The sequence below is a fragment of the Triturus cristatus genome, chromosome 7 (assembly GCF_964204655.1).
Source record: "Triturus cristatus chromosome 7, aTriCri1.1, whole genome shotgun sequence".
Taxonomy (NCBI): domain Eukaryota; kingdom Metazoa; phylum Chordata; class Amphibia; order Caudata; family Salamandridae; genus Triturus; species Triturus cristatus.
Window position 1 is genome coordinate 393,011,918 of NC_140590.1, and position 288,358 is coordinate 393,300,275.

The window sequence follows — 288,358 nt, forward strand, 5'->3', positions numbered from 1 at the left end:
GCCCATTATCGCCGCTTTAGCGGCAGTTTTCTGCCGCTAAAGCGGCGATAATTTTATCACCTGGCTTGATAATATGCCCCTATATGTTTTTGTTTGCATTTTTATTGGTTTCTTTTAACACTTGAGACAGGCGATACAACTAAAGCTATATATAGGACACAACTAGAAAAGGTAGGAATAAGATTCTTATTCCTCAGCTGATGTGATGTGCGCATACAGGAGCAACCAGTTATTGTCTGATAAATGAACGCCCCAGGAATAAGAACTATGGGGCATATCAGCAACAACCGGCGATAATTATCGCTAAGCGCACTTAGCGCTAGGATGATTATCGCCGGCTAGCGTTGATTTTTTTCGCTGAGATAGCGTGCTATTAGCAACGCTTATCTCAATAGCGATAAGAATCCTCACGCTAAGTGTCTAACGTGAGATTATCGCTGGAAACCCAGCGATAATCTCACGTTAGCTTGTTGATAGTGACAGACAAACTTAGCCATGATATCCTCCTTCCATAGGATATCATGGCTAAGTCAGATAAATACCAGACGTTAAAAAAGCAGCGTTAACCGCGGTTAACGCTGCTTTTTTGTCTCTAACAGGGTTAGCGATATTCTTGATAATAGGAGAAATGTCGCTTAGCGACATTTCTACTATTATTTTACTCTGGAATGCCCCCTTTGCATCTCATTAGAGATGCAAGGGGAAGCGAAGAGTAAAAGGGTGCTAACATGCAAATTTGCATGTTAGCACCCTGTTGTTGATAGGGTGCTAGTTTTATCTCTGCTTTTTTGGCTTTTAAAGCCAAAAAAGCAGAGATAAAGCCCTTGTTGATATGCCCCTATATTTGAGGTGACTCAAGCTTGCCTGATGAATGTTATGAATCATTAAGTAAAATGTGGGGTCAGCTATTCCACAAGCCATGGTGGCCCAATCTGAGATTAGCTAGCAGTAATCAGTCAATGTAGCAGCCACAAGTTGCAGGTACTTTGCCATCCATTAAACGTTGGCTGCCACTCGCCATCTGCACTGCTTACATACTAGACCGTGTGGGGGGGTGCTCCCAACCTGAGAGTTCCAGCACATCAGAAATGCCTGAGGCCACTTAATAGAGATGATCACGCCCCTGCGATTTGTTAAAGGGCTTCTGAAGGATCAGTGTACTATATTATCAAAGGCCGTCAAAAGGTGAGCAGCAATACCGGTGCTGCAGAACTCCTATCCCTCCCCTCATCTGTCTCTTCCTACCATCCAACATGGCCGCCTCCATGTTGTGGTGAAGCCTTAACAGCACTGAAGATTGGCAAGAGGTCAAAGGGACTTGGGGTGGCATGTAAGCCTTTGCAACACCACTGTCTCCAATATTTTAACATGGAAGGGGTCCCTATGATCAGCCTATCTCTAATAGGGACCGCAGAGATTCGGGGAGGGTTTTCTCTTCAGAGGGGTTACCCATGACTGCTTAGGGGATGCTGGACCTCAGCCAGCAGCCTTTATAAAAGCTTTGGGATTTCTTTGGGTAATGTATTTATTTAATTATTTTTTTCTCTATGAAAATAGGCCAAATAAAGATTTAAGGTAATTTAGAAACTGCTGAACATAGCTGTCGATTATAATAGCAGGCGGATCGCCACTGCCCGCATGGCGGTGGCGATCCGCCTGCCAGAATACACCGCCCGCCTCCCATCCACCCCCCTGTCACATTACGATGGCGGGGGGGACCCCGGCAGATGGAAAGACCGCCTGCCGGTTTTCCGCTGGTCGACTCGTCGACCGGGCGGAAAAAGCCCATAACATGAAGGCGGTGTCTGCAAGACACCGCCGTCCATATTATGTAGCAGGCGGTGAATCGGCTTTCCATGGCGGCATTGGAAAGGCGTGCGGTCTTTGCTGTTGGGGATCTGTAGCGGCCCCCCTATGATACCCCCCAGCATTTGCATGCACAAGGTGGCAGGCACCGCGCGGTGCCTGTCACGTTGTGCATTCAAATGCACAACATGCATTTTTTACATTGCGGCGGGTGCTGCTTGCAGCACCGCCCGCCGCAATGTAAAGACTGCGGGATGCGGCCGCCAGTGTGGCATGCGCATCCTAATGCCAACTGCGGGACCGCCGCACCTATGGCGGTCGGTCCCTTTAGCCGTTGCGGTGGCGGGCGGAGTTTGTCCACCCGCCATCGCAAGCGACCCCATTGTTCGGATTCTTACATTTTCCACAAACGGAATAGGCTTGGGCGAGGTTTCATTTACTGCTTACCCCGTACCCTCCCATTTAAATTATGCTCATAAGTCTCACACATCAAATACAATGCAAATTCATCTCGACAGCATTTAATGCAGAGGCCATTGGGCCAGTATTTCAGAGATCAAGGCAGCCTTGTCTGAAGAGCCACTCTACAAGGTGCTCTCGCTGTCTCACGCCTCTGAAAGCAGAGCCATCACTCTGGCCAGAAAGACCGCACATTCCACAGGATATGCACCCCAGACATCTTTCATGTTACTCTGATCCTGCAGTTGTTTGCCTCTGAAAGCAGAGCTGATGTTGGAAAAACCACACCAGTTCACACCATTGACAACACAGCCCAGGGGTGAAATGCTAGCCCTTCGAAGGCGGGGGCAGCCCTTCAGGGGGCTCCTGTTCATTCAGAGGCCTAGAAACCTACATAAGATATAAGCGTCTCAGGGGCCCCTCGCCACCTACTGAAGGAGGGCCCCGTCAGTTAGTGTTACTCTACTCGCACATCCATCCTTCAGGTTAGTCTGATCCTACAGTTTATGCTTCTGACAGCAGAGCTATCCCGCGAGTTACAAATATATGGCTCACATTTTTGTACAGACTTCGAAGCATCCCTCGAGAAGCACCCAGAATCGAATCACAACCAAAGGGGGTTTCCTCTATTTTCCATCCACCCACTTGTCTTGATGTTCTTGCTTCATGACCACAAGGAAGTGAAATAGGAACTGTTGTGAAAATGTCTCCGTTGCGGTCTGACACAGCGGTCAGGAGAACTGACTGTCCTTGACCAAGTGCGGAGTCAGTCCTACAGATGTGTATGTTTCTAAACCATGTATTCCAGCAGTTTGTGAGCGTTTAACTAACGGAGTGCAGACTGCTCAGTGGCTCCCATGTCTCAAAAGGACCAGTTACTTGCTACAGACCATTTACATGATAAAGAACATAAGACTGTGGCCCAATTCTCAAATTTTCGCATGGAACTAAAACTACCACATGCAAAATTTCGCTTTTCAAGTGCAAACCACTTTTTGCAAGTTAGGCACGCTGGTTACACGCCCCTTGATTTACTCACACTAAGATTTTCATAAGACTAGATCTACCACCAGGGATGGAGAGAGGGCAGGGAATGGGCGATCCAGGGTGGTAATTTGAGTGAGCTCTTGAACACACACAAACGTACAGGGTTAGAGCTTCACTCGTTTCAACAGCGGGAATAAATCCCGCCACATGGGAAAGGTGAAAGAAACACCCCCATAACTGGCATAACTGGTGGGGTGCAGGAAAAGGGGTGTCTTCACGAGGATTTTCTTTTCCCATGCGAACAAAAAAAGTTAGTAAACCTGTTGGACTTGGCCCTTTCTGGCAGGTTCACCCCTAAACTTTTTGCCTTAAGTTCTGACATGGTGTTGGTGGTTTTAGGCCTCTGGGCACTTTAGCACTGTGGTCCATTGTAAAGTGCGTGCGCTCTCTGTGTACATTAGTTAGATTAGCCTGCCCTCCCATAGGAATGCATTGGGGATTCCCTGCTAAGTGTTTGTCAGTGGTCGTTCATGGTATGAGAGGAGCAGTGTGGTCTAGTTTAGTATGTATGAATTTGTGAGAATAAATGCTGCGCAATGATGTGCGCAGATTTATTATGACTATGGGAGAAATGCCACTTTTAGAAGTTGGCATTTCTGTGTGCTATGTACCTGCCTGCCTGATGTTAACTGCATGTCTGGCTTGTGAGTGACAGTGGCTGGGAGGTGTGTGTGGCTCCAGGAGGGGCAGGGTGAGTCAGCGCTGGGTTGAATAGGACATCTGGGCTGGGAGTAGTGGGAGGGGTAATCCCCTGACTCTGAATAGGATGGTGCTTGCCCTGTTGAATGCTGGCTCCGCCCCCTGTGGTGTGTCTGATCACTGAGCCCCCACCTGACAAAGGGGAAGAGGAGCTTGCAAAACAAAGTGCTCCTATTCCCCCCTGAACCACATGCATCTGGTTTCCCCATGCCCTGCACTAAAGACAAAGGAAATGTTGATATAAATATAGGGGCTGTGACCCCATGATGTTCAGTTCTGTACCTGTTCCAAAGCCTGCGGGGGCTTGCTGCTGCTGGGGCCAAGGATGACCTGCCAGGATGGCTGCCTCCCTGGGCCCAGCATTACCCCCTTGATTCCGAAGGACCTCCAGGACTTTGCTGCATCTAGCGCCTCATGAGCGCTATGCTTTATTTTAATTTTCCCCCAGAGAAGGAGCACGAGGGCTCCGCAGTGCTGAGCTGCCCAGGGAGGAAGAAATCCCGGCGTAGGAATTCCCCGGCATTATTGCCCAGGAGAGCGGGGCCTACCCCGCTTTATGGATATCGTATACGCGGGTGCCCACCCCGCTTTTTGCTTATTATTCGATGGCGGGTGCCCACCCTGCGTTTCTGCTGGCTCTGGCGGGTGCCCACCCCGCCAGCATCTTTGATCCCAGTGGGAGTCCATCCCGCGTTTCACCGCCGCAGCCCGATCGGCCGAACAGGAAGTCAGGCAGCGTGAGGCCTGGCTTGGGGCGGGACTTCCGCCTCACCAAAGGAATTCCCGCCTGCCTGAGATGAGAGAGAGAGAGAGAGAGAGAGAGAGAGAGAGTGCCAGCCGGTGCCTCACGGGCTCCACAGTGAAGTCCCGGGCCCCAGGAGGGGGCCCGGGTGAAGAGAGGAGAGGCGGCCGGGCCCGCAGAGAAGGGGAGAGCAGAGTCCCCACAGGAGCCGGTGAGTGAGGGCTCTAGGAGGGTTGTGGCCACCGAGGCACAGTATCGGTGCCACTTTCATGAGCGGCCCCCGCCTCATAGGGGGCCGCTCCAACATTGGGCCTGTTTGTTTTAAGAGCCCATGTGGCCCCAATGAGGGGGGCACATAGTTGGCAAGGGCCCAGAGCGGCCCGTGTCCCCCCTAGCATAGCGAGGCACATTGTCGGTGCCTGAGTGGCCCAGCAAGAGAGCTGGCCACTCCAACAAGGGGGCATCTTTGTTTTAGAGCCCGTAGGGGTCCTGAGGGCACAGAGGTGCTGGGCCCCCTTCACAAGTGATGTCACAGCTTGCCACGTGGGCGCATTTGTTCGTAGGGCCCAGGGAGGGGTCCAGAGGTCCCTGAGGGGCCCATGCCCATTTGGCCACATTTTTGCGACAGAGTCCCTGAGGAGGGTCGAAGAGGCACAGTGGTGCCAGGCCTACAATTCTACACAGCTGCGCAGCACTTAGTGCCAGCTGCTACATTTAGGCCACAATTCTTTGGGGGCAGGTTTTGAGAGAAAGGAGTGAGATGCACTCATTTGCCCCAGTGCGTTGGCGCACTTTGGATTCTGCTGCATTGGCAGCGTGCCCTGACACTTTGGACATAGGGTATTTGAGCCCTAGAGAAGGCCAGTTGGCCAGGGGGGTCAGTGATTTATGTGATGTTAGGACATATGATTCTCTACTGTGATTCATGCCTCTAAATGTGTTTGGGGATGAGATTATTTGCGTAGTGTGATTATGCTTAGGTGGTTATATCCTACTGTGAGTTTTACCCCTAATGTGAGCTATGCTTAGGAGGTTATTGTCTAATGCATTTATGCTTCTGAGATGATTGCATAATGTGTTTATGCTGGTGAGGTTGGCGCAGAATGTATTTCACGCCTAAATGCGATACTGTGCATAATATGGTTTATGTCACTGGATGATGCTGAGTTTGCCAATGATTACTGGTTGTGTTCTACGTTTATGATATATCCTACATTTACTAAGTTCACTAAGTGATGGTTCTGACAGTGGTCCAATTGACCCTGTCATGTGTATATAATCCCTTGTAGATATTACCTAGTGCCAGAGGGCATAATGTATATTATGTGATTACTATTCTAATGTGTTATGAGAATACAAAGGCTATTTTTTATATAACCTTGTGTGGAGTTCCTTTTGTGGTGTGCCTGGTATGCTATTGCTGTGTGAGTGCGCAAACGCTTTACACATTGCCTCCGGGATAGGCCTGACTGCTCATGCCAATCTACCAAGTGGGTGAGCAGGGGTTATCTTTCGCGTGTAACTTCCTCGCCCTGACTGGAGTGGGGGTCTCTGCCTAGCTTTGGCGCAAGCAATAGCCAACCAGAGATCCCATTTCTAACAAAACCCATTGGTACTGGGGCTGACGGTTTAATCATGAAAACACTATGTATACTTTATAATAGGAACATGACATTTCCTAAAGATATCTAGGAGTCTGCCTGAAATTTGAGACTTAGGCAGAGTTATCTAAAATACAAGAAGTCGAACGTGTGCTCCCAGGCGCTGTCGGAAAGCTGCAGGTGCGGAATCCTGAATTTGTAGTGAAAGAGTCTCATGAACGTGGTGTAGACCCTAATTGTCGTTCTTTATTGAGCCCCGTTATTCTTTCGTTACATAGCTTTCTCCCAAGCTCAGGAGGCAGATGGCCCTGTATGTACGACAAGAAAACTACTTACTGCATACATTTGCGCAAGAAACAGACCTAGCACCAGGGTTTGGTTTGGGCCTAAGCTCTCATTGCTGAAAAATGAAGGTCCCATGACGATGACATGCAGGGCAACACAAAACCTTCATTAAAATGCATGGGGTGGATGGATGAAAATGTATGAAGTTCCTGCATAAAATAAGGTTGGACCCTAAATGGGGTCTGATAGATCTGGCATCATTTGGTGTATGATGATATCCTATAAGCAATGAGAATTGGATGGATTGGTTATACCTCCAAAACCACTGAAGGGTACTCTGTGATCATAAACTGCAGATATCAAAGGCTGGGCACATTGGTGATTAAAACTGGATGTAGGCTGGGCTAGTCAGATGCTGTAATCAGCATTGTTCCGCTTGTTTTCTTTTGTAGATCAATTCCACCCAGCCAGTTCAGTAGAGGAAGGTCTGTGAGCCATCAACTCAATGCTGTAGGAAATTATGCTGCCCCAATTAGTAACAGATTTACACTGCTATCTGGTTTGTACAGTAATTATCTACTCTTTTCTAGCACAGGATATGGTTATGGGATCAGTAGATGTCACAGAAGCAAGAGTATGCCCTGATGCCTATAAAAGAAATGATGGTTCCTCTTTTTCAGCAGTGATACTAAGTAACAAAAGTACCCAAGTTACTTATAAATCTCCACTAGGAATTTTAGAACCCTGTGTGCACCTCTCCCCTTTGCTCCCTTATTTTCATCACTGGTTGGCTCCATCAGTGCTGCCCCCAGTGAGGTTATAATCTGGAATGTAGCTGGTCTGGCATCTAAATTAGACATTCCAGAGTGGTGTGATTTTATTGACCAATATGATGTTTGTCTATTCTGAGAGGCATGGTTTCTGCAGCCCTCTACCGTACAGAATATGTGAATTTTTACAAGGCAACTATATCCATAGGGGCGAGCAGGCCTTCAGGGAGTCTTACGCTGTGCATGAAAACCACCATCTAAGGCCTGTTGAAGGAGGTTATAGTGGTCTCCCCTGACATATGCCTCAGCTTGGCTGCTCACTCAGATGTAAAACATATTATCTTTATACGGTATACTGCCGACCCATCCAGGATAAGATGGAATCTATTGTTGTAGATTGTCCGAATGAGCATTTAGCTTTACTTCCAGCTGCTGGAATGAAAATTGTAGGGGCGATTTTAATTGTCAATTCGAACCATTGATTATAGATAGCCTTGCCTTGAAAGCAGATGAGTACACTATCTCAGTCCAAATCAATGCCCTTACATCAAACCAGGGGCTTCACACTTGCAGTGGCAGATCAGTCTCCGATAAAATAGGTAACCATACATTTTATAGGTAAACGATACTAGCTTAATTGATTTATAATGTTAGACGTTAAGCTTTGCCCATTTTGGTGGATCTGGTAGTCTTATCACGATTGGACAGTGACCACAATGCCCTGACTCTCAAGCTAAGTTTGCCCATTAGTGTACAACATAACACCCTAATGGAGCCCTTTGATAGGAGACTGAGAGTCACTAGTAATACTCGTAGCGTTAAATTGAATACATTAAAACATTCTCAGGAGTCTACTAGTGAGTTTGTAGGATGGTTGCCACAGGTATGAAGCGCATGATAGCACTGGCTTGTATGGGGAATGCTTCTGAGTCACTTGGGGTGATAATTGAGGTCCACACTCGGATGTATATGATTCTGAGGAGCTTTTTTCTAGTTAAAACACAGCGCTTAGTGGAAAGGAAGCGCCCTGGATCCTGGTATAATAAAGCGTGTCGGGAACCTAAGTCTGCTCCGATCCTTGCGATCAGACAGAGTAACAGACCATTGATTAAGGCCACTAGAAGGTGTTATAAATTTGCGATATCCAGGGCCAAAAAGGAATTGGAGTAGGGAAAATGGGAGGCCCTCTTTCATGCTGCCAAACTGAAAGATCATTGTTCCTTTTGGAACTTGGTAGCAACTGTTAGCAGAGATGGGTTCAGCACTATAGAAAATAACATTGCAGCAAGAGATGGGGTGGCACATTTCTCCAGTTTATATATGCAAAAAGGAGATCATCAAGATAACACTGGGAGCAAGTTGGGTTCTGGGGAAATCTGTCAGCCATATAGTGTTAAAGGTGGGGTGGTCATGAGTACTGAGATTGCCTCCTCAGAGTCTACCATCTATGCACAAGAAGAGGCACTCAAGGATATTTGAGTGGAGGAAATAATCTTGGCAATCAGGGGAATTTTATTTTATTTATTTTTATTTAAAAGGCTTTATATAGCGCTGGCTAGACCCAAGGGTATCAGAGAGCTTTAAAATGGTTGGGTGAAGAAATGAATTGCAATATAACATTTGTGCAACAAGGTAAAAAGCAGGACAATTAGAGCAAAGTACAAAATACAGTAGTAACATATGACTATAGATAAGGAATACCATTGGACCCTAGTCAATATTGAATAGTAAGATTAGCGTGAACAGTAGGGGATGAGGTGGGTGGTTTGGAAAAAGTAAAGGGGGAACTGAGGAGGGAGATGGGAAGGGAGATAGCATGTGGGAGTAGAGGTAGTTACAAGAGAACTAGAGGGGAGAGGGTAGAAGTAAATGCAGGAGTGGTAATAGGGGGGAAGTGAGTCAGGTATAATGTAGCAGGAACCTAGTATCGTAGGAGGCGGGATGTGAAACTGTAAAAAGGTGGCAATGATTAAGGACCCCAGTATTTGTTGAGAAGGTGCTGCTTGAGGTCTTTTTTGAAGCTGAGGTAGGAGGGGTTGCAATGTAGGTCTTTAGGGAGTTAGTTCCAGATAGTAGGTGCATTTCCAGTAAAAGAATGTGTTTGTGTAGATTTCTTTTTTAACAAGGGAGGGACTAGCATAAGAGTATTAGAGCTCCTCATTTCTCTCGAGCAGCCCGCTTTGTGGAGTTTATCTGAAAGATACACTGGGGTGTGTTGATGAAGGGCTTTATGCGTAATGCAAGCGGTCTTGTAGGAGGATCTGCCTTCGATGGGAAGCCGTTTGAGGCCTTTGATGGCGGGGGAGATGTGGTCGAAGCATTTACAATCAGTGATAAGCCTGGCTGCAAGGTTGAAGACTGATTTGATTGGGGCTAAGTGGACTTTCGGGGTTCCCAAGAGAATTGTATTCCCATAGTTCAATATGGACAGCACCAGTGATTGAACAACTCATTTAAAGTCATCCGCAGTAATGAAGGGTTTGATTTTCTTAAGGTGATGGAGAGTGAAGAGAGCTCCTTTGGCCGCATTTTTTATGTGGGGGGTAAGACTGAGGTTCTGGTCGATGCTTATACCGAGGGATTTAACTGCGTTAGAAGTGTAAAGAGCGCAGTTAAGAGCTTTATGGTCAGAGATCCAATGTTGAATGGGGAGCCGGTTGCCTTTAGGAGTGAAGAGAATGATTTCTGTTTTTTTAGGGTTGAGTTTAAGTTGATTGTGATGGAACCAGTGTTGAATCTTGGTCAGTGCATCATTACGGTGCAGAATGTTGCTGTGGGATTTGATCTTATAGTAGAGTTGGGTATCATCATCATAGAGGTGGTAGTTGATTCCTGTTTGCTTAAGAATGAGGGTGAGGGGTTCCATGAAGAGGTTGAATAGAGCAGGAGAGATAATGGAACCCTGGGGGACACCCAAGGAGACAGGTATAGGTTTAGAGAGGCAGTCGTTGATTTTAATTTGTTGGGTTCTGTGCTGAAAGAAGGAGGAGAACCATTTGAGGACAGGACCATTGAAGCCGAAACAATCTTTAAGGGTGTTGAGTAAGGTGGAGGCGTTAACAGTACCAAAAGCGGCAGAGAAGTCAAGGAGAATGAGAAGAGAGGCCTCCCCCTTGTCGAGGGAGTAATGGATGTCGTCAATGATGTTGGGCATGGCAGTTTCAGTACTACAGCCCTTTCTAAAGCCTGATTGAAATGTGTTCTAAAGGTTGAAAGCATCAATGTGCTTGTCCAATTGGAGCTGGGCACATTTTTCGAGTGCCTTGGATAGAAGAGGGAGATTAGAGATAGGTCGGAGATTGTTGAGGTCATTGGGATCGGCTGTCACGTTCTTGATTGTGGGAGTGATTTGGCCCCGCTGGAGGGAAACAGGGACACAACCCGAGGCCAAGGAGGAGTTGATAATGGTGGTCCAATATGGTGCAATGATATGTTTTAAATCTTGAACAAGGTTAGCCGGAAGAAGATCCATGGTATGAGAGGAAGGTTTAAGATTGGTGATGATGTTGAGGACTTCCAGCTCTGTAACTGGGCTGAAGTTAAGCCACAATGCATTATTTTTTAGCTGGGGGTTGGTGAAGTAGAGTTTCGGCGGGGTGGCAGCGAGAGGGAGATAAGCAGTGGCAGGAGGGGGTGAAGGTATGAAAGGGAACTTGGAGGGAAAGTCATACGGGGTGATGTGCAATGTGGAGGGGAGGTTAAGGCAAAGGATTGATCAATCTTGGTGATTTTTTTGGAAAGGAAGTTCACAATTTCTTCACATCTTTCGACAGAGGCCATCAATTCGGGGAGGGGCAGAAGCTGTTTGTTTCTTGACAATGGTAAATAGTTCTTTGGGTCTATTTTTAGCCCGGTCGATTTGTACGCGGAAGTAGGACGCCTTTTCATTGAGGATGTGTTTTTTTGTAATTAGCCCTTGCAACTCTGAGGAGTGCAAGATTTGAGGGGGAAGGGTGTTGTCTCCACGTGCTTTCGGTCAGTCTAAGAGAGCGTCTCTCATTGTTGAGATCAGCATTGAACCAGGATTTGGTGGGGTTGTTTTTTTTGCAGTTTTAATTTGGCTGGGGCAATTTGCTCAAGGACCTCCAAGATGGATTTGTTGTAGTGTTCGGCAAGGTCGTTTGCATTTTTGGAGGGAGGAGTAAGTAGTAGTTGTGCTTTGATCTTAGTCTCCAGTTCGCCAGGAGGAATAAGGTGAAGATTTCTGGTTAATTTCCTATGTTTGATGATTTTAGGGGAAGGGGGAGGCACGGCGGTTGTAATCGTGAATAGGATGGGGCGGTGGTCGGACCAGTCAATGGGGACAATGTGGGAAAGAGAAGCCAGATCTTTGCTTGTGATGATTGCGTCAATAGTAGCCCCTTTGGAATGTGCTGGCGAATGGCAAAGTTGTTTCAAGTCATTAATGTCAAGTAGATCGTTGAGGAGGATAACCGAGGGATCATCCTTTTTGTTCCAGTGGATATTAAAGTCTCAGAGGAATAGGTTTTTGGAGATGGAAATCGAGGATTGAGAAAGAAGGTCGGACAGTTCCTCCACAAAGGGCAAAGGATCACCGGGGGGATGGTAGATATTATGTATCTGAATAGGAGGGGAACCATGAGCTCTAAGTTCCGCTCCAATGTATTCAAAAGTAGTATGGTCGGAGTTCTGAACAAGGGAGATTTGTAGTTCATCTTTATAGACTATGGCAACGCCTCCTCCAATTTTGTCAAGCCTGTCTTTTCTGGGGATGGAGTAACCTGGGGGAGGGAGCAGGTCCAGGATGGATGAGGAGTGGGCATTGAGCCAGGTTTCCGTAAGAAATGCAATGTCAATAGCTTCACTAAGGATGGTTTCCGAGATATCTGTTGCATGTCGGGCAATTTACCAGCATGCAGTTGAGGGGTTTAGGATTGATTTGGGGGGGGGGGGGCAAGAGAGGATAGCAGTGAGTTGCAGGAGGAGGTCTGGGCGAGTCTGGGGAGGTGGGGATACGGCTTCTCCCCAGGATCACAGGAATAGCGGAGTGAAGTGAATGAGGGACTATAATCGTGGAGTTAGGGGGGTAGGAGATATTTAGGTCCGGGCGGTCAGGGGAGTAGAGATGGCTCGAGGCTTGGGGCGGTCTAAGAGAAGAGTTACCGGGAGGTGATCCAACTGATGAGATACTGCTAGGGGTAGTACACCCTTGTTGAGGGAAAGTATTGTTTTTTTGTACAGAACCCATGGTAAGGGAATGATTGGTGGGATTGGTAGTGGAGAGGGCATTAAAGTCTTTCCTGAGAGATGAAAGTTCCAACGTCAGGATTGAGAGGTGGAGTTCTATGTTGAGAAGCGACTGAGATAAGAGCAAGCAGGATAAGGAGGAAAGGAGGTCGGGGGGAGAGGGGCAGGTTCAAAGTTAGACGGGGAGGAAGGACTAGGCAAAGGACGTGAAGAGAACCCCGGTGGGGGGTAGTGAGGGGTGTTGCTAGAGTGAGGGTGCAAAGTAGGGTGAGAGCCATCAAACCCAGGGACCTGATGGGTGTTATGAGAAGATGAAGGGGGATAGGGAGAGTGAGGAGGGTTGCCATCTTGTGGATAGGGGTCATTAGGAAAACTAGAGATTGAGTCATCAGTGGAGCAGTAGGGTGATCAGTGTGAGGGGGCTCGGTGCGAAGGGGGGACAGTGTAGGTGGATCAGTGTCAGGGGGCTGGGAGGAATGAAAGGGAAGAAGAGAGTGACTAGGGTTGAGTAGGGAAAAGTCCAGAGGAGGAGAGAGGATTTGGGTGGCAGAGTAGGTTGTGGGAATATCGGAGGAAGGAGAAGGAGCAGACGAGGCGATGGGAGAGAGCTTTAGGGTAGCTGAGGATGATGTGGGAAAGTCAAATGGCGGAGAGTGTGCTGAGGAGGTGGGTGGAAAGAAATTCTGGGATTGGGAGACTTCTCAGGTAGTTGCAGGATCAGGGAGCTGGGGGCTTGGCGACATAAGGAGTGAGGCCGAAATGTCTTCCTGTGATTGAGAGGCTGACGTGTGATGGGAAGGTGTAGCTAGTAGGAAGGATACGTTGCTGAAGTGGTGCTCAAAGGTGGTGAGATGGTTTTCAGAGGCTTGTATAAAGATATTACCAGATTTGAAAATGTCGATTTTGCCTAGAAAAGTGGGGAAAGGGGCTGGTGGACAGTTTCAAACCATATGGGATTTTGCAAGTTTTAGTAATGGGGAGGAAGATATTTTTCCATTTAGAGGGACGTTTGGAGAAAAAGATGTAGTTGGTTTTAATAATGGAGGTGAGGCTAAGGTAGTTATCAACAAATAAGGTTTCTTGGTGATGTATTAGTAGTTTGTGTTTAAAGTTCTTCTTAGCATTTTTAGACAGGTTGGGTGGGTGAAGGATAGTCCAAGAATTGGGGCCATATCTAGTGATGAGTGAATCCGGTGCTGCAAGGGTATGATTGAGGGGAGGCATGGTAATTCAGCTAGGATGAACAAGGTGAGGGAGCAGGTTGTGAGGGAGGGAGATGGGAAGGCGGCACAGGGAGGGGGGATAATGGAAGTGGGGGGGTGGGAGAGAAATCAGTGACACTGAAAGTTAGCCCCAAAACTAGGGCGAGGGCCTTATTTTGCGGTAACTAGAGATGGGGAGGCATTGGGGAGAAGGTAGATGGGAAACAGGGGTGGAATCCAGAAGTTGAGACGGTTCAATAGGACTGCACAGTGATGTAGGGGAGGATGAAATGGTGGTCAATCAGTTGGGGAGACCAAACAATAGAGCTAAGTGAGAGGAGGAAGAGAAAAGTAGGAGGGAGGGAAACTATGATCAGGTTAGTACTAAGAGGCAAAGTGCTGAATGCTATTGTATGCCTAAATAAGTAGGCGGTACAGCAACATTGAAGGCAATTAAAAGATCAAGACGAGGGAGATCAGTTTGGGAGCATGCAGCACATTGGGCTAAAACATCAAGTTGCAATTCCGAATAAACAACAGATTGACTCATAACCGGTTAAGAAACATTTGAAATAAAAAGCATCCAAATGAGGAAGAAACAATTTGGGTGCATGTAGCGCATAAGGTTAAAAATACCAATGACTTATCAGTAGGCAGCGAAACATTAGAAATAAAAGCATCAAAGTGAGGTAGATCAATTTGGGAGCCCATAGCGCATTAGATTAAAGCATTTGGAAGCACATAGGCATTAGGTTAAAACAACTAGTGACTAGAAACCGAAGACCTCTGAGGCGGAAGCCGGAGGTGGTGTGACTCGTGTTTTTGAATTGTTTATTTTGTGCTTACCTCATATTTTAAAACTTTGTGTCCTATACAGAGATCCTCTCTGTATTTTAAATTCCCGCAAGCACTTGACATACAGCGGATTTAGCGCTGTCCCTTGCATTGATTCACGGCCGCCATCGCTAGCGTGAGGCCACGCCCTCCCGATAGGCCACGCCCACCTCTCCAGCCTATGAATAGCGCTGATTGCTAGCGCGTCCATAGAAACCGAAGACCTCTGAGTCGGAAGCCGGAGGTGGTGTGACTTGTGTTTTTGAATTGTTTATTTTGTGCTTACCTCATATTTTAAAACTTTGTGTCCTATACAGAGATCCTCTCTGTATTTTAAATTCCCACAAGCACTTGACATACAGCGGATTTAGCGCTGTCCCTTGCATTGATTCATGGCCGCCATCGCTAGCGCGAGGCCACGCCCTCCCGCTAGGCCACGCCCACCTCTCCAGCCTATGAATAGCGCTGATTGCTAGCGCGTCCATAGAAACCGAAGACCTCTGAGGCGGAAGCCGGAGGTGGTGTGACTCGTGTTTTTGAATTGTTTATTTTGTGCTTACCTCATATTTTAAAACTTTGTGTCCTATACAGAGATCCTCTCTGTATTTTAAATTACCGCAAGCACTTGACATACCGCGGATTTAGCGCTGTCCCTTGCATTGATTCACGGCCGCCATCGCTAGCGCGAGGCCACGCCCACCCGCTAGGCCACGCCCACCTCCCCTCTCCCTAAATGTGCTTCCCACGCAAGCGCAGCGGACGAGCGCAGCGGGAGCGCCGTTTGCGCGCCGAAGGCGCGCCTAAGGCAAGCCCGTCTGCGCCCGTCCGCGCCGGGACCGGGCCCAGGGCCACAACCCCTGCCCGACCGACGCCAGATACCGACAGGACGTACACAAGCCATGACTTATTGGCACTTCAGCCAGCACCCAACACTCGCTGTACAAAAATAGAACCTTCAGGATTACATAGCCAGTCTGCTACCTACTGCCCCCATTGTAACCACACAATACCATTACGATTACCTGTCGTAAATACTGTATCTGCAAGGAATGGAAAAACAGCTGTCAGAACAATTGCCCTTATCAATGCGCGCTCACTCGTTAAGCATAGGCAAGAGATCTCAGACCTCATTACTGACTTTAAATTGGATGTTCTGTTTGTCACTGAGACATGGACCGATGAATCTTCAGAGCCAGACTTAGCCATAGCAGTACCGGATGGTTACAAAGCATACCGCCAGGACAGATTTAGACAAAGAGGGGGTGGGCTAGCTATAATAGCCAGAGACTCATATCCTGTCAGAACGATTCCCATCCCATCCATATCCTGTGAAGCCATGCAGTTTGCCATCAAGTTATCACCTTTGTTTAATTTCAAAGGAATATTGATATATCGTCCCCCTGGAACAACAACAGCCTTTCTCAACAGCATCAACACAATGATGGAATCAGTTGCCACTGAAAGTGCATTTACGGTCCTAGGTGACCTGAATTTTCACTTGGACCAATTCCATCTAACTGACACGGTCACCCTAACTTCCGATCTGGAAATACTAGGGTTAAAACAACGGGTCACTTCCCCCACTCACCTAGCCGGCCACATCTTGGATCCCATATTTTCCAATTTAGAAGGCCTACAAATAACCAATATATTACCTCTGCCATGGACTGACCATCATGCTATTTTTGCTATTATCACCATTAAAACTCCTTGCGATAACAAACCCACTCCCATCCCTCAAAAGCCTTTTAAAGATTGGAAAAACATTAATCTGGACGATCTAAGGTCAAAACTGGATCATACTTGCCCAGTACTATCTGCTGACCCCAATTCAGCACTACTTCAATTCCACTCCTGGCTGGGTTTGGCCACGAACCAATCAGCCCCGACTAAAGAATTATCTAAAAATAGATCTAAACCCACTGCCCCTTGGTATAACGAAGAACTAAGGGCACAAAAGCAAATCAACCGGAATAAGGAGAGACAATGGAGGAAAACCTACGATATAGCAAGCAAAGCAACCTATAAGGAATCTCTGGCACTCTACAAAGCCATGATTACAAAGGCAAAAAAAGACTACTACACTGATCAAATCCAAAAATCCAAAAATTCCAGTAGACGATTGTACCAAATCACAAAATCACTGTCAGGTAATTCCCCGGATCTCACTCCCCCCCCGTCACAATCTTTATGTGACTCTTTAGCCTCTTTTTTCTTTACCAAAGTTGACAATATCTATCAGGCATTCTCGGCAAACTCACTCCCCAGGACAGTCAATTCCCTCATTTTACCTCCAGCCAACACGTTCCCCAGCTTTCAACCAGTTACAATGGACCAAATCAAAATCATAGTGTCCACCATTAAATCAGGATCGGCCCTGGACCCTTGTCCACTCTCAGTGCTTCTGCCGGTAATGGACTCCATCATTCCACTACTCACCCAAATATGCAACTCAATTCTACTTACAGGCACTTATCCAGACCCCTTAAAAAACACCCTACTAAAACCCTTGTTAAAAAAACCTTCCCTGGATAAAAATGAGCTAAAAAACTACAGGCCCATTGCGAGTCTCCCGTTTGTGGCTAAGGTGATTGAAAAAGCCATGAACATTCAGATCTCTGAATTTATTGAGAAACACCATCTCCTGGATGACACGCAATTTGGATTCCGGAAATACCATGGGACAGAGACAGCCTTGATTAAGGCCGCCGATGATATCAGGGTAATCCGGGATCAGGGGGGAACAGCCATCCTGGTAATGCTGGATTTATCAGCGGCCTTCGACACGGTCGACCACACAATTTTGGTCGATCGTGTCGAGGGATTTGGAATCTGCCACTCTGCTAAAAATCTAATTGCCTCCTTCCTAGCCAAAAGAACGCAGGCTGTCATCTTAGGCCCATTTCAATCGGCACAACTTTCATCTCCCTGCGGAGTTCCTCAAGGCTCATCCCTTAGTCCGACACTTTTTAACATTTATGTGTCGGACCTTGCTAAAACCATCAAAGCACACGGGATGAGCCTAACCTCCTATGCCGATGATACCCAGTTGGTACTGGCAATCAAAGGTGACGGAGATCAAGTGGCTGAAAAATTTAAGAAGGGACTTATCGACATAGGAGAATGGATGGCCACTAATTGCCTCAAATTAAACTCAGATAAAACTGAGGTGGTCATATTTGGAACTCTTCTCCCAGCCTGGCCATCAAGTTGGTGGCCAGATGCCTTCGGTACCCCTCGCACTCGAACCGCCAAAGTTAGGAACCTCGGTATCGTTTTCGATGAAGGTTTACACTTCATGGATCATGCCAATAAAACAGTTTCCACAGCACATCTAAAACTAAAGATGATCAGAAAAATTCGACCTTTTCTCCCGGAGTCTGCCATCAAAACTCTGGTCACCTCCCTAGTACTCTCCGCTCTGGATTACTGCAATGGCCTCTTTCTTAACGCTCAATCCAGAGTAATAACCAAACTACAAACTATCCAGAACGCAGCAGCACGCCTGCTTTCAGGAAAAACAAAATATGAATCAATATCAAGAAGCATAAAGGATTACCACTGGCTCACCGTTCGAAACAGAATCCATTTCAAGTCCCTTTGTATCGTGTTCAAAGCGCTCAATAATCAAGGACCTTACTTTTTGAAAGAGCAGCTACAACCGTACAAACCTAGCAGAACGTTACGTTCAGCCACCCTCGGCCAACTGGTCATTCCTCGTACAAAGACGGTATCCTGGGGTGATCGACGCTTCCCGGTGGCAGCCCCAAAGCTCTGGAACACTCTACCCCTAAACATCAGGCAGAGCCCCTCCCTCCTTCACTTCCGTAAGCTCCTAAAAACTTGGCTGTTCGATCAATGATTTCTCCACCCCCACGTTTCTCACCACAAGTAACTGGTTTCTTAGCGCCAAGACGCCCTAGGGTATATGCTGCGCTTTATAAATATCAAAAATAAATAAATAAATAAATAAATAAATTCAGAAGAAAAATTATAGTTTGTCAAGCAGCAGGTAAGGAAAAACATTAAAAATGTAAAAGCGTTGAAATGTGGTAAGTCAATGTGGAATCACATAGCGCATTAGGTTAAAACATTTGGAAGCACATAGCACATTAGGTTAAAACAACTAGAGGCAATTCGGAAAAAAGAAAAAAGAAAATTACGGATTGTCAAGAAGCAGGTAAGGAAAACATTTAAAATGTAAAAGCGTCAGAATGAGGTAGATCGTTTGGGGAGCACAAAGCACGTTAAGTTAAAAACATCGTGGACCTATTCCGAATTAAAATGCAAATTGTTTAGTGGCCGGATCAGTTGGGTGCGCGTAGCACCTTAGGTTGCAAACATCTAATGTCTGTTCAAAGTAAAAAACAGATTGTCAAGTAGTTGGCGGAGAAAGCCTTAACATGTAAGATAGAATGTAAACTTTGGGCGCGCGTACTGTATTAAGTGGGGATAGATACATTTGGGTACCTAAATGGCAGGGTACAAAAGTTAGTCCCTAAGGTACTGTGTGGGTATCATGGACAAAAGGAATGTCATGAAAACAGGCAGAGGTGGGATGGCTAGAACGGTCACGATGAGTGCAGATTAGAGTTTCAAGTCGCAATTCGGACTCACATAGAAGGGGTGGACATTGAGGGGTCCATTAGGATGTAGGGCGGTGGGACCACCGCCGCACTGGCGGTGCAGAAAAATGCCTTTTTCCGCCCGCTAGCAGCGGACATCACGTCCGCCATATTAGTATGGTCAAACATAGGCCAATTCCCGACCGCCGCAGTGCAACACGCACCGCCATCAAAGTGCGCGTGCCACCGCAGCGGTGGGAGCAAATGAAGACCCTCCGCCGTGCGGAATGACGTCCGCCCCGGTCCACAAATTAGGATGGCTCAAGCAAACAGACGCACCGCAGCGGAGACACCGCCCAACCAGAGACGGCGGAAACTCGAAAGCGGAGCACAAAACCAGAGTCCCGGTCTACACCACCCAGACACGACCGCAATGGACCCAGCTCTACACGTCTTTCCAGTGCTGTACCTGCTACATCACCAGGAACTCATGGACCTCCGTGGACGCCGCCGCAGGTACGCAATTACACAACACACAACACACAACACACGGCCTGACACAGGGTCCAAATCCACATCAGACACTCTAGGGGGAATAGGGACACATCACCCTGCTGCATCCTGGACACACATCTACCGCCACCATGCAGCAATGTCCCGGTCACGTCACCGCAGCGGCAAACGCAATAAAATAAATGCGCAATGCAGAAGGCAGGGCCAGTGCCAGGCATGGGCAGGGCACAAAGAACACAGGGCCACACCCACACACTAACACACCCCATGAAGGCACATGTCCCCCCTGTGCACCCCATGCACAACAACAAGCCAGGGCAATACATACCCTGCACCACACAACCAACAATCATGGAGACACACAATGCAGGAGTGGCTGTACAGGAACACACAACACACAGCACAGTAGCACAGGGCCAGGGAAGCACACACTACACCACACTCAGGGAAAAAGCAATGAGGACAAGCAACAAATGAACACACGCAAGGAAGCAACATCCAAATGGACACACAGCCTGCACAGTCACACATACATATCACAGACTGACACACACACACATACACACCCCACAGGCCAACAGCAATGGAGCACAACAAATAGGGAAAGCAAAGTGGGCTGCACACAAATGGAAGGCCATGGAGACACACAACAAGCATGTGTACATCACATCAACACAAGGAACAGAGCACAACACCCTCACACCATCAAAGCACACATGGCTGGCAGAGTCAGTGAAATCAAACCACAGACATCTCAGTGCAACCACACAGGGAGACAGCAAGGCAAACCATGTATAGGCACAAGGATGAAAGGATGAAAGGAAGGCCCTGAACTCAAACACAGAGCCACAACAACAATAACAGACAAGCCCTGTGCAGCTGAACTGGGGAAAGGCAATGAGAGCAAAGACACAACAGGAGTGCACAACCTCATCACTCAGGAACAATGCACAGACAACATTCCACAACACACACAAGAAGTGCACCATCACAGAACAACACAGCCACAGCAAACAAAAAACAGATGCACAGGCAGAACAGTCACATAGCAAACAAAGCACGGCATCAGGGGATGCACAACAGGAAATCACAAGGCAACATACACACAGCACAGCAAGCACAACAAGCTGTGTATGCACACCAAGCATACCAGACACACACAGACATCAGTGACAGAACAGCAACCCACAAAACACCATACAGGACAGCACAAAGACAACAGCACACTCAGGAAGTGAAGCAATAACACAAACAACACACATACATCCAACACAACACCCAATAGATGCACAAGTCTGGGACACAAGGTGGAAACAACTTGACCACAGGACTGGGCAGCACACACAGTTGAACTGCATGGCAGCAACCATGACTGACAAACAGCACCAGTACATCACACATGACTCATTGGGGAAATGCACTGAGGGACACATTGACCCTGGACAAAGAACTGCACCACAAAGCACAGTGGCACAAATGAAGTCATGGGGAGGCACACACACATACAAACCAAGGGGACAGCTCACACCAAAGTGAAATGTACTGCATGTCAATAGGGGACATGGCAGGAGTGTACCATACACAAAGAGAGGGAGTGCTGACCCACAATGGGTAGGCAGCTGAAGCACAGATAGGGGTTGGCATGACAACACACACAACATGCCACACTGGAGGCAAGAAGGCACCATGGGACAGCAAGGCATGAGAAAACACAACCACAATGGCAGTGTGGAGCAGCAGGTCTGCACAGAGTCCACAAACAGCCACCAGACACAGGGATGTGCAACAAAACACAACACTGAATTGCCAGTAACACCCTCTGCATACTCACAAGTGACAAAAACAACTAGTAGGAGTCAGACAGAACTGCAAGGACACACCAACACACTGCACAGTGCACAACATACAACTCACACATGGGCATACGGCCACATCCACAGGGATGAACAATTAAAACAACAGGCACACAGCTTCTGGGTGACACGTGTGTGTAGTTGACATTGCAGAGGCATGCACACATCAACACTCCCCATAAATTCACCCCTTCACACTGCACAATACCTGGCCATTCAAGAGCACACATGAAAAGTAAGCCATGGGACTAGGATGACTGGCCATCACAAGATGACCACACATACACCACTGGGCACACATATAGGAAGAACACACACATGACGACCCTGGACAACCTGCCTGAAATACTGTGTGCAGAAACCCACCCTGTACTGGCAGTGCCCCCCAACCTGACATGTGTACAATAGAGCCAACATGAACTAATCAAGTAAATGACTACTGCTAAACATTCAAAATTGACACTGTTGCCACCACAAGTATCTGGGCCAAGAAGAACTGAAGCTCCTCTCACCCCTGAAAAAAAGAGAGCAAGTGAGCCCAAACATTGACCATGTTGAAGTGCCACACAGACCATGTGGCACAGTAAACCATTTACACACATAAAAATAACTTTATTCAGTAAGGACACTGACAAAATAGACAACTGGAGTAACTGTTTTTATTCACAAATTGCACAGATAAACACCATGAGAAGAGAAGAGTAAGGCACACAATGCAGAGTATGTCCATGAGAAGCTGCACAGGCAAGGGTCCAACACTGTAGTGAACAACAAGGCCAGTGGGCAGGGCAGAGTGCAGAGCATGTCCATGAGAAGCTGCACAGGCAAGGGCAAAACAGCAGTGAACAACAAGGCCAGTGGCCAGGGCAGAGTGCAGAGCATGTCCATGAGAAGCTGCACAGGCAAGGGCAAAACAGCAGTGAACAACAAGGCCAGTGGCCAGGGCAGGGTGCAGAGTATATCCATGAGAAGCTGCACAGGCAAGGGTCCAACACAGCAGTGAACAACAAAGCCAGTGGGCAGGGCGAGTGCAGAGCATGTCCATGAGAAGCTGCACAGGGAATGTGTGCGACTGTACCTTTCCATGGCCAGCAACACAGTCAGGGGGCAACAATGTGCAGTACAGGCCCTCCTGTGTGAGACACAGGTGTGTGAGGGTGACTACCACTCAGACTTGGCTGTCAGGCAGACTGGGAGCTGGCTGTGCCTCGGGGACTGTCGGGGCACTTAAAGGGGGAGTGAGCGGAACAGCTGAGGTTGAGTGATCAGTGTCTTGGCAGCCTGGCTTGGACCAGGTGGTGTAGTGGCACGTGGAGGTGGAGTCATGCAGACGGGAGTCACGGTGTGGCTGGGAGATTGTGGAGGGGTGCCCTTCCACTTCTTGGGGATCCTAAATGGCTTGACTGACTGTGGATCAATGGGAAGTGGTGTGGGCATACCAGGCACACTGACCACCACTGCTGCAGCAGGTGCAGATGCTGGCAGCCCCTCTGGTGATGTGCTGGACCCAGCGGAATGCTTTGCCTTGCTTCGCCTCTGCCCCCCTTCCCCTGTTTACTAGGTGTCACCCCTACAGTCCCCTCCAGCCCCTGCTTCACTGGGCTTGGAATGGGAGTCGAGGTGGTTGGTGATACTGCCTTTGAGCCCTTCCCAGGTTTACCCTTGGCATGCACTAACTCCTTGGTGGGCACAGACACTGTACGATTATCCTTGCGCGATGCCTTAGGGGCAGGAGAGTCCTTGGATGGGGATGCCACTGAGGCATGTGTGCCTGAGGTCTGCTGCTTTGCTAATTGTCCCCTGGTGTCGCCTGACGGGCTTTTCTCCCTGCGCTCTGGGGTGCCTTTGGTCTTCTGTGAGGATGGTGTCTGCGCACAGGACCGCTTGGGTTGTTGCTGTAATGTGCTCCGTGTGCTGTATCGTGACTTTGATGTATGTGGACCGTGGTCACTATCATCAGACGTGGCCACTGCCAGGGGGGTGGACAAAGGGACCAGAGCTGGACTGTGAGAATGTGCCTGTTGCAGGGAAGACATCACTGTTGATGACAAAGCCTGGACTGTCCGGTGCAGCCCACCCACGTTGGAATGTATGCCCTCCATGAAGGCAACCACCTGGGCCAATTTCTTGTTGTGGTCAATGAAGGCATTTAGGAAAGCTGTCTGGCCTACACACAGCTAGAGCAAAAGGTCCACAGACTCAGCACTAATGGCAGTAGGGGGGACATGGGCAGGGGCAGCAGTGCCAGGGGTGAGGGACACTCTTCCCCTCTTACTGAGGCGGACACGGGCAACACCAGAGGAAGTGGCTGGGAGGGCGGGCAATGGCCGCTGTGTGGTGGAAGTCGATGCAGAGTCCCCATTCCATGTGCTCTCCAACATGGATGCATCCCCGCTGGCATCGGATGATGTGGTTTTTTGTGTCTCAGGCTGGGACTCCTCAAGCAGATTCCTGTCGCCCTCTGATGTGCTGATGACATCTGTGTCACTGGGCTCCTGGGCAGCTGTGGTGCTAGTTTCCCCCCCACTGGTGTCCGTCTCCTGTCCCTCCGTAACCACAGGTGATGCTGCATGGGAGAGAGAGATGTAGGGTCAGGTCAGTGGCAAAAACAGAACAAACATATGCAAGTCATGCATGACAAAAGTTGAGCAAATCTACATGTTGCAAACCACCCTGTGCAATCACATCGTGCCAACTCACTACATAGACTCAAGCAGTGCATGGAAACTGGAAACTCAGGCATGAGTGAGCCATGTGATGACCACACAGCACAACACCCTGCTTGTGGCTCTGTTCAAACAGATACACAACTAGTCCTGAGCACACCTAGGGACATGATGGGGGCACACAACTTGTTGCCAATGACTGAACTGGATGTAACAGGAGGGGACAACACAGACCCAGACTACAACATGACAGTCCACAATGGACATTAGCCCATGCCACCCACCATGTCGTATCTTGTGGACAATAGACTGCTGCACATTGCTGTAAGATATCTAGCCCTCCCCAATATGGGTGCATGCAATGGACGCATTGATGTACGCACAGTCAGATTAGGCACACTGCCGTTCCCTCCCATGGGATTCCCAAGACTACACCAATGCAGAAGAAACCTGAAGATCACAACTCAGAATGAAATGTGAAGGCACAGCTTCCAAATCAACTTTGTAAGTGCAGGTAGGGGCAAATGCATGCCACAGGCACCCAGGCCAGCAGCCACTTACATGCCACAGCATCACACTACCAACATCACAGAGGCCAGCGCTGGCACAGGCTCTGCACACATGCAGCCACTCCCATCCAAAGTCAGACTCCCCAAATGCTCACCCCTGGCTTGCTGCTGATGCTCCTTCAAACGTGCATCCAGCTCAGGCTGTGTCACCGCCAAGATGCGCCCCATTAGTGGTGTCATGCTGCGCCGTGCCAGATGCCCAGTGCGAGGAAGCAGCCCCAGGGTCATCTCTGCCACATTCTTTGCCAGACGGCTTGTGTCATCCCATCTCTTGTGGCAGTGGGTGCGCCGTTGGTTTGAGACCCCCAGGGCTCGCACCTTCACTGCAATGGCCCTCCACACAGCCTTACGCTGGTGGACCTTGAGCTGTAGGCATGGGAGACAAGAGGGAGAAATGATCAGGTATACAGTGCCATGTAACGACATCTATCAGTATAGAAGCAAGATACAACCAAATCACATATCCAAAGATAGATTAATCAGAGACGATAGTACAGCCCACATGTGACCCCTGCATGGGAAAAGCTGATGTTAAAGCATGCAGGTGTGAGGGGGAACACAGTCCCTGCACATCTCACACACATGCAGGATGCCAGCATTGAAACCTGCCTGCCCACATCTCCAGTCAATTGTTGGGTTGAGCAACACATACATCATATATCAACCTGTGTTGGGGGGGTGACCCACTCTGTCCAAGACTGCGCAGCCCTCAATGTCCCTGCCCTGTGGATAGTTAACTGTGTCATGGATGTCACATTGAGGGACATGATCTCACAAATACAAAATGCCCTTCACAAGGGCGGTTGTGTGCAATCTACAGTGCTGAGATGGGCCACAGCTGGAGTGCAATGTGAGTCATACTCTGTAAGTGAAGTGATGTGTCCTTGTCTTAGTAGACGGGGACTGTGCAGGCCAGCTGGGCTCACACTGAAATGGACTACAGGGGTACACACAGCCATCCAGCCAAGCAATCACTGTCCTGACTACAGCATGAACAACCTTCTGTGTCACTGTATGGCTGACAACACAACACAGGTCACTCATACTTACATGTGCAGGGAGGGAAAGCTGTGGCATTGGGTACACACACCCTCCCACTGGAGACAGCATGTCAGGCAGTGCATTACACTACCCCACACTCCCAGGCACATACTGCATCAGTCCACTACATGTGCGGCCCCCCTGCCCTACCACAACACTGTTTAAGACTCACCATGACATTTGGGGCACCATATAGCCTTGAGTACTGTGTGAGAACCTCGTCCACCAGAACCTCCAGCTCCTCGCTCATGAAGGGACTGGCACGGATCTTCTCTGTCCTTGCCATCACGGTGGACGTGAGACAACAGCAGGGGATTTTGGTGGCGGTGGTCCCAGGCAGCAGTCCCTGGAGGCAGCAGCAGGTGAGGGGTCTCAGGCAGCAGTCCCTGGAGGCAGCAGAGGTGAGGGGTGTCAGGCAGCAGTCCCTGGAGGCAGCAGCAAGTGATGGGTCTCAGGCAGCAGTCCCTGGAGGCAGCAGCAGGTGATGGGTCTCAGGCAGCAGTCCCTGGAGGCAGCAGCAGGTGATGGGTCTCAGGCAGCAGTCCCTGGAGGCAGCAGCAGGTGATGGGTCTCAGGCAGCAGTCCCTGGAGGCAGCAGCAGGTGAGAGGTCTCAGGCATCAGTCCCTGGAGGCAGCAGCAGGTGATGGGTCTCAGGCAGCAGGCTCTGTGAGCAGTGGCAATGTGAGGCTCACTCCCACATATATAGCCCCCTGGGGTCGTTTCAAAGGTGCCAAGCTGCAGCAATTGGTGGTCCATGTCTGCCTCTTTCAAATGCATCACCTACCGCGATCTTCAAAATTGCATCATGCCACCGCTATTGAGCTTCCCATTGGCTCTAGGGCGAGCTCCATGGCGGTGTAACACCGCTGGGGCCCTGGGTGCGCTACCGCGATGGTGCATCTTTCAAATGCAGCCAATGACTATCTCAGCGGGGGCGGAGCACGCCTACCGCGATCTTCAAAATTAAATCATGCCACCGCTATCGAGCTTTCCATTGGCTCTAGGTTGAGATCCATGGCGGTGTAACACCGCTGGGGCCCAGGGTGCGCTACCGCAATGGTGCATCTTTCAAATGCATCCAATGACCGCCTCCGCAGTGGCGGAGCATGCCTACTGCGATCTTCAAAATTGCAACATGCCACCGCTATCGAACTTCCATTGGCTCTAGGGCGAGCTCCATGGCTTTGTAACACCGCTGGGGCCCGGGGTGCGCTACTGCGATTTTAGTGGCGGAGCATGCCAACCGCCATTTCCACATGTCTCCATGCCTATGAGTACTGCACTGGTGTGAATGGGGGTGCTAGTGACACACCGCCGGTGCCAGGCGGTAGCTACCGTGATATGGGTGCCATGCATTGACACGAGGCACCGCCATTCTGGCGGCGGAGCATGCCAACCAACATTTCCACATGTCGCCATGCCTATGAGTACTGCACTGGTGTGAATGGGGGTGCTGGTGACACACCACCGGTGCCAGGCGGCAGCTACCGCGATATGGGTGCCATGCATTCACACAAGGCACCGCCATTCTGGCGGCGGAGCATGCCAACCGCCATTTCCACATGTGTCCATGCCTATGAGTACTGCACTGGTGTGAATGGGGGTGCTGGTGACACACGGCTGGTGCCAGGCGGTAGCTACCGCGACATGGGTGCCATGCAACGGCGATGTCCATCTGTCACACATCAACAGTGCATAGTGCCAACATGTTCAATGGCACATCATTGTGCACACGATGCCAATGTTCAATTTACTCCACTGATGGCTACACATGCCATGTTTGTATGTGTGTAACATACATTTGTCTGTACCCACTCACATGTCACTTGAGGATTTGATGTTGGTGTAGGCAGGACAGTGTAGTACTTGACTGTACAATGTGTACATATGTCAATGTGTTGAGGTCCAGTGACAATCACAGCGATGAATGTTGATCTAATTAGCATTGCCTCTCATGTCTGCTCATGAACACATTCATCATTCCAGCGCCGTCTGTGGTCATTGTGTGGTGGATGTGTGCCAGGTTGTAATGACGCATCAAGGTGTGACTGGTACAGCAGCTAGGTAGGAGACAGTGGTTTTGATTAGTTATACATATGCTGGATGCTAGACTCCCAGGCGTGCACATGTGTACTGTGACCATATCCCTATGTGCATTCACATAGCCAAAGGTGGTGTTTGAGGTACTTGTCTTGTGTAAGTTGACACGTGTGCCCTTTGTGTAGCTGAAGGTGTCCCTCCATGTAAGCTGGTTTGTTAGTCACTCTAGATGTCAGTCATTGTTGTCGTTGTGTGATTCTAAACGTGATATGCTGTGCACATCTCTTGGTGTATTGTATTGACATGTGTCCACTATCAACTCCAATAGAAGGAGGCCAAATTTGATTCATCACTTGACGGTGCTGGAGGACATGGAGGATGTTGCGATCATATGCAAATGCCGCCTGGACCGAGCCACCCTGAAAACCCTTTGTGATCTGTTGGAGCCCCACCTGCAGCCACGCAGGACATATCCAACAGCTTTCACCCCTACTTACAAGGTGATGGCAGCCCTGCATTTTTTTGCAACAGGATCGTTCCAGGAGACTGTGGCCAGCGCTGGTGGGATGTCACAACCGATGTTCAGCATGGTGCTGCGTGATGTACTGTCCGCCATGATGCTATACAAGAACAGATACATCCATTTCCCCAGGGGTGCTGAATTGCCAGCTGTGAAGGGAGACTTCTATCCCCTTGGACACATCCCCAATGTTGTTGGGGCCAATGATTGCACCCATGTAACTCTTGTGCCAACACAGGCAAGTAAGCACATTTACCGCAATCGCAAGCATTACCACTCCATCAATGTGCAGGTGGTGTGCCTGGCAGATGTGACCATCTCGCAGGTGTGTGCCAAATTCCCAGGCTCGGCCCATGACACCAACATCCTGAGGAACAGCATAGTGCCCCAGCTGATGGCTAATCTTCTTCCAGAGCGTGCATGGATTGTGGGTGAGTATGCCTAGTCATGTGGGGTGCTGTATGTGTGACCTGCTCCCCTGAGACTCTGCGACATTGCAATGTCTATTTGTGTTTGTCATACCTAGGTGACTCTGAATATCCCAACCGTCCCTGGTTGCTGAGCCCACTGCGGAATCCCAGGTCCCCGGCTGAAGTCCGCTACAATGAGGCCCATGGGAGTACACGTCGTGTGGTGGAGCGCACTTTTGGCCTGCTCAAGTCACGTTTCCGGTGCCTGGACAAGACCGGAGGTGCACTGGCATACTCGCCCGGGAAGGTGTGTCAGATTGTTGCTGCATGCTGCATACTCCACAACCTAGCCATTCTCATGGAGATTCCCCTGCTCCTGGATGATGGTGGGGACCCAAGGCCCCAGCCTGCAAACCAAGCCGTGTCCAGTGATGAGGACAGTGGAGAGGAGGAAGGTGTTGACCTGCGTGACCAGCTCATCACCCGCTACTTCACTTGACGGTGGAAGGCAATATGCAACATACCCATTGCCTGATGTGATTGCTGTTGTCGTGAAGGGGCATGTGAGAATTGTAGCATCACTCAGTTGTAGACTCAGTGGTGGTTGGAAATGTTTCTAGGACATGTCATTTGGGAACATCAACGGGACGTGTATGTTGACACTTGGGGGCCATTGTGACATGTGCATGTTGGGTTATCCTGATGTTAGCGCTTGTGTGATGTCTGTGATGCCACACCCAGACCAGTGACAGTTGTTCTGTTGTGTTTCCCTAGGTGCCTTCGACTTCTCCTTGCCTACATACAGCCCATGGTCCGGGTACATTGTGATCATGTTGAAGACTGTACACCCTGCAATAAAGACGGAACAGACACAACAACATGTGTGTGAGGATATTTTATTTACTATGGTGAGATGCAAGGGGGGTGTACATTTCCATTGGGGGGATTGAGTTGACAGTTGTGGTAGATGAGATGGCCGAGTAGTCACCACATTGCTGTGGTGACCCAGTCCAACAGGCAGATGCCATTCACAAGGCAGTGTGGGGTAGGACAGTCCAAAGAGTCAATGCAGTGGTGGAGAGGGTTGCCATCATGGCTGGCTCCGTGACTTGCATCTGGCAGGTGCTTTGCCTCCAGATACTCCCAGGTTCTTCTTGGGACGGCCCCTTTGTCGTTTGGCAGGGGGGGGCCCTGCTGCAGGGCCAGTGGGGTCTGAGGACTCACCCCTCTCTGTGGGTGCAGGGGAGGATGGTGAACTGTCAGTGTGCAGCCCACCAGAGGGAGGCGGAGGTGATGTCTGGGGCGCATGGCTGTCCCTCAGTACCACCGCTTGCTGGCTCATGAGGTCGATGATTTGTCCCATGCGTCTGTCGATGGACCTCATCAGCAGGATGAGCTCGTGCAACAGATCGTCCGACCGGCCTGTTCGTCCCTGGGCCTGTTCGTATGCGCTCAGGACTCTGGTGATATGTTCCAGGGAGTGGGTCCCAGCCTCCTGGTTTCCCTGGGTGAGCCTTCCCCTCCCACCTGCCCTGCTGCCACGGGCCTGTTGCCTCACCACTGTGGGCACCCGCATCCTCTCCCTGCCCTCCTCCATGGGTGGTGTGTGCGGGGCATCCTCTGGTACAGGGAGGGTGTTGCCGGCAGCACTGGTGGTGGTGGTGGTGGCTGCGGCTGCACAGGCCATGACAGCAGGGGTCTGCTGTGGAGTTGTTGTTGCCACAGATGTGGTGGGGGGGACGATGGGGTCCTGGGACCTGTTGCTCCCTGGCACACCAGATGGGCCGGCCTCAAGCTCATCGTCCACGGAATCCTGGGAGTCAACATCCGAGAGTCCTTGTACCGGGGGTGGAGACTGGCTCTGCAGGTTGGCGCTGTTGTCCTCTGCAGTGAGTTCTTGGTCACCTGTGGGTCAGATGGGAAATGGTCTTTGCAGTGCACCCGGCAAGCTTTGGGTTAGCTGTGCGTCATTCACATTTTGTATACTGCACAATTGACATATCATCACATTGTTGACTGTGTTCAGTACTGTGCTCCCTGACATGATACAGTGGTACAAGCATTACTTGTTCATGGTGCGAGTTGTCAGGGCATACCATGCGAACCGTGTCCAATTGAGGTTTACTGGGACTTGTTGCCATCTAGGGCCTGGCACAACATGTGTTTAATTGTGGACTCATGGTTTAGTTGTCTGACCTAGCAGACGTCACATCTGGCCATGGACTGGCCATTGTCATCACCTGCATCCCTTTGTCCTGTCATGTGCATATCTTAATTTGTGCCACCACACATGCTTTCATATTTTGAGAATGGTCCTTGTTGCACTTGCCCCATGGTGATGCACATGTAACTAGTTGCTGGGCATGAATGTGCACAGGCTTTCTTCTACTTGTACATTGGTGTGTCACATTTTGGTGGTTGTGACAGTTTCCTTGGCTTACCTGTGTGCACACTGTGCTTGGCACTGGGGTCGGTATGGCTCTTTGTGCAATGTGAGGGCTGGTGTTGTCATATGGCACCATTTAATTTGGGGAGAATGTGTGGGTGCACGTACTGTCTACCTACCTGTGAGTTTTTTTGTTGTACTGCAATGGCTTCCAACTGTTCCTGGGTGGGGTGGGGGAGTGCTCCTTCCTGCTGAGGTGTGGGACAGGGGGCATAGTGGGAGTAGTAGTGCAGCCCCCCTGACACAAATACCCTCATTGTGAAGATGGCTACCTACCTGTGAGTTTGTTTGTTGTACTGCAATGGCTTCCAACTGCTCCTGGGTGGGGTGGGGGAGTGCTCCATCCTGCTGAGGTGTGGGACAGGAGGCATGGTGGGAGTAGTAGTGCAGCCCTCCCTGACACAAACACCCTCATTGTGAAGATGGCTACCTACCTGTAAGTTTGATGAGGGTTGTGTAATGGCTGACACATGCTTCTGGGTGGGGTGGGGGAGGGATACATCCTGCTGAGGTGTGGGACACAGGGAATGTTGGGAGTAGTAGTGCAGCACTCCCAGCCACAAACACCCTCCAGGGAAGATGGCTACCTACCTGTAAGTTTGATGAGGGTTGTGTAATGGCTGACACATGCTTTTGGGCGGGGTGGGGGAGGGATCCATCTTGCTAGGCTGTGGGACAGGGGGGATGGTGGGAATAGTGATGCAGGCCCACCACCCCCAGACAACCTCATTGTGAAGATGGCTACCTACCTGTAAGTTTGTTTGTTGTACTGCAATGGCTTCCAACTGCTCCTGGGTGGGGTGGGCGAGGGATTCATCCTGCTCAGGTGTGGGACAGGGGGCATGGTGGGAGTAGTAGTGCAGGCCTCCCACCCCCAGACACCCTCATTGTGAAGATGGCTACCTACCTGTAAGTTTGTTTGTTGTACTGCAATGGCTTCCAACTGCTCCTGGGTGGAGTGGGGGAGGGATACATCTTGCTAGGCTGTGGGACAGGGGGCATGGTGGGAGTAGGGGTGCAGGCCCCCCACCCCTAGACGCCCTCATTGTGAAGATGTCTACCTACCTGTAAGTTTGTGTGTTGTACTGCAATGGCTTCCAACTGCTCCTGGGTGGGGTGGGGGAGGGATACATCCTGCTCAGGTGTGGGCCAGGGGGCCTGGTGGTTGTTGTAGTGCCGTCTGCCTGTACGCATGCCCCCATGGTTATGTTGAAATGAAATGAAATGAAAAGGGGTTTTATTAAGCGCGACTGCTGCCCTTAGGCGTCCAAGCGCTAATAGAAAGGATAGTGCCTTGAGGAGAGCAGCTAGGGGTTAGTTAGTTGCTAAAGAGGAATGTTTTAAGCTCCTTACAAAAGGATGACAGATTAGGGTTCGATCTGAGGTGTAGGGGGAGGGAGTTCCACAGCCTGTTGTTAGATATGTTTGTGGTGAATGGGAGTGGGTGAATGTTGGATCTGTGAGCCATGTTTTTGTGAGTGTGGGGTGCAGATGGATGGTGTGTGTCCTAGGTGGTGTAGCTTTGTAGTTGTACAAGGCAGTACATAGCAGAGTGGCGGTAGTCATTTGTTTGTACTCACCAGCCTCCACTCCCCCGGCTACTCCTGTGAAACTCTCTGGATGCAGTATGGCAAGCACCTTCTCCTCCCATTGTGTGAATGTTTTTAGTGGAATAGGAGGGCCACCGCCAGTCCTCTGAGCCAGCTCACGGTTCTTGCTCCTCCTCTCCTTGACCACCCACTTCAGGTCATGCCACCTCTTCATGATCTCCTTTTTTGATCTTGGGGTGGTCCCTACAGCATTGACCCTTTGGACTATCCTAGCCCACATTTGTGTCCTTGTGGCTAATGGTGTCTGTTGGACCAGGGTACCAAAAAGCTGTGGTTCCACTCTGACTATCTCATCTACCATGACCTTCAACTCACTCTCAGTGAATTTGAGCATTTTCTGTGTGCCCATGGTGTGTGGTGTGCAAAGTGATTGTGGGTGCAGGGGTGTGAGTGGTGGTTGTGGTTGTGCTGTGTATGGTGTGTGTTGTGCAGGGGGGTTAGTTGTGCTGGTTTGGAGGTGGTGGTGCTGTGTGTGGTGTGGCTCGTGATGTTGTGTCCTTTGCCTCTCCTGTCAGCTGGGGTATGTGTCCCTTCTCTCCTGGAGTTTTGCAAGGGATTGTGGTCAGTGAAGGGGCTGGTTTTATATACAGCTATGTGGGTGTGTCCAATTGGGGTGTTGCTGACAGGTGTGTTGTCCTGTGATTTGTAATATTCATTTTGCCATGTGGTTGTGTCAATGGGGTGTGTTTTGTGTATTTGGGAGGCATGTCTAGTTTTCTGTGTGCACTTTTTGGCCTTCTTGTGGGGTTTTGGTTTCGTCCGCCATATTTTTGATGGTTTGCCCGCCCCGGTGGCTGTGCTTCAGCTCTTCCGCTGGTTCTCCCATTCATTCCATTGTGTGACCGCGGCGGTCAGAGACGGCGGTACGTACCGCGGGACCGTCGGGGATATACAAATTTCCGGGGCGGTGTCTCTGCTATACTTGCGGCGGGTTGTTGTTTTTCCGCTGCGATTCTGACCGCTGCGGACGGATTTTGGCCATCTCCGCCCGCTACGGGCGGTTATTCTGGGACAAGTACCGCTGTGGTTGGTTTTTTTTGGTGGTTAATGCTAATTTGTCTGCCGGTTTTCCCACGGGGCCGGCAGGCGGTTGTTTTCCGCTTCCATGGCGGTCGGGGTGTTTTTCCGCCCTACATCCTAATGGACCTCTTAGAGTGGAGAACAGCCAGGTTAATAGCTAATGCAGCTTGAGAACCCGGGGCGTTGATAGAAAACCCAGTCGCAGTTGCGCCTTAGAGCACACCACCAACTAAGTGATCGAAGTTTGAGAATCCAGTGACAGCTGTAATGTGAGCCAGTTAGTAATACCGATTACCATTACCAATACAGATAAAAAACAGTGACAGTCGACTTTAAGTCTGGGAATTAATGCAAAGGTAACTCCTAGGGAACAAGACGTTTTAGTTTTAAACTCTAACAGGCTGCAGGTTGCAGAGTGAGCAGCTCCACTCCAAGATGGCCTCCAAAGTTGTGGGGTGAAGAATGTCCTTTTTTTGTTTCTCAGCACTGTAGAGCGGCAAGTACAGGAGCTGGGGGCGACCACCTGAAGTCAACTCTAACAGGCTGTAGGTTGCAGAATGAGCAGTTCCACTCCAAGATGGCCTCCAAAGGTGTGGGGTGAAGAATGTCCTTTTTTTGTTTCTCAGCACCGTAGAGCGGGAAGTACAGGAGCTGGGGGCGACCACCTGAAGTCAATGGTGTTAAGCACAAAATGGGCGCCAAGCGTAGGATAAACAATCCAGACAAGTCAGGCTAACAAGAAGGACCGGCCACATTTGAGTGTGGGCCTAAACCATACTGGCTCGTTCAGTCATGCACATCTAAGTTATCAGGCCTCCTTTCCCCAGTTCACAGGCAACGATCACAAGGCTTAACCGGTGACAATGAGCTAGAGTCTCCGGGACCCACCAGGCCTGGGTTCACAACACCCCGAAACCTTCTGTGCGTATTCAGAGACCCCCGGTAATGATGTCCCTCCTGTTGATAGAAAACATTGGGGTAGAGGCGGGGCGCCAAGCTTTTTGCAGCCGCAAATCCTTAGTGAGGCCACAAACCATCAGAGCAGAACGACCCGTGAGGGTAGCTGCCCCCCACCCCCGGGCCAGAAAGACACAAAACTAGACTGAGTACCGCCCTAACTCAGCTACCAAGGGGCAAGATGCAGCGGTTCAGATCACCGCAGCCCTACACCATGAAACGCCGCAGCTGATGAGGTGACCACAGCGCATAGAGCGTTGGCAATCAGTAGTCCCCTAGTCTGATCTGCCTCCCAGAACTCTGCAGCAAGGGGGGGGGGTGCTCATCCAGCAAAAGCCCCCTGCTCCACGTCGCAGCCTCACAGTCCCCAACAATGCTACGTTAGCTCGTGCCCCCGAGACTCCCCTCCTCGCATTCTCGTCTCCTCAAGTCCTCGTAGCACAGGGCAATGTCGGTCATCAACACCCGAGCCTGATTTGCCACCTGGATATCCGCATCAAGAGGGGGGGGAGGAGGGTGCATATAGCAACCTTGGAAGTACGGAACGCTGATGGGCAAAGGAGGTGCTCCGTTAGCCTGTGTCCCAAAGTTCACCATCCCATCCTTGAGCGATCGGTGCTATGATCGGCCAGCAGCCCTCATGACCATACTGTATCCTGGATCATGGCGGCAGGAGGAGTAATCCAGGTTCATCCCCTCAGTCCGTGAGTCATATTGCGATTATCAGCTAAGGAGAGGCAAATCCAGTGACTTCTGCAACAAAGGTTCAGCGCCGGTCCCGTACATGCCCTGAACCCAACTCGAGTCAATAGTGGGCCACGAAGGAGGATCAGCATGAAAAGCAAGCATCAGGTGAGGTTTTACCAAAACTGCTTGTTTGCAATTATCGTTGTTCCGCAGGAAAATCAAATTGTGAGGTAGCGTTACCGAAGTGTTCATCTGTGCAGAGACGATGAGTACAAAGATGGATGGGGGGCATAAGCAGGGATTTTCACACATTTGTGATCCCAAGCCCCGGAGTGTCTCAGGGGAGCTCCTGCCCAGCGGCCAGCTTAGTAGCTGTTGATCCCAGTCCTAGTCACCAATAAAGCCCCAGGGCTAGACAAAGTCCCTGGCAACCTGTTCTTGAGTGAAAAACCACTCTGGAGTGCTTACTTTGCAGAGTTGTTTACAGTGATTCTGAAGTATTCCACACACTTGGGTGAGGGCCATAATAATCCCCATTTTATAAAAGGTCTCACACGACTTGCCTGCGAACTATCGGCCAATAAGTCTCATAGATAGTATGCAAAAGCTTTTTGGTAAGGTGATCCTTGGTAGACTACAGAATAGGCTAGCTGACAATGAGAGTCTTACACCCCTCCAGGCGGGCTTTAGAGAGTTCACAAGTACAGTTGATCAGGTTTTCTGTTTACAAATGTTTTCCTGGTTGACAGTTTCAATGGGAGAGGGACAACACTACATAATTTTTGTAGATCTGTGCTCTGCCTTTGATTTGGTGCCAAGATTAATGGTTTGGCAGGTCCTTTCCGAGATGGGAGTGCCAAGTTATTTGCTAGACACCATAGTTAGGCTGCATTATAATAACTATGCGCAGGTTAGGCATGGTAGCGCAGGTGAGCTAACTGATCCCTTTCCAGTAACTAGAGGAGTCAGACAGGGTGCATGTTGGCCACAATGCTTTTTACACTCTACATTAATGGCCTTGTTGAATTCCTGAATCAGTGTGACAACGGCGCTCCCACATTAGCCCTCATATTTGCTGTTGGTACCTTATTGCTCTCCAAAACCCTGATGGGTCTCCAGAAGTTGTTTGACGAGTTTGAATGTTTCTGCCAAATGAGTGGAATGAGCAAAACTAAGTACATGGTCCTGAAACCTGGGCTCTCGACCAGGACTCATCTCACTCTCGGAGTGGCGCCAATGGAGTGCGTGCTTACATTTGTGTATTTGGCAACACTTTGACTGTACATCTGTGGTGGCAAGCTCACATAATGCAGCGATGATTAAAATGGTGCAAGTATTGGGAGGTATTTTAAAGTTGTTGTACAGCTCACAATATTGTTCCATCCTGCCAGCGATATAAATTTACAATTTTGAGGCCTTAGGGACAGCTGTGTATGGTGCTGAGTTGTGGGGGCATCCGTGTGCGACCCCATTGCCAACGGTGGAAAATCACTTTTTACGTCAGTTGGCAGTTGTACCTGTCAGCACACATTTGCTTTCACTTAGGTTGGACAATGGGGTAAGAGACCTCTCCAACACACTGGCACTGCACCCCTTACTTTATTGGATGAGGATCTGGGCTACCCATGAGTTATCTGCTTATCGACAAGAGTTAGAGGAAATTTTGTCTCAAGTTGGTTCGTTTAGAATTCCATGGCTAAATTATGTGAATGGTACACTGTCAGAGATTGACCTTTGTGGTGTATGGAGTAGCCCGGACCAGCCTGAGGCCATTCCCATATAATTTATCAAATCAGCATATTGGCAATATAGAGATAACCATTTACACAGCCAGTTGAGCCCTGGATCGTTAACAAATGCCTTTCTTACAGTTAAGCACTCCTTTAAACAGGACGACTTTCTGGATAAAATAGAACCCTCTCTAGTAATGGGATTGTATTTATGATTCCGGGATGGAAAATTGCCCCTCCAGGCCTTTACTGCCAAGTGGGAGCTTACGCCACAGGTCAATGAGCTGCAGTGCCCGGCCTGTGGGGACTCAAAAGAAACTAATGAGCACATTATCTTCTTTTGTCTAGCCTATGTGACCTATAGGAGGTGCTGGATAATTCTGCTCTGTTGGAGTTTGGGATCAAGGGAATACAAAGAAGGACTCAGGATTCTGAGATAGGATACATGTAGATTGATTGTTTTTACTCTCTCCAGTTTTCTGATGGGTGTGTGGAGAGTAAGGCACAAGATAAGCATTTCCCATGAAAATTTGTATAGTGGCGATCTATATAACAGTAATTGAGATTACTTTTGGAGAATAGGATGTGAAATAGTTATTTAAATAATATAGAAACCTTTTTAGAGTATTTATATATTTTAACCTTTAGTGGCTGGTCAAATTACTTTAGTGTGTACTCATTTATGTACAGCTTGATGTGCAGTTATAGGATTAGCTAGTAACGCAATTATGTTAATAAACAACATCAGTCAGGGATATACCTGGCACTAATTGAAATATTGCATAAAACTACCCTGTTGCAGGAGCCTACCTAATAGTAAGGAGTTTGCGGCTGGCATACTGTCTATAATATTGCACATTTTATATTACACATCTTAACTGTTTTATTGTATGTTTTTTTATCTTATGTGCTCATAGCTGAAATTAGGTTTTATTCAATTACTTATAAGTCCCTTGTACAGTGCACTACATGTGCCCCGAACCTGTGAATCAAATACTACTAGTGGGCCTGCTGCACTGATTGTGCCACCCATATGAGTAGCCCTTCAAACCTGTCTCAAGCCTGCCACCGCAGAGCCTGTGTGGGCAGTTTTTAACAGCAATTTTGACCTAGCAAGTTAACCTATTTGTCAGGCGCAAACCTTCCATTTTATTACATATAAGTCACCCCTAATGTATGCATTAGGTAGCCCCATGGGCAGGTTGCAGTGTATTTAAAAGGTAGGCCATGTACTGTGGAGTTTTAAATGTCCTGATTGCAAAAAACGGCGAAATTCATTTTTCACTACAGCAAGGCCTATCTCTCTCATAGGTGAGCATTCGAACTTCCTTGTAACACTTTGCAAGTGTAACTTCCAATTGGGAAAAGATAGGAAGAATAAGTTTGTTGTCTCTGGACTCACATATAGTGAAGTAGTTTTTTAAATTGTAAAATGCCACTTTTACACAGTTGGCATTTTTAGTTTTTAATCATTTTGTGCCTTTGACTGTCCATAAAATGCCCGTCTGGGTTGGGTGACAGTTGGGCTTTGGGCATTCCGTTTAGACAGTCACCTAAAAAGGGATCTGAGGAGTGCCCTACATTTTCTGATAGCCCATCACCAGTCTGATGGGTCTTCCTGAGCTAGAGTGGGAGGGAGGAGCTTACATATGCACCTGAATAGGGCTGTGCCTGTCCCCACAGAGAGAGTTGCATACCCCCTGTAGTGTGTCTGGAGACAGGCCAAGGGAGGGCAGGGTCTTGTGCACTACAAAGACCTTTCTTTGAAGTCTCCCTACTGCAAAGGCTAAAATGGGTATAAGTACTGGACGTCTGACACCATATACTCAGAACACTGCTGGACTGAGAACATTCTGCCAGGAAGAAGAGCTGTTGTGCTGCCAGGAGGGACTGCCACTTTGCTGCTCGCTTTGTTGTGTTGATCTGCTGCCTGCTACTTCTTACCTGGGAGAGAGAGGACTGGACTTTACTCTGTACATCCTGCATCTCTAAAGGTTCCCCAAGGGTTTATTTGGGCTTGCTTCGTGTTACTGAGGTTTCAGGGATATCAAAGACTTCACTTGCATCTTGCTACCAGCACCTGGGCTCATCTGCTGTGAGTCCTGCTCTGCCAAGTGGTGCCAAATCCAGTCCTGGGCCCTTGAAAATGAGGGTTTGGTGCTGAAAACCAAGAAACTAATGCATCTACACCAAAGCGTTGTTCAGAAGCGTTGTTCAGAACCGGCACATTCACTGCAAAATCGGAGCATTGCTGCTGCCTGCGCTGAAGCCTTGGTCAAGGCTCGTCCAGTGCGTGACACAACAACCTCGACTTACAATGCAGCCCTGAGCTTGTCGACGCAGTGCCTCCAAATAACCACTGCTGTGTAAGTCTCGATCAGCGCATCGCGGACGTCTTTAATGCCTTGTCCCCGACTCTGACATATTCCTGGCCCAGCGCGGTTTTGCACCAATGCATCACCTTCAGCCCAGTAGATTGATATCGATGCCTCAGAACCAACACAAAGCTCTCTTGACATCGGCGCATCAACAACTTTGTCTGTCTTCAGATCTGACGCATTACCTGGGAACATGATGCATCACCTCCATATTTCAACTCATGGTCCCCGAGCATCGGCATATCCAAGGTACTGCTAGTGGGTCTGCATTGCTCCTGTATCCGGCCCATGCTCCACCACAGTCAGACTGAACTTTTCGATTTTCCCAAGTCAAGCTCATTCAGATAGCCCCAGTTGGAACTCCTGATTTCTAAGCAGTGCAGTTTTGATTTAATCTTCCAAAATTCATATTTTGACTTGTGTATGTTCTATTTTTGTCGTTTTGGTCTATTTTTCTAAATTGGTGTGGAGTACTTTTGGGGTGTTTTCACTGTGTTCCTGTGTGTGGGCATAAATACATTATATATTGCTGCTTTAGTTTAGCCTGACTGCTCTGTGCGAAACTACCAGAGCACAGGTAACCTTTTAGGGTGTACTTCACTTACCCTGACTAGGATTGTGGTTCCTGCTGGGACAGGTTGCATACCTCGGCCAAACAGAAACCCAATTTTAACAGGATCACTTGAGAGCTCTGAATGTAGAACTTGGCAGCATAGCCCACCTCCTTCTCCAGAGAATCTTTCTTGCACCTCTTCCCCAGGGGCGTAACATAGGCCCCCGCATCCCCCGCAGTGCAGGGGGGCCCCGAGCTGCAGGAGACCCCCTCATCACTGTACTCACCCTGGAGAGCTCCAGATTAAATCCGGACTGGGGGCCCTTCAACTTTCATTACGCCACTGCTCTTCCCTAATACTGGTCGCTACTGTGAATGGTAGCCAGCAGGACAGTCAGGCAGGGCTTTGAGTGGGCTGGGTTTCTCCAGGTCTCAGGCCAGTAGCAGTTCTAAATGGACTTTGAAACAGGTCCCTATCTGGCCTTGTATTCATGTCCTTAACTTTACTGGTAAAAACATTGAGGATTTCTGAACATTTACTGTAAAAATGTTAAGGTAATCTGTGTCAGTTAGTTAGTTCCTGTTTATATTTTGCACGTTCTACTTAATCTTGCAATATATAAGAGTGTTTGTTAGCTGTTTCCAGGATGTTATGTTTCTGTATTTTTTTCCTTTAACAAATGACTCTTGTATAGTGCATACTTTCAACTTAGTCGCCTCAAGGTGTTTGTAACAGACCACGAGTGAGAGCTCTGGAGTTGCGGCTGATGGCACTGCAGGTTTCTCACAGTGCTTGTCAGTGGGTCAAAAAGAAGCTCAGAATAAATGGTCATCCAATCCTTAGACTCATTGACAAAGCCAATAATCCTGGCGAGTTTTAGTTGTATGCCAGTTATTGTGTTGCATATCTGGATGTAATAGCAGACAACTTGCAGAGACACCAAAATTCAAGTGATCAAATTTTAGTTTACATTTTAAGCCATGTCTATAATCACATAGGCCATGCCCCTTTTAGAGACCCCCCTCCACCACCACTTGTTCATCCCACCTAAAGCCCTTCTGTCAGGCATGCACTTGATATGAAATGGAATGCAGGCAGAGGGCAGCTCAGGATGTGGAATCAGTGCCCTAACAGGAACATAAAATAAAGAGAGAAAGAGATCTTAGAGGAAGAGGGATGAAGGAGAAAAAGGAAAAAGAGAACAAAAACATGAGAGGGATGAACGGAGTGGGAGTGGGGATAGTGGAGTGAGATAGAGAGGAAAGAAGGGATGACAGAGGAAGCATATATAAAAAGATAGTGCGAAATGATAAGCAGGGGACCACGTTTACATAACAAGAGGGGAGAACAGAAGAGAGAAGAAAGAGACAGAAGAGAGAGAGAGAGAGAGCAGACTAAAGGGGGAGAAGTATGATATAGGATGCAAGAGAAGGAACTAGATAGTGGTAAATGTCAATCACAATTGGTACATTGATACCACACCAGATGAGAAGCCAAGGATATACTAGCCAAGGTGTTTATGCTCACCGTCAGCCTTCTCACCACTTTAATGTATGTGTGAGAGCTAAGTGAGTAGGCATCTGTGCATCATGTGAGGAGCATACACAAGTTGGCAGTGTGAGGAAAAGGCAGCGATGGACAGTGTAAAGGGCTGGTGCAGATGTTGGTGATATGAGCATGGTTGAAAGAGAGAGTGCAGTGCCCACAGTGTGGAAAGATGGCATTAGTAGGTAGGGTGAGGAGCAGGAATGGACAGTGTACACTGTAAAAAAGCATGCATTTGTGGGCATTGTCACCACAGTGTCAATATACTTTCAGGTTCAGTAACTTAATAAAGGTATTAGACCCACAAGAGCTCAAATTAACAATGTTTTTTTTTAAATAGGAGTAAAACATATATCTTAAGTATTGTTTTTAATTCATCAAAGGTATTGCAGACTTAACTTTCATCATGTGGTGTAGTGGTGCTGAAATGGAGTCAGTGAGATGTGCGGGGTGCTTGGGACATTACTGACATTATTAAAACTCTTTTCTCCTTTCAGATTCAGTGCTAATATTTGACGGATTCTTCCCAAGCTGGGCTTTTAGAGGTGATTCTAACATTGCTTAATTTGAGCCGGAGGCTGCCGGTGGAGCCACCAGCACTCACGTTTTTTATGGACTTGCACTTGTTTTTCCGCATCAGACATTTACAGGACAAGAGAGGAGAAAACTAACAAAGCAGAAAGACAGAAAAAACATCACACGGGGGAAGGCATATAACTGCAAGAGTAAGACAAAGGGGCAGGGAGTGCCTGGTAGTGAATTAAAGGGCATGAAGTGGATTTAAGACCGAGCACCATGTAATGGTTCTGGCCGCGGACTTCTGAGCAGAGTCCTGGCACCAGCACTCACACTTGTACAAATGAAGTCCTGAATTCTGACATGAGACTAAATGTGTATCAAAAAGGACAGGGAGATTTTGGGTCCAGTATACACTCTCCTAATGCTTGAAACAAGAAACGAAAGTATACTGTTCCGTGTGTGATCCTAGAGAAACAGTCTCTCTAGCTTCTAACAGGTCACTGTGAGCAAGTGCTCTAAGGAACGCTTACCCTCACTCACCCTAGGGCAGAGGTCTTCAAACTTTTTGATGCTGAGACCCCCCTGTCAAAAATGTTTAAGTGTAAGGACCCCCTCCTAACAAAAAGTTCTAGAACTTGGTCCTCCTCATCATTGCCAACTATCGACAACCATAAACGCCCCCAATTCCCACAGCAAATAATTTTTACATTGGGGAAATAAATGAAACAGTATTTAGCAAATTAAAGGTCAGTGAGCGTGGGGGCGTGGTCAAAGGTGTGGCTAAAACAAAGAGCCTCAATTATGAAGCCTTGGCGTAGGGCAGTGCCGCAAGTCTTCCTGCTGAGCCGGCCTATGCGAAAGTTAAAGGGCAGGAATGCACCTTATTTATGAAATGTGGTGCCTTCCCGTCCTTTCCCCCTGCGTTGGCACGCAAATTGCTGCCTAAAGCCAACATAGGCAGGATTGGTTTTGTGCAGGAAGGGGCACCTTCCTGCAAAAAAAGAATCCTGAGAGGGGTTTTGCTCTTTCTATGTGTGCTGCAGAATGCAAAGGAACACACATAGAAAGAGAAAAAATGAGGAGAAATTAAAACATTTATCATCGTTACTCCTGCTGTGGGGAGGCGTAAGGTTTTGGAGTTGCCCCAGGTTTACATAGTTTTACAAATCTGGGGCAGCGTCAAAATCCATGGGTGCTGCGTGGAAACACCCACTGCAACGCCTATGGAACGCGTACTTGACATAGTGTAAGGCAATGCAGCGACTTGCGCTGTTTGTCTTACTCCATATCTATGAGGCCAAGCCAAGCAGGGTGACTTTGTGTCGCCTCATAGATATGATTGAGATGCTTGTGCTGCCAAAGCTTCAAATAAAGTGACGATCTGGCAGCGAAAGCCTCTCATAAATCAGCCCCAAAATATTTTGTTCATGTTTTAGGTCTTTCACCATCAGGTAGCTACATATAAAATAATTGGTTGCTTAAATGACATTTTTTGTATTCAATGTGAAATGCACTGTAGTACATTATGAAACCTCTATTATTTAATGCACTGCAGAAGTCTCTGTGTAACCAGATAGACACAGAATTAAATTTGATTGGCGCAGTGGAGAATAGTGACAGGTGTATTTTTAGTGCTATGAGGTCCCAGCCTGTGACAGAAAGCACAGTGAATGTGTAAGTCGTTATTTTATACTTGCATTACACACATTATAATATAACTGTGCAAATAGTTTTAGGATAAAATGGAGCTTACAAAATGTAGATTTTGGAAATATAAGCCCATAAGTAATGCTTTTTTTTGCATAGCTGTCCCTTCAACACCTTCCAGGGGTTTTAAGCACTGTGTAAATACAGTTATGGTTAAAAGCATGCACTTCACAGCCCAGTTGTTGAGTCTTTGCACCACCATGCAAAAAAAACACATCATTGCCATCACAATGCTTGGAGTAATTTAAGCAATTAAAGCCAGAACCACTCCCAGGCACCCTTAAGACTTGTAGGATTCTTTTACCAGGCCTCTTCCTTTTACAGCACGAGACTCAATTAACTTCAGCTAAAGCATTTTAATGATCGGAATGAAGGGTCTGGGCTGCTGTCTTTGTCCAAAAGTAAAAGCACATTTTGTATTCCAGGCAGCTATTAGACCTGGAAATACGCGACCCCCTTCCCAGGACTCCACAGCCCCCCTGGGGGTCGCACCACACAGATTGAAGACCGCTGCCCTAGGGTGACATGCTTCATCATCGGGCTTTGCGCCACATCGGCTTGGCACTGCAATGCCCCACGGGCCCCGCAAGGGGGCACTGTACCCGGATATCTTTTTGTAATTCGCCAGTTGAAAAGACTGAACATAAAAAAGTGAATCCAGTAAATGTCTGTCATTGTAAAATAAGTGGGTTTTGTTTCATGTGACTAATTGTGCCTGCTGCAATTAATATTCTTGAGTCTGATGTGACGTATTCGGACCCAGCAGAGCAGGCCTGTCAGAGGAAAATTTGTCATATGGCAGATAGTTTCTGGCCTTCTACAGGAGATCATGGCATGTGGCGGGACCCAGCCTGCACGTCTTTCAGAAATGCTCCTGTCAGTTCACTACTGTACAGCCGCTTTACCCCGTGCAGATGTAAGTCCAACCAATCTAGACTTAAAGCCAGCAACACTTTGCCTATGGGGAATTGTAGTTTTTGTGCTAGTTGTGTGCCCAAAATCTCAGCATGTCCAGTGCTAATAAGCCTCAACTGGATGCGAGTCACACTGGACATGACATTACTGTCTAAGTAAATGCACTTTCTTCTAAACTACACCAACTTTACAACTTGGGAGATTTGCATTTCGCTGGTTTCATCCGTGGAGTGATTTAATTTCTTCTCGGTGGATGTAACACAACTACACAGAGGTATACAGCGGTATACAGAGGTCAGTGCTAGGTCACGGACAGGTGGGTCTCAACATTTAGAAGTCTGCATAATTTGTAGAAATTCAAAAGGACACAATCTGTAGCAAAGTAATTTGCTCACCACGGGGTCTGTGAAAAGATGAGGACAATTTTTGAATCTTTTGTACTGCAAAATTATGATTACTGTGAGGAGTAATAAACGCCATTTTTTAGGTCTCGCAAAGGGCAGCGCATGCGCTGCCTCTCCGAGGCATTAAGTAATAAGTATTAGTGGTGAAACTCCACCCATTGCGTTTCTATATGTTTTGTCACTTGCCATTGGTTAAATGGGGCATTGCTCTTCTTAACTCACTCGTTGATTGGCTGTTGGTCCGATACCTCACTTCCGTTTTGCTTCCGTTTTGCGGGAAGCAGCACCGACCAACTACAGATTTGTTCCGCTGGTGGGCTGATATCTTTTTATTTAGGGACTACTTCCTTGTTACTTTCTGCCACCACTCGTTGCAAAACACGCGAGGAAGAACCCGTTTTTATTTTGCGTTTTTATTTTAATCTGCCTGGTAGCAGTGATCACGGGACGTGCTTATGTTATTGAGTGCTACAACTTTTTTCTAAAGGTGCTGGCTTGTCGCCGCTACATTCCCGGGCAGCTGCTGGGTGTGCCGTGCTGTACTCAGCTGACTTTGTATGCTCTGCTTCCCTCTCCTCTTCCGGGCAGCCGCTGCTTCGGAGTCCCGCCAGCTGTTGGGCATGCCGTGCGAGGCACGCTGTACTCTTTGTGTTTGTAGATTGGTGCATTGACTAACCGGTCTAGCGCTGCCAGGTACAATGATATCATAGTCAGTATTATGAATGAATGAAATAAGCTTTATTTTATTACAGATTACAGTGCAGTGGGTTCTTTTTTGGCTAATTAAATTAAAGAAATGGACCCTTGGCCACCCTTTCCGCCCGTTCTTTACTTCCCCTTCCAAGTTCCACGTTTACTTTAAAAAACAACGATTTTGCCTGTTTTCTTTTTTTCTTACCGATCCGACTCGGATTAGTCACTCAGAAGAAAACAAAAAGGTCCCACATCATTTTGCTTTTTTATTGTCACGCATTCTAATGTATGTGGTAAAGTTATGAAGTGACACAGGAGAAAGGAGCCTGGGTGCGAGCGGGCAGGTCCTTTCTGGTATAACAGTACGGTACCGCATGTTATGTTTAAGCGAACTAAATTGAAGAAATGCAACCTTGCCCCCCCCCCCTTTCCTTACGTTCTCTCCTTCCCCTTCCAAGTTCCATGTCCACTTTAAAAAACAAATCAATGCATTTGCCTATTTTCTTTTTACTTACCGATGCTCCTCATGTTAGCAGAGCAGAGCACTGACTTACGGCGCAATATCCTTCGAAAATGGGTCTCTCGTTAGGTTGCATTTTATGCTCGGACCACTTTGCTACTACTGCACCAGAGAGTGTATCAGCCGTCAGCCAGCGTTATGGTGACCCGCAGGGAGCAGCAGCAGTTTTATTCATTTATTTCTCCCTGCAACCACCCTCTGTTACAGCGCAATATGCTTTGAAAATGTGTCTCTCGTTAGGTTTCATTTTATCGACCTCACACAATTGAAATACTGGGTTGGCCCTTCTGGCGTTTGCACCCACGTCCCACAGGTTGTGTACAGTTCTTCTCTGCAGCAAACGCATTAACCCACTGTTATGTTAGCTTGCCATACAGACATATTAAATGCACAAATTAGTTTAAAAGAGCAAGAAAGCGATGACCAATAATAAGAAACAGAGGAGGTCATTTTAGGGACTTGAGGCGTTGCTTGTGAGCTGGACATGGGAGCGCAGTGGACTGCATAGGGAGGGGAGGGTAAATCAGGCGAGTCCTGCATCAGCAGGAAATCCATAAACCAAGCTGATGAGAAGTGTCAGAAAGAATTTAGACATTGATCTATTTTGCTTGAGATGTGGTTGCTGCCGCCGCAGAGAGTGTATCAGCCGTCAGCCTGCATTACGGTGACCCTCAGGGAACAGCAGCAGTTTGTTTTCATGTATTTCTCCCTGCAACCACCCTTTTGGAGCTCGTGGTATAGTACTGTGGGTTAATGTGCCGGCTGCGGACAGCGATTCAAATCAGCCCGGGCACATTCAATCATGCTGAAGAATATGAAATGATGCAGTACATTCAAGTGCATAATGTTGGTACTGGCTGTTTTTAGGCTGAGGTTACGGCAGAGTGATTTGTAGATGATCTTATGTATTATAATATCCACTTAATTTTTATGCAGAGTTTTGTGGGCTAGGTAATATTGTTGAGATATTGCACAAGTGCACCTTAGGATTTTCGCAGCGTTTCTGACTTTTTTAGCTGCTGCTAGAAATGCAATATATATTAGGTTTGCTTTCTATTTTATTTTAGTTTTGGGAAAACATGGTCAGGATTCGTAAACATATTTACAGAAAGGCAGCACAGTGGTGAGGTTATCTTAATGTTCTATGGATTTTGATATGCACCAGAATGAGTCACTGTGTGCCAAGCATGAGTTGTTTTCAATCGCTATTCTTCAGATTTCCTCAGCAGCCCCGGGAACCTGTTGACTTGAACAGGATTCTATTTATTAAGGATTAATTTAACCTGCGCGATCACGGGTTGTGCCCTCCGATGAGGCACGGGCCTTTATCACAATTACTGCCCCATGAATGAGTCCTAAGTCTGCCAACCAACCGGGGAAAGGATGTGGTCCGTCGGCTTAAACTGCTGACTTTAGTGCTGGAAACCAGGGTTCGAGCCTCTGGGTCGCATCCACATCCTGTGATTCTGGGCAAATCACTTCACCTCCCCGCGCCTGAATGTGTAACGTAAATACGGTGTTATGTAAAGCGCTCCAATACCTTCGGCTTGAGTTCGCGCTATATAAATATGCAACAAAAAAACACCTATGCCGCAAAATTGTTATTGATGCCGATCTAGAGGTCCCACTCTTTAATTTGGCAATAGTGCTGTATGAGTGTGCAAGGAATGACTGACAACGATGGAACGCAGGCCCCTGCACTGCAAGATGGCTCCTCAAGCCTTCAAGGGGACCCCATTCAGCGAAAGGACAAAAATATATGTGAGATACGGGAGACTCTGCGGCCCTTCTCCACATTCTGCAGGGGGGCATCGTTTTGTATTACAACACTGGTTTACAGCATACCCGAGATAAGTAGTCTAGATGGCAGGGTATTGAAAAGTTTGTTGTGTACGCCTAGTGGGTGTTTTGTTTTTGTTATGCTCCTACAATAGCCTTAACAAACCAATTTGTTTCATTTGTGAAGCAAAGGAATTTCTGTGTTAAATCCTTTAGATGGCTTGCGCAAATGGAAAGTGGGTCTTTCCCAACAAGCAGCTGCCTATACAGTTCAAGCAGGGCTGGGGTAGAGCCAGACCAATGAGAGGACTGGTTCTGGGCCGGGTTACACAATCTGGACCAATCACTGGGTTGTATTTTATCATTCCAAGGCTCATTCCAAAATCATATGCTGAAATGAGCCAGTCTGAACTGCGCTGAGATCCCAACCAAACGTTGGCGAGCTTTCTCTAGTTAAATCTTTAATCTTAAAATTGTTAGGTGAGAGCACACTAAGAAGTATAACAAGCATTGGCATAGCCAATAGGCCTCGCCTTTGGGACCTTATAAGTATTTAGTTATGCAGTACAATATCCTTGGTGCAACTACATCAACTGTTGCATAGCTGAACACTTATAAGGTCCTAAAGGCAATGCAATAGGTCTCGCATTTGCACGAGTTTAAGCCATTGACATTGTAAATAACAATGCATTTTAATTATGTTTTCAAAACCAATATGTGAATAAAAGGCATTGTCATTTACAATGCCAATGGCTCAAATTCTCGCAAATGCGAGACCTATTGCATTGTAAATGCTTGTTATACAATGCTTTCACCACGTGATAAAACACCATCCATAGAAATAGAAAAAATACATATACATGTGCATGATTGTGGAAACACCCAGTCTTTCTTTTTGTTTCTTGTATCTTTTCTATTTCATTTCATATTATATATGCTAATTTTTCTCTTCCAAATTATCTTATCTTGATCACTGTGGTGTCTGCATCCCAAATGTGCTGTGATCCTCATAAATATTGTATTCCATATGTAGGTGATAGGTCCCAGATCTGTTTTTAACCGTTTAAATACATTGTTTCACTCGATGGTTCCATTTGTATCTAAAATACTGAAAAGTATAAATCTGATATAAATATACAAAACAATATATAAATATATTAAAAATATCCTAATTAATTCATGGTTACATGTGCAAAATGTCGCTACTGCATTACATATTCTACCAACATTCGAGATTATATGTGTTTCCTTTCAAGAACCTACTCCAACCCTCCTTTTAATTAATAGAGGACACCACAGTATAATCCATCAGGATGTACCTGGAATGCAAACAAAGTGTCAAGTGCATATCAAAGTGCTAATTCGTTAAAGTGCAAATACCAAAAAAGTGTTCTAACCTTGATTAATCCTAAAACATGTTAAAAACGTTCTTAATACAAAGGCCATAGATAGTAGAGTGCACATAAAACTGAAATAAATCCAATCTCAATTGCACCTACATGCTACAGACCGCTGCTTAAATAGAAGCCTATTTGCAAACAAGTACAGAGAAACAAAGAAAGTTTGTATATCTAGAGTGGATATCTTATGGTCATGATTACAATTTCTTCATGATTAAATTCATCAATCTATAAAAAGTTATGCAGATCCTCTGTGCTGTTTAAACCATATGGAAATTTAGTATCGAGCTCTAAAATCATTCTTGATTCCAACTGTCTCAGGGCCTTTTCACGATCCCCTCCACGTCGAAGTTTTGGAATGGCAGCTGCCACAAAATAACTCAAACAACTAAGATCGTTATTGTGTGTTTGTTTAAAATGACGTGCTACCGGATACGCGGGGTCGCTATTGACTACGGCACGTAAGTGTTGCAGTATCCTGACATGCACCTGCAGCTTGGTACTTCCCACATATCTTAGCCCGCAGATGCATGTTAGGATATATACCGCAAACTCCGTCCCACATGAGAAGTTACCCCTAATGGCTATCTCATTTGGGCTGAACGGAGAACAATAATGTGTAGTGTTCTTCCCAAATTGACATGCTCTGCATGAACTGCATTTTGTAAAGCCATTCTTAGGTTGTAGCCACGTTTTAGCAGCTGCCAATTCTGGGCAAAGCTTCCCCATCTGCGTGCGCATTGAAATGCCCTTTCTATAAGTGACAGTGGGTTGCAATGGTAATCTCGTGGACAGCACACCATCTGTTAGAACAATTGGCCAATGACGTTTGACAATAGCGCGTACTTTTCTTTCTTGCTTACTGAAGGCAGTAATCAATCTTGGGGCAGAGTTATCATTAGCTGGTTTATCTACTCTGTTTGTGATTAGGGACTCCCTAGATTGTTCCTTGGTCTTATTTATGGCAGCTTTAAGGGTCTTCTCACTGTAGCCCCTTTCTCTGACTCTTTGATATGCCTCCTCTGTGCATCTGTTCAGATCCTCATTATTGTTACATATTCTTTTAAGACGTAAGAATTCACCATAAGGGATATTGTCAATAATATGTTTCGGATGAGCACTGCTGGCATGCAACGTTAAATTGCCAGCAGTTTCCTTTCTATATAAAGTGGTAAACAATTTCCCTTCATTTTGGTAAACCTTAACATCCAAAAAATCAATGCTGCTCCTACTGAAATTGGAAGTAAATCTAAGATTTGCAGCATTGATGTTGATCTGTTTGATAAATTCAGATGCACTTGATTCGCTACCTTGCCAAACAATAACAAGCATTGGCATAGCCAATAGGTCTCGCTTTTGGGACCTTATAAGTATTTAGTTAGGCAGCACAATATCCTTGGTGCAACAACATCAACTGTTGCATGGCTAAACACTTATAAGGTCCAAAAGTGAGACCTATTGGCTATGCCAATGCTTGTTATTAACAGTCACAGAAATTCAATCTAGGCCAAGGTTATTAATATGGGGGGAAAAACGTTTTTATTTTAAACATAATATCGAAAAAGTGGAAAACACGAAGAAAGCACCTGAATACTATAGAAAGAACTCAAAATGTCCAATGCAAGCACTACCATAGAATTTGCACCGACTCGTGGTAAAGTAGGGAGTCCTTCTAGAAACTTCCACAAACACAAAGTAGGAGTAGTAAGCGCTGTATAAATGCAGTTACTATACAATGCACAATAAAAGCATGGCAATTTCAGGCTACTAAAAGACATTAAAAAAATACATCTAATCTATTTGAAAGTGCATGCCCTTTCGAAATCTGCAGCCTTTAAACTAAACCTATATTACATTTGCCTCTTAGTTACTGTACCTGAGCTGTGGGATCTGCCTATTTCGAGCAGGAACCAGGAAGCGTTCACTAACTTGACCGTCAGTCGAAGAGCCACACATCCTCCAACTATTAATTTTGCCTCTGTCTCTTTTCCTGGGTGCAGTGTTCCTGAATTAAGCGGTTCCACAAATAAATAAAATTACTTCAGCTTTTGGTCCCTCTCCACCGAAGAAGGTCACCAATGTGACCCATTAGTCAAGACCACCCCCATCCTCTTTCCAAGACTATCAAGAGGTGTTGTGCCATTGTCTCTTAGCTCGTAGCGCTTTGTATTCTAATATGTGCAGTTTTTTAGTTAGATTAAAAATGCAAAATGTTATGCATTATTGCACTTCTGTTTGCAGTGATCAGTTGCCCGCGTAACAATGATGCAGTTCCTACCTGACCCCATATTAAGAGGGTTATCGACTTCCGCTAGTTCTGCCTATTAGCCAAGGTCACTGAGGAGTTTGAGACTCAGAGTTTATACCATTTCAATTTTGAGTAGGGGCCCAACACAAGTCTTGGGGTACTAATGCATTAAAAACCTGAAACGGCCGAAGGTGACTCTCGTGACCTCGGTCATCTGGTCCCGGCAGCTTAGCAAGCCTAAAATTCTCTTTCGCTAAGAAATACACCATTTTCACGGTTTACTCGTTTCATGGATTGCTTTTAGTATATGATCTATAACTAACTGCAAAGTCTATGTTGAAGTCCTAATCCCTTCGGACTCTGTTGTAAAACTGAGAAAACTATGTGACTTAATAACGTCAGTGTTTTCATGTCTTAGGTTCTCATTCAGCAGCTTGATGCATTCTGGGAGTTGTAGATAGATCATTTCAGCTGAAACAAATAGGCATCTTAAAACAATGCTTTGTACGAGTGGGGAACGTAAAGTTGTCCAGTGACCTTCATTACAACGTGCCCTCATCAAGTACATAAGTTGCATAAAAAGTAAAGAAATAGATAAACACTTGTTTCCTAGTTCTTTACATGCTGAAAGTGGCCGCTCACAATTTCATTTCATTACTTTTGTTACAGTTGCGTTAACGCCACGGGTGCCGCGATTGCATCAAAAGTAAAGAAATAGAAAAACATTTTTTTTTTTCAAATTTCTTTACTTTTAATGCAATCGCGGCACTGGCACGGGTGCCGCGATTGTAACAAAAGAAATGCAAGCTAATGGAAATGGCGGGAGGCCGCTTAAAGCATATAAAGAAATAGGAAACAAGGGACTTTTGAAACGTGTGGGGCAGGGGAGGGGAAACAAACAAACGAAGAAATAAATATCTTTCTCTGTGCTTGTTCAAGATTAGTTTTGGTACTATGAGATTGGCAAATATGTGGCAAATTGAGCTTTTGGCTGTTTTTAGCTGCACACGTTTAGATACATTTAAAATGTAATTCAATCTTGTTTTTCAACTCAAAAGGGTGTAGTAACCTGGTAGAAGTATGGTAAGGATAAATCTAGCTAATCCCGCTCCAGTTTACACGGGAAATGAAAAATGCTCTGAATGCCTGTATTGCTAACCGGAGTTGCCCGCCAAAATTACAAAACACAACGTTCTGGTTATACATTTCACAATCACGAAGATGCAAACGGGCAAACTCGGATGTTCTAAGAAAAAAGTGTTTGAAACAAGAGCGTGGAATACTTGCTTTCCCTAAAGCCTTTGTTGGATTATTTTAGTCTTTCCTCGCTTCGGACAAACAATGACCCAGGTGAAAACGCTCAACACAGAAGGAATGCAGCGCGCACAAAATGACTCCATGTTCCGCTGCTTGTAAATCCCTCCGGTTACTCACGATTGGAGGTTGTGGTGGAGGCGACAGGCTTCTCGCTGACATCGGTTCGACTGGAGCCTTTCAAGATGGAATTCGCAACTTTTTTCTTCTCTGTCGGGGAAGCGCTATGGGAGTGAGCCTCCATGACGGAGTCTCATTACTTCAGCTCTCTTAGCCCAGATACGTGAATGACAGGAGAGAGGTGTGAAGTTCAAACGTCATTAAATAAACAGTAAAAAAAACAAGCGCGCGCGGGAAAGCTCATTAGCTGTGAAAGCGAAAGTGATCGCGATGACGCAGAAAGGCGTTCATGAGTGCTGTTGGCTGGCCTAGCGCGTGGCGGCTGCGCGTGTGCACGCTCACGTGCACGCAAGCGCTAGGCCAGCCAGCAGCACTTAAAAAACTCACATTCAGAATGTCTCTCCGAGGCAGCGCATGCGCTGGGCTCAGCGAGACCTAAAAACGTCATCAATGTACCGTAACCAATACAAAACATGTTTCTTAAAAACCGTAGCGTATGTGCCTTTGAGGACCTGCTCCTCCCACCAGCCTACATGCAAGCATGCGTAGCTGGGGGAGAAGCAAGCCCCCATTGCCACACCTCTTTTCTGTACATAAATATCATTGCCAAATAAAAAATTATTATTGTGCAGACACAATGAAATTGGACTTAGAAGCATTTTGTTATGTTGATAAAATTCAATCTGTCTGGAATCTAAGAAATACTGAGTAGCCCTTAGACCAATGGAATGCTCTATACTGGTGTACAAGGATTCAATGTCCAATGTAATAAAAAGTAAATTATCTGACCATGTAATACCTTGTACCTTTCTAAGAAAGTCACCAGTGTCCTTCACATAGCTGGGCAATTTCTTGATAAAGTCTTGAAGGAAAAAATCCACATATTGTGTAACAGTTTCGCCTACACTATTGATGGCCAATATAATGGGCCTACCGGGAACAGGTGAAGTTTTTTTGTGGACTTTAGGGATGAAATAAAGTTTGGATACTACTGGATGTTCAACATTCATGAATTTAAACTCTTCCATTGATATCACCCCTTCTCTTTTCCAAGCCATAAGTTCCTTTTTCAGATTCTGTTTTGCCGCATTGTATTTAGTATATGAGGACTTTTCATGGCATTCCTTATCTTGCAGATGTCTATTTGCTTCTGAGATATAATCTTTTTGGGGCCAAATTACCATATTGTCTCCTTTGTCTGATTTGGTCACAACAATCTCGTGTTTGCTGCCCAACTTTTTAATCAACTTGGCATAATCCATTTCTTTCTTGCTCTTATATCATTTTTTATGTTTCGTACGGTGGTACAACTTTTTGATGTCTTTAACAACTACCTCATGATAAATGTCTGTTGCGTCTTTAGGCATAATGGGTATGAATTTAGATTTTGATTTAAAAGGACTAATTCCGGCTCCCAATTGGGTAATATTTTCAATACGCAGCCCTTCCTGCGTGGAGCACAATTCTTCTTCCATCCCCTCTTTATTCAGATGTTGCAAATCCCGCAACACAGTTGCATCTGAGGCATCTAACTCCACGGTGAGCCCACTTTCACTGATATTACTTTCCACATTGGTAATCTGCATCTCTTTTAGTCCTTCTTTGATTGCAAAAAACTTTCTTAATTTTAACTTTCTTATTAAACAAAACAAGTCTACCCTGGTTTGAGAGTAATTAAAATCACTTACCGGGCAAAAAGATAGTCCCAAGCTGAGTAGTTGTTCTTCTGCTTGTGATAATGTAAAAGTAGAGAGGTTGATAACAGTATTGTCGTTTGTATTCACCTTTTGCGCCAATAGGGTTTTCTCAATGGCGCTCTTTCGTTTTTTGCGCCGTTCCCTTATCCGTGCGTTTTTCCTTGTTCTGGTTTGTTGTTTGGATTCCGCGGCCTCAGGGTTTGGCGCCGGTCGAACGCTAAAAAATCAACCTCCTCTCCTAAATTCAAGATTTTCTTTTGCCCGCTAATTCCCACACTGACGGTGCTGTCCTTATCTGATGAAATCTCACTGGTCAGGGAGTCACTATCCAGTGTCGCACTTATATATATATATATATATATATCACAACCATCCATCCAACTCTGAAGAGAAAGCGGCACGTACACATGGTTAGTAGGAATAGGGCAAATTTATTGTTTTCAGGTCCCCCACGACCCCACAATAGCAGAGAGACGCGTTTCGCCTGCGCAGCAGGCTTCCTCAATCTAATTTGGCACCGTAAGAGCTATATATAGCGCCCTCCCCTTTAGTGCAGGAATCAATGAACATGGAAAACAGACAACATGGATTACTCCGTGCCTGGCAAAACAACTTCTAAACATGGTATAAACATTAAATGCATAATGCAAAAAGTCATGAATATAGATGACAGCATAATGCTAAACCATCCTGTTTCGCCAAATAAACTACTTGTCAAGGCTTTCTCAACCTGGGGAAAGGGCGTGTAAAAATAGAATTCCCAAGTAATTTGGTAATTGATATAAGTACGGCACCAAAGCTCCCATATGCGTGCAGCCCACCCAATCTTCATTTACAATAAAAACATACTTTTAAAAAAACGTGCTGATTGTTGAATTCATGAAAATCAGAAAGCTCACGGTGCCACATTAAAGAATGGAACTCAATTATCAATATCACCATTGCGGCTGATTGAGCAGAATATTAGTTGACAAATACATACACACATTTGGAACACATTAATTAATTAGGGAGATAATGGGCTTAGGACATGTCCACAGGACTCGAATTGCACCAACTGAGTGCACTTACGACCTGAATGTCAGCCTCAGGACGATCTCTACCAGCTAGTAGGACTACAAAACCCAGAACCTCAACGGTATTGCTAATCAATGTCTGTGCAAAAAGTTCCAAATATAGATGACAGACATAGAAACTGCTCCAAACCAAAAATAGTGTTCCATTGAAACCTTATAGTCAAAAGTGGCAATGCGGGTAGAATCTTTCAATGTCATCTTTACATGAAGCACGTGAATATAACAAAGTCATGAGCACACATGTGGGGTCGTAGGAGACCGATAAGAATAAAATCGATACGCCACACCAACCTCACGGCTTAGCTGTCAGCATCCACGGTTCCCAGTCACCAGAGTGCCCCGATATTTTGGGTAAGGCTTTTCTTGGCGTAGAGCATAGAAATACGAGCTGGCAATGTAACAAACCGCCCCGCTTCGCAATCCGACTCTCTACAACAGTCATCCTATATATATATATAATGTTGCTGGTGTTGAAAGTGCTCCATACAGGAGCTGCTTTCCAACTAAACTTGAGAACTACCCAGAGTTCTCTGCTTCTTATTTGCATAATTTATGCATCACTCTATGCCTGAAAGGGTATTGTTTTGACTTATAATGCGTGCTCCCTTGTGTCTGGTTAAAGCTACACCTCTCTTTTTTTTTAAGTTTAGAAAAACATTTAATAGGGGAAAATGCTCAAACATTTACAAAATAAGACAAAAAAATGAGAAAAAGATAACAATCAAAAACATATATCAGGTTAAGTAATGGCAAGAACATCAGCTATAATAGGAGGCATCAAAAATTAAGACTAATAATAGGTAGAAACTGGCTATTGGTATAAAGTAAGGTATAAACAAGATGAAAAAAAAAAAAAAGGAAGTGAGATATACATTGCAAGCATAAGAAGAGTTAAACAAGAAAAAATAGGTAATATCACATTTAACAAAAAACAGGAAGTCATGGAGGTTTAAGTACTTCTTGTTGTAACGGGGATAAGGACAGAGAGGCACGAGCATTCAAGTAAAAAAAAAACTGTAACTGGATTCCATAGTTCTCTTCGTTTAAAAGCTAAGGCTAAGGGATAAACAAAAGTTGTGTCTAATCTGTGATTATAGCAAACAGCATACCACCAAGCTTTATACGATAATTTGGAATAGTCTTTCCAGTTTTTAGTTATTTGTTGAAATGCTACTGCCAGTAGTAAGTCAATTATTCTAACATTACAAGTGCAATGATCCCAAATAGGAGAAAGACTCCCTAAAAAAATGTGAGAAAAAGAAAAGGGATGAGTGGAAGAAAAAATCTTATTTATTTGGGACCAAACCTGCTTCCAGAAGCTGAGAACAAGGTGACAGCTAAAAAGCATATGAAAAAGATTTGCACATGGTGAAGAACATGACCAACATTTGTCAGAGGTATCCGGGAAGTGATTGATGAGGGCGAGTGGTGAAAACAATAAACGATTATAAATAAAAAATAATGTTTGAGTGGTGTTAGCAGCTCTGGAGGATCGACGAATCTTTAACCATATTTGGTCCCAAAGATCAATGGGCCAAAAGGTTGCAAGATCTTGTTCCCAATCCTTCTCTATCTTGGTTTTAATACGGGGGGAGGATATAGTGTGAAGAAAAGCGTAAATCTTGGAGGCTCTAGAATGCTTAAGAAGCAAGGAATGCAGCGAGGGCTCATCAGAAGATGTGGGAGTTGATGAAGGAGGAACAGCAAGATAAGCATCGTAGGCCTGTTGTAGCGCGTGTGTTAAAAGTGAGTATTTGGCTCGAAAAGTAAGAGGTAAATTAAAGGAAGTGGCAGCTAAATCAAAGGAGATGATCTGAGTCTGATGGAACATTTGGCGTACCCAAATAAGGCCACACGCTCTCCAGGGTTTCCAAAAGAATGGTTTATTGTTAATTAAAATAGAATTGTTATGCCAAATAGGTTGATCAAAAAAGGACGCAACAGGTAAGCAAGGAAAAATTTTTGAGGTGTATTTGAGAATAGGAGTTGATAAAGACTGAGGTCTACGAGAAAACATAAGATATTCTTTGAAGGAGTAGGGGGAAATTAAAGAATTTTCTAAGGTTAACCAAAGAGGAGAGGATAATGAGGAATCCTCAATCCAGTGAGAGAGTTGATGTAAAAGAAAAGATTTGTGATATAGGGGAAAGTTTGGGAAGTTCACCCCACCTTCTGTTTTAGAGCGCATTAGCTTAGACAAAGACATACGAGATTTTTTATGTCCCCACAAAAAGGAAGATAGAATAGAGTTAATTTTCTTGAAATATTTTAAGGGGATAGCAAGTGGTATATTGGATATTGTGAACAAAACAATGGGAGAAAGCATCATCTTGATTGTGTCTAATCTTCCCCACCACGACAAATATTGAGGATGCCATTTATTAGTGAGAGTGGTTAGTTTTTGTATGCAATCATCCATACATTTATCTATATTTAATTTATAACCAGACACTTGAGCAAAAGAATGAACTTCGTCTAAAAATGCTGGAAGGGAAGTATCTGGTTGGGAGATGAATAACAAGACATCATCAGCATATGCTGCCATTTTAACAGCAGAATTATGAAAAGTAAAACCATGTATATTACCATTCTGACAAATACGTAAAAGGAAAGGCTCCAAAGCAAGATTAAACAGAAAAGGTGAAAGTGGGCAACCCTGTCTAACCCCTCTTCCTAACGAAAAGTAAGAAGACAAGCCCCCATTTGCCGAAATTGCTGCTCTAGGGCGAGAATAAAGAAGGGAAATCAGTGATGAAATTTTTGGACCAAAACCAAACCACTTCAGAGTTTGAAACAAATAAGGCCATTCAACCCGATCAAAAGCTTTTTCCGCATCTAAAGCTATGGCAGCGAGGGAATGAGAATAGTGTGAGGCCTTAGACAGGATATCGAAAAATAATCTAGTATTATCCGACAACAGTCTACCCTTAACAAAGCCGGACTGTTCCTTCCCCAAAAGCTCAGGCAATAAAGATTCTAAGCGCAAAGCTAATGCTTTGGAAAATATCTTATAATCAATATTTACTAGAGAAATAGGGCGATAATTTTTACAATATTGTGGGTCTTTGCCCGGTTTCGGGATAATGCAAATAAGTGCATCAGAAAAGGAGACAGAAGCAGAACCGGTTTGAAGGAAGGAAGAAATAAGCAAATGCAATTTAGGGACAAGCAAACTTGAAAAACAGGAAAAGAATTCAACAGTAAAGCCATCCGGCCCCGGAGCCTTCCCATGTTTAAGTGTATTAAGAGCCTGAAGAAGGTCCCTTTGAGTAAAATCTAATTCTAAAGAGGAAAGGTCCGGTGGAATATCAAAAGGAGAAGAGATGCCTGATAAGAATTGGGAGGTAGACTGGTCAGACGAAGGTGCTGCAGAGGAATATAATGTTTCATAGAAATGCAAGAACTCTTGTAATATGTCTGCGTTTTTGTATTTCAATGAACCATCAGGACCATAAATAGATTCGATGTTGACCTTGTTTTGTTTCACCTTTAAATAGTTAGCCAACACTTTTCCAGCCTTATTCTGCCCACCATAAAATTTGGCGCTAGATTTTAAGAGGAAATTAGAGGCATTGAATGTGGAATCCTTGTTAAATTGGAGTTTAGCAGAAATAAGGTCATCTAAGCATTCTTTTGATTTAGACGAATAATATAAGTGTTCTAGTTGTTTAATGTTGGAAAGTAGAGCATTGGTGGCTTGTTGGGCATTTTTCCGCTTACGATATACGTAATTAATGATGAAGTCTCTAGCTGATGCTTTAAAAGCCTCCCAGATAACAGGGAATGGAACATCTTCCGTAAGATTAAACAAAAAATAATCGTGGAAAAAGGAAGTAAAAGAGGAGACAAATTGCGCATCAAGAAGGAGAGCATTGTTAAAACACCATTTTTTAATGGATGCAGGCTTTTGTAATACATCCAAAGAAATGGACACTGGGGCATGATCCGAAATTAGGATGGATCCAATATCAGAAGAGATAAGGGATTGGGTGAGGTTATGTGAAATAAAGAAATAATCTAGTCGCGATTGAGTTTGGTGAGGGGGTGAAAAGAAAGAGTATTCACGCAGAGTGGGATTACAGAGCCTCCAGGCATCAGTGAGCTTGCATTGTGCAAGGAGGTGAGTAAAAGATTTTTGTGACTTATGTGGAATGTAAGCGGTAGTTGAGTGTCTGTCCAAAAAAGGGTCAAAAACCTCATTGCAATCTCCCACTAAAATAAAGTTATCAACATAGTGTTGGGCGATGAGTGGAGCTAGAGAAGTCCAGAAAGAGGGATCACCACTTGTAGGAGCATACACATTTAAAATAGAAATAGGAACATTGTCTAGAGTAAAATTAATTAACACCCATCTGCCTGAAGTATCGGCGAAATGCGTTACTGACTGGATTGGAAGAGATTTCCTAAAAAGATCCAAAACGCCATTACGTTTACCATCACCCGGGGAGAAATATACTTCACCCACCCAACACCTTTTCAGTTTGGCAGATTCATCTGCTGACAAATGTGATTCCTGTAAACAGGCTATATCTGCGTTGAGTTTGGACAAATGGGATAATACTCTCTGTCTTTTAATTGGCGAATGTAAACCTCTAACATTCCAAGAAAATAATTTCAAAGGCATAAAACAATGTTAGAAAAGCATACCAAAAGACCAGTTAAAGAGTAATCATGAAAAAGAAATACAATTAAAGCATATAAACATATTAAAAAGTAATGCCAAGAATAAGAGAGGATAATCACAGAAAGAACAACAAAGAAAAAGCTAGTCACATGATGAAGAGAAAAGGGGAGAATGAAAAAGAAAGGATATAGTAACAAAATAAGTAACAAAGAGTGAAAGTGAAGAGACAGGAGCAAGGAAAGAGAACAAAAAGTATGCTGAAGGAGAGCAGAGCCAAAGGAAAAGAGAGGAGTTAAAAAGCAGAAAGAAGAAAGAGAAAGAAATGTGAAAACATAATAACAGAAGAAGAAGAGCAAAAAACTTACATAATGTCGAAAACAAACACTAGGAGGGGAGGATGGAGGCCACATAAAACAATGACGGGTCATAAGCTCCAAAGGGAAGGCAGGAAAGGAAGACAACCGCAACAAACTCCAAGGACATGGGGATGGGTGACGATATGTATGAAGGAATCTGCGTAAAAGGGGAGAAAGGAGAAATGTTAAATATAAAGAACATAGAAGATTGACATAAATTAAGTAATTAGGAAAACTGTATAAAAATATCAGTCATAAAAACCAATCATAAAAACCAACAAGGAACATAGCAAAAAAGCATTAACATGAGAGAAGTGAGTGAAAAACAATTATATAGAACTTGAAGAAGCAGCAGTGTCCATTTTGTTGGTGTCATGTGAGTACAAAAAACTCTTTAGTTTCAGCGGATCCTCATAGGTAGTAGTCTTATTGTTGAAAGTCACCTTGAAAAGACAAGGATGAAACAGTCCATATCTCGCTCCCATTGCGCGCAGCTGTGGTCTAAGTGAGAGGAACTCTTTACGCCGGTCAGCAGTGGATTTAGCATAATCCTGTGAGAAGAAAAGCTGACTTCCAGACCAAGTAAGTCGAGGAAGAGCTTTGGCTGCAGATAGCACTATGAGTAAATCTGTATACTCTAGGAAGTATAGGATAACTCCTCTCGGCCTTTTGACGTGAATAGTAGAGAATCCAGTAGGAGGAGGACCTAGACGATGAGCTCGTTGAATATTGAGGTTAGTGGTATCTGGCAACTGGAGGAGTTTTGGCAAAAAAGATTTGAAAAAAGTAAGGGCATCAGCCTCCTCTGAATTCTCCGCCAGGCCATAAATACGAAGATTGTTCCTCCTATTTCTGTTCTCCAAGTTCTCGATTTGTTTATGTAGAGCAGCAACTTGGACGCATAGTGGATCAAGTTTGGCAACGGAGGAAGCAAGAGTATCAACAGATTGTTCCAAAAGGGTTACACGGCTATCAATAGTCGACCACTTGTCGGATAGCAGCTGTAGAGTAGTTTTAGTGTCCTCAAGAGTAGTTTTAGTTTCCTCAATAAAAGGGCGTAAGGCCCTAATTTCCTCTAAAAGAATATCCATTGTTACTGATGGAGTCTGCTTGGGAGGAGAAGGTGGGTCTTTTTTTAGTCGTTTGATGGAACCTTTAGTGGCGCCACTTGTTGGCGGAGCTGAAGCTGAAGAAGAGCCTTTAACAGAGGGTTCAGATGAGTCATCCATTTCTAGACACTGATATCTAGAACCCGTGTATAGGAGAGTTTTGCGAGAAGTTGAAGAAGGCTTGCGCAGCTCCTTAAATGTTCTGCCCATAGATTAAATGAGACATACAACTGGAAAATAACTAAAAAAAGTGAGCAACAATATAAGGTTCCTAATATGGCTGAAAAACAAAATATGAGTGATACGCAACGATATCAAGTTATAGTATTGAGGCAATAAGACAAGGGCGTCTTAAAGATGAGCTCTTAAACGCAAGTTGTGTATACAAAAAGTGACAATGGCAACCAGAAGTATGAAGAATGAAGAAATCAGCCACTGCAAAATATGTTAGGAATTTGACTCTGACGATAGCTTCACAAGATGACGGCCACAAGCTGAAAAGATAACATCGTATGTAATGCCATCACGGTGTAAATCCATCCCGGTGTAAATAAAGGCGAGTTACAGAGGAGCATAAATGACGTGCAATTCAATCTTGTACAGGCGCAAAAGGGAGTTACTTCAAAATAACCCTCAGCCATACCGCAACAACCTTGTGCGCGAGCGCTAACAGTCACCTATGACAAGAAATCCAAAGCGCTTCAGAAATACAATAGCAGAGACCAAGTCGTCTGAAAAAGTTAAATGAGCCCAATGTAGCAACCAGGAGGCTGAATCATGAAGAAAACACGGAGACAGGCCACCAGAACTGCAGCCATCCAAGTAACGCTAGGAGCAGAGCTCCGTCAGCGTTAAACGAAAATGGCGGCCATAATGCCGAGTATCGGCGCTTCTCGTGTTCGTGAGAGAAAAAGAAAAAAATGATTATCCACAAGCATATTTGGGTAGCGAAAGTCCTCACGACTAATCCCCAACAGTTCCGAGGTCGAAATCCATTATTGTGGAAGGCAGAGTCGCTGCAGGGAGTTACGTCGGCGCTCCATTCACCGCGCCGCCCAGGAGAGCTACAGAGGATCCGCCATCATCCACGGGCGCTAGCCACGCCCCCCGTCAAAGCTACACCTCTCTGAAGAGCTCTAAGTAGAGAAAAACACAGTGTCAGTGGTTGCTTTTACTCATTTCACATTGGCTTGGTTGGTATTTTACCAATTCAAAGATGTAATACTGTGCCTGGAGTGGTAAATGTTTTTGTTTTTTTCATTTAACAGCTCGGCATGGAGAGCACTGTGCTAGTCCTATGCTTAAAGACTTTGCTGTAGAAATGGCAAAAGACTTTGTCTCTTTCTATCTCGGCATGGATGGCACTGTGCTAATCCTATGCTTAAAGACTTTGATAGAAAAGCAGACATTTGAGGTGAGCAGATCAAGAGTGTCGCTGGTGTTGAGAGTGCTCTATACAGGAGCTGCTTTCCAACTAAACTTTAGAACTACCCAGAGTTCTCTGCTTCTTTTTTGCATATAGACATATTGTTAGAAATGGGGGTCTCTAGTTGGCACAGGTATACACTTGTGACAAGCAGGGACTCTCAATTCTAAGTCAAGATAAGGGGATCACCCTTCACATAACCCCTGCTCACCCTTCAGGTAGTGTGGCACAAGCAGTCAAGACTTTTCTCAGGGCGCTATAGGTTAAGCATTTGTGAACGCATACAGTAATGCAATGACACACCACAAATGGACACCAGTCAAGGTTATATCAAAAATAGTTCTCTTTATATAAGGCTTAGCACAAGACCAGAATAACGTTTAGAAATGACCACAGTATTATTTCAAAGTTCAATGTTCTTGCAAAAAGGCTTAAAATGCAAAAATAGGCTTCTTTCACTCAATTCTGCTTCTTTTCAGGCTTTGTACGGTTCGTACCTGGGTGTACGACTCGTCTGCATTAAAAACAAAGAAAGTACGAGTCAAACAATCGGTGCGGACTCCGGGGTCCGGGACGTGCACACTGTGGTGCGAACAGGACAAAGTACCTTAAGTTCGTGGGGTCCGCGACGGACAGTGCGGGACAAGTTGGTGGGTCCGGGTCGTAGTTCGGCAGCGTACTCGGTCTGGTCCGGTCGCGGCGTCGGGACGCGGCGTTGGTACGGGACCTTCAGGGGTACGTGCGGATGAGCCGGATCAGCTTGCAGAGTCCGTGGCATCGGCGTTCGGGCCGTACCTTCGGTGCGGATCAGCGGCGACACTTCTCGGCGCCGTACAGCGTACGGGGATGATCAGCGTACTGCAGCTTCTCGGCTCTGAGTACGGCACGGTGCAGTACGTTAGCAGCATACGGACCGTACCTGCGGGACAGCGAAGCTTGAGTCCGGCGTACAGGGTTCGGCAGCCAGGGATGTACGTCTCGAATCGGCGGGGAAGGTTAGGTGCAATGCAGCCGGGAGGGATACGGTGCGTACTAATGCTTTTGGTTCAGCGTAGACACACGGTGCCGGGCAACAAAGACACGGCTTCGCGGTGGATGTAGTACGAGGCGTACTGGGGCCAAATCCAGCGGGAAACAAGCAAGAATTGTCCAGGCAACTCAGTTTTTGAAGGCAGATGAGTCCAATGGTCCTGGGACTCAGTTCAGGGGGCAAGCTCTCTTCCAAGCCCTTGGAGATAGATGAAAAACAAAGTACAAAGTCTCTTTCAGTCTTTTCCTCTCCTTTCTCAGCAAGGCACCAACTGCAGGCCAATCCCCCAGGTCAGGGAAAGTTACTCCTCCTTCAGCTTCTTCCAGGTCCTTCTAGTCAGGCAGAGTTCCTTCGTGGTTCAATCAGGATCTGATTTCTTAGGAGCAGGGCTCCTTCTTTTATAGCACAATTCTTTTGTTCTTTGTCGCCAGGGGGCCTGGGCCTGGCTCAGTCCAGTTTTGGAGCACTTTGTTGTGGTGACTCTGCTCTTTCCTTTCAGCAGCAGGGCAGAGACATCAGCCGCTCCACAGGGGGCGGAGCCGGCATTGTGGTGGCAGAGCACAGGTCTATTCAGAGTCAAAGGTGTACTCCTCCCACCCATCCTGGTGTAATCTCTCTACCCACCACCTGCCAGCCAGCCTGTCTCCTGGAATTCCCCAGCCCTGCTCCTTTACTGTTACTAGGCAGAACACACACACACAGCAGAGGCGGACTGAAATGGCCAGGTCAGTAAATACTAACTTTCTAAAAGTAGTATTTACAAACACAGGATATTAAAATAAACTTTACTAAAAGAAGTATTTTATTATTCTGAGTTCAGGCATACTAAACTTGACTTTCTACCATGCTCTCTGATTCCACTGGGATTACAGCGTGTAGTAATTCCAGCAGCCCATTCTGGCCTATGGAGAGCAGGTAGCCTTCAATAGTGAAAAACGAAAATGGCTGTAATTCATTATTAGGGCATGCCACACACCTCAGGGCATGTCCTACCTTATCCTTACAATGCACCCTGCCCTAGGGCCTACCTTAGGGGTGACTAATATGAAGGTAAGGGAAGGTTTAGGGACTGGTAAGTGGGGACACTTGCCCAGTCAGCATGACAGTACCAGACTGCATGCAGATTCTGCAATGGCAGACCTTAGACACATTTTACCCCGCTGCTTCTGTGGGTGGCACAACCAGTGCTGCAAGCCCACTAGCAGCATTTGGAAATACAAGCCCTTGGCACCCCTGGTGCACTCTACTAGGGACTGATAGTAAACCAAATAAGCCAAACATGGAAGTCAATTCACATAATACATTTTACCATAGGGAGAGCATATGCACCTTAGCACTGGTCAGCAGTGGTAAGGCGCCCAGAGTTATCAAACAGCCAACACCAGGTCAGAAAAAATACAGGAGGAAGGCAAAAAGTTTAGGGATGACCCCGCAAAAAGGGCCAGGTCCAACACATATATGATCAAGGCTCCACGGAGCCGAAACGTTATGACGACAGCCTCACGAATCGATTAAAATAAGCACTTCATTGAAGGTCCGTGTCAGCGAGTGTTTTTGGAGTTACGGATGTCTACTACGTCTTCCATGCACCAGCGGATGTTGGATATATATATATATATATATATATATATATATATATATATATATATATATATCAACCACAAAAGTTACTGTAATGAACAGGAACCACTCAGACGCGTTTCGGCTTTACGCCTTGGTCACGTGACCAAGGCGTAAAGCCGAAACGCGTAGATCTTATATATATATATATATATATATATGTTTTTTTAATTCTTTTCTTTTATTATTTTTTTTCACACTCCCTCCACGAAGGTTTATTCCTGGTACAAGGGCAGGAGATTTGCCACCCTGGCCTTGGGTGATGGACTCCATGAAGACTGATTCACACCTCATTAATGCCTGCTGTGCTGGTGACTGAGGCTTGGTATCCCTGTAGGCGACTCTTTCATCCGGTAAACTGTCCCAGGTGATTAGAGAGGGCCAGTGTAAAGGTGAGCCTTCACAGCACATTGGTAAATGTGCGTGCTCACCCGCCCTCTCGATAAACCAAGACATGTATTTATTGTTGAAAAAAGTGTTGAGAGTCCTGGACTGTGTTTGAAACCCAGGGAATATCCGGGCACATCCGGGACGTCTGGTCACCCTAACACACACACACACATGCAATTGTCTATCTATGCACCCATATACTCCCATTGGTGCACAGCCCCAATTGTGAATTCATTTCACTATCCACCCATATAAAAATTCACCTACCCACAATTATATATTCACCAATCCCATCTCAAACATGCATCTAATCACATCTATGCATCATTTCACTCCACCCATCGATGCAGTCTATCGACCCACACACATGCATTCACCAATCTTCCCATTTACCGAAATCCAGATATTCATTCACTCACATCCACACATTCATTCATTTACACGGAGGACGACCTGCTTACCTATCCAAACCTCCTTGTATGGACCTACATCAATCTGTCCGTCCCAGCACCTATAGATCCATGTATCCACCCATCCACCGACCTGGCCAGCAATGTGGCAATATCTTGTCTGTGGCTCTTTCAGTATTGTCATGTGTGTATTGTGTTTTTATGTATCTTCTGCCCTGCTGTGCAGGGAGGTCTGTATGCTTGCTGCTCTGTGCCTTTGTAATCGTCCCTTGAAAATATGTCTTGAAAATATGTCTTGTAAGATAAAATGCAATATATTGTTCATCGTGTTTACATATTTAAGCACACGTCACCGCCCCTCCTTTATTTTCTAATTGGTACTCAAAACTTTCTACCCCTGAATCCCAAAACCATTCTTTACTTTGCGAATCCTTCCATCTTGTGAGCTCGTGTCCTAGGATTTAGACTGGAGCAACCCTGACAGGTAATTCTGGCTCCACAGCTGCCTGGCGCTTCCGGGAGAGAGGGAAAACATACTATTGCATGAGAACGTGGTTCCAAATTTCGAAATGTTTACCGAACTGCACCTCGTTACCCGGTGGTTTCCTGCATCCATCTCGTTAGCCTAGATGTGTCATGTTCCAGCAAGCACACACCCTGCTATTTAACCGAGGTTTGGGGTGTTGGTTTCGCTTCTCTGTGTCAGTTTTTCACAAGTCCACTGAGAAGCGCCCAGTGCCGCTATGAGACAACGGAGATATAACCTGACTTTTTAACGCGAGAGCATTTGAACTTAAGTCGTGCACCGCTTGGGAGTCGGGCAAACAGGCAGTTGCCTTTGAATGGTCATCTTTCCCTGCATTGCTGTCCAAGAGTTGAAAGATGTCGGCTCCCCCCATTTACCAGGACTTAAAGTATCAAGACAGCAACGTCTACTCCGAGCTAGATGTACCGCGCAAGCCGCAGCAGCCTTCCGGGAATGGGCCAACTTTACAAGGTAAGGCAGTGTGATCAGATGTCCTGCATTTCCTGCGAGCGAGCGCTGCATGAAGAATGGAAGCGCTGTGTTGTGAGAAGGGCAGAACATAGCGCAGCAGCAGATGCATAGGAGTACCTGCCGATGACAACATCGGTACGGTTTGCGCTAAATCTGGATGTGCGCAGAACGCAGAGCCTCGTGCTGTGGCACATATGAGATTCTGCGCTGTCTTATGTAGACTGTGCACAGGAGGTACATAGTTCAGCACAAACTCCTATGAGGTCAGGCAGAGCCACCTTGCATGGCTTTTCATAGCCTCATAGATATAGTGTAAGTTACCACAGCATAAGTGGCTATGTTGCCTTACTTATCAGGTAGGCATTCCATGGGCATTGCTGTGGGTGTTCATACACAACACCCATAGGTTTTGAAGCATTCCCAGATTTACAAGGATCTCTAAACCTAGGAATGCGTCAAAACTGTACCCCTCCCCAGGGCAGGCATAACAATGAGAAATATCTTTATTTCTCCTCGTTTTTTTGTCTTTCTATGTAAGCTACAGAATTTCCTCTTTCCGTGTGTTCTAAATTCTGCAGCGCACATTGACAGAGGGAAACGCCCCTCGTGATTGTTTTTGTGGAGGAAGGCGGCCCTTCCTGCCCAAAAACATTCCTTACAACAATGCAGACACGCTTGCACCATGGTTCAAGGGTGCCTGCATTGGCGCTCGGCTGCTAATTGTGCACTGGCTGAAAGGACAGAAAATACAATGTATGTCGTAAATACGGTGCATTCCTGCCCTTTCGAACTGGCGTAGGGCAGTGCAGCAAGATGACTTGCGTTGCTGCCCTACTCCAAATGATTGTAAATGAGGCCCCTTGTGTAGGCACAAGCTCACAGATCAAATAAGTATGATATGAACTTTAGGGTAAAGCATCCATGTTTGTCTTACCTTTGAAGGGGACGTACACCTTTCATCACAAATGCCCAGTGTAGGCACAAGCTCAGGAAGAAATAGGTAAGATATGTGCTTTAGGCTAAAGCACCCATGTTACATGTTCCTATTTCGGGTGATATCGCACTTGACCCCGCGCTTATGCCTACTCTTCTTTGACATTAGGATTTCGGGCAACACCAGATCACGCTATTTTAGTAAATTTGCCCTTGCCCCCAAACCTAGGGGCAGATTTACAAGCCCCTTGCGCCACATTTGCGTCACTTTTAACAGGGGAAAAGTGACGCAAAAGTTGCAAAAGAGGCTTGTAAATCTGCCCCCTAATGTTTTTGCTCTCTCGCAGCGCAGACACGGCCCCATAGCATACGTTAGCGAGTTGTTAACACAAAGTAGTTTTAGTGCAGTTCCAGCGTCAACTTTCAGTACAAAATAACTTTTGAGCGTGAAAGTTACTCTGTTGCCGACTCTGGTGGCTTAGTAAACTAATGAGCCCTCTCAAAGGACTGGTGTTTGACTGCACGGTCACAGGCTCAAATCCCAGTGGGTCCACTCAATCTTCTGAGGGCAATAAAATGATTACCATAGGATAATAATAACCATCTGTAAATCAGGCCATCCTACTATTCTGGGTGAAGGTGTGCTTTACAAATACACATGTTAAGTTGCTGTTCTTTGCGATGCTTCGCAATGTTTTACGTTGCTTAGCGCCTGAGGAGGCCGGTGCAAACTCTTAGTAAATCTATGTCTTCATTTGTTTTTTTGCTTTTTTGTTTTTCATTTCTTTCCTAATTCTTAATATTGGGAACATTTTGAAGGGATTAAACAATTTGTAAATTAAGCCTCTAAGACACTTTTTCTGAAGCACAGTGTTGAAAGTAAACTGGTTTTGACTGCTGCCACTGACATGTTTCACTCAGATTAATGCGCTTCCTGAAGGCTTTGATTCGGATTATGCTCACCATGCCACCCCAGTTTAGACTCAGCCATTTGCAAATCAATCTTGACCCTATTCCTATTGGGAACAGTTCAACCCGATCTGCCAAGCCAGGTCCTCCCTGGACCGGAAACAAGCATCCTAGGATTGGTTTCAGGGTTTCACCCCTCATCAGCCAGTTTAGCTTTAAACCAGTAGCACAGTGAGCCCGTGGCCCACGTCTGAGCATACCAGGCGCACTTAGGGCAAGAAAGCAAAAGACGCACAAATTAGTCTAAACTGGGGTGGCATGGTGAGCAAAAGAACAATGGATTCAACCCAGTTCTTTTGACTGGGGGTAAATCTTTGATTTGCTCTGCATTCCATCCATCAGCTGTGTGTTTTTTGCTTTCTCACCTTAAGTGCCCAGACATGGGTCAGGGGCTCATCGGCTCACTGGATTCAAGCTAGCCTGGCTGATGAGGGGTGATTAGGGGTGATGGCCCGAAACCGGTCCCAGGATGCTTGATGCCGGTCCAGTGAGGGCCTGGCTTGGCAGTTCAGGCTGGACTGTTCCCATGAGGAACAGGGTTAAGTCTTATTTGCATATGGCTGGGTCTAAACTGGGGTGGCATGGTGATCAAAAGAGCAATGGATTTAACCCAGATCTCTTGAATGGGGGTGAATATTTGATTTGTTCTGCATTCCGTCCATCATCTGTGTGTCTTTTACTTTTAGTAAGTTGGTATTTTCTTACTTTAGCCATTTGGTGCCTGCTGCCTGTCTCTGATCAGAGTGACATCTGGTGACAGTTGGGTTTTGTGTATTCCCCCTAGACAACCACACACAATGGGAACTTAGGTGTGACTTGATGGGCCATCCTGCCCGGATGGGAGGAAGGAGCTGTATCCAGCCTCAGTTACACTTGAATAGGCTGTGTCCTGTCCCCACACAAGGGGATAGTGAGTCTGGAGCCAGAGCAGGAAAGGAGGACATTTGTTCAGTTCAAAGGAATGTCTTTGAAGTTTCCCCCACTTCAGAGGCACAACTGGGTATAAGTGCTGGACCTCAAACACCACCACTTCAGTACACTTCTGAACCTGTGGGTACTCTGCCATGAAGAAGGACTCCTGTTCTGTTGAAGGACTGCCACTCTGCTGAACTCTTGCTTTGCTGGACTTCTGCTTTGCTGACCTATTGGTGTGCTGCCCTCCTGCTTTGGTGAGAAGGACTGGACCTGCATCACTTGTCCCCGGAACCCAAAGTGACTTCAAGGGCTAGATAGCTGGCCTCTTGATCTAAAGTTTTAGCAACATTCTTCTGCACCTAGACTTTGCCATCTGAGTCTGCCATGCCAAGTGGTGCCCCCCAAGTCCTGGACCCTTGGAAGTGGTCCTAAGAAGTATCCCCAGTGGAATCGATGCATCCTCTGCTGAGTCATGCAGCCCAAGCAGAACTGACGTAGCTCCTAAGCTGAGCGGTGCATCTTCGAACAGAGTGACACATCGCCGCTGTTGTGCGGATTTGATCCTGTCACAAAAGACTTACATCATCGCAGCCTCCTGCATATGGGACTGGTGCATCGCCTCTAAAGCCGCCGCTGTGCGAAGCTCTACCTGGCGCATGGTCCTCGCGTCCCTCCTCAATGGCAGCCTCAACGTCAATCTCTGCATTGCAGCTTCACTGCTCATTGGAAGTGACGCATCGCCTCTGCTGTGCCTTGCATACTCGACACCGGACTTTACTTCGCAAGACCCGCCGACAAGATCCTCGATGATAATGCATCAGCACCTTACACCACAGCCTCGCTGCATCTTGGATCAGACGCATCGCCTTGGGTGCGTGACGCATCTTCAATGTGGATCCATGCATGTGCTCCACACCCAGGATTAAGGTACTTTAGTGCAGCGGGTCTAACTGAGTCCCTGTAACCAGACCACACTCCATCACCCTCGGTCTGAACTTTTGACTCTGTCGTGGTCTGGGGTGACCAGATTTTCCAAATAGCACTTTTTGCTTGTAGATGCTACCTGTACCTAAAGATTTCGAACATTCAATATCTCAATTTCTACTTATTTTCCTTTTGGTCTGGTTTTATTTATTAAATTAAGCTCTATTTTCTGTTTTGCTGGTTGAAGTGGTGCACAAATACTTTACACAATGCCTCTGAGACTGCTTTGTGCCAATCTACCAGAGGAGAGCATAGGTTAATTTAGGATGTGCCTGCTTCTTACCCTGTCTAGGATTGTGGTTGTTGCTTGACTAGGGCTCATACCCCAGTCAACCCCTAACCCAATTTCTAAGAGGTCCCAAGTCTAAGCAAACCATCAAAACGATTGGTGTGGATTTCGGGCCTCAACGCTGCCTCTTTAATCGAAAACCAGACACTCAATGCCCCTTATTTCACTTGTTTCTATCTTTCTCCCCATCCGTCTTTGGTGATATGTGTATTTTTGCCTCTCTTGCTCTCGGTAAATAGCTTGTGTGGAAAAATAAGTACCATTCCCCAAAAATAAGTGCTGGTGCACTGCAACGGCAACCACCAACTAAAATTAAGCACTGCACATTACTGTATAAAGGAAAGGGAGAATAAAGAGAGAGCACTGATCCCCTGCTCTCTTCTCTATCCTATAAAAGCTATGAATGGGGAAATGCATACCTTCTTGCATATTCATTATTGTTTGGGAGCCTTATATTCTCAGGTGCTGCTTGGTATTCTATTACTTTTCTGACATCTCATTTCAAGTACCAGGATTCTTTTCATTTGGTTTCCAGGTCATCTGCCTGCCTCAATACAATTTACATGTTTTATTTGATCGTGGTATGGTTGTAGTGTTTTGATGTTTTCTATTTATTGAAGCAAGACTGTAAGAGTATGATGTTCTTACCCTTGGCATTGCTCATTTTGAAGGTTGTGATGCATGGATGAAGAGCCTTAATCACATGAAAGATGATGTCAGAATGTGATCCTAAAGCAGGATGAAACATTGATGGGTACTATGATTCAATGTATTCTGAAAGGCAGGTAGGCTTCTCCTTTACCCTAATCTCCTAGTAGCCACTGAAGGAGAGCAGGGTCAGTGTTCATCTGTTTTGTGCTGCATATATTCAGAGTCATCAGTGACAACATATGAAATAGTGGACAGCCTGTACTAGGACCATTTAATCACTCATACTGTGTTTAAGATAACCCCCAATGCATCTATTCTCATGCATGTAAAGAGGTATTTACAAAGCCACTTTGAATTCAACGCTACAAAACTGCACTATACATAAATGCAACTATGCAGACACAAGAACACATCTACAGACATCAGGCACAGACAGACCAACACATCTCTAAATATAAATGTGAAAATATAATACATACATGCACCCAAGCATTCCTGCACAAAAAACTACAGGCATCCATTCCCATGGTTCACCTGACATGCAGTCACCTATACATACAGACAAGGGATGTGCTATGTTATATTGGTTGCTTGTAGAGTGATTAACTCTGCAGAAAGCCTACATAAAAATGCAAGACATGATAGGAGAACATCAATGAAGTAATAAGAGAGAGGCAGTCAGATATGTGCCTAATAAAATGGAGCAGTAGTTGGTAACCAACTTTAGGAGTTTGCTTGTCAAAGAGGGAGCAGGAGAGGAAAACAGGCTATAGAGGCAAAGGATGAGCAGGAGATGGCATGTGGTATGACACACAGAAGAGAGAATAGTGTGAGGAACAGTTGCCTTAAAATGAAGATGTTTAATAGCATGATTGAAGGGTGAGACATACAACATGACCATAAATCACCATGTGCAGACTGACACACAAGCAACAAACCTACAGGCACACCAACAGTCCCACACAACACAGATACTGAAAGAAGGTGGAGTATTATGTGGTTATGCTGTTTAGGCTTCTCCAGGCAATACTCTCACAGTACCCCAAAGATGGTCCTTGGATTCACAATAATAAACCCGTAGCTCAGCCCTGGTAGAGTGGCAAAAAGCAGTCAGGCTTTACTAGATGGACATGAACATGTATTAAGCATTTCAGAGTACCAACATGGATAATAAGTACTTGACAAAACTCAAAAGAAATCGGACACCAATTTATAACAAGCATTGGCATTGCCAATAGGTCTCACCTTTTGGACCTCATAAGTGTTTAGCCATACATCACATTATCTTGGGTGCTCTGATGCCAAGTATTTAAGAGCTGGCACTAGCAAACCTTCATATTTTATTTATTTCATTATTTTTTTACAAACGTAATAGAAATGTAACTTTTAAAGACAAGAAAATATTATTGCCATCTAAGGCTGCATGCATATGGTTGCCAAAAATACTAAAAATTGACACATTAAATAAATAAATTAAAAGAAAACATAGATTGGCCTAATAGTCCTGGCAATGAAGTGGACTACATTGCAGTGCAAGTACAGTAAAGTGTGTGTTTGTAACAGGTACCGAGGACAGACCAAACACTGCCAAGGGACCAGACACGGTGGTGGGATTAAAACACACTGCCTAGCCCATCTGTACCTAGAAGCGTGCCTATGCAAGACTTCTACCAGCCTGCAGGGACCACAGTCCATTTGGGCATGCCCCAGAGCAGTGAGTGGAGCTGCAAAGGGACAGACAGAACACTGAAGAGGCCAGAAAACATGGTAAGATCAAAACTCACTGCCTAGCCAGTCTGTACCTAGAAGCGTGCCTATGCCAGAGTACAAAAGTGTTTCTCCATTATAAGAATGAAGGCCATATGAAGGGCGCATATGACAAGTGACTTGCCTCTTAGTGCAGCAATGACATCATCATCATCAGGGTGGGGGACACTAGTATAGCTACATAAATGTTAATAAACCACTTTCAATAGATGCCTTTCAATGGCCTGCTCCCCAGCACCCACGCGGCACGGGCAGTGGTAGAAGTCACCCTGCTGCCCCCATCGCTTCCATGGTAGGCAGTGTATAGGCAGGAGAAGAAGAGGACAGGACCGAGCATACAGTGACTATCAGTGGGCAGGAAGGGGCAGTCACTGCCCAGAAGAGGATGAACAAACGGAGGACAGGCAGACGAGGAGTCCGAGGCAACCAGAGGCCAGTCAGGGTGCGAGCCATGGGGGTGAGGAACAGTCAAGGGAGACAGAAGAGAGTTATAGACAGCCAGAGGCCAGACAGACAGAGGCGCCAAAATGGCGCAGGCAGATTACAAGGTAGTGCTGGGGCATGGCAGGCCTCATAGTTAGAGAGCAAGAACAGACAGAAACGGACACCCAGGGGGCCGGCAGGAGACGGAGCAGTAACAGACCAGGGCAGGCTAGGAGGGAAACAGCAGGGTCATCAGAAAGCTGTCAGGGAATATGTTAGGGACAAGGTCAGCAAAGCAGACAGGCAGTAGGAGATGTGGGGTAGTAAAGGACAGTCAGAGGACGAAGGGAACAGACATGGACAGAAAGGACAGTCTGAGGGCACAAAGGAAGCAATCATGGAGAGAAGGCGCATGCATTGGGCATGTAGGGAACAGGCATAGACGGAAGAGTCAGTCAGAGGGCAAGGGTGAAGGAGACATGGACAGAAGAGGCAGTATGAGGGCATGATGGAAACACACATGATCTGAAAAGGCACTCTTTGCTCAGGGCCAGTCACTAGACAAACAAGGGAGAGATGGGTGTACAAGAGATGCTGTTAGAGGCGGCTCAGGCTGCAGCGTGGCGCAGGAAGTTCCGGATACAGCTCCAAGGAGGAAGGAGCGCACAATGTTCGTTCAGTGCTAAAGACAATTGCCAGACCACTGCTTGCCAGCAATGGTAAGCCTGGACCCACAGGTCGATGCTGGCCAAGGCCTCGTGCTCCACGGCTACTCGGCTGGGGCAGTCCTCTTCCTCCTCGGGCTTGTTGGGTTTTCCTGCCACCATTTTCTTTTCCTCCTCACAGAGAGTGGCGAAGGAGTCGAAAGCAGCGTAGAGCGATACTCCAGAGAACTTTAAGGAAATGCATGTGGGTGCTGCAGCAGTAGACGAAAAAAGTGTGTGGCAGTCTCCAGGGGATGGAGCGGGTGCATTGAGGCCTCACCCCAAAACTGATTCCCAGATTCCTGGTGCCCGCCACGAACATGATGAGCAGACGCAAGTAGAGAAGTTGACACGGCACTCCCAAAGGCAAACCAATAACAGTAGAGAAACAAAAGTCCAATATGAGAGAGATGTAAGGCATTAGATGTGAATGGAAATTACACTAAAACAATAACATGTCCATGTTTACTTATTACACCAGCACAAATTTGGTGTAATTTCTGACACACTCACATGGCGAAACCACATCTCTGCCTTCCCCAAATTCAGACAATGACGGATGGAGCAAATGAAAAGTGGTGTGGGATAAGAAAAAATGCAAGCAGCTATGGAAGTTGTGCTGATAAAGGGCATGCAGCCCCACAAGCACCCACAGAAGATCCAGTTGTAAATTAAACAAAGGTTCCAAAGACACGAAATAGAATAGCACAAGTGGTAGCGGACAACTCCTCGAGCAATACTCCGTGGGAGTTACCAATTGTGAAAAAGGTGGAACACGCAGCAAGCATTAGTCACTTAGAAGCAGCAAATTTTGAATGACATTGGCAAAAGCAATCGAACGCAGGAGCTGGGCTGTGAGCCCACAGAGTAAATACAGCATGTCTCAAAGACAGAGCATGCATGCTGCCTAGACTCAACCTAAAAAACAAAGCAGATTTGTATGTAAATTTAGACACCAAAACAAAGTCATTCAGATAGGTATAACAAGAGATATGGATTTTAGAAACAAAATAAAATCTGTGCAAAACAGTACTGTAAAACGTTAACATTGCGGTCACTGGTAAAAAGCTCTAGTGTCAATTGGTCACTTGCAGGTTGAGCTGCATGGAACCTAAGGAGGGTAAACTTAATGTGGGTCCCAGGACCAACCCACAACAGTCAGTTTTATTTTACCTGGCTCAAGAGGCCCGTGTTCAGAGTTGTCCAGTCTGTTCATGGTGCTGAAGTGTGAGCCTTGGGGAGCTGGTTTTACTGTGAGCTGCGGGGAGCTGGTTTTACTGCTTACACTGTGCTGGTGGAAAACCGGGCACAAAAAGTCAACAATTAAGCCACTGCTGGTGTTGGATGAAGGTTTTGCAGAGTTTCCCCGAGGTGCGTATTGAGTAAAGGGGATGGTTGCAGGACTGGCGACCAAGAAATCTTGACAACGGTAGGGGCAGCAGAAAGTTATTTCGACATCCGGAGGTCTGGGGAAAAATGGTAGGTGCCTGAAACATGCTGGAGGTCAGGACAACATTTCATGCAGTGAACTGGACCATCTACTTTTGGGTGATCCCCTGGAGGGCCCGATGACCCGAAATTCTTTAGTTCTGGTCTGTTGTTTTTACCTGCCATGTCTAGGGGACTATTGCCACTAATCCAGGGAAGTCTGGAATTGCATTTGGCTCTCAAAGTGGTCTCTCTGTCTGGGGAAACAGAGATTTGGTCCATGACGAGTTGCTTTTGTGAAGTTCCAGAAAGGTTGCCACAGGTGCAGAGCATCACGCCTTTGCTTTGTGCAGATTTATTTATTATTTATTAAGGAGTTTTATATAGTGCTGGCCGGACCCGGGGGTATCGGAGCGCTTTACAACAGTTTAGTGCAGGAGTCATAAAATAGAGCAGTAGTATACATATTGGTTCGGAAGTCCAAGTGTTCTGTGCAGCATTGAGGTAGTACATAGGTCCTGAGATAGTCTCATTGAGTGCACGTTGTCTTGGGTTGAACCTCTAAGAGGGGGGAGGGAACAGGTAGAGGTAAAGGGGGGACCGGGGTTGGTCTTAGTGATCCTGTTCTTTGTTCTTTGTTGCAAGCCAGATCAGATCTGAGTTTCTGGTGTCAGGGGTAGCCCTTAAATAGTAGATCTAGGGGCATTAGCAGTGTGGGTGCAAGTGACCAAAGGGCTGCTAGTTCCAGTGGCTAATCTGCCCCTGAGGTGACCACATTCGGGGGTGTATGACAACTCTTCTACCCAGAAAACTATATTCTCGCACTTTAAAAAATGTCAGAAGTCTTCCTTGGCTGTACAGACCGGGTAGCCTTTCTAGAGGAGTGGCTAGAATTCTTGGGGTGTAATCCTCCTGAATACCAACTTTTCCTGCCTGTCCAGGTGCAAATACACCTAGGGTAGAGGTAAGGCTGTTTCCTCCTTTGGGAGGAAGCCCGGTGTTGGAAGGCGGACCTCTGGGGAGTCGGCGGGACCACCCAGTGGGCCTCCTGACTGCAAGGAAGTAGCCGAGCGCCGCTGAGAAGCCTCCCAGGAGAGGTCCTTCCCCTATAATCGTACTAGCCCAGTAACACCACCACACAGGACTCGACACTGGTATTCGTTCTCATATATTTTTATCGGTAATTATCGTAGGTTCCTTTGGCAATATGTACAGGTGGATCGAGGGATCCGAAAAGAGTCTCAATGTCTTCGTGGGGAAGGGGTAGCGGGACAGTCTCAGTATCAGCCTGGTACGGGGGTACCCTGCGCCCAGGTATTAAGCCTCAAGCTGGGAGGGACTCCAGGAGTTGGAGCGTCGGGTGCCGGAGACAAGGCGGCTTGAAGAGGTCGAGCCGCGACGGAGTCAGCAGGGCTCGGAGGGTCAGTTCAGCTAGCTCGAGCCGCGACGAGGTCAGCAGGGCTCCGATGGTCAGTTCAGCTAGCTCGAGCCGCGACGAGGTCAGCAGGGCTCCGTTGGTAGTTCAGCGAGGTTGGGCCGCGACGGCGTCAACAGGGCCCCGAGGTTTCCGTGAGGATCTTATTCTCAGCAAGGTGGAGCCGCGACGCAGTTAACAGGGCTCGAGGTACAGTTCCAGGCACGAGTCTTTTCTCCGTAGGGTCAGCCGCGATCCGATCAGCAGGGCTCTCGACTCCAGGATACAACTACTGTCCTGGTGCGGGTTCGTCCCAGATATAGGTCTGGAGCCCTTTGATGTCCGGACCCTTGCGTCCAGGGGCGGAGAGGCCGGGCTGGGAGAGGCCAGACGGCCAGCGGGAGAGGCGCCAGTGCCCAGGGAGGCCGGAGAGCGATCGCACCCAGGCGTTGGGAGACGGTTGGGGGTCCCATCGAAACTCCCCTCCTCCGGGATCGGGGGATTGGCCACGTGGTGCCCCCTGGCCGGATCTTGGTGCCTCGATGTCGGGGTTTCACTGGGGCCGCGGCCGGGAGGAGCCGGGTCACGTTGGCTGGTGCGGGTAGATGTGTACAATCCAGGGGGGACCCCGAAGGGTGAAGAGGTCCCCGGTCGGCCTGAAAAGGGGCCCAGGACCACGCCACGAGGCCGGGTCCAACAGGCGTCCCCCCCAGCCGAAGGCAGGGAGAGTCACCCATCTCCTTGGGGGTTCTCCTCGCCAAGGCAGAAGAAACAGGACAGGCCGTCGGCATTGGCGTGGTCGTTGCCGGGCCGGTGTTCCACTGTGAAGTCCATCCCTTGCAGAGAGATGGACCATCGCAACAACTTCGGGTTCTCTCCTCTTATTTGCATTAACCACCGCAAGGGCCGGTGGTCGGTTTGGACCCGGAAGTGGGTGCCGAAAAGGTAGGGCCGGAGCTGTTTGAGGGCCCATACCACGGCAAAGGCCTCTCGCTCGATGGTGCTCCATCTCTGCTCTCGGGGCAGCAGTCGCCGGCTGATGAAGGCCACTGGTCTGTCAAGGCCTTCCGAATTTACTTGGGACAGGACCGCCCCAACTCCGTACTCTGAGGCATCGGTCTGCACTATGAATTCCTTGCTGTAGTCGGGGGCTTGCAGCACAGGAGCGGTACAAATTGCTGTCTTGAGGGACTCGAAGGCCGCCTGGCAGCGGGGCGTCCAGTTCACCTTTTTGGGTTGCTTCTTGGACGTAAGCTCCGTGAGGGGTCCCACAATGCTCCCATAGTTTTGGATGAACCGCCGGTAATAGCCTGTGAGGCCCAGGAAGGCCCGGACAGCGGTTTGGGTGGCTGGGGGCTCCCAGGCCTTGATGGCGTCCACTTTTGGCTGGAGGGGAGCCACCTGGCCGCTCCCCACTTGATGACCCAGATAGGTCACGGATCCCTGGCCTATCAGGCATTTGCTGGCCTTTATCGTGAGTCCGGCCCTCTGGAGGGCGGCCAGAACCTCCCCGAGGTGCCCCAGGTGCTCGGCCCAGTGGCTGCTGAATACGGCAATATCGTCCAGGTAGGCGGCGCTGAACGCTTCCAGCCCGGCCAGGACCTTGTTCACTAGTCTTTGGAAGGTCGCCGGGGCATTCTTCATGCCGAAGGGCATCACCCGAAAGTGGTAGTGCCCATCGGGAGTGGAGAAGGCGGATCGGATGGGCGCCGGGGGTGAGCCTGATCTGCCAGTATCCGGCAGTGAGGTCGAAGGTGCTTAGGTAGCGGGCTGCTCCTAGGCGGTCGATTAGTTCGTCTGCCCGAGGAATGGGATGGGCATCGGTCTTGGTGACGGCATTCAACCCTCGGTAGTCCACGCAAAATCTGAGTTACGGGGTGGTGCCTGGGGCGGCGGCCTTCGGCACCAGGACCACTGGGCTGGCCCAGGGACTGTCGGAAGGTTCGTTGACCCCGAGGGCTAGCATCTTGGCGACCTCGGCTTGGATGCAGGCCCGCACTCGGTCGGGCACCCTGTAGGCTCGGTGTCGCACGGGGGGGCTGTCCCCGGTGTCGACATCGTGGACGCACCAGGGAGTGACCCCGGGAGTGAGGGAGAAGAGGGCTGCGAAGGGTTGCAGTAGCTGTTGACAGTCGTGGCGCTGTTCCGAGGTCAGGGTGGTTGAGAGTTTGACGCCCTCTATGGAGCCGTCTTGGTCAGAGGTCCTCAGGAGGTCTGGTAGGGGCTCGGAGTCGCCCTCGCCCCCATCGTCGCTAGCTAGCAGCAGGCTTAGTTCCGTTCGGGCAAAGTGGGGTTTGAGCCGGTTTGCGTGTAGAACCCGGAGGGGGTTCCTGGGGGACTCCAGGTCGACTAGGTAGGTGACGGGGCTCTTCTTCTCCACCACCTTGAAGGGCCCGGTCCATTTGTCCTGGAGGGCACAGGGGTCCACGGGCGACATGACCCAGACTTGCTGGCCTGGCTCGAACTCAATGGAGGAGGCGTTCTGGTCATACCAGCGTTTCATGTCCTCTTGGCTGGCCTCGAAGTTGGCCTCGGCCAGTGCCCGGAACCTCCGGGTTTGGTTCCGCAGGGTCAGGAGGTACTGGTAGACGTCGGGAGGGGCATTTCAGATGTTCGTCTCCCAGCCTTCCTTGACCAGGCTGAGGGGACCTCGGACAGGGTGTCCGTACAAGAGTTCGAAGGGGCTGAACCCCAGAGACTCCTGCGGGACCTCCCGATAGGCAAATAGGAGGCAGGGCAGCAGGACGTCCCATTTCCGCCTCAGGGGCTCTTCCAGGCCTTTGATCATCCCTTTCAGTGTTCTGTTAAAACGTTCGACTAGTCCGTTCCCCTGGGGGTGGTACGGGGTGGTGAACTTGTAGGTGACCCCGCATTGTTGCCATAGGGACCGCATGTATTTCGATATAAAGTTCGTACCTCGGTCGCTCACCACTTCCCGGGGGAACCCCACTCTCGAGAAGATTCCCATCAAGGCCCGGCCCACCACGGGGGCTGTCACAGTTCGGAGAGGGATGGCCTCAGGGTATCGGGTGGCGTGGTCGACTATAACGAGGATGAAGCAGTGACCCAGGGCGGTTCGGGGGTCCAGGGGCCCCACTATGTCGATCCCTACTCGCTCGAACGGGGTGTTGACTGTCGGGAAGGGCTGGAGATGGGCTATGACCCGTCCCCCAGTCTTCCCGCTGGCTTGGCAGGTGTGGCAGGTCCGGCAGTGAATGTACACGTCCTTACGCATTCGGGGCCAGTAGAAGTGGGTCACCAGGCGGCTGTATGTTTTGTCTTGCCCCAGGTGCCCGGCGAGGGGCACATCATGTGCCAGATTGAGGAGGAAACCTCGGAATCGGAGGGGGACCACCAGCACTCGACCGGCCCCTAGTTCTGCGATCTTCTGCTCGCTGTAGAGCAGGTCATTGTCCCAATAGACCCAGTGAGTTCCCGTTTGGTCACCGGCGGTCTGGGCGGCCGCCTGCTGTCAGGTCCCCTCGAGGGAGGGGCAGGTTTTCTGTTCTTGCTGGAACTGTTCCCTCGTGGGGACCCCGTTGTGGCGCCATTGTGCAAGTTCAGGGAGTTTGCCGAGGGAGGCGATCTCGTTCTGGGGAAGTTCGGACGGCCCGGCATCCGCGTCGGTTTCCTCCTCGACAGAGGGAGGTGGTGGTTCGGGCCCCTCAGGCTCGTCGGGGGCCGCCGCTACGGTTGGTTGGTGGGCCTGAGCGGTCATGGACCGGGTGGTGGCGCAGGCCCATTCGGGCAGTCCTAGCATCCCTAGATGCTCCCGGCGCTCAACCTGGGCCCAGGGGGAACTTTCCAGGTCGTTCCCCAGGAGGCAGTCCACCGGGGCGTCGTCGCGGACGGTCACTTTCAGCAGGCCTGACACTCCTCCCCACTCGAATGGAATCTGGGCGATCCGGCACATGCTCTCGGTGTTGTCGGCCGTCCGGACGGGGCACAGTACATGAGGCAGGATCTGTTAGGAGATCACCAGGTGGCAGCGGACAGCGGTCACGCTGGCTCCAGTGTCACGGAGGGCTTCGGCCCGGCGTCCATTAATGGTGACCCACTGCTGGTATTTCTGGGTGTTGCTCGGGATGGGGGTTTTGGGGCACCATTTCTCGGCTGCTCAGGCATACGAGGGACATGGACGGGCTCCCACTCGGTGGACCCGGCGTCGGTGTTCTATTCCTCCTCCTCCCCTTCCCCCAGGGCGGCGGCCGCCAGCTGTCGGGGCGGGGGCCCGGTGGTCCCGCTTCGTCGGTTCATGGGGCAGGTTGGGTCACTGGCATAGTGCCCTGATTGTTGGCAGCTGTAGCAGGTTACCGTTGGGCGAGGTCCTGGTCGAGCTGGGGTTGTCCCCCCTCGTGCTAGGGTCGGGGACGTGCGGTTCGAGGGCGGACCCCGAGGAGGACTCCGGGGCGGCCCTGCTGTAAAGTCTTGGTTCCGGTATGACCCTCCTCCTCCGCCGCGCTGGCGGGGGGGGTCCTGTGGCATTCCGCTGGTACTCCCCCATCGAGTTCCAGGGGAGCCGGGTGTTCACCCACCGATCGGCCTCGGCGGCGAGCTTCCGCGGCTCGGTCAGTTTGCTATCGAGGAGGTGCTGTCTTAGCTCGACGAAACAGTTGTTGGAGAGATGCTCCCAGACAATGAGGTCGAACAGCTGCTTGTAGGAGGTGACTTTGCTGCCCTTGACCCACCCTTCCAGGGCTCTGCTAAAAAAGTCGACGTACTCCACCCAAGTGGTACCGGGGATTTTCTTGCAGTCTCGGAAGCGCTGGCGGTACATTTCTGCGGTGAGGCCATAGCTGGTGAGCAGGGCCTTCTTCATGTGATCGTACGAGGTCATCACGTCGTCCGGGAGCTGTAGCAGCGTGTCTCGACCCTCGCTGAGGAATCGTCCCCATAGGCCGGCACCCCAATCCTTCCGGGGTACCCGATGGGAGGTCATGGCCACTTCGTAGGCTTTGAACCATTGTTGGATGTCGTCGTTCTTGTAATATTCTTTGACGACATCCTTGGGGATATGTACCTTCGCCTCTGTTGGCGGAGGAGTGTCCTTGTTTCCGGGGGTGCCGGTCTCCCCCTTTTTGGACATAAGTTCAAGCTCCTTGAGGCTCCACTCATGCTCGAGGGTTAGCCTTTTCTCCTCCAGTTCTCTGTGCCGTTTTTTTTCCTCAATCTCTTCTTGCAACCGTAGTTGCTCTAGGGCCAGCTTCTTTTCCGCCAGCAGGAGTTCTCCGTCCAGCCGGAGTCGTGCGAGTTCTAACTCATGGGTCCAGACCCTCTCCCGCTCCCGCTCCGGTATCTCTTCTGGGGATAGGCCGGCTTCCATGCTGTTTCTTCCCCCATTTGCCGGGGCCGTGGTTGGCTGTAAGGCTACGTTTAGTTCTGACGTTCCTTCGCTTTGGGGCGACGCTACTTCGGACTCTACCCAGGCTCTTAGGGCTTTATGCATGTCCTCTTTTGAGCCTAATCCGGTGGTCGAAATGCCTTTGTCTTTACAGAACTGTTTGAGTTCTTTGTGGGTATATTCCTCCAACCGTTCTTGTTGGAACCCCACGGTCGTGGTGGTCTCCTGGCTGCTCATGGTTATTCTGCGTCTGGTTAGGTAGCGGTTGAGTTACTTGCTGTACGCTTTGCGTCCGGCTCGGATCCCGTCGCTGGCCACCAAATGTTGGAAGGCGGACCTCTGGGGAGTCGGTGGGACCACCCAGTGGGCCTCCTGACTGCAAGGAAGTAGCCGAGCGCCGCTGAGAAGCCTCCCAGGAGAGGTCCTTCCCCTATAATCGTACTAGCCAAGTAACACCACCACACAGAACTCGACACTGGTATTCGTTCTCATATATTTTTATCGGTAATTATCGTAGGTTCCTTTGGCAATATGTACAGGTGGATCGAGGGATCCGAAAAGAGTCTCAATGTCTTCGTGGGGAAGGGGTAGCGGGACAGTCTCAGTATCAGCCTGGTACAGGGGTACCCTGCGCCCAGGTATTAAGCCTCAAGCTGCGAGGGACTCCGGGAGTTGGAGCGTCAGGTGGCGGAGACAAGGCGGCTTGAAGAGGTCGAGCCGCGACGGAGTCAGCAGGGCTCGGAGGGTCAGTTCAGCTAGCTCGAGCCGCGACGAGGTCAGCAGGGCTCCGATGGTCAGTTCAGCTAGCTCGAGCCGCGACGAGGTCAGCAGGGCTCCGATGGTAGTTCAGCGAGGTTGGGCCGCGACGGCGTCAGCAGGGCCCCGAGGTTTCCGTGAGGATCTTATTCTCAGCAAGGTGGAGCCGCGACGCAGTCAGCAGGGCTCGAGGTACAGTTCCAGGCAAGAGTCTTTTCTCCGTAAGGTCAGCCGCGATCCGATCAGCAGGGCTCTCGACTCCAGAATACAACTACTGTCCTGGTGCGGGTTCGCCCCTGATATAGGTCTGGAGCCCTTTGATGTCCGGACCCTTGCGTCCGGGGGGCGGAGAGGCCAGGCTGGGAGAGGCCAGACGCCCAGCGGGAGAGGTGCCAGTGCCCAGGGAGGCCGGAGAGCGATCGCACCCAGGCGTTGGGAGACGGTTGGGGGTCCCATCGAATCTCCCCTCCTCCGGGATCGGGGGATTGGCCACGTGGTGCCCCCTGGCCGGATCTTGGTGCCTCGATGTCGGGGTTTCGCTGGGGCCACGGCCGGGAGGAGCCGGGTCATGTTGGCTGGTGCGGGTAGATGTGTACAATCCAGGGGGGACCCCGAAGGGTGAAGAGGTCCCCGGTCGGCCTGAAAAGGGGCCCAGGACCACACCACGAGGCCGGGTCCAACACCCGGTTGCATATCACTGTTGGTGGAGGCTTTGAAACTCACCGTCTTGATGTGCCACTTCGGTAGTCATCCTGTCAGGGAGGGAGGTGTGACCTCCTTCCCATCCAGGCCATTGTTTCGGACTCCTAGGAGAGTTGACACCTCCTGGCAGGGGGCAGATTCTTGGCGCAGTGGAAGCAGCTGAGGTTTGCTAGCCAAAGCACAAGAAAGGCACCTGGGTGCATGCCACATCTCCCTCAACACAAGAATTATATCAGTGGTGATGAGGCATGTTGTTTGATACTAAACATAACATATTTCGGCGATACTCTAATAGAGCTGGCGACCTCAAGTTTGCCCGGGTGCCAGCCCATGTTATCCTATGGACTGCTGATCACTTATAGTAACCTTTAATGGAAAAGGCCACTATAGGGACATATAAGCTTGCGCATACATGTCCACACCTTTAATATAATGACCAGGACTTCTGGGCTCAGGAGACCTTCCTTAGGGGTGACTGGCATATATTAAATATAGTGCTTTGACTTTCCACACATGGTGAGGGTAAATTTGAGTTTGAGCAGTTTGCAACGGCTCATGCAATCTGCAGTGGCAGGACTGTTGTCATCAGTTTACGTGGGTCACTCAGGGAGGGGGAACAACCTTTACAACGCAACTGTTACAACGCACTACACTTACAACGCATTTTTTACAACGCAAAATCCATTACAACGCACTACACTTACAACGCATGACACTACAACGCATTTTTAAAAACTACCTTTACAACGCATTCCATTACAACGCCTACCATTACAACGCATAAGATTACACTACACTATCCAACACTTACTCTACTGTTGCACCCTCTGGAGTTAGAATAGTAATTTGTACCCCTACACTATCCAACACTTACTCTACTGTTGCACCCCCTGGAGTTAGAATAGTAATTTTTACCCCTATACTATCCAACACTTACCCTACTGTTGCACCCCCTGGAGTTAGAATAGTAATTTTTACCCCTATACTATCCAACACTTACCCTACTGTTGCACCCCCTGGAGTTAGAATAGTAATTTTTACCCCTATACTATCCAACACTTACCCTACTGTTGCACCCCCTGGAGTTAGAATAGTAATTTTTACCCCTATACTATCCAACACTTACCCTACTGTTGCACCCCCTGGAGTTAGAATAGTAATTTTTACCCCTATACTATCCAACACTTACCCTACTGTTGCACCCCCTGGAGTTAAAATAGCAATTTTTACCCCTATACTATCCAACACTTACCCTACTGTTGCACCCCCTGGAGTTAGAATAGCAATTTTTACCCCTATACTATCCAACACTTACCCTACTGTTGCACCCCCTGGAGTTAGAATAGTATTTTTTACCCCTATACTATCCAACACTTACCCTACTGTTGCACCCCCTGGAGTTAGAATAGTAATTTTTACCCCTATACTATCCAACATTTACCCTACTGTTGCACCCCCTGGAGTTAGAAAAGTAGTTTTTACCCCTATACTATCTAATACTTACCTTAAATGCAATTTAATATTATGCGTTGTAATGGTATGCGTTGTAAAGGTAGTTTTTAAAAATGCGTTGTAGTGTCATGCGTTGTAAGTGTAGTGCGTTGTAATGGATTATGCGTTGTAAAAAATGCGTTGTAAGTGCATGCGTTGTAAAAGTGTGCGTTGTAACGTCATACATCCCTCAGGGAGACATAAGCAGTGCTTCATGCCCTCGTGACCCCTTCAATACCCATGCCTTGGGTACAACTGGTACCATATACTAGGAACCTATAAGAGGGTTAAAGTCTTTGCCAATTGGGCTTGCCAATTCACCTGTATCAGTTTAGGGAGAGAGCACTTGCACTGGGGCTGGGCCGCAGGCCACAGTGCAATTTCAGATTCATAACCATCAGCGTTTAAGCAAAAGGTGGTGGGGTGGCCATACAAAAAGGGCACTTTCTTACAGATACAATCAAACACCAAATGAGCTGGTACACATAAGGGGAAAAGGAAATGAAGGCACACACATATGGAAGGACAGATGTTTATATACATTTATTATCTCTTTGTGCTCTTTGCTGCTAAATTCAAATTTGAATTAGAAGAAAGATTTGTGTCAATACCTAACCAATCCATAGATTCTTCGTAAAGGAAGCCTCTTCTTAAAGAAATTCCATTTACAGGGTGCTGGAGTACATAGTCTGTGACCATTCAATCACTGTCCTCTCTAGAATGATCATCTTTTGTAACAATGTACGTATATGTGTGGGGATTCGTATACAGAGCAAACGTAGCTGGGAAACAAAGTAACATTGAATGGAACAAACATGGCTTCAGTTTCCTCCTGAATAGCAGGAAGGTTACAGCAATTCAGATAGTAATAGGGCTTGTTTTAGCAGACCCTGGGTGAATAGATAGAGAAGGCTTGCCTTCAGGTCTTACATTTCTTTTATTCTTTCATGTTTCCCATCTGGCAATGTCTGGGCTTCTTGTGCGACAATGTTTTGCAAAGATGGCTAGTTTCTTTACTAGGTATGCTGTGGTTTAGGTTCTGACGGCCTCTTCTGGTGAGGCAGCGGTTGTTGGTGATGAATTGGACTGAAAGGGGGGGGGGGACAGCGAAGTTTCTTGATGATTGGGGTGATGGGTTCGGAAATAGTTTCTCCTTTTACTTGCAATGCACTCTGCAATCAAATGAGTATGAATAGTTTCATATTCTGGAGGTCAAAGCAGGTGACTGGTCCTGCCAAGAATAAAGGTGCTTTAGTAGGTATTATCGATTTAAACAGATGCTGGTTACATGGCTAACATGCCTCCACTTAAATATTAACACGTTTTCACCCGAATCCTCTGGGAAGTATACATTATAATCAAAAATATACATGAAGCGCATTGACTGCTTTCAAATCACATTAATATAGCAGACAGTTTTCAAACATTTTAAGATAATGCAAAATCTTTCATCCACAAAATTCTGAACCTTTTCCTCATGTTGTCATTGCTGGGGGCCATGCCCCGCTCCCCCCACCCCCAAACAAAAATTCCAGGTTGCAGGTCCAAAACTCCCATAGTTCCAATAGAAACACTTTCTGCCCAGTGTGTGTCATTTCTGAAATGGTTTCCTTCAGAAACACGGAACCATAACATAAATATTCGGCAACGAGAAGTGGTGACCTTCAAAATTGTTATCTTATTAAAAAATAAAAAAACAAAAGAGGAATACTGTGCCAAAGTCTGAACAATAAACATATCACTCAGCATATAAGGAGGATGCTAACAAAAAGGATATTGTGATTAGTGGCAGTTTCGCAGAAGAACGTGTCTGATATTTCGAAGTCTGTGTTTGAAAACACATCAAATGTTGCCAGACGAATCACGCCCTGGGCCTCTAATGCTTAGATTCCACCAGAACTGGTCAAGGTTATCTGGGGGCGCTGCAGCACCTCCTGCACCTCTCGATCCAGCCGTGACGTTTGCACTGCTTTATGTGTCTGGCACATCCATAGTGCTCAGAGTGCGTCACTGCCACAGCTGAAGGTGACAAAGCACCCAGCACAACTAGAAAACGAGAAACTGCTGAGTCATTGAGGCATGTTGTGAAACACACTCGCTGAGTCAGTGCTGGCATAATGTGAAACACCCATTGTAAGACTTAGTAGGAGTGCTGCTGTAAATGGGTCACGAAACTCCAGGCTCTTGTCATAACGTGGTGTGAGTCAGCACACAGCAGTTTTCATAGCCACTAAAAAACTCGGCTAAGAGGTGGAAGCAATTGTTGTTTTCCATTTGCAGAAAATGCCTTCTCTGCAAAGCCCCTCATTTTCTTGTTGATTTAAACCTCTCACTGTTTCGTAAAGGGGCCATCCACGGTACAGAAAATCAATTCTCTCATCTCTTGACTCTTTCCTGTATCCCAGGCAACCACCAGCAATAAGCATTATAAAATGTTGCTTGTTTGATGACGTCAACTTAGGTTTCGAGATATACTGAGACATCAGTCAATGGATGGGCCCTTTAGCGATCCTTTCTAAGGCGTTTGACACTTTAATGCGAATGGTCAGTTTTATAGGGCCTCCTAAAAGTGTCCAACATGTGTCTGAGAGAGCTCTTCAACGGAAAAGATGTTGGTGCAATATTCCTCACTCTTAGTTTATTGACATAATATTAACATTGTGTGTTGTACATACATGTTCGTATTCCCTGTTTAGGATGGAGACAGCCATTTAGCTTGGTGGTATGCTGTATGTCACAATCATCGCCTTGATACAGCACTCGTTCATCCTATCTCTCTTGCTACTAAACGTTCTCACCTTAGGGGCCCACTCACACAATTTCTAGACGATATCGTGAAGAAAACTCCTTTACCTGCTCCCTCACAACAAGAAATGACCAAGCCTCCGTGACCTCCTATTGTTTATTTATAATTATGTTTAATTTATAATTTTCTATTATATATATCTATATATATATTTTTTTTTAATTTTAATTGTGTATTTTTGACATATACTGTTATTTACGATTTCTGTGAAGCTTTGCTTGTATTCATATCATCTTCTATATTATCCTTTTACTATTTTAATGGATATTATATATTGTTATTCTTTATTACACCTTCATGTATTTATGTATTAACAAATAACTGCATATATGAAGTATTGTTTTTATCATCATAATAATCTTTCCAATAAACCTTTTCTTGAACTTAAAAAGGATGGAGACAGCCACTGTAAACAGTCTCTGGTTGTTCTAGCTAGCTCGGCATGTGCCTGGGCCGCCTTAAGAGGGAAGACATACTTGTCGGCTGTTCTCTGCGTATTGTGGGTACTGTGCTCATGTATGAACTATCCTCCAAGGGTGAACATGGTAAGGTGGATCCTACCACTATTATCACTGGCCGCCAGAAAATTGGAGAAAGACGTCTGATTCTTGCAAAGATATAAATTTTTTAACAAAATGAAGAAATCCCAGACCCTAAAGCCGCAGATACTGAGAAACAAGGAAACGAGGATGTGCTGAAATGGAATAGACATGCATACTAATATAGGTATTATAGGTGGCTTGGGGTGGGGGATGCGTCCCTCCAATAGGGCGTAAGAACGCCGCCACCCCTGCCACCACCCGAAAATAAAATGATAATAAAACGGGTCTCTAACCCGTTTTAATGTAATCCTCCTGGACCTGCCCTCAGGACTCTGATGAGCCTTGGGGGCGGGTCCAGGGGATGACACTGTAGTGGGGGAGGGGTAGTGCACTCCCTTGTCCCTTCACTGCGCATGAGGGGTTTGGCCGGCTGTTTTAGGCCTCATGCGCAGTGAAGCTTTCTCCAGCCCCAGCTGCGTTGCTGGAGAAAGCAGGCACAGGCTCCCAGTCTTCCTGGGAGAGCAAAGTCATAGCGCTCAGGCCAACCCTGACGCTGCTGTCCTGCGGCCTCACGAGTGGACGCACTGCAGTCTGGAAGTCTCTCCTAGAAGCAGGTAGAGCGCGATGGGGCGGACGGCGGAGGCGGCGGCAATCCGGTAAGTTTATTTTTAATTTTTTTATTTTTTGCCCCTTGCCCCCACCCAGCTCCTTGCCGCTTTGTCAGGGGACGGGCCACGACTGATACCCCCGACCCTCGAAGGATCTCCATTAGCTCACAACAGGGCAAAGAGAGAAATTCATGGTGTTTGCACGTGCAATTAATTTTGGGGACGTGCCTGGGATTTGTCGTTTAACCAAGCCTACCCGATCTGCCCCACTGAATGTAAAAAAGGGAGACGCTTTATATACACTCTGGGGCAGATTTATGTTGCACTTGCGCCACTTTTGCGCCACCGTTGCGTCACTTTTGTGACACAGCAGCGGCGCAAATCCTGCGCCATGGTGCGGGGTATTTACAACGTATTTACAACTGCGCCACATGTAGGCGTTCCAGGGCAGGTGGGGGCGTTCCGGCGCAGGAACGCCTCCTAAAAGTGGCTGAGTGAAATCTACAAGATTTCACTCAGTCACTTTTAGGCCCATGCTGCGTCAAAACCCTGCGCCTGCTTGAAGCAGGCGTAAGGATTGACGCAGCATTGTACAGATAGGGCCCCCCAGAACATTGCTGGAGCTGCGTCGCGCTTGCGACGCAACTCCAGCAATGCGCCACTTTTACGGCACAGATGCGTCACGCATCTGTGCCGTTTTTGCCCCATGGTGCGCCGCATTATAAATGTGGCGCATCCATGGTGGCGCAGCTGTGGCGCATAATAATTGGCGCATCCCTGCTGATATGCAGGGATGCGCCAGTTAACATAAATCTGCCCCAGTCTGTCTTGGATTTGGGACAAATGCCATATACTAGCTTGGACTTCTGCTTTATGGCTCAGTCCAGCCAGCAATCATTCGAGATGGAACCGAATAACGTTTCTTTTCAGGGAAGTATTTAGCTGCAAGCCTGAATGGTGCAACACATTCATCAAGCCTTTGTGTGGTTACTTAGACTTTATTTCACGAAAAGCATATTGCAGAGATAAAATATATTGTTACATTCTGTGGTGAGGTTTAGAGTTGTCCGAAGAGGTGCATTCATATAACTTATATGAACCAGGACTTCCAAACTTTCTTCAAAACCACAGGAGACATCCATTGTCATGAGAGAAGAGACCCCACAGGTCGCTGCACAGCATTATCGACACAAAGTATTCCCCCTCTCCATACAACACTCGGAGGTCTGATCACACAGCATCATCCCTGAAGCTATATTCAACCTCATCACGTTTGTAAAATTCCCACCGATAGAAATAATTGTTTAATGCGTGCGGCTGAGCAGGGTTCCATAGGTAAGTTCGATGGCTTTGGGTGGATGGCTTTGGGTGGAAGCCGGTGTTAACTATTCCTCAGTCTTCAGCGGGCTGAAAGCTGCAAAAGAGGGTAAGAGGTGGCAGGAGGGAGATCGGACAATTTGCCAAGGCTGAGTTTGTTGGCGACAGAGGCTCAGATGCTGCTTATTTAGAAGTTGCTGGGCACCTGGATGGCATCACTGCAGTTAGTTCGTTGGATGCTACAGGTGCTGATGGTGGGTTGATGGTTTAGAAAACCGTGTATGCAGGAAGGGTTCACCTATGTTTACGAGAGACGTGAGAGTTAAAGAGCTTTAGCAGCAGGGACACTGCAGCAGTGTGTGCCTCTCTAAGGGGCCAGAGTTGCAGACAGCAGGAGGGACATGTGGAGCAGGCCTCCCATTGAGGCGAGGTAGAGGGCACCAGTCAGTGTGCATCAGAGCAATGTGGACGAATAAAACAAAATCCAGTTCGATGGTGGCTAGAAGTGTAAATCCGCAGGGCTTAAGCGCTTGTGCTGGGCAGGGAGGGGCACGGATTCGACTGGGGGTGACAGGCAATCTTTCATCCGATCCTGGGTATGAAGCTGAAGGTCTGAAGTATTTTCGACATTTCAAGAGGAGTTGTGGGAGGGTTTTGATGAAAACGCATATAAGATGCTGCAAATGTGTGCACATTTAACCCCCATGAACTAGTGCATATCTCTGGCTTCAATGTTTAGGTGTTGACCTTGCAATTGTTCTTCATGATTCACCAGTATAATAGCAAGTGAGGAATTCAAGGCACGCTATTAATGAAAGGTTTGACGTGGTAATTGAGACCTTTTGTTTGATGATGTAAGAAGAGAAAGCATGCGGTGCATGCGTCTGTACTTTACTAAGGGAGGCTTCCATTTTGCTGGAGAGAGAGAGTGTGTGTGTGTGTATGTGGGTGCGTGTGTGTGTAGAATACTAGGCTGTGGATACTGAGGGCCTTATTTATGAAAACTGTTGCATTGCTGCATGAAAACAGTGATGCAACAGTTTTCACTGCGCCCTCCTTGCGACATGATGGATGCGCCATATGTACTGTATGACGCATCCTGTCGCAAGAAGTTCCAGATAGGTCAGTATTTCGGATGTATCTGTAAGCGCAGTAATGAAGCATTGCTCGAGTGTGTCAAATAAGTGACGCAACTCCAGCAATGTGGCCTTTCACATGGGGCAAGCCCCATGTGAAAAGCCCTGCGTCAGTCTTACGCCAACTGTGAGGCAGGCGTAAGATTTCGGCACATTGGCATCCTAGAAGTGGCGCAGTGAAATCTGACAGATTTCAGTGCGCCACTTCTAGGAGGCTTTTCAAGAGGGAACGTCCACCCTGCATACATTATACCTGACGCAGGTATATTGCAGCGCAGGACTTTACAAAGTGACGCATCTGCTTTGATGTGTCACTTTGTAAATAGGGTGCAACATGGTGCATTTTTTACGTCGCCGGTGTGTCACAAACAGTGATGCAAAGGCGGCGCAAAAGTGTTGCATGGCCTCATAAACAAGGCCCTGAGTATGTAACTCCACCCTATGGAGTACATTTCTAGTTCACATCTTGAATAGCAGAAATTCCACCATCCAATAAAGGTGCAAATCGAATTTCGTGGAGTAAAGCGCCTTTTCCTGTGGCAAATATAGTTCTTTGTCAACCGGAATTAGCCCGGGAAAAATTTGTAGATCAACTTCATAAACTAATACAGATGGTTCCAAAACTCCTAACCACCAGAGAAAAAGTTATTTTCCATGGAAATCGAGGACATATCTTATTTGAAAAGATTCTTAGGCGTGGATGTAAGATGCCCCTGTCAATAAACATCGAAAATAAAGTTTAAGCAACGATCCTCAAAACAAGCACTCACCGATGTGTCCTCTAGAGAAATACCCACGTTTAAAGCGTGGCACAGAAATGGGCTAGAGCAATGGGTTTGAATGCCGTTTTATAACTAAAAAATATGGCAACAAATTATTTTCTATGTAGAATGCTGGAAACGAATATCAAAATATACATTTTTGGCATTGATTGTCGTAATGCATTTGAAGCCTACTATACTAAGCTGCATTGAAAGGTTTGTTTTTTATGGTCAGTTTTAGCACTGAGTAGAGTTTTAATTCTTCTCTTAAAACAATATAGGAGCTTTAATGTGTTCTGTAGCTTATAAAAGTGTTTTAAAAAGCATAAAGCATTATAACGATGTTAAGACTAAACTGTAGAAGTATAACGTGCGTTGACAGGTCTCCCCCCGAAACTCGCAGCTACATGAACAAGGACCCTCCAGCCTGCTGCATACACAGGTGGTGAATTCTGCAGAGTCGTATCTTCAGCAGTTTGGCACAGAGCACTGTCACATTCTCCACTTTAGTTTTCACACCTCCATTGAAGAGCTGTATGGGAATGTTTGCAGGAGCCTGGTGCTGAAAGGCAAGCCCGTCTGCGCCTGTCCGCACCTGGATGGCGCCCAGTGCCACGACCCCTGAACTTCCCACCCTGCACAGATGCATCATCGCTGAGCTCTACACCCCAGACGCTGCAACAAACAGCCACCGCCCTGACCCAGGCTCTACGGTAGGACCTTTCACCTGCACCCACTGCCACTTCATCTGCAACAGCACACACATTAACCCACCGACCAGCCCTACCCTGAACACACCACAGAAACCACCTGAGCCAAACCAACAACTTTCATGTTGTCTTCTTAACATACGCTCACTATGCAAACACACCACTGAGATTTGGGGCCTCATCTCCACCCTCACCCAAAGCCCTCTTCCTCAGTGAGACCTGAGTAAACCCCACTTCCATGCCCAACATCGCTACCGCAATACCCGAAGGATACAAGACCAACCACTGCAAACACATCAAGATGCCTCAAGGAGGAATCACCATCCTACACCAGGGATTCCATCCAATGCACCTCCATAAATGATGACATCACCACAGCCATGGAACGCCTAAATGTCTGACTCCAGACAGCAAAATCACCATAAGAGGCACCCTCGCCTACCGTTTTCCAGGAGCACGTCCAGCCTTCTGCAACTTCATCCCCAACTTAATCACCCCCTCATCATAGACACCATTCACTATATTTTCCTCCGTGACCTCAGCTTCCATCAAGTTGACCACAATGACATCAACACTACCAACCTCCTCCCCAGCATGAACAATATTGGACACTCAACTTATCCACACTGCAGGCCACACGCTAGACCCCATCTTCACCTCCAGCGACTGCATCAGGTACAGCCACCCCACGGAACTCACCTGGACCATCCATTTCATCATCCTCTTCAACATCACCAGCTCATGCACTTCCGCCCCCAGTCTGCCCAATACCACCCAACACAGCTGAAGAAAAGCCTCAAACGGCACAGATCAACGCCCTCATCACCATCCACCCCATTTCCTCCAACAACCTATCCCAGAGCGTCAGAAACTTCAACAATTGAATTACCAACTGTGCTGACAGCGTCACTCCCATCGGCAACTACACCTACAGAAGGTCCACCAAGCAGGTTAGCTGGTACAAGAAAGACATCAGAACAACTGGAAAGGAGATTGCATGCAAGCAAGGACATGACCAACAAGACCACCTTCAATACAGCTCTCCACTTCAATGAATTCTCCAACCCTCCAACCCCTCAGCTGCAACAAACAACATTACCTCCTCACTGGAACTCTGCAACAAAATTTCAAACGTCTTCCACGACAAGATCGCCAACATCTACAGAAACATCAGACCCCAGCCCAAGGCCATGACTTCTTCAAGCAGCACAATGGCCCGCTACCACCATAGACATCTGGCTAACAGAATGGGGCCAGTTTGCCCAACAGGACACCGCCCCTATCATGAACTCCCTCCACTCAGGGGCCTCAACCATCCCATGCCTTCACCACTTCTTCAACCTAGGTGAAGCCAGAATCAGCCACATATTTGCCACCTTGTTCAACACCTCAATTGCCATGGCCACCTTCAGAGAGAATTGGAAACACGCAGAATTCAACATCGTACTAAAGAAACCATTGGCAGACCTCAGCGAACTCAACAACTACCAACCAATCTCCCTTCTCTTGTTCCTGGAAAAAGTATTAGAAAATGCAATCAACCAACAACTCTCCTCTGGAACTGGAACAGAACCTCCTACTCAACTCCTACCAATCTATATTCTTCAGCAACCACTACACCGAGACAGCCCTCATCAAGACTCCCGACGACATCTGAGCCCTACTCGACGACGCGCGACCATGGCCCTGATCCTCCTAGACCTTTCAGTAGCCTTCAATACAGTCTCACACCACACACTCATCAAAAGGCTTTGCAACATAGGTCTCCAAAAAGCCGCTCTCAGAGGAATCACCTTTTTCCTCATCGTAAGAAAGCAAAATGTCCACCTTCCTCCCTTCATCTCAAAATCCAAGAACATCATCTGTGGAGTACCCCAAGAATCCTCACTCAACCCCAACCTCTTCAACACTTATATGACACCTCTGGACAGCATCACCAAAACCCATGGACTCAACATCATATTCTATGCCAACAATACATAACTCATCCTCTCGCTCTCTGAAGATACCACCAACACCAAGACCATTTTCCACAGCTGCATGACTGATGTCGCCAACTGGATGAAAGACAACTGTCTGAAGCTCAACACGGATAAGACAGAGGTACAGATCTTTTGAAACCAAAGCTCTCCAGCATCTTGGTAGGCCTCAAATCTCGGATCTACTCCTACCTCCACTGACCATGCTTAGAAACTAGGCATCATTCTGAACAACAAGCTAACCATAATGACTTAAGTGAACTCCGTCTCCTCCTCCTGCTTCTTCATCTTTCGCATGCTTCATAAGATAGATATTCAAATGGCTACCCCGAATCTCAAGACACACCATCATCCAGGCGCTCATCCCCAGCCGACTGGAATAAGGCAACGCTCTCTACACAGGGATCGCAGCTCACCTCCGCTGACTACAGACCATAAAGAACATCGCAGCCAAGCTCATACTGGATCTCCCTAGATGAACCCACATTGCCTCCTACCTCAGGGAAACCCACTGGCTCTCTGTACAGAAAAGATGCCAGTTCAAGCTGCTAACCCATGCATACAAGGCCCTACACAACTGTGGGACCACCTACTAGAACCACCTCAATAACTTCCATCAGCCCACCAGACACCTCCGCTCCACGTCCCTTTCTCTAACCCTCATCCCCCACATCCGACTTAGCAGATATGGAGGCCGCTCCTTCTCCTACCTAGCAGCGAAGACGTGGAATGAGCTACCCTACATCCCCATCTCTTCCAGAGTTCCAAAAGTCTCTGACAAACTGGCTATTTGGCTAATCAACTTGACCCTGTAAGAGCCTGGATACTCTCACAGGTTGCATGAAGCACTCTACAAATATATTTGATTAAATGTTCTTTTTATTAATGTTTGATATTCCGATAACACATGGACTTTAGGATGCTACTAAGAATCTTAGTAGCATTTGGTAATGGGTGGATTTAACTGAAGAAAAAATGTATGGCACTGTGGTGGGTGAAAAATGAAAAAATAAATTCTCGATCACTGATGCAAGGTGAAGTGGTTGATTGATGACCCTTCTGAAAAGGCAGGAAGGAATGTTTAGGAGGGTTAAATGCAAGTAATCTACCTAATAGTAGGCAGTCCTGTTGCATGTGAAGGTGTTTAAACTATTGCAATGCTACTGGCAGGAAAACATAATTCCAAAATTGGGATCCTGAAAGAAGTATTGGAATAGAGGCATTTTTTGTTGCCTAAGTGTTGCCAACATATGTGTGTAAAGTTATAACATCTGAGTGAGGGTGTACGAAAAGTATTTCTTCTTGTTACCATGGTCTGGCATTGGCTGACTTTCACTGTAATGGTCACTCTTATTTAAAGACATGTCGGCTTCTATTATAGGGCACCAAGGGGAAATTATGAAGAAGGTAAGAGAGAGGTTTGAACTCTTGGGCCCTCATTATGATGTCGGGTGGACTGCCACCAAGAGTCCGTCGATGGTAGTTGCCCGACATCCAAGACAATGGTTTAACCATCGGGTTAAGATACCGTTGGTCAAAGTGCAGCTGGGGAAAGACCGCCACTTCCGACAGGCTCAAGCAGCCCGTTGAAGTGGTGGTCAGACAGTAATCCCTACAATGAAGGCAGTGCTTGTGCAGGCACTGCCATGGGAATACGATGTCCATTTCCCACAGCCGTTTCATGCCAGTCCCACCAGCATGGAAAGGCTGTCGGAAAGGGACTTTGGGAGTCACTAGCTAGGCCCCTGTTCCCCGTGGGCCACTGCTTTGTGGCTGGGTGAGCATATATGGTACCCCAAACATCCATGTGCAATATGCCAGGCACCACATGGTGCCTGACACACGGTGCATGGATGTTTGCAAACATGCCTATCTCTAATGCGGCTTGTGCTGCAGATCTTTTACAGGCCTCAGCACAAGCTTAAATAGAAAACTGCATATTTCCAGCCGCCTACACGGCAGTCGCAGAATAATATGGAGGGTGGAATCGCCGACTACATTTCGGGCAGTCTCCATCCCGCAGCAATGGCGGTCAGATGCTGGTCAGACCCCATCGTAATGAGATCCTTAGTCTGGAAAACCCAACACCTTGACATTCAGGGTTACACATATTTCTGTGCAGCTCACAAGACATATGTGAGGGTATACCTCTTTCTGTTATCCTCATTAATTCCTGAGCTACATTCTCACCTCCCTAAGCACTAGACCAAACAGGAAGACACCTCCCTCGCAAGAAAACATACTTACCAGGAAAGAGCTCACATTCTTAAACTGCGGACTTCCAGTAGGGCCTCTGTGATGGCTGAATTGAAGGAACAGCCTCTGGCAGCTTGCAGTACATGGTTATATGTTCAGTTGCCCGTGTGAAACCGGGGGAAGTTTCCTCAGCTACTGGATCCCAGCAGTTAATTTAAACAGCCTGCAAGCAGTCAATCGTGGTGCTTAATCCTAGAACATCCCAGATCACATTACTCTGGGAACCCTTTAGCCCAGATATCTACTGCATCCTCATTCTATTAGAGCAATTAGAGCAGTTGAAACTAAACCTGAAAAAAACAGCCCTATCACATAAAATAGCATTTGGTTCCCTTCTCTACCTAATTAAACCTGCAACAAACCCTTTAGCAAACATAAAATCAATAATGTTACCCCTCCCAACTAACTCTCTCCACTCTGTTAAAAAACAAACACCACTAGCGCTCAAATACAGCCCCACAAAGCACTATCATGGAACAATATGGTCCCAACTCCTACTGCATACTATTTCCTCGTAATCTCTCCAAACATGCAATGAAAAACTTCAAAAAGAAACTCCTCAGAGAACACCCAGAAACACTAATAACTGGCATATATTACAGTCCATCACACAGAGGCCTTACTACAGACTACATCTTCTACACCAAGAAACTTGCCAAATGGAAAGGAATTTTCCGACACCACCAACATATAACCAACACAATCACCATCTCATACACATCCAAACTAATTATAACTCTACGACAAAAGTTTGGCGGGGAACTGTCCATATCCATATATGGAAATGGTAACATCCTAATCCAAGCCACAGAATAGAACCTCTCCATCATTGCCTGTCATTTCCACATTCTCTGTGCAGCCATACTATCTGCTCTCAATCCCTCATTACACCCCCTAAACACACCCTCTCACTCTCTCTTCACCAAGTAGAGCTTGACTCGCCCTAATCACCTAACACCAACTCTAACTACACACCCTACATCTCCTTCCATCCCTAGTCCCCATGAAGTTATGGCCACGCTCGAAGAACTATCACCCACACACCAAGGGACACTTACTCAGCTCAATCAGACCAATCGATCACACCTGACTCTTCCTAATCCTGGAACCATATCAGGCGAGACCTAAACATAGACTCCACTCTATCCTACGATGATCACCAGTCTACTCCACTCTCTACCACAGACTCTACTGCCTCTCAACTGATCCCTTTAATCACCTGTCTGGAACTTAAAATTAACACTATACTGGAAGAAATCACTTAAATACAAAAGGACACTAAGAGCTACACCAACAGACTTACAAATCACATATCTATGGAGTTCACGGATCCTGCACCAAACTCGCACTTGGACACTTATCACCTTACTCCCTGGTCAACTTTCCCCTTCAGTTACTATCACCTCAAACCTAGATGCAACACCTTCAGAATGTCACAGCTGAGTAACTTATACAAGCATGTACCCAGCCAAAACTACTACCACAGGATTCTGGTTATCATTGGCACCAGTAGGGTCCCCCCTTCTAAATGCCATCCCAGGCCCCCTGCCTAACTAAATACCATCCACCCCAATAAATCTGAACCAAGAATAGCACCCATGTTAAACTGCATGATTATGAAGTGTCGATCAACAGTCAAGCATTCCACCGAAATAGCAGAAACTATACTGCACCGACATTATATTAGGAGACCTAAACCTACACTTGAACAATGCCAGTGACACAACAGTACAAGCTTTATCCAACCTCCTTGAAATGAAAGATTTCATTCAACACTGCAAAAAGCTTGCTCCCAATAAAGGCTCCACCCTCGATGCAGTCATTACTAACCACCATATCATACCCCCATTCCATCTGAATATATACCTTTACATCGCATGCCTTACATCGCATGCCTTCACAACGCGGTCGTTGCAATGACCACGTTGTTAAAACGCCAACTATTACATCGCAAGTCATTTCAAGAACTTGCTGTAGGGGGGCGCCCTGGAGTTATGAATAGTATAATTTGCTATTCCTACTCCAGTTTTTGCAACAGCACGGAAGGTGTTGGATTTGCAATCCTACACCAGTGCACCCCCTACAGCAAGTCGTTGAAATGACTTGTGATGTAATGGTTCGCGTTGTAACAACGTGGTCATTGTAACGACCACATTGTAAAGGCATGTGATGTAAGGCATGCAATGTTATGGCTGTTTCCCATTCCATCCTACCTGTCAACTGGATTGACCACCACCTAATACAATTCGATCTCAATCTCAACCCACCTAAGCTCCTCACCCAAAGTACTTGTCCTAAGGACTGGTCAAAGAATATGCACATTATCCTCCAATCAAAGCTTGAATGCTTAATTAGCTCCCAGATTCTACCCTCACTTGCCTCACCTCTGCTGACGACCTCCCCTCCCAAATATAACTTAAAAATGAAAGACCTTCTTGACACTGTTGCCCATTTAAAGCTCAAAACATCAAGAAGTATCCCTTCCTTGTTAAAGAAGACCTTCACAAGGAGAGACGGCAACTTAGGTTGACTGAAAGAACCTAGGCCCATCTCACTCTCCTCCTAGTTGAACGCTTAAAATACAAAAAATACATCTACAGAGAGAAGTCCTCTTTCGTCCAAGCCCAAATTGACCTCTCTGGAAACAGACCTAAAACGTTTTCAAAATTATCAAATAGCAAACCTCCTTTTTACTACAACATTCAATTGATGACTCTGACAAGCACTGTGAAGAGTTCGCCAGATTATTCTCAGAAAAAATAACAAACATCGAACTCTATCTAGACCCCTCCACCTCTCTACCACCACACTATCAATGGCCCTTCTTCCAAAAATGGTCCCCTCGCTACCACACCTCCAACTATTGTTGATACCCAAAATTCACCCTTTCGGTGAACCAGGATTCCAAAAACACCCACATACAACTGAAAAACAATGCAACCTGGACCAAGTTTCAAATTATCTCTACAGAAGTCACTGAAATATTCTTATCCATGATGCCAACATCACACCTCACATGCCCTCTTCCCTTCCCTCTTGTCAAAAATCTCAGACACATCTCCTCAACATGCACTAAAATCATAAACTCCTCTTTATCCAATGGCTCTATGCCAGCCTCCCTTGAACTCGGCCGAGTTACTTCCCTCATCAAAAAACCAGATGCCGAACCTAGTGACCTTAACAACTGCAGACCTATTACTAACCTTCTTCTCCTAGCCCAAACTATTGAGACATGTGTGCTCTTCCAACTTAACAACCACATTGAAAAATTCAAACTTCATGGCACCTTCCAATCTGGTTTCAGGAAAGGCTGCAGCACTAAAAATACAATTCTAAACATCATTTATGACTTACACAGAGTTCTGGACGATGGTGAGGACTTCCTCTTAATCTTCTAGACCTCTCAGTGGCCTTCGATACAATGCAGTCAACCACAACATTCTCCTAAACACCCTCTCACAGCATGCAGGCATTAATGGCACAATTTTTGAGTTGTTTGCTCCATACTTGGATCAATGATTCCACATAATCAAACTGTTGGACTTGGCCCTTCTGGCAGGTTCACCCCTGGACTTTTTGGCTTTTTATTGGTGACTTGGTATGGTGATTGTTTGGTCTCTGCGCACTTTCCCTGTGTCACAGGGTAAAGTGCGTGCGTGCTCTGAGTGCATGTGGTGAGATAGGCCTGCCCTCCCATAGGAATGCATGGGGAATGTATGTGTCCCTAGTAGTTCCTGATGCGTGGGGTGTGCAGGCCCGAGTTTGGTATGTGCGGACTCGGGGGAGTGAATGCTGCGCGATGATGTGTGCGGCGTGCATGTACCTAGTGTGGAAGTGCCACTTCTAGAAGTGGGCACTTCTGTGTGCAGTGTGTCTGTCGCGTGATTGGCTGGTCGTGTCATGTGACGGGCTAGGGATTCCCCAGTGTCAGGATGAGTCACCCAGTGGTGAATGGGGAGATCAGCAGCTAGATGGGTGGGAGGAGTCCACCTGGGTCCTGAATAGGACAGGGTTTTCCAAACACAATGCTGGCCCCGCCCCCTGTGGTGCGACTGACGACCCTAGCCCTTCCAGTGAATAGAGTGAGGGGCTGAGCACATCAAGGGTGCTCCCCAACCAGCTGCGACTGGTTTTCCCCCTCACCCTGACCCCAGAACAAAGGGTTTGCATGTATAAAAATGGGGCTGTGTCCCCACAGAAACTGTTCTTTGCCAGGATCCTGCCTGAGGGGGGCTGCTGCTGCTGCTGGACCAGAGGACCGCCACCTGGACTACCTCCCTGCCTGGAGGCCCAGTGAGCTGGCTCTGGGTCCAGCCTTGCCCCCCACCACTGCCCTGCTGCATGCAGGGGAGAACTTGCCTGGACTTTTGCTGATTGGGTGCCCTGAAGCGCTGGGAACGCTTTATTTTTCACCTCTAGCGCCTGGAAGCGCTTTCCTTTTCCTTTAGCGCTCAGGAGCGCTTTTATTTCTAAAAAGCCGGTGCCCACCCGGCGTCTGCCCCGTCTCTGCCGAGCCTGAAGTCCCCTGGCAGGTGCCCACCCTGCCAGGGACATTGCCGATATCGAGTGCCCACCTCGATTGTTGTTTTATTGGGAACTAGCAGGTGCCCACCCTGCATCTGTGTCGTTTTGGCCCGATTTATAATTCGAGGGAGCCCACCCCTCATCACCGCTGTGGAGACGACGAAAATCACCGCTGCAGCCCGGGCCGGGACAGCCAGGAAGTCAGGCAGGACAAGGGCGGGCCTCCGGGACACCCAGGACCGGAAGTAGGAGGGCGGGAGCCTACCCCGCCTCCCACCGAGGACTCGCGTTGCATTGCAAACCCCGGAGCAGGCAGGAGCCTACCCTGCGCCCCGGGGCCCTGAAGAGAGAGAGAGCCCCCGAGGAGCGGGAGCTCTCTAGTGCCGGCCGCCCTGACCCCGACGCGTCCAGTGAGCCTGGAGCCTCGGAGGCTCCACGAGAAGCGTCGCCGGAGTCCCGGTGAGTGAGGCTCTGAGTGTGGGGGTGATTTTAGTGGCAAGGGCCCCAGAGAGGGGGTCCCCACCTCCTCTGCAGCGCCCCGTGCTTGTCCTGCTGCTCGGCCCGCCGGGGCCACTCTAAACGGCAGGAGCATTCTCATTGAGAGCCTTGAAGGCTCGACGGGGGCATTATTTGTTGCACGAGCCCAGTGAGGCTCACACGTTCTTGGGGGCATTTTTATTAAGAGCACGAGCCCTGTGAGGCTCCAACAGGGCACATTGTTTTGGTAGAGTCCAGAGGGACTCCCACGTCGCAGCATTACGTTCTCGAGCCCCTGAGAGGCTCCAACGACGGGGCCAATATTTTCCCTTGCGCCCACGAGGCTCCAACGAAGAGCACAGTATTATTTAGAGCCTGCGAGGCTCTAGGGGGCATTTCATTTGTTTCAGAGCCCTGGGAGGCTCCAGTGTTGGCCCCATCCTTGTCCTACAGCTGCCCAGCACTTAGTGGGCAGCTGCAACGTTTAGGTTGTGGCCTCTGTGTGTTGGCTGGCGCAGCTTGCGCAGCCTTGCCCTAACATTTGGACACCGGGCGCCCTTGCCCCTTCACGGCCAGTTGGCCTGGGACTGCCACAGGTAGTGGCTAATGTGAGTTTTGGCGCCATTGTACCTGTTCTGCACCTCTGAATGTGTTTTTGCGTCATGTGCTTTGCTTTACACCTCTGAATGTTATGCATCATGTGTTTATGTGCTTAGACCCCTACAGGTATAGTAATACTTAGGTGGTTGTTTTCTCCCTAGTACAGGTGGTGCTAGTGAGGTCCTGATTCCCTGCGCAATATTTTCCTAAGGTGGTTAGGGTTGCGTAGGTGGTACTTACCTGATACCAGTAGTGACTGGTTGTGTGCTAGGTGTAATTTTGTGCAACAGTAATTTTATTTCCTATGTTCTAAGAGTGCTAATTCCGGACAGTGGTCCAGGTGGCCCTGTCCCCTGTATATATAATCCCTTGTAAATTCTGCCCGTGCCTGTTGGCACATTGTAGAGTGTGTGTTTTTATCTAATGTGTTGTGTATAATACAAAGGCTATTTTTATAGAATACCTTGTGTGGAGTTTCCTTTGTGGTGGGCCTTGGGTGTTGTTGCTGGGTGCGCGCGCAAACGCTTTACACATCGCCTCAGAGATAAGCCTGACTGCTCGTGCCAAGCTACCAAGGGGGTGAGCAGGGGTTATCTTTGGCGTGTAACTCCCCAGCCCTGACTAGAGTGGTGGTTTCTGCCTGGCTTTGGCGCAAGCCCTAGCCAACCAGGAATTGCCATTTCTAACATTGGTGATCAGCGGTGGGATTTGGACTTGCGTTTGCGCTGTACCGCAGCGGCAACTGGCCGCACTACAAAACTCTGCATTTAGATAAATCACATGGTATAGGGATTATTGTTTTAAAATTGTTTTTACTTGTCATTTCTTTGGAAATGTGTTTTTGTGCACTGTGAGTTAGGTGTCCCTAGCTCGGGAGGGTAGATCATCCCCCTTAGTGCATTGTGTTTCTGGATTCACCAGAGGGTGGGATCCAGTGGTGGCAGCGTAATAGTGTCCTGTACATTTGTCCCCCGCCCTGCGCCCAGAGTTGGTACCTGTGTCACGTGGTGGTCAGGTTGAGGAATCAGGGGTGGTAGAAACTGCCTTACCAGTCCGAGGGGAGGGTTGTGTGTGTGGATGAATGGTGTGTGGCACTAGGCAAGTGAGTGTGAGTTCTCTGGGTTAGAGAGCTTGCTGAATCTTTTTGTGAATTGTGTGCTCCTGTGTGAAACTCAGACCCCTAGGTTCCCTGTATAATTGTTACCATAACGTCCGCCAGAATGGAGCCTGCTTGTGATCCCTATGAGCTAGCTTGGCGCCAGAGGCAGGAGTTAGAAAGGTACTGTACAGAGGAAGAGTCAGAAGAGGAGGTAGAGGATGACAATACCTGGACGCCAGTAGAGAGTGAGGACCCCATAGGTAGGGCGTCCCGTGCTGGGTCCAGCGTAGGAGGCAGCGCCTCATCCCTTTCCCTGTCCCCAGAGGAGTGGGAAGATAGGAGGAAAGAAAGGGAGCACCAGCTGGCGTTAGAGAAGCTCAGGTTAGAGCATGCTCAGGCGATGGCGCAGCTGGAGGCCAGGAAGCAACAGCGAGAGACTGAGTGGGTCTTGGCGCGGGAGAGGGTAGAGGAGGCTGAGAGGGCCTCCACCAGAGGCAAAGTAGCTCTGGAGGGTAGACTATCCCCTGCGCGCAGTTTTAATTTTCTGGACTCCCCAGGGAGGGTTGAGTCCAGTGGTAGCAGCCAGATAGATTCCAGTGTAGGAAATCCCAGTCCCAGTTCCCCCAGTCTGGTACCTGTTCCCCAGGAGGAGGAGTTAAGGTTGAAATTCAGGGGTAGTAGGAAACTGTCTCACCAGACTTGGGAGGAGTTTGTGGATGGATGTGAGGAGGCAATGTTTGATTGGATTTCCACAGCAAGTGATTTTGATATACTGTGTAATCTGGTTCTCAAAGAACACCTGCTCAGTTGTTGTGTGCCAGGGTTGCGCCAACACCTGTTGGGGTGTGGATTGGCTGAGCCATTTGACCTTGCGGATGAGGCAGAGCGCTGGGAAAGGGCTAGAGGTTCTCTAGAGTCATTAGGGAGTGACTCCAAAAGTAGTGGGTCAGGTATCTTCCAGCCCAGCGTGGTGGAAGAGGCTCAGTGTAGCCCAGCTAGGTCCCAGGATAGCGAGGAGGGTGTAGGGGCTCACCGCCTGGCTCAGTGGAGCAGGAGTGAGAGGGTGACCGAGGGTCCCCTGACGTACGAAACCCTGCCTCAGGACTTGGATGGTTCCATGAGGGAACACCAAGTTGGGGACCTAGGCTGTCCTGTTAGCCCATTTGAGGGAGATCTCCTGGTGAGTAGAGGACCTGGAGCACCTGTAACCAGGGCTCCTGTGGTTCTAGAGTCTGGCAGTACCGCTCCGGTAGGGAGGGTACAGGAGTCCAGTGTGAGGAGTGATTGGGGGATGAGTTTCCCAGTGGAAGAGCCTGTGGGTCAGGGACTACCCAGTTGGGCTAGGATCCCGTGTAGTGACCAGGGTGGCACCACTTCTGTTCTGGGGGATCTCCGCGCACTGTCAGGTGGACAGGGGACGGGAGATCAGCGCCAGACAGACAGTCGCTTGACGTATGTGTCCTTTGATAGCCTCAGGGGGATGGAGTGGAAATCCCCAGAAGTCCTGGAGTGCCAGGCAATTATTCCACCAAAGGTTCTAGGCCGGAGGTTGGAAGGCCAGGTTCGGGATCAGCCTGACCTGAGGGGTGGGACGTCTGTAACCAGCGTCCCGACCAGTTCTTCTTCCAGAGGTACCGCCCCAGTTGGTAGGGAGCAGGGTTCCGGAAGGGGGTGCAGAGGGTGGGAGAGCCCACCTCTGCCCCCGGTACAACCTGAGGGGTTAAACCCTGGGTTGGAATGGCGTTCTAGGTGTACCCCTCGCCAGAGGAGGAGGAACCCTAGGAGAAGAGGTAGGGGGAGGAGAGCCTTCCCTGAGACTCCTGGTCCGCCTGAGGGTGTAGACCCTAGGCTGGAGAACCAGTGGCAGTCTAGTCCTGTCTTTCAGAGAGGAAGAGTGGAGAATGGCCGCTATGTGCCAGGGGTTACTACCCCCCACTCTATGGTTAGGCAAAGACCAGTGGCACCTGGGTGGCCTAGGGCCTGGTCTTGGCCGCGGACAGCTTGGGAGTACCAGTGGGGTAGCCCAGTTGGTCCAGACAGTGGTGTTAAAAAGAATTCCATGGGTTCACCGTGGCGTAGAACCGGAGGGTGTCCATGCAGTTGCGGGCCCGCGTCCGTGTTCTATCGCCCCAAGCAGGGAAGTCCATCACGGTGGTGATTGGTCTGCCCTGCGTTTTGGCTGGAAGGGGGTTGTGTTGGACTTGGCCCTTCTGGCAGGTTCACCCCTGGACTTTTTGGCTTTTTATTGGTGACTTGGTATGGTGATTGTTTGGTCTCTGCGCACTTTCCCTGTGTCACAGGGTAAAGTGCGTGCGTGCTCTGAGTGCATGTGGTGAGATAGGCCTGCCCTCCCATAGGAATGCATGGGGAATGTATGTGTCCCTAGTAGTTCCTGATGCGTGGGGTGTGCAGGCCCGAGTTTGGTATGTGCGGACTCGGGGGAGTGAATGCTGCGCGATGATGTGTGCGGCGTGCATGTACCTAGTGTGGAAGTGCCACTTCTAGAAGTGGGCACTTCTGTGTGCAGTGTGTCTGTCGCGTGATTGGCTGGTCGTGTCATGTGACGGGCTAGGGATTCCCCAGTGTCAGGATGAGTCACCCAGTGGTGAATGGGGAGATCAGCAGCTAGATGGGTGGGAGGAGTCCACCTGGGTCCTGAATAGGACAGGGTTTTCCAAACACAATGCTGGCCCTGCCCCCTGTGGTGCGACTGACGACCCTAGCCCTTCCAGTGAATAGAGTGAGGGGCTGAGCACATCAAGGGTGCTCCCCAACCAGCTGCGACTGGTTTTCCCCCTCACCCTGACCCCAGAACAAAGGGTTTGCATGTATAAAAATGGGGCTGTGTCCCCACAGAAACTGTTCTTTGCCAGGATCCTGCCTGAGGGGGGCTGCTGCTGCTGCTGGACCAGAGGACCGCCACCTGGACTACCTCCCTGCCTGGAGGCCCAGTGAGCTGGCTCTGGGTCCAGCCTTGCCCCCCACCACTGCCCTGCTGCATGCAGGGGAGAACTTGCCTGGACTTTTGCTGATTGGGTGCCCTGAAGCGCTGGGAACGCTTTATTTTTCACCTCTAGCGCCTGGAAGCGCTTTCCTTTTCCTTTAGCGCTCAGGAGCGCTTTTATTTCTAAAAAGCCGGTGCCCACCCGGCGTCTGCCCCGTCTCTGCCGAGCCTGAAGTCCCCTGGCAGGTGCCCACCCTGCCAGGGACATTGCCGATATCGAGTGCCCACCTCGATTGTTGTTTTATTGGGAACTAGCAGGTGCCCACCCTGCATCTGTGTCGTTTTGGCCCGATTTATAATTCGAGGGAGCCCACCCCTCATCACCGCTGTGGAGACGACGAAAATCACCGCTGCAGCCCGGGCCGGGACAGCCAGGAAGTCAGGCAGGACAAGGGCGGGCCTCCGGGACACCCAGGACCGGAAGTAGGAGGGCGGGAGCCTACCCCGCCTCCCACCGAGGACTCGCGTTGCATTGCAAACCCCGGAGCAGGCAGGAGCCTACCCTGCGCCCCGGGGCCCTGAAGAGAGAGAGAGCCCCCGAGGAGCGGGAGCTCTCTAGTGCCGGCCGCCCTGACCCCGACGCGTCCAGTGAGCCTGGAGCCTCGGAGGCTCCACGAGAAGCGTCGCCGGAGTCCCGGTGAGTGAGGCTCTGAGTGTGGGGGTGATTTTAGTGGCAAGGGCCCCAGAGAGGGGGTCCCCACCTCCTCTGCAGCGCCCCGTGCTTGTCCTGCTGCTCGGCCCGCCGGGGCCACTCTAAACGGCAGGAGCATTCTCATTGAGAGCCTTGAAGGCTCGACGGGGGCATTATTTGTTGCACGAGCCCAGTGAGGCTCACACGTTCTTGGGGGCATTTTTATTAAGAGCACGAGCCCTGTGAGGCTCCAACAGGGCACATTGTTTTGGTAGAGTCCAGAGGGACTCCCACGTCGCAGCATTACGTTCTCGAGCCCCTGAGAGGCTCCAACGACGGGGCCAATATTTTCCCTTGCGCCCACGAGGCTCCAACGAAGAGCACAGTATTATTTAGAGCCTGCGAGGCTCTAGGGGGCATTTCATTTGTTTCAGAGCCCTGGGAGGCTCCAGTGTTGGCCCCATCCTTGTCCTACAGCTGCCCAGCACTTAGTGGGCAGCTGCAACGTTTAGGTTGTGGCCTCTGTGTGTTGGCTGGCGCAGCTTGCGCAGCCTTGCCCTAACATTTGGACACCGGGCGCCCTTGCCCCTTCACGGCCAGTTGGCCTGGGACTGCCACAGGTAGTGGCTAATGTGAGTTTTGGCGCCATTGTACCTGTTCTGCACCTCTGAATGTGTTTTTGCGTCATGTGCTTTGCTTTACACCTCTGAATGTTATGCATCATGTGTTTATGTGCTTAGACCCCTACAGGTATAGTAATACTTAGGTGGTTGTTTTCTCCCTAGTACAGGTGGTGCTAGTGAGGTCCTGATTCCCTGCGCAATATTTTCCTAAGGTGGTTAGGGTTGCGTAGGTGGTACTTACCTGATACCAGTAGTGACTGGTTGTGTGCTAGGTGTAATTTTGTGCAACAGTAATTTTATTTCCTATGTTCTAAGAGTGCTAATTCCGGACAGTGGTCCAGGTGGCCCTGTCCCCTGTATATATAATCCCTTGTAAATTCTGCCCGTGCCTGTTGGCACATTGTAGAGTGTGTGTTTTTATCTAATGTGTTGTGTATAATACAAAGGCTATTTTTATAGAATACCTTGTGTGGAGTTTCCTTTGTGGTGGGCCTTGGGTGTTGTTGCTGGGTGCGCGCGCAAACGCTTTACACATCGCCTCAGAGATAAGCCTGACTGCTCGTGCCAAGCTACCAAGGGGGTGAGCAGGGGTTATCTTTGGCGTGTAACTCCCCAGCCCTGACTAGAGTGGTGGTTTCTGCCTGGCTTTGGCGCAAGCCCTAGCCAACCAGGAATTGCCATTTCTAACACAAACTAAACAATTCCAACTCATCAGCAGTACCTGTCCCACAAGGAGTTCCTCAAGGATCAATTCTGCCCCCCGCTTTGTTCAACCTCTAAATCGAACCCCTTACAATTGACTTACTCTGAAGCACTTCTCCCAACAATCAAAGAGTCCGAACATCTCTACCTCAGGAGATATCTGCTCATCCATTCCTCCAATCTCTGAATCAACCCTCCATCGCGACCGACAAACCTTTTCAACCATCCACACCACCCTCTATGTTTTATTATTTCTTGTATAACTACAATTTTTTTCTTGTGTACTCCTTATAAATGTTCTTAATGCAAACTGTATTCAGCGCTCTAATACCTTCGGGTCAAACTCGAAATTGAAAAAAATGCTGGTGACATGTCTTGATATCCAAGTTACATTAACTGAGCAAGTAAACAATTTCTATTGAATATTTGTTTAATACTCACACATTTTACAAAGATTTTAAAAACTGTGAACCATATCCTTTTTTGGCTCAATAAAAAAAAACATTATTTTACATAAAGAATGTCGGATAAGGACATATAATTTAAAGCCATTCTACCATACATTCACTCGCAAAGATAATTTATTTACTTTTTTTAAAAACTACAAATTTACCGGAAAAACAAAGGTTAAAGTAACGTTATAGTTAAGTGAAATTGTCAGAGTGAATATTGGAATTCACTATTTTGACTTTCTATGAACAGTTGTATATAGATGTAACACCATACTCAATGAGAGTTTCCCATATATCTGTGGCTGATTGTTAATATGAACTTTGCTATGTGCCGTAGCAATTTAAACAGCACTATGCGGGAAAATGAAGCTTGAATGATGTCATCAGTGATGTCATCAGTGATGTTATAAATTAAGTCATAGAACATGTATTGGAACATGTCATGAGTGATGTCATACGTGAGGTCCTAAGCAGTGCATAACCACACACACACATGCACATATATATACACAATATCAACAACAGAGGAAATTTAGAGAAATACCCGGCGCTAGTTCCCAGATCCCTGTTTTCCTTTCAGGGAATAGTCACCCATTAGGTTATGCACTGAGAAAAACACACTCTTTGCATCTTAAGTGTCCATGGTAAATTATTTTGTTGTCTTCCGTCCTTGTTCAGACACAAAACAAGTTGTCTTCAACTTTGGTAGAAGTAACATTTGAAGTACATCATATGCTTGATCACAGAAATTCTCTTCACACAGTAGTGGTACAGAACAGTCAAGCCAACATATGTTTCGCAAAATTAATTTGCTTCTTCACGGCTCCAGAATTTCAGTTCCATCTTCTCAACTCTTGAATATAGGGATCCCAGATTCATCCTGGCAATATGCACTGTAGAAACGGCTCAGTAACTGACTGGTGTTCGTATCGATGGGAGGCTATAGCCGTTTTTCCTGTTATTGGAAGTCTTTATCATACAGTGCATATTGCTAGGATGAATCTGGGCTTGTTGGCTTGGCTGTTCTTCACCACTTCTATATAAAGAGAATTTTGTGATCAAGCACATGATGTACTTCAAATGTTACTTCTACCATAGTTGAAGACAACTTGTTTTGTGTCTGAACAAGGACGGACGACAATAAAATAATTTTGTATGGACACTTAAGATGCAAAGAGTGTGTTTTTCTCAGTGCATAACACAACATATATATAACCTAGGTTCAACCAAGTATTGTATATATAATTTTATATATTTTGTGAACTGCACCATTTTGTCTACAACTTTCTACATTCTTATTGTTATTTTAACATTTGCTGTGTGGTTACTTCTTGTACAAAAAAACATCTGTACATCTTAAAGTATGAGCAGTATTTTATACAACTTTAAAAATGTATATTTTTATCAAGGTTTATGGTGTTACAGTCTTTCAAATTTAAGAAAGGAATGTTATGGTATTTAAACCTGGACGCAATGTAACCCTCAACCTATGGTCATTAATGATCAGTATTTCTTCTATACTAATGGAGACTTATGCACAAATGCACTTGCCACTTTAAATGAGTTTCAAAAAAATGGTTTAAAAGCTATACTCCAACTGTGAGGCGCGTCATGCGATCAAGGACCCACAGGGCCTGCTCATGGGGTCCCACAAGGGCCCACAAAAGCATTAAAAAAAAAAAACGGCCAAATTTGCACTAGGGGCGCTAATCGGGAGAGAAATTTAAAAAAAAAAGCACGGTCTCCGACGCTTCATTGGATTGAAGCCCCCGGGTGGGCCAGGTCCCGGGGAAAGAGAAAAAAAGTGTGGGGGGCCCCAATTCCCCCCACACTGTCCCGGGGACCGCCACCTCCCCGGGCCTTGCTTAAAGATTTGCGGGGGGCACACAGCCCCCCCGCAGCCCCGGGGACCTCCGCCCCCTGGGGCTTCATTTTTAATGGGTGGGGAGGCCCCCCCAGGCCCCGGGGACTGCCACCCCCCAGGGCTTTTATTAATTATTTTGCGGGGGCACACAGCCCCCCACAGCCCCAGGGACCGCCAGCTCCCTGGGGCACTAACATTTAAATGCGGGGGTCCGTAACGGACCCCTGAGCCCTGGGAACCACCACCCCCCGGGGCTGTACCAATGTTGGGAGTGGTGCCGCATGGCCCCCTCCTGCAGCCCTTGATGGCCCTGGGGACCGCCACAGCCCAGGGTCCCGGTGTGCCTGCCCCCGGGACACTGCTGTTTGCAATGACAGGGCGGGAGCCGCGCGGCTCCCGCCCTGTCATTTTAATCCCATTTTCACCTAACTATAACTTCACTTTAACCTTTGTTCTATTTCAGTGACATTCTCTTGTTTTTTTAATGTACAGAAAAATATTATAACTTCACATGACTATAACCATTGTTTTTTCAGTGAGACAAACACACACACATACACAGACACACACACGCACACACCCACACACACACACACACACACACACACACACACACACACACGCACACACACCCACACACACACACACACACACACACACACGTGGAGTATCCTGCATGCTACATTGGTGCCCATAAGGTCAAACTGGAATTATAAACCCAATGGAAGAAACTAACTTGGTTTCTCACACAGAGAAATACATGTAGGTTCTTTCTGCCTTATCACTTTCAAATTTCATCTGTCGCTACTGAAAAAATCACGCATCGCCATCACCTTGTCTCCCAAAGACTCTTTCCTAAAATTAGCTACTGTAGTAAAGATGTGCGGTCAATTTTATAGGCGAGACAACCAAATATATCGGAAAATTAGTCATTATCAATGAAAGTCTTTAGAAAACGAAATATGGAGCCACACTGCCATCTTGTGGTAAATTATTTTCATTCCGACTGTAGCTGAACATTTACTTTATTATCTCTATGTGAGATGCAGAGGTAAAGCACGTGGAAATCTCACTGTTCTCGTTCAACTACAGGCGAAAAAAGGTCAAAAGCAAGTGAGGCACTGCTTTCAGTCAGTAAAGAGAAAATAAAATCTTAACGCTGATAAAGAGGCGACATTGCAAAAGATGCAATACGGCTCCAAATTTTTAATACAGAAACAGGTGGGTGCTGGAGCCTGCTCAAAAATATATATTTGCATTCAGAAAAGATGTGGACTACAGCAGTTTTGTGGCAGTTCTCTGGCTACCTTTCTCCATTGTTGCAATGGAGTTGGTAGGAGCTATAATAAAACACCTGCTTTCAACAGCATGAATGAATGAATGAATAGGAGATTTATATAGCGCATAGTTACCCTCGGGCATCCCAGCGCTTTGTCCAGAGTGACAAACATAAGAAGCCGAACAGTTCTGCCGCATTAAGCAGGGAAGAGGTAAGTTTTAAGAAGTTTCCGGAATCGTAATAAACACGTCTCTGTGCGCAAACACAGGGGGAGGCTATTCCACAAGATAGCTATATTAACTGAATATCTTCGCCCCCCGGCCCGCACCCTTCTAACTCTGGGAACTTGAAGAAGGTGTTTTTGGTCAGATCGCAGGGCCCTGTTGGCTTTATAAGGCACAACTAAATTCCGCAGGATGGGAGGTCTCTTCCCCTGCAGAATTTTATGCGCAGTGCAAAGAGCCTTAAATTTGACCCTTTCGCGCACCGGAAGCCAATGCAAGGCCTTCAGAGCGGGTCGGGCTGACTGTATCCTTGGTATGTTCATAAGTAGCCTAGCCACAGCATTTTGTACTTGCTGAAGTTTATTAAGCGTAGCTTCAGGGGCACCTAGAAAGATAGTATTACTGTAGTCTAGTCTAGATACAATAAGCCCCTGAACAAGTAGCTTCCTAGATGACCAAGGTAGCAGGGGGAGAACTTTCCGAGCTGAGCGGAGGAGACCAAAACATACTCCTGCCGTTTTTTTTGCCTGGGTCCTGAAGGAAAGATCTCGTTCCAGCCAGAAACCCAGGCTTTTGATCTCTTCTTTAGGGCTCGGCAAAGCTCCCAGGCAACTGGGCCAGCTAGACAGGGGAAGAGAGGGGGTTTTGCGTCCGAGCAGTATTAGTTCGGTCTTTGAACCATTCAGCTTCAACGCTGATTCACACATCCAGGTGTGAACCTTGGACATGCAAGAGTGCAGCGAGTCGGGGTTATCCACAAATTGGGGTAGGGCGACCACCAACTGCGTATCGTCAGCATAGCTGACGATCTTAATACCAAATGGGGCCACCACATCCTCCAGAGGGGCCATGTATGCATTAAACAATGTGGGGCTCAGAGAGGAGCCCTGAGGCACACCACACTGGAGGGGGATAGACGCCGAGCATTCGCTACCTTCCCAAACCTGATACGTCCGGTCGGAAAGAAATGACTTAAGCCACTTCAGCGCCACACCTGCCACCCCAATGTCTGCCAGCCATTGGATCAGCACTTGATGATTCACCGTGTCGAACGCAGCACTGAGGTCCATGAGGATCACTGCCACTGACCCTCCTGAATCCAAAATGCTCCTCGCTTCCTCGACGACTGCCAGAAGAGCAGTGTCAGTGCCCTGACCTGGTCGAACACCGGTTTGGGAACCTCGAAGCAGGCCATTAGACTCCAAGAAGTATGACAACTGCCGATTCACCAGTCTTTCGGCGATCTTGCTAAGACCAGGGAGCAGGGAAATAGGCCTGAAATTTGCCAAATTAGACGAATCTAAATTTGGTTTTTTCAACAGAGCCTTTACCACTGCCCTTTTCCAGCTCGGTGGTACCGAACCCTGCGCCAAAGAAGCATTGATAAGGTCCGCAACTGGGGCTGCGATAGTAGTTGCTACCTGTTTCAAAAATCTCATAGGGACAGGGTCCCTGGGGGAACCACTTTTCAACGAGCCCAGTTCGTTGCGAACTTCATCCACTGAAACTGGCCCGAAGGTATCCCCGTGAACATGGACACCTCGAGATTGGTTACCTATAAATGTAGTTCGGGCAACCTTTGGTAGGGTGTTAAGAATATTGACTATTTTCATGTTGAAATAGCTTGCCAGCCCCTTACATTTCTCGCCTGGGCTGTCGAAGGTTGCCGAAGGCTCAGGAACTTTAAGAAGTTCATTGAAAACCTTAAAAGTTTCTCTGGAGGAGTTAGTGGAACTTTTTATTCTCTCCTCGAAGAATTGGGCCTTCGCAAGATGGAGAGCAGTTTTATACGCCCTCATTGCCGTGCGATACTCCTTTCGCCTCGCCTCTTCCCCCTCCTTTCTCCATGCCCTCTCCAACTTCTTACAGCCCCTCCTGAGTGATCTCAAATCAGGAGTGTACCATGGAGCAGAAACCGCCCTCTTCTCCCTTATTAACATTCTTTTCCTAGGAATGATAGCATCCAAAGAGCTGGTCAACCACGGGTTGATATTCGCATCTGCGCATGCCGGGTCCACAGCAGGCGAAGGGCACGAGCATTCCAGAATAGTAGTCCAGCTGTCGACCGACAGCCTAGACCAAGCTCTCTTCAGAGAATGAGCCTTTGGGAGAGGGATCGTTGCACGTTCTACTTGCCAAATAAAAGGCACCAGAAAATGATCTGACCACAGAAGGGGCAAAGGGGGCATAGTTTTGAGATAGGGCATGTTGGAAAAGATGGGGTCTAGCAGATGACCCTTAATATGCGTGGCTCCCGTGTTAGATAGACTCAGTTCAAAGGCTTTAAGATCGCCCAGTAAGTCTGCCGCTATGAAATCTCCGGGATCGTTAAAATGGAGATTGAAATCTCCTAACACTAAACAGTTGGCCGTGGAGGCAGCTAAAGGCATGGCAGTCTCCGTCAGCGAACTAGCAAAGTTACCCATACAGCCTGGGGGGCGGTAGACCAGTAGACCTGACACCGACAGCGTAGGTGAAATCCGAAGGGAGAACTGACAGCTCTCACAGTCTAGCACCCCTCCGAGCTGAGCCCTACACACAAAAAAATCTCTATAAATAATTGCAATGCCGCCCCCTCGCCCCATAGGTCTGTCCAGATGGTATATAAGAAAGCCTGGGGGGAGGGCTTGGACTACGTCCGCCCCGGCATCCGGCGTAATCCAGGTTTCAGTCAAAAACAGGACGTCTAAGTTCCAGTCCTGTATAAGAAAATTAATTTCTAAAGAATTGCTGGGGAGGGATCTACAATTCAACAGTGCCATAGATAGGACATTCCTGCGCTTTACTGACTCAGTCAACTGACAGCTCCTACAGCCCAAAAACGGTTTAAAACATTTGTGCATGTACTTACATGGTGCATCTATTGGGGGGCGCAAAGAAAGGAGATCCTCACCGGAGTAGGTAATCCTTATAGCAGGCGCTTTTGCCGGGAGATCTAGCCCTAAGCCCGGCTGGGCCCGGACGGGCACAGACGGGCTGGACTCCGGCGGTGATCCGGCGCTTCCGCTGCGCGTAACCGCTGCGCGTCCGCATGGCCTCCTTAAGAGAGGTCAAGCGTCCTTATGACGCTCCCCCGACCAATCCGATGTCGCCTCCAGCAGTCCTATACTGCCCTAAGATGGCCGCCAAAGTTGCAAGTAACAGGGAAAGGACCCGCAAAAGCGCGGTGAAAAGACGATTATTGTGCAAGTGAGTGGGCAGAGTTTAAAAACAAGGGGAAAAGCAAAACAACCTTAAATTAAATATAAGAACAAGGAAATTGTCTAAAAAACACCTCTCAACCGGCAAATATGCAGCAAATAGCGCGGCGCGCTCTGACCGCTCCAAAGAAGTCGGTCACTCCACTGACAAGACATGGACACCATGTAATGCCAGAGATTCCCTGCGGTGCACCAGTGTCTTCTAGTTCACAAGACGTGAGTGGCATACTTTATTGAAGGTAAAGCCACCAGGCAGCTCTAGATTTCAAACATCAGATCACATTCGGAGTCCCTGTTTCATAGGGACACACACCAAAATGCCAATATGTACTTGTTCTATTCTGCACGTTTAACTGTTGGACGCAGCAAATTTTCCTTAGTAGTCATATGGTTTACCAGGATGGATTAAAGGCTAACAATATACATGCACACTGTCGTCACCTACATTTCATTTGCAAAACATCCTCTGCCTTTCACCTTACCACTCAGGGCTCCAATTTTCAAATTTATTTTTTCATAGCTATATTTAACTTCTAAACATGCAGTCACAAGTGCAGTCACCTTGCAGGCACTAGGGTCATGATGTCAATTGTACAGCAGTTGTTGTGACACTGGGGCCGAAAGCTCTAGTAACCCCTAAAAACACCAAATATTGCAATATTTTACTACTAATTAGGCAGTCACAAGTGCAGTTACCTCACAGGCAATTGGGTCATGATTTGAATGGTGCAGCAGGTGCAGTGGCACTGGGGCCAACATTTGTCAGAACTCTTCTAAACATATAATATTGCTATTACATCAATTCATTCTATTATTTCCCTCTTCCATTTTTTTAAATTTTGCTGTTACTCACCCGCACTATATAACTAGTAACAGCACAATATATTGCCTTTTTGTACATAAACAAGTTATAACACTTTAACAAACTCGCTGCAACTTATATTGCCCAATTACTCAGCACGCCACAACTTACAACAAAAAACAGAATACTACTATTCACGTAGACCAAACATAATGCATTTACCAATTCTTGTTTAATCTACTAACCTTCCTAAACCTCTATGCACCCCTGAATCCTAAAAACCCTTACCCCTTTTACCTCTGCCCACCCATACCCTAAAAGCCCTTACCTTCTTTTACCCCCTCTACCTCAAACCCATATGTGAACTAATAAGTATACCATTTCACCTTCTTTTACTCCTACCCTCCTGTGTACCCTAAAAATCCCTTACCTGCACTCACCTCTAACTGCCACAAAATACTATCATCTTGCCTTCCTTTACCTCTACCCTCCATTAACCTTAACCATTCCTTAATCCTTAGCCACCCCATAATCCTTAAATTCATTTTTTATCACATTTTATTTATGTCATGTTAAACAAAAAATGACTTACCTGTGTGATAAAATACAGTGAGGTAAATTACCAAAAATGGGCCTGAGTAGTAGTTACCTGCATGGTACTTACCTGCTCTGTAATGTCCTGCAGGTTAAAGACCGCAGGGTAAAAACTGTATACTGCGCCAAACATCTCCATTATTAAGGATTGATGGGACCAGATTTCTTCAAATAGGAAAAATGCCAATGCGAAAGAAAAAAAGAGGAAAAATGAATCTGCAATTCCATATTAACCCCATACATCTGCATTTCCAGTTTGCTGACAATCCATAGGCATGGGGATCTGGGCGACAGATGCATGTATGTATTGGTATTTATATAGTGTGAGCCTAAACAGAAAGCAATAGAGGGCTGCACATTACATCAAGCTGGGATCACATAAACACATTTCATGTTTGTCTTTCGATATCATGTCCTGGGAGACTCCTACCTTGATACCACTAGAATCTCAGTTCACAAGGTCTTTCAGTATTACAGTAGATTATTTATAATAATAAATTATCCTATAAAGGAATGTAGTTAGGTTTAAACCAGTTTGTTTCAATAGTTCTAATAGTTTTAATTGGCATTTTGTACTACCAATGAAAATCATCTTTCATGGACAGTGTGGAACATTAAAAACAAAAGTATTGTTATTTGTGTATTCATATGGGTAAGCAGTCAGATTCCATTTTTTACATTCGCATACACTGATATGGAAATGTTATTAAATAAAAATGGGCATTCCTGTAGTCTTACTAATTCATCAAACATAGAGAAAGGACAAATCATATATCCATTCGGGCTCTCTTTGCTTCAGAAATAATGCTCTGTCCTCTTTTCTTATTCCGATGACCGGTCTGCCTCAGTCCATTGTAAACAATTTCAACCCATCTGTTTTTCTTTTATTCATCTCCATGAGGTGTAGGATAGTTGCATTCTTGCAGTCCCTATTTAATAACCAGGATATGTTATGTTTTTTCAGTCTGGGAATTGTGCTATCGGCATATTATTTACACCCCTTGTAACTTTGGGAAGATTACACAACCTGAATGATTTTCTGACATAGAGTAATTTTACTTCTCATAAAATGTGGAAAAGAGCTTGTTTGCCACCTCCAGCAAATAGATTATATGCAGGCGACCACTTTATAATATGTAAATTTGTGCTGCATTTAAGAAAATCATTTAGATTAGCATTGACTCTGAAAATGGATTTTACTATAATATTATTTTCTTTCTTTCTTTTCATTTTCCTGCCATTTGGTGCCTGCAGCTCCTGCTGGGTCTCATTACTGGGTGTAGCTGACAGTTAGTTAGACCTTGTGAATTCCTCCAAGACAGTCACAAAATAGAGGGATTAGGTGTGCCTGAATGGGTCATCTGCTAGCAAGATGGGGGAGGGGAGGAGCTGGGCACAGCCCCATTTGGAACTGAATAGCCTGTGTGCAGCTTTTAAACAACGGGATCATCAACTCCACATTGTAACTGCAGTCAGCTTTGAGCCAGGGAAGGGAAGTCAGGAAATTCTAAGCACTTCAAAGCGAAGCCTCCGGAAACTTCTCCCATCCCTGTCTCCGGGTATAAAAATAGATCCTCAGACCCTCTCTTCAGTTAACTCCTGGACCTGCAGAAGGACTCTCAGAGGACTGCCTGCTGCTGTGACCTGCTCTGCATTCTGCAAGATCCTCATAGTCCAGCCCTCCTATTTGAGTCCTACATTTTCACCTGAACCTAGGACTACCTGAGTGAACCCAAGGGCCACAGGGACACAACAGGCTCCCACCATCATGAACCTGCACCTGGATCCAACCTCATGGAGTCATGAATGGCATAGCGTCTTTTCTGCAGGGCCCACTTAATTTGCTCGCATTTTAGTTTGTTGGCACGTTTCGGCTGCTTTGCCTTGCATACGTTACGCTTGCCACATTTATTTTTGTGCCACAACATTATTCAAGAAAAGCACTGCACATGCTTTTGTTATTGTTTCAGACTGAACCTCTTATACAAGGTCAAAGAACACTGTGCCCAGTTAGCGAACATGGCTTGGCACTTAGACACAATATACATTCACATCTGCTGTTTCCAAGAAGACACCTTGTAACAAATACACCGATATGTGCCATTTTGAAAAAAGAGAGAAGACATTCCAGCAGAGCAAAGGTTCTAATGAGAAAGAGCTCCACTGCCTGAGATGTAGAACAACTACCTATGCATAGCAGGTATGGGGTTCATCACTAAACCCAGAGATCTATAATATAACTATGTGTTTTCATAGTGGGAGTAGGCTGAGGCAGATACATAATTCACCATGACAGGGCTTCTTATTGTTTATAGTTTGCTTGTAACACTCCTCACTTTGTTGGGATGCATATGTTTTCTAGTTGGAGCACAGATCTTTTATAATAGAGCATGTTAGTTTTCAATAAACATTGTAAACTGTTCTCTAGTCTTTTTTGTATATTAATGGCATGCATGAGTGAGAAAACGAAAGGTTGATGATCTGTTTCAATGGTTCCCTGAGGGGACTAGAGTGCTGTAATCTGGGATGCTAATTTACCAGTCTCTCTGGTAAGGTCAGGAGGGCAGGTACAGCACTATGAGCTAGTCTGGATTGTGGCTCATAGGTAATGATGAGGTACAGTGACTCGGTCCCTAAATACTGATGTTCTATGGTCCCAAGCATAGTTCTGTTTTTACAGAATATCCCTGCAACTCCCAAAGTGGTGTCCCACCAGTCCTGGATCCTTGGTTGCGGTGCTAAAGGTGCCCAGATAGCCTAAATTCAAAACTTGGAACTTAGAAAACTGCTCTTAGAATCGAGGGAAGACCTGTACGTGCCGGCTCAAACTTGTCGGCCTGACTTCGCAGCTGTTCACGCTACATTCATCTCCACAACAGCAAATCCTGTTCAGCTGTCCTTCACCAAAGGGGTATCCAAGCCTCTGGAGCTGTCTTTGGATACAGCCTCCTGCTTCATAGCGCTGAAGATTTTCAACTTCCCAAAAATTAGACTAAGTCAAAACGTAGAAATCTTCACTGCAACTTCGACCCAAGACTCCCCAATGATGATGATTCCCCCCTCGGACCCTGCCTGCAGCCTGCCCCGCTGAATTCTATCTTCTCAGAAAATGTTTCTTTAAAATCCTTCTAAGTCAGAAGGTAAGCACTGACTAGGCCCAACACACATCTTATATCTGACTCGCTCTCCATCATGGTCACCAATTTATTTTACTTTGACCCTTTTAGACACTAGATTTTACAAAAAAAAATTAAAAAGTCATAATGTCAGTTCTACGGACTGGATTGTTGTCATTTTGGTCTCAAATAATGTACTCTATTTTTCTAAATTGGTGTGGTATTTTTCTTGTGTTGTATTTTCACTTTATTGCTGTTTGTGTGCTGCATAACTACTTTACACATTGCCTCTAAGTTAAGCCTGACTGCTTTTTGTGCCAAGCCACCATGTGGTAGGCACAGGTTAATTTAGTGACTTGTGTGGTTCTGATTGCAAGAGATTGTGGTTGTTTCTTGACTGGGGTTAACACCTCAGTCAGCCAACAAACCAATTGTTCACAGTCTGTCACAAAACGTCATCTTCTAAGATAGCCAGGATGGGGCTGGAAAAAATTATAGTGCCAATTGAAGTGGGCGCAAAAGGAGATGTGTTTATTTCGCAAAAAGGTGCACTGAAGTTCCTTTGAGTTTTCATGCACAGAAATTTTTCCTGGAACGTGATGCCTTCAGTACACATTCTATGCAAAACACATCACACACACTTTTGCACCATGGTAAGAGGCTGTGAATCACACAAGACCGCCTGTTTGTACACCAGGGCAAGAGATGAGAGCAGCAGAAGGCCAATCTTAGTAGGGAAGGCTCTGCAGTGTGTTGTCCCTCTAGTGCTATGCAGCACAGCAAATTTGGAAGCTGTACTGCATTGCGTGAAAATTTTGTACATCTGGGCCTTTGAGTTGAAATAGGGGAAACCTATAAGTACATATGCAATCTTATAATCTAGTCGAGTAGTTTTGCTGGCACAACTGAGATGCTTTGCATTATGGGAAATATATGGTAGTCTCCCTGTCTCCATTCCCACAAAATACAAAGGTGTGCTCAAAAAGTTGGAAAATGTCTTCCATGGTTTTGACTTTAAAGCTCGAGACAACAGTACAATGTATTATTATATCAAACGACGTGCTACTTACAATACTCCACAGAATCCATCCCATTTCTATCAGTATGAATTTGAAATAACTGTTATCTGTCGTGATATTTACCTGATAATTTTTATATGATAACTGTCTATCATTTTCATCCACGTCCAGATATAGCTTGTCATGCAACCCTTTTTAACGTTTTAATTCTTTACTTGTATACATCAATTTATGATTTTTATGGATCGCTGTTGCTTTGAAACTGTATTGCTTTTTATCAACACAATAAAATATTTGAACACAAAAGCTCGAAACAACAGCATAAACTCTTGGAAGTGGTAAAACGTACTGAGTCATGAATTAAATATTTTTGTCATGAATTGATTTGTTTCTCTCTCAAATCTATTAGAATTTGATTTGAATCAAAAAAACTGTTCAAGAAATCTAATTATTTTTACCTAGACTCAAGAATCAATCAGTTATCTGTAGGAAATATTACTTCATGTGTTATATAATTTTCATTAAGAATCAATTAGTATTTGTTCTTACTAGGTTGGCTTCTATCATATATTATTTTATTTTTGCCATGAATCTATTTTTTGTCATTATTTGGGAAACAGTCTATGTGGCTGTTAACATTCATATTATAACAAACAGATGTAACCTAGGTCAAAGAATCAGAGCCTAATAATGTAGAAAACAACATATTAAGAGAGAAAAAGCACATGTGAGTAATACCATCGATGTTGAATCCCATCAGCCACTGTGAATAGCGGTTCTCATCATATGGAATTCGTCCACACACATTACTCTTATGTTAGAGATATGTGTAGTGTGTGAAACCAGGGACAAGCAAACAGGTTCATAGGATTATTTTGCCCTGGTATGTTATGATGTCGCTACCCATGAGTTGAAGGTGGCTACGGGTTTAGAAGCAGTGCAAAAACAAACAAAAGTGTGTGCAAATGTTAAAAACAACTACTGAGTCAGTCCCACAATTTTATTCATGACTGACCGAGTGATGTGGTTAAAAACAGTGCAAAAAGCAGTTCGAAAAAATAACTGCTATTGTCCCAAAGGTGGTCTACATGTTTCAGCCATTGTGATTGAGTGTCAATCTGGCTTTCGTCAGGACCGATTATGTATGCTACTGCTAAATAATGTATTAACGCAAACAGTGAAAAGGAAAAGGAAAAGATACGACCTACTTGCGTGGTAGTATTGGAACACTCCCGACTATGCGTGGAGTGAGTTACAAATCCTAGAAACAGAAAAAGGATTGTCAACATCAGAAAATTACTGGAAAAACAACAATGAAAATCAACAACGTGGTTCACAGGCTTTTGCTCAAAATTGATATGTAGATACTATATACATGCTTAAGGCTCTCGTTGTCAGTTAAACTAACTGTAGTATAACAGACATTTAAAACAACTTAATTGTCGAGATGGGAGACACCAATTAGTATAATTAATCGGTGTTCCAGCTTACCCCTCAATGTAGGGGGTCACGCCTCACCCCACCTGGCATCCGCTCAGATGAACGAGGCCCCGCTCTGTATTGAAACAAACGGATGCTGTGATATATATGCCTAGCAATAGTTGCTGGTCTCAGAATAAAATGTAATCTCCATACTTATATCCAAACGATAGGAACATGGCCAAAAACAAACCGACTGGTAAAGGACTATAGTTGTCTGAACTGTGGATATTAAAAGCTCAGTAGCGGCGGCGTTCGTGTAAATATCCCGTCCTTTTAAAGCGCCAGTGGATATGTCTCGAGGGTAAACTGAGACTAGTTATCACATACGGGGCAGCATGCTGAGGCGGTATTCAGGTGTCATAATTAAAGTTTTAACAAAAGAATTGCACAAAAGAGTTTAGAAAAAGAGAGACGGCGCGTCTATGGAGCGCTTACCTTTCCGTCGGTACCTCCGGCTGAAATGAGCTGGACGGGGAGGCACCGATGTTTGTGTGTGGCGCTCATAAATAGATGCGCGTCTAGATGACGCACTCGTCAGTATCTGCAAAGGCTCCTGGTAGTTGGAGTTGCGCGTCAGTTGTGAGAACTTTATCAATCTCGGCTCGGATGAAGAGTCATCCTTGGTCATAAACATGTCCGAGTACTACGTGCTGTATCTAAAGTAATTGTTGTTGCTTGAAATCAGCAATCTGTATGGAAGTCCCTGAATGTTCATAATCGCATCTCAATACGAATGATTATATAATGTAAAGAGGTGTGAGTAGCTTTCTTTCAATAGGTAAACAGAGTTGTCATACGAGGCTCTATAAGGAGTGGCACAGTATGCAGATCAGTATGGCCATGTTTCGTTACACTTAGTTTGACACCTCTAACTGGTGTGTATGTTATCGTGTGGTGTCTGTAGAATGTACGTTTTCCCTCGGAGATTGTCAAGGGAGGGGAAAAAAAACCTAGAAAGGGTACATTCAATGTTATTGACAACCAAACACCAAGTGGTAAAATGGTCCTTCCAGATATTATAGGCTAGTCCACGGTATATCATCGTTGAGCCCTTGTGTATCACTGTGAAGTGAATAAATCCATTTTTGTTCTTTCCTAAAAAGGAATCGGGCAATGTCACTGACATGTGGAGGAATAAACGGCTGCTCTAACACCGTCCACATGCATAACCTTAACAATGCACGTTTTACATGGTGTCTACCTTTACCACGCATAGCCTTTACCACGCATGGTTTAACAACGAGTATAACTCACCACTCATGACTTTACAGCAAAAAATGTTGTAAAGGCGATAAAGGCATATGTGTGGCAAAGGTAGTTAGCGCTCTAGACTCTGAGAAAATGGGCAGAGGATGGGCTTTGTTGGAGACACTTGGAGGGACTTCCTGCTTCTTGCTCGTGCGCTGCCCCGGGGCAGGCTACAGAGCATTTTTGCCTGCTGCCTTCCTGTGCAGGGCTGCGGGTGACTAGTTTTAAGACACAGGGCGAGGGCTGGGTTGCTTTTAGGGCTGGGAGGCCGGTTTTAGGGCTCAAAACTGGGAGCAGGGTAGTTGTCAGAGCTGGGGTGGGTTTGCTCCGGTTAGGGGTCTAGAGTGTTTTTAGGTCTGGGAGGCCGGTTTTAGGGCTCAGGGCTGGGGTCGGGGTAATTCTGAGGGTTGAACGCCGAAATGTAGGGTTCAGAGCAGGGGGCTGGGGTGTTTTAGAGCTGGGATGCTGATTTTAGATTTTAGGATGGTTTTCAGGGCTGGGTGAGAGGGGAGCATGGGAGGGGCTGAAGCGGGTGCCAGCAGTTACCAAGTGCCAGCAGTTACACATAACCTTTAACACCCATATGCCTTTACCAATCATGCCTTTACAATGTAATTTGTTTTCAAGCCATGCGTGGTAAAGGCATATGTGTGGTAAAGACATGCGTGGAAAAAGTAATGCGTGGTATTGGAACCACATTGAAACAACTGCGTAGTAAAGGCATGCGTGGTAATCGCATGCATGATTCCATCATACAACCTCTTTTTGTAATTAATCAACTAGTGCTTGCAACGAATTGATTAGTTTTTGTCATTAATCAATTAATGCTTTCATTAATATTTTTGGCAGCAATCAATTCAATTTTGCCAGGCATAAAGTGTTTTTCCTCTAATAAATAGATTATGCCACAATTTTTTTCCTCGTAATCATAAATCAATTAGCTTCTGTAATAAATCAATTATCTTTTTGTCACTAATCAATTAGATTTTGCCAGGAAATCAGCTGCGTTTGCAGTTTCATTAATACTTATTTAACTATTGTTAATCTAGTTTTGTTACAAATCCATTTATGTTTAAATAGTTTTTGTCAGGAAAGAAATTCTTTTTTTCATGAAGCAGTTTGCTATTTTTATGAGCGAGATTATTTTCATAAATGAGCTAGTGAATGTATTTTAAGAATTATCGTTATGTGAATTAGCATATTTTTAAGGAATCGGTTACAGTTTGTCAGGGGTTTATTTTTTATTGTTGTAAGTCAATTCTCCTATGAATCAATTTTATTTTTTCACAAATCAATTACTATTTCTCAGAAAACAATTTCGTTTTCTAATAATGAATACAATATCGGTGCACATGAGAAATTATTTCAGAAATCAAGTCCTTTTTCAATCAGATTTTTTTTTTTTAAATTGAGAATCCATTCGTTTTAGTCACAAATTATTTGGGCTAAGTCAGGTAGTTACTTGTTTTTTCAAGAATTACTGTTTTTGGGGCATATCAACAAGGGCTTTATCTCTGCTTTTTTGGCTTTAAAAGCCAAAAAAGCAGAGATAAAACTAGCACCCTATCAACAACAGGGTGCTAACTAACCCTGGGCGAGACACTACGCTTCGCCCACGTAGTGTACGTAGCGCTGCCTGCTTCGCAGTTTTCGCTCCCGCCTCCCGCCCGCCCTCCTTTTAAATCAAACCCCCACATTTACAATAAATACTAAATTAAAGAAACTTACCTGAAACGCGGCGTCTCCGGGGCTCCCTCTTCCATTTCAAACTTCTTCTGACAAATGCGCATGCGCGGAAGCCCGCGCATGCGCATTTCTTGCGAGAAATGTGCATGCGCGGGCTTCCGCGCATGCGCATTTGTCAGAAGAAATTTGAAATGGAAGAGGGAGCCCCGGAGACGCCGCGTTTCAGGTAAGTTTCTTTAATTTAGTATTTATTGTGAATGCGGGGGTTTGATTTAAAAGGAGGGCGGGCGGGTGGCGCATAGTGGGGCTACGCGAAGCACGTAGTGTGCGTAGATTTGGGCACACTACGTGCTGCTTCACGTAGCCCCACTATGCCCACTACGCCCACCCTTAGTGCTAACATGCAAATTTGCATGTTAGCACCCTTTTACTCTACGCTTCCCCGTGCATCTCTAATGAGATGCAAAGGGGGCGTTCCAGAGTAAAATTATAGGAGAAATGTCGCTAAGCGACATTTCTCCTATTATCAAGAATATCGCTAACCCTGTTAGAGACAAAAAAAGCAGCGCTAACCGCGGTTAACGCTGCTTTTTTACATCTGGTATTTTTCTGACTTAGCCATGATATCCTATGGAAGGAGGATATCATGGCTAAGTTTGTCTGTCCCTATCAACAAGGTAACGTGAGATTATCGCTGGGTTTCCAGCGATAATCTCACGTTAGCCACTTAGCGTGAGGATTTTTATCGCTATTGAGATAAGCGTTGCTAATAGCACGCTATCTCAGCGATAAACATCAATGCTAGCCGGAGATAATTATCCTAGCGCTAAGTGCGCTTAGCGATAATTATCGCCGGTATCGTGGTTTTACAGCTTTCAGTTCAGCACCAGTATTGATTATGTGTAAGAGAGTTACTTCTAAGGCAATGAGTGATCCTAAAAAGATCATACAGATGTGGTGAACAAATACATTCAACTAAGTGGTTCAGTGTTGAGTTTAGGAATTGTTGGATTATTCCCTGTACAGTAAGATTCAGTTCAAACATATTAAAAAACTCTGTTACAGATAAACCAGAGACAGGCATACAGAAGTCCTCCCAAGATGGACAGACTTTAAGAGGTAAGACTTAGAGCCGTATACACACATTAGTTATTTAGCTGTTAATTTTCAAAACATTTTTTTTTTCGAAATGCTTACTACTTTTACTCCTACTGGCATCTACATATTGGGTAGCAAGTAACAACGAAATCGGTAAATGTACAAAAAGGAAACTAGGCAAAAAATTCATAAAGTACGGCTTCCATTCGTAAGTACCCACTAGTGCAGTAGATGTGCCAATGCCAAAATATATACTACACCCTATTGCTATACTCAAGCTACCATCCACGGGGATTACGTGATGGTTTACCCTTCGGGCAGTTTTTACGGATCCGCTGCAACTGCAAATGGAGGAAGGACTACTTCAGGGAAGCTGCGGTCCTGACTGAAAAACTCATCGCCCGGGGCTACCGGAAGAATCTGCATGGTATAACCACCGTGACACCTTGCTTACACCTAACGAAAAGAGGGTGAACTCACGTATTCCTTTTGTCTCTACTTTCTCTCCCACTAGCAACAAAATTTCAAAAATCATTAAAAGAAACTGGAACACACTTGCCCCTCTAAACATTTTCAACGAACCTCCATTTTTCTCGTACCGTAGAGGAAAAAGCCTTTCGGACCACCTTGTACATGCCATTACATGACCAAAAACGAACACCAGAGATGAGTCTGTGAGGGGCCGTGGGGCCTGCTGCCTCTACTTGGACACTACAAATGTCAAAGATGCACAGCGTGTACCACTTCACTCAACACAAAATACTTTGAGTACGACAGACAGAAACACCAACTAAGATCTCTCACCAACTGCAGATCCCAAAATGTTATCTACACAATATGCTGTCTGTGTAATCTTCTATACGTCGGTCAAACCACACAAATGATCAAGGATAGAATCATCCAACATCGAAGCCGCATAAGATGTGGTGTGTTGACAGCACCCCTTGTCATACTTCCAGGAACACAACCATAATGACACAGACTTCATCTGGATGGTTATTGACCAACCCACCTTATCCACCAGGGGCGGTGATATTCAGAGGCTCTTGAACAGGTGTGAATGCTACTGGATAGCTTGCTGCAATACCATTAAACATAGCTTGAACACTTTGGATGAATGGAACACTACACACACATGAGCCATCATTATCTTGCTTCTTACTTGCTATTCCTGATCACACAGAGCATTCCCACCATTGTGTTCTCCCCTAACATGTGTCTATTTAATTATTAATTTTAATTTCTTCAATAACAGACAGCCCACTTTTCAATGGAATTACCTTTACTTTCTTGTGATTAATTGTTCCTTACTGTGCTTACTTAAAAGGGTGTATTCATAAGCGTTTTTCTAACATTAATCCTAACACGTATGTACCTGTAACCTTTCATAGACCACTTAAGCAATATGAGTCATCTTCAATATGCTGTTTATACTATGCTGCTAAAAATGAGTCATCTCCAATATGCTGTTCAAACTATACAGTCGGTACATAATGTGTTTCCTCTTTGGAAGCTTACCGTTCCGCCCTGAAATACCTTCCAGTAGGTTAGTTGACACTCCCACTAATTTTGTAACAGCTTCACTTAAAATGTATTAAGCACCAAATTACACTTATGTTTACTGTATGAAAATTATGGATACATATAGGTGGGTTTACTCGCAATTCTTAATGCGGATACCCCCAGTCTTTTCTCTCTTTCTGGCTTTCACCACTGCGATTTTTCTGCACGCGCTCTAGTTTTCCCTCAGCCAGAGCGCACCGAGTGACTGGATTTGTGCATTTAGCCCGTACATGCTGAGAACGCACACAGAGCCTGACTCTTGCCGCCCCGTGATGCGCTTCGCCATGACTCAAGCTGACTCCAAAAGGTAAGTGTAGCCTGCCTCTGCATTCTCAAAAGTGCCGCTCATGCTGACCACGGGCCTCATGGCTGCCCTATATATTCATTACCTGACCGCTACATGACCCACTGCAGTAGTCCATCAGCTCCCCGTCTCGTGAGTACGTCCGCTCGCGGTCTCCTGCTCACCTCTACGGAGGTCCGCCTTGCCTACTCATTGGCTCCATGCCCCTCTCCTCCCAGTCAGCCAGATGGTTCTCTGCCACCGACCCAGCATAGTTCAGGACACGCCAGCCAGTACATGCTCTATTTCATTGCACCACACCGGAGGACTTGACCCACAATACCTTTATTGCAATCCCTCATGGTTGTCTCCCCCACCCAGGGGCCGCTCCCCAGGCCATGAACCACAGCTGCCCCCCACGCTGTTTTCTCTCCCCCTCTATCGCCCCCGCCCCTCCCACACAGCCAGCCCACTCGACCATCGAGGGAACACAAGTTAGGGGCCTACACCTCCCCACCCTGGCTCTCTCCTAGGACCCCCTACTTTTCAGGCTTGTTTGCTTTTTTAGGTGATCTGACCAGCAGCTTTTGGGTTTCTCGTGACTGGGAGCGATTACCTGTGTCTTTTGCTGGAAATCTTGAGACCCCAATTTACGTCACTCCCTCCTTTTTCCACCCCCCCTTTTTCCCTCTCTGCATCATACCCTTGCTCAATTCTTCCTTTCTCTCCCCCTAGACAGTACCTCCGCAGGTCGTATCTTAATTTACCTTGGACCCTGCCCCACCTGGATTTCTGACAGTGTGCCCACTGACGTAAGTCGTCTTCCCCCGTTGGGATTAGCACTTTTTCTCACCATTTTCTCTGAGCCTAGTCACGCGGTATTTGTCTGCGGCGACCCATGTCTCCTCTGTTTTCCTCCCCCCCTTTTTCCTCCACTACTTGGGCTCAATTTTAAGTAATTCTTATACTTTCTCCTTTCTGTTCCTCTTTTCTTGGTCCACCAAGGAATGATCACATGTATCCAGTTATATGTATATCTCTTTATCCCCAGCACTGCCATATAAGTTAACAGTAACCTGGTCCTGATGACGGCCTAATACTTCTACAGGCCAAAACGCCGTCGACTTCTACAGCGGAACTCTCGGCGCTCCCCTCAAGGATACCCCACTTGATTATTTTTGTATTCATTACCATTTCTTGTTCATTTATCCTAACTATGTAAATTTTAACTTCACCTGTTCTTTGTTGCGCCCTTCCCTATCACTGTACATACTTCCTCACGTGTCACTTGCGCCGTCAAAATCTTTCACGAGAACTTGTGCACAGTATCCCACAGGTTAGATGTCATTCAATGTAACGCAGTGCCACCCTTCCATATGTTTGATCATATGAAGCTAAATATGTCAAATTTGTATATTCACTAAAATACAACTTATATTACAAAAGAAATGTGTCTCCCTGGTTTTCTCCCCTTTTTATTAAACTCTCAGCAATTATTTCTGCTATATGTAACTGACCTCCAATTAACACCCTTTTGAGACATTGCTGTATGTTATAGATGATTGTCCTAGTCTCCTTAGGGTATAGGGGCTACCTCCTGTAGTCTGATACTACAGATAAACCAAAGGCAGGCATACATAAGTCCTCCCAAGATGGACAGACTTTAAGAGGTAAGACTTAGAGCCTTATACATACATTAGTTATTTAGCTGGTAATTTTCAAAACTTTTTTATTTTCAAAATGCTTACTACTTTTACTCCTACTGGCATCTACGTATTGGGTAGCAAGTAACAACTGAATCGGTAAATGTACAAAAATACAACTAGGCAAAAAACTACATAAAGCACGGCATCCACTTAGAACTACCCACTAGTGCAGTAGATGTGCCAACGCCAAAATAGATACTGCACCATGGGGATTAAATTCAAAATGGATATTGGATCTGTACATTCTGCAAATAGTCTGCATCATGTGACAATGAGAACTGCACATTAAAAAACTGAAGTGCAACAGTGTTAGACCCGGCACTATTGGCGTTGGTCTGCCTTCCATTTTTCGCATTTGTCTCCTCTGCGTTTGCTGGTGTTAGATGCTCTGGGCGCTGTGCCACTGCCATTCAGTGCCACAGCGCGAATGCTCCCTATTGTAAATTGACTGTATGAATTGGTATAATCCTAATTGACCCAAGGAACATGATAGGAAAGTTGAATTTAGTATGCCTGAGCTCCAAATATTAAAGCGCATCTTTTAGTGACGATTATTTTTATATTCTGTATTTAAAACTACAACTTTTGGGAAGTAGGTATTTTCTTGCCTAAGCCTTCCTCTGTGCTCTGCTGTTATGTGTATTGGCTGTCTGGTTTTGGAGGGTCAGGGCAGGCCGAGACCGACCTGGATTAAATAGAGAGATCTGCAGTTGGAGTATGGGGAGGGGTGACCCTTTGATCTGAGCAGGGCTGTGCCTGGCAAGGTGAATGATGGCTCCACCTCCCACTGTGCGTCTGATGGCAGACCCCCTCTCCCTGAAAAGGCAGGATGTAGCCTTGTAAACAAAGTGCTCCAGGACGTCACCAAACTGGTTCTGGCTGCGTTGAATGATTTGTGACTTTTTGAGAACAAAGACTTTTTGGGTATAAAGATCGGTGCTAAAACCCCTACAGGATGTGTTACTTCTGGATGTCAAGATGAACTTCTGTCCATGTAACGAGAGAAAAAAGGACTTTGAAACTTGTATCCATCTTGCTGAAGCAACTACTCAAGGGTCTGATTTGAGCTTGCCTCCTGCTGAAGTCTCAGGCATATTAGATTTCACTCATGAACCGTCCGGATTCCTATTTGAGAGGGATTCTACTCGCAGGTGAGGCCTCTGTTGAGAATTCGAGAGCCTCTGGTTCTACTGCGGGGAACATGGGCTGAAAGTCATCGCATCGCTATTGTGGGCCACCGCAGCTGAGGAGCTGTTGCCACTGAGAGCCCGCATTTGCCTGTGTTACCAAAGTCATCGTGATAGCTATTGTGGGCCGCCGCAGCGGAGGAGCTGTTGCCGCTGAGAGCCCGCATTTGCCCGTGTTACCAAAGTCATTGTGATCGCTAATGTGGGCCCCACAGCTGAGGAGCTGTTGTCGCTGAGAGCCGGTATTTACCTGTGTTACCAAAGGCACCGTGATCGCTATTGTGGGCCGCTGCAGCTAAGGAGCTGTGCCGCTGAGTGCCCGCATTTGCTAGCCTACGGGAATCATCACTATTGCTATTGTGGGCCGCTGCAGCTGAGGTGCTGCACCGCTGCGTGCTCGTATTTGCCTTCCTACGAGAATCATCGCTATCGCTATTGTGGCCCGCAGCAGCTGAGGAGCTGTGCCGCTGAGTGCCCGCATTCGCCGTCCTACGAGAATCATCGCTATCGCTATTGTGGGCCTCTGCAGCTGAGGAGCTGTGCTGCTGAGTGCCCGCATTTGTCGTCCTGCGAGAATCATCGCTATCGCTATTGTGGGCCGCTGCAGCTGAGGAGCTGTGCCGCTGAGTGCCTGCAATAGTCACCACTTCGAGGATCTTGCTATCACCTGCGGGGGCCGCTGGGTGCCAGCCTGTAAGCCCTGTCCCAGGATTATCGTGAGTGCACGCCGCGGACCGCTACAGCAAGGAGCTGTGGCTGCTGCGAGTCCGCCTGTCATCCCTGCGGCTTCCTTGTGAGGCTGCGTGCCATGCCCCCTTTAAATCTCAGGTACATTGTGCATCACTGCTTTTTGAGTGCCTCTAATGCTTTGAAGTGAATCTGTAAGCCTCGTGTTAAGCCTATATAAAGATACTTATTTTTCTATAGCTACTTTTGTGGTGTCACATTGTAGGGTCTTCACTGAGTTATTGTGTATGGTCATAAATGCTTCACACACTGCCTCTGGGATAGGCCTGTCTGATAGTGCTACGTTACCACAGGGTTGAGCAGGGGTTATCAAAGGGTGTAGCCTCTTACACTCGCTTAGAAAGAAGGATCCCTATTTGGACATTGGCGCCAGCCGCTGCCAACTGGAGATCCCCATTTCTAACAAACAGTCTTCATGTCCCAAAGACCAAACATTAAAAACAAGGCTTGTCATGCCACTCTGAATGCACCTCTTCCAACAACAGCTGCTCTTGTCTATGACTACACGGGAAACATCATTTAAAACGTGGGCTTAACCACACGTGCCATTTCAATGCAAGCCGAACAATGCTTGCCTTAACCACGCATATGCATGGCTAAGGCAGTCAGCACTCTAGATGCAGAGGGGATGGGAAGGGTGGGGAACAGCAAGGATCGGGACAGGAAGGTCCAGGACGTGACTTAGTAAGTAGGGCAGGGGCGGGGGGTTGGGGGCTTGGGGTAGTTTTTAGGGCTGAGGGCTGGTTTTTTGGGCTCAGGTCAGGAGCTGGGGTCGAGGTAGTTTTTAGGGCTGGAGGTGGGTTTTAGGGCTCAGGGTGGGGGGGGCGGGTAGTTTTTAGGGCTGGGGTGGGTAGTTTGCATGGCTGGGGGCCGAGCTTTAGGGCTCAGGGCAGGGGGGGCTGGGGTGTGATCTTTGCCATGCATATAGCTTAACCAATCATGCCTTTACAACGAAATTTGTTGTAAAGGCATTCATGAAGGCATGTGTGGTTAAGACGCAGTCGTTGTTAAGACTGTATTGTTCAGGCATGCGTGCTTTAGGGCGTCATTGTTCATACTACCTGACTGCACAGTTGAATGACAACTTTTGCCAAAGCCGTGCATCCAGTTTTGCTTCTGTGATCCGCACAGCAGCCTCCTTGTAATAAAGTGTTTGGCAAACAAGGAGGAACCTAGCCCTGGTCTGTTTCACAACAAGATGATCGGTGGCTTCATGTAGGTTGTTTTCTGGCGTCCAATTTAGGGTTCAGGAACCTTAGGCCAAGGAACACCAGACGGATGTCGGACAAGAGGACTGGTAGAGTGACTGCTCTACATATGTGCTAGAGAACGAGGCCATATACAACCAAACTTGTATACTATAGAATTATGGGTTTCAAAACAAAAACTAGGTACTCTAAGCTAATCGATTTGGCAAATCTAAAAATCATTAAGTGGTTAAAGATCTGTAATTATGGATGCTTTACAACAACGTTTTACAACATGCACAAGTTAACATGCGGAGAAAAAACTCTTTAGTGTTTAAAAGTGGATGAAATGTGTTCATTTCTAATTCAGCAGAGCAGCAGGTTAACTGCAGGGCGCAAGACCACATGCCACTTTGCATGCAATTGAATTTTAGCATGCAGATATTATAGCTAACATGAATAGTCGCATTCTTCTTGCAAAAAGCTCCCCATAGCTATGTTTCTGGGTTTGAAAAATGGAATAAACCAGGACTTGTTCAGATCTGGGCACCTCTCTGGCACCTTCTGCTCCTCTTGGCTGGGAAGATACAGAAAGCTGATGACTTTGGTGTTGCTCAAGGATAGGAAGGGCCCCTGGATTTATCTGAGATAGTGCATCACATAGTATAGGGTTGGAATTAATGACAACCTTTGGAAATAGGGTCTAAGAGAAGGCCGGCCTTTGAGGCTTTACAGTGCTTTGAAAATACCAGTTAAGATGCTGCTCCCAGCATTGACCCTTACCAGACAGCAGTTGCATGGTTTGAGTGAAAGAATATGGGTAGAGGAAGAGGTATCACCTGCCCATTGATCCAAGGAGACGCCTGAATCTCTATTGAAAACTGGAGGCTTCTGCATGATATGGAACAATAGCTAATAAAAGACATATAAAGCCAGGTGCAAAAACCTTAAGGCATACCTGCTTCTAAAAGATCATCATTCTGATTGTTCAAGTCACATGGACTGCGATGCCACCCGAAGAGATTGCAACTAGCCTCTCCTATCCACGCCTAACGCCCTTTCTGCAGAAGGAATGGGGTGCTGGGCTGCCCATTGGGAATATGAAGCACTTAGTGCAATGAAAGTGACTGGGCACTGTAACCGAGACCCCTGTGGCAAAGGTTCACCTGTAAGGATGAGGCAAATGCTGCTTCATACTGAAGGCAGAGTTCGGTGGTAAATCTTGCGATTGATGCTATCATTCCATGTTACTTGCAATGAATGGTGTGCCTGGTAACAGGAGTTAAAATACACATCACCATGATGATTAATGGGGTAATCCCAAACTCCAGAGACATCATTTCAGTCAGTGGTATCTGCTGGGGCAGAATTACCGACTTCATTGCCAGTTGCTCATAATGTGCACCAAACTCTGAAGGCTACAGAATCGCACTAATGTACCTCTAGAAATGGAAAGTGAGAGGGAGTAGCTGGGTCTGAGTAATTCTATGGATGAAGGGTGCCAAGGAATGAGCTGATGGCTGTTGCAAAGATGGTCGGAGATTGATATCTGCCAATTCTCATTTTTTACAGAAGGGAAGGAGCTTGAGAAAAAGCTTCGAATCTGGAGGATAATGGCCATCACTGTGACCCTGCTCATCATTTTCGTTATCATACTTGTAGTCGCCATCTTCTTTACACAATGTAAGTGCCTTTCATATGCGCATACCTGAAAAAATACAAAAATGCTGAAATCTTCATTGCCATTAGTTCTAGTGTCAGGATTCCTAAGAAAATCTCACAGGTTCTAGCCTCATGTCAGAAAAGCTATACTCATTTCTATACATAGTGGCAACAATGGCCAACTGATGTTACATGAAGTATAATAGACATTCAGGGGCTTATTTATGAGCCCCTTGTGACATTTTTGCGCTGCCATTGCATCACTTTTCGTGATGCAGCGACGGCGTAAAAAATGTACCATGTTGCGCCATATTTACAAAGTGACGCCTCTAGGCAGATGCCTCACTTTGTAAACCACTGTGCCACAGTATACGTGCGGCAGGTATAATGTATGCAGGGTGGGCCATCCCCTGCAAGAAAGCCTCATAGCAGTGGTGCAGTGAAATCTATCAGATTCCACTCTGCCACTTCTAGGACGCCATGTTGCTTCATAGCAGGCGTAAGGGTGACACAGTGCAAGGTGTATAGGCCTCCCCCATGCATTGCTAGAGTTGCATCATGCTTATGGCACATCTCCAGCAATGCGTGAGTTTTGCGCCAACAGATACAGCAGGATTCCTGACGCATCTGTCATTCCTTGCGATCTGGAATGCCGCAGTGTAAATACGGCGCATACATGGTGTTGCAAGGATAGCGCACTGAAAAGAATTACATCGCTGTTTTACAGCAGCAATGCAACACTTTTCATAAATGTGGCCTTCAGTGTGTATGTATGTCACAACTTATGTTGACTTAGTCTTTTCTCAGTCAATGGTCCAAGAGTAGAATGAGCTGGCCTACCTTTTAATCTCATCATTGTGGCCATCCTCATCGGGTGGAACATTTGACCTGGACCAGAACTGGGGAAAACTGAATACAAGAGCTTCCTAATGTGGGCAAATACACATTCCTTTGTCTCTCTGCACCAGCATCACTCCTGCATAATAAAGTGTCACTTGATAGTCCAAATGAAGACCAAACCATAATAGAAGGAACTTCGGTTAAGGTCATTTAAGAAACCAATGTTCACTATCACCATATACTTGTCAATTTACATCCACATTTTTTCCCTACAGGTAAACAAGGGATCGAAAATTCAGGACTACAAAAGTTGAAGGCGGATATCTGTGTGAACAACGGTAATTGATTGCGTACTACAAGCACCACTACCACTTATACTCCTACTAATAGGAATAAGACAAATTGAAGTGCATTGTTTATGGCTTAATCCTAACCATACTGCTCATGATAACCACGCTGTTATTTATTGAGATAAGGTTTTTAGGTATGATCTTTGAAACAGATTTAGTTGTCTCACCACACTATTGGTGTTAAAAAAACATATATAATATACATACATATGGAGCTTTTGGTCTAAAGCCTTCATTCACTGGCCTGTTAAAGTGTGATTCACAATTTGGTTCCACTCAAAACAGCATATAACAGGTAGACCCCTTTTAGCCATTGGATCCCCTTACTCTGGATGACAGAATTTTTCCCTTGCACAAATGCACATCCTCATTTTCAATAGTACATTCAGTTCCGGTGTGGTTGTCAAGCATCTTCTTTCATTTTATTGTATTACTTAATGTTTTGGGCGCTTTGAGTCCAATACTCCTGCGATTATAAAGCAGCTCGTTGCTGCGGTTCATAGAAGAATAACTGCATCTCTTTTCATTTCACTTTCTTTAGCATTTGCATCGGACCTTAATTTAAGCCAGTGGTTTCCAGCTCTGGCACTTAATCTTTCAACATGGTACTTATGACAATCTACCACAAGGTGGTGCTGTCTGTGTTAGAGAAGAGCGCAGCAACGGATTGTTATTAACTAAATATACATTAAAATAACTAATGCCTCTTGACCAAGCCATTCTTATAGCTTTGATGGTAAGGAATAATATTGTCACACTTGTAGGAGTGTGAGAGTCTGTAGTTGTGGTGGTATGACACTTTTTTTTTTTGTTTTTTAACAAACTAAGCACCGAAGTGCATGTTCTTCCACAACCTGTATCAGGTGCTCCTGCTCCTCATGAAGACATCGCTCTTCAGTAAGGGAGCAGCATCAGAATTACATTTCATTGCTAGGGTGGCCACCTGTTCTTTATTTTGTCCAAATGTTTGCTGTCCATTAACTGCTGTTCTTACTGATGCATTGTTTGTAACTTTACCCCTGCATGCCTGTTAAATGACGACAGCTAATCAGATGGTGCAATATATCCACCAGTCACTACCATACGTCCGGTACTCTGTGGTACACTGTAAAATGATCTAAGATTGGCTCATCTCGCAGTGCGCAGCAGGGGTGGAAGGCCAATATATTTTTATCAGGGTTGTCATTGGTAGTGTGTTGGCATTTCAACAGATTGACGACCCTGTGCCTCCCCACACACACACAAACAAGCTGGCTCTGAAGTGAGGAAGCAAGGTTATGTTTCCTGCATCTGTGCGTCAACCACAAAGAAATTTGCATGCACACAGCTCGTGTTGTGGTGATTACCCGACAACACAACGCATCAATGTTTGTATGTGAAAACCTCAAGTAATCTCCATTCTTCAATAGGAATGTAATTTTCTGGAAATATTACGGAAAATCCTTGTGAGCACACGTGAAAACCTTACCTCAGCAGGAGCTTAAAATAGGATATGGCAGACCTCACTTGCGGTTAAGTATAAATGAGGGTGTCCCGCTTGCAGAGGAGCAGTGGGTTGACAAATACAGACCATGCTTGATTTCTCAGAGGGTAGAGCTGGAAGACCTATAGAGAGGTAGCCTGGAGTGCCACCATGCAGCAACTTTAGTACTTAGCAACTGTGTTTGTTCTTTGATCGCCAGCCTTTAAAGGTCCTTTGATATATGTGCAATATGGTCATAGGATCACAGACAATGATTCAATTCTCAGCTAAATGTCATATTATGTTATGCTAAAACTATTCATAGAGCGCATATACACCAGATGGGTTCATGGCACTGGATACAGGAAACATCTTGCAACTCATCAATTCATTCATATGCCCGAGAGAACAGCCATGTTTTCAAGAGTCGTCTGAATCTTAGATAGCACGATGATGATCTGATGTTAAGTGGAATTGAGTTCCAGAAACGAGGGGCCAGACAGAAAATGTGGCTCTGCCTAGCCTCTTCTTTCTAATGGGAGAAAAGACCAAGAGGTCGAGGTGTGAGGACCTCAGGTTACAAACGGGGTTATACCTGTGGATGCGTGAAGAGATAAATTCAGGGCAGGTGCCATACAAGGATTTGAAGATAATACACCCAATCTGAAATGCGGTGCGCTGTTTCACTTGTAACCAGTGGAGTTTCTGTAAGAAGGACACCAAACAGGAAGGCTGTAGTTGATAGGTTTATTCCATAGAAAGATCCCATCCACACAAACAGGTCTTGTAGGGATGAAAGCTAGGCAGCAACTGTCCTCTAGTCATTACATCATAAGACTCATCCAGATGATAACATTCTTCAGTGCCTAGCAACAGAAGTGACATCTTAAGATGCCACACATCCCCATCCTTTATAACAGAAACAAATGAGTCTACAGCTAAACAATAATCATGGAATAATAAAAATTGACATGACCTATTTAACAAAATCTCTCAAAAACTTAGGTGGAGAAGAGATTCTTGATGACTTGCGAATAGCAACAGGGCTAGGTTTAGCTTCAGGAGAACTTGAATCACATTGCCCAGCTACAAAGTCTTTCCTAACCACCACCACCCTGTTTAAATTCCAAATACGATGATCCGCAGTCTTTATAGCGTTGTTGAAAATTTTGATTACTTTGATGGGCTTCAAGAACCCTGAATTGGATTTCTTTGACGGATTCTTTATAAGAACACAATCCCCAACCTTGACTAGGGTTTTCCTAACGGACTTTCTTAAATCTTTGGGGAGGCTAGATTCTGTATAGCAGTAATTAAACTTTCTTTTGGTAAGACACCACCCTCAGATATAGTGTGTCCTAAATACTCAATAGAGTTTCTTCTAAATTTACATTTCTCAATCTTTACTGTCAGATTGAACTCTTGCAATCTGTTCAAAACCATATACAGTCTATCATCATGCTCCTTAGTATCACCTCCAAAGATCAATATATCATCTTGGTAAACCCTAACGCCCATAAGGCCTTTCAAAACCTTTTTCAGCGCTCTTTGGAAGACTGAGGCTGCTGATACAAGGCCAAAAGGGAGTCTTGAAAAATGAAATGTGCCAAATGGAGTGACAAATGCCGTTAAATCTTTCGAAACCTCATCTAATCTAATTTGATGATAAGCCGACCTTAGATCAATGGTGCTGAAAACCTTTGCCCCCTTTAACAGCATTAACATGTTGTTAATCTTAGGCAGCGGATAACGGTCAACAACAACACTCATGTTCAATTCGCGAAGGTCCACACACAAACGGAGAGATTCATCCCCCTTCTTTGCGGCGACCACCGGAGCAACCCATTGTGTGGCTCTACATCTTCAATCACCCCCTCAGACTTTAAGCGTTCCAGTTCTATTTTGACCATTTCTCTTACTGCAATTGGTACAATCCTAACTTTGCAACAAATAGGTTTCGCATTCTCAACCATACGAATGTGATGAAGATACCCTTTGAGGCACCTTAACTTATCTGAGAACACATTTGGGAATTTTGTTTTCAAACTCTCACAAAATCCTTTATCTACAGAGTTCTGACTAACTGAGATGAAATTGTAATTGTAATCTTTTTTAAGTATAATGGGGGATGAAGAATTTGGGTCCAACATAACGCCTAGATCCCTCTGGTGGAACCAGCTCAAAATGTTGTCTCCTTTTTGTGAAATATAAATTTTAGCGCTTGTTAATCTGTTTTTATAGTCAATTAAACCCCAGAAATAGCCAAACAATTTAATGGGTTCCCCTCCGTATGCAAACGGTTTTATGTCAGGACGAAAAACTTTTACCTTTCCACAAACTTCTTTGGTAAATAAATCTTTTGAGATAATGCTAATCTTTGCACCCGAGTCAAAAAGAACTTTAGTGGGTCTTCCTTCCACTAAAATTTCATCTATCGGGCATTTTTTCCCTTCCCCACTCTGCACGGCTTGAACCTGTATTTGGCCACAGTCTACCTCATCTTGACATTCATAAGTATTATCCACATCATAGTAAACTTCACTTATTTTGCCTCTGTAGTTTCTTCCTTTGCACATGACAGAGAAATGACCCTTCTTTTTGCATTTACTGCACGTGACCTTCCGCCCTGGGCATTGTCTGTCATTTGCAAAGTGTCCTGTTTTTCCACAACAGAAACACTTCACACTTGAGAAATCAAATTTCTTTCTATTTCCTTTGAATTGTCAATCTTCTCATTTCCCTTGTTAACTGTTGCCGCTCTAGGTTTAGTGGCAACAGCGTGAATGGAATTTTTCTCTTTGCTTTCACCATTTTTCTTTATAACATCAACACATTTTAGTGAGTGTTCTATTCTTTTTGCAATTACAATTACGTCTTCCAAAGTTGGCTCATCTTTTTGCCACAATTCTTCCCTAATGCGTTCAATGCTGCAACCCAGCATGAACTGATCCCTTATTCTCTCATCAAGAGTTCCCTCAAATTTACATGACGAAGCCAATTTCTTAAGAGATGTAACATAATTCTCTATACTCTCGTCTTCTAATTGATTCCTCCTCCCAAAATGGTATCTCTCTAGAATGGTACTGACTTTGGGCAAGTAATGTTTGTCAAGCTTAGTAATGCAAATTTCGTATTCGTTTAGGTTGCGATCATGAAGTTCAGGAAGGTGATCAAAGACTTCCTGTCCTTCGGATCCCAAACAATGTAAGAGTAGTGCGGTTTTCCTCTCTGCACTTAGGGATGAACCGCACACTCTTGCATACCTTTCAAAAACCTTTCGCCATTTCTGCCATTTAATAGGGGGATCACCTGGTGTTGACAAAAAAACGGGGGTGCAGTGACGTTCTGCATTGTTTTCCCCATCCCTCAAATACTACCTTTAAAGATTTTTTTGTTTTTAATTAAAAAACTAATACTTTTTTTTTTTTTTTTAAATACAATTAGATAATTAAAACAATTATCCTTAGGAAAGTAAAGAAAACGAGAGAAAAAAATAAAAACTCAATTTTTTATACATTTATGACACACAGAAGTGTGTGTATCACTGTTGTAGAGTCAAAGTTTGAAGAAAGTGTGTGTATCACTGTTATGATACACTTTAAATTTACCTCGACCTGTTGAAATGAGTAAATAACTGGAATGAGGAAACAAAATAATAAAAACACGGTTTTGTCTCCTTAATCTAAGCGCTGGGTGCTGGAGACGCTCATGTTCCGTTTCAGGTTTGCATTTTCCTCATTTTCGCCGGCGCGTTTAAAGCGGAGAAGAGTGTTGTCTATCGTTGCTAAGCAACCATGCGTCACGTGTAGAGACGTCGGTACGTCTATTCGTGCTTGCCGTAGGAGAGTTCTGTGTGAAGACGCAGGCTGTCGGGCTGACGGAGTGTTGAAGGCTGTGTGTTCCAGGGAAGGAACAGAACTCGTGAGGCACTGAACACCGCTGGACTTGAACACTCGTCCACGAGGTGAGTGCGTGCAGTACCTTTTTCAAATAAAAACTTTTCCGCCCTATTTTCCTGAGCCCACGCTGACGCAGTGAAATCTCCCTGACATAAACCAGCACATGCACAGTTTAGAGGAAGTCAGCGGTGGGGGCACAACACGCTAACAGACACTTGCACAGATTAGAGGAAGTCGGCGGTGGGGGCACAACACGCTCGCTGTCCCAAAAGTGCCGCGCCACGTCGAGAACAAAGAAAGTTTCATTCACCAGTGGGCAGTACCTTTCCCAGGCACAAACGCCAATTCTGAGTGACAACGCTGTTTCCTTTCACTCAACAAAAAACGTCTGTGCTAAAGGCAAAGTCCAAACACGCAAAGCTGTGTACTTCAAATAAAAAAAAATATCAATCCAGAAAGGGGTATAGGCAGAACAATCCAGGGAGGCAGCTGTGTAACAGATAACACGCTAATTATAATCCACGATAAGACCAGGTAGATACAGAGACGTGAAGTAGAGGTTTCACCAGCAGTTTCTCAGCTTTGATGAAGAAGAAATGTTGAGATCTTTCCATTAGTAGAAATAATCCTTTATGGTGTAGAAATCAATGCTTCCAGGTGTATCCCATCCTCAGTCGCCAAATGTAAGAAGGACACTAAACAGGAAGGCGGTAGTTGATAGGTTTATTCCATAGAAAGATCCCATACACAAACAGGTCTTGTAGGGATGAAAGCTAGGCAGCAACTGTCCTCTAGTCATTACATCATAAAACTCATCCAGATGATAACATTCTTCAGTGCCTAGCAACAGAAGTGACATCTTAAGATGCCACAGTTTCCTCATCAGGGGAGTGATCTGGGACCTTTTTTGCTGTTGGTAGATGAGTCTGGCTGCCTGGTTTTGTCCCAGCTGTAGTCTCGTTGTTAGGTATTTCAGAAGACCAAAGTAAAGGGAGTTTGCATAGTCGATATGAGAAATGACTAGTGAGAGAACAACCTCAACAAGAGCTTCACAGGTAAGGAATCTTCCAATTTTTCTAATCTTCTGAAGCTGGAAGAAGTAGAACAAACTATGGACCCGAACTGAGGCTTTATTGAAAGATTATTATCAATAAGGACTCCCATGCTCTTCGCTGAGGTAGAGAGCTGCGGCGGGAGGGTGGTGAGGGGGTTCCCAGCTCAGCAGGCCAAAAGTTGGAGTTCCATGAGTTTTAAGAGCCTCCAACCAGAACAAGTTCTGTCTTGTCTGGATTTAATTTTGAATGATTGCTGTTTATCCAGTTGTTGATGAACAACGTTATTTTTTTTTATTCAAAGTTGAGTCCGGAGTGTTGCTGATTGCAAAAATAGGTTGTATATCATCAGCATAGTTAAAGGTGCACATGTTCATTTTCCTTTAAAGACTATACCAGCGGAAGAATAGACAGCTTAAACAGGTGAGGTGACAGGGATGATCCCTGAGGCACACCACAGGTCAGTTTGATTGTAGGTGATCTGTATTGGGATAGTCAGACCAATTGGAGGCGTTCATCCAAAAAAGACGCAAAACATTCAAGTGCTGTACACCCTGAACACCTGAAGCCTTGACAAGATACACCAGAAAGTTCATTGTCAACCATGTCAAAGGGCCAAGGATAGATCGCAAAGCACTTGTGCCTGTGTGGTGCCTTTGTCAGCCTCTTCCCCTATTTCATCCAGCATGGTCAGAATTACTGCCTCAGTAGATTAAGAAGGGTGGAAGCCAGCTTGGTGTGGATCAAGAAAATAAAATTGCTCAACAAGAACAGAGGCAGTTGGCAACATGGGCTTCCAGTAAAAAAGGAAGCAGTTAGATGTGACAATAATTTGTCAGAACAAATAGGTCTGCACCGGTTTTCTTAAGAAGTGGGACTACAATTGCTTCTTTTTAAAAAAAAATGTTTTTATTAACATTTTCATACAACATAATCAGTGCATCAGTACCCTGCATGGCAACAACAAAGTTATGCAGTTCAGCATACAATCCATCTTATTAACAGGTAAGCTAACGGATGAGTTACTGGTAATAGTCCCTAGAGGATTGTCCTTGCAATGACTGCGGCAGTATCATGTCAGGCATTGTGATATGCTACCCCTTAGCCATATTAGCCGTGGTGCGACACTTAATCAAACTGTGGGCGTAGGGTACAACAAAATGAGGGCAAAATAACCAAAGGAAGGATGGGATAGTCACCTGAGACCCACTGCTGCATGTGTTAAAAAGGGGGGGCGGCCCTGTTAAAGCCGAATGATACAATTGCTTCTTTAAAGGCTGTAGGAACAAGGCCATGTATTAGTGAGTCATTAAATAAAGACAGAGCAGGGTCAGAGAGTGTGGGAAATGCATCCTTCAGGACTTGAGGGGCAACTATCAGAGTGAGTGCCATATTTTATTTTAGTCAGCAGGTTAAAGAAGAGTTCCTTGCTGATAATAGGTAATTCAGTCAAAGAGTGGAAGTTCCTGCCTGTGACCGGTTGGTTACCAGGAAAGGGACTTGGAGGAATGTTAGCTTTAATGGCAATAATTTTGTCAATAAAGAATTAAGCACATCACAAAAAGATTGAGTCAGGGGTATGTTTACTGTTACTCTGTCAGGATTAGATAGCTCAGAAACAATAGCAAATATATCATACTTCTGAGATATATGAAAGAGTGATTTGTTGATATTAAATTGCATAGGCGTTATGCAGAAATAAATGACTAGTGCTTTGGATTTTTGTAAAGAGCTCAATTAACATACTATGCCCGTTAAAATGTTATTATTTTCTGCATTGACAGCACCACCCTGCACTTACTGTCTCAGTAACTGGATCTACCACTCTGGAAATTGTTATTTCTTTTCCACTGACTCACTCAACTGGACAGACAGCAGAGCTAACTGCAGACGTATGGATTCTCAGCTTGCAGTAATTAAAAACAGAGATGAAGAGGTAAAAAAACACTTAATTTTGAAGACCGAATGTGGCATATATTTTAAAGCTAATGCACAGTGTGTGAAGGCTTGTTTATTATCATCATCATGTTTTTTAGGCAAGGGCCGTACCTGTCATGTCTAGCCATGGTCTGTGCAGGTACGAAAATTTGGGGCCGGTATGAGGGAGAGGGGATTCGACAGACGAACACGAGGAAAAATTAAATAAATAATTAATTTTCCCTCTAGGTCATCTGTCGAAATCCCCCCCACCCGGCCCCTCCGCTCTACCTGTGCGGACCACGGCTGGTCGTGTCAGAGTGCAGCAAAATATTTAGCGATGAAATGGCAATGCAGGAAAAACAAACAAATATGCATAACGATGAAACTTACGTCGTTAACTGTGATGTCAATTTACACTGTGCTGAAATAGCTACAAATATAATTTAAAGATACTGCATTCCATGAAGGGACCTCTTCTCTGCTTATTTACTGCAACTCCAGTTTCAGAATTAGCTTGATGAAGAATCTACTTCATCTGCAATATCTTGAACATCATAGATTCTAATGACAGTTCAAAGGTCGTTCCAAAAGATTACAGAAACAGAGAGAGGTGACGGACTAACCAGGCTGCACCTCATTTATTTAACAATTGTAGTATACATTACCCGTGCACAAGTCCTCCAGCACTTAAGCGCCACTGTAAGTCAGATTCAAAAATTGTTGAGAGCAAGGAGATGCACCAGGAAATCAAATCCACTCTCATATGTTTTATAAAGAGATCCTTTATTCCAAATTCATTTATAGTAAGTGCAATCCAGCAAACTCGTTTCGTTCCAAACAAACACTCATGGAACTTCGTCAGGGCTTTGTATTTAAATAGGCTAATACGCCTCTAATATCTCCAATGTACGTTACATACATACGTTAGTCTACTTGGCCATTCCCAGGCGCCATAAGAACCACCCCAATAAGAAAGCTTTCACGTATAACTGTGGTCTGTGTTCCAAAAGATTATATTTCATGTTAGTGGTCTACAGGTGGTGGAATCTTCTCTCAAGAATAGCCAACTCTCCTACCATTTACTGATGTCATGTGTAATCACTTGGACATACAATTAATCCCACAAATTTAAATATACACTCATAATTTATATGGATTGAAATGAAATCTTATGGTATAAAGTGAATTGTAGTCTTAAATGTAAATCTCCCTCACCTTCCCTAAATGATTTATGGGTTCTCTGGAACTTTTGGACTATATGAACAGTATTGACAACAAGAAAATAGTAGATTTCTTTAGTTCCATTACTTCAGTAAATCACCTAGGAAGTATTGGATCATTCTTTTGATTTTATCAATTAAATAAACATTTTAGTTAAGGGGCCAGATATAGGACGGCCAAATTAGCTATTTTGGATGTACAACAGTGTGTAACACACTGTTAGTGATTCCCAATGGTGTCGCCAATTGAGAGGGTTATGAATATTAAAGATGCGTCTCGCAATTTGCGACCAGATTGGGAATGTCAGGCCCTCTCAGGCATGGTGGCCTGCTGAGCTCAGCAATCCACCATGTCGGGGAATGCTTTTAAATAAAGCAGTTTAAAAAAAAAAATGCAGCCCGTTTTCCGATAAATTAACAAAAAATATAATGTTTTCGTTTAATTTTTTAAGTGCAGGCAGTGGTCCCTGGGACCACTGTCTGCCCCTTAAAAATATTTTCCCCTGCATTTACAAAGGGGTCCCCACGGGACCCTTTTGTGACCCCATTACCACCCTCTTGAAGAGGGTGGTAATATGCGAGTGTTTTGCAACCGCAGAAGGGAACGCCCCTTCCGAATAGCGAATCGCAATTCCAAAATAGCGAGTCGAAAATAAATTACAACTCGCTATTTTGGCATGGTACATACCCCTATTGGTATTTGCGTGCGCAGACCGGTTTGCAAACCTTTTTGCTCATGCAAAAACCTTTGTACAGCTGGCCCATGATTAAGGTTCCCTGTTTTCCGTTTTTACTGAATTTTACAGATAAATATCTTATCTGTATTTATTTTTGAATGTGGATAAAAACGGAAATTGGGTTGCTTTTTGAGTAATTCTAAATACTGCCTGCCAAGACTTCCAGGCCAATAGCTGTGTGGAATGATAGGTTAGGGGCTATAAAGAAAGATCTTTTAGTAAAGAGGCTTTAAAGTATATATGCACACAGTTGATATTGAAATTTGGATATGTTCTTATAAGTACATTGATTCATCTTCTGCGGGTGTTTACAGCAAATGAAACCTAATTGGCATTCACGCATGAGTGTATATTGACCTGTTTAATAAATGTGGAAATATACTAATTTCAGCTTCATTTTTCTATAAAACCCCAAATAAATAAGGATATGTTAGAGTCGGGGATCTCTGGTTGGCGCAAGGTTGCCCTTGTGTCAAGCAGGAACCCTCTCCTCCACGTCAGGGCGCAGGATAACCCCTCGCGAATGACCCTTGCTCACCCTCTAGGTGCGTGGCGTGAGCAGCCAAGGCGATTCCTCAGGCGTTGTTGGTTAAGCACTTACAATCATACACACAGTAAATACATCAATCCCCCCAGAAACGGACACCAGACTTTGATATATATAAAAATACGCTTCTTTATGTAAAAATAAGGATATATATCTCAGCAGACTTATCACAAGACCAATAACGTTTTCGCTAGGCCACCAGGTTGTAAAGCAGGCAAATGTTCTTTGTTCGTAGCTTTAAATGGAGACCTTGTAGTCTCTTGCAAATGTTACTTGTGGTTCCAGTACTCACAGAGATCGGCTCCTGCGAACGGGGAAATAAGGCGTTGCGGGCCCCGAGCCCGATACTGGAACTTCTTTCGTGATGTGGAGAGTCGGCACAGGTCGGTGCGACTCTCAGCTTGGGAAGTGTTCTTGGGTCCTCAATCAGCAGGTGTGGGCAAGTAGGCAGGCGCGGCCAGCGACCCTTTAGCACGGCGGTGCAGGAGGGTCTCCACAGCGGGGGCGGCGCGGCCTGAGATGTCCGGGGATAGCGAAGCGGGGTCGCAGGGCACGGTCAGTGCAGCTGGATGACCCGGCGTAGATCACAGTCGTCAGACGGCTTCCGGCGGGAGGGGTGATAGCGCGGTCAGCGCGCTCCAGTAGCAGGCGGTGACAGGGATGCAGGCGGCCTGGCCCGGGGACAGAGAGCGGCTCGGGACGGAGCGGGGCTCTCACGGGTTTGAGGCAGGCGAGCTTCTGAGTGTCACGGCCCTAGGAGGGGCGATGAGGGGCGCAGTCTCTTTTCCAGCGGGATGCACACACGGCTCGAATTGGAGGATGAGCAAGAAGCACAGAGAACCCACTGGTCCTGGGGTTCAGTTCAGGGGGCAAGCTCAGATCAAGCCCTTGGAGAATGTTCAAGCACAAAGTAGCAAAGTCTTTTCAGTAAGTCTCTTCCTCTCCTTTCTCAGCAAGGCAAGCAGCAGGCCAGCTCCTCCGGCGTCTTCTTCTCCTTCTAGTCGGGCAGAGGTTCTTTGTGGTAAACAGGATTCTGATTTCTTAGGAGCCAGGCTCCTACTTTTATACCATGATTCTTTTGTTCTTTAGCGCCAGGGGGCCTAGGCCTGGCTCAGTCCAGTTCTGGAGCACTTTGTTATGGTGACTCTGCTCTTTCCTTTCAGCAGCAGGGCAGAAACATCAGCCGCCCCACAGGGGGCGGCGCCGGCTTTGTGGTGGCAGAGCACAGGGCTATTCAAGAGTCAAGGTGTACTCCTCCCACCCATCCAGGTGTCACCTCTCTACCCACCACCTGGCAGCCAACCTGTCTCTGGGGGATCCCCCCCACCCTGCTCCTTACTGTTGCCAGGCAGAACACACACACACAGCAGAGGCGGACTGAGATGGTCAGGTCAGTAAATACTAACTTTCTAAAAGTAGCATTTACAAACCCAGGATATTAAAATAAACTTGACTACAAGAAGTATTTTATTATTCTGAGTTCAGGCATACTAAACTTGACACTTCTACCATGCTCTCTGAGTCCACTGGGGTCACAGCGTTGGCGTGATCCCGGCAGCCCATTCTGGCCTATGGAGAGCAGGTAGCCTTCAATAGTGAAGAACGAAAATGGCTGTAATTCACTACTAAGACATGCCACACACATCGGGGCATGTCCTACCTTATGCCTACAATGCACCCTGCCCGTGGGCCTACCAGAGGGGTGGCTAATATGTAGGTAAGGGAAGGTTCAGGGACTGGCAAGTGGGGGCACTTGCGCAGTCAGCGCGACGGTCCCGGACCGCGCACAGGGTCTGCGGTGGCAGACCCTAGACACACTTTACAAGGCCGCTTCCGTGGGTGGCGCAACCAGCGCTGCAAGCCCACCAGCAGCATTGGCATCCACAAGCCCTGGCACCCCTGGTGCACTTTACTGGGGACTGACAGTGAATCCAATAAACCAATCATGGACATCAATTACAGGTACACTTTACCTCGGGAGCACTTGCACTGCGGCACGGATTAGCCGTGGCGCAGTGCCCTGAGCGGACAACACCAGCAAAACAATCGAGGCACACCATCAAAAAGTGGAAGGGAAACTCACGCCAAGGTGCCAGGTCTAACAGGATAAATACAGATACAATTAGCAAAAAATAAATATGGATAAATACAGACGGAAATGTAAAAAAAAAAAAAAACACAAAAACCCGGGAGCCCTATCCATGATTTTTTATATCAGATCCTATTTTTTCTTCTGCTTTGCTATTTCTTTTTTTCACTTTCATCCTATTCTTTTTCATACAATATTTCGTTTTCAGCTTATGTTGTATTGATTGGCAGAATGTCTTTATCATGTATATTTTAATTATTTTGTTCATAGAAATCCTGTTTATGTTAGTTGATTTGCCTGTTTACTTTGTGTCAATATTACATAATTACCATGTTCAGCAAAAAAGAGGCCTTTTTTAAAAAACACAGGCTGCAATTGGGAACCCTACAATAACACAGCCAGTCAAGACTCCCCTGCTTTTCAGGAGGAATTGTATTGTTCCACCACAAAGACACTACGAAGTGTAGAGGACACCGTCTAAATCAGCTTTTTCCTGCCACTATGGGGCATATCAACAACAACCGGCGATAATTATCACTAAGCGCACTTAACGCTAGGATAATTATCGCCGGCTAGCGTGGATTTTTATCGCTGAGATAGCGTGCTATTAGCAACGCTTATCTCAAAGGCGATAAAAATCCTAGCGCTAACTGCCTAATGTGAGATTATCGCTGGAAATACAGCGATAATCTCACGTTAGCTTGTTAATAGGGCCTCACAAACTTAGCCATGATATCCACCTTCCATAGGATATCATGGCTAAGTCAGTCCTGAAGCAGGCGTAAGGAAAGTAGCGATAACAGGGGTTATCGCTACTTTTCCTGCCGCTATGCTTCATAGCATGGGGCTTGATGATAGGAGAAATGTCGCTTAGCGGCATTTCTTCTGTCATGACAGGTCAGGGACGCCCACTTTGCATCTCATTAGAGATGCAAAGCTGGGCGTTAGGAATCCCCACGCTAATGCAAGGTTTCACGCGTTAGCGTGACCTTGCTAATTAGGCGATAAAATTATCGCCGCTTTTTGGCCGAAAACGGCCGCTAAAGCAGCGATAATTTATTATGGCCTCCTTGTAAATATGCCCCTAAGTGTCTAGAGCAATAAAAACATAGACAGGACAAGAAGATCAGATAGCAGGATTAGAAATCAACCTATTTCTCATATCACGTTTAAGTTATGGCTTTGGTGGAAACAAATTAAGCAAGACTACAGCAAATCAAGTCATGGCTTGATTCCTCTGAGACATGAATGGAACAGCATTTCAGGTAACAGGTCAGGTTGGAAACATTGTTTTTCTTTCATATACTGCTGCAAGCAGGCTGTCTACAGTAGACATAAGAACATCTCTGACACACCATTGGAACTAAAAGCAGTGCTTTAAATTGGCCGTACTCACCGGTACTGAGTACCGGCACTTCCGAATTTTCTTGCCGTCAGTACCGGCACTTCTCTTTATCCAGAGAGAGTACCGGTACCCTGATCAGCGGCAGGGCAGGCTCAGGTTAGGCATCTCCTCTAGGGCGGGGCTCCCGAGAAACTTGTAAGTCACTGAGCCCCTCCGTGGCCTTTTGCAGAGTTGCTGCTGAAGATTCCAGCAGCGTCCATTTGAACATCCCCAGACTGCATGGGGTGGCTTACATCACGCTGTGATTAACAGGACAGGGTCTAGACAGACCCTGCACTGTTGATCAAATGCGCAAAGACCATTTGGCTGAAAGTGATTTTGCCCTCTCCATTAGGTGAGTGAAATGGGCTGGGACTGCCAGGTGTTCATCCAGTCCTATTTAGTGTATTGCACTTGCCCTACTAAAGCATGTGGCAGCGCAATACAATACTCGACCTTCATCAAAGACGCTTTATGTTTAGCACAGGAGCTGCTTCCCTTTGTGTGCCCTGCAAACACTAATTGCTGCATTTACAAAATAAAAGGGACTGACCAGGGTAATGCGACAATGGGTGTGAATTTAGCCCTGCCCATAGGGCAATGCACAGCAGGGAACCTTGGAACACTCCAGGAATTAGCTCTCATGACAACTGGTCATGCATTTGGTTGGGGGGAAGACGAGACGAACATAGAAGGACGAGGGAGGGAGGAATGTAAAGTGAGGTGACAGGTGAAGTTAGGATTGCCGCTTTTTCAGATAAAAATGCCAAATATTTGCTGAGTTCTGAAATCATTAATAGATCTAAAAATTGCATTTTTACACAAATGTGTGTACTTTCAAAAATCTGGTGCATTTTTTCTTAACACATGTGTCTTTGGATCATATATATATGTATGTAGGGACCAGTGACAAAATGTAAGAGACTTGTGGAGATAGATAGTAAGCGAGAGGTGGGAGTAAGAGAGGCAGAACCAGCGAGAGAAGGATAGAGACTGAGTAAAGATGAGAGGCAAGTGGAGAGGACATTTGGATGTAAAGGCACGGGACCAGCAAGAGACATGATGAGCCTGGTCGTAGGGAAAAGGGCAGTGGCAGTGTTTTAAATGGACCAGTACTCACAGGTACATAAACGCATTTCATGTGTTTTGATATGTGCTGCAACTGGTACAGAAGCCAATATGTACCATCATATCTTGCCCTTAGCCCCGCCCCTAGCTCCGCCCACTTGCCACACCTCTAGCTTTTTTTAATGAGTACCTGCACTTATTTTTCCCCATTTAAAGCACTGACTAAAAGGTTCCTGGGACTAGAGCAGAGGTGATTGGCTGGCTATTTGCATGGTGCAATTGGATCACAGCTATATTCTGCTGTAATCTAAAGGTAACAAGTTTGAATCCTGACAACTCAGACTTAGCACTCCATCATTCCACATATCTTAAATTGGTAAATTCTAACATCTATTATTCCAGTGAAGGCCTATAGTATATAAACATTTTCATTATTACACGACTGGCCATCCTAGCAGTCCTCTAGCGAACACCAACTTGATAGGAAAAATCATGATTTTCCCTTAAATTTACCTTGCTTGTAGTTTGTGCTTGGAAGTGCTAAGGCACAGTGGGAATGTCTGTGGATGCACTGTTCATGACTCTAAAAGGCAGGCAAAACTCGAGGTGCTACACGAGAAAAACATTACTTCAGAGCCTGGGACAAGCACTACCAGCTGTAATTAAAAGTGTTTACTGGACAGGCTGCAGGATTAGGGGGAGGGCGACATGAGGAGGGAACAACTGTATTTACCTGTTTACAGGTGGGTTTCCATTTCAGCCTTCCTTTGAAAGGGCTCAAAGATCACTCATCCACACATTCGTTATGCCGGAGTAGTAGGCAAGCTGTTGGCCCGAATTCTTATAGTACTGACGGATAACTAGATGCTTATGCAAGCTGTATAGTTTTGGAAATTTGAATGGTGTATCTCTCCATGTTTCACTAAATTTTATGTAATCAATTTGAGTTTGCTCCTTTCGTGCTCTAAAATCAATATATATGGGCCAGTGGTAATGAAGAAACTTTTTTGTGCCAAAATCAAGTTATTGCTCCTCTCCCGTAAAGGTGTTTGCTGCTTCAAGTTAATTATAGTGTTCAGATTCATAAGGTAAACAATAATTGGCAATCCCAAAAGGGCTTGGTTTAAAGGGATATGTTATGGTAATAGCATTTGAATAGCTATGCATTTCTGTGAAAGCAAAGAAGTGTAAAATAATATTGGTGTACGTGAAAAGGTGAGGTGATAGCTGCACTGTCAAGCCAGACCTACAGATCCATGTAGGTTAATGACCGCTCTCCTCCAATTTGTGCTGCTGCCAGAGAAAAACGCAAAAACAACAGTTGATGGACAGACTGCAGAACAATGTCATACATTCACCCAAGTACAGAGATCTGGGCCTAAATCCATTGTTTTTTTGCTCACCATGCCGTTCCAGTTTGAACTCAGCCATATGCAAATCAGTCTTGACACTGTGCCTCATGGGACAGTCCAGCCCGAACTGCCACGTCAGGTCCTCCCTGGACTGGAAACAAGCATCCTAGGACCGGTTTCGGTTTCACCCCTCTTCAGCCAGGATAGCTTGATTCCAGTGGCATGGAGAGCACGGGACCCACGTCTGGGCACACCCTTCCCACTCGGGGTGACGAATGCAAAAACAACAGTTGATGGACAGAATGCAGAACAATGTCATACATACACCCCAGTACAGAGATCTGGGCCTAAATACATCGTTTTTTTGCTCACCATGCCGTACCAGTTTGGACCCGGCCATATGAAAATCAGTCTTGACCCTGTGCCTCATGGGAACTGTCCAGCCCGAACTGCCAAGCCAGGTCCTCCCTGGATTGGAAACAAGCATCCTAGGACCGGTTGCCATGAGGCACAGGGTCAGACTGATTTGCATGTCTGAACTGGGGTGGCGGAGTGAGCTAAAGAATGATTGTGAGAAGTTGGCCTGGCATATGCTGGTCACTAGTTATAGTGGCCACCTTGCACCAGTCCAATTCGACTCTTATGGTAGATAGGTTTAAGACAACCTTTTAAAGAAAGCTATCCTAGTGGTAGCTGTGGAGAGCAGCCTTCAGGCTAAGTCTCAGAGGAATGTAAAGCAGATTGTTTTACCTTATAATCTCTTGAATTACCAAATGAAAGGACACCACACAGGTACATATATCAAATATATATGTATTTATTTCTAGACATACTCTACTAATCTCTTTATGAGATTAGAAGTCAGGAACACATTCAAATATCAACGTTTCACAATAAGTTAAGCACAAATATGGCTGGGGCCCTAGGGGCGTACCAGACCATATACTAAAAAAGAGTTTTAGGAAAGTCGACTTGCAGACGGACAAGGCCTAGGGCCAGTACAATCGCTGGGGCTTCACTAATGCAGCAGAAGCAGGTAAGTAAAAGACCCACTGGAGACGCGTGCAGTGTGAGAACACAGCCGCGGGTTCCCTATTGATTTCAATGGAGCAAGTTGCGATTGGATTTTTAAAGTTTAAGGGTACTTCGAGGAAGTCTACAAGCAAGCCACTTACAAGGTAAGTAATTCGAGGGCCAACACACACTAGGGCACCGGAGTGCACAAGTTACCTCACCCAGGGAAGCCGGGTGCATAGGTGTCTTTTGGTGTTGGGTCGCGTTGCTGTTTTCTATGGAGACCAAAGAAGATTTGCTGCTTGCGAAGACTGTAGAAGTGTCTGGTGGAATCCAATTGGATTCAAGATGAAGATAACCTGACAATTGAAGGGACAGTGTTCACAGTCACTTGCCAGTGACCCGGGCCCAGGAAGATGGATGCCCACGGAAGTCGGGTGATTTCAGGTGATCAAGGGTGTTTTGACTCTTCGCTCACGAGGACCAGGAGGCATCAATGATGACCAGCAGCTGGATTCGGAGTGTCCCACAAAGTCTGCAGCTTACTGAGGTAAAAGCAACCGGATTGGAGCCAACAAGCCTTGGCAACAGCAAGTCTCGTGAAAAGTGAATAAAGTCAGCGGTGCAGACCAGCAAGGTCTGAGGAACTCACCCAGCAAGGGTGAGTGAGGGCATGCCTGGAGCAACCAGGGGAGCCCTTTGGTTTGATCAGAAAGTCTTTGGGGGACCCACAAGCCAACGGGCAAGGGATTGCGAAGACGCCTCGTGAGGAAATGCTTTACAGGAGCCCACAGTCACTCGGGATGGGGTAGGCCTGTGATTTTCGCTGCAAAACTTGCTGGTGGCTTGGGCCGCAAATGGCCCAATGCACAATTTCGTAGAACATCGTGAAGGGGTTGCACTCGACAATAGTGCATGGTACCCGGGTATTGCTGTTCCTCGTCACTCGTGGGGTCCACTCGCCTCAGCTCTGCTGGAGACTCACAATGGCAGTCGAGAAGTCAGGAAATTCACTTCAGGGCAGCAGGGACTTCGGACTCCAGCGGGAGGGGGAAAGTTTGCGATCGTCGATTAGAGTTTTTGGTGCCTGCCAAGAAGGGGAGTGACTCCTTGACTCCAAGGGAGATTCTTCTGTCTTCCAAAGGTAGTGGAACGTCAAAGGGCCAGAATTCTTCTTGTAAAGCATCGTCCAGGGTTATCTAACTTGCAATGGCAAGGTTTCCCTATCTTATACTGAAGGTAGGGGAGGGACTAGCTCTATGACCACTCCTCTGGGAGGGTCAGGGTAGGGGGTGGTTACACCCACTTCCCTATGTCCAGTTTCATGCCAGAGCAGGGACAGGTAGCCCCTGAACCGGTTTGAGCTGGCATATGCACAGAGGAGCCTACTGCTCCCCCAGTGCAGGACTTTAAAGCACTCTAGGAGTGCACCCACCCAGCCCCAATACACTAAATCCTGTCTGGAAGGTGGTGACACCTCCCTGTGACAGGATGCCTATTGTTGGGCCTCCTCCACTGTGAGTTTCAGTCAGCAGCAGGAGGGCAGCTCAGTGTCAGGGCTCTTTCAGATTTCTACCGTGTAACCACAGCAGGTACATGTCGTCCCCTCTAGAAGGTTGGGATCATACTCCCACATCATGGACTGATGTGGGGGGTATGATTCCAAGTTGTTTGACAACAAACACAACATGTTTTGATGCAGTCATTCCAAAGGTAAAATTATAATGCACTCAAGAGTATATGGTTTAACCGCATCCTCAAACAGCCACAGAGAAAAGACTCTGCCAGCTGCAGAGGGGCCCTGCTCATGCAGAGGCACCCCCGCACATTGTAAACCAAGCACCCTGCCCTCAGGATTGATAGGGCCTGCCATAGAGGTGGCTGATAGATTTATATTTGTGTGTATGGTGAGATATAGGAACCTATGACTCAGTAGGGAGTGCTAACACTACCTCACCCAGGCTGCAGTAGGAGGCCTGTGGTGTCAGATTGAGTCTGCTTCCCAGGGGTGGTATAATACATGCTTCAGCCCCTGGTAGGCCTCTGAAGTGCCAAAGCCCTATGTACCTAAGGTACCATATACTAGGGGCTCATAAGGTACCACAGTACCCAATCACTAGTGCATCTAATATGCACACCAAGTCGTTTAGAGAGAACAGAGAGACTGGGGCCCTGATTAGCAGTGACCCAGCCAGACTATAGCCAGAAACCAGTGTTAACATCAGAAAAAAAAGTGGGGGCAACATAAGTGCAGATCCTACTCTCCTACACAACCCGCCCCCAAACGCAGGGACACTAAACTAACCTTGACCAGTTGAGTCTTCGTGTTCTAAGTGGAAATACCTTGAGAGTCCATCTGCATTGGCATGTTGGGTCCCAGGTCTATGTTCCACTGTATAGTCCATCGCCTGTAGGGAAATGGACCACCTGAGCAGTTTAGGATTTTCACCTTTCATCTGTTTGAGCCATAGGAGGGGCTTGTGGTCAGTCTGAACTATGAAGTGAGTGCCAAACAAGTATGGCCTCAGCTTCTTCAGGGCCCACACCACAGCAAAGGCCTCCCTCTCTATTGCTGACCAACGTTTCTCTCTAGGGGTCAGCCTTCTGCTTATAAAAGCTACAGGCTGGTCTTGACCTTCATCATTTAGTTGAGACAGTACAGCTCCCACACCCAGCTCTGAAGCATCTGTTTGGACAATTAACTTCTTTTTGTAGTCTGGACTCTGCAAGATGGGGGCAGTGCACATTGCCTGCTTTAGGTCATCAAATGCCTTTTGACAGCTAGCTATCCACTGAAACTTTTTTGGCATTGTCTTAGAGGTAAGATCGTTTAAGGGGGTCACTATAGATCCATTTCCCTTAACAAACCTCCTATAGTACCCAGTCAGGCCTAAAAAGGCTCTAACCTGTGTCTGGGTTGTTGGAGCTACCCATTCCATTATGGTCTGGATTTTGCTCTGCAATGGTTGAACCTGGCATCCACCTACAAGGTGGCCCAGGTACACAACCTGACTCTGCCCTATCTGGCACTTAGTGGCCTTGATAGTGAGGCCTGCTTTTTGCAGGGCCTCCAGAACATTTCTGAGGTGGACCAGGTGATCCTGCCAGGTGGAACTAAAGACAGCAATATCATCTAGATAAACTGAGCAATAAGTTTCCATACCAGTCAGAACTTTATTCACCAACCTCTGAAAAGTGACAGGTGCATTTTTCAAACCAAAGGGCATCACCACAAAGTGATAGTGCCCACCAGGGGTTGAAAATGCTGTTTTGGCCTTGGCATCATCAGCTAACTTGATTTGCCAGTAGCCAGCTGTTGGGTCAAATGTACTCAGATATTTGGCTGAGGCCAAAGTATCTATGAGCTCATCTGCCCTGTGAATTGGATAGGCATAATATCAATACAAAACCTAATTTCTTTCTTACCACCCTGGGTATGAGGTTTAGGCACAAGGACTACTGGACTAGACCAAGGGCTATCTGAAGGCTCAATTAGACCTAGTTCCAACATTTTCTGGACTTCAGTCCTGATACAATCCCTGACATGGTCAGGTTGCCTGTAGAGTTTACTCTTGACAGGCAGACTGTCTCCAGTGTCCACCTCATGGGTGCACCAGGAAGTCTGACTTGGGGTCAGGCTAAACATATGTCTGAACTGTTGCAGAACTTGTCTGCACTCAGTTTGCTGATGATCAGTGAGGCTGCTTGCCAAAGCAACACCATCAACTGACCCATCATCAGGGTTCTGTGAGAGCAGGTCAGGGAGAGGGTCACTCTCCTCCTCCTGTTCCTCATCAGTTGCCATGAGCAAGCCCATGTCAGCCCTGTCCACATATGGCTTTAATCTGTTGACATGGAGCACCCTAAGGGGGCTCCTGGGAGTTCCAAGATCCACCAAGTAGGTGACTCCTCCTTTTTTCTCAACAATTATATGGGGGCCACTCCATTTCTCCTGAGAGCTGCTGGGGCCACAGGCTCCAACACCCACACTTTCTGGCCTGGCTGATAAACAGTCAGGACAGCCTTTTGGTCATGCCAAGCTTTTTGTAATTCTTGGCTAGCCTCAAGGTTTTTGGTTGCCTTCTTCATGTACTTTGCCATCAGGGAGCGGAGACCAAGTACATAGTCCATCACATCCTGCTTGGGAGGTTTGAGAGGTAACTCCCAGCCCTCCTTCACCAAACATAATAGACCTCTGACAGGGTGCCCAAACAGAAGTTCAAAAGGGCTGTAGCCAACCCCCTTCTGTGGGACCTCCCTGTATGCAAACAGAAGACAGGGAAGTAAAAGGTCCCATTTTCGCCTAAGCTTTTCTGGCAGGCCTTTAATCATTCCCTTTAGGGTTTTGTTGAACCCTTCAACTAACCCATTGCATTGTGGGTGATAGGGAGAAGTGAACTTGTAGTTGACACCACACTCCTTCCACATTGCTTTTAGATACCCTGACATGAAGTTTGTACCTCTGTCAGATATAACCTCCTTGGGGAAATCCACTCTGGAGCAGACTCCAATGAGGGCTCTTGCCACCACAGGGGCTGTGGTGGTCCTGAGGGGAATTGCTTCTGGGTACCTGGTGGCATGATCCACTATCACCAGGATAAACCTGTGTCCAGATGCTGTTGGAGGGTCAAGGGGACCAACAATGTCAATCCCTACCCTTTCAAAGGGAACCCCCACCACAGGTAGTGGTATCAGGGGGGACTTTGGTGTGCCACCTGACTTGCCACTGGCTTGGCAAGTGACACAGGAGCAACAAAACTCCTTTGTGTTCTCTGACATGTGTGGCCAATGAAAATGAGGGTCAAGCCTGTCCCAGGTTTTGTTTTGGCCAAAGTGTCCTGCCAATGGGATATCATGTGCTAGGGTCAAGAGGAACCCCCTAAACTTCTGAGGTATTACCAACCTCCTGGTGACTCCAGGGGTAGGATCTCTAGCCTCAGAATATAGGAGTCCCTCATCCCAATAAGCTTTATGAGACCCACTAGCACTCCCAGCAGCCTCAGCAGTAACCTGCTGTCTGAGGGGTTCAAGAGAGGGGCAGCACTGTTGCTCCTTACTCAGATCTTCCCTGGAAGGTCCTCCTGCCCCCAAGAACTCAACCTGACTAGCCTCAAGTTCCTCTGGGGCAGTTCCTTCTTCAGGCTGTGCTCCTCCTCCCTCAGGAGGGGAATCTGAGATCTGAGACAGAGGGGAAGGCACTGCCTTAACCCTACTGCTCCTCCTCTTGGGTAGCATCTGGTCCATAGTTTCAGGATCCAGAGCTGGTTCAGCTTATTGCATTTTGGCCTGTGACCTGGTCACAGCAAATACCTCTGCAGGTATGCCCAACAACTCAGCCTCAGTCCATAACTCCACTTCAGACCAGGCTGACGTCTCCAGATCATTGCCCAATAGACATTCGACAGGGAGGTCTGCACTGACTACTACTTGCTTGAGGCCAGTTACCCCTCCCCAGGAGAAATTCACAACTGCCAGACTATGGTTGGTCCTGACATTGCTTGCATTGGTAACCTGGTACATTTCACCCAGGATGATCTGTGCAGGGTCCACTAGGTCCCCTGTCACCATGGTGACACTAGCACCTGTGTCCCTGAATGTCAAAGCCTTTTTGCCATTAATTATAGGCTGCTGTTTGTATTTGCCCAGATTACTGGGGCTCACTAGGAAGGACGTGTCAATGTCTCCCTCACAAACCAGCATTGCCTGTGTGGTTTCTCTGACTAGGCCAGAGTCCACGTCAGAACCCAGGGTCAACCCTACTACACCCTTATTCTGATTACCACCTCCACCAATACTTGTACTGGGGGAACAGTTGCCTTAGGGGCTGGAGTGCTGGTGGTTTGGTCTTTGGACTTGGTACAATTAGAAGTCCAGTGACCTTTCTGTTTACAGAATTTTCACCAGGGCTTCTTTTGGCCTTTTCCCTTTGTAGACTGTGAATCCCCACCAGAGGCAGATTTTTGGGGCCCTTGTGAATACTTCTGGTCTTTTGCCTTATCCCCACCTTTCTGTGAGCCTTTAGGGTCCTGCTTCTCAGTGTCACCCCCTTGGTTCTTGGTTTTCTGCCTTACCCTGCTTCTGACCCATTTGTCTGCCTTCTTTCCCAATTCTTGGGGAGAGGTCAGATCAGAGACCACCAGGTACTGATGTAAAAACTGGTTTTGGCAATTATTAAGGATCTGTTCTCTCATCATAAGATTATACAATCCCTTAAAATCAGTAACCAACCAGCCAACCCTCCAGAGACTTGGTTGCACAATCTACAAAGTCTGTCCAGTCCTGAATCTGTGCGTTTTGGGTGTCTCCGAACTTCAACCTGTACTGTTTAGTGGTTAAGCCAAACCCATCTATTAATGCACTTTTGAAGACATCATAATCATCAGCATCCTCTTCTCTAACAGTGAGGAGCTTGTCTCTACCTTTATCTGAAAAGGAGAGCCACACGATTGCTGCTCACTGTTGCTGGGGGACCTGCTGAACTTTACAGGCCCTCTCCATAGCAGTTATCTATTTGTGGATATCATCCCCACTTTGGTAGGGAGGCACAACCTTGGGTAGGTTCCTATGGTCTGGAATGTAATCTCTGCCTCTAGGGACACTGTTGCTGCCACCAGGGGCTTCTAACCCCTCTTTCTTAGAAGCTCTCTGGAGCTCAAAGTCTTATCTATCTAAGGCCAATTGCTTGGTTTTGAGGGCAAGCCTAGCTTCCTCATACTGGAGCGTCTTGTACCTTCTTTCAGAGGAGGTCTCTCTTCTATTAGAGTATGAGTTCCTCTGATGGACAGATTCCCTGCCAGAGTGATATGAGAGGTTAGATTCCCTTGAGGGGGACCTAGGCCTCTCTTCCACTCTGCCAGCTCTCTTAGGGAGAATTCCTCTGTCCTGTTCAGACCCTTCTGGGTCTCGCCCTTCAGTCACAGGCTCCAGGTCATCTTGATTGTCATCATCTGACGCAGAGACTATGGCTGACCCACCCCATGATCCAGATCCACTAGCTCCTAGAGCTTGTCTAAGATCATCTGCTATCAGTAGATTTATCAGGTGTAGTGTGGAGGGACTCTGTCCTAACCCCAGGTGTCTTGCAACACTCATGGCCTTCAAGTCAAAGAAGGTCATGTCCTTATACTGAGGTTGGGTGGACCCACTGGCTCCATCCCTTGAGGACATTCTAGTGTTATTCAGTGTTGCACTACCTACACTAGTTTGTGGCCTACTGATCCTAGATTAAGCTGTAGCAAGGGTGTTCTATCCCATCACAAACAACTCTAAGTTCAGTAGAACGTATTGATCCTAAGCTTGACTTTTATATGTACCTTGAGTACCTTTAGTGGTTTTCAGTTAGTAATTCAAATAGAGATTTTCTGGTAAAACAATGGCAAGGTGGAATCCCACACGCTGCCCACCAATTTGAGAAGTTGGCCTGGCTTATGCTGGTCACTGGTTATAGTGGCCACCTTGCACCAGTCCAATTCGACTCTTATGGTAGATAGGTTTAAGACAACCTTTTAAAGAAAGCTATCCTAGTGGTAGCTGTGAAGAGCAGCCTTCAGACTAAGTCTCAGAGGAATGTAAAGCAGCTTGTTTTACCTTATAATCTCTTGAATTACCAAATGAAAGGACACCACACAGGTACATATATCAAATATATATGTATTTATTTCTAGACATACTCTACTAATCTCTTTATGAGATTAGAAGTCAGGAACACATTCAAATATCAACGTTTCACAATAAGTTAAGCTGGGGCCCTAGGGGCGTACCAGACCATATACTAAAAAAGAGTTTTAGGAAAGTCGACTTGCAGACGGACAAGGCCTAGGGCCAGTACAATCGCTGGGGCTTCACTAATGCAGCAGAAGCAGGTAAGTAAAAGACCCACTGGAGACGCGTGCAGTGTGAGAACACAGCCGCGGGTTCCCTATTGATTTCAATGGAGCAAGTCGCGGTTGGATTTTTAAAGTTTAAGGGTACTTCGAGGAAGTCTACAAGCAAGTCACTTACAAGGTAAGTAATTTGAGAGCCAACACACACTAGGGCACCGGAGTGCACGAGTTACCTCACCCAGGGAAGCCGGGTGCATAGGTGTCTTTTGGTGTCGGGTCACGTCGCTGTTTTCTATGGAGATCACAGAAGATTTGCTGCTTGCGAAGACTGAAGACGTGTCCGGTGGAATCCAAGGCTGGATTCAAGATGAAGATAAACTGAAAATTGAAAGGACATTGTTCACAGTCACTTGCTAGTGACCCGGGCCCATGGAGATGGATGCCCACGGAAGTCGGTGATTTCAGGTGATCAAGGGTGTTTTGACTCTTCGCTCCGGCGGACCAGGAGGCATCAACGATGACCAGCAGCTGGATTCGGAGTGTCTCACAAAGTCTGCAGCTTACTGAGGTGTCGGCAACCGGATTGGAGCCAACAAGCCTTGGCAACAGCAAGTCTCATGAAAAGTGAATAAAGACAGCGGTGCAGACCAGCAAGGTCTGAGGGACTCACCCAACGAGGGTGAGTGAGGGCAGGCCTGGAGCAACCAGGGGAGCCCTTTGGTTTGATCAGAAAGTCTTCTGGGGACCCACAAGCCAATGGGCAAGGGATCGCAAAGACGTCTCATGAGGAAATGCTTTACAGGAGCCCACGGTCACTCGAGACCTCGTGGGCCAGGATTCTTCTTGTAAAGCGTTGTCCAGGGTTATCTAACTTGCAATGGCAAGGTTTCCCTATCTTATACTTAAGGTAGGGGAGGGACTAGCTCTATGACCACTCCTCTGGGAGGGTCAGGGTAGGGGGTGGTTACACCCACTTCCCTTTGTCCAGTTTCGCACCAGAGCAAGGACAGGTAGCCCGTGAACCGGCTTGAGCTGGCATATGCACAGAGGAGCCTACTGCTCCCCCATTGCAGGACTTCAAAGCACTCTAGGAGTGCACTCACCCAGCCCCAATACACTAAATCCTGTCTGGAAGGTGGTGACACCTCCCTGTGACAGGATGCCTATTGCTGGGCCTCCTCCACTGCGAGTTTCAGTCAGCAGCAGGAGGGCAGTCCAGTGTCTGTGCTGGTGGCATCCATTTTGTGATGCCAGGGCTCTTTCAGATTTCTACCGTGTTACCACAGTAGGTACATGCCGTCCCCTCTAGAAGGGTGGGATCATACTCCCACATCATGGACTGATGTGGGGGTATGATTCCCAGTTGTTTGACACCAAACACGGCATGTTTTGATGCAGTCATTCCAAAGTTAGCATTATAATGCACTTAAGAGTATATGGTTTAACCACATCCACAAACAGCCACAGAGAATAGACTCTACCAGCTGCAGAGGGGCCCTGCTCATGCAGAGACACCCCCTCACATTGTAAACCAAGCACCCTGCAATCAGGATTGATAGGGCCTGCCATAGGGGTGGCTGATAGGTTTATATGTGTGTGTATGGTGAGATATAGGAACCTATACCTCAGTGAGGAGTGCTAACACTACCTCACCCAGGCTGCAGTAGCAGGCCTGTGGTGTCAGATTGAGTCTGCTTCCCAGGGGTGGCATAATACATGATTCAGCCCCTGGTAGGCCTGTGAAGTGCCTATGCCCTAGGTACTTAAGGTACCATATACTACGGGCTCATAAGGAACCACAGTATCTAATCACTTTTGCATCTAATATGCACACCAAGTTGTTTAGAGAGAACAGAGACTGGGGCCCTGATTAGCAGGGACCCAGCCAGACTATAGCTAGAAATCAGTGTTAACATCAGAAAAAAAGAGGGGGCAACATAAGTGCAGATCCTACTCTCCTACACAACCCCCCCCCCCCCAAAGGCAGGGACACTAAACTAACCTTGACCAGTTGAGTCTTCGTGTTCTAAGTGTAAATACCTTGAGAGTCCATCTGCATTGGCATGTTGGTTCCCAGGTCTAAGTTGCACTGTATAGTCCATCCCCTGTAGGGAAATGGACCACCTGAACAGTTTAGGATTTTCACCTTTCATCTGTTTGAGCCATAGGAGGGGCTTGTGGTCAGTCTGAACTATGAAGTGAGTGCCAAACAAGTATGGCCTCAGCTTCTTCAGGGCCCACACCACAGCAAATGCCTCCCTCTCTATAGCTGACCAACGTTTCTCTCTAGGGGTCAGCCTTCTGCTTATAAAAGCTACTGGCTGGTCTTGACCTTCATCATTTAGTTGAGACAGTACAGCTCCCACACCCAGCTCTGAAGCATCTGTTTGGACAATGAACTTCTTTTTGTAGTTTGGAGTCTGCAAGATGGGAGCAGTGCACATTGCCTGCTTTAGGTCATCAAATGCCTTTTGACAGCTAGCTGTCCACTGAACCTTTTTTGGCATTGTCTTAGAGGTAAGATCATTTAAGGGGGTCACTATACACCCATATCCCTTAAGAAAGCGCCTATAGTGCCCAGGAAGGCCTACAAAGGCTCTAACCTGTGTCTGGGTAGTTGGAGCTACCCATTCCATTATGGTCTGGATTTTGCTCTGCAATTGTTGAACCTGGCCTCCACCTACAAGGTGGCCCAGGTACACAACCTGACTCTGCCCTATCTGGCACTTAGTGGCCTTGATAGTGAGGCCTGATTTTTGCAGGGCCTACAGAATATTTCTGAGATGGACCAGGTGATCCTGCCAGGTGGAACTAAAGTCAGCAATATCATCTAGATAAGCTGAGCAATAAGTTTCCATACCAATCAAAACTTTATTCACCAACCTCTGAAAAGTGGCAGGTGCATTTTTCAAACCAAAGGGCATCACCACAAAGTGATAGTGCCCACCAGGGGTTGAAAATGCTGTTTTGGCCTTGGCATCATCAGCTAACTTGATTTGCCAGTAGCCAGCTGTTAGGTCAAATGTACTCAGATATTTGGCTGAGGCCAAAGTATCTATGAGCTCATCTGCCCTGTGAATTGGATAGGCATCAGTCCAGGTGACTGCATTGAGGCCACTGTGGTCAACACAAAACCTCATTTCTTTCTTACCACCCTGGGTATGAGGTTTAGGCACAAGGACTACTGGACTAGCCCAAGGGCGATCTGAAGGCTCAATTAGACCTAGTTCCAACATTTTCTGGACTTCAGTCCTGATACAATCCCTGACATGGTCAGGTTGCCTGTAGATTTTACTCTTGACAGGCAGACTGTCTCCAGTGTCCACATCATGGGTACAGCAGATAGTCTGACTTGGGGTCAGGCTAAACATATGTCTGAACTGTTGCAGAACTTGTCTGCACTCAGTTTGTTGATGATCAGTGAGGCTGCTTGCCAAAGCAACACCATCAACTGACCCATCATCAGGGTTCTGTGAGAGCAGGTCAGGGAGAGGGTCACTCTCCTCCTCCTGTTCCTCATCAGTTGCCATGAGCACGCCCATGTCAGCCCTGTCCTCATATGGCTTTAATCTGTTGACATGGAGCACCCTAAGGGGGCTCCTGGGAGTTCCAAGATCCACCACGTAGGTGACTTCTCCCTTTTTCTCAACAATTGTATGGGGGCCACTCCATTTGTCCTGGAGAGTTGCTGGGGCCACAGGCTCCACCACCCACACTTTCTGTCCTGGCTGATAAACAGTCAGGACAGCCTTTTGGTCATGCCAAGCTTTTTGTAATTCTTGGCTAGCCTCAAGGTTTTTGGTTGCCTTCTTCATGTACCCTGCCATCCGGTAGCAGAGACCAAGTACATAGTCCATCATATCCTGTTTGGGAGGTTTGAGAGGTAACTCCCAGCCCTCCTTCACCAAACATAATAGACCTCTAACAGGGTGCCCAAACAGAAGCTCAAAAGGGCTGTAGCCAACCATCTTCTGTGGGACCTCCCTGTATGCAAACAGAAGACTTGAAAGTAAAAGGTCCCATTTTCGCATTAGCTTTTCTGGGAGGCCTTTAATCATTCCCTTTAGGGTTTTGTTGAACCTTTCAACTAACCCATTGCATTGTGGGTGATAGGGAGTAGTGAACTTGTAGTTGACGCCACACTCCTTCCACATTGCTTTTAGATACCCTGACATGAAGTTTGTACCTCTGTCAGATATAACCTAGTTAGGGAAACCCACTCTGGATAAGACTCCAATGAGGGCTCTTGCCACCACAGGGGCTGTGGTGGTCCTGAAGGGAATTGCTTCTGGGTACCTGGTGGCATGATCCACTACCACCAGGATAAACCTGTGCCCAGATGCTGTTGGAGGGTCAAGGGGACCAACAATGTCAATCCCTACCCTTTCAAAGGGAACCCCCACCACAGGTAGTGGTATCAGGGGGGCCTTTGTTGTGCCACCTGATTTGCCACTGGCTTGTCAAGTGACACAGGAGCGACAAAACTCCTTTGTGTTCTCTGACATGTGTGGCCAATGAAAATGAGGGACAAGCCTGTCTCAGGTTTTGTTTTGGCCAAAGTGTCCTGCCAATGGGATATCATGTGCTAGGGTCAAGAGGAACCCCCTAAACTTCTGAGATATTACCAACCTCCTGGTGGCTCCAGGGGTAGGATCTCTAGCCCCAGAATATAGGAGTCCCTCATCCCAATAAACGTTATGGGACCCACTAGCACTCCCAGCAGCCTCAGCAGCAACCTGCTGTCTGAGGGGTTCAAGAGAGGGGCAGCACTGTTGCTCCTTACTCAGATCTTCCCTGAAAGGTCCTCCTGCCCCCAAGAACTCAACCTGACTAGTCTCAAGTTCCTCTGGGGCAGTTCCTTCTTCAGGCTGTGCTCCTCCTCCCTCAGGAGGGGAATCTGAGATCTGAGACAGAGGGGAAGGCACTGCCTTAACCCTACTGCTCGTCCTCTTGGGTAGCATCTGGTCCATAGTTTCAGGATCCAGAGCTGGTTCAGCTTTATGCATTTTGGCCTGTGACCTGGTCACAGCAAATACCTCTGCAGGTATGCCCAACAACTCAGCATGAGTCCATAACTCCACTTCAGACCAGGCTGACGTCTCCAGATCATTGCCTAATAGACATTCGACAGGGAGGTCTGCACTGACTACTACTTTCTTGAGGCCAGTTACCCTTCCCCAGGATAAATTCACAACTGCCAGACTATGGTTGGTCCTGACATTGCTTGCATTTGTAACCTGGTACATTTCACCCAGGATGATCTGTGCAGGGTCCACTAGGTCCTCTGTCACCATGGTCACACTAGCACCTGTGTCCCTGAATGTCAAAGCCTGTTTGCCATTAATTATAGGCTGCTGTTTGTATTTGCCCAGATTACTGGGGCTCACTAGGAAGGACATGTCAATGTCTCCCTCACAAACCAGCATTGCCTGTGTAGTTTCTCTGACTAGGCCAGAGTCCACGTCAGAACCCAGGGTCAACCCTACTACACCCTTATTCTGATTACCACCTCCACCAATACTTGTACTAGGGGCAACAGTTGCCTTAGGGGCTGGAGTGGTGGTGGTTTGGTCTTTGGACTTGGTACAATCAGAAGTCCAGTGCCCTTTCTGTTTACAGAATTTGGACCAGGGCTTCTTTTGGACTTTTCCCTTTGTAGTCAAGTCAAGTCAAAGTATGCTTTATTCGAATTTCATTTATAAAAGCAGAATACAAATTACAATAAAAACAATACATACAACATTTTAAAATAGAATTAAATTCCAGTCAATAGCATCAAAATTCAAAACATACTTCTCAATGTTTTCTGACTTGGTTGCTAAACCTATATAAATAGAATGCACTGTTCCGTTAGTAGTGGTAGGTTATAAAGAATAATGAAATAATTTAGGTAAAAGTAATTTTAAAAATGACATACAGAATAAAAATGCAGATGAAATTGGCATAGCAGAGAAAAGTCAAATGATTAGCAGTCTCTATCTGATCAAGAGAATAGTCAGGTGACTAGCAATCTCTGTCTAATCAACCATGCCCATCCTAAATACTTTGCGGTGGCTACTGAAATCCAAGTCAAAGTGCTAGTGCATATAATATGCAGAGCTACAATACTACTGCTTGTCCCTAGGTTTTTACACATCGGGGACAACCAGATACGTCTTGGAACCGCATAAGATTTACAAGAAAATAAAAAATGACCGATGGTTTCTTTAGTAATACCACAAACAGGGCAGTTATCACAAGATCCACCTATCCACTTAGCTGTCAAAGATTTGAGGGGGAGTGCACCTGCTCTGAGTTGGAAGAGGAGCTTCCTTTCTCCAGGCCTAGTTACAATATCCCAATAGGGTTCTAGACAGGGGTACATCTTGGCCTCTAAGAATTCTCCAGTCATGGAACCAGCACTGGAGTTACTCCAGTGCCGGGAGGCAACCATCTCCCAGTATGTACTCTTTAAAATGCTTTTAGATGGAAAAGTGGCTCTCACCGGATCTTCCCAAAGTGAGCACATACCCAGCTCATTCAGGGATATCTCAAGTGATTTTAACCATCCGATTTTGTGGTATACATCAGATCGTATAATATCTAAAAAGCCCTCAGCGTAATGAGAGAGCACAGGAGTCGTCAATAGCCTGCGCCAATACAAGATCGGGCGCAGCTTTACCATATCTGAGACTGCTCTTCTACCCAAATCATATTTAAGGGGCAACAATGGGGTGCTTTTAGGGACACCAGTTATTGCCCTAAGAAATTTATTCTCCGAGGATTGAAGTGCAACCACCTTCTCGAAGCCCCAGAGCTCAGCACAATAAAGCGCAGAGCCTAGAGCCTTTGCTTCGTAGACCTGTAGGGCAGGTTTTACAGGTTTGGTTATAGATTTTCTGTGCTCTGTACAAATAGCACCAGACAATTGCCTATGTCTAAGTGTAGCAGTATCAATATGATGCCGCCAACTCTTCTCACTAGATATATGTATACCTAAATATATAAAATTATTCACTACCTCTAGCGGGCGGTCATTCAAGGTAATTTTAGATTTAAAACTACGATGGGGGTTAAAAATCATTAATTTTGTTTTGGCTGTGTTAACCTCTAAGCCATACTCCCCACAAAATTGATCAAAAATAGACAAGGCACGCTGTAAACCGCTAGGGGTTTTAGATAGGATGAGCGTGTCATCCGCAAACATTAAAATAGGGATTTTGGTCCCAGCTAAAAAAGGGGCATCCACTTGTGCAGAGAGCATACGGGCAACAACGTCATTGATGTACAATGTAAAAAGCACGGGAGCCATCGAACATCCCTGCCGAACTCCCCTCTCGACAGGGAAGTCCGCAGTTACCGAGCCTAGTCCCCCCCACTGGATTCTAGCATAGTTAAATTCATGGAGCCTCATTATCAAAGATAATAACTAGCTTGGGAGACCCTGCTTCTTAAGGACCGACCATAACTTAGACCGGGGAACAAGGTCAAAAGCGGCCCGCAAATCAACAAAAGCCGCGTACAAGCTTCCCTTACCCAGCACAACAGTTCTCCATTGCAACAGGGTAAAACGAAAGACCTGATCCACCGTACTTGTGGACCGACGAAAGCCTGCCTGGAAGGGTGAAAGGGCATTAGACTCCTCCGCCCAATCCAGGAGCATATTGACGATCACACGCCCCACAACCTTTTGAATAGTATCTATAAGGCTTATTGGTCGGTAGTTACCCGGTTGAGACCGGTCACCTTTTTTAAAGACAGGTATGATGACTGCACCCTACCAAGATGTTGGTACCGCTGCACCCCGTGCAATAGCATTCATGAGAAGATGAATGTACTTGCACCAGCGCTCTTTATCATTAATGAATAAGTCAGCTGGCACCCCATCGAGACCAGGGGCACGTCCACAAGCCACTGAGCCAAGGGCCGTCATGACTTCAGCGATACTGAAGAAATTATCTTGGAATTGATCTACACTCATTTCTGTGCCCAGATTGGCATTATTTCGCTCGGCGTACTGATTTTTAAAAGATTTTACCCACTCTTCTTCTGGCACATTGTTATGCGGGGGCTCGAGAGAACCAGAATTTCCCCACCTAACAATGTGCCAGAATAACCGGAAATCTTTACTGTAGCTAGCTGTCTTTAGCTCAGACCAGTGGTGTTCGTCCCAGACTTTCTTTGCCCTAGATATACTGATTTTGTAATCCTTTCTAGCAGATTGAATCACAACAGATTGCCCCCCCTTGATGGCATTACCTAGAGCTAGTCTTGCTTCCCTACACTGGTCATTATACCACTTAGCAGGCCTTGGAGCTCTGGCTCCTTTATTTTTCGCAGGTTTAAGGAAATAGTTTTTGATTGTGCAAAAGAGGGCATTGTGTATTCCTGCTACCTTGTCTAAGCCAGTGCTAATTGGATTAGACATTAGATTGGACTATGTCCAATATTGCTTTGTCTACCTGTCCACTGATATTAGCAATAACCTGATGGTTAGTTACTATATTTTCCCACCTTAATCTACGCATATCGTTAGTGGGGACAATCAGGGGAGGGACGATCTCAAGAGGGCCTATGGGACGGTTAGTATGGGACCACCATTTATGGGTTGCGCACAGGGGGTTGTGATCGCTCTCTATCCTCCCAACAACCTCCATGTCGCAGATCAGGGGCCATAGTTTAAGACTACATAAAACGTAGTCAATTCTACTATTGTATCGCCCGTTATCAAATGTACTGGTCCCATTTCTGTCACTACTAGTCCTTCCATTTAGGGCTCTTAAACCCTTTTCATAACAGAGGGCGTTTAGACCGATCACATCATTGGACCAACGCACAACCGGAGTGAGCTCCAATTTAGGAACTCCCCATTGCTGGTCCTCTTCATCCCCGAAAAGATCATCTTCATTGACTAGGGGTTCAAATGTTCTATTGAAATCACCCGCAAAGACAATGTTGGTGCTTGAGGAATGGGTATCAAGAAGACGGCTGCTAGAGCCTCAGACCTCTCCCCTCTGTTACTCCGGACATAGACATTATAAATATCCAACATTCCTAATTTATCTAGGTCCATCTTAATTAGTTGGATATCTCGATTATTAGTGTCAACAACTTTGATAGCTAGCTTTAGACTCTGGCGGACCCATATAGTTAAACCCCCCATAGGTCTCCCCCTTGGGCCCTTTAATGCAGGCACAGAAAAATTCAAGTATCCCTGTACAAAAGAGGGTTCACATAACCAAGTCTCCTGGAATATGCATAGATCAAAATTATTAACAAAACTTATCCAATCCTCAGATTCCAGTTTAGAGGACAGCCCTGCAATATTCCAGGAGAGTAAATACTTTGTAGACTGTGAATCCCCACCAGAGGCAGATTTTTGGGGCCCTTGTGAAGACTTCTGGTCTTTTGCCTTATCCCCACCTTTCTGTGAGCCTTTAGGATCCTGCTTCTTAGTGTCACCCCCTTGGTTCCGGGTTTTCTGCCTCACCCTGGTTCTGACCCATTTGTCTGCCTTCTTTCCCAATTCTTGGGGAGAGGTCAGATCAGAGTCCACCAGGTACTGATGCAACAACTGGTTTTGGAAATTATTAAGGATCTGTACTCTCATCATAAGATTATACAATCCCTTAAAATCAGTAACTCTACTACCAACCAGCCAACCCTCCAGAGCCTTGGTTGCACAATCTACAAAGTCTGTCCAGTCCTGATTCTGTGCTTTTTGGGTGTCTCTGAACTTCAACCTGTACTGTTCAGTGGTTAAGCCAAACCCATATATTAATGCACTTTTCAAGACATCATAATCATCAGCATCCTCTTCTCTAACAGTGAGGAGCTTGTCTCTACCTTTATCTGAAAAGGAGAGCCACAAGATTGCTGCCCACTGTTTCTGGGGGACCTGCTGAACTTTACGGGCCCTTTCCATAGCAGTTATCCATTTGTGGATATCATCCCCACTCTGGTAGGGAAGAACAACCTTGGACAGGTTCCTATGGTCTGGAATGTAATCTCTGCCTCTAGGGACACTGTTGCTGCCACCAGGGGGTTCTTACCCCTCTTTCTTAGAAGCTCTCTGGAGCTCAAAAGCTTCTCTATCTAAGGCCAATTGCTTGGTTCTGAGGGAAGGCCAAGCTTCCTCATACTGGAGCATCTTGTACCTTCTTTCAGAGGAGGTCTCTCTTCTATTAGAGTATGAGTTCCTCTGATGGACAGATTATCTGCCAGAGTGATATGAGTGGTTAGATTCCCTCGAGGGGGACCTAGGCCTCTCTTACACTCTGTCAGCCTTCTTAGGGAGAATTCCTCTGTCCTGTTAAGACCCTTCTGGGTCTTGCCCTTCAATCACAGACTCCAGGTCATCTTAATTTTCATCATCTGACCCAGAGACTATGGCTGACCCACCCCCTGATCCAGATCCACCAGCTCCTAGAGCCAGTCTAAGATCATCTGCTATCAGTAGATTTATCAGGTGTAGTGTGAAGGGACTCTGTCCTAACCCCAGGTGTCTTGCAACACACATGGCCTTCAAGTCAAAGAAGGTCATGTCCTTATACTGAGGTTGGGTGGACCCACTGGCTCCATCCCTTGAGGACATTCTAGTGTTATGCAGTGTTGCACTACCTACACTAGTTTGTGGCCTACTGATCCTATATTGAGCTGTAGCAAGGGTGTGCTACCCCTTCACAAACAACTCTAAGTTCAGTAGAACTTATTGATACTAAGCTTGACTTTTATATGTACCTTGAGTTCCTTTAGTGGTTTTCAGTTAGTAATTCAAATAGAGATTTTCTGGTAAAACAATGGCAAGCTGGAATCCCGCACGCTGCCCACCAATGTGAGAAGTTGGGCTGGCATATGCTGGTCACTAGTTATAGTGGCCAACTTGCACCAGTCCAATTCGACTCTTATGGTAGATAGGTTTAAGACGGTGGTTCCCAAACTGTGCGCCGCGGCACCCTGGTGCACCATCAAAACTAGCCTGGGGCGCCGCCAGCACTAATGGGAATTCAGTGCTTTGAAGGGGCGTGCATGACTGAAATGAAATGGCGCAGCAACAGTTCTGAGATGGCAGTAACTTAAAACTCCTAATAAGACCACAGGAAAGGACTGGGTGCCTGGAGCCGGCAAACATACTCTGAATTCCAGGACAAGGAAAATTGCTCAATCGTCTGCTCATCCAACGAGGCCACACACACAGAAGCTGCTCATACACTTGCAGAGACACTGCAGTGCAGCAGATACCACAGCAGTGGTGGCAAAGCACAGGCGGTATCTCATCTCATGGCGCCAGTTGAAAGGGAGACCTTCACCCTTGCCACATGCACTTCAGGCATCAGTGTAAGTAAGAAATTAATCAGCCTGTGAACATAGCCGCATTCTCCACAGCTATAAAGTAGTTGCATCGATGGCTTCGATAGTGGGAAGAACTGCTCAGTTTAAGCCTTTAGGAGTAATTTTGATGTCAAAAGGCACGAGTCACTAGTCTAACAAGGTCATTTAAATCCTTGTAATAAATGTTTGTAAGATAAAAGGGCAACATAGGACACTGAAGCTTTGCTTCATTAACAAAAATAAGGAAGCGTGAGCTCTTTGAAGTGTGCACACGTGGTAGAGTTCAGGGGAAGGCAGAGTATAAATGCCGTTGAAGTGGACCAAGCAGAGAGTGGCCATATTTTACTCAAAGGCTACTAGCCTATCTGGCACACAGTAAGTACAAGAAACCTTTTTTTTCCAGTTTTATTTTTTATTTTATATAGAGCGAACTCGAACCGAAGGTATTGCAGTGCTTTACATGAGCACCAGTTACGCTAAACAAGGACACATTAATTTTTTGATAGGCACGGGGATATTACGTGATTTGCCCAGTTAAGGAATGGAATATATACAAGACCACTTACAGATGGGCCACACGCTGAGCCAAGGTATGTGTGCAGCCACCTTTTACCTTCCAACTACTACTTGCTACATCACCCAGTACTCATCTACCCAGAGTATGTAGCCTGTGCGAGAGCACTTTGTAATACATGCCACGAATAGGAACTTTTTGTTCCCTGCAATGTGCCCATAACCACCAGGCTTCGCAAGTTTTGAGTTTTGAGCATCCAGTTATCTTCGCCTTGAAAGAGGCACTGTTTGTGCTCTGGGGCTCCATGAGTGAACTGTACTTGACATATTTCTCGTTGTCTAACACTCTTTGCCTGAAAGCAACGGTGTGCACTGATGCATGAGATGACGAACACAGTACACGCCTCTTACTGGTATCTCCGAGTCTAGATAAATCACACTCTGGAGTTCCCACCTTGCCGTCCCACTATTCCTGTGGCATTTGATTGCCCCTCCAGACAGAGTCGTGGATAGCACCACACCAGCTATCTTAGGCTGTTTGAAGGACTTTTCAAATTTACAAATACAAATGTCAGACTCGCCGAATCCAACAGAAAACACATGTAAATGTTCAAACAAAATCTTTGTAATTCCCACACCGAGCACAAATCCATCTATCAATCTATCTAACCCACCCTCCCTTTCAGACACTACGACTAATAAAATGACCTTTTAAAGAAAGCTATCCTAGTGGTATCTGTGGAGAGCAGCCTTCAGGCTAAGTCTCAGAGGAATGTAAAGCAGCTTGTTTTACCTCATAATCTCTTGAATTACCAAATGAAAGGACACCACACAGATATATATACCAAATATATATGTATTTATTTCTAGACACACTCTACTAATCTCTTTATGAGATTAGAAGTCAGGAACACATTCAAATATCAACGTTGTTTCACAATAAGTTAAGCACAAATATGGCTGGGGCCCTAGGGGCGTACCAGACCATATACTAAAAAAGAGGTTTAGGAAAGTCGACTTGCAGAGGGACAAGGCCTAGGGCCTGTAGAATCGCTGGGGCTTCACTAATGCAGCAGAAGCAGGAAAGTAAAAGACCCACGGGAGACGCGTGCACTGTGAGAACACAGCCGCTGGTTCCCTATTGATTTCAATGGAGCATGTCGCGGTTGGATTTTTAAAGTTTAAGGGTACTTCGAGGAAGTCTACAAGCAAGCCACTTACAAGGTAAGTAATTCGAGGGCCAACACACACTAGGGCACCGGAGTGCACGAGTTACCTCACCCAGGGAATCCGGGTGCATAGGTGTCTTTTGGTGTCGGGTCGCGTCGCTGTTTTCTATGGAGACTAAAGAAGATTTGCTGCTTGCGAAGACTGAAGAAGTGTCCGGTGGAATCCAAGGCTGGATTCAAGATGAAGATGACCTGAAAATTGAAGGGACAGTGTTCACAGTCACTTGCCAGTGACCCGGGCCCAAGAAGATGGATGCCCACGGAAGTCGGGTGATTTCAGGTGATCAAGGGTGTTTTGACTCTTTGCTCACGAGGACCAGGAGGCATTGACGATGACCAGCAGCTGGATTCAGAGTGTCCCACAAAGTCTGCAGCTTACTGAGGTGTCGACAAACAAATTGGAGCCAACAAGCCTTGGCAACAGCAAGTCTCATGAAAAGTGAATAAAGTCAGCGGTGCAGACCAGCAAGGTCTGAGGGACTCACCCAGCAAAAGTGAGTGAGGGCATGCCTGGAGCAACCATGGGAGCCCTTTGGTTTGATCAGAAAGTCTTCGGGGAACCCACAAGCCAATGGCCAAGGGATCGCAAAGACACCTCATGAGGAAATGCTTTACAGGAGCCCACGGTCACTCGGGATGGGGTAGGCCTCTGATTTTCGCTGCAAAACCTGCTGGAAACTTGGTGCACAAATGGTCCAATGCACAAGTTCATAGAGCATTGTGAAGGGGTTGCACTTGACAATAGTGAACAGTACCCAGGTATTGCTGTTCCTCGTCACTCGTGGGGTCCACTCGCCTAAGCTCTGCTGGAGACTCACAATGGCCGTCGAAAAGTCAGGAAATCCACTTCTGGGGCTGCAGGGACTTCGGACTCCGGCGGGACTGTGAAAGTTTGCGACCATTGATTAGAGTTTTTGGTGCCTGCCAAGCAGGGGCGTCACTCCTTGACTCCAAGGGAGATTCTTCTGTCTTCCAAAGGTAGTGGAACGTCGAAGGGCCAGGATTCTTCTTGTAAAGCATCATCCAGGGTTATCTAAATTGCAATGGCAAGGTTTCCCTATCTTATACTGAAGGTAGGGGAGGGACTAGCTCTATGACCCCTCCTCTGGGAGGGTCAGGGTAGGGGGTGGTTACACCCACTTCCCTATGTCCAGTTTCACGCCAGAGCAGGGAGAGGTAGCCCCTGAACCGGTTTGAGCTGGCATATGCACAGAGGAGCCTACTGCTCCCCCAGTGCAGGACTTTAAAGCACTCTAGGAGTGCCCCCACCCAGCCCCAATACACTAAATCCTTTCTGGAAGGTGGTGACACCTCCCTATGACAGGATGCCTATTGTTGGGCCTCCTCCACTGCGAGTTTCAGTCAGCAGCAGGAGGGCAGCCCAGTGTCTGTGCTGGTGGCATCCATTTTGTGATGCCAGGGCTCTTTCAGATTTCTACCGTGTTACCACAGTAGGTACATGTCGTCCCCTCTAGAAGGGTGGGTTCATACTCCCACATCATGGACTGATTTGGGGGTATGATTCCAAGTTGTTTGACACCAAACACGACATGTTTTGATGTAGTCATTCCAAAGGTAACATTATAATGCACTTAAGAGTATATGGTTTAACCACATCCACAAACAGCCACAGAGAATAGACTCTGCCAGCTGCAGAGGGGCCCTGCTCATGCAGAGGCACCCCCTCACATTGTAAACCAAGCACCCTGCCCTCAGGATTGATAGGGCCTGCCATAGGGGTGGCTGATAGGTTTATATGTGTGTGCATGGTGAGATATAGGAACCTATACCTCAGTGAGGAGTGCTAACACTACCTAACCCAGGCTGCAGTAGCAGGCTTGTGGTGTCAGATTGAGTCTGCTTCCCAGGGGTGGCATAATAGATGCTTCAGCCCCTGGTAGGCCTGTGAAGTGCCTATGCCCTAGGTACCTAAGGTACCATATACTAGGGGCTCATAAGGTACCACAGTATCCAATCACTAGTGCATCTAATATGCACACCAAGTCGTTTAGAGAGAACAGAGAGACTGGGGCCCTGATTATCAGGGACCCAGCCAGACTATAGCCAGAAACCAGTGTTAACATCAGAAAAAAAAGTGGGGGCAACGTAAGTGCAGATCTTACTCTCCTACAATGATGATGGATTAAACCCAGATCAGTTGACTGGGGGTGAGTGCTTGCAATGTTCAACGCTCCGTCCAACATCCCCTTTGGTTTTGCGAGAGAAAAACAATATCAATTATCTAGTTATCTAAGATATTGAAATAGCATTCCAATGTCATTGTGTGTCCCTGTAAGTTCATGATTAAGCAGCTGGATAAATAGACAAAATGAGCACATTTGTGTGGTGGGTAAGCACTTTTTTTGATGGAAGCTCACACCTTCTGCACAATCAAAACATATATCCTGGCTGGCAATATGTGGGCGGAGCCAAAGAGCCCATCTCTAGTGACCCTCACTTAACTGTTCGGTGACAGCTATGCTGTGAAGCGAGGCCATAAATATGCTGCTGTCCATCGCACTACATACAAAAGGCAGAGTGAGAGGAAGCACTACTATAGCAGGTTACCAACTTTTCACTGCCTGTACGTTAATTAAAGATAACCCTCCAGTCTCCCCAGAGGGCTCTGCTCAAGGGTGTACATTACCCTTGTAGAACTGGATCATACAGGTCTCTTCAAAAGTTCAAGACTGCATAGACTGCACTCACAGATCAGCATTATCAGTGTAGAACAGCCAACCTGCAAGAGATAGAACAGGTACTAAATCCATAAAGCAGTAAGAGTGCTGATTTGCACAGTGTGTCCTTTTTAATTCAGCTACCCAGTGAAGTGAGACTCACAGCTTTCCGCTGCAAACTCCATATCCATGTTCAATAAAATGTTTCTTCCGTATGAATTAGGATTCCAGGTTTGGTATGTGCAGTCATCACCAAAATTATACATCAAATGTAATTTGGCTAGAAACATACAAATATGTAATCAGGTGTATGGTTCTCATTCTAGGGGTTGATTATGATGCCAGTCGGAAAGCATTCCGACCTAATAGGTTCAGAGTGGTTTCCGACCAAATTGGATCCGGGGAGTCCGACCAACTGATTATGATGCTGCTGGATAGGATTTGGTCGGACTTCCATTGACTTCAATGGGAGCCTGTGTTCCGACCGAATACACAGGCTCCCATTGAAGAAAGGGGTGGTGGGGGTAAATCGTGCACCATGTGGCGGGCGCCCCCTGTTGCCTGTCACACTGTGTATGGTTGGAAAGGGGAGTCCCTTGGATACCACCACCAGCCCTATTCGGAAGACTGTGGGTGACAGGGAGCCTGCTACGGTCCCCCAAAGTCAGATTCCTTCAGCTGATCCGAGTCGGAACAACCGATTCGAAAAGGCTGTCCGAATCTGACATCGTAATCAATCGGTCGGAAGCGCGGTCCGTAGACCTGTACGAGTCGGCTTCTGGACGGATCGGTTCCTTCGAATGTTATCCGGAACTGACTCAGAAAGTCCGAACTATTTAAAAAACATCACAATCGGTAGTTTGGAAACCTTTCCGAATCGGTTGGAAAGACGGGTTCCGAATCGGATTCGGCAGACCCAATTCCGATTCAGAGCCTTTGCAGATGGCATCGTAATCGACCCCCTACTTTTGTGAAATTTGAGATACAGCATATTGTGTGCCTAACTCAAATACTGTGTAATAAGGAGGTGCATACTTTAGCCAAAGCCATTTCACAACATTTTAGCCTGTTTGCGTAAGAGAAAATTTAATATCACATCTCTTGACACCCTTCCTAACAGAAACCTAAGCACCAAGCCTTCAAGTAACCCCGCACAATAATCAGGAAGTGTTGACTGGTGATGGATTTACATTTATGACTAAATAGTACAGGCCACACTTCCTGAAATAATGTTTGCAGATGGTGCTTCAGTTCCTTTCAAGTGGACCAGCCTTGAATGTGTGGTAGATGTTATGTTAACGGAAGACAAGGGAAACACTTAGCTCTACAAGGACACTGTGGGTAAACTCTTGCTGGCAGCCGAGGACTCTGCTGGGATTATCTAGCTATGAACATGCAGATCAGTTGACAGGGGACTTGTGGCACAAGTCTCCAGTGCAGGGACTCAAGTTGTCAAGACTTCTTACACCAGCGACTGCTCACCCTGAAGCCAAATTTCTATATTTTAAGCCCATATGAACCTACTGAGCTGGGTCTTTCAGAATCTTGCATAGTTCATCTTTCTTTTAAGGTTAGTCGCTAACACGTTTCGTGCTGGTTTTTCGGTCTTCAGTGGGAAATGGGCTGAATGATTGCATGCCTCAATTTATCTTTGGCCTAGTTCCACAAAAAGGTTGAACCGAAGGTTCATTTGACATCATCCATGGGCATAGGGCGTTCCAGTGCAAAACCAACTGAAATAAGTGTATAAAACGGTGGTGGGCGGCCACACTTTAACTGGAGCCTTACACCACTGCAAGTCCAGATAACTCAGAACACCCTGAAAGTCAAAACAGGCAGCTTTGTGTGCAGCACTAAGTATGAAGAGGCTAACTTCAAGCACTTACAGGTGTGTACCAGAGGTGTAGCAGCCTTTTGATGGCCTCTCCCAACATTCTGGTGCGAGTGCAGTGTATTGTAAAGCAAAAGGACATCATGAGTTTTGTGGTTCTGATGAATACAGGCCCCAGCTAGGCCCGCAGGACACAAGGGTTCGCTCTCCTGTAATGGAATCTATAAGGAAGTTGGCACGGAAACTGCAAAGTACAAAGACAGCATTTATTAACCCTTAAGGGTGGTCCTACAATCCACACAACACTCTTCAGTATTGCATAGAGTAGCACAAAGAACTTGCGTACACGGTCCCCTTTTATACACAACAGAGGGGCTCATAAGTGGGCGGATACAACATGAGGCTGAAGAACATTACCATTTATGGTCATTTTCGATACTGAATCAATATGTGGGCGGAGCTAACACACTCCTTGAGCCCGCGAAAACATGGTCAAGCAAGGCTAACTGATAACAGATGTGGTCAAGTCTGGGCATGTGCCAGATGGACAAAGGAGCTATTTATAGACTGTTACTAGGCAGATTACAAGAGCAACTAACACAGAGGTTGGACTCTTCTCGTGGGGAACACGTGGAAGCATAACAATACAAAATGGAGTCCGAACTTCGGTCAACATAACAGAGAAAACATGATCTATAAGAGGGGAATTAATGTCTTTAGTAAATGCTTAATCACATCGTTGTTTCAATTTACAACAGATGACCCTTTCAGCATTTACTGAAGACATCCGGCTTGTTAGAATAATCATCATATATATCAATTATCATCATCTCTTCTACTTCCTTAGCTAAACGTTTCTGATAAGTGACATTGGCAATAGCTTTCTTATCGGGGATACAAAATGATACACATAATGAGCAGAGTAAAGGACCACACTGAATGCAGATACAGCATGAAAACAGAACCGCTACAATAATGCAGAGACCAGTTAGAACCTTCCATCCCCAGGCAGTAATTAACGCCCAAAACCATCCAGAAAAGGACCAAGTGCCGTTTTCTGTATGGATCTCAGCTGCAATTTTATGCAGTTTATTGATGGCATTATAAACTGATGGCGTATGATCAGGGATAAACACACAACAGCTACTTCCAATAATTTTACATGCTCCTCCTCTATCAGCTAGCATAACGTCTAATACCATACGATTCTGCAATGCAACAATTCTAGTAATTTGCAATTCCTCCGTAAGATTCCCAAGTGCAGCAGCGGTTTGATTTGTCACCGCTTCTACCACTCTTGTTAATCTTCGGATCTTCCTACTGTTCAGGGCAGCTCCAACAAAGAAAAACAATCCTAAGTTAAAATCAATATACTGCTGCAGACTGGTATCAGTCTGATCTACATCGTCAAGTGATAAAGTACGTTTATACCTATTTACAGTCACATTATTCAATAATTTCAGATCTTTATGATAAGATGCGGGAGCTAGGAATACAGGAGGTAATAGAAATGATACATAGCATACCCCAGACCACCCAGCCGGCAGACGGTAATAACCTTTATTTCCACACACAAAGTACGTATTATGGGAGGCTAAGAAGGTACTATTGTTTAACCCATCAATATTCAAAACAGTAATACAATCACTAACACCAACAGGGATAAAACCCACACTCTGGACACACAGGTCCGCTTGAGCTTGTGCTACTTGAATTACAAATTTATCCTTTCCCACAGTGTCTCTTGTGTTCGTGAAGATGTAGGGAATGGATTCATTGTCTGGTCGGTACTCCTCCCACTCCCAAATTGTCCCATTCGCTTGTGGATACCCATTTTTGTCTTGATGGCATTCTTTATTGAGTCTGAAGAGCAATCGTCCCACTGTCGGTTTCCGAGTAGCAAAAAGCAAAGTATACCATGCTCTACAAGAGCCATTATGAGAGAAAGGAAGTGGTATAAATGGCGTTCCTCCTTTCTTCTGATGAGCTGGCATCATCCCACATATCCAACAGTTCGTAGCATTCGTAGCAACGTGGGTATGATGCAGCATCTGGATGAAAGTGTTATTCAAGTAAGACTGTCGATGCTTCAACTCTTGATACGGTAATGTATAAAAGTAGTGCTCCTCAGGCACCGGAGTTGTCAACACAAGAATCTTCCGAGCGGGTGTTACATCCTCCACGAACCATGTGGTTATCCCAACAATGGCTACTGTCAACATGAACCCTAATGCACAAAGGATTTTCTTTTTCTCCATGTCAACGTAAAAATGAAACCCAATATCTTCCTGAAACTAAAAGTCTGTCAGAACTCTTCCCCTTGGGCAGCGGTTGATTTCTTCACCAGCGGGCCAAGACGGGTGTCGCTACACTAATGCAGGGCTGATCCCCCCCCCTTGCCTCATCGGCTCTCCGTTTCACTAACCCAAGGGCCGTTCTGACAGTATGTCCCGGTACTGGAAAACTCACTTCCTTGGTCGAAGATGATATCGCCTTCCTCCAGGAGTCGCGTGGTCCGGAAAGAGCTCCTCGGTGGCGTTTGGCTCCGCAGCACGGCCTGTCTCTGCAGCCAAGATTTCTCGTTGATCGGTCAGCACGGCATGTTCCACCAATCCGGGCGGCACCTTCCTACAGTGCAGGGAGTGGATCCAATTCTTTCTGTTGGAGACTCGCACAGCCGTCCTCGTTGCGAGGAGGACCTGCTCAGGGCCCACCCATCTCGGTTCCAAGCTGTTCGTCCTGTCGAAAACTTTCACCATCACGTGGTCCCCAGGCCGGAGACCATGTCCTTCACCGGTAGACCGATCAGGGAGCGCCTCTCGGACCTGTTGATGGATAGAAACCAAGTTATCCGTTAACTGTGCCAGGTAATCGCTCATCATTACACAAGGTACATCATACATAGCCTTAGGTCTTGGTGGACCCCAAATATTCATTGGGCGTCCGAAGACAATTTCATAAGGTGTAAGGCCAGTTCGAGAGTGTGGTACCGATCTAATTGACAATAACGCCAGTGGCAGAGCGTCTGGCCAAGTCAAAGACGTCGAAGCTTGAATCTTAGCGATCTTAAGCTTCAGTGTACCATTATACTTCTCAACTAGGCCTGCAGACTGAGGGTGAAACACGGCGTGGAACTTCTGAGTGATGCCTAGGCCCTTCAAGACATACTTTATAACATCCGCTACAAAGTGAGGGCCGTTATCACTCCACAGAAGTCTACAGACGCCATATCGAGGGAAGAACTCTTTCAGCAGCAACTTCGCAGTAGTCATTGCAGTATTGTCTTTCGTAGGGTACGCTTCAACCCATTTGCTGAAAGCGCAGACCACTACTAGAACATACTTCAGATTGTTACAGCGCTCAAGCTGGATGTAATCCATCTGCAAAACCTCGAAGGGTGCAGTAGGTGTCACAAATCCTCCTGCTGGAGTTCGAGTACCCTTTCCTGGGTTATACCTCAGGCAGATCATACAGGTCTGCACCACCCTCTTCGCTGTGCTAGCAATCTCTGGATGCTCCCAGACTTGAGTAAGCAATTTCACAATTGCGGAAGCTCCAACATGTGCTAGCCCATGTGCCATCTGAACCATAGGTTGTACAAAGGCCGTGGGTAATTTCCATCTATCCATCTGCTTATTTCTCCAGCAGCCCTCGTCATCCAGTTCTCCTTCACTAGCCCATTGTTCCCGCTCTTTGTCAGAAGCGGCTCTTTGCATTTCTCGCACTTCCTCCTTCGCATCATGCCATCTTTCCACCTGTGACTTTACTACATACACGGCAGTAGTACCGGGCTGCATCGCAGTCTCCCGTGCTACTCGATCTGCCAACGCATTCCCTTCTCCAACTTTGTCAACTACTTTCCTATGGGCGCTACACTTAACGATGGCAATTTTCTTTGGGTATGTCAATGCGGTTAAAAGATTGTGGACTAACTCTCCATGCATTATCTGTACTCCATGTGACGTCAAAAACCCTCTCTCCTTCCAGAGTAGGCCGAAGTCATGCGCTACTCCGAAGGCATAGCGGCTATCTGTATAAACATTCACACATAGTCCTGTACTGAGCTCACATGCTCGTGTTAATGCTATCAGTTCCGCTGCTTGAGCTGATTTCTGTGGTATGCGTGCTGTCTCCACTATCGTTTGCAATGTGGTAATCGCATACGCTGCTGAAGTCGTACCATCTGGTAGCTTCAGACATGATCCGTCCACCCACAGTTCTCCATCTACATCTGGAAAGGGCGTATCCTGGAGATCAATACGACCCTTTGTTTGTTCCTCAGTCACGAGAATACAATCATGCGCTTTCCGCGCCTCAGGCTGGGTTTCGGGGTATGGCAACAATGTTGCCGGGTTTAACGTTACGCACCTTTTTAACGTGATATGAGGAGCCAAAAGCGTCAACTCATATCCCGTTAAACGGGCGCTGTTCAAATGCTGCGTCTTCGTTTGATTGAGCAGGGCATCGACAGCATGGGGGACTAATACCAACAGCTTATGGGATAACACAATTCCCTCACTTTGGCGTATTGACACAGCTGTCGCCGCAACCGAGCGAAAACACCCCGGTAATGCTCGGGCGACAGGATCAAGTACAGCCGAAAAATATGCACAAGGGCGCTGCTTATCGCCGTGCATCTGCACTAAAACTGACAATGCACATCCATCTTTCTCATGCACATACAACGAAAAGGGTTTTGCATAATCAGGGGTCCCTAACACTGGTGCTGAACAAAGGGCCTGCCGTAGTTGCTTTAAAGCAGTATCACACTCATCTGACCAAGGGATTGGGATAGGCGTGTCCTTTGTCAAGAGGGCTAACAATGGCTTAGCTATGTGCGAAAACCCCAATATCCACTGTCTACAAAAAGAAACAAGACCCAGAAATGCACGCACATCCTTCTGTGTGGACGGTCTCGGTGTATCCAGAATTATTTGGATACGATCCGGTGTGAGTGCACGTCCCTCCTTAGACAAAAGGTGACCCAAATAAGTCACCTTTGGTCTACAGAATTGCAATTTCTTCCTAGATACCTTATGATTGTGGGATGCTAAAAAGGAAAGTAAGGATAACGTACTTTTTTCACACAACTCCAGGGTGTCAGCCGCCAGCAAGATGTCATCGACATATTGAATGAGGGCAACCCCCTCGAGCAGAGCAAAAGAATCCAATTGTCGTTTCAAAGCCTGACTGTAAATGCTAGGGCTTTCTGTGTAGCCCTGGGGAATCCTACAAAAACGATAAGATCTATTATTTAATGTAAACCCAAAAAGATATCGGCTATCAGGGTGAATGGGAATGGAAAAGAAGGCATTCTTCAAATCGATCACGGAGAACATAGTCGCCGTAGGTGGTACCAAAGTAAGCAACGTCGTGATATCGGAAACCACTGGGTACTGAGGTATCACGATCTTGTTCACTTCTCTCAAATCAATTATAAACCGATAAACTCTGGCATCCGTATCCTTTTTCAGTATAGGAAGAATCGGACTGTTACAAATGTTGTAGGGGACTTCCTCCACTACCCCTGCCGCCATCAAATCCTGCACTATCTGTATGAGAGCCTCCTCCCCTTCCTGGGAAATACGGTACTGTGGGAGGCGTGGTAACACCGCCCCCTCCTTGACGCTAATGTGGACCGGTGGAATCACCATTTGTCCCACATCAGTATCCGAAGTTGCCCACAAAGCACGAGGGAGGGTAGCTAACAGCGCATCCTCAGACATCGTACACATCCGTTCTGATCGGGGGTAATTGTCATTCAATATTACCCGTACACCAGCAGGGGAGCAACGGATCGTAGCCCTAAAATGCTTTAACATATCAAGACCCATAATGTTGTCCGGTGTGTACGGGGCAAGCAGAAACGGACAGGGTGCAGAAAAAGAGTCAACTTTAAACATGAGGGGCTGCGAAAGAGGGCTTCGGGAGAGTGTTCCGTCAAACCCTACCGACGTGACCATTAAGCCGGATGGGGGAGCCCCCGGAACCAATTGCTTAGACAGTGCACTACGTGTCGCTCCCGTATCCACTAGGAACTGATCAGTAGAGCCCAAAACCTCAGCCGATACATAAGGGCCCTTCTGATCGACCGGCGCCTCAACTGATTCTAACCCCCATCCAACGCAGTCCTATGCATGCTGAGAGTCATGGTACCCCGACCGGTCAATCCCCGACGCTTGGTACTGATGCTGGCGATCAAAAACGTTTGATCTATCGCGGTGCTGCCCAGCAGAGTCAAAACGAGCCTGTTCGTTAGAATTCCCTCGAAAGTTCGAGAAACCCCCTCTACCTCGCGGGCCACCATAGGTATGCCCCTGACGCGATGCATGCAACACCGGGCAGTCCCTAGCCCAATGACCCGATTGCTTACAATACGCACATTGGTTCCTATTTAAATCAGATCGGCCCGAGGGAGGACCATAAGATCCTCCCCTACCTCTATTACTACCCCGCCGGGGCGGGCCATAGACTTGTGCCAACATCACCTTTGTTTTCAAATCTTTCGATTTCTTTTCCTCCTGGTCCTTTGCTTCTTGCTCCTGACGCTCATAATACTGGGCGATAGTCAGGAGGGCCGTCGGTGTAGCAGAGGACCAAGAACTTTCACTCGCTTTTAAACGGGCCGCAACTGCCGGCAGCAGATTAGCCACATATTTATCCGCAAAAAGGTGGCGGCCCGTATCGTCAGTAAGCGACTGGCCACTAAAATCATGAAACGTCTCCTCAAAGCGCGTAAAGAAGTCCGCAACTGACTCGTCAGCTTTCTGTTTACATGCAGCTAACATATTCCAGTCAATCTTTTTAGGGGGAATAATTGTCTTCAGCTTAGCCACAATAGCAGCAGGGAGATCTAAAATACTCTGGGGCGGTTTCTGCGCGGGCTTCCGTTCCCTATCCTCATCCTCAAGGTCAGACCACCGGGCCTTAAAGGCAACTGTATCATCTACTTTTCGGACAGATCGCCACATATCCGGTGGTAGAATAAGGCCAAAGAACAGGTCTATATCTGCTAAAGTCATAACGCAAGAATTCAAGGCCCCCTCGACTTCTTCGTAGAAGGCCGCTGGATTCTTGCGGGGGTCAGGCAGCGCATTCTTTAATGCCATCACATCAGCTCTATGCCACGGAGTATAAACCCAATTATACACAAAATATCCCTTAGCATCGGCGGAGGTAATGTCCGAGCTAGTCCCCGCTCCTTTAGGAGGAACATACAAAGGCGCCGCCTCGCGCATTGGCTTAGCATGCACTAGATCGCTCTTATCTGATTGAGAGGTGGATGAGTGGCCTTCTGCGGTACACGAATCCGACTGCGTCTCCTCCCCTGCTCGTTGGCGCGCTTTTTCTCTATGGGCCAGCACCGCGTCCCGCAAGGCGAATAGCCGCCGAGCCGTATCAGGAGCCTTAAAGGGAGAAAAAACACCATCATGCAATGCTGTAGCATCCGATGTCACTTCTTCAGGCTCAAAGACACTAGAATATTTCCGAAAAGCAGCAATCACTTCCTCAGCAAAATGACTCAAAAAATACAATCTCTCTCTATCCTGCCACGACCCCCAAGTATGGAACAATTCATCCACGGACACCTTACCCTTAAGTGCACGGAAAGAGATTTGCCGAAGCTCAGCCATATGCTCAGCCGATAACATGGACCGCGTATCTACCTTACCCGTACCCGGGACGGAATCTTGTGGCCTCGGAGCAGATGCGCCAACATAAGGGGGCGGAGAGCGATCTAGTAAATAAAAATCATCATCAAGATTATTAAGGACAGGATAGAGTGGCTGCCGAACAGCATATTGACCCGAAACTTGCAGCCTACGCTCTTTCTCTTGTCTCTCTGTCTGTTCTCTGTCTTCCCGACGCTTCGCTTCCTGGGCTCGCACATGATCATTCTTCCGTTGTTCCTTATCAAACAGCGCTTTCTCACGCTTCTCTCGCTCACGCACCTCCTTCACCCACAACCGCACACACTCAAACATATCCTGACGAGCACGCCGCTTGCACATACACTGTTCCACATACTCAATCTTACGTATATCAAACGATCCATACAAAGGCCATCGCAACTCAGGATCTTTTTTTGTATATTTCCTCCATACTGTGCTGTACATTATGGAAGAAAGACCATGCTTCACGTACATATCCCTATTAGGAGTCCCCTCTGGGGGAGCTGGAGCAGATTCCTCGAGGTTCAACCGGTTTCTAAAACAGCAACACCACTTACGGAGTGCGCTAAAAGCAGGCATGCTCAGGAATAATGCAAAATATGCAATATTATAGAAAAAATGGCACTTAATCGTTGCGCCGTTCAAAGTTACACAGCTCCGGAGAAATCTCTCCACATTACCTGCCTATATGTGTTGCAACGCATATATTTTCACAAAGACAAATACAAAATATGACTAGTCATCACAAATCAAACTCAAATAGCCGGACCAGGCTTCAAAAACTCGGAGCAAGTACCGTACACCGGTTCTTACCAATCAAGAGTCCAGATTCCAACTGCCAAGCTCCACAATCGCCCAAACGGCTTTCACGGCAGGACCGACAGAAGAGGTCTCAGTTGGGGACCGGCGCCACCCAGACGGTCAGCTCGGAAGGGAAGGAAGAAAAAACCTCGGGATGCCAGGGCTAAAAACGCCACTGGCAGTGATCACGTCCCCGGCCAAGTTCCTCACCTTCGTCGCGACCAGTCCTTCGAGCATCCGAGTCGCCGATGAGCCCCACGTGACGAGCGCCAATTGATGAATACAGGCCCCAGCTAGGCCCGCAGGACACAAGGGTTCGCTCTCCTGTAATGGAATCTATAAGGAAGTTGGCACGGAAACTGCAAAGTACAAAGACAGCATTTATTAACCCTTAAGGGTGGTCCTACAATCCACACAACACTCTTCAGTATTGCATAGAGTAGCACAAAGAACTTGCGTACACGGTCCCCTTTTATACACAACAGAGGGGCTCATAAGTGGGTGGATACAACATGAGGCTGAAGAACATTACCATTTATGGTCATTTTCGATACTGAATCAATATGTGGGCGGAGCTAACACACTCCTTGAGCCCGCGAAAACATGGTCAAGCAAGGCTAACTGATGACAGATGTGGTCAAGTCTGGGCATGTGCCAGATGGACAAAGGAGCTATTTATAGACTGTTACTAGGCAGATTACAAGAGCAACTAACACAGAGGTTGGACTCTTCTCGTGGGGAACACGTGGAAGCATAACAATACAAAATGGAGTCCGAACTTCGGTCAACATAACAGAGAAAACATGATCTATAAGAGGGAAATTAATGTCTTTAGTAAATGCTTAATCACATCGTTGTTTCAATTTACAACAGTTCTGCGCACTTTCATTCATAACAGGAACGTTTCTCACAGTGGGGCATATTATCAAGACAGACGATTAAATTATCGCCGCTAAAACGGCGATAATCGGCTTGATAATATGCTCTATGGAATTCCAATTGAAGCTCAGGTTAGATGTCCTTCATATCTAACATGGGCTTCAATTGGAATTCCATAGGGCATATTATCAAGCCCATTATCGCCGTTTTAGCGGCAGATTTCTGCCGCTAAAGCGGTGATAATTTTATCGCCTGTCTTGATAATATGCCCCAGTGTATGTACCCAAAGAAGCTAATCTTAGCCGTTCAGTTTGTAGCCTAGTGTTTGTGGTACAAGCCACTTAACAACTGTAGCCACAAGCCTAGGATTCCGCCAAGAACACCTCCTAGTAAATGAGATCTCCTTATGAGCTATAAAATTAGTCAAGTGGAGCGACCAGCATCAGATTCACTTCTGATTGTAAGTTCTTCAAAGACTGGTTGTAAGTGATGTTCTGTTAGGGATAACCTGTTCTAGGGAAGTTACTATTTTCCCAAAAAGCGTTTTCTCGACTGATGTTTATAAACATGTGATGATTAACCTGATCTTACCTGTTTAATTTTCAGACATTTATAGAACTCACAGGCCAGGGGCCAACTTGGATCGGTCTGTTCAAGACGCAGGAAGGTTCGTGGCTCTGGGAGGATGGGACCTTGCTAGGCGACAGGTATGTAAGGAGATGTTCCTGGACAGTGAGCGACATGAGACCTTGCCCAACAGGCTGTTGGGGATAGGAGGGACTTAAAGAAGGGTAACGCTGCATGGCCACTGGAATGGCCAGGGGGCTTCGGGGAACGGTGGACTTGGTGAGGACCACATCACGCACCAAGAGCCCTCTGTGCCAGGCTGCTGAAGTTTGTGGCCTGCAGACGGCAATGTGGGGGCAGATGGTGGCCAGAAGGTAACCCCCTGCACCCAGAATCGCTTGTTTCCTGCAAGCTTTAATGACATGGAACTGAGAACAAAGGTGGATAGAGAACAGTACTTAATTTGAGCCAGCGGTTGCTGTGAGGGCCATCGGCACTCATTGTTGGGATCAGCACTTCGTTCTCCTCATCAGACTTTGACCCAGACTAAGAGGGGGAAAAAACACAAAGGGGGGAAAGAAGAAGGAAGAGACAGAATAAAAAAAAAACAGTAACAGAGTAAGAAATCAGGAACCTACAGGTTTGAGAAAATGGAGCAGGGAGTGTCTGGTGGTAGATGAGGGAGGGATGAGGTGGAATCAAGGCTACTCAGTCTTGGTATTTGACACCCTGTCCTTTAACAGCACCTACCACAGGCTTCTGAGCCAAACTTTGGGCAAAAAAACCCCATGTGCTTCGAGCACACTGGACTTCGCCTCAGGCCATAGCTTGAAGGCTTGGGTGTCAGGTGTGGTTGGCACAGGGCAAGGACCAAGGCCACGCCCTTCGTCCAAAGCACAGTGGTCATGGATGAATGCGGTACCCAGAGTGCTCTTCGGGCAAGGTGGAGTCGGGTTCCAAGTGTGCGAATCCCAAAATATGTATATACAAAATGGCCATCACAAGAGGCACAGAATAAATAAAGGAACTGAAAGACAGACAGACGGGTGTTCCAGAAATATATGAGGAATGAGTACAAATTAGAGGTGATTTCAGTTCCATACAGAGATTATCAGCAGAATGGTAAATGAATAAACAATACCCTCGAGAATAGTCTATATGTCGCCTTTTGAAAAAGGGACGTGCATAAATGAATATGTATTTCATAACGCACTATTATGCTGTATAGTAACAATATGTTATGCTTATCAAAACAAAATTGCCAACCGAAAGCAAAATAAAGGCGGTAAACACAAATAAAACTAAACTTAAAAGACACATGGAGAACTTTGTATACTAAAACATTTCAAAGCAGTTGCCAAGGACACCAGCAGACTGGGAAACCAGACTGCTTTGAGAAGCAACACACAGGGCCGGCGCTAGGCATGGGCAGCTGCCCAGGGCCCTGTGCCTGCTCGCTGCCATGGGGCCTCGCACCTTTAAAGACTCCAGAGGTTGGAGGCCGAGGGGGCCTCCTAAGAGTTTATATTTTTTCTTTTTTTGATCAATCTCTCCTGCAGGCCTGTCTCTGTGGGCCTAACGGCTGCATCTGCATGTTGATCACAGCAATTAGACAGTTAATTACAGTGCCCTTACTTACGTTTGAATGTGCGCCCTGCCCCCTCTGTGAATGAAAGGCAGAATATCCTGCAGGGCGCACAGCAAAAGGTAGCATGGCAGCGCATCACAATTGAAACTGCTCACCTAGGACAAGTGGAAAGGGAGCAGAGAGGTGAATAAAATGGGTAAGGCAAACGGAACAAAGTGGGGGGGGGCAGAGATGTGTGAGTATGGCAGTGAGACAAGAGGTGTATGCAGAGGAGCAGAATCAGCATGTAAAAATGGATGGAGCAGTGGTTAAAGTGTGCTGGGTCACTCAAGTCTTAGACCCTTATTCATCTTATGCAACTAATAACCACTGACAAAAAGCCAATAGTACTGGCTTGTTGTAGGTGTAATTTTACTTGTAATATTTATCTGGAGGCAATGATAGAAGCAGCAAAATACCCGTCGGGCGGCGCTATATGCTAAGCACAGATTTATATAGCACACATGTTTTTAAGCCACGCCCTTAATTACATTAGCCAGCTTTATGGTCAGGTGAGCCGGTTTTTACTGTTGATTTTTATGATATTAAAGCAAACATTGCCTGCAGCAAACTCAAATCATTGCATTCTTCCATACCTTACAAAAAATGTATACAGCATGTCTTTACACGTTAAATATGCCCTAGTTTGCAAACATAGGACGCTTTTCTAGCTAACTAACTCACTAATGGGGACCCCTTTTATTTTGGTACTGGGGCCTATTTTCTGTCCCAGTCTGATGCTGCATGTTAGGCAGGGCCACTGGAATTATGCAATTGTGCTGCAGCGGTGATATCTGCATAATGATGCATTTGCCGCATTTGCCACATAATCCATCATCTGCTGCATAATCTACAGATTTAACAACAAAATTGCTTTTTATCTCAAACGGTTCAAGAGTTACTAAAAATGCAGCGACACGTCTTGCTGCATGTGGGAAGGCCCTTTGAAAAGCTGACATAGTCAACTTTCTGTTTCCCACTCCTAAATGGGGGCTTTAAATTGGTACTAATGGGGTGCAACCAGTGCCCAAACAGTGTTACCAAGCTTAAAAATGGCAAAAAAATGAAGTAATATTATTTCAAAATGGGCCAGATTATGCCTCATAATTTGCTTTTTCTTGCCACATAATTTACTCACCCTGCCACATAATTTAGCCCTCTCGTGCTACATAACTCCAGTGGTCCTGATGTTAGGGTAATCCAGGGCAGTGATTTTGTTCCTGTTTATATTTCCCATTCTTTACTTAATCTTGCATTCCCCACGAGTGGTAGCTATTTCCAGCATGTGTGCTTCTGTATTTCATTTCACAGCATATTACTCTTGAATGATGCACCCTTTGCACTAAATCGCCTCCAGGTGTTTATAACAGGCTACAGTTGAGCACTTTGGAGTTGAGGATGCACCCAGTACAGCTTTCACACTGTGCCGGTCTGTGGATCAAAAAGATGTTCAGATTACATGATCATTCCAAATATGGCCTCTCTGCAGAGCACAAAGAGCAATGGTCCTGCATTCCAGTTGTGATTCTATGCAAATGTGTGTGAAGGAGCTACTTATTGATCAAAACAACAAGGTGAAAGTAAAATAATTTATTGTTGTTACTTTTTTAGCTTACACAGCTAACAACCATTGACAAAACCCAGTTGGGGCCGGCATGACTCACGGGTGGGGGGGTAATTTTAATTATAAAAAAACCAAAAAATTTTCCTTAGCCAGCCCGATCCGATCCCGCGTTGTCTCTGCTCAGGGGCCTCACATGTTCTTATTCTGCCTGGGGCCCCACATATCCTAGGACCGTCCCTGGCAACACATATTGTTTCATTACCTCCTCATCCAGCATTCTTCATCCCATTCCTTACAATTTGCAGCGAGGGAGACCTGCTCAATAAAATCATCCTTCTTTCATTTCTATTAACATTTTACAACCCACCCCTTACTATGTGAAAGGCATCGGTGCCTCAATCCCTTGAGTTTCATGTTTTTTTTGTTTGAAGAGTTGTTTTGGGGAATTTTTCTAAGCACTAGACATAATGTGCTTGACATGTGTGTGTTTATATGACTATTCTATTTTAGGTCTCGCCTAGCATTGCAGCGCAAATGCGCTGCCATCGCTTTGCCAGGCATGCAGTATATACTGTAGTGTGGAAGCTTCGTGAAAGCTCCGCCCACTCTCTGCCCATTGGCTTTTGTCTTAAATGCTGCCTTCCGATTGGTTTGAGGCTTGTTTGTCCCTCCTCATTCATCATTTGTATCCTTCCACGGCTATTGGCCCCTTTACTCCTAACACTGTCTCTCCACCCCACAGCCCCCTCCCTAAGTTTGTGACTTCTCACCCTCCCCCACCCCCACTCCCGTTCGTGTTTTCTTGCCTGCGGGCACTTCCATTTTTATCTTTATTATTGCCACCTTGAAATATTCGAGTTCAAGATGCGTGCTGTACAAAAACTTCTCGTGTGTAATAAACTAGATTTTAATGTTACTCTAAATATATTAAGAATTTAGGCAACATTTGGGATATGCATGGCAACTGACGCCTCTTAGTTCACAAATGGCATTGTTGTATGTGGGGCAGTGTTTTAACTCATGCTTAAAACGAGCACTTTTAATAACTTCCTCTCAATTCAGTGCTATAATCGTGTGTACTGAGGTGAGGCGCTCAAGAAATGCACTTTTTAGAATTCTGAAGAGACATTATCGCACATTTACATCATGTTTACTCTATGATTAACATGCCGATCATTTTCACGGCTTGTCCACTGGCTCATATATGCTTGGCTCGTCTCCGGCTGGCTCTACCTGTTAATTATTATATTGGCTCACGCACCCCTAACAAAGCGAGATGAATGGATACATGACAGTGAGCCCGGTAGATGATAGAGAAATAGACTGGTGCAGACAATCAGACAAAGTCAGTCTCCATTGCCTCAAGTCAGAATCTTCACTTTCAATAACCTGAAAATCTGCCAGCAACTCCCGCATGCCCAAACCTCATCCCCCTCACCTATTCTTAGAAGAAGCGGCAGATTCTGAGCTGTGACCTGCTGGTAAAGGGGAGCATGGCAGAGTCTGTAGAAGCGCTGGGATCCCTAACCTCTCCAGGTGGGCACCTAAGCCTTCAGGGTGCCTTCACACTCAGTATAAATGAATACATTTTGCTCTGTGCTTTAGTCGCCCCTCTGTGAGCACTGACTGGTAGATGAAGCTCTGTGTTAATAAACACATTTAGAGAGGTGGTTGTGTATAAACAAACAACAGCCACAATACCTTACGTTCTGATACCTGCTCATCGAGTACCTCATAGGCTGATCATTCCATGGTACTCCCAAAATTACATTTGGACACATTTGCTCAACTGTAAAACACTCCCTTCTATGGGTCATTTAACGACTCAGGGATTTGGGGTTAGGTAACCTACTTTGGATGCTGTGTAAAAGAGTAAATACAAAAATTAATGGAATGAAACTAAGCAACCAGTACTGTCTAAAACACTGAAAACTGACACGCATTCTGGCATTTTGTTTAGTTAATGTCGATTTTCTCATAGATGCGAGTAAAGTACTCTTAATATCTTAATGAAATCTGCACACTTTTAACTAATAGCACCGGGCGACCTTCGACAACTAGGCAATGAATACATTTTCATGTACCCCCGAAGCTCCCCTGCCCCCCGCCCCTTGGCAAACTTCATTGCCTCCCAGTGTTTGGGGAATAACCAAGACGCAGGCGAGTGAGTCAAATAGTCTAGAAAATGAAAGAGAAGCCGGGATTCGGATTCACATGCTCCGATCCCGATCGCGTTGGTTAGTCTGTAAGCACTACTTTTATAAATGAGTTTCGCATTAGTAAAGCACCACGGTGTGCATGTGTGGCGACACTTCACCCATGAGGTACGTGCCAAGCAATTGTTGACACAATCCACAGTTTGCGACTTTTTCAATATATTTATTATGAAGTGCAGGACCTTTCCACGGAATTTTGGACACTACATACATTCACTCCAAAAATAAAACATGTTGGTAAAAAACATTGCCATTTACAATGTCAATAGCTCTAACTCACAAAGGCGAGACCTATTTGCATTGCTAATGCTTGTTCTCATTTCCCTTTAGTTTGGAAGGGATACACGGGCCCGCTTTATTGGTTTAGGGCAAGGGGGTGGCAAATTGCTACCTTGCTGGGAGTGGCAGATGTCCGTGCACTGGTGCCAAATAAGGACATTAATCCACGTGCTTGTTTCACATGCTGACCAATACAGCCTTTCAACGGAGACAATAATGATTCACCACAATTTCTCAAGGCCGAACGATGGCAGAATATTGAAAACAATGTTTGGGATGCAAAGCAGAGTTGGCCTTTGTTAATGCCCTGGGGCCCAATTAAATCTGGCACCCTCGCTTCTGCTGGTGAATAAAATAAATAAACTTTATTGTTGCATCTTTACATGCCTAAGCCATACAATACGACAGAGATTTAATATAGAGAATAAAAAACTCAAGCTCAAAATGAAATATTAAGACGGGCGAGCCAAAGAATTAACAATGAGAGCTGAGCCAGAGTGGCCCCGCCCAAGGGACTGCTTTAGCACCAAGACTTGTGCATGAGTCCAGTCTAGAATATATTTGGCATGTAAATCATGCAACAAATATCAAGTAAACATGCGATAAAGTCTTTTTTTTAAAAAGGATATTTTTCGCCGTTTCACCTTAGTATATCTGATTATATCACCTCATTTGGCAGTATTGTTCAAAAAGCATACTTTTTAGACGTGACCTTTGAACATTTCTGCCCCCACCTCTCTGATGAGAATACCATAGTGAACTACGAGACAAGTCAGCGGGCATATACCCTAAATGTGACCTAGATTCCTATTTTAGATGGAACAGTCTATGAAATCAAACACGAAAGGTTTTTGTACAGCAGGCGTCCTGAACTCAAATGTCTGAAGCTGCTCTCATAAGCGATAATGATGAAAAGGGTGACTCTGAAATAAGATGTTTGCATAGGTTCACACAGTTTGTGTCTAGGTCAGCTAGGATTGATCAAAAGTGTTTTTGTTTCACATTGTGTAGTCAGCCACTAGATGGGCTTCCTGTTTTACATCAAAAGTTAGTGCATTGTCTTCAGTTCTTGGTGCATGAGGCTAGTGTGTGGTGGTAAGCAGAAGCCACATGAATGCTTAGGTTGTTTTGGACCCAAGGGTCCAAGAGGACCTCAAGCTGAGCCAGAGCCAGGCATCTTGCTTGAGCTTTTAGTGGCTCCCCCATTTCTATGGTGGGTGGAGGGGCTTTTGTGTTTATAGGACCTTGGTTGATTATGTCAGAGCAGTTACTGACCTCTGGACAGGAAACTTTCCACCCCTTCCCCAGCTCATCTGATTTACTCACAGCTTTCCTCTGTCACACCGGGGCCAAATTATTGTTGGTGTATTGTTGGTGTGTGATGGCAGGGGGTGAGAAGGCAATGGGAGGGCAAGGAATGGGATAGACGGGGTGTGAGAAACAGCTGCAGCATGATAATGAGCACTTTGACTGAATCACTGGAGCCAAGTGAGAAGGGCGCTGCTGTTTGTATGATCTGAACGCAGAGAGCTCTGTGCGCTTCTCTGAAGATTGCCCACCTTGGTCTGGACCCAGCAAGCCCATGCAAAAGCTGGTACTGATGCCAAGCAATTGCCAGCATACCCAGGTCAAACAGGATTACTTTAGAAGCCATCCCAGAGTTATTGGATAATCATCCAACTACTCTAGAAGTAATTTTCACATCATCAGACATCATCAAGCACTTGAAGGCATCAACAGACTTTAGAATTTTGAGCTCGATGACTTGCAGGTGACTTGAAAATGAGCATCTGATGACTATTCCTGATGACTTCAGGAGGATTTAAGAATGAGCATCTGATGACTTCACAAGGTGTGACTATTCCTGATGACTTCAGGAGGATTTAAGAATGAGTATGTGATTACTTCATAAGATCCAATTGTGTTTGATGATTTGAAAATAAACATCCAAATCTCCACAAGCATCATTTCTTTTTAACATTATAAAATTGCTCCTGATGTTTTGAGAATGATTATACGTCTAGTGCAGATGGGTAATTGGAGAAAAATGTAACACACAAAAGCCAAAAGTGACTGCAGTGATCAAATATGAGATGGGCCACTGCGAGGAAATATGCAGCTGCACAAGCAAAGTTCTTAACTGACCCTATCCCACTAAGTTAAATTTCAGCCAGTCTTTGATTTGTCGCCCAAAACATTGAGCAGGAAAATTATAAAATTGAAACTACAAGTTGCAGAATGCCTAGTGGTATTGACTACTTAATGGTGGATCTTATGTAATAAGTCAGAATGTCAACAACGTACCAGGTTTGGGTCTCAGCATGTCCATGTAATCTTTGTTGCAAGCATCATAGCTGCCAGTTTCCCAGGTCCCTGCTACACTAGTTACTCAAGTCTCATGTTATTCTTAGAATTCTGGGACTTGCGTCCTGGTTTTATACTGGGTTAAATAAGACTACAAATTCCAGATTTATTTGAAAAAAAGGGACTGTCCTAACTAGTCATGCATCGACATGGGAAACTTGTCAACTATGACGTATCTAAATACATTTTTGCAGAAGTGCCTTTCAGGTTGAGTCTGGACAGAGCATGCGGCGTTCTTCGAGGCATGCTGTATTAAGGTTAGGCATAGAAGCTCCGCCCATTTCACGCCCATCTCTTCAATTGGCTCCTGTTACTGTCTTTGCTAAATTGTTGCTTTTAATTTGTAAATAGGCTTACTAGTCCCTCCTTGGTACTGCCTTGTCTGCATTTGTAAACTCCCTTAATGACTGGACTTTTTACCTGTGTCGTTACACAGTCTGTTTGATAAGTCGGTAAGCACTATTTTCTTTAATGATGTTCTCCTCTTCTACCCACGCCATCACAGCACGCTGCTTGCATTCATAATGTATTTATTTAAATTACAGTGCAGTCCACTTTAACTACAGTGGCTACACTTATTTAATTAATTAATTTACAGTGCGGCCCGCTTTCACCAGTGAGACGAGCTGATGCTCCAGTGGATGGTTGTCTACAAATAACTTTGTCTTCTTTGCAGTTTTTGGAAGCCGAATGAGCCTAACAATAATGGTGGAGTGGAGAGCTGTGTGGACTTCACGACTGTGTTCTACAACACGAGTGGATGGAATGACAACCAATGCCAGCTAACCCAACGCAGCCTGTGCCAACGACCAGCAGGCGTGGTATCGGCTTAACAGGAAGAGGTTCATGGACACCACCCGCACATTGAATGAGGTTCAATGGAAAGTAAATCACAAAAGACATAACTCCTATAAGACTAAAACAGCCATGACTTTAGGATACTGCACTCTCTTCTGACAGTTGTACTTCCTTCACCACATCTGATTAGTGTTAGGGCACATGTACAATATGCAAACGTTTTACTTCCTACCAGCTAAACCTTTGAAAATGCTGCTTTCTGAACTATATTTCCAGTGAAAGCGCTCTTCAGTCACCTGACCTACAGTAGGCCCATTAACCATTTTAGCACATCTTTTTGCTGCTGACCAACGCAAGGGTAGGAGCTACATGTGTGTGCACATGCATTTTGTGTGTGTGAGTGCGCGTGCGTGCCCTTTGCTTTGATGCCGAGAAGTGCATGTTCCACACAAAGTAACATTTGCTGTGCTGAAACACAAGAGGTGACCTTGCCGTCTTCTCCAAACGCCCCCACAACAAAAAACAAAGACAGGGATGACGGCAAATGGACAGCGTCCTTTTTCAACAATAAAAGTTTAAACCAAATAGCAAAGTGTGATTTCAGAACCTCTTATTATCGGCCACTCAGCGCCAAAATGATGTTTTTTGGGGCTCTAAATGGACGTCCTTAGAACTGCTCTATCCCGGTGGACATTACGCAGCAGCAGGGAGAACTTCAGAAAAGCATTTTGACAACAGTGTTCCAAGCACTCATCAACAGAATAGGTGCACCCCACCCTCAAATTGTGTTCGCCCTTCAAAATAACTGTTTAAACCCATACCTCAGAAAAAATCCCATCAACAAACTAAAATAAAAGTTTTTTACAATGCTAATTTTTTCTGGCAGAAACTTTTACCTGTGTCCTGTTTTTATAAAACTATAATATTTGTATACTTTTTGATGGAACTAGCATTGGACGATTGCATTGTCATTTAAATGTGAATCTGTGATTACGTGTTATCATTTGTGAAGTGTATTTTTATAATTTTCAGGCTGATTTACATCTTAGCAGTAAGAATACTCTCTTGCAACGGTGACGGAGTAGGCTTACCGCCAAGATGATGGTCCACCCACCCGATGTGGATGGGCCATTGGCTTAATCAAGGTAGAGCATATTCAGTCTCTGCCGTGATTAAACCGATGGTCCGTCCTCATGAAGTAAGGGCCATTGGAGGCAGCAGACCTGTAATTCCGCCTACCAGATTTAGATGGGTGGAATTAGATGTCAGTTTTCACTTCCGGTGATCGCCAGGAAAACCCTGGTGGTAAGGGACAGTAAAAACTACTAAATGCTCTGCTTGTCATGAGAGAGGACTCCCATGGGGAGGGAAGAATTGTCTTTTCCATTTTCAAAAAGAAAATCCTGTTTCAGGATTTTTTAAATTTTTTTTTTATAAAAAAATATTTATTTTTTTGGTGCAGGGCTCTGTCATGTTGACGAAATCCTTCACCAAATAGCGAAATTCATTGACAGGAACCACTGTGATGGTGGTTCCTGTCAATGTTTAATAAATGACCGCCAGCTTGGCTGTCTTTTGTAAATCTGGCGGGTGGTCCCTCCACCAGGGCAACAGAGTAATCTACTCTGTCACGCTGGCAGAACAATGGTCAGTCCACCAGAATATAAATCAGGCCTTTGGTCTTAAAAGTCTGTATGCTCTTCAAAAAGTGTGTGCTTTTTATAAATGGTTGAACGCATTGCCTAAATAAACAACAGAGAATTAGAAAGGTATAAGAAAGTATCCCTTTCCATACATAGTAGTATATACCCCTATAACCAATAGCTAAACAAGACCGTGTTGGTAAACAGGTGAGCAATGTTGGACTTTGCATTGAAGCACCACAGCCAAATATTATCATGCACTGAGGGCCCATCTGAATTATTACAATGCGCCTACTTTTGTGTGATGGGCAACAACAAATAAGATTTCATTGCTTCCACAAAACAGATGCAGAGTGGCACCATATTAGCCCCTGTATAATGCACATGATACTATTGCATTGCGCAAAATCCATTTCTGTAGGGTCAGGGTCACTCATGTTGTGCAGGGATGGGTTCCAAGCACAAGCCAATGTACATTTTGAATTCATTGAATTGGAAACAAACATGTGGATCCAAAACATGCTCCCAACTCTGTGACATCTAACGCAAATGTTTAACGTAGTGAGGGGCTCAAATATCTCCAGCTGACAAACAAATTCAATTCCATTCTCCAACAGTACTCCAGCATTCCCCTTAAACCCATGAAGCTTTCTGAAGAGGCAAGTCCCTGCACCACCCACACTGTTTCTTACATCCACATCTGTTAGAAATGGGGGTCCCTAGTTGGCAGTGGCTTGCACCCTGTCCAAGTAGGGGCCATTCCTTCTAGTCAGGGTAAGCGGATTACAAACCCAAGATAACCCCTGCTCACTCCCTTGGTAGCTTGTCTCTAGCAGTCAAGCTTATCTCAGAGGCACTGTGTAAAGCATTTGTACATAAAACACACAGCAACACTGTGAAAACACTATAAATGGACACCACATCAGTTTAGGGGGAAAAAAACACTCTTGATCTAAAGACCAAAAATCCAACATACAGAACTCAAGATATCACTTTTTAAAGGTTTAAGCATTTTTGTCCATAGAACTCTATGGATGCATTGATTTTAGCAGAAAGTACCTTTGATGCATCAAAATCCAGGAAGAAAAACAGCCGTAAAGCAGATATGCGTCGGAAGACACAGTGATACCTTGGTTCTTGAGTCCCAGGGAAAATGAGGCGTCAGTTCTGCTGCACACAGAAAAAGTGTTGTGTCGATTCCTTACTGCGCAGAGAATAGATGTGTCGAAATCTGAACACATGTCCTTTATTAAGGGTGCATCGATGCGCTGGGGTTGTTGCTCTCAGTCGGGAACAGGCGCAGCATCGATCCTTCGGCCGTAGCCCGGCGATTCAATGGTTTTTCAGCCACACAGCCGGGCCTGCATCAGAGCAGAGTGGGTGTCTCGGACATTGGAGACACAGTGCTTGGGGCTTGGGTTACAGAAAACTTGGAGTCACATGAAGCATCATCATCGATTCTCCCAGCTGCGAACAGGTGCGTCGATCTTTCTGCTGCCGTGCAATATGGTTTGGGTTTTCAATTGCAAGGCAAGCTTGTGGTGTGAAAAACAGTCACAAAGGGTTGGCACGTGAATGTTCTTCTTTCTGCAGCAAAGCTATCTCCATGCGCCCAGAACTGGAACTGACACCACTTGGCAAGTCAGAACTCCCAGCAGAAGAGTCCAGGGGCTACAAGTAAAGTCTTTAATGGGCCTGAGACTTCTTAACAGTAGGCAAGCATACACAAGCTCTTGGAGATTCTTTTGAAGCAGGATAGAAAAGCAAAGTCCTGGCCTTTTCCTCTCCAAGACAAAAGCAGCAAACGCCGTTCATCCCAGCAAAGCAACACCTCAAAGGGTCAGTACTCCTCCTGACAGCTCTCCAGCTCTTCCTCGTGGAAGTATCTCCTCTTGATCCGGAAGTGCTCTAAAAATGTGGGGTTACAGGTCCAATACTTATACCCCTTTCTGCCTTTGAAGTAGGTATACTTCAAAGGATAATCTTTTTAGAGCACAGATCCTATCTTGCCCTGACCTGGCTCTCGACACACTACGGGAGGGGGGTGGAAACAGCATTGTGAGACAAGAGTAACAGCCCTATTTAGGTGTCAGTGACAACTTCTCCCACCACTCTAGCTCAGGAAGGCCCATCTGCCTGGTGATGGGCAATTAGGATATGCAGGGCACACCTCAGCTCCCTTTGTGTGACTGGCTAGAGGGAATGCACAAAAAGCCCAATTGTCAGTCTAAACCAGACGTAGATTCCTCAGGCAGGCAGAGGCACAGGATGGTAAAGGAAGAAAATGCCCACTTTCTAAACGTGGCATTATCAACCAGACAATTTAAAAACCACCTTCACTGAAAGATGTATTTTTAAATCAGGGAACTCAAACTCCAAATCTCTATTGTTTTCCACTTGAAAGTTACACTTGCAAGGTGTGACAAGGCAGGTCCAATGATAACCTATGGGAGAGATAGTCCTTGTCATAGTGAAAATGAAATTAGCAATATTTCACTATCAGGACATGTAAACACACCAATACATGTTCTACCTTTCACATACCCTGCACCCATCCCATATGTCTACCTTGGGTCTAACTTAGGGGTGCCTTATATGTAATATAAGGGAAGGTTTGAGCCTGGCAAGTGGGTGCACTTTCTAGGTCGACATGGCAGTTTAAAACTGCACTTGCAAACACTACAGAGGCAGGCCTGAGACATGTTTCAAGGGCTAGTCATGTGAATGGCACAATCAGTGTTGCAGGCCCACTAGTAGCATTTGATTTATAGGCCCTGGGCTCACACAGTAAACTTTACTAGGGACTTACCAGTACATTAAATAAGCCAATCATGGAAAACCAATTACCAATACAATTAAGCCAGAGAACATATGCACTTTAGCACTGATCAGCAGTGGTAAAGTGCTCAGAGTCCTAGAGCCAACAAAAACAGGTCAGAAAAATAGGAGGAAGAAGACAGAACGTTTGGGGATAATCCTCCAAAAAGGGCCAGGTCTAACAACATTCACAACACAGACCAGTGAGAGAGGGGGCATTCAAGGGTTCTCAGCATTCACTTTGGCAAGCTAGTCACTAGTGGCCTTGAAGGTTTTACAACTTTGCCTATGTCTGCTTAGTGAAGTTTTTTTTTATATTTCGCTATCTTGTTGAACTTCTTGATGTTTAAAACATGTAATTTTTTATTAGTTTCACAAACGAGAAAAAAAAGTTACTAAGCATTACATGCCCACATTATTGAGCAACATAATTAGGAAACATAGGTACGTGTTCCAGGTATAGGCGTATTTTGACCAGGCCAACAGTAAATGCAGAAGTTTTGTATTGCATGGGGCCAGGAATAACCCTCAACAACATTCACTACAAACTCTGCGAAGGTACAGCAACCCGTCATTTCCCTATCTTCCCCGGCCCCCATGGAGATGTGCTGCGGCTGTGTAGGGGTGTCATTGATTTCCTGCGTTGCCAGCAGGTAGTATTAAAATAGTTATCAGTAATGGTGAGATGCACACCGGCATACTCCCAATTTTTTAAAGCTTAATATCTTCACAACTGTACAGGCGTGCAAGCTTGATTTGCGGTCCGCCAAATTGCGCTGCAACGTAACAAAACACATATGAACCTCTTTTGGTGCCAATTCAAACTGCACAGCCAATTCACTAAATTAATCCAATCAATCAAATGTTTTGTCTCAATCTTCTGTTTATCCATATTTTACTCAGTTACTTTTTCACCAATTTTATCTTTCTTTCAATTCATTTTACTCATTCAAATACAATGCGTAGATGTTCACACATGCACAGGAGGCGTGATAGTTTCCATGTATCACTTTTTATTAAAATTACCCAAAGCATTTCAGGAATTATCCCTTCATCATGGGTATCTAAAATACAAAAATTCACATACATAACCATTAGCATTGATATTATTCATCCAATACAATGACAGAATTATCAGAATCGATATACACTAAATAATTTCTATTTTTCAACTGTTCAAACTAAGTATGTTGCCAGCCACATTTAAGTAACATGTGTCATTCACAAGATTAAAATGAATCACCGACCCACTTTGCAAAACGTGCGCATTATTATCAGCTGTCACAAGTGTCAGGTTAAACCTCCTATTCTAAAAGACTCTCCCATATTAGTTTGAAAAATCACTGCAATCCCTCAAACAACTAAACTTTGACTGGGCTTACTGTGACATATGATGATTAACATCCATTCTAAAACAACCCAAACTCACTTGGTGCCAGCACTTTTTAAGCGAAAAAAAAATGTCCACTATCTATTTCAACATGCTTTATTTTTATTTTTTTTATACAAGAACAAAACAGAAATTCTGTTACAGGGTTAGCATAGGTTGTCCCAGGTAAAGTTTATACATCTGAGTCCTAAGACAGTGTGTCACGTTTGTTTAGCTAACCCCCCATATCGATAATAAGAGAAAAAGAAAGAAATTCAGGCAGAAAAAGGGAGAAAAAAAAAGAAAAGGGGGAAGAAGAGCTAAGAAAAAGGCAGAATGAATGACGTTTCTTATCAATTACTTCTGACATTCTATGGAGATGTTGGCACACGGGCAGCCTGGTATTGGTTAAATGTGTGGCATCTCGTTATCATTTCACAGAGTGCCGAAGCACACGTCTTCCACTCAGAAAAAACACAGTCAACTGCTGATGACTAACTCAATTTCTTATCTCCTCTCCCCAATTGCCTTCCGGTGATTTATCACGTGTGTATTGACTAAGAGATTGAAACAAAGCTAAATGACAGACTTCTGGTATCCCACACTTACCCACAATTGATTGTATGCAGTTAAATCCTACATTTCCCAGGATCCCTCATGAAAGGACTTTCACAATTTTCAACCTTTCTAAACACCAGTGCGGCTGTTCTGCATTACTAATATTATTCATGATAAACCAGCACAATATCCAAACGCTCAAACCACGAGCCTCCGATTTCTGCCTTGTTTGTTTTCAATTTAATACAGTTGATATTCATCAATGAAACAACATTATAATTTTCCAAATGATTTACATGCTAACGATAATTAGGAATGACCAGGAAACCCGACTCCTGTGCACACAGTCATTGTGTCCATGTCCTTTTGTCATATTATTTCTTGCCTTGCGTTTATATTATTTCTTGCCTTGCGTTTATTTCAAAGTATTCAAGGGTGCAATCTCACTTGTTGGCCCGAAAAATCATGAAATGAGCATCAGTAATGGTGAGATGCACACCGGCGTAACCCAAATTCTTTAAAGCTTAATGTCTTCAGAACTGTACAGGCATGATGTACCATAAATACAAACTACAGGACTATACCTACCAGTAGTTCCGGTACCATTACCAAATAAACAGTCAGTTGGCAGTGAAGAAGGTTCAGTCGTTCATTAAGCAAAATACTCTATAGAGGAGCCTCTCCAACCCTCACCCATCAGGTGTGCCGCGAAGACTGTTGGCTCGTATTCAAACATGAGGTTATATACTTTTCGGTTCAATACATAATCACTGTGAAAGGAAATACACCAGTTGGTCCTCGAGCTCCAGGAAAGGACCATATATGGCACACATCAGATCAGTACAAAGGTTTGACTATCTATTACTGATGAGGTCAGGAGGGGTGACTCCCTTTCGTCTTGGTGCCTGGGTGTGTAGACCCGGCGCCTCCAGGAATGCACTTATCGCCCCCTAAAGCCAGATACGACCTTGAGTCTTAGAACAGTAAAAGTAAAACAGACTACCTTCAGCTGCTACCAGTAACTCAAATGAACTGGGGCCTAACAATTGCACGTGATCAACGCGTGATCATGGCCCGTGCTCAAGCATATGTTCAGAAGATGGCGTCTGTATGGTTCTCGGCCTACTCTTTTAGCAATAGATATACAGGGAGGAAATAAACTGGTTTCCTCTAAACAAAAGCATATATATATATATATATATATATATATATATATATATATATATATATATATTACCTACTGGCGGTCGCCAGTAGGTAGTTATAGTTAGGACCACGTTTCCATAGGAAAACCTCAACATTCTATTTTGAATAACTTTGGCGCCGGTCGACGAATCCTCGCGAATTTCTCAAAATAGGTGGGGCGCTACGCTCCGCTCCTACCCTGAAAGTCTCGGGGGGATTCGTCAAGCGGGGGCTGAGATAAAAGGGGGGTCCCAAAACGCGTTTTTCCCATGCATTTTTCCATAGGACCTTTAGAACGAGCTACAGCCCGAATGGCTGAACAGAATTACTCAAAATTTGGCAGAGAGGTAGTCCCTAGGTCAAGGAAGTGCCTTTTGTAGGTTTGGTGTAAATCTGTTCAGTAGATTCTGAGAAAATAGCCTTTAAATCAATATATATATCTGAGCCAGCTTACGGTACGCTTACCGTACGCTTACGGTAAGCGTACGGTGGCGTGCGCGAGCGCGATTCTGATTGGCTCTTAGATCTTAGTAAACATTCGAATCGGCCGAAACCAGGAAGCGGCGGCCGCCATTTTGTCTCTCGCACTGAGAGAGATTTTTAAAATCGGAAGCCCAAAAACATGTAAAGGGGCTGTTTTGACAACTCCCTCCCACATAGTCATGTGGAGGGAGTCCCCAAACATCCCCCAAGTGCAAAAACGGTTTTATTTTTTTTTCGGCAATTTCACGGGGTACGCTTACCGTACGCTTACGGTAAGCGTACGGTAAAAAAATAAAAATAAAAAAAACACTATTCACACTTACCCCACCCCCTGTGCTTTTGGTGGCCGAAGGCCACCAAATGTGCTGGGCTTATTACAATGGAAAAAAACACTATCCACACTTACCCCACCCCCTGTGCTTTTGGTGGCCGTAGGCCACCAAATGTACAGGGCTTATTATAAGGGAAAAAAACTTAGCATTTAAAAAACCGTACTAATTCACTGAAAAAACCATAGGTTTCACACACGTTATAGTTAGGAATTAGCATTTAAAAAACCTTGCAAATTCACTGAAAAAACCATAGGTTTCACACATGTTATAGTTAGTGGAAATTTTACTGATAAAAAACCAATGAAATTGCCCCGTTATAGTTAGCGCAGGCAACTATAACTCACGCGACCGCAATCCTCTGCTGATGACATATGTGTCTTTATGAAAAAAAAATATTTGTAATATATGTATAGCTAAAAATGTATGGAAGAAGACATGGGCAAATAAGTGTCTAAATACAGTATTAGCATCAGCAGAGGATTGTGGTCGCGTGAGTTATAGTTGCCTGCGCTAACTATAACGGGGCAATTTCATTGGTTTTTTATCAGTAAAATTTCCACTAACTATAACATGTGTGAAACCTATGGTTTTTTCAGTGAATATATATATATATATATATATAGGTATATATATCAAACGTATAGATGCATCATGCTAACATAATATAGGTCCGATACTCCTTATACACAGGAAATATACTTTTTATCCCTCAGAACGGCCCTTTTAGCATGATGTAGTTAACTAAAGCAGTTTAATCTTCAAATATCCCCTCATCAATCTGCATTAGGTCTTTGAGTTCCTGCTGAACTAGCTGAGCTTTTACCGCTGCTGGGGATGGACCAGACACAGAGGAAGTAAGTTTTGTCGCGCAATATGAGCAACATGCAGGTCCACATTGTACACAAACACAACACGTTAATGTGATACCAGCTATACATGCCAGCACCATCAAGATTTTCCATCCCCAAGTAGACAGCAAACCCCAGAACCAACCAGAAAGAGACCACGTACCAGTTTCCACATGTATCTCAGAAGCTAAACGATGTACCTTCTGTATAGCCAAATGAACAGAGGGGGCAGAGTGAGGAATATAAACACAGCAAGAGCTTCAGATCACACGGCATGCTCCTCCTCGATCTGCCAAAATAACGTCTAAAACCATTCGGTTTTGAAGCGAGACAAGTCTGGTCGCCTGTAGCTCTATTGTTATATTGGTCAGTATTCCTGCAGTAGTGTTAATTACCCCTTCAACTACTCTAGATAAACGTCGTACTTCTTGGCTAGTAAGTATAGGCCCCCAAAATGGTAACACTCCCTTCATAATGTCGGTGAAATACTGCAACGGAGTATCGGTCTGATCTATATCAGTGGTATCTATCACTCTTTTATTTCTTCTAATAAGCACGCTACGTTTATCCAGTCGGTGATCCTGGTGATAATCAGAAGGGGCAATATAGACTGGAGGGTACAGGAAGGACAGGTAGCAACGTCCATTCCAACCTCGTGGAAGCCAAGTATAGGCACTTTCTACACAGACAAAATATACATTAGGAGGGGTTAACAAAGGAGGGCTGCTAAAGGTGCGTAACCGATAAGCGTAATTAAATCGGCTTTTCCCTACTGATATGGACCCTGTTCCTTGAACACAAAACGTAGAGGTGCTGTTTAATACAGGCACTGGAATAGCCCTATCTTCAGTAACATTACGATCCTGAAAGTGTCGAAAAAATTGAGTGAAATTGAATTCAACAAAGTCCAAAATTTCATTTTTCAACCAAGTGGTATTTTCGTGAGTTATATACATATTCATACAGGCATTCGGACCTAAGGTTCCCTCTCCATTATTCCCATCGGGGTTGAATCCTTGATGAACCTCAATATATGCTAAAATCATTTTATAATCTCTCTCTGAAAACCTTTGAGCATCCACAGTGTAATGCATATACATCATAGAAAGCAATTTCAACCAAGCCTCGCAACTTCCCAGATAAGACACAGGTAGGGATATAAATAAGTCGTGCTAGTGAATAAAAGATGGTAAAAGACCACAAACTCAACAATTCGTAGTATTGGTGGCACTGTGTACTTGATAAAGCATTTCAATGAAAGCATTTTTCACATAGGTCTGCCAATGCCTTTCCTTATTTGGGGCTAAAGTATGAAACACATGTTCCGGCGGTGGGGTAGTTGTTCCTAAAACAATATGCATAGGGTGGCGAAATTCTAAATATATGAATACTCCCATTAATATGATTAATAATATTGCTATAGTAGCTACAAATGCAGTCTTAAGACGATTGGTCCAACTAGAAAAAACAGGCATATATGTAGGGAAATAGCGTGGTACAAAAGGACGTTCCTCTTCAGGAACAAAACGAGCAAAGGGATACATGCTAACTAAAAGTCCAACAATAAACTAGGGCAATGCAGTCCAACCTGCCAGAGGGTGCTTCTTTCCTGTGTCCGTTAGAGCCTCACAGGCAGGCTCCTATCGTTCATTACAGAAAATACCAAAACAAACTTCTCACGTTGGAGTTATGTTCTCACTCAACCCTTGAAGAAAACACAACCTGGGCCTCTTTGAACATGAAATTCAGTCTTTCTTTCTCAACGGAGCAAACAAATGTTCAAGGCTCCCAACGCGTTCAGTCCAGTGTCTCGCTCAGTACACCAGAAGCGTATCTAACAGACATCCATAGCACAAGTCTGTACCCTATCACTCAAGTCTCTCCCTATCTCCTACCATGTTCACCCGGTGTACCGTGTTGTTTTCTGGGCCGCAGGTTGTATCGAGTATGGCCAGGCACTTCCTGATCAGGGAACAAAACAGAGGATGACGAATCCGGTGAAACAGGGGTACTGCGAGCCTCTGGGTTAGCTGTAGGAACAATAGAATCCGGGGCGATCAATTGCACTGATGACAGCGCCCCTTCCGAGCCCGATGCACCTTCTCCTTGCCCTTCTCCAATTACCTGGGCATCAGAAAAAGGGATGAATCGAGGAACTCGCTCACCTTCCTGAGTCAGAACCCCGTCCTGGATTCGCTGATCATATGGAAGCGGGAGGGGTAGTTTTTGCAGATGTGACACATGAATCCAGTGTCGCTTGCCGTTCACTTTCACCGCCGTCCGCATGGCCAACAAGACTTGGAACAGTTCAGACCAACGAGGATCCAAGCTGGGTTTACGGACCAGAACCCACTGTCCTGGTTCCAAGCGATGTCCTGGACCCTCCGGCAGGGGCTGCAAAACTGCTGAGACCTGTTGATGAATGGAGCGAAGATCTTTAGTCAAAGCATACAAATAGTCTGTCAACATAGGATACTCTATATCACGAAACATTCTGGGTCTCGGGACGCCCCAAACATTAGCAGGGTGCCCAAAAATGACCTCATACGGAGACAAACCAGAACAAGAATGTGGGGTAACTCGTATTGACATTAATGCCAGCGGCAGAGCATCTGGCTACTTCAATCCAGTACTTTCTTGAATTTTAGCTAATTTGAGCTTTAATATCCCATTATACTTCTCAATCAACCCAGCTGACTGTTGGTGTCGAGCCGCATGGAATTTCTGCTTAATCTGGAGTCCATTACATATTTGTGCAATGAGTTCTGCATTAAAATGCCTTCCGGTGTCACTCCAGATCACACAAGGCAATCCGTAGCAAGGGAAATACTCCTTTACCAACGCCTTTGCCGTTGCCAAAGCAGTGTTTTCTTTTGTCAGGGAGGCTTCCACCCATTTACTGAAAGCGCATACCACGACCAGAACGTATTTCAAATTATTAACGTGCTCCAGCTGGATATAATCCATTTGAAGCACCTCGAAAGGCAAAAATGGTGGGGCAAAGTTTCCACTCAGAACAGGCTCCCTGCCCCCTGGATTATGTCGTAGGCAAACCATACAATATTGTACCAAATGAGCAGCGGTCCTAGAAATATTGGGATTGTACCATACAGGATCTAATAATGCACAAATACCTTTCACCCCAATATGAGCCGGACCATGTGCCATTGTCACCACCGCATTCACTATTGCATTAGGCAACAGCCACCGCTGCTTTTCTGTCAAATCAATCCAACAACCATCTGCATCTAATCTCCCAATTCGCTCTTTCCAGTGAGCCAGTTCAATAGGGATAGTTTCTTTCTGTATTTCTCGGACACTCTCCATGGTATTATCAAACATCTCTGTTTCAGCCACACACCTAGCAGAGCTAGTCACAAACATTGAGGTGTGAGAGGGAGGGGCGAAAGGAAAAGCGAGGAGGCCGAATTTGGTGAGCAATTGTGAGTAGGTTTTATTCAAAAGTCAAACGTTCCGAAAACAGATCAAAGATGGTATGCTGGTCTTCTCTATCCTGCTTCTCTATCCTGAGATCTTAATCACTTTCCTCCGGCTGGCGATAGGTTCCTGACGTGGTCGGACTTCCTCCCCGTGTTGCCTCGGAAGGGAAAAGGAGAGAAGGTTGTAAGTTTCTCGGTTCGGGCTTTTCTTATACGGACCCTTCACCATTAACTGAAAAGGCACCCGTTGTGATGCACAACCTGAAGATAAAGTTGGGGCGTGTTTGTGGGATCAGGGCAGAACGGGTAAAAAGGTGGCGGGATTGTTAACGGGATGCAACTAAACGGGGAATACCGAGGGGTAGGAGTATAGGTATACAATCAGGTGAAAACAGAAATGTGACAAGTATAAAGGAGCGACCAATGAAAAAACCCTCCACACTACTGTGCTTGTGATAACGCGGCTTGGGGTGTGCAGGGATACGAAGGAATACGGGTGACAGGACTACCGTTCTCACCAGAGGATTCTATGCATTGACATAGCCCCTTAGTTGTCCAGCCCCCCCTTATCCCTCCCCCTTCCCGTATCACGTACCGCACTGGCCGCAACCCTCTGGAGTTGCGGCGGCTTCTCAGCGTCCTCCGGGGGCGTCCACCACTCAGACCAGGTCTCGGCTTCTCCCTGTTCTGGTGATTCTTCCGAGTCGACGTCCGGCCTTGGTTCCTCGTCACCTGCGCTGTTGGTCGAGCACTCCTCTCCGCTCTTCTCCTCCTCTCGGTGTGGCTGTTCTCTCCGCTCCGTGGATCTCACACCCCTTTGCTGTTCTTCCGGGTTCTTTTCATACTCGCCGGTTCCCGCCTCCTTTGTATCCCATTGGCTCTTGTTCAGCCCGGATGGGGCTCCTACCTGTACAGAAGAGTCAGTTGAAAGGATTAACTCTTTCCCTCCCGATCTTCGTGTATCGTTGTCGTTCTGTTCTATAAGGTAGGACAGGAAGGGTATATTGGTTACGGAGGCCACCTCCTCACTTGAGGTCAATTTGGATTTCGCAGTTTCCTTAGCTACTTGATCGGCAAAGGCATTACCCTCCCCCACTGAATCAACCACTGCCTTGTGTGCGCTACATTTAACTACAGCCACTATTTCTGGTAACGTCAATGCTGTCAGTAATCGCAAAATCAAGGGGCCATGCTGTATTCGCTGACCATGAGAGGTAAGAAAACCTCTTTCTGCCCAAAGGCGGCCGAAACTATGGGCCACGCCGAAGGCATACTGACTGTCGGTGTAAATATTTACTCTCAGTCCTTCCCTTAGCTCACAGGCCCGAAACAATGCCACTAATTCAGCCACCTGTGCTGACTGATAGGGTACTCGAGAAGCCTCAACTATAGTGTGAAGAGTAGTTATCGCATATGCAGCAGCTGTCGTGCCATCTGGTAACTTAAAACAAGAGCCATCAACGTACAACTCCCCTTGAGGGTCAGATAGAGGAGTGTCAGTCAGGTCTACTCGTCCCTTCATTTCTTCCTCAGTCCGAAATATACAATCATGAACATCATTGTTTGTTTCATTTGAAGGGAGGGGTAGTAACGTAGCGGGGTTCAGAGTGGCACATCGTTTAATCGTAATGTGTGGAGCAAACAAAGTCAATTCGTATCCAGTAAGACGTGCATTCGTAAGGTGCTGGGTCTTTGTTTTGTTAAATAACGTATCCACAGCATGCGGTACCATCACTGTGAGGTCAGTGTTCAGAACGAGCCCTTCCGACTGTCGAATAGCCACCACAACCGCAGCAGTAGCTCTTAAACAGCTAGGGAGTGCTCTGGCGACGTTATTCAACACCGCCGAGAAATAGGCACAAGGTCTTTGCTTACCACCAAATCCTTGTGTTAACACAGAAAGCGAGCAACCGTCCACTTCGTGTACGTAAAGCACAAAAGGTTTTCGGTAGTCAGGAGTACCAAGAACAGGTGCAGAACAAAGCGCAGATTTCAAAGAGTCAAAAGCATCTTGACAAGCATCAGTCCAGGGTAAAGGTTCATGCACATCTTTAGAGGTTAGATACAGAAGAGGTTTAGTAAGAAGGGAAAAATTAGGGATCCATTGGCGACAGTAAGAAGTTATGCCGAGAAATGCACGAACATCATGCTGAGTATGAGGTACAGACATATTAAAAATGGTAGTCACATGCTCAGGGGCTAGTCTCCTTCCCTCCTTCGACAGTAGATGACCGAAATAGGTCACCTCCTGTCGACAATATTGAAATTTAGAAAGGGTTACTTTATTGCCATTAGCAGCCAAATGAGGCAATAATTGTACAGTGGCCTTCTTACAACCTTCCTCAGTATCAGAGGTCACTAATAAATCATCTACGTATTGCAACAGTACATTACCAGGGGACAAAACCAAATCATCCAACAATGTTTTCAAAGCTTGACTATAAATACTAGGACTCTCTGTGTACCCCTGGGGAGCGCGGCAGAACCGGAAGCTGCCACCAGATAATGAGAAGCCAAAAATATGGCGGCTATCGGGATGAATCGGAATGCTAAAGAAAGCATTCTTTAAATCAATCACAGAGAAATATTTAGCAGTAGGAGGAATCATAGTGAGAATAGTAGTGATGTCGGAAACCAGAGAGTATTGGGGCACCACTATTTTATTAATTTTGCGCAAATCAATCACAACACGATAGGTATCAGCATAATCAGGATCGCTGCCAACAGGGTCTCTCTTTAAGATGGGCAAAATGGGGCTGTTGCACGCATTAGCAGCTGTCTCTTCCACCACACCCCTTTTTACCAAATCTTGTATAATGGAGAGCAAAGCCTTCTCACCAGCCGGAGAAATTTTGTACTGAGGTATACGAGGGAGCCGAGCATTTTGCTTCAAAGTAATAGAAACGGGCGGAATTTTTAATAATCCTACATCTGTGTCACCAGTGGCCCACAATGTTGATGGAATAGCAGCAAACTCAGGAGGGAGGGGTTCATTTTTAGTAAAACACTGCAAAGTATGCTTCCCAAGGGAACTAATAGTCAAGTAAACACCATCAGGTGAACAATGAATCTTAGCATGTAATTTCTTCAACAAATCCAAGCCTAACAAATTTTCGCCACAATGGGAAGTCAAAAGAAACGGGGAGTCTATCGTAACAGGACCAATTGTAAAAGGAATAGGTTTGGAGATGGGGCGCACCACCGGAATTCCCGACAATCCTACCGAAACATTATTGTGCCCGGACAGAGCAGCCCCTGGGACCAGGGAACGAGAGATAGAACTATACATTGCACCTGTATCAACTAAAAACTTTTCAGCTGTCCCCATCAAATGCGCCTCTACATAGGGTCCTTGCTGATCAACGGGTACTGACACCTGGCCTTCACTCTGTCCATGGCTATCCTATGTATAAGCATACCCTTCGGTCGCGTCCATTGCACACTCCTCATTATAGTATTGCCTACCTCTTGGATTATCAAAATAATTATTTTCCTGTCCAACTTGCGTCGCCTCTACTCGTCGCATATCACTGCGATCCACACTTCCCCGACCTCTTCCTCTACTTCTAATAGCCCCGTTCTGGGCTAGCAACAACGGACACTGGGATCGCCAATTCCCTTCCTCCTTACAATAAGCACACTGATTTATTCCCAAAGCAACAGCCGGTCCTCTGCCTCGTACAGTTCCCACCCCCCTCGGGACCAACCCTCCACCGCCTCTCTCTCTCTGCCTCGTCCTTGAGCAACTTGTTGCAACAATACCCATGTTTTAAGATCCTTCGCTTTCTTTTCCGTCTTATCCTTACTCTCATTTTCTCTATGTTCGTAATATTGGGCCATACTCAATATTATCGAAGGCGTGGAAGTGGTCCAGGTACTTTCAGCAACTTGTAGCCGTGCAGAGACTTCTGGTAGCAAATTAGTCACAAAACGATTAAGAAATAATCGTATACCACCTTCCAACGACAAATCCTGTCCACTAATATCAATTAATACGCCCTCAAATCTAGTGAAAAAATCAGAAACACTTTCATCTTTCTTCTGTTTACATGCGGTCAATTTGTCCCAATCCACCTTACGAGGCGGAATTAACCCCTTGTGTGGCACGACGGCTCCCGGCCGTCGTGCATTACAGTGGGCGTGTGCGCACGACGGCCAGGAGCCATGGTAATCCCGCCCACCGTTTATTTCCCCCGCACAGCGGAGCGGGGGAAATAAACCCGCACGCAAGGGGTTAAAGAATGCATGTAAGTGATAATACAGCCAGGTAATGCCAATACTTCAGGTTTCGGCTTATCTCCAGGCTTACGATCCTTGCCCCAATCTTTTATCTGGTCCCATGTTCCGCCCAATTCTTGAGCATGGTCCTGATCATGCACCTGACACCATACGTCAACGGGAACTAACAATGCTAAAAATAGCTCTATGTCAGCTAAGGTCATGACGGCCGAAGAGGCCGCTTCTGTGAGTTCTTTATAATAAGCCGTGGGATTCTAACGAGGGTCGGGTAATTGTGATTTTAGAGAGAGGACTTCACTCCTCTTCCAGGGGGTATTAACCCATTGCTCTTGTACTCTGGTCTCTACGTGAGGTCTAGTCACCACGCCATGGTCATCCTTTAGTTCCGGTATTTCAGGATGAAGGATAGGATGAACTTCTCGCATAGGATGTTGAGTGGCCCATGAGGGACACCTTTGATACATCCGTGCTCGATAATTTAATAAAACCTCCACATTCTTATACACTTCTTTTGGGCTAAGTTCGGACTTATGAGCCCTGTCCCAGATGTCATACATCACTTGGGGGGCCAACCCTCCTGGAAAACACTGTTCCCAGAGAGTAATGATACGTGCAGCCATGTGTTTCAAGGCATGTTGCTGCATAATAGGCTCATAGTCTCGAAGCGTTTGCCATATTTCAGTTATAGTGTAAATAGGCTGTTGCATCCACTGGGATGACTGATCCTCAATCATCTGTTTCTCATTCGGTCCTACAGCCGAATGGGTAAACAACTTCCGTGTGACGAAATCCCCCGGAGCACGAAATGGAGTCAAAACAGCTGGAGATGGGGTCGTGCTCGCAGAAAGAGAAGCCCACACAGGGGTGGGGGGAGACAAAACAGCTGTGGACATAACAGAAGACGGCAATGTAACAGGCCATAAGGTAGCCGTCTCATACACTGAGGGAGACAAAACAGAGGACGCTCCCGGAGAGGCAAGGGAAGAGGAATCAACAGGGGTGAATCAGAAGAGGCCTGTACTAGAGTCAGGGGAACAACGGGATATATACGCTGCGGAACATAAGGTGGAGGTGGACGAGTATCCAATAAATCCTCTATATCATCTTCCGCTTCAGTCCTAGCCACATAGGTCTTATCCACTTGCAATCTGAATTGTCTGTCTGCACAATCAATCCCTTTTTCAGTTTGTGCTTTATCATAAGCTATAGCTTTCTGCGTAATCGTCTGATTTCCCCTCATCCAAAATACTTTCTCCTCCCGCATACGTCTACGCTTTGCTTCCTTCTGCCACAGGTTTAGGGAGTCAAACATTGACTGTCGACTTTGTTTAGAAAATAATCGATCCTGCAGGAAATTTATCTTTTTATAATCAAAAGACCAGGTTAAGGGCCATTGTAATTCCACATTATCCTTAGTATATTTATGCCATAGTGTATTAAACAACAGAGGTGTAATACCATGCTTTACATACATATCATAACTTGGGCTGCCCTCAGGCGGGGCAGGTTGACTTTCAGCCAAACGCGTATCATTAGGATGGCAACAACATCTAAAACAATTCAATTTGCTAAAACACGCCATGGTTATTGTCGTCACGCTTTTCTCACTCAATCATACAAATAAACTTCCAAACATGGCCATGTTCAAACATTCACAAAACGTACCACCTCACACTCATTCAAGCATACACAAGACAATAATATATATATACATACAAAGATATTCAAAAATGACGTCTTTTCAAACAAAGAACAGAGCCCGTCGAATCCTGTTCGTGGAGAATCAATCAAATTCAGATTCCAAGACCAACAGATACCAAAATCAAGCAGTTCAAAGACCACCAAGAGACCGTCAGATAGGTAAAACCACAGACTGACCTACAGACCATCCCGCAGCCTTCCTGATTCACTCTTGGGACTATTCTGACTAAGCCTGCTTCATTAGCACTGCTTCAGATGTGTTCCCAAGGCTACCCAGGTACAGCCAGAGGCTTTTCCGAGAGCAGTCCGGCCGGGTGCGCACCACACATGCCACACCAGGCGTCCGATCGGCGTCTCTATTATTCACAAAAAGGTCCATGGAGCATTTACACGTGCAGCCACCACAATGCTGCCCCGTCAGACCCCCAAGATTCTCCGTGGTACACTGACCACCAAATACTTACACAGTTAACTGCTTCAAGAGCACTGCTCAACAGTGCATACCAAGGACATCAAAACAATTCCACTCACCTGGTGCACACAGGTACAATAGCGTGTTCTCCACTGCCAACTCCTGAAGACCAACACGGTCAGCTCCTGGGTTACGCCCGTAGGGCTCCGATGAAGGGTCACTAGCAGCTGGGGATACTCTGATCGTGAGAGCGGAGTAAGTTCATACCAAAAATGGCCAAATTTTAAACGATCCTTTTTCCATCCACCCGCTCGACCAGAATTACCCCTTTGTCCCTACCACCCATTTACGGGAAGGACGACCCAATCACGGAGTCCCGGCAGAGTCGCCAACTGATGTACCATAAAAACAAACTACAGGACTATACCTACCAATAGTCCCAATACCATTACCAAATAATCAGTCAGTTGGCAGTGAAGAACGTTCAATCGTTTATTAAGCAAAATACTCTATAGAGGAGCCTCTCCGACCCTCACCCATCAGGTGCACCGAGAAGACTGTTGGCTCTTATTCAAACATGAGGTTATATACTTTTCGGTTCAATACATACAATCACTGTGAAAGGAAAAACACCAGTTGGCCCTCGAGCTCCAGGAAAGGACCATATATGGCACACATCAGATCAGTACAAAGGCTAGACTATCTATTACTGATGAGGTCAGGAGGGGTGACTCCCTTTCGTCTTGGTGCCTGGGAGTGTAGACACGGCGCCTCCAGGAATGCGCGTATTGCCCCCCAAAGTCAGATGCGACCTTGAGTCTTAGAACAGTAAAAGTAAAACAGCCTACCTTCAGCTGCTACCAGTAACTCAAATGAACTGGGGCCTGACAATTGCACGTGATCAACGCGTGATCATGGCCCGTGCTCAAGCACATGTTCAGAAGATGGCGTCTGAATGGTTCTCGGCCTACTCTTTTAGCAATAGATATACAGGGAGGAAATAAAAAAGTTTCCTCTAAACAAAAGCATATATATATATATATAGGTATATATATCAAACGGGGAGTATACGTATAGATGCGTCATGCTAACATAACATAGGTCCGATACTCCTTATACACAGGAAATATACTTTTTATCCCTCAGGCGTGCACTCTTGGTTTGCACTCCGCCCAATTGCGCTGCAACGTAAGGAAACACATAGGAACCTCTTTTGGTGCCAATTCAAACTGCACAGCCAAGTCACTGAATGAATCCAATCAATCGAATGTTTAGTTTCAATCTTCTGCTTATCCATATTTTATATTTCTTTCAATTCATTTTACTCATTCAAATACAATGCGAAGATGTTCACACAAGCACAGGAGGCGTGAGAATTTCCATGTATCACTTTTTAATTAAAATAACCCAATGCATTTCGGGAATGATTCCTTCATCAGGGGTATCTAAAATACAAAAATTCATATACATAACCATTACCATTGTTAATATTCATCTAATACAATGACAGACTTATCAGAATCAATATACACTAAATGATTTCTATTTCTCAACTGTTCAAACTAAGTATTATCCAAAATGGGTGCAAAAGGAAAATCAAGCGCTCCTACAATTTTCACACTATGTACTCTCTCAATATGCAATCAGTATCCTGCAGTGCCTTTAACCTGGGGAGTAACACCCAGATCCCCAAAAAGACTCAATCTGAGATTGATTAGACTATTCACAATTGTTGATGCACACGCATATTATTATAAATCACAGTATACAGGATCTTCCACTCCCTGAGTGGAAGATCCATTGACAATAAAAGAAAGAACAGAAGCCCAGCCTACTATTGTTATATTCTTTACATACTACTATACTGTGATTTATAATAACATGCGTGTGCATCAACAATTGTGAATGTTCAAACTAAGTATGCTGCCAGCCATATTTAAATAACATGAGTCATTCACAAGATTAAATTGAAACACCGACCCCCTTTGCAAAACGCACGCTTTATTATCAGCTGCCACAAGTGTCAGGTTAAACCTCCTTTTCCAAAAGACTCTCCCATACTAGTTTGAAAAATCACTGCAATCCCTTAAACATCTAAACTTTGACTGCGCTGACCGTGACATCTGATTATTAGCATCCATTCTAAAACAACCCAAACTCGCTTGGTGCCGGCTCTTTTTAGGCGAAAATGCTAAATGTGTGTCATCTCGTTAGCATTTCACAGAGTGCCGAAGCACACGTCTTCCTCTCAGTAATTACAGAGTCAACTGCTCATGACTAACTCAATTTCTTATCTCCTCTCCCCAATTGCCTGCCGGTGATTTATCATGTGAGTATTGACTAAGAGAATGAACCAAAGCTAAATGACGGACTTCTGGTATCCCACACTATTTGAATAGTAAAATTAATTAAAAGAAATATAAAACTGATGAAAAAGTAACTGAGTAAAATATGGATAAACAGAAGATTGAGACAAAACATTTGATTGATTGGATTAATTCGGGATTGAGATGGTTGCCAGATGTCCATGGGCCTAGCTGCAGGCGGCTGCAGTTGTGCATATATGTCACTAATAGTGTTGCAATATTGTCATACTACATAACCATGCATGCAGTGTGGGGCGTGCTTACTACCCCAATTGATGGCTACTTCACGTTTAGCAATGAAGAGTGCATGAGCAACAAATCGACGCTTGGATCCGGGGAGGTCTTGCGTGTACCCGAGTAGTGCCATCAGTGGCATGGACGTAATCTCGATTTCAATCATACGAGAGATTTCCCCAAAGACTAACCTCCAATAGCCCTCTATCTTAATACAAGTCCATTTAATATGCGCGAAGTCTGCCTCTGGGGAGCAACATCTCGGACATACATGTTGGCGAGAAGGGTCTATACAATGCATTTTGCTAGGTGACATATACGCTCTCCACAGGAATCTAAAATGCAACAATTTGTGCCAATGGTTAGGGGAGACACAGCATATTTGTGTACAGCACCGAGCCCACTGCACATCCATGGTTGGGTGACCAAGGTCGCGCTCCCAAGCTGCTCACGCCCCACTATCCCGACAAGAAAGCATCACTACTGCAGCCTTAAACATCTTAGCCATAAGATGACTCCCATCCCCGTCCTTAATAACCCCTGTCAGTATCGGGAATTCAGGGGGTTCTAATGGATAACTAAACATACTCGCCCGCAATGCCCTCTGAAGCCTCTGTAACACAAAGTGATCCATTATAGTGGCATCACGGAAGCGCAGGTCCTCCATGCGCGAAAAAATATGACCTTTGGCGAACAAGTCACCAAATGTTTAGTCAACCTGCGCTTTACCAAAGCCTCCTGCAACATTGGGATCCATCCATTACCCACTAGAGGCAATGCAGATGAATATAATATGTGGGATCCAGTTACCCTTAGTAGTTTATGCCATCCCCAGCTGGTTGTGGACAGTGTTTGGATATTGTGCTGGTCAAGCGGAAACCCAACCGGTAACAGGGTGTTAAGTGAAGCCGGAAGTGCCAGATCGGCTTCTGGTCTGTGATACATGATCCCGACATCTGCATGGTACCAGTGTCGGGCAAAACTCGCCTGTGCTACCAAATGGTAAATCCGAAAGTTTGGTATCGCAAACCCTCCCTTCTCATACAGCAACATTAAGGTATCCCGGCTGTTTTTGGCCCCACTTCAGCCATATCAACAGAGCTCATAGGTCTGTGAAGAAGCTATTATTCAACGGAATAGAGATTTTTAGAAAAATACATAAAAATTGTGGCAGAATACCCACCTTAATTATAGCTATTCTACCTGCGATTGACAAAGGCAACATCAACCAATGCTCTATGTTGCGTCCCAGCTTCTCCATAACCGGGCCGTAATTCAGCTGGAGGATACGATCCTTTTCTCTGTGGGTGTGGATTCTAAGATATTTCACAGAATCATCACACCATGCCAGCAGATGTTCCACTGTTCTGTCACAGGGCACAACCATCAGTTGGAAGACCTCCGACTTCTCCCAATTAATACGTAAACCTGACAAGTTACCAAATCTTGTCACTTCCCGGAGGAGTGGTGTTAAGTTATCATCCATGTGTCTTACATACAATATGATATTGTCTGCATACAGTGTGAATGTTTAAAACATTCAAGTGAAAAATCAACAGTCAGTTGATTTTGGTGAAAGAAGAACTCTGCAAAGCCTACTATATAAGACGTTTTCATCTGTAAGGTAGATTGTTGTAGGAGAATCTCCCAAGAAAGGATTATTAGGAAAAATGCCGTTGCACTTTGGTGGTGGGAAAGTTTAAACATGTTAAATAGTGAGAAATCTACAGGTAGGGTGTATTGCTGAAGTTTCCTACCATTTCTGGCTGCATTGCTGAAATGTCGTGTAGTTTCCACTAATCTGTACGAACTGCACGTTTGCAGACGGCATAAACTTTAGATGGTGCCAGACACATTCCATGCTTCCGCACAGGATATGTTATCCCATAGACCAATTAGCTTACAGTGCCACCGTTAGCCCCCCTATACCTAGACAGCGAGTGAACAGTTCTGACAGCTACTGAACATAATAAATCTGTTCCCTCAGGAACCATGGTGACAGACCTCGCTCAGTCACTCATGCTTTCTTTTGCTCAAATAATATACAAATATTTCTTGAACCACAGTGATTCTTGTATAGAAAACATGTGCTGCAATGATTAATAGGCAAAAGCAAACAAAAGTTATATTGAGTGTCAAAATAGTGAATAAAATGAAGAGATCCACCATCTTGTAGTGACAATATATGAATACATATACAGTATTATAAGAATCTAGTGTACTCCTACGATGCAAATCCTAACCTACGTGTCTAGGGTGTGAATGTTTGGTATGCCAAGAAACCCCCTTCTGGATGATCTAACCCCTTTACTGGTGGGTAAGAATATAGGACCCCGTCTTGGTCACAAGCTGGACACCCGTCATGGAAATGTCAGTCAGCTGCTAGGCGAAAGCTTCAGCATGCAGGGACCCCTCGAAGTCAGCAGAAGTGTCTCCTCTGATTGTATTTGGAAACAAAAGGATATATACAGAAAAGGGCATCCTTGCCTCAGGCCATGATTGTGATCAGGCTGCCTATTGTGTGTATTCCACAGAGAGCTGCATCGCCATATTAACATAATAGCAAACACATTTGTATCACTCAAGGGAGGGCTTGCTCATAATGCCAAGGCAGGGGCGATCGGGTTCTCACAAAGTACATTTGTGTCAGCAAGGTCTGTCTCAGAAACTAACCCAAGTGTCACAAATACAAATGTGTGTCAAAAATTGATGTGACAAAGGGAAGGCAACTTTAGGAAAGAGCCATATACATGTAAATTGGCACTATTTCCTACCAAGCCTAACTTGAGCACATGACACCCACTACTCATACATAGGTAGGGTAAAAACCTAGCTGAATCCGCTAATCCTACTTCTAAAATACATCAGCATCTAAAAGTGTATATTATAAAAAGGATGATAAAATCACCTTAAAAATCAGGCCAGTCATGCTATTTGGATGCAGAAACGCAGAAGGAAAGCCAATAGCTGTTAAAAACATGAAAGCAATAAAAGGCAAGTCAATTAAAAAAAGTCTAGCATTTAAAAATGGGCTGAATAAACAGTTCCTACCACACGTAGAGCCAGATGTTTACATGTTCCGATTGCTAGACAAAACATTTCTGCTCCCAGTGTCCGGAGACGATGTTCCCGAAGGCACACCTCAGAGCAATTTGATAGAATAGAGCAAATATGTTCTCATACACCCCCTACAGCAGCAGCTGAGGGAGCAAATCGGTGTTCTGGTGAAACAGAGCCTAGATCCAAACCACTAGGTGCAGAGGCCTACCAGGGAATCTCAGGAAGCAGAGCCATCTGCAGAGAACAGCTGCACAGATGGGTCTTCAGCGAGTCCACCAATACGTGTATGTCCACAGAGTCAACCAATTGCCACCCCAAGCACAAGCCCAAGACACACTCATAAGTGCACAAGAGACAATGGAACACAGGCTGCATGCAATGAACCTGCCGTACTATTAAGCTAACAAGAGAGCCAGGAGTACGTATAAACTTCACCCAATCCGAAGGAATAATACTAATTATGGTGGGAGATAGAATTATGTTGTCTTGGCAAAGATGGCATTATCAGTTTAAAGCCATCGAAACGCGTTGACGCTGTGGATAAGCACAAACAAAGGACCAATACAGACAAACCTAATACAGATTTATCAATGTATAAGGAGCTGGGATTCTGAGTCTAATGTGATGTGCATTTGTAAAGAAGAGTAATTGGATCTTACATTTGTGTCTGTCTCCATATTATGCTGGTCATAATTGTGTTATGTTGTTCAACGAGAATTAGAATGGATTGATATGTACTGTAGGATGTTTTTAATGATTTTACTTGAAGTATTATGAAATGTTTTGTGATTTTATTTGTTTTAAACAGTGAGAAAAATATCTTTCTAAATAAAATTATTCTTACATAGACTTTTCTGACATAGTACTTTATGCTCCACAAATTGTAGAATCAAGGGAATTCTCTCCTTTTTCTGGTTTAAAGTACCTTATTTCCCTTGAGTTTTAAGGGGTCCCTCTCCCTTTTTTACCTACCTGCATGCAATGAAGCCATACAGACTACAAAAACTGGAACCAGTGCTCATCCAGTTCTCTAATCAATGGTGCGCCAAAGGAATGCACCATGTGTTCACGGCACAACAGGAGGTGAGGCAGTACCAGCTCCATTTGATGTCGAACTGGAACATCCATTGCAGAGCAAAAATAGTAAAAGCAATATTCCCATAAATAGGATCAGGACCAGGGGAAGGCCTCCAAAGATGCTTCCGCGGACGAAGTGGATGAATGATGGAATAACTCCAACGGCTGGAAGGGGCTGACCAACCCAGAACCAATGGTCCTGAAAACCCCCCAATTCCAGTCATATTAGATTTGTTAAAAAGATGATGGACCAGCTCCCCAGAATGTCATGGGGAGTTAGAATGGAGAAGCGCTTGAATTTCAGAAGTGGAACGTGCCACCTGAAGATCAAATGTCTGCTTGGCCTAAGTTAGGGACACATCTTTTGAAATAAGAAGGCTTTCAGTTTCCTCAGGGTGTCAAAGATCATGTTAGTAAGGTTAATTAAAGACCACAGCATATCCTCCCTACCTACACGGCCAGGCAGAAAATGGATTTGTGTGCAACATGTTACATTGGAAGATATGGTCACCACATGGGGGACCCCAGGCTTCATCCCACAACTACCTGGACTGTTCAACATCAGGTTACACTCGTTTGAGAGTAATCTGCAAGTTGGATGTATCATGGCCGCCAGAACCTTTCAAGTAGCAAGACAGATTACCACTGACATATTACATGCCTCGTGCAACAAAACGTCTTAGCATACTAAGGACCCGTTTAAAGTATTCTCATAGTCTGAGTCACTTAGAAACACTTGCTGAGCCACATAGAAACACTTCAGTAGCCTTATTCCAGCACCAGAATATGAAAGGAAGCTCCCACTATTCATGTATGAACCCTTCACCTAATGCTTCATATCTGCCCACTTGATGGTGTTGTAGACAGTACTGAAAGTGGAACGTCGAGATTGGTATTGTAATGGCCCCAGGGATTATCTCGTCCGAGGATACTATCACAGCAATGGTCAAAGTTTATTTTTCAAGTCTCTCATTGTGCAACATTGTGTATTTCACATCTTCCCATGCCATAGATATCTGCTGTTCTGAAAGCTGGCATGGTGAGAAGAGCTGATGTTAATGTGTCGCCACGTCACATGGCTAGAACGTAATGTCTGTAGTGTCCATTTTAACAATATATTTGACCTAAGGTGGGACTGCCTATGTTGTAATGCAGGCAAGTCCTGCTGAAGCACATCTATTGTAGATGAGACAATGTTACCTAAAGAATGAATTCTAGATGGCAAGGTAGTCATACTGTTGTCCACTACTGCAAGAGCCTGTTCTAAGTTGGCCCTGTCAATCTCAAGCAGCCTTTCTTTTAATTTTTTTTAAACAAATTTTTATTCGCTTTTTTTTTTTTAACATAAAACATGCCACTAACACGTTACTCTAAGCATTGAAGTGGTACATACTGCAACTGTGCTGCATCATTGGCTGTATTAGTAAAGGAGAAGAAAGAGAGCAGAAAGTCCACTGTGCATCATAATAATTTGTCAGTAACAGTCTTTACCCAATATCCCCAACTTGTTTCCCCTCCCCCTTCCTCCAGTCCTTCATCTTGTTGCAATCTTCCCTAAGGGAACCTTAATCCTCAGATTCCGGCAGGCGTTGTCACTATCAAATCAATAACAGTCCTAGTACGAGATACAATACTATCTCTTGCTACCCAATGATTCATATTCCTGTCATTGTATGGGTTGTGTTGTTTCCAAGGACCGGCTACAGGTCCCATAATCATCATTGCGAACTATTCTGTAGTTCCACGGCATCCACTTCTTGCATTTTAAAAGTTAGTAGCATTACATTCCACTCCAATGCTATCTGGGGTTTCCGTAGTCCCTTGGTCTCCTCCCGTCACAGGGCCGCACTTTCAGCGCTATCCCACCTGACCATTTCGCTATGTGGGGGGCGGTTTCTTGGACTTCCATCGCATGGTGATGGCCCGTATTGCGAGGAGTGATGACAGGTTTATAGACCTATATTGCACTTTGTGTGTTGAAGGGGACTTATGGAGGAACAATATACATTCCTCCATGAAGTTGGTTACGTCCCTTTGCGTGGCAGCAGTTACATGTCGTCTGACCGAGTCCCAAAACCTCCCCAAGTGTGGACAGGACCATACCATGGGCCTCATGTAGGTAGCCAAATACCGGTCGGTAACGGCCGATTTTCGGTAAATATGCCGTTACCGACCGGTATTCAGACAAGGGAGATGTAGGAGTCCAAAAACCACTTTTCGGTAAATATGAGGCGGTAAATACCGATTCATATTTACCGAATTCCAAAATACCGATTCAGATTTACCGAATACATAATTAACGAATCGGTAAATATGAAGTGGTAAATATGAAGTGGTAAAAATTAAAATGACATGTAGGAGCACTCGGTAATGAAGAAATCCAAGAAAATCGGTAAATAAGAGTCGGTAATTAACACGGATTGAAAGCAGGTGGTAACCATCAACAGTGCAGATAAGCAATCCCAAAATGCAACAGCGTGGACAACATAGCCGCTATGTACGTCATTGCAAGGCACCTACGTCGACAGGCAGCAGGACTGAGGGTTTGGCGACGGGAGGAACGCATCTACAGACAGCGCATCACACTATTCCAGCTGACTGATGCAGAGATACATGAGAGGTACAGGCTACACCCCGAAACCATCATGGACTTAATCAGGGACTTGCACCCACTCCTGGACCAGCCAATAAGAAGGGCGCACGCCATACCCCCACATGTGCAGGTGCTCTGCAGCCCACATCTGTTGGCATCCGGCAGTTATCAGGTGGTGACAGCTGCGGTGGGTGGTGTATCCCAGAGTTGCCTGTCCCGTTCCTTCAGGAATTTCCTGGATGCCATGATGCAGAGAATGCACCACTACATCAGCTTCCACAACACACAGGCTGCACTGCAGACAAAAAAAACAGACATTTCTCACATGGCACAGTTCCCCCATTTCATTGGCTGCATTGATGGTACACACATCCCAATCTGTCCACCAGCTGACACAGAGCACATCTACAGGATCAGGAAGTCCACCCACTCCATCAATGTGCCTACCGAATTGAATGATTTTGTGAATGGTCCTGTGGGTGGCAGAACCAAAAGGTGGGCGTATGCTATTTACAATGAAGTCTGCAAGTTGTCGCACAGTGAGGCGGCTTCCAGTTTGAGAGCTATTGACCAAGCAAACATGGAGAAGGCTTTAGCCGTCATAGATAATAGCTTTAGCACTCTCTCTTCTAGGATTCATACATGAGACAATAGGCACATGCAAGTACACGGCGCATGCAATGTACAAGCCCCGAATTTGGCGTCCGTCCTACGAGGTATCCCAGTGCCTGTGATTACACCTTCTTTCACTCTGCTTGCAAACGGTAGTCATTTAATTTTGAATAATGAAGCTTAATGCGGGATGTGAGTGGGAATCCCGTACATAACTGTCTCGCATAAAGTTGTCTGCTGCAATACTGTTCTTTTTCCACCCCCGCATGTGCGGCTGGATGTTTCCATCTGGCCTTCGATTCCAACCTTGAAAGCAGAGTTCAACAAGTTGAGCAGAATAGAGCGCTATTGTCCCACAAAGAGGTGCCTTTGACTTCCTCTCGTGAAACATTTGTCCTTCACGTTGCTAATACGCGCACTGAGGTACAGGCGCCTCTGAATACTGACCTCCCCCTACATTTCGGCTCTTTGATCCAAACTATTTTCAATGCCTCGACCACGACCGGCCTGGCTCATTTTTTTAAACATGTGGGCTCGGGTCTCGTGACCTCTTTCCAAACTATTTTTGGTGTAATTCCGGCATTTGTTCATTCACTTTTCTCGAGCATCTTTGGAGGTGTCCCGCTGCTCCTGGCGCTAGTGGCAGGTGTGCTGCTCTTCCTTTTCATACTCCGGAATGGCTGCTCCTTCTGTGCCACACGAGCACCTGTCCCGTCTGCATCTTCTTCGTGATAGGATGCTTGACTTCTATGGTACTTTGCCATTGGCGACTTTGAGCCTGGCTTATGGATTATCCTTCAGGTATTCCTACTTCACCTGCGTACAACCTGTATTTCACTGCCTGGATTGTCCCTTTGAATGGCCTCTGGATTTGTGCTTGACCAACATGGTGTCTCCGGTGCCGGATTTCGATCGACTGATGAGGCCCTTAGTGTCTCACGAGTTGTCCTGTTCTGGTGTCCGGATCATGGCGTGTGGTGCGGCGCATGGTATCCTGGGTAATTGGGACATCTCAGCGGCAGCCTACGACTTCTTGTCTATGAGCTATTTGGAGGAACATTCCGGGTGCCCTCTGATTGTGCTAGAGGCTCCGTTGGTTGGAGAACACGTATGTTCCTTTTCTTTACTTAATTGGATGGCTGAGACTTTTAGTGGCCCTGCAAATGATTTTTTGTTGGAAGCCGTGGCCACATATGCTGCCTATACATTCATGGATTAACTGGATTGTCGTCCAATGCGTCTGTGCTACTGGACAGCACCCTGGCGCAACATTTATTTCTTTTATTTCTCTTTTTTCTCTTCCTGATGGTCGGCTTGAGTTTTTTACTATACTTGCATTGTGTTTTTTGGAATTTTATGCTGCAATTAATTGGACTTTAGGACTTTGGCGCTGCATTGGTTACGCCTTGTTCTGCTCTGACGAAACTGAACTCTGCGTTCTCTCTTTTCTTGCCTATTAAATATTGCTTCGCTCAAGGGGGCGTGTAGTGAGTTCTCCCTGAATACGAACATACATTGTTCAGTTAGCATAACCACGTTGAATGTTATGTAGCCATCTTTTTGTCTTTGCACACGACACTGCGTTTACATGTTCTTTCTTGAATAAACTGCTGACTCGAGACTTCCTTCAGACGAGTGCAATCTGTTGTTACCATCCCAAGCTCTGCGCAGCGACCTTGGTCTGTACATGCTGTGACACACAGTCTGGAATTTTACACAATGCATGTTTTCCACTCTAGGTTGATCGACTCACTATTTAGCCATGACACACGCGCAGCTGCAAATACCTGAAAGTTGGTGCTTTTCAAATCACAGACATCATGTTTATTATTCAGACCGAAGACGAGCCTTCCTGCGAGAAGGCTCCTGATGCTCCTGTGATGTGATTTCACTAAGCTGATTTTTGAGGTATGGGGTCCCCTATTCAAGCCTAAGAGACATTCTATTATAGCATAATTATGATATTTGCTACTTAGTTAAGGGAAGGTGGTAGTATCCTCGGTATTTTCCGAATCGCTAAATACCACCTCGGTATTTTCCGAATCGGTAAATACCACCTCGGTATTTACCGATTCGGTGAATTCCGATTCGTGATTACCGAATGTTACCGAATCGGTAACTGTTACCGAATTTTTACCTACATATAACTTACCGATTCTAATTTACCGATTCGGTACGGCTCGGTATTTAAGAACCGGTAATATTTATTTACCTACATGAGGCCCCATGTGAGCTAAATTGGGTCCAACTCTGTAACATCTGGGGCAGTGGTGTTGCGTTTGCGGGAACATTTTGTCTAACCTATGGGGGGTAAGGTAGGCCCTATGAAATATCATGGTTTGAATAAATTTGAATTTTGCATTTCTTGTAATTTTCCTAGGGTGTGCTATGATTTTCTCCCATTACTTATCACTGAGGGCCTGCCCTATATCTTCCGACCATATGGTACGCAGCGTAGTGAGGGCTGTCCGCGCGTGTGCTCGGATTCCAACGTATAGCCATTTTACCAATTGCCGCCCCTCCCCATGTAGTATAGCATCTTAACCAATTCGTTTGTGGCTGGCTCCTGCCGTTGTGGGGCCCAATGTGTCTTGACATAGTGTGTTACTGCTGCATGTAATATGTACATATGGTTGGGCACTCCCGTCTCCCTAACGAAGTTGCCATAGTCCAGTAACTGTCCCTCGTGGAACAAGTCTGACACTGTGTGAACACCTGCGTCGGTCCATGGAGCAATTGCGCATTTTGTGATATGCCCAGTTGTTAATGGGATATCCACTAGGGGGATGTTGCCGGCATAAGCTGGATGTGTACGCGTGTAATGGAGGGCTGCTTTCCAGCATTGTAGTGCCGTGCGCAACAGGGTCGTAAGCTGCTGTGGGAGTTTGCATCGCGGCAGTAGTAGTGCATGTAAGGCGCCTCCTGCAACATCTCGTTCAGTGTATCCTATTTCTTGAAGGTTGCGTCCGGCCATCCAATAGGACAGCCATTGCAGTTGGCAAGCATAGTAATATGCCCTGAGGTCTGGTACTCCGAGGCCCCCTTTATCCGTGCCCAGTTGAAGCTTTTGGAGGCTTATCCTTCGTCTGCCCAATCCCCAGATGAGATCCACCATCAATGTGTTTAAGAGTTTAAAAGTACGTTGTGGGAGCAACACCAGTAAGTTCGTAAAATAGTAAATCAGTCGTGGTAGGACCACCATTTTTGTTATAGCCACTCTTCCCATTACTGACAGCGGCAATGTGGTCCAGAAGGCAATGCTAGACCTTAGGGCTCTGATTGCTCTATGTAGGTTGCCATCTAACAGATCAGTGGGCGTCTGATAGACATGTATGCCCAAATATTTAAAGGTATGTGGGGCAACCATTAAAGTCATGGGCCCGAATGAGATAGCCGTGGGTAGCCCCTGTTCCTGAAAGAGAAAGGCGTGAGATTTTGTCGGGTTAATGGCCAGGCCTAATATACGTTCAAAAGCAGCAACTATCTCAGCCAGAGGTGCCAAATCCGACCTCAGGTCCCTAATGTATAGAATAATGTCGTCTGCATATGCCGAGAAGAGGTGGGTGGTAGGCCCAATCAGAATGCCCATCTCCTGTGCATCTGCTCGTATTTTAATCGCCAAGGGTTCTAACGCTAGTATAAACAAGAGTGGCGAGAGTGGGCATCCCTGCCTCGTCCCGCAGAATATCGTTTATTCAGCCGAAATATGGCCTCCCGTGCAGACACGGGCAGTGGGGGCGTGATATAGCAGGCGGAGTCATTTAACATAATCTTCCGGCAGTCCAAATTTTGCAAGTGCCTTGAACATGTATTCCCAGTTCAGCGTGTCGAACGCTTGGCGGAGGTCTAGGGACAAGCAACCAGCATGAGTGTGATGTGGTGAGGCGGCCGACATGAGGTAGTGCAGTCTCCTGGTATTCAGAGACGTGCTCCTGGCTGGCAGAAAACCCATTTGGTCTATTTTTATCAGTTTATTCAGGAGAGACAGGAGTCTGTTTGCTAGGATCTTGCTAAGAATGTTTTATTGCGTTGCTAAGAGCGATAGGGGACGGTAGCTCGCCATGTCAGTGGGGTCCCTACCTGGCTTCGGGAGGGTAACCACCAGCGCTTGTGCCGTTGTGAGTGGCAGTGTCACCTTTTCCAGCACCGTGTTATACAAAAGCTCTAGGTGGGGCAGGAGTGAGTCCATGTAGGTGTCATAGAATTCTGCAGGCAACCCATCTAGCCCTGGGGTTTTGTTACGGGGAAGTCCTTTAATTGCTGCCTTGATTTCAGCCTTGGTGACTGGGCCTGAGAGGTCTTTCAGAGCTGCTGAAGTCGGTCGTGGGTACGGCAACTCATGTGGGAATTCATCTATTCGCGTGTCCGCGCTATGTGCAGGTTTACTGTATAATGTGGCGTAGTATTTGCAAAAGGCTGTATTAATGTCATCTTGGGTGTAAACTGTATCGCCCTCCGTGGTGTTAATTTCCCTAATCATAATGGCAGGGGGGTCATCTCGAAGCAATTTAGCCAAAAGCGCTCCTGATTTATCCGCTTCAGTGTGGCATCTCTGTGTGCAACGCTGGTAATCTATGGTGCGAAGGGAATCTAATAGCTCCGCGTGTTAGATACGAATTTCCTGAAGTGCCTCCTTGTTAGAACTGGGGTCACCAATTCCGACGTGGTAGGAAGGCACCCGAAGGCAATGTGTAAAGCAGTTGTGCAGCACTCACTCACAGGGATTCAGCCATGCGCACACAATAAAGGACACCACACCAGGTCGTTTGGTAAAAACAAGATTCTTTATCTATTTCCAGGTGGGGTGAATCAATTCATTTCAGGAATAATGCAGGTAGTTTCAAGGCAACAATAAATTCATTCAAGTCAATGGATCAATGCTTCTCGAGGTAACAATCAATGCATTCAGGGATAATGAAGGTAATTCAAAGTAACCGTCAATTCATTCAAGTAATGTAATGTAAATTGATACTTGTATAGCGCACTACTCACCCGCAAGGGTCTCAAGGCGCTTGTACGAATACCGCTGTGGAACCCATCCTGGCTTTCCCTGTGAGGCGTCCACTCCTGGGCACCCCCAAGGTGGAGGCCAGGCATCCTTAGCGTTGTGGGGGCCGTTGTGGAGATTAAGCAAGCTATTGCCCAGAGTTGCAGAGTGGGACTCCATGATTGGAATGGCACCAAGGCGAGAATTATCAGGTCCGTGGATTTTTGAGCCCAAGACCCGCTGAGGCGGGGGATTGAACCCTGGTCCCGGGCTAGACCTCTGCCTCAGGGTCTGCCGCTCCAATCATTGAGCCACACTTCTCCACCAAGTAACTAAACAGATATTTGCAGCACAGCCACTAGCTCCTTCAGTTAGATGAAACAGTGCATTTTAGGACAACCATTAACTCATTCCTGTAAATAAGGCAGTGCATTTCACAACAACATTTAATTCATTCCTGTGAATAGGCTGTAACACGGTCAAACTAGTGAATCAAGGAGTTAATCTCCTGCCAGCAAACCATTCAGGCAGGTAACCGGGGCAGATAACTGTCAGGGCAACACCTAAGGCATACACATAACCTGGGCATGCCAAGAACTCCAATTCACTCTCCTCGCAGAGATACAACCAGACTTCTCACTTTGGGGCTTCTGGGGTCAGAGTCTCCTGTGAGCGTGGACCCACTCCTCACTCAGTACAACCGGGGCAGTCCTACGCTCACTCTAACCTCCAACGGCTTGGCAGGGAGGCTTAGCTGGGGCCTTCCGGGTCCGGTTGCGGTTCCCGGAGGGGAGGGGCGGACGCGGGGCTGCCTCACCAGACGATGGAACCTCCTGGGCAGCCCCCGCGATCCCCACAGTCACTCCGCCCTCCCCCCAGGGGGTTTTACCTCTCAGTGGGGCTTCAGTTTCGGCGGCAGCCTGCGCAGGCAAAGTGGGCTCCCCGCGACTCTTGCACAAGGCGGGGGCAAGGCCGGGGGTTTCAGAGCCGGTCTCCGCCCCGCGACGTCTTCTTCATCCCGGGATCACCCCGGGCGCAGGTCTCAGCGGCCAATCCCTGCGCGGCTCGCTGGGGGGTGCGGCGACTTTGCCCAATAGCTACGCGGCACTGGCGGGGGCGTGGCTGGTGACGCACCGGCGCCCCCATCTCGTGAGATGGGACGCGCTGGCTTCGCTGATCTGTTGAAGGCTTCCTCAATACCGCGGCAGCCCTCCACAGGCTTCGGAGGCCGCGGCGGTGAAAGCACAACAGGCGATCGCGGTGGCGGCAATTACCCGGGCCGCGGCGGTGATGGCGGACACAGCGCTTCTCCTTACACGGAGCAGGGGCCCACGGCGGTGACTTGGCCAGTTAGTGCTTCCAGGTGCCCAGCGCTAGACCGTAGGTACCTGGGCAGCGGCGGTGATTTGAGGGCTCACAGCGCTTAAGGGGCACAGCGCTTAAGGGGCACAGCACCTCAAAGGCACAGCGCTTGGAAGGCACAGCGCTTGTAAGGTACAGCGCTTGGAAGGCACAGCGCTTGGAAGGTACAGCGCTTGGAAGGCACAGCGCTTAGAAGGTACAACGCTTAGAAGGCCCAACAGCAGCTCAGGGATGGGGCAGAGAAGTAGCACTGAGAGGTGACACAGCGCTCAACAGCAGACAGCTTCTTTCTCAGGGGCACAGTTCTGACAGCACAGCGCTTGGGGGACACAGCGCTTTACCTGTAGTTCTTGTAGGGCCCACAGCGACAGTCCATGTTTCCATGGCAGCACTTATCTTAGGGGGTGGAGAAGATGGCAGGTCCCCCTGGCAGGCTTATGAGGGGGAGACGGGGATTGAGTTGGCAGGGCTGGAAGGTTCCAGGAGCTTCCACAGTCTATGGGACAAAAAGGCGGGATGGTAAAGATACTGTATCAAGATGTCCCTGCCTGCTCCTAACCACTAGTGCATATGTGCAATGGCCACTCCGCAGTAGCAGGGGCCTGTGGCAGCCATGTTGTTAGGAGAGAGTACCTGCACCTCAGCACTGTTTGGCAGTGGTAAGGCGCCCAGAGACCTAGGGCCAACAAAAAGATGGCGACAAGGGCAATAAAACGGGGTAGACCACCCTAGGGCTGACAGGTCTAACACTCCTGCTTCCCCCTGTCATGTGCTGCCTCTTGCTCCAGTCTATCCATTTTCCGTTCCGTGTCTGTGAGGGACTTATGGATCTCCTGTCTAGCTCCCACTGTCATGCTAATAGCCCTCCCTCGTATTATCCCCTTAAAAGTGTCCCACTTAATTAGACCACTAGAGGCTGTGTGACTATTTTTTCGGGAAGTAATGGTGTCAGCCATGGCGGCACGGAATACTGTGTCTTCAAGCAATTGTGGCCATAATCTCCATGTTGGTACCGGAGTAGGTATCCTGCCCCAGGTAATCGTTAACTCGAGTGGGTTGTGATCTGAAAAGGTCTTTGCAAGATATGTAGTGTGTGTGACCTGCATCGCAATCGCGTTCGAGCAGTAAATCCTATCTATCCTTGTGTGCAGCATGTGCACCAGGGAGTAAAATGAATATTCCCTGTGCAATGGGTGTCGCATTCTCCATGCATCGCTTAAGGCCCAGCCATCCGCCCAACTGCAGAGCGCCTTTGCTTGTTTAGTCACTCCCGCACCATGTAGGGGGGAGTAAGACCTGTCTAGTGTGATGTCCATAATCGTGTTACAATCACCCCCTATAATCCAGGGGTGTGCCTCCCAGCCTGCTAATGCTAGATTCAAAGTAGTGAAAAAACGTTCCTGCTCAGTATTCGGTGCGTATATGCTACACAGTACTCTTTGCTGGCCATTGAGGGACCCTCGTATAAAAATGTATCACCCCTGTTTGTCAAGTCGCTGTTCCATAGATGTAAATGGTACCCCATGTCATACCCATATGGTGACACCGCGCGCATACCCAGAGTAGCTAGTGGTAAAAACCTGCCCTCTCCACTTCTTACAGAGCTTCACAGCCTCCTGATCCAGCATATGGGATTCTTGTAAAAACTCTATTTGTGCCTTCCTCTTAAGTAGTTGTGCGTTTATTCTATGGCGTGTCTGCACAGAGCCCAATCCCCTAACATTCCACGTTACAATGTTATACTGACTGAGGGCCTGATTCACAGAACTAACTTAAGACAAAATCCTAAACTTACTACCATTTTCGTATTCACAGAAGGCACTTACTCATTTTGGTATTCACAGAAGACACTTACTCACTTCGGTATTCACAGAAGTTAGGAGTCCTAACTTTAGGACTCCTAAATGCCTTCTGTGAATACCGAAAGTCTTAAAATTAGGATTTTTCGCAGTTTAGAGTCCTAAAGTTAGGACTCCTAACTTTACTACTACTAAACTGAGAAAAATCCTAATTTTAAGGCTTTCAGTATTCACAGAAGGCATTTAGGAATCCTAAAGTTAGGAGTTCTAACTTTACTACTACTAAATTGAGAAAAATCCTAATTTTAAGACTTTCGGTATTCACAGAAGGCATTTAGGAGTCCCAAAGTTAGGAGTCCTAACTATACTACTACTAAACTGAGAAAAATCCTAATTTTAAGGCTTTCGGTATTCACAAAAGGCATTTAGGAGTCCTAAAGTTAGGAGTCCTAACTTTACTACTACTAAATTGAGAAAAATCCTAATTTTAAGACTTTCGGTATTCACAGAAGGCATTTAGGAGTCTTAAAGTTAGGACTCCTAACTTCTGTGAATACCGAAATGAGTAAGTGCCTTCTGTGAATACCAAAATGAGTTGGTGCCTTCTGTGAATACCAAAATGGTAGTAAGTTTAGGATTTTGTCTTAAGTTAGTTCTGTGAATCGGGCCTGAGTGTGTGCATTGGAATAGCAATTCAGACCCATGTTCAGTCCATAGCCTGAACCCTGCAGTGACAAGCTGCCACATACCTAACAAATAAAAAGAACTGCATCCCACCCCAAAATACCCAATACTCGGTCCGGTCAAACAACTATACCGGATCATGCAACAAAACATGACAAACAGAACAGTGCCTTGTGCTACCACATCATTCGCAATTTGGGGGACATCGCCAACGCCGCACTCTGTGCCCAAGCCGCGCTTCATTTTACACTCGAGCTCCGTCCTTACGGAACCCCGGGCTCAAGCAAATAAAGACCCACAACGCTGTAACATAGGTTTAGCATAAAAAGGATATTAAAGCAGTGACAGAATCTAGTCTGTAGGCAACCTCGCTTGATGATAGTCAGCCAAACAGTCCATCCGCCGTCTGAGGGGTCACGGTGGGAAACAGAGCCACACTGCCTTCCGAGTCCGATCTGTTTAATTCTTCTTCCGAGGATACTGAATCCTCAATGAGCGTCGTCTGGCGGAAAGTAGCCACCGCGATGAGTGCCTGCTCCTTGCTCTGTTGCTGTTGATGTGTCGTCGGATTAGGTCTCCGAGCGGATCTGCATATTCGTCTGCTTCGACGGATGCCATTTTGTTCCTTTCTACCAGAGCTGTGCTGCGTGCTTTGGGAGGCGTGATCCCCGGTCTCTTTAGGTTACATTACCTCTAGCCATTCTTCAGCGTCTTCCGGGCTTTCGAAAAAATGTGTCTTGCGCTCGTACATAATTTTTAGTCGGGCCGGGAAGAGTAATGCGTATTTTAGGTTCAAGTCCCTCAGTTTTCTTTTAACGGCCAAAACGGAGGAGCGCTGTCTCTGCACCATAAGCGTGTAGTCCGGGTACAGGGATACTCTGCTGTTCTCGAAGTTTATGCGGTCCAGTATCCGTACTATCTGCAACAGTGCGTCTCTGTCCCTATAATTCAGCAATGAGAGGCCGCGGCGGGGCACCCGGTAGGTATTCTATGTGCCCTTTCCACACAGTATTGAGCAGAGAGGCCCTCCGAGGTAACATGGTCGGAGAACCAGTGCTCCATGTATGTAGCTGGATCCGTCCCTTCACTTCTTTCTGGCAGCCCAATGACGCGTACGTTGTTCTGCCGTGTCCTTCCTTCCATATCTTCCACACAGTCTAATAGGGTATTGACTTGTTTCTGGAGTTGCTGTATGTGGGCTGTATTCTGGGCTTGTTGAGGGGATATATCAGCTATGGCCACGGTGTTCTCCTTGAACTTGTCCGCTAATTAGGCATGGTCCGCCTTTAGCAGTGTCAAACCAGACGTGAGGGCGCCTATTTGTTGTTCGATAGTCTTCCTAGAGTCCTGCACTTCTTGTAGTATAAGATCCAGTTTATCCACGGGGTCCGTTTCAGCTGTAGGCGGAATGCAGCTGGGCAGTTGCGATTGACTGCTAGGGTCTGCCTGTGACATCGTGGGGTTCACAGTAGGGTCAGTGTCCTGGTGTTTTCCCTTGTTGCGGCCCATCATCGCCAGTCAGAGTATGTGAGCCTGCCGGGGTGTTGTCGTACCGTAATGTGCCCAGTGAACTGCAATGACAGGGTGTCCTATTGATAGGCTCGCAGTCTTAGAGGCGTAGTCCCCAGGTGGATATTGCAAATACCGTGGGGACAATACTGGTTGTGGCACGCCGCGACTGTAAAAGTCGAGGATCCCTACGCCAACTCCGGTGCCTCACTCAGCAACGCAGTGTGCCCAGAGAAACCACAGTGCAGGGATCCCTCTCAGGGCCGTATATACACAGGTTGTTGTGCCTCTAGTGTCCTGTCAGTGGGGTCAAGCAAGCATGCCTCCGGCCCCCAGTTTCATAACCAGTCACCGTACCTGGGTCCTGCACGTTGTCCTTCACCTCCCCAGGTGGCGAGTAAGCCCTCCGCTGCGATAATGACGCAGATTCTGTACCCTCGGGGCCCAATGTAGCTATCTATGGCTCCTCACCGATATTCTCTGGCGTCCACTTGGTAGTAGCAGGCACAGCTTGACAGCCGTCTCCGTCGAGGCAGCCGTCTAGTTTGAGGCCTCGACCGTAGGCCGCAGCACAACCCCGAGGCTCGTGTAGCTCTGGCCCCGGAGACCACCCCCAAGCGCGGTTGTGTAGGACGTCTCTGCCCGGGCTAGTCCGCCAGGATCACCACCCGCGGGATCGTGCGTCACACCGCTCAGCCTCTTTCCGCAGGAGCTCCAACGCCACCCAGACCCCCTCAGCTATCGCCTTCGGTCCGCAACGCTCATTAGCAGGCTCGCGACTCAGGGCTCGCTTCGCCCTTCCTTTGCAGCGGACAGAGTCCGAGTCGCTGTAGTCACCGATCACAGCCCACCGCTGGGCTAAGGAGTAGACCGGACAACGGCACCAATCTTTTCCATCACGGCACACTGCAAGGATCGGCTAGATATAGCATGTGGCAGGATTTAACCAGGATTTTTGGAGCCCGGGTTCGGCGCTTCACTAGAAGGCAACCGCCATGTTCGGCAGTCGGCCACACCCCCAATCTCAAGCAGCCTTTCAGCAGCTTTTTTTTTAAACATATTTTCCATATATCATTATAGACAGCATAATGAAAGTGCTTTTGACGTGGACTGAACAAGAAGTCCTGTAATTCCAAGTCATCCAACAAAAGGAACAAGTGCTGGTGTACCTGAGATAATGTTGAGATTTTTAGCAAATCAAGGCCCTGCTTCCCAACACTGTAAGTTGTTACCACCCCAGAATGTTCACTTTGCACATATCGGATGTCTGGCCTGTTGGCTGTAAATCCCTTGATTGTATCTAGGGATCTATCCTGACATATGTTTGTGCCTAGAAGCCACACTAACCAATTGGGATTTGATGAGTTATGTCTACTAAGCATATTATCAATAGTGGTTTCATTATATGGTGTCAACCGCTGTCAGTTGTCAAATTGTGTGAGTGTTGAAATCCTCGGTGTGGTAAAATCTTTAATCTTGACTAAGCCAAGACATGTTATCTGTTGTACGGTATTGTTCAGGAAAATCACCTGTTCAAAAACGTTTATTGTTTGATTAGAAAATCATTAAAATGGTGTAAAAAAACAGTGAGTAGCTATTTGCACATTACATTTAAAAGAAATTATGTATACAATAGTTAAAAATTCCCTTCTAAAACAAGGTAGCGGTTTTACAGCAGCAAGAGCAGGATTACTCTAAAGTGTGTACATGATCATAGACAAGTCCAGTGATAAAATGGTTAAAAGTAAAAGCTTGACTTTTCCATCATATGCTGCAGCAGTTTAATCAGGGTGGTCAGCGTTGCGCTTAGCTGAGCTGGTGGCGCAATGGGGATGGCCAAGTCTCCTGGTCCACTGACAGCCATTGCTACTGCTTTTGTGAGCCATCTATTATGACCGACTGAGGCAGTTGCCTCATTGTGCCTTGATTTTATTTGATTAAAGGCTGGCGGCTGCTTGGACTTATGATAAGTCAGGTGAATAAAAGTTGTGATGCTGATGTTTAGAGCTGTGTTCTCTGTTTCAAAGCAGCAATAATGCCCTGCCTGCAGGTCCGGATTTCCAGTTTGTTCCATTCAGGCCTCAGTTTTGTTCTGCACAGAGCCAGCAGAGCAGGGCAAATCCACAAAACATGCTCCAGAGATTTGACCAATTTGTCGTAACCCCTTCACACAAAATCGTCCAAGAAGCACCGCCAGGAAGGTGGATGTTTCAGAAAAAGCCACTTACCCAGCCCCAGGGCCTCAAATCTCTGTTTTAGATGTAAGGAGTATGCACACTGGGATCCTGCATTAGAACAGAGGATAACCAGGAGCATGACAGCATCAACAAGCGACCTGATGATATAATTGTGAATCTTAGTTCTAAAATCCTGACGACAGTGGAACATTCTGTCCTGACTAAAGGTCTGGGATTTGTCCCCACCAAATTAGGGGATGATTTTATGATTTACAAGGAATTGGCCAAATTGTTTTGTAAGGTACGATTACATTTCTTTTTCTCTAAGCTACCAAAAGACGATCTGATTCCTATTCAGAATACGGGTTTAAAGATTAAATCCACCTTTCTTCGATCATCACAAATAGTACCATCAGAAGTTATTACTTTTGAGAAGGCAGTACTGAAAGAATATGAGTCCCATCTGAACTATCGTAAGAACACTTTTTGTAATATCTCGAATGTGGCGAGGAAATGTATTGAAGAACTGGGTAATGATTCCAGTATTAAGATTAAACCGGCAGATAAAGGTAGTGCTACGGTTCTATTGGATACTGTGGTATACCGAAATGAATGCATGAGACAACCGAGTGATGCACGGTTCTATACCACATCCTGTAGGATCCCACGATAAGGTTACAACAGCAAATTAAAATTCTTGTGTAGGAGGCTAAAGAATCAGGCTGGATCACCAGGAGTGAAGCTGAGTTTTTGATTCAGAAACACCCGAAGGTGCCTGCATTTTATATCCTTCCCAAAATCCACAAGGAGCAAAGACCTCTGCCTGGCATACCTATCGTGTCAGGTATAGGTTCTATTTTAGAACCTCTTTCTAAGTTTGTGGACCACTTTCTCAGACCAATGGTGGCAGATATGCCCTCGTACCTGCAAGATACGAAGCATGTTCTTGCCCTATTGGAAACTGTACCTTTCAACCCCTTGGAAAATATCATGGTGACATATGACGTTGAGTCATTTTACACCAATCTTCCTCAAAATGACACTTTAGACACCATTGAACTTTTGCTTGAACAGTACCCTTGTGAAGATTTATCACCTAATACTTTTGTCATGCAATGTGCCAAGCTGGTCCTAAAAGAACATTTTTTGAGCTATGAAGGAGACTTGCATTGGCAAAATACGGGCACTTCAGTGGGCAGTACCTGTGCCCCCAGCATGGCTAATCTGTACATGCATGGTTTTGAATCTAAATTCATATACTCAAGTAACAATCCCTTCAAGCCACAACTAAAACTATGGAGACGCTATATAGATGACATCTTGGACATTTGGGAGGGTGATCAAACTTTGCTGGATGTTTTTTCCAGTTGGTTGAACTCCTGTGATGTGAATCTTAAGTTCACCGGTGAGGCTAGCACTACATCAGTCTCTTACCTAGATCTACGACTGTATTCTCAAGATGGAAAAATATATACAAAACTATATCAGAAACCCATGTCACGGAATTCACTGCTTAGTTACCACAGTTTTCACCCACGAGCTCTATTGACCAATCTCCCGGTTGGTCAATTTTTGAGACTTCGCAGGATCTGTAGTGAATTGGATAAGTACAAACAACATGCAACTAATTTGCGTAAAGATCTAGTTGCAAGAGACTATCCTACACAGCTGGTACATAGAGCAGCAAAAAGAGCACGTAATAATCATCGTGAAGCGCTCCTTGAATCTTATGACAAAGCTGAGAATAAGAGAATGGTCTGTATTACAACATTTTGCAATTTGACTGACATCATTAAAAAGGCCATCAATAAATCTTGGCATATTTTGAACACACAAGAGTTATCTTTAGAATAGCCTCTTTTTGCCCTGAAACAGAGTAGCAATCTCTGGGACTTATTGGTGCATACAAGACCAAGAATGACACATCCACAAGCAAGACAGAGCACACTGTGGGGAGCACCACCAGTTGTGGGACATTTCCCATGTGGGTCATGTTCTGTATGTCCATTTACCAAACATGTGACCCAACTGGACATGGGCTTGAAAACACCCTGGCACCTGATTACACATACCAACTGTAATACTAGTGGAGTGATCTATATGATCACGTGCCCTTGTTCATTTAAATATATAGGGATGACCACTCGTAAAGTGAAACATAGGATGGTGGAACACTAGAGTGCATTCAGATGTAAAAAAGTACATACACGCATGACTAGACATTATATTGAGAAGGCCCATACTGAAGATGACCTGACTTGGGTTATTATTGACAAACCTAGGTATGATGTCAATATGGGCCCTCTAGAAAGAGTGTTGATTCGGCGTGAACAGAGGTGGGTGTTCCGGACAAAAAGCCATATTACAGAACTGAATGAAGACATTCCGTGGTGCTCATTGTAATGGCCTCACAGATAACAGGGAAGATCAGATATCTGTTGGGAGTCACTTTTATATCCAGCAGGTGACTTGTGTCAACAAGAGGTTATATATAATAATTCCCTGAATAGAATATAGTGTGAGGGCTTGTGATGAGTTATTTCCCCTACCTCCTCATAGATTGCCCCTGCAGAGACATATATCTCTCAAGTACATCAACTATATCACATCTTATGACTGGACATAACAAGTCCCAATATATGTACTTAAAGACAAGGTTAGATGAGATCGTCATGACTGTGTCATTACTTTCATAATGTTATATACAATTTGAGGATTAATGGGCGACATCGCCGAGTTACATTGACAGTGATTGCACCAGGTATTACGTGATGAGATATCACTTTATCCATTCTTGAGAAGTTTTTGGGATAAGCTTATATCGTAGTTCAGGGTGTATCAATGTTACACAAAACCGCTATTCTATGTCAGGACAGGAGGCTCCGATTATGCTTTCTCATTTCTTTATTAGAAATGCTCAGCAGCCAATTAGAAACACACTAGATAAAAGAAAAAACTACATTACCATGAACACCAGGGTATCACGTGACCAACCATAGAGAGCATTAGTATAAAAGGTTGTGTAGAAAGTATTACACCCTCTTTCTTTGCTGCTCCGCAGCCAGTTAAGTGCTTTTTTCTTATTACTTATTTGATGCTTTTATGCTGAATGCTGTGTTAGCGCTCGCGCTCACTTTGCATTTCGCGCGCTCTTTTGTTTGCCTTTTATCGGCGTTTCGCCGTCTCCGTGCGCGTGTGGTGGGTGCGTGTGTCTCACCCCCCCGGTACCCGGGCGCTTAGCTCCCGCGTCGGAATTTATTCTGTGGAGTGGGAGGCTAGAGGACTCGCGCGCTGTGCCCGAGCTCCTCTTTATGTTTACGGAGGCGGCCGTACCGCGCATGCGCGGCGGCCATTTTTTGGAGTTTCTTCCGTTTTTCATGGGGATTTCCATTACGAAGGTTGTTTTCCTCAGACAATTGCCCACAGCCTCGCGTTTTCAGCCCCATTGACGCCTTTTGCAAAGGAAATTGCTTTGGGCTGTATAACAAAGCATAGGCTCTGCCTAGAGTGCATTTATTTTCAGCAAGCACTCCCTCCACATTTAATTAATACCAGTGTGTGCAGGTTTTACCTGTACTGTTGGCTTGCTGAGGGGTCGGTCACTCCCCCTGCATTGTGCCTTTGGCATTACAGAATTTTTTGTCATCTTGTGGGCTTTATTGTAGATGACTATTACTATGAAGACGACACCTCAGGCTTTTCGGAGCATGATTTGGTCGAGGCTTTGGAGCAGGGTGTGCAACACTCAGTCAATAAGGCACTTGTTTGTGCTATCAATCCCTTGAAACGTCATTTGACTCATTATGCCAAAAAATAGGGCTGGTTGCCTTCCTCACGTACGTCTTCTAAGTCTCCTATTAATCCTCATAGGTCAGAATTTATGAAGTTGGCCAAAACTTTTACCTCTGGTACATCTTCCAAATTGACATCGGGGGGCGCTTCGGCATCCACCAGCATTGTCACGGACACTGATGGTACACATTCCTCAGCTTCCACAGATCAGGATGTTCCTCCGCCGCGTAAGAAGTCACGTAAAGAGCATTATGTGGATGTTCCTTCTCATCCTCCCGTCTTAACTTTTGAGCCTTCGGACATTGTTCATCCACATTAATCTTCATGGCTTCCATCCCCGGCTGTTGCATAGTATGTGCAGGCTCATATTCGTCAACCCTTTGAGAAGGATGTCAGGGCCCGTCTTCGGTCCGAATGTCCGCGTCCGGATAACGCAGACCACTTAGCGGATACTCCGGAGATGGATCCCACGATGGTTTCCTATCTTAAAAAATATGCCAAAGACCCCAAAAAGGGTCTCGACAGATCCTGGCGCTCCTGCCAGGACAAAATGCTGGATTTGCTAGGGCCTCTCACGAAGATTTTGGACCTCGGATTTTTAGCCAAAGAATCTTCGAATCTTGTCGACCCTGATGAACTCATTGAGTGGGCTCAGAGGGCTATTTGCCAGTTGGGTAATGCCAACTGTGCAATTTCCAGTGAGCGTCGCCGTTCTATTCTTCTTAAATTGGACCCCAAACTGGCGGAGCTCTCCTCATCGGAATCTGGCCCTTTAGCTCAGGGGTTGTTGTTCGGTCATCCTTTTTTAAAAGAATTGACGAAGTTTGTGGCCACCTTCAGCGGCCTTGATAAGGCTCAGGCTTCGCTGCGGCGAGCGTTTCGACCGGTTTTTGCCAGAGCCAGACGACATCGGGGACGCTCGTTCGGCCGTGGCTCTCACAACTCCCAGAGGGGATTCCAGTCCCAAAGAGGCGGTGGTCAAGATTCAAGCTACAACACCCGTTCCCAGTTTTATCCTTCCCGCACAGGGAGAGGTCAATATAGGAAGGGACGTTCCGGCGGAACCCAAGTTGGCTACCAGGATTCCAACACTTCAAGTGAGCTTGATTCCGGCTTCCACTGTGGTTCTGGGGGCTGCATTCAATTTTTTCTAAACAATTGGCGTTTAATCTCAAAAGATGCTTGGGTGCTGCAAACCGTTCTGGGTTACAAAATAGAGTTCTATCAACCCCTACATCAAACCCTCCCTCCCTCTCCTCTGTTTTTCTCTCTTCAAGACCAGGAGTTTATTTCTACAGAGATCGATTCTCTCCTGGCAAAAGGGGCAATCATTCAGACGGTTCGCCATCCCCAGGGGCTCATCAGCATGGTTTTTCTGGTGCAGAAGAAAGGGGGCGGCTTTCGCCTGGTTCTCAATCTGAAGGAATTCAACGGAGGTGTTGTGTACAGACACTTCAAGATGGAGGGAATTCACCTGTTACGCGATCTTCTTCGCGAGGGAGATTGGATGGTTTGCCTAGATCTCAAAGATGCGTATTTGTCGATTCCCATCTTCGCGCCTCATCGGCGGTTCCTGCAATTCCATTGGCAGGGGAATTGGTACGAGTACAAGGTTCTCCCGTTCGGCCTTTCGTCAGCACCTTGGTGCTTCACGAAACTTCTGAGGCCCATCGTAGAATGTTTGCGCGCTCGGGGTGTTCGTTTAATAATATATCTAGACGACATTCTCATCATGGCAGACTGTCCCCTCAAAGTCTTAACGCATCTGGAGTGGTCTATCGACCTCTTGCAATCTCTCGGTTTTTTGGTGAACCCTCAGAAGTCGGTCTTGATTCCATCGCAGGTGATAGATTTTCTGGGCTTCCAGGTCAATTCTCTCTCATGTCAACTTCTCTTACCCAATCAAAAGATTCGGTACATCAAGAGGGAGTTGAATTCGGTTCTTTCCAGACAGAATGTGTCACTGAGGTCGTTAGCACGAGTTGTCAGTCTGTTGGCATCCTCCATTCAGGCGATTTTCCCAGGTCCATTGCATTACAGGGCACTTCAACGTTTGAAGATCCATCATCTCCAGAAAGGCCTTCGCTATTCAGATCTAATTCCTCTTTCAGAGGAAGCAAGGACGGAGATGCAGTGGTGGTTGGACCACATGGAGGCTTGGAATGGGCGAGCCCTGTTCGGTTCATCTCCGGATCTCGTGATAGAGTCCGATGCCAGCCTGTGGGGTTGGGGAGCCCGGTGCGGTCCCGTCTCAACGGGGGGTCGCTGGTCCTCCCAGGAGTTGTCCCTCCATATAAATTGCCTGGAACTTCTGGCAGGATCATTTGCGATCCAGTGTTTCTCTCCTCTTCAATCCAATTGTTGCATTCTTCTCCGCATGGACAATATTTCGGCGGTCCGGCATGTCAACAAGTTAGGGGGAACAAAGTCCAGGATCTTGGCGGAGATCGCCAAAGATTTTTGGCACTTTTGTTATTGCAGAATATCTTCCCGGTCGCAACAATCAGATTGCGGACTGGAATTCACGCCACCTTCGGGACTTCAGCGATTGGCGGCTTCATCCCCGTGTTTTCCGCTCTCTCCTCCGGATCTGGGGTCAGTGCCACTTGGACCTGTTCGCCTCGCGCCTGAATTCTCAACTTCCTCTGTTTTTCAGCTGGAGGCCGGATCCGAAGGCCCTGGCCACGGATGCGTTTCTACAGACTTGGCCGTCGGTTCTGTGCTATGCCTTTCCCCCGTTCATGATGATTCCCAGGGTCTTGGCTTGCACGAAACGTTATCAGGCAGACTTAATTCTGATTGCTCCTCTGTGGAGGGCTCAGGCGTGGTTCCCGGTTCTCCTGGAGATGTGTTGTGCAGTGCCGCTCCTTCTTCCCCAGAAGTGGAATCTGTTGCTGGACCCTCTCGGCAATCCGCATCCCCTGATTCTATCAGGCAATCACCTTCTGTTAGCGTGGCGAATCTCGGGGGTCGCTGGTCGGTCCCAGGCCTTTCACTTGACGCTTCCAAATTTATCAGTGACGCCTGGTCTCCCAATACTCATAAACGATACAGAGGGTCCTGGAAGCGATGGTGTGACTGGTGTATTTAACGGGAGGCTGATCCCTCTTCAGCGGATGTATCTTTGATCATTAATTTTTTAGCCTCTCTTGATTCTTCCGGTTTAGCTTATCGCACTGTCAACAACTTTCGTTCTGCCATTTCGGCGGCTCACATTCCAATTGATGGTAAACCTGCGGGTGAGCATCCTTTGATTGCCAAATTGCTTAAGGGTATTCGTCTGGCGAAACCCCCTGGTCCTAAGTATGGGTCTTTATGGGATGTATCCATCGTTTTAAAGTTTTTGGACGCCTGGCCTTCCAATTCTTTGCTTTCCCGTAAGCAATTGTCAGCCAAACTGACCATGTTGTTATGCCTTGTTTCTTGCAAGCGGGTGTCTGATGTTCGTGCTCTGGACTTGCAGGGTCGCAGTTTTACTCCTGAGGGTGTCACTTTTTGTCTTTCCAAACGTACCAAAACGAATACTTCCACGATTACCTATCCTTCTTTTCCTAATCATCCCAATCTTTGTGTTGTTCAATGTGTCAAGGATTATGAGGTATGTACTGCTCCTTTACGTTCAGATATGCAGGGTCAGCTGTTGATTGCTTTGCAGAAGCCTTTTCGCCCTGTTACCCCAGCTACGTTGGCTCGCTGGGTTAGATGGCTCATGTCTGAAGCGGGCATTGATGTTTCCATTTTTGGTGCTCATTCGGCACGTGGGGCTATAGCTTCTAAAGCATTCTCCATGGGTGTTACTTTAGTTGACATCATTAAGGCCGCAGACTGGTCTTCTGATTCAGTGTTCAAAACTTTTTATTACAAACCTATTGCTCATATTGCTTCTGTAGTGGTGGATCAGCTTTGAACAAGCATAATCGGAGCCTCCTGTCCTGACATAGAATTCAAAATTTGCGAACATACGTGACAAGAATTTTCAATTCGATTAAGGACAAGGAGGCGAGGATTATCCCACCCGTGATGCTTTGTTCTTTGCACATGTTACGCATTTATATTGTTGTTTTTTGCATATGACTTATGTTTAATGCAATTCATTTTTCCTCTAACCCCCCCCCCCCTATTTATGACTTCATTCAGTATATTGGGTGTGTATTACGGCTGTATGTCTCTTTTCAGGTTCTGATCCGAAGTAGAGGTGTTGCCGTTCCTTCCAGTTTATCCATTCGTTGTTGCTCTTCTGTTTCCAATGAGCTACTGCTGCCGAGTCCTGTGTTCTTTGAAGTGGACTTCTGCTGCTGGACTTTCTATCCCTGATGTTCAACGTGTTTTATTGGACTTCCTGGTTATCTTGAACTGTTTTCCTCACCAAAGAAAGAGGATATAATACCTTCTACACAACCTTTTATACTAATGCTCTCTATGGTTGGTCACGTGATACCCTGGTGTTCATGGGTACTGTGTTTTTTTCTTTTATCTACTGTGTTTCTAATTGGCTGCTGAGCATTTCTAATAAAGAAATGAGAAAGCATAATCCTCGCCTCCTTGTCCTTAATAGAATTGAAAATTCTTGTCACGTATGTTCGCAAATTTTGAATTCCCATCCTGTACAGTGCGTATGAATGATTCTTTACTGACTAGTTTTTCCGCTGTTTTCCTCTCTTCCTCCGAGGTTTTAAGGTTGTATACCCCTGTGTACACATCATCTATGAAGGGCATTTTTACATCAGAACATCCTTGTGAAGCAATTAGTAGTAGCTTTGATCGTTATTTAGTTCGTAGCTCAGGGTGTATCCACATTTCTAGAAACTACAATTCCCATTCTTTAGTAGTTCTGTAAGTGGCGGCTGCACTTAATTTTATTGGCTAGTTTTTCCGTTTTGTTTTCCTCCCTTCTTTTGAAGGTATAACGATTGTATACTCCTGCATATATATAGTGTGTATAAATAGCATCTATGAAGGGGAGTTTGTAATATCGGAGCATATCAGTTTGGGAACGATGGAGTTAAACTACTCGAGTAGTTTGACGGTGACGCTGGATGTTGTTTTTCACTTCTGGGTCACTACCTGCGACACACAAGTTGCTTTTAATGGAGCGCGTCGCAATTTTCGTGTTCCCCTTCGGCCGTTACAAGGGCAGCGGAGAACTCGGGAAAGTTAGCAAATACACTTTGTGAGAATTCGAGCACTGCGACCGAGCCTTTTTGTAACCGAGTCGTGACGGTATAGATGTTCAACTAACGGAGGCATGCTGCACTGAGGGTGCGTTGTTTAATGAGATGCGGTGTCTGGAGTGATAGAGACCATATGGATCGCTATGCGGCCAAGTAAGGAATTAAGATGCAGGGTTAAATATTTTACATCTATACTGGATGGGTGGCATACTCCTAGCATTTTATCTATGGACATCTGACATGTGAATGATATCAGGCATGCGTTATATCCATTAGTTAATTATCATGTATGCCGTAGGTGTGTACACGGGTGAAAGTAATATACCCATGATGCACATGTCACTGTAAATTACGGAGCACACATAGGGTGACCAACCGTCCGTAAATTGGACCTCACGTCTGTTGTGCGTGAGGATCCCTTTTAGGGACGCCTTTTGTCCGTAATTTTGAGCCTTTCAGGGAACAGAGCTGTTCCCCTGCGAAAGGCCACAGTCAGCTCCGTGATGGGGCCGCCTCGCACTCCTCTGAGCACAAGAGCAACCCCACCCGCCCATTGTCATTCTGTGTGGGGCTGATTGCCACATACAGCATGACAATGGGTCAGTCTGGGCTGGCACAGCATGTGGTGGCCTCCTCCAGCCTCGGTCTAGGGCAGGGCATTCTGTCCCATGGAAGTGCAAAAACGCCCATGCTGCTGCTAGGTGAGAATCCAGTTAATCAAAGGAAGGCCGTGAAAGAAGTTCAAAGGAAAGGATTATAGTTTTTCAGAGTGTCATCGTTTTAAACTGAAGCATTTTCAATATTATAATCAAGGAAGCCAAGGTTGCTGCTTTTTAGGTCTCGCCTGATCCAGCGCATGCGCTGGTCTGGCCGAGACGTTTAGTGTACGGGTTTTCAAAGTGCTGCCTGTGGCCTAAAGCTTGCGTGCACGTGAGCATGCACGCGCGCAGCCGCCATGTGTCTTTCCTCTGCCGCGCTTGATCGCGATCTCTTTCGCTGGCTGCGTCATTTTCACGTCCGCGTGGCCAATGCTTGTTTTAAGCATTGTCCAACCACAACTGTGCAGGCATCTTCCTTTCCCAGACTCCACCACGGGTGCAGGTCACCCACGCGCTGGCATGCACTCACGAGTGCACTGCTGTCTCCATGACACTCCCCCATTGTTGTCTTTGTAACTGATTTTGGCGCCAGTTTTTTAGCGCATTGGAAAGGCTTTCATGAACACTGGGACCTGGTCCAAAATGATTCCAGAAAAGTCAACACATGGCTGCCCTTGTTCTCGTGATAAATGACAGCTTTGGTTGCAAAACAACATCAACAACAACAGCAAAACAAAACAAGATTTTAAAAAATGCACAAGAGCCGTGCGACTGTCAGTGGAGAAAAAGTCAGAGATCCGTAGCTCGGAATGGCGTGGGGGAGCAGCCAACGGTTATTCTACCGTTGCTGCTTCGAAAGGGCAGTCCCTTAGGAGAGCAGGTTGAAGGATGCAGGGAGAGACAGGAAGAAACTGCTTCAACCTGTACCTCCAATCCTCTGTTTGCAGAAGGTGCTGACATATGAGCGGAGAGAGCCTCAGAGATTAATTATTTTACACCTAAGATAAAGCGCAGAAGTAAATGACTCGAAACTAGATGCCAACGCTGCTTAAAAATTAATTGCATAACAAATACTGCCCCCCACCCCCCGAACACCAGACAAGCATTTGTGCCAAAGCCGGATAAGAAGAACTTGAGCTCCTACTGAAAATGGCTTCGTTTTGAAATGCTCGGGATCTTGTGACAAGTACGCAGGTGCAGGCAAAAATACCCGGCAGAGCTAAGAGCCCATCAAAACATAAAATGTGCACGGGGATTGGGAGGGAGGCTGCACCTGTGTACTTGGCGCAAAGTGCCAGTGTCTTCTCTAAGACATGATTTCCAGTAAAAGCTAAGGGTCATATCAACAAGGGCTTTATCTCTGCTTTTTTGGCTTTAAAAGCCAAAAACGGAGAGATAAAACTAGCGCCCTATCAACAACAGGGTGCTAACATGCAAATTTGCATGTTAGCACCCTTTTACTCTACGCTTCCCCTTGCATCTCTAATGAGATGCAAATGGGGCGTTCCAGAGTAAAATAATAGGAGAAATGTCGCTAAGCGACATTTCTCCTATTATCAAGAATGTCGCTAACCCTGTTAGAGACAAAAAAAGCAGCGCTAACCGCGGTTAACGCTGCTTTTTTACGTCTGGTATTTTTCAGACTTAGCCATGATATCCTATGGAAGGAGGATATCATGGCTAAGTTTGCCTGTCCCTATCAACAAGGTAACATGAGATTATCGCTGGGTTTCCAGCGATAATCTCACGTTAGCCTGTTAGCGTGAGGATTTTTATCGCTATTGAGATAAGCGTTGCTAATAGCACGCTATCTCAGCGATAAAAATTCACGCTAGCCGGCGATAATTATCCTAGCGCTAAGTGCGCTTAGAGATAATTATCGCCGGTTGTTGTTGATATGCCCCTAACTTTTTTTAATTCAAATTAGATATCGTTTTCTTTCAGAATTCAGCGATAATATTAAGAAATAATAAAAAAAAAAATACATTCCAAAACCAGTCTACTGAATTAGTCCACTGACTATTGATGAGTCGGCTCGATAATCTGCTTGCACCCGGTTAGTGGGAGACCAGGCAGTATGTCACTACTCCCGGGAGGTGCTACCGTCGCAGTCAGGCTTCATTCGCATAAAACATATGTCTGGGACGTTTTGCGCGCGTTTAACATTGAATCCCAGCACTCAAATAAAAGCAGCCCGGGGTTGTGGTTACTCACCAGGCACTGTCCTCATATAATCACACAACATTTGCAATGATTTCGAGTTTCAGGAAGTGTCTCTATTTTTGTGCTATGTTTAAAAAAAAAATCTGGATTACTTTATTTTAAAACGCTGGTCTTTGCATCCCCGAAATGCTAAGAAAAAAGTCAATATTTGGTGGTGGCTTTTGGGCGAACTTGCCGTAGTGGCTTTTCAGACCTTGCAGATCCCTGGCATGGGTGCACCATGCTCCTTTAAACTCCAGTGACTGGGGCGTGTTTACATTCTCATGCTTCAGACATGCACTCTCAGACGCCAGTGTTGTGGGACTGGATGTCTGACAATCCCACAAGCTGCACCTCTCAAAGGAACGAGAGAGACCTGAACCTTGCCAGGCATTTAAAATAAATTCTTGGCCTTGAATTATTGATAGTGCAAAATTTAGAGTGATGAATGTATGTTGCAAAGTTTGGAGCCACACGTTACAAATTAACATGTAAAAGGTATTCAAAAATGCAATGATCTGATTTTATTATGTACTAAAGGAAACTAAATGCAAATAGAAACACCGACATCTTTAGCGTTTCATATTGGCATCACTCAAATCCTCATTTATGCTCTTACTTCTGAGCATTTAAAGCTGTTTTATCATTTTGCAGTTCATTGGAATCTTCAAATCTCTCTTCCCAAGGAAGAATTACTCGGGGCTCTCAATTTTCCAAAGCCCATGGGTGTGCGGGTCATCCAGGACAGTGCTTTGCATTCTGTGAATTGTAGTCCTGGTTTTATAATTCTCTAAATAGAACAATAGGCCCCAGAATACAATGCAAAAAACCTTCGCTGGATGAGCAACTTGCGCATGTATCCAGAAAACCTGAGCACGCGGTACTTTGTGCATTTATGCTTCGAGTATTTCCTGTGCTTTCAAGGCAGTTTTTACTTGGCATGACAAGGGACTGAATAGGAAATGCTTGGGGACATTTGAGGAAAAAAATGCACCCAGTCTTCTTAAATTGAAAAAAGTTATTGAAGAACAGTATATGTTGTATTTGACATTGTCCACCCCTCCCGTTCCAAATCAAGGCAGATGGTTTTAAGCCGAAACGGAGTCGTATTACTTTGTCTGCAATTACAGCTTTACCATGTAACACGACTCATGTAAGGTACGTTTTCCCCTTCATCCTCCATCTCCCTGCATTCTCTGCTCCCAAAACACCACAGAGACGAAGTTTACCTAGTAATCCGCTTGTGATTTTTCTGAGACTGGAATCAATCCACTACTCATTTTTTTTGACTATTGGTAATGTGTTCCTGGGCTCTGTGACCTCAAACCAAGTTTTTTTGGTATGGATTCAGATCCTTCATTGTGCACTGGCACAGAAGGGTTGACAGGGCCAGGGAGGGGAAGACAGGGGCACTTTGGAATCCAGACATTGGGCCTGATTCCAGCAAGTGGCGTTTATTGAACAGGGTCTCTGCCTCTTTTGTTGCTGCAAGCGGATGACTGCCTCTGGCAGCAAGATAAACTACAGGAAACTCTACCCTAGTTGGTGTGAATACTTTTCTGGCATTTTGTGGGCACCTTTACACATCAAATGGATCAGACCAAGTGTTTCACCACTTTGTTGACCTCTATATCCGTCTCTGATGGAACCCTCGCCAAGCAAATGCTTTCAGACATGAGATTCACTGCTGGCAGCTACTGATAAACTGGAAGCTTAAAGCCCCACTTCCCATGCCTTTGCTGATACGGGCAGCAAGATCCACATCCAACGCAGGGACAGACCTGACACACCAAGATACAGCGGAGGCGTTTTAACAGTGTGAGCCATACACCGCACTGCTGCAGAAACTCCTCAGTCTAAGACCTTTTTGTGATTTGGTTATGTTCGGGATGTGTTTCTCAGTTCTAGATTGAACAGGGAATACTTTCTTCCATTCCAGCATCCATCTTGGAAAAGAAGAAAATACTGATGTGAATAAGAGGAAACGATGCACAGCTTGACTGCTCTGCTAAGTATTTTGTAGTGAGCCAAAGTGTAAGTCCAAAAAATGGCAGGTTGTGTGTTTTTGGAAGGCCGCTGGACAAGAGTTACAGAGGCAATACAGTTGCACAGAGAATAAGAGTACCCCGACCACTTGTGACAACAAGCATTGGCATAGGCAATAGGTCTTGCCTTAGGGATCTTATAAGTATTTAATTCTGCAGCACAATATCCCTGGTGCAACATTAACTGTTGCATAGCTAAACACTTATAATGTCCCAAAAGCGAGACCTATTGGCTATGCCAATGCTTGTTTATTTTATGCAACTAACAACCATTGACAAAGCCAATAGTTTTGGCTTGTTGTAGGTGTAACGTTACTTGTTGTATTATAGATCTGGAGGCAATGACAGAAGCAACAAAAATACCAGTTGGGCGGCACATTATACTAAGCACAGATTTGTAGATTATGTGTTTTGGAGAGAATCCTAGTTTTTTCATCCCATTTAAAGCTCTGGAAACAACACCATGTCACAGTCGCCCCACATCCAGAAAGTGTGCATCATGCATGACTCATGCCTTCCACTTTTTCAGATTGCCTATGTGCAGGGGCATAGTAAACCCTGCCCGCCCCACCCCTTGCTTTAGGAAGTACAGCGAGGGGGTAGTTCTTGGTGGGTCTCTTCTGTCTACAACTCTGCAGACAAAGACTCAGCTCATAATTAACGTGAAAAGGTGAGTGAGTAAGTAAGTGAAGGGACGGATGGATGGATGAGTGAAATTATGGATGAATAATGGATGAGTGAAAGGGTGCATGATGGGCGAGTGAATGGGTGGATGGTAGAGTGAAATGATGGATGGATTGATGAATTGATAAGTGAAAGGGCGGATTGATGAATTGATAAGTGAAAGGGTGTATGGATGGACGGATGAGTGAAAGGGTGGATGTAAGGCTGGATGAGTGAGTGAAAGGGCGGGTAGATGGACAAAAGGATGGATAGATGAGTGAAGGAGTGAAAGGGTGGATGGATGACAAAGGATGGATGGATGAGTGGATGACTGATAGGTTCAATGGATGGATTCATGAGTGGATGAGTAGATGGGTGGGTGGGTGGAAGGATGGATGGCTAAGTGAAAGGGGAATTGAGAGAGAAAGGGAGGATGGGTAAATGGATGACTGAACGGGTGGATGGGTGGAAGGATGAGTAAGTGAAAGGATGGCTGGATAGGTAAATGGCTGGATGGATGAGTGAATGGATGGATGGGTGGAAGAGTGGATGGATGAGTGTACTGATGGATAGGGTGAAAGGGTGGATGGATAATGGATGGATGAGGAAAAGGGTGTATGAGGGATGGATGAGTGAAATGATGGATGGAAGAATACGTGATGGATAGGTTTGTAAATGGTTGAATATGGACATGGATGGGTACACAGATGGAAGGACAGAATGAATGGTGAAAGACTGAATGATGGATGAAAGTATGATTACACATTGTAAACCCCATTATCTTAAGCAACATTTCCTATACATTGACTTTCACATTTATATGAGTGATTGTCTCTATATAATATGTGTGTGTTGTAACGCACTCCAACACTCTGCCCCACATACTTGGGATGAGTAGCACTATAGAAGAAATTAAATACACATGAGAGAGGGTCTATGTGAAGATGAGGGGCGCCATTGGAGGGTGGTAGCAAGGCCAGACTGGCCGGATCGGGCATAAGGCGTTTTCTCTGGCAGCTGGAAAGGTGGGGTGGGGGCAGTTTTTTTACCACAAAAGACCTGCACATTTGCTTAAAGCTGCGCGCATACTGAAAAACCATGAAGTGAACAATTGTCTCAACCTAATATAAACTTATTTTCACTTGCACTTAAGTGGTTGTCTATTTACTTACTTCTATACTATTGTGCAACCTCCTCTGATGTGTCTGTAAAACTTACCTTTTGTCCTGAATTTTGACCTCCTGTCCTGAATTTTTGTCCTGAATTTTGACCCTTTGTCCTGAATTTTTACACTCACTGTCCTGAATTTGCACCCATGCCAGTTGGTCACCCTAAGCAAACATAACGTTTGGAACACCCAAATGTTAATTGAATTATTTTGTATTAAGCAACTTGTGAACATATGATATGAAGTTATCATGTATGAATAGATGTGGAGATAGGCTATTTGTGTTACAATTGACGATGTGTGTACACACTACACCTCTAGATTCTCGAGACTCAAGTGTAAAGGACCCTTCTGAAGGCGGAGGCAGATGAGGTGTCTGGTACTGGACACAGACCAGACTGCAGCTGGTTGTTGGTTATTTCCATCTAATAAAGTATGGTAACTTTAATATTCTTTAATTTGCACTAATAATAGCAGAGTGACATGATATGGTCCAGAAGAATGCCATGAACCTTTGTGGTCATCAAGGCAGAAACATGTTGACCTAATATAGGGAATATCTATACCCCTATTCTCAAACTGTTTGTCTTTCCTGTGAAGGCACCAATAAAAGTTTTTTGTCCTCACATGAGAGAGTTTTAAATTCACTCATTTAAATAGTTTTTTTCGTACTCTGCTCCTCACTCTCACCACCATTGGATGATTAAAACACCTCTCGCTCCTCTCCTACGGGAGAGTTGTAGCCCACACTGTGATGAAGCATGACACCTCTGGGTGAGTGAGGGTTCTCGTCTTTAAAACAATATTTGTCCCCACATTCACAATCTCATATTTTTTAATTATCCCGTTACTTGTTATGAGTTAATAAAGGAGTATGTACAACCCAGGTATGACAGCAAGCTACCGACTTCTACGAGTGGGTAAACACAAGAGACGAACATCTCAAATTTACGTGCAACATCAAAAAGAACGAAGCAGTGTTTTTGGACCTCGTGATCACCCTGAGTGAAGAAGGACTGAGTACGAAATAAAACAACTAACGTATGGACAAAAACAACCTTCTCATGTACGAGAGCTTTCATCCAAAAGCACTATGAAGGAACCTTGCAGTGGGCCAATTCCTCCACGTGAGGAGGAACAATCATTAGAAGCTTACGACCATCAAGCCCAAACTCTAGAGGACAAGCTGATCCCACGCCATTATCCAAAGAATATGGTCACGAGAGCTAGAAAAAGAGCCCGGACCAACAATCGAGAGACGTTGCTGGAACCTAATGAGAAATAAGAGAGTGACAAGATAGTGGGTGTCACGACATATACCCCGATCTCCAACAGAGTCCAAAACATCATTCGGAAACATTGGCGTATACTGAACTGGGCAGGAAAGCAATGGACCACACGTATGTTTGCTTTCAAAAGGAACTCTAACATCCGTGACGTCCTTCTCCACTCCAAAGTTCACAGTTTCCAGCACAGAAACAAACTACTTTGTGGGATCAGAAAAGACCCGTCGGCCACTATCCTTGTGGAAGTTGCGTAGAATGCCAATTTACTCACCCTATTAAAGAGGTCAACATCAATACAGACCGACCATGGGCCTTGAAGAATCTGACCAACTGTAACAGCGAGAATGTGGTTTATTTTATGAGATGCCCCTGCAACCTCCTATACGTAGGCATGACACTACGTAAAGTAAAGGTCAGAATTAACGAACACCGTAGCACCATCAGATGCAAAAAAAAAAAAACAACAATACAAAGCTTACATGACACTTCCTGGAGCAGGGACATGGCGACAAAGACCTTGAGTGGGTGGTGCTGGAGAAGATGCATCCTGGCAGTTCCAATCTACAAAAGAATCTGCCCATTCGAGAACAGAGGTGGGTGTACTGCCTAAAACCAAGTGACCATGGTTTAAACTATGAAATACCATGGCTCCATATGAGTTAGATCCATATGACACTGTGACCTCATGAATAAACCAATAAATCAGACCAGAGATCAGCACTGGTTTACATGTGCATAGAACCCCCACCCCCCATTTGAAAATACGTGTTCAGACATCTGGACCATATGACTCAGAATGTGACCCCCCATATTCATCCACTGCACCTACACATCCAACTATGGGTGCAATTACAAGCTCTGTCTTCACCTTCCTTATGGTCCCTGACCTTTATGGCACTCTTAAGAGCGTTCTTTATGAATGTTTATTGAGAAACTCAGGGCCCGATTCACAGAATTAACTTAAGACAAAATCCTAAACGTACTACTTTTGGTATTCACAGAATGCACTTACTACTTTTGGTATTCACAAAATGCACTTACTACTTTTGGTATTCACAGAATGGATTTACGACTACTAACTTTACGTCTGCACTCGGGCCGGAGCTTCCGGTCCGGAGGCGGAGCTTCTGGCCCGGAGGTGGGGATTCCGGCCGGTGGCGGAGATTTAGCCATGGCCGAAATCTCCACCTCACGTCTGAGCATACCCTGCCAACTTATGGCAAACAAAGCAAAAACCAAAGGCTAAAGAACGGTGATGGATTAAACCCAGATCAGTTGACTGGGGGTGAGTGCTTGCAATGTTCAACACTCCGTCCATCATTTCCTTTGGTTTTTGCTTTGTTCGCCATAAGTTGGCAGGGTATGCTCAGACGTGAGTCCCTTGCTCACTTTGCCACTGGATTCAAGCAAGCCTAGCTGAAGACGGCTGAAATGCCAGAAACCGGTCCTAGGAAGCTTGTTTCCGGTCCAGGGAAGACATGGCTTGGCAGTTCGGACTGGACTGTTCCCATGAGGCACAGGGTCAGACTGATTTGCATATGGCCATGTCTGAACTGGGGTGGCAGAGTGGGCTAAAGAACGGTGATGGATTAAACCCAGATCAGTTGACTGGGGGTGAGTGCTTGCAATGTTCAACACTCCGTCCATCATTTCCTTTGGTTTTTGCTTTGTTCGCCATAAGTTGGCAGGGTATGCTCAGATGAGAGTCCCTTGCTCACTTTGCCACTGGATTCAAGCAAGCCTGGCTGAAGACGGCTGAAATGCCAGAAACCGGTCCTAGGAAGCTTGTTTCCGGTCCAGGGAAGACATGGCTTGGCAGTTCGGACTGGACTGTTCCCATGAGGCACAGGGTCGGACTGATTTGCATATGGCCATGTCTGAACTGGGGTGGCAGAGTGGGCTAAAGAACGGTGATGGATTAAACCCAGATCAGTTGACTGGGGGTGAGTGCTTGCAATGTTCAACACTCCGTCCATCATTTCCTTTGGTTTTTGCTTTGTTCGCCATAAGTTGGCAGGGTATGCTCAGACGTGAGTCCCTTGCTCACTTTGCCACTGGATTCAAGCAAGCCTGGCTGAAGACGGTTGAAATGCCAGAAACCCGTCCTAGGAAGCTTGTTTCCGGTCCAGGGAAGACATGGCTTGGCAGTTCGGACTGGACTGTTCCCATGAGGCACAGGGTCAGACTGATTTGCATATGGCCATGTCTGAACTGGGGTGGCAGAGTGGGCTAGAGAACGGTGATGGATTAAACCCAGATCAGTTGACTGGGGGTGAGTGCTTGCAATGTTCAACACTCCGTCCATCATTTCCTTTGGTTTTTGCTGTCTCAACTTATGGCACAGATGAAGGAAGTCCCCTGTGCTTTTAAAAGTGTAGGTTGTGACACCTAGCTCTAGTCAGATCTGTGCAGTAGACACTTTGGCAACTGGATAATGTTTTGTATATTTAATCACATGTTGGTTAAGTGCGATGATGAGCTTGCCAAGAAGGATCTCAAGGCCATACGACAGGGTGGGATCTATCTTGGCTCGCATTACTTCCAGCGTTGAGACTAAACTGGGGCCTGTCAGTTTTTTTAAAAACTGGGAGAGGCTGAAATGAAGAGCCATGGCTCTAATGGCAATTTAATTGCAGTGTTTAATTAGGGTGCCCTTTGAGTCGATGTGGATTACCAGGTATCTATAGGTTTTTCCAGTTGAAATCTGGACATTGTTATATGACCAACTGCCACCTCTGTAGTGCTTCCTGCCAAATATGCCCACTTGGGTTTTCTTTAGGTTTACCTTCAAGTTATTCATGGTGGCCTTGCATTGTGTAGAGTGTGTTGCAATCCTACTCTTGTAAGGCTTAAAATAGCAAGGTCGTCAGCATAAAAGATTGCTGATCTGAGCGCCACAATCTTGGGGGGATGGCTGTTTAATGCATCCAGTTCTGCTGAAAGATTGGATAAAAAAGCAGGTGAGCTAGCACATAATCCTGTTTCACTCCCCTTGGCGTCTGAATTTTTCTGGATAGTTGCTATCCGGTGCCAATCTTGACTTGAATCTAGGTATTGGTATGGAGCTGGATTATTGGCTCCAGTAGTTTAGCATGTATTCTCCTTTTGGTTAACTTTGCCCAGAGAGACTCCCTTGGTACACAATCAAATGTTGCTTTGAAGTCCACAAAGCAGCACAAAAGCACTGTAGAAGATGTGTTCGCTTTGTCAATGAATATGAATAAGGCCAGGAGGTTGGTCAGTGTACCGGAGTTTGCCACAAACCCCGTTCGGTTTTTGAGGATCAGTCCTTTTGAGTCAGCCCAACTTGTCAGATCTTCCAGCAACAATCTGGCGAAGAACTTCGCCTCGTTATCCAATAACGCTATAAGTCTATAGTTACTTGGAGCTGATCAAGAACCAGTCTTGTGAATAGGCTGGATGATTGCACCACGCCAAGAGTCCGGAATAGTTGAACTTCGTAGTCGAACAGGCTAGCTAGCTGCTTGGACTAGAAAAGTAAATTCCTTTTGAACAGGGCCTGTGGCAGGCTGTGTGGGCCTGGGGTACCATCTGATCTGGCTTTAGTTAGTAGTTTGACCAGTTTTGTGCGAGGGAAGGAGATTTATTCAGCTTAGTTTTGCTGCACGTCTTGCGAGTTGACCTGGCGCTCCCAGAAATGATTAATCTATAGAGATACCTTTATCTTATCTGTCTGGAAGTGTCCAGCCAGGAAGGTTGCCCATTCCTGCTCTGTGGTGATTGCACTTCCCAGGCTGAGAGTTCTATTGGTTTGGTTAGTTACTAACGACCAGAATTTTCCTGAATTTCGGCTCTTACTTGCATAGTGAAGGGAGCACCAAAATTGCTGACGATGCTGTTGTTTGTTAGTTTGACATGCCCGTCTATAATTATTTTGTGCATTTTTGTAGCTGTTCAATAGATTTTCCGATTCAGGTTGTCTCCTTGCTTGCCTAAGGGAGGTGTTTCTGATTTTCTTTAACGTCATTGTTTTGATTGAAAGGGAGGGGCCTGCTTAGTGCTAGGACCGACGTGACGTCGCAGTGGAAGTTGGAATTGCTTGAGAAGATAGGAGCAGAAGTTTGCCCAGTCATTTACTGGGGAGATGGACCACTGGTTAAGGTATATTATTAGTTGCTCACACTCTCTCATGATCTTTGTGCTGATGTAGTTGTTCCATTTTAGACGTTTTAGATTCTCGAAGCAGACTCCTGTGTGTGTAAGTTTGGCAAGGCCATGGTGCTCTAAGTTTAAGGCGATGGTAGTAACTTGCGGGCGATGATTGCTTTCCGAGCGTGTTATAATACTATAATTTTCTATATATGGAAGCAGTTCTGAGTTACAGATAGTGTAATCAAGGTAACAGTACGTGCGGCCATTTGTCCATATGCAGTTTGGAGGGATGTCCTCTGGGAATCTCAGTACGATGAAACCCACACTGAAAAGTTGTAACATCCAGTGATCCCCTAGGCTACAGTATTTTTGATGTTTGGGTTTGTGCCATCAGTTCTGACGGGGTGAATGGAAGCAGGCTTGCTAAGTTCACTGGGGTCCCTTGGAAGAGGTTAGTATTGAAATTCCCCATGAGAAGGCAAGTTTGCGTGTCGTTATGTACAATCCCAAATCATTCAGAACTGTGGATAGGTGATCGAACTGAGACCTTCGTGTTGTAGATTTTGGGTTCATATAAGCGTTGAGAAGTAACAGGGGGAGGTTTTATCTCCACAAGTTGATTTTAACTCCAAGGAGCCAATTCTCCTGAAAGTGTAATGGTTCTATGGGACCTTTTAAGCTGGTTAAGGTGTATATAGACTGTCCCCCCTCGGGCCGGTCAAATTTCTGGTCTTCTACAGCAGGATTCCAGTGTTACAAGTAGTCGTTTAGGGGGTGATTTTGTGTAGCCCAGGTTTCCTGGAATGCAAGGATGTTGTGACTGGAAATGAAGTTGCATGTCTTTGGGGAGCTTATTTTATGTTGAATAGCACTAATATTCAAGGAGCATAGGGCTGGTGGAGTCTTCTGGTTCTCCATGGTAGAGGTTGCAGATTGTAAACAACACTCAGTATTTTTTGTGGGTTTGTTGTGGGTTTGCTGACATAGTGGCTGTTCAACCTGCCAGGCCAGACTTTTAGTCGACAAGGCTGCTGGTAATCCAACCCAGGCTTGCTCAGAGTTTGTAGTAAGAGTTGTGGCCCAGGAAATAGCTTAAGTGGCTGTGTGGCCTTGAGCGTTTTTTTTAATTGAGATCGGCTTCTGTCTTTCTTCAACCAGTGACCTGCGGGCACTTGGCGGCATAGGTGGTAGAAGTGCTAGCGTGGCTGGGTACCCTGGGTCAAGGTGGGTACAGATTTTGATGCCCCATGGATGAAAGGTGTCTATGCTAGCTAGAAGGGCATGGGCCCAAAGACCTGGTGTCAAATGTTACTAGTGTAGTGTCTGACAATTGTGAGCCTCTTGGGGGGAGAAATTCAAAGAACTCGATGTTGCTGGATTCCAGTGCGTAGAATCCCAGGTGGTCCAGTGGAAGAGCCTTGCTCTTCTGCTGGCCACTGTTGTCTTTCTTTGTGTTTGTGCCATTTTCTTCCTTTCTGTGCTTTTTTGTCCTCCTTCTAGCCTCTTCACTGTCTTGTTATTGTGCCTGTCTTGTTATTGTGCCTGTACCTATGTTTAACTTTGCCGCTTTTCAGCCTTTCTGTGCCCGTTTTTCTGTCTTCCTTCTAGCCTCTTCACTGTCTTGTTATTGTGCCTGTGTTTAACTTTGCCATTTTTCTGCCTTTCTGTGCCCGTTGCTCTCTGTGCCCTTTTCCCACTGCTGTTGCACCCAGTGCCCCTCCCCCACTGGTTCTCGCTCTCGCCTCCCAGCTGCGCTTCTCTCTCTCCTCCCCTACTTAATGGCACCGCTGCGCCTGCCCGCAGCTCTACCGTGGCCAGCACCAGGACCCTGGATCTGTGACCTCCCACCACTACAACTCCACTGCCCTCCGCACACTAAACCCCAGAAGGAACATAAACTGCCAGCGGTCGATGCTGAACACCAACCACACCTCCGACCGAACCCCACGGCCCGCACCAAAAACCAACAACTCCGAAGCCCTGAGGTGCATCCTCCTCATTGTGCACTCCCTGCACAGATATGCCGTAGAGACCTGAGAGCTCCTCGACACCCTCTCGCCAGACTTCACCTTCTTTACAGAAACCTGGACCAACACCTCCTCTGCCCCTGACATCGCCACTGCCATCCCCGACGGATACAAGATCCAGAGGAGGGACCACCCCAACCGCCCAAGAGGAGGACTCACCATTGTGCACAAGAGCTCCCTCCGACTCTCCACCTCCACCACGTAGGACTCCTTCCCCACCACCAACACCTTCACTTCCAGATTCAGACCAGCCTAGAACCACACTCTGTGTCCTCCTTGCCTACAGACCCCCGGACCTTGCGCTTCGTTCACCACTACCGTCGCCGACCTCATCACACCCCATGCCATCCCCTCCATAGACTACATACTCGTCGGAGACCTGAACTTCCACCACGATAACCTCAGCGACCCCAACTCCACCACCCTCCTGGACAACCTCTTTAACATCGGACTGAAACAGCTGGACACACCCTCGACCCCATCTTCGCAGGAGGTACCAACATCCACTTCAGCCACACCACGCGACCCCCATGGACAGACTACAACTGCCTACACTTCCACGTCGACAAACCCACGCCACCCAACAATGCACCGTGCCCTCCACGAAGAAACTAGAGCAAAGTCACTGTGGAACAACTCAACTCCACCCTCAACCGCGATGCCCCCACCTCCTCGACCGACACCAACCTCGCAGCCAAAGGACTCCACAGATGGATTTCCAACTGCCCAGACAAGCTTGCATGTCTACACAACCCTGACAGACAGTGCCCCAGGAAAGCCACCTGATTCACCGCCGATCTACAAGAATCCAGACGCACCTGCAGACGGCTCGAGAAGAACTGGAGAAACAGCAAAACGTCAGAAGATCTCACCACCTTCAGAAATGCCATGACGGAATACCACCAGCGTATCATTTCCACAAAAAGGACCTTCATTCAAAACAAGATCCTCGCCAACGCATGCAACTCCAATCAACTCTTCAGCATCATCCAGGAATTCACCAAGCCCTTCAGCAAAACCACGGACATCACCCCTTCCCAGGACCTCTGCAACAAGCTCGGATCCTAATTCAATCTAAAGATCAAGGGACTGCATGACAACTTCAATGACCAAACACCCAACTCCGAAACCACTTCCTTCTCCAGTAATGCCACCCAGCCCACCGTCCCTTCCTGGACCCCAGTCACCACCGAAAACACCACTTTGACCATGAAAGCCATCCACTCAGAAGCCCCCACGGACCCCTGTCCCCCACACATTTTCCACAGAGCCGCCACCACCATCGCTCCCGAACTATGACGCACCACCAACGCCACCTTCAAGACCGGCATCTTTCTCGACTGGAAATGCACAGAAGTCAGACCCCTGCTTAAGAAGCCCCTCAGCAGACCTCACCGATCTCAAGAGCTACTGACCCATCTCCCTCCTCTCCTTCGCGGCCAAAGTCATTGAGAAGACCGTCAATGCACAACTAACCAAATTCATCAAAGAAAACACCATCCTCGACCCCACCCAAATTGGATTCCGCAGCAACCACAGCACTGAGACCACTCTACTCGTCACCACAGATGACATCCGCACCCTCCTCGACTAAGGACACACCATGGCCTTGATCCTACTCGACCTCTCTGCAGCATTCGACACCGTCTCCCACCGCACACTCACCGCCAGACTCCACGACACTGGCAAACAAGTAACTGCCCTCAACTGCTTCTGCTCGTTCCTCACCGACAGAACCCAAATAATCAGGCTTATCCTCTCCCTCAATCACCAATCACCAGCAAACTCAACTTCCAGGAAAGAATGAAGGACGTCGCATTCCGGATGAGCAGAAACTGCCTGAAGCTCAACTCGGAGAAGACAGAAGTCCTCATCCTCAGACCCTCCCCCTCGGCATGGGACAACACCTGGTGGCCCACCGCCCTCGGCATCCCACCCACCCCCAAAACCGCCCAAAACCTTGGCATCGTACTCAACTCCTCCTTCTCCATGACCCGACAAGTCAACACTGTCGCCTCCAGCTGCTTCAACACCCTCCGAATCCTCCAAAGGACCTTCAATTGGATCCCTCCCGAATCAAGGAAGGCCGTCAACCACTCACTCATAACCAGCAGACTGGACTACAGAAATGCCCTCTATGACGGGATCAACAAATCTCTGCCCGGAAAGCTCCAGAGAGTCCAGACCATGCAGAACACCGCAGCCAGACTCGTCCTCTGCATTCCTCGACAAGAACACACCACCCAACACCTACGGAACCTCCACTTTCTCCTTGTTGAGAAGAGTCACTTTCAAGATACTCACCCATGCCTACAAATGCCTCCACAACACCGGACCCCAATACCTCAACGAGAGAATCTCCTTCCATGTACCAAAGAAAAACCTCTGACCCGCTGACCTCGCCGAAACCCCGCGCATCCGCAGAGCCAGAACAGGTGGAAGAACCTTCTCCTACATCACGGCCAAGACCGGGAACAAGCTCCCTATCAACATCAGACGCGCCTCCTCCCTGAACATCTTCAGGAAGACGCTGAAGACCTGGCTCTTCGACTGAACGGAGCCGCTTACCCAAGCGTATTGAGAACCTCACGGGTGAGTAATGCGCTTACAATTCCCCTGATTGATTGATAGAACACTGAGCTTGATGGTGAATGAAGTGAGATGGTACAGGAGGTGTTTCGGATTCCATTTTTAGTTCAGCTTGATGATGGCCAGTGAATTTATCCCTTCCTTTGGGGGACCCTGTGCTCTTGTTGATATTGGCCTTGTTGGATTTTAGTGACTGTCTCATCGGACTTAACAGGCAGGCATGTCAAAGTAAGTGGGGTGTGTCAACAGACTGTGGGCCAGTTAGCGATGAGTACAATAAGGGCTCTTGATGTGCACCTTGGGGGAAAGTCTCCTCGTGCTTCCGGGTGGTTGCATTGACAGTAGTTAATATATGCTTGTGCTGCATCTCGGGCTTCTCCTTGTGGGTATTTGGCACCTCCTCAGTGTTTATAGGTGTTTGGTAAGCGCTTATTTTCAGAGAGAACAACTGCCCCGCCCTTCCTGGTCTAAAGTTTAAGACTTGTTTCGGATTTTATATTGTAAACAAGGGGAACAATTTCTTTGCTTGTGCTGTCTTTTCTTTTCTATCATACGGATGGTTGTTTGTTGGTTTTGGAGGTGTGCGGCCAGCATTGGGGGCTTCAGGACTAGCTTTAAGTCAGCTAGTGAGGTGTAGTCGCTCCTAACTTCCAGGCTTTGCAGCGAGATTACAAGACCCTTGTCAGGAGATGTTGAGGCTTGAACTTTAGGAGTGTAGTTTAGTGTTGTGTGGACCGTAGCTGTATAGTTCCCTGCCAGCCAATGGTCCACAGAAGCTGATACATTTATGTGTGTTGGAGCGGATTCTAATTCAGTGTGCTTTAGAGGGTCCTGATCCAGAGAATCGGTATTCTCCTTTTTCCAGCCTGAGCCTTTCAATAGGTGTTTTACTTCATCTTAAACACTGTTTAGGAATGTCAGAAGGGTAAATAAACTATTTATAATAGGCGAACAGCAGCACACTGACTGGACTAATTGTGAGACTGATTGAGCTCCTGTTATTAATTTATTAAAGTCTTCAAGCTTGCGGTCAATGCCGCCCGTCAATAAAGCTAGGGGATTCAGGAGCTCAACTTGGATGTCTAGTTTATTTGAATGGTAGCTTAACACCGTTACTGTTGTTTGAAGAGTTTGCAGCAGTTGAGGCCATGCTGCGGAAAAAGGTGTAGAATCTTTTATACTAGATTCTGGTTTCTTGTTGGTTGATTGGACTGACTGTGAGAATAAAATAGACCCAGAAGAGATTGGTCGTTTACGTTTATGCCTGCTGGCTGCTGTGGGGAAGATTTCACTGCGCCTGTATTGGTTTGACTTTGGGGCAAGCGTGATTTGATATCTACCTTTGGTGATCTTGCCCACTGAGCGGCTGGGGGACTGGGAGAGTCCGAACTAAGTGAAAGAGGTATCAAGTTTGCTAAAGAGTTTATTCTCCCAGGGAAGTAGAGACTCTATGCTTTTAAAAAAAAAAGCTAATAGGGTGGGGGCATGCAGGGAAGCGACGCTGTGCTACCTGGTGCTCGTACTTGTACCAGTGAATGCGGGAGCTTGTGTGGGAGTGAATAATGAATACAGGAAGGGCATATTCAAGGGTTGTTTGAGGAAGGTGGTTGCATTGCCAGCTTGACCTGATGATCTTGACCTCTGCTTTTTTTGGTTTGAGGTTGCAAGGGTCTTCCTTAATCTGCCAGATCTCATTCCTTTAAATAATTGGGTGCCCTTGAAGGTACCACACCTCGCCACTCGACTGCTGGATGTCCTTCTCAAGGATTCGCAGGGTCCCCTTGCTCTGGGGTCCAAGCTCCCCTAGAGCTTCACCAGCGAGATTTGGATCAATGTCCCAATCATCAGAAATAGTACCGGAGGTAATAATCTTATTCAAAGAAATTTTAAACCAATGTGGAATTTGTAAGAGTTCAGTGGGACCATACACATCCAATGATACCCTGTCCCATACAATCCCATCCATAACTGAAACAGCTGAAATGTTCAGCAGGGACAAGTCTCTTTGCTCATGGTGTGATGATGGTGTGTGGTTTCAAAACTAAATTTACAGTGTGTACTGCAGAGCGTTCACAAAACCAATTCAAAGGACTAGGAAAAGTAATGCAATTGTACTCCAAATGTGAACGAGGCATCAGGGTAGGTCACAACAGGATTATCACCAGGATGATCACGCTGCAGTTCACCTCTTGATGTCCTCATGGAGCAATACATATAACCCAAATTGGGTCTATCCCATTAGGCTCTAAATTGGAAAGCCTAATCAGGGTCTCAAGGTAAATTCCTAGAATTACCTTACAACGTAGTTGACTCTTGCAACAGTTTTGGATCCGAGCATTGTGTAGATATTCAATTAATCTCTAATTGGTCCTGAAGAATTGCCACAGATCATTCAAGAAACATGTTGACCTTATGACACCAAAAAGCCACCAGAGATCATTGCCTCTGGCAGTGGCCCCAACGTTTTTAAACAGACAAATAGGCCCACAAAATGAAAAAGTGTTTAGTCTTGAGTTTAACCTGATCTTTTTTAGCCACTTACATTCACCAAACATACACTTAACACACATCTATATGCAGGGCCCTACTCAGCCACCTAACATACGACCTTGGAGAAAAGATCTCCGCCAAAGAGCCCCCTAGAGAGTGCCTGTCGAGCATTGAAGTGCAGGCTTGATGAGAAGCAATGGCCTTGTGATGAAGCACAACGCTAATTTGAGTGTGTGTGGTCTCTAATTCCAAAAAGGAACCAGCCCCTGGTTCCACAAACAACGCCTTTTATACTTCTTTTTTCTTTTTTCTCTTCCATAGGATCTGCATACCAATCCCATTACAAGTATCTGTTTCTAGCATGTATGCTTGACCTTAATGCGCTCTTGATCCCCTCCTGGTTGCTATTAATCCAAAGGTGTGACCACCGAGAAACAAAATGTTCTTTTCGGCCAAAGATAGAAGACACGCACCTTTAGCTTGAAAGGCATGGGTGGTGGAACCTCGAATGCGTCAGAGGAGGAGTTATCAAAGTCGATGAAGTATTAAGATGCCATCCGGTCTATCTTGGGCAGCTCAGCAGAATCATTTGAATAAGGTGAAGACTCGATCTGTGGTACAATCGGGGCTAAATCTATGCACGCTAGCCGGAGGTGAGCGCCTTAGGGGGTATTAGCGCCTCGCACTTGCTCCGCTCCTCTGTTGAAGACTGCTATTTTAAATCGGGCTTGTTACTGTGTTTTTAATTGCTCCCTCATACCCGCACTTTAAAATCATTTATTGCTCCTTTGCACAGATCCCTTCTACCTAGCGCTCTTCCTGCTTCCCCTTGGTGCCACGAGGAACCGCCATCTTGGAGAGTTGGCATTCTAGTTCCTCTGACACTCGGGGCTATATCGATGTGAGCTGCGCGGGTGCACCGCTGGCGCGCCGAAGGCGTGCCTAAGGCAAGCCTGTCTGCACCCGTCCGGGAGCCCTCAGGTATGAGATGGAGATATACGGTGGCAGCTCTTCGCACCCTTGATTCCACTCCACACTGCCTTGTAGGGCGGTAGGATATGGCCAGGGCACCAAAACAGGCGTGTCACTCTTGTGGGGTAAAGTTGTCACTGGACCATGTTTCCCCAGATTTCACTGACAACTCATCTGGGCAGCCGTCTAAGGCGTCCTCTATTCGGGCTGCCTCTATCAATGTCCGCTCTCTTAGGAAACACTATGCTGATGTCTTTGAGCTGTTGGTGGATAATTCACTGGACCTGTTGTTTTTAACTGAAACCTGGTTGGATCCCTCTTCTGACCCGACCGTCTCACTCGCAACACCTGTGGGCTATAAAATTTCCCTAGTTGATCGCCCGGTTGGGCGAGGGGGTGGGGTTGCGATTATATATAAAAACAAGTGGGACCTCCGTAGGGAAGGGGTTACTCCTTGGGGAAGCTGTGAAGCCTTAGACTTCAGTATTCGCCTCTTAGCCCACTTTACACTAGGAGGCTCACTGATCTATAGGTCTCTGGACCCAGTGGGACCTTTTCTCCAGGCTTGGGGAGATGTTGTTCCCACCAGGGCGATCAGATTTGCACACTATATGGTCCTGGGTGACCTTAATATTAATTTGGATCAGGCTTACAGTAAGGATGCGCGCGACCAGCTGGATGTGCTACAACTGGCACAGCTTAACCAGCACGTCAGTCTTCCTATGCGGATGTATGTCGTTACAACGCACACTTTTACAACGCATGCACTTACAACGCATTTTTTACAACGCACAATCCATTACAACGCATGACATTACAACGCATGACACTACAACGCATTTTTAAAAACTACCTTTACAACGCATTCCATTACAACGCATACTACCATTACAACGCATACCATTACAACGCATAATATTAAATTGCATTTAAGGTAAGTATTAGATAGTATAGGGGTAAAAATTACTTTTCAAACTCCAGGGGGTGCAACAGTAGGGTAAGTGTTGGATAGTATAGGGGTAAAAATTACTATTCTAACTCCAGGGGGTGCAACAGTAGGGAAAGTGTTGGATAGTATAGGGGTAAAATTTACTATTCTAACTCCAGGGGGTGCAACAGTAGGGTAAGTGTTGGATAGTATAGGGGTAAAAATTACTATTCTAACTCCAGGGGGTGCAACAGTAGGGAAAGTGTTGGATAGTATAGGGGTAAAATTTACTATTCTAACTCCAGGGGGTGCAACAGTAGGGTAAGTGTTGGATAGTATAGGGGTAAAAATTACTATTCTAACTCCAGGGGGTGCAACAGTAGGGAAAGTGTTGGATAGTATAGGGGTTAAAATTACTATTCTAACTCCAGGGGGTGCAACAGTAGGGAAAGTGTTGGATAGTATAGGGGTAAAAATTACTATTCTAACTCCAGGGGGTGCAACAGTAGGGAAAGTGTTGGATAGTGTAGTTTAATATTATGCGTTGTAATGGTATGCGTTGTAATGGTAGTATGCGTTGTAATGGAATGCGTTGTAAAGGTAGTTTTTAAAAATGCGTTGTAGTGTCATGCGTTGTAATGTCATGCGTTGTAATGGATTGTGCGTTGTAAAAAATGCGTTGTAAGTGTAGTGCGTTGTAAAAGTTGCGTTGTAAAGGTTGTTCCCCTTCCTATGCATCAAGCTGGACATGTACTCGATCCCATTTGCACCAACTTCCCGCTCCAATTAAAGGATCCTTGTCCGGTTACCTGGTCGGACCATTTCATAACCCACTTCTCATGGGAAGTGCCCTACATTGAGCCTTTATTATTTTTAGGCTATAAATCAGCCTTTGGCAAAATTAATCCTTCTGAGCTAAATATGGCCTTGGCAGCCTCTAAGCCTAGACTGGCAGGACAGCTTGAGGAACGTGTCGCGGGGTTTTCTAGCGGGGTCTCGAACGCAGTCGCTACGGTGGCCCCTCCTCGTTCCTCCTGGTTGGCTAGAGAATCCCCGTCCAAACCCTGGTTTAATGCATCTCTTAAAGCTTTGAAGCATGACTGCAAACCTCTTGAGCGGGCCTGGCAGAGGGGTGGCTACTGCTTAGCCGAAAAGAGAAAGCTCAGAGATAAGCAGAAGACATATTATGCAGCTATCAAGCTGGCGAAAGGGCAATTCTACTCAGCCCGTATCGAATCAGCTAACAATAACTCTAAGGAAATTTTTGCAATTGTCCAGAGTTTCATGTTTCCTGCGGCCCCAGCTAGTGTGCCGCTATCCTCACCTTCTTGGTGTAACATCCTCTCTTGTTAATTTAGAGATAAGATCCTGGCTAATCAAGCAGCATTTATCTCCTGCAGTATCAATACGGAGACAATTCTGGAGTGTCACCCGGTTGACACAAGACATGTATTGTCAGAATTTAGATCAATCGACCCGCAAGACTGTCTTAAAATTCTTTAAAGGCCTAAAGTCAGGCTCGAATTCGGACCCTTGTCCTTCTAGGATATTGTCAGCGGCTGCTGAGGTTGTCAACGTAGAAGTGAACTCCATCATTAATCTGTCCCTCCAGAAAGTGGTGGTTCCACTGGCTTGGACGGAGACCAAGATCCTGTCTCTTCTGAAAAAGCAGCCATTGGACCCCCTCTGCCCGGGGAATTACCGGCCTATCTCCCTCCTTCCTGCATTGGCGAAGGTGTGCGAGAAGGCGGTAAACAAACAACTCACCGATTTTGAGGAGAAGGAGGCGCTCCTACATCCAACTCAGTCTGGGTTCCGGGCGTCACACAGCACAGAAACGGTGTTGGTTGAGGTGGCGGAGGCCATTCTGGAGTGTTTGGACGCCGGCGGGAGGGCTTCTCTGGTTTTGTCCGACCTCTTGGCGGCATTCGACACGGTCCCACATTCACTTCTTTTGTCATGTCTGGCTAAGATCGGTCTGGCGGGCACTGTATGGGGCTGGCTTCGATCTTTCCTGGAAGGGCGGTCCTCCTCTTCCCCTCAGCTAGTAACAACGAGTGTCCCACAGGGTTCCTCCCTTAGTCCTCTCATATTTAATATCTTTGTTGTTCCTCTGTTATATTTAGCAGAGGAGCTGGAGGCTGAGGTGCTGGCCTATGTGGATGACACCCAACTGCTCTTCACGTGGGTCAAAAATGCAGACTCTGTTCTATTGGTCCAACTTTGCCTCATCTATTCTGCTTTTTGGGAAATTTCCTTCCAATTTTAGATAGCAACTTTGGCCTCCTGATTACCCTCTACCGACCTCCACAGGGCAGCCAGTAAAAAACACTGGGGGTTTAGTTCGATGAAGGTCTTTCCTTCTCAGTACATATCAAGAAGCTGGCCGGCAGCTGCTTCGGTCTGCTTAAATCTTTCAGAAGATTTTTTCCCCCTTTTCCGCAGGCGGTGAGGGTAACGGTCACTTGTGCGTTGATCCTGCCTCGGCTGGACTACGCCAATGCCCTTTTTGCTGGTATTCCGTGCTACCTGTTGAAGAAGCTCCAGGTGGCTCAGAATACCGCAGCCAGACTCCTATTGGGTTTGTCGGCCAGGGACAGTGTGCAGCAGCAGTTGCGCTCTCTCCACTGGCTGCCCATGGTGTCTAGAGTGAAATTTAAACTTCTGATTTTGGCCCACCGTGCGCTTCACGGGTGTGGCTCTCTCTATCTGCAGAGGCGACTTTCCTTCTACGCTCCTGCACGCTCCCTGCGCACTTTGTCTTTGTTATGCCCAGGTCCCACGTGTCAGGATCCGACCATGGCCGCGCCTCCCAAATAACCCCTACGAACTACAATACCCAGGAGCCCCTGAGGCTCACAGGATATAGGGAGTGCGGGCGCACCGGAAGTTGCGCGTAATTTTGAATCCAGGATTGAACACTTCCTCGGTGAGCTGCGGAGGAGTGAGGAATCAGAGCGCCGTTGGGCTTGCGGACGGAGAAGAAGCTCCGAAGGAAGACGCGAGCGGACACGGAGAGGGCAGTACGTGAGTACGTGTGGCACCAGTGGCGTGTCCGTCGAGTACTGAAGAGTTGCCGCGCAACTCCTTAAAGTGATAGGCATTAACCGGCAGGTGAGCAAACCGCGGTTGGGTGCCCCGTTGCCTATAGGGATGTATGACATTACAACGCATGCTATTACAACGCATACCATTACAACGCATTTTTTACAACGCAAGTACTACTACAACGCATTACTTTACAACGAATACTTTTACAACGCAAAACCTATTAAAATACTGAAAAGTGCTGTTACAACGAAATCTATTACAACGCATACCATTACAACGCGAATTTTTTTTTTTTTCATTTAAAAGTACAATAAAATCTGGCACGGTATGCAGGGAAATTAGGGGTTTTAGGGTGGGGAAGTGTATTAAAATGTGGAGAAAAACTGAGCGTAAATCTACTGAAATGCATTACCAAATTAATACTCGAGTATTAAAATTAATACGCGAGTATTAAAATTAATACTCACAATCCCCCATAAAATTCCGTTTTCACACATTTCAAAGTTTTCCAAAAAGAACGAAAGATTTAACAACAGTACATACACATTTTTATCATGATTACATCGGAAAGTAAGTAAACAGAGTAAAACAGAAGACACATACACATAGGCGCCATTTTATCCATCTCACTTGTAAAACTTGTCCTACAACACTTTCTATGAAAACAATACCAAAAGACATGTTCTAAAATGGATGCCAAAACGGAGCAAATGAATGAAAACAATACATTTTTAAATGCATTTTTAAATTATCATTTTCCACAGTAAAATAAAGTATAAAAAAAAACACAACGAACGCAGTTTTTAAAAAAATTAATAGTGACACAGAGTAAAACTTATAAATACCAGGAAGACACCATTTTGCAATCAGTTGATTATCAACTACCAGAGAGACCAGACGTCAAAACCTGACCCTCTGTCACCTCCACTGCGACCTCCTCAGAGAGAGCACTGAATTCGTTCGGAAAAGCATTATTAGTTAGCAACTACTAGTAAGTCAGTAAAAAAAATTTATACCTTGGTTTAGCGTAAAATATGTTTGCTTTCCATACAAAATATATTTTAAAATTTTTAATATTAACTTTTAAAATGTACTGTTTCTAATTTGTTATCACTAAAAATATATACCAACTTAAAACAACTACTTTCTTTTCCAAAAACAGAAACTTGCAATAAATTGAGAATCAAGAATTGGTGTACCTAATTTTGCATCACCTCCACGTAATCGACTCACCTTTACTATTGTGAAGGTAAATGTAATTTAATTTTAATTATTTTACTTTAAAAATATATTTTTAGCATTAGCTAAAGTGTTGTATGGCAAAGGTGATTTTTTTTTTTTTCCTCATTCTCACTACATCATAAACGAAATTATACCATGGTGCAGGGGTAACAATTACTAATAAGACTTCAGTTAGGTACTACATCTGAAAAAGCGTTTCATGGTACTGGGGTAACTATTAGTATTCTAAGTCCCAGAATGTTCAGCAGTAGAGTAATTGAGTGATAGTGTAGGTGTATCCATTATTACTCTTATTTTAAAATGCATTCAATGTGTATTATGTTTTGCTTAACCAATTGTTACTCATACTCATTTGTCAAATATCATATTTTTCAAAAATGTTTTTTTTTTTTTTAACCAACGTTGGCTAAGTAACATGAATTTATAAAACTTTTTTTTATTTCCAGAGTAAATCGGTTACAAAAAAATAACTTTATCCTGCAGCAAGCATTACCTTAAAGGCACGAGAACAAACAACAACTGAAAAAGCTATTTTACATTTTCAGTGTTATAATTTCCACAATTTAATAGTCATTCCTTTTGCTATTGTTACTCCAGTAAAGTGCAGAAATAGGATAACTGATGGATAGTGTAGGGGTACAATTAAGTATTCTAACTCCAGGAAGGTGCAGCAGTAGGGAAAGTGTTGGATGGTGTAGGGGTACATTTCTCTATTTTAACTCCAGGAAGGTGCAGTAGTTAGGAAAGTGTTATGTAGTATTAGTTATATTCTATGTCATAATTTTTAAAAGTTAATCAGAATTTACATTTTAAAACAACGTTAAGTTATTTTATTTCCTCTTTTTTTTCCAAAGACAATTGTTTGTTTCGTTGCTGAAAGATTCTTTCCATCACATACGTTACAACTCCAGCCAACAGGCCAATTCAACTTTAGAAGCCTCACCAAGAAAAGCAATTTCAAAAAAACAAGGTATTGTTATACAGCATTGTTTTTAAACCTTCAATATGTTAGACTAACCATTTAATTGTTAATGTAAATAAAATCCCAAAATAATTATAAAAAGAGTTGCAGTTTGAAGAATTTTTTTTCATAACTCCAGGTTGGTGCAGCAGTAGGGAAAGTGTTGGATGGTGTAGGGGTGCAATTTTCTATTCCAACTCCAGGAAGGTGCAGCAGTAGGGAAAGTGTTGGATGGTGTAGGGGTGCAATTTACTATTCCAACTCCAGGAAAGTGCAGCAGTAGGGAAAGTGTTGGATGGTGTTGGGGTGCAATTTACTATTCCAACTCCAGGAAGGTGCAGCAGTAGGGAAAATGTTGGATGGTGTAGGGGTGCAATTTACTATTCCTACTCCAGGAAAGTGCAGCAGTAGGGAAAGTGTTGGATGGTGTAGGGGTGCAATTTACTATTCCAACTCCAGGAAGGTGCAGCAGTAGGGAAACTGTTGGATGGTGTAGGGGTGCAATTTACTATTCCAACTCCAGGAAGGTGCAACAGTAGGGAAAGTGTTGGATGGTGTAGGGGTGCAATTTTCTATTCCAACTCCAGGAAGGTGCAACAGTAGGGAAAGTGTTATGTACTATAAGTTAAAATGAATATCATTTTTGCAAAAAGTTATTGTAAATTCGCATTTCTCTACAACGTTCAGTTTTCTCATTTTTTCCTTTTATCACTTTTGCAGACAATTGTTTTTGTTTTACGATTCCAATCAACACATAAGTGTCTACTCCAGCCTACAGGCCATTCCCACTTCAGAAGACTCACCAAGAAAACCAATTTAAAAAAAAACAAGGTATTTTTAAACAACATTATAAGGTGCAGCAGTATGGAAAGTGTTGGATGGTGTAGGGGTGCAATTTACTATTCCAACTCCAGGAAGGTGCAGCAGTATGGAAAGTGTTGGATGGTGTAGGGGTGCAATTTACTATTCCAACTCCAGAAAGGTGCAGCAGTAGGGAAAGTGTTGGATGGTGTAGGGGTGTAATTTACTATTCCAACTCCAGGAAGGTGCAGCAGTAGGGAAAGTGTTGGATGGTGTAGGGGTGCAATTTACTATTCCAACTCCAGGAAGGTGCAGCAGTAGGGAAAGTGTTGGATGGTGTAGGGGTGCAATTTACTATTCCAACTCCAGGAAGGTGCAGCAGTAGGGAAAGTTTTGGATGGTGTAGGGGTGCAATTTACTATTCCAACTCCAGGAAGGTGCAGCAGTAGGGAAAGTGTTGGATGGTGTAGGGGTGCAATTTACTATTCCAACTCCAGGAAGGTGCAGCAGTAGGGAAAGTGTTGGATGGTGTAGGGGTGCAATTTACTATTCCAACTCCAGGAAGGTGCAGCAGTAGGGAAAGTGTTGGATGGTGTAGGGGTGCAATTTACTATTCCAACTCCAGGAAAGTGCAGCAGTAGGGAAAGTGTTGGTTGGTGTAGGGGTGCAATTTACTATTCCAACTCCAGGAAGGTGCAGTAGTAGGGAAAGTGTTGGATGGTGTAGGGGTGCAATTTACTATTGCAACTCCAGGAAGGTGCAGCAGTAGAGAAAGTGTTGGATGGTGTAGGGGTGCAATTTACTATTCCAACTCCAGGAAGGTGCAACAGTAGGGAAAGTGTTGGATGGTGTAGGGCTAATAATTACTATTCCAACTCCAGGAAGGTGCAGCAGTAGGGAAAGTGTTGGATGGTGTAGGGGTGCAATGTACTATTCCAACTCCAGGAAGGTGCAGCAGTAGGGAAAGTGTTGGATGGTGTTGGGGTGCAATTTACTATTCCAACTCCAGGAAGGTGCAGCAGTAGGGAAAGTGTTGGATGGTGTAGGGGTGCAATTTACTATTCCTACTCCAGGAAGGTGCAGCAGTAGGGAAAGTGTTGGATGGTGTAGGGGTGCAATTTACTATTCCAACTCCAGGAAGGTGCAGCAGTAGGGAGAGTTTTGGATGGTGTAACTGTTATATTTTAGGTATTTCATTTAATTTTTCAGGCTAATTTGTTTTTCTTCTCTTCTCTTTTCAGATAATGTCTAGTCTGGAAGCTGCAAAGTATATTAAATCCAGGAAGGGCAAAAATGTATTAAACCATGGAGGATACATATATAGTAAGGAAAGAATAAGTTTAACTAGAAATCATTGGAGGTGTGTGCAATACTACACTACCCATTGCAGTGGCAGAGCGGTTACTGTTGATAATTTAGTTGTGAAAACCACAGAACATAACCACTCTGCCTCTGCAATGGAGGTAGAAATTAGAGAAACAGTGAACGAAATGAAAGCTATTGCAAGCACCTCCAATGATTCTACAGGATCCATTTTAAGAGAGGTTGCACAGCATGTCCCCAGTCATGTTGCTAGTAACATGCCTATAATTCCTAATTTGAGAAGAATTATTCAAAGACAAAAGCAGGCAAGTAACATTCAATTATCTACACCACATTCTTTCTCTGACATTAGAATTCCACATGATCTTTCTATTTCTTTTTCTGATGAACCTTTCCTTCTGCATGACAACGAAAACCCTCAGAAACGAATTCTCATTTTTAGTACCCCACGTAACCTTGCTAAGTTAGAAAGTAGTGAAATTTGGATGATGGATGGGACGTTTAAAAGTACACCCCATCTTTTCACTCAAATTTACACTATACATGCCAAAATTAACAATAGTGTAATTCCCTTAGTATATAGTTTGCTACCTGATAAGACTTCTGCAACATACACTGAACTTTTATCAGTGATTAAAAGTAAAACATCTCAAAGTCCTCGGAAAATAATTATTGATTTTGAATTGAGCATGATCAATGTGATCACTAAAACGTACACGGATACCCAAATTCAGGGATGTTTTTTTCATTTTTCCCAGGCATTTTGGCGTAAATTACAAAAAACATCCCTAGTTGCAGAATATTCTCGTGATAGCAAACTACAATTTGAACTAAAAAAATTAACTGCACTTTGTTTTGTTGCTCCCGATAGTGTGGACGAGTACTACACTGCAATTATAGAATCTGTTTATTATACGAGTAACGAAGAAAAATTGGCACCCATTCTAAATTATTTCGAGGACACATGGATAGGACACCTAAGCAGATCGGGTCGCAGGAGGAAGCCACGATTCCATGTGGAGTGGTGGAACTGCTACACGAGTTGTTTAGAGGGAGAAGCAAAAACAAACAATGCCATTGAGGGATGGCATAACTCCTTCAACCACACAATTGGCAAACCTCATCCAAACTTCTACTCTTTTTTGGAAACTTTGAAGAAGGAGCAAAGTTTTCAAGAAATGAGAATAGCCCAAACACTCGCAGGTAGTCTAAACCCACGAGTAACAGTCAAAACAAGGGAAATGTCTGAGAGACTATTGGCTATTGTACAACAATTTTCGTTGTGTGTGGCTATAGACTACCTGGAAAATCTTTCTAACATTATTTCTTTCTAAAATTAGTTTTTTACTTACTTTCTTGCTTTGCTTCAAATTTAAATATTTTTCAAATTACAATTGGCATACAATGTTTTTTCTAAAAAAAATTTCAAACAAACAAGTCGGGTCCTTTTTTTTTTTCAAATCTTCATTTCTAGCAAAACTACCAATGTCAACAAATTTACTGTCCCATAGTATTGGACCAATTTTTCAACATCCGAACGCCATTAATATAATTACAGAAAACTTTGTTTTTTATTTCCGACCTAAAAAATCACCAAAACTCAAACCAATCTAAATTGTACATGTCAATCCATAATCCAAAATGCACATTGCTGCATAAACACCAATTTTTATTCAATCATTAATTCCCAAAATTTACAATGAACGCTATTTTTTTTCACTTAGAAATGAAGATCAAAATCACTTTTTTTAGTTCCGAAGTAAAGAAATAAACTTTGTGAACAGTAACTTTACATTTTTTAACAGTTACATACATTTTTTAAATAAACAAATAACTTTTCGCGACCCGACATAGGCATACATTAATGACATTATTGTGGACATGTTTAAAAACATTTAAAACATCAATTAGTTTTCCCGCAACCTCTCCTTATTCTTTCCTCACTATATATGTATCACTATTAAAGGTTTAATCTATAATTTAAAGTGAAAATATTTCCTACCTGGACGCAGATCAGCTTCCTGCTGCTTCCTCCTCCAATGCTCTTCAAAATGGCGCATTAAGTCGACGCTCACGTCATTACGTCATCGCGTGCATCAATATTTATAACGGACTACTTTATTTAACTAATCTGTAAATAAATGTTTAAAAATGTAATTAAAATATTTATATGTTTTCTAAAAAATGTTACTTGCTTTGCAAAATTAAATAAAAATATGGTTTATTTTTTAAGGATTTTTCAATAAATAAATATTTTGAAAACATTATTTGTTTACTGTTATTATTTTTTAAATTGTAATTTATTCTTAAAAAATGTAACTTTTTTAATGTAAATTTACTAAATGTGTTCCTTACCTCGACTCTATTGTCTTTTTCCTTCAAAACTTGCTCTTTGTTCTCTTTCTGATCCTTCTTTTCTTGTTCCGCGGGTTGTATATTCTGAAGCTGCCAAAATAAATGAAGGACAAATAAGCTCATAGACTTCAATGCAAAAGCGTGGGATTTTTTTTTTTTAAAGTAAGTTCTTTTTTTCCTGCTCTTTTTTCTTTAGGTATTTTTATTTCTGAAATGCATTTCTTATTACTCTTTTAATATTAAAAATATTTTTCTTTTTTTTTCTTTTTTTTTAACATTTCTCTAATTTTTTATTATAATACTCCAAAAGTACTCTTCCTTTTTTTGGACAAACATTAAACTTTATATAAGAAACTTAAAAATACTCTAGTATTAATCTTTCTTAATACTAATTTTTTCTTTAATTTACTGTTATTAATTTTAAATAATTGGTCTAGTATTAATATTTAATAATAATCCTTATTTAACTTTTATTTACATATTTAATTTAAATTTAAATTACTCAATTATTAATTTCTCATAATACAATTCTTTTATTATTAATATTAATTTTTTTTAAATTTATTTAAAAAATACTCTGTAATTTTTTAAAAAAACTCAAGTATAATTCTTTCTTAAGACTAATTTTTAATAAATTTTTATATATATTTTTCAGAAAGCTCTAGTAAAAATAATTATTAATAAATCTTTTTTTAAATTATTAACAAATTATAATTAAAATAAAAATACTCAATTATTTATTTGTCATAAGCCAAATCATTTTATTTTTTAAAGTATATACATTTTATTATACTTTTATAATACTCTTTCATATTACTAAAATACTCATTTGTAAATCTTATATTTTTAAATTTAAATCTTATATTTTTAAATTTAAATTAAAATATACTCTTTATATTTTGTAAAATACTCAAGTATTAATTTAATTTAAAAAATACTCGTTTATATTAGAAAAATACTCAAGTATTAATATTTTGTTAAACTACTCACACTTATATTTTTAAATTTAAATTAAAATATACTCTTTCTATTTTGAAAAATACTCAAGTATTAATTTAACTTAATAAATACTCTTTTATATTAGAAAAATACTCAAGTATTAATATTTTGTTAAACTACTCACTTTTTTAAATTTATATTTAAAAAAAAAACATTAAATTATACGATATATATTTATTTAAGTTAAAATCCCAAAATTAAAAAATGCGTTGTAATAGTATATGCGTTGTAAAAGTACTTACCATATAACATCATGCGTTGTAAATGCATGCGTTGTAAATGCATGCGTTGTAAAGGCATTTTCAAAGAATGCGTTGTAAGGGTATATGCGTTGTAAAAGTACTTACCATATAATAGCATGCGTTGTAAAAGCATGCGTTGTAAAAGCTTTTGCGTTGTAAAAAATGCGTTGTAATAGCATAGCGTTGTAAAAGTTGCGTTGTAAAGGTAGTTCCCCGCCTATAGTTATCAGAGCGGGAGCTGTTACTCATCGGGGAAGGAATGTGCACCGTCTCTGTTATCTGAGTAGACCCTAAGGGCAAGTAACCTTACGGAACCGTTATTAGGGAAACCGTTTCGAGACTTTTGGGGGAATTCTTTCGTGACTTTAGGGAGACAGCCTGGGAGAGCTTTCACATCTCCAGTGGATTTTGTGTTTATATTCTTTTGTGAGCGGGACTATTCTTTTCCACAGCGTGTCAAGGACGCCGGACCGCCCCTCGAACAAGCTGCCTATGTAAGGGAATGCTAGGGTAGACATGGTAGCGCTGAGCGTGACAATAACGTGAAGCGTGTGACTTCAGTTTGTCTTCTTTTGTTTTACTAGGTTCAAGGAGAGCATTAGGCGGGCCAGCTGTGTTCAGAGGTTGTGGCTTTTTGGTTGATACAGGTATACTCGCATACTAGTGAGACCTTATTGAGAGTAGACATTCTTGCTGTGTATTGTCATTGTCTGTTTTGTCATTTCAGATCCTTTTATCCACTGCTGTCCCTTCCCTTCCTTTCCCCCGCCTGATCTTTCGCACACCCAGTTCCCCTTCGTGGTTGGGTGTGGGTCATATCTGGAGGTGGACCATTTTCTGCTGCGACCAAATCCTGCGAAGCTGGGCTTGACAGAATTACGCGCCCACGAATTATAGCTTTGCCCGGTTCGGTTGCGGTAGACCATGGCCACCCTAGATGAGGTTCTTCAGGCGCTATTGGCTGTTCAGCATGAGTTGGCCGCTTCTAAAGCAGAAGCCGCTGCCCTAAGAGATAGAGTAGAGCGGTTGTCACGGAATCCATTTGACGTCGCCTCGGCGACTTCGCAGATTCAAGTCACGGTACCTCCACCCATCCCCCTGGCAACACCTGAGAGGTATGCGGGGGATCCCTTGAAGGTGCAAGTCTTTTTGACTCAAATCCTGCTTCATTTTTCCTGTAAACCCGCATCCTTTCCGACTAATCACTCCCGAGTGGCATTCGCAATTTCCTATCTGGTAGGGGATGCAGCTAATTGGGCTGTCCCTCTTGTCAGAAACAATGACGAAGTATTATCAGATTGGGATGCTTTCAGATCAGAGTTGGAAAAAGTGTTTGACAGACGAGCTACCACGCTTAGCGCAGATAAGGAACTCCTCGAACTAAAACAAGGGAGAGGGGATTTGATTACTTATCTAACCACATTTCAACGGCTGGTAGCAGAAACTGCCTGGCCGGAAGAAAAACGTATGTCCTTATATTATCAAGGACTACGTGATGAAATGAAGGACGTGCTGGCGCAAATAGACCCTCAGCCTAGCACCTATACCGACATGATTAACTTGACCTTGCGCTTAGATGGGAGGATGATGGAAAGGGGAGAAAGGAAAAGATGGGATAGGGGAGCGTACAGAGGTGAGAGACCGCAATGCAAGGTGGCGTTAAGCCCTGAAGCCCCTTCTGAACCTATGGAAATAGGAGTAGTAAAGAGTCCGTTAACCAGAGAAGAGAGAGAGAGCCGAAGGGTACAAGGCTTATGTATGTACTGTGGCAAAAAAGGACATTATGTCCGGGACTGTCCCACAAAACCGAAACCCAACGAAGTTTGGACTAGACCAAAGAAAGTAGCCGTGTCCACGTTGGCCCCGATAGGTACTGCAGAGACGAAGATAACGGGAGAACAAGATAAGGAATCCGGCTGGCTTCTGCCATCCCTGGCAAAAACCGATGCCCACGATACAGAAACACATATCGTGCTCCCCAGTACACTCACTCAGGGAGATTCCTGTTCTCCGATTACGGCTATGGTGGATTCGGGAGCCACCGGGAACTTTATTGACAGCGGCCTGGTGACGAAACTGGGGTTACTTAGGGTACCGAGGAGGACCGCGGAGGAAGTCTTTGCGGTGGACGGCAAACCGTTAAAATCGGGGCTAATTGTAGAGCAAACCGATGAGCTGCTCATGAGTGTGGGAGTAGGGGAGGAGAAACACCAAGAAATGATCTCACTTAACATAATTATGCCCCCCAATATGAGGTGATTCTGGGCATGCCATGGTTAAGACACCACAACCCTACGATAGATTGGAGAAAAAAGACGGTGCTCTTCGTTTCCGTCCATTGCCGGGACCATCTCGTTTCCAATACTTGCAGCTCACAGAGCGAGTCTTTGACCCATTCTCACTCAGTAGCCACTGCCGCTGAAAAGGACGTTTCATTACCGGCAGAGTACTCACAGTATCAGGATGTTTTTAGTGAGAAGGAAGCCGAGCAATTGCCTCCCCACAGGGACTACGATTGTCGGATAGACCTGGTAGAGGGGGCCACTATCCCAGCTTGTAGGGTGTATGCCCTTTCGGTGCCCGAAACTAGGCACCTAGGAGAATATTTAGATCACTACCTAGCTATAGGGTTTATAAGACCATCACGTTCCCCTGCGGCTTCTCCCCTGTTCTTTATACCGAAGGCGAACGGGGAATTGAGAGCGTGTGTGGACTACCGCGTTCTCAATAAAAACACCATTCGCAATAGATATCCGTTACCACTCATCCCGGTCCTGCTGGACCAAGTTAAAGGAGCCAAAATATACACACGGTTAGATTTACGTGGTGCATACCATTTGGTGCGCATGAGGGCCGGGGATGAGTGGAAAACGGCGTTTAAAACCCGATATGGGTTATTCGAACATACTGTAATGCCGTTCGGGTTGTGTAACGCCCCGGCGGCATTCCAGTACTTTCTAAACGACGTCCTGAAAGACTATGTGGATGTTTGTGTCGTAGTGTATATTGACGACATCCTTATTTACTCGGACACCACGGAAGAGCACGTTCAACATGTACTTCGAGTACTACATACCCTACGATTGCATTCACTTTACTGCAAGTTAAGTAAGTGCGAATTCGGAGTAACGCAGGTAGAGTTTCTAGGAGTTATACTTAGTCCAGCGGGGTTGTGCATGGCTGAGAGAAAGGTGGCGGCAGTCCAAGAATGGCCTATTCCCATGAACGTACGTGAGGTTCAAAGCTTCCTGGGCTTTGCGAATTACTACCGCAGATTTATCCAACATTTTTCCCAGGTAGCCGTACCTATCACGAGACTGCTCAAAAAAGGAGTGCCGTTCCAATGGACCGACGAAGCGAATGCAGCGTTTGAATACCTAAAAACCGCATTCACGACGGCTCCCATACTAGCGCACCCAAACCCAGAGCACCCTTTCGTGGTTGAAGCGGATGCCTCGGATGAGGCAGTAGGAGCCATTTTATCACAAAGGGATAAAGACACCGGTCAGCTACACCCCGTGACATATATGTCCAGAAAACTCAACCCTGCTGAAAGAAACTATACTGTGGCCGAAAAGGAGCTTTTGGCAATTAAGAAAGCCTTTCAAGACTGGAGGCATTATCTATGGGGAGCCAAACATCCTTTCACAGTATATTCAGACCACAGAAACCTCCAATATATGAAATCCGCGAGACACCTTTCCCAAAGACAAATGAGGTGGATGTTGTTCTTCGCAGAGTACGAGTTTGTGGTGACCTATCGTCCAGGGGTGGACAACAAAAAGGCGGACTCCTTGTCCAGACAGCAAACCACCGATCAGGCCCCTCGGGAACACAAGATGGAACCCATAATCCATCCCTCAAAAGTACTGTGTGTAGTACGAGTTGAGAATTTCCTATCGGACATAAGAAAACAGCATCCACACAGGAATTGGGACAACTGGGCGCAAGACAAGGAAGAACGGTCAGTAAAAGACGGGTTACCTTTCTATAAAGACAAGTTATTCTTGCCGTCTAAGGAACTACAGAAAAAGGCGTTCGAGTGGTGTCATATTTCCCCACTAGCAGGACATCCTGGAATAAGAAAAACCTTGCAATTAGTACAACGCCATTTCTGGTGGGAAGCTCTCCCGAACGACATCAAGTCCTGGGTAGCGCAATGCGAAGTATGTGCAAGAGCAAAGACCAACACAAGGGGAAGACTGGGAATGCTTCTACCGTTACCCACTCCCCGTCGCCCATGGCAATACATCAGTATGGATTTCGTCACCGGATTACCCAAGGAGAAGGGAAACTCAGCCATCATGGTGGTGGTGGATGGACTCACGAAAATGGGGCATTTTATCCCTTGCGTTAACCTCCCAACAGCCAGCGCCACGGCACAACTCCTCTTAACCCACGTGGTCCGGTTGCACGGCCTACCGGAAGTCATTATTTCGGACAGAGGCCCGCAATTTGTAGCGAGGTTTTGGAAAGTTTGGTGTAAAGCATTACACATCGAATCTTCTCTGTCAACCAGCTTCCACCCTCAGACGGATGGACAAACGGAGCGGTTGATCCAAACCCTGAAGAAGTACCTTCGATGTTACGCCAGCGAGGCTCAGGATTCATGGACCGACATGCTTTGGATGGCGGAATTGGCCTATAACAATACATGGCATAGCTCCACTGGCTTCTCACCGTTCCATGCCACGTTTGGATTCGAAGCGAAGGTTATGCCCATCTCCATCCCCGAAGAAGTAAGAAACCAACCCACGGTTCTGTCACAAGTCAGGAAACTTCTTTCGATACATCGCCAAGTAAAAAGGCAGTTGCAACAAGCTAAAGTGACTTACAAAAGATGGGAAGATCGACACCGACGGGAGGGACCACAATACCAAATCGGAGATCGAGTCTGGTTGTCAACTAAGAATATACGATTTAAGATGCGAAGCATCTTTCATCCGCGTTACATAGGACCCTATCAGGTGCTCCGCCAGATCAATCCAGTAACATATAAATTAAAGTTGCCCAGTTCACTTCACATACATCCGGTGTTCCATTGTAGTCTTCTAAAGCCAGCACGTGGGGCCCGCCAACGAGCACCACCTCCGGTGTTGCAAGATGAAGGCCTAGAATACGAAGTCAGAAGCATCAAAGATTCCAAGCTGAGAAGAGGAGAACTCTGGTATCTCATCTCCTGGAAAGGTTATCCAACAGAAGATGACTCCTGGGAACCATGGAGGAATGTACATGCACCCAGAGCCATACGTTCCTTTCACCGCAGATTCCCTCGGAAACCTGGGCCTGGAAGGCGCTAGGGGAGGGGGACCAACTGTCAGGATCCGACCATGGCCGCGCCTCCCAAATAACCCCTACGAACTACAATACACAGGAGCCCCTGAGGCTCACAGGATATAGGGAGTGCGGGCGCACCGGAAGTTGCGCGTAATTTTGAATCCAGGATTGAACACTTCCTCGGCGAGCTGCGGAGGAGTGAGGAATCAGAGCGCCGTTAGGGTTGCGGACGGAGAAGAAGCTCCGAAGGAAGACGCGAGCGGACACGGAGAGGGCAGTACGTGAGTACGTGTGGCACCAGTGGCGTGTCCGTCGAGTACTGAAGAGTTGCCGCGCAACTCCTTAAAGTGATAGGCATCAACCGGCAGGTGAGCAAACCGCGGTTGGGTGCCCCGTTGCCTATAGTTATCAGAGCGGGAGCTGTTACTCATCGGGG

General features: G+C 46.0%; 1 protein-coding gene across 2 annotated transcripts; it reads left to right on the forward strand.

The window, feature by feature from the left end:
• Positions 1-67,623: 67,623 nt before the first annotated feature.
• On the forward strand, positions 67,624-201,028 carry LOC146809766 (CD209 antigen-like protein C). Of its 2 annotated transcripts, XM_085616615.1 has the most exons (7): positions 67,624-68,112; positions 128,686-128,739; positions 136,964-137,074; positions 138,169-138,231; positions 146,441-146,592; positions 191,331-191,431; positions 200,018-201,028. In XM_085616615.1, exons 1-7 carry the CDS (start codon positions 67,998-68,000, stop codon positions 200,172-200,174), a joined length of 753 nt encoding a protein of 250 aa, XP_085472741.1. In that variant the 5' UTR covers positions 67,624-67,997; the 3' UTR covers positions 200,175-201,028. The 2 variants fall into 2 exon arrangements, with proteins under 2 accessions (XP_085472741.1, XP_085472742.1); XM_085616616.1 differs by lacking the exon at positions 128,686-128,739 and having other exon boundaries at positions 67,641-68,112.
• Positions 201,029-288,358: the final 87,330 nt, after the last annotated feature.

Excerpts from the sequence above, each read along its gene's own strand:
- LOC146809766 (XM_085616615.1), top strand. The coding sequence starts at position 67,998 with ATGTCGGCTCCCCCCATTTACCAGGACTTAAAGTATCAAGACAGCAAC. Across the intron at positions 137,075-138,168 it reads CGCCATCTTCTTTACACAAT|GTAAACAAGGGATCGAAAAT; the intron begins GTAAGTGCCTTT and ends TTTTCCCTACAG. Across the intron at positions 138,232-146,440 it reads GGATATCTGTGTGAACAACG|CACCACCCTGCACTTACTGT; the intron begins GTAATTGATTGC and ends CTGCATTGACAG.